General features: G+C 45.9%; 9 protein-coding genes and 1 long non-coding RNA gene across 20 annotated transcripts; 3 read left to right on the forward strand and 7 right to left on the reverse strand.

Moving 5' to 3' along the window:
- The first annotated feature begins 25039 nt into the window (after nucleotides 1–25039).
- LOC135367492 (A disintegrin and metalloproteinase with thrombospondin motifs like) lies at nucleotides 25040–59284 on the forward strand. Its single transcript, XM_064600795.1, has 11 exons — nucleotides 25040–25136; nucleotides 27742–27795; nucleotides 30679–30794; nucleotides 35902–35976; nucleotides 37352–37509; nucleotides 45946–45995; nucleotides 48630–48738; nucleotides 50266–50433; nucleotides 52772–52916; nucleotides 57559–57684; nucleotides 59112–59284. The coding sequence occupies exons 1-11, from the start codon at nucleotides 25040–25042 to the stop codon at nucleotides 59163–59165; spliced, it is 1152 nt and encodes a 383-aa protein (XP_064456865.1). The 3' UTR covers nucleotides 59166–59284.
- A 5781-nt stretch (nucleotides 59285–65065) lies between these two features.
- On the reverse strand, nucleotides 65066–134788 carry LOC135366449 (beta-glucuronidase-like). Of its 2 annotated transcripts, none has more exons than XM_064599156.1 (9): nucleotides 134633–134788; nucleotides 101497–101855; nucleotides 94797–94948; nucleotides 91968–92158; nucleotides 88867–89007; nucleotides 85126–85298; nucleotides 76483–76708; nucleotides 70781–70990; nucleotides 65066–65373 (listed from the first exon to the last, which is right to left on the reverse strand). In XM_064599156.1, exons 1-9 carry the CDS (start codon nucleotides 134660–134662, stop codon nucleotides 65122–65124), a joined length of 1734 nt encoding a protein of 577 aa, XP_064455226.1. In that variant the 5' UTR covers nucleotides 134663–134788; the 3' UTR covers nucleotides 65066–65121. The 2 variants fall into 2 exon arrangements, with proteins under 2 accessions (XP_064455226.1, XP_064455225.1); XM_064599155.1 differs by lacking the exon at nucleotides 134633–134788 and adding an exon at nucleotides 107687–107961.
- Nucleotides 129413–137285, forward strand: LOC135366450 (acireductone dioxygenase-like). The gene is made up of 5 exons (XM_064599157.1): nucleotides 129413–129517; nucleotides 129591–129713; nucleotides 135572–135685; nucleotides 135787–135969; nucleotides 137112–137285. The coding sequence occupies exons 1-5, from the start codon at nucleotides 129500–129502 to the stop codon at nucleotides 137172–137174; spliced, it is 501 nt and encodes a 166-aa protein (XP_064455227.1). The 5' UTR covers nucleotides 129413–129499; the 3' UTR covers nucleotides 137175–137285.
- A 2868-nt stretch (nucleotides 137286–140153) lies between these two features.
- LOC135366451 (procathepsin L-like) lies at nucleotides 140154–170854 on the reverse strand. 3 transcript variants are annotated; one of them, XM_064599159.1, is made up of 5 exons: nucleotides 170597–170854; nucleotides 152004–152171; nucleotides 147093–147472; nucleotides 142659–142775; nucleotides 140154–140434 (listed from the first exon to the last, which is right to left on the reverse strand). In XM_064599159.1, exons 1-5 carry the CDS (start codon nucleotides 170837–170839, stop codon nucleotides 140335–140337), a joined length of 1008 nt encoding a protein of 335 aa, XP_064455229.1. In that variant the 5' UTR covers nucleotides 170840–170854; the 3' UTR covers nucleotides 140154–140334. The 3 variants fall into 3 exon arrangements, with proteins under 3 accessions (XP_064455229.1, XP_064455228.1, XP_064455230.1); XM_064599158.1 differs by lacking the exon at nucleotides 170597–170854 and adding an exon at nucleotides 155950–156287; XM_064599160.1 differs by lacking the exons at nucleotides 140154–140434; nucleotides 142659–142775; nucleotides 147093–147472; nucleotides 152004–152171 and adding exons at nucleotides 160834–161119; nucleotides 163096–163206; nucleotides 164763–165145; nucleotides 169051–169221.
- Nucleotides 170855–181334: 10480 nt separating this feature from the next.
- On the forward strand, nucleotides 181335–182324 carry LOC135365919 (uncharacterized). Its single transcript, XR_010414010.1, has 2 exons — nucleotides 181335–181580; nucleotides 182180–182324. It is a non-coding gene; the product is annotated as an uncharacterized LOC135365919 (long non-coding RNA).
- Nucleotides 182325–186798: 4474 nt separating this feature from the next.
- LOC135366453 (procathepsin L-like) lies at nucleotides 186799–196295 on the reverse strand. The gene is made up of 5 exons (XM_064599161.1): nucleotides 195981–196295; nucleotides 194563–194733; nucleotides 191132–191511; nucleotides 189388–189498; nucleotides 186799–187076 (listed from the first exon to the last, which is right to left on the reverse strand). The coding sequence occupies exons 1-5, from the start codon at nucleotides 196221–196223 to the stop codon at nucleotides 186977–186979; spliced, it is 1005 nt and encodes a 334-aa protein (XP_064455231.1). The 5' UTR covers nucleotides 196224–196295; the 3' UTR covers nucleotides 186799–186976.
- Nucleotides 196296–199412: 3117 nt separating this feature from the next.
- On the reverse strand, nucleotides 199413–209541 carry LOC135365920 (procathepsin L-like). The gene is made up of 5 exons (XM_064598583.1): nucleotides 209206–209541; nucleotides 208812–208982; nucleotides 205292–205668; nucleotides 202307–202417; nucleotides 199413–199680 (listed from the first exon to the last, which is right to left on the reverse strand). The coding sequence occupies exons 1-5, from the start codon at nucleotides 209209–209211 to the stop codon at nucleotides 199581–199583; spliced, it is 765 nt and encodes a 254-aa protein (XP_064454653.1). The 5' UTR covers nucleotides 209212–209541; the 3' UTR covers nucleotides 199413–199580.
- A 5366-nt stretch (nucleotides 209542–214907) lies between these two features.
- Nucleotides 214908–218221, reverse strand: LOC135365921 (uncharacterized). 5 transcript variants are annotated; one of them, XR_010414013.1, is made up of 4 exons: nucleotides 217919–218221; nucleotides 217603–217774; nucleotides 216737–217303; nucleotides 214908–216573 (listed from the first exon to the last, which is right to left on the reverse strand). XR_010414013.1 is itself a non-coding variant. In XM_064598585.1 (4 exons), the coding sequence occupies exons 1-3, from the start codon at nucleotides 218178–218180 to the stop codon at nucleotides 216904–216906; spliced, it is 834 nt and encodes a 277-aa protein (XP_064454655.1). In that variant the 5' UTR covers nucleotides 218181–218221; the 3' UTR covers nucleotides 214908–216821; nucleotides 216887–216903. The 5 variants fall into 5 exon arrangements, 2 of the variants coding, with proteins under 2 accessions (XP_064454655.1, XP_064454654.1); XR_010414011.1 differs by having other exon boundaries at nucleotides 214908–216360; nucleotides 216474–217303; XR_010414012.1 differs by having other exon boundaries at nucleotides 214908–216189; nucleotides 216282–217303.
- Nucleotides 218222–218268: 47 nt separating this feature from the next.
- On the reverse strand, nucleotides 218269–220932 carry LOC135365922 (uncharacterized). Of its 4 annotated transcripts, none has more exons than XR_010414016.1 (8): nucleotides 220791–220932; nucleotides 220439–220554; nucleotides 219977–220058; nucleotides 219713–219844; nucleotides 219569–219622; nucleotides 219389–219496; nucleotides 218628–219149; nucleotides 218269–218468 (listed from the first exon to the last, which is right to left on the reverse strand). XR_010414016.1 is itself a non-coding variant. In XM_064598586.1 (7 exons), exons 1-5 carry the CDS (start codon nucleotides 220819–220821, stop codon nucleotides 219573–219575), a joined length of 411 nt encoding a protein of 136 aa, XP_064454656.1. In that variant the 5' UTR covers nucleotides 220822–220932; the 3' UTR covers nucleotides 218508–219149; nucleotides 219389–219496; nucleotides 219569–219572. The 4 variants fall into 4 exon arrangements, 1 of the variants encoding a protein (XP_064454656.1); XR_010414014.1 differs by lacking the exon at nucleotides 218269–218468 and having other exon boundaries at nucleotides 218508–218701; nucleotides 218783–219149; XR_010414015.1 differs by lacking the exon at nucleotides 218269–218468 and having other exon boundaries at nucleotides 218508–219149; nucleotides 219336–219496.
- A 12335-nt stretch (nucleotides 220933–233267) lies between these two features.
- Nucleotides 233268–248333, reverse strand: LOC135365923 (acetylcholinesterase-like). The gene is made up of 8 exons (XM_064598588.1): nucleotides 248230–248333; nucleotides 247997–248151; nucleotides 243964–244279; nucleotides 241112–241436; nucleotides 239865–240077; nucleotides 237640–237894; nucleotides 236563–236747; nucleotides 233268–233543 (listed from the first exon to the last, which is right to left on the reverse strand). Exons 1-8 carry the CDS (start codon nucleotides 248298–248300, stop codon nucleotides 233366–233368), a joined length of 1698 nt encoding a protein of 565 aa, XP_064454658.1. The 5' UTR covers nucleotides 248301–248333; the 3' UTR covers nucleotides 233268–233365.
- Nucleotides 248334–256731: the final 8398 nt, after the last annotated feature.

Below are 256731 nucleotides of genomic sequence, written 5' to 3' on the forward strand. Positions count from 1 at the left end.
TCCTGAATGAAAAAGATATGTTTCTGTGATGTATATTTGCGCTGCGTGGTTACAAAAATGTTTGCCTAAATTCATTACTGCTTTTGACTTTGTTTCAGATGATCATTCGATTGATATTAATAAAAACATTCTATTAGTTGGGAATGTATTTTTAAGTTGTGTGCGTTGATTTTCACTGTAGCAAACTTTTACATTAATTTGCATTTCAGATGAGTTGTTTGCGGCTTCTGCGTGTAGAAATTCCTATTGCAAAGTTATCATAAAACGATTTAATTAAATTTGATTCTCGTTTTCAAATGCGTATTGTTTCTATCATTGAATAAATTTGACTTTCTCTTTTTGCTTCAGATATTCACTCGATTGATATTTTGTGAGTTGAGAATAATGCATCCATAATAGTTGTGTCAGAACTGAAATACATTAAAATGCAGCGTTTCTCGTTTTGGTTGAGTATTGTTCGCGCCGGTAATATTTCTCATTTGCTTAGATAATGTTTGTCTAAAACCGGTTTGCACTGACCTAAAAGTCTATTCTTAGATTTTTTGCGTGCTATTGTTTGTTGATAGTATTCTTATTGTGCTCTTGGGAATCGAATAATTCCAATGTCTATTTGCGTCTCTGTACACGGGTCCTAAGAATATTTCCTTTTGGAGGCAAGAATGTGAAAAAGAGAGAGGGTTTCCCCACTCCATAGATTGACAAGGTTGTGCAGATTCTTCGCTTTGGGCTGCATAGAGGGAGAGAGTGACCCTGCCGGGCTCCAGTCTGGTTGTACTGTGTAAAGCTTAGCTGTATTGCGCGTTTGGATACCTCTGTCAAGGTAATGTTTATAGTGCCTGAGTAGGATGAAAATTCTATAATGTTAGGTCGCAAGGTTGATTTTATGATAGTTCAAAAGATACATTATTTCCATTTCAATTTGTAATGTTTGATAGTTTGTTTCGCTATTATTTTCCTGTGTGTTGTTTACATGTTGGCAGATGCATTGTTCAAAGCGTTCCTCTGCTATTCATCCGTGCATGTTTATCGTTTTGATAGATTGTTTTTTCAATTGTTTTCTTTTGTGTGCCTCTTGTTTGCTTTGGTGCATTTGTTTGGTTCTCTATTAGCTGTTGATTGTATTTCTCATTATTTCATTGCATGTACCTATTGTTTACGTGTGGGTGGTGTGCCGTTCAAAGTGTTTCTCTGCAATTCATTCGTGCATCTTTCTCGTTTTGTTAGATTCTTTTTCAATTATTTTCCTGCATGTGTCTGTTGTTTACATGTTGGATTGTGTATTGTTTTGGCTCTCTATTAATGCTAGCTGTTGATCGTTTTGTTTCGTTTTGATCGTTGATCGTTTGTTGAATTTTTTTTTCAATTATTTTCCTGTCTGTTGTTTACATGTTGGCAGATACGCCTTTTAGAGTGTTTCTCTGCTATTCAGTGTTAAGTGCATGCATGTTTCTCGTTTTGATAGATTGTTCTTCAACTATCTATCCTTTGTGTACCTTTTGTTTACGTGTTGGATTTTGGCTCTCTATTAGCTGATGATCTTGTTTCAATAATATTTTCTGGTCTGTTTACACGTTGGCAGATGCACCGTTTAGAGTGTTTCTCTGCTATTCAGCGTTAGCTCCGTGCATGTTTCTCGATTGATAGATTCTTTTTCAATTATTTATCCTTTGTGTACCTCTTGTTTATGTGATGGGTTTTGGTTCTCTATTAGCTGTTGATCGTGTTTCTCGTTATTTCCTTGCGTGTGTGCTATTGTTTACGTGTGGATGGTGTGCTGTTCAAAGTGTTTCTCTGCTATTCATCCGTGCATGTTTCTCGTTTTGATAGATTATTTTTCAATTATTTTCCTGCATGTGTCTGTTGTTTACATGTTGGATTGTGCATGTTTTGGCTCTCTATTAATGCTAGCTGTTGATCGTTTTGTTTCTCATTATTTCCGCATGTCTATGCTGTTTACTTAATAAGAAATTGATTAATTGTGTGATGTTGAAATAATCAACTTATCTTCCCTATTGTGCTCGAAAATGTTCATAACTGTCACAAAACAGGCGTACGCCTCCCGTCTTGAACAAATCAGGGCAGATATTATTAGAGCTGATTGTTGGCTAGGCGCGTGGTATGCGGTGAAATTAATTTATTAATATAGTTTTTGTGTTGGATTCATAAAACAAAGTAAGGATTGTAGTGTCTCTTAGAATGAAAATTGTATGGGGTTCGAGTAGATTATGTCACAAGGATGATTTTATGATAGTTAAAATGATAGATTATTAGATTATAGATAGATATTAGATAGATTATTACTCTCCTCCTCTGTTGTTTTGATTAACCAATCATATAGATTTTATTTCATCTTGTGTTCGTGTCATTCTTGTCATTCATGTCCCATGGATGTCCACGTACTCTGCTGTCCACAATTAACTACATACATCTATCGGCACATGTAATTAAAACTCCGCTAGGGTGCTCACGTATAATAATGTTAGACTTTTTATAATAAAACTTTTAATTTTGATACACGCACCACATAAAAAAATTGCGAATGAAGTCGGCCCAGGGTGACAAAATCGCCAAACATGTGGCCTGGTGTTGTCAGTGTGCATGCACCTACTTGCGCGCCGCATGAAAAAAATGCGAACGAAGTCGGCCCAGGCTGAAAAATAGCCAAAGAAGTCAGCCCAGGGTGTACAACCATAAGTGAACGCTCAGCTCTTTAGCCCGCTGGTAAGCACACAGGCAGCCCCTCACCTGCGCGCCACCCACCGCGCGCTGAAAAAAAATCGCTAGAGAAGTCGGCCCTGGGCGCACCGAGCCCGTCGGCCTGCTGGTAGGCACGCGGACAGCCCCTCACCTGCGCGCCACCCACCGCGCGCTGGAAAAAAAATAATAAAAGAAATCGCTAGAGAAGTCGTCCCAGCTATTGTTCTTGAAGTTACATATCAGAACTTTGTAATTAAAACTCCACTATGGTGCTCACGTACAATAATGTGAGACTTTTTATAATAAAACTTGTAATTTTGATTGCAATCATATTGATTAAAATATCTTCTTTGAATAGAATGTGCTACTCCTTCTGCTTAATTGAAAACTTGCGTGATTATCACTAATAAAAAATTGTGTACCCTTCAATGCTATAGCATCATACCTGTAATAAGTATAACCTTTGTTACGTGTATTGTGTTTCTTCTGCTTCAGGTTTTTTTTTTTTGGCTGGGTTTTTCACCTTCACACTGAGTCACAACATAATTCCCAACACAAATGACTTTAATAAATATATCTTCACTTGTACTTTGTGTATGGCTATCCTTTGCATGTAAACAGCCTACTCCACACCTGCTGTAGCTGGAAAAAATTGCGATTGAATTCGGCACAGATTGAAAAATGATGAAAGAATTCGGCCCAGGATGAAAAATGTGAGCGGGTAAGCGCGCACGCAGCCCTCCGGCCACGCTCCGGCCATCGATAAGAGCCTCCACCCGAGCGCCGCCTGCCGCGCACTGGAAAAAAAAAACGCGAACGAAGTTTGCCATGGCTCAAAAATGATGAAAGAATTCGGCCTAGGATGAAAAATGTGAGAGGGTAAGTGCGCACGCAGCCCTCCCCCCGCCGATAAGCGCGCGGACAACCCTCCGCCCACGCGCCGCGCGGGAAAAAATACGCGACGGTGGCCCAGACGCTCCTGTGTTCGAACCAGACACCTATGGAACGTACTCTCATCCGGTCTCTCTCCCAACATAATATTACTACTACCCTTTTCGAACAGTATTTACTGAGGATGAGCACCGGGGGAAATCGCTAAGTGGGCGAAAGTGTAATGCCCCCACAACGAAAAACCCGAGAAGGGGGGTTTACATGTTGTACGGCTAAACGGTGTGATTGGTATGCCATGTGTTGGTTCACTCACACACTTGCCACAAGGGTATTCATTTGTAGTGCTTTCGTGAAATTGTCAATATATTGTATATGCTTTGTCGTTGGGGGTTTTAATTTTGTTTTCCATGAGCAGATGCAACTCCTTGTACATATACTTGCTCATCCACATGGTACAAGGTACATATACAGTGTGTATTTTTTTATTCCTTACATATTTTAAAAAGAAGGTGTCAAAACCGCTCAGGTGCCGTTTCCGCAGGCAGGTTATGGGGCCAGGTGCAGATAAGCGGAGGTCATATTTGCGCTTTAAGTGCGTAGTTGTGCTGTCGGCTCATCTGCATAGCAAGCTTTGGCAGTTTCCGGCGTTTTTTTGCTTTTTTCAAGGGACGCCTGCATGGCCCTATAACCCTATAACCCCACTGCAAAAATGGCATTTGTGCTACTGTCAGTTTTTTTCATGAACACTTTTTCACGAATAAAAACACGCCATGCATTTTGATCACCTTCCTTGTGTCTTTCTCTGTGTTCCAGGGTACACCTTTCCCAAGTTTGAGTCCCTCCAAGTGCTATCTAAAATAGCCTGAGCATCATGCTCATTAAAATGTACAGCAAAAGTGTACAGCATCTGCTATTGCTTATGGTATGTTTTAGTTGGGACTATCACTCAAAAGCATGCGATTTGAACGGAGAAAATTATGGATATCAGGCTCAAAAGGCACACTAGAGATATAGGAATAGTACCAAAAGTCAATTGCTGAAAATGAGGTTGAGAAAACAGGCACAAGTAAATAGGAAGAGTGCGAAGAGTCCATTGCTAAAAGCCAATTGCCATTCGGTAGAAAAGCACTGGCCGAATATCAACAAGAGGTTGTGAAAAGTGAAAGGTCAAGCATTTATACTTCGACACCAATTGACATTATATCGAGTGATGTTGACCATAGTCAATTGGCCGCAACTGGGAAGTAAATATATATTTTTGTAAAGGGAAAGTCCCTTCCAACATCCAGCAGCGTCGCCACGTCCAGCGTTTTTCTTTTTTTTCTACTTCTCCTTGACAGCGGATATACGGCGAAAATCTGCGCGCGCGCGTCAAAACTTGGCTGCGCCGACTCCGACGCGCGCGAATCGCCAGCAAAATGGCTCCATGCGGGTCGGGCGTAACGTGTCGGTGACAAAGCAACGGGAGCTCGGAAAGCTGGGAGAAGAGCACTCTGTCATTCTACGACGCGAATATAAATAATTTCTATTATAACTTGCAAATAAACCACTCATACATCAGGGGAACCCACTCTGCCTCGGTCAGTGGTAAACAGCAGGAACAGCGTGTCAGGGCCAGGGAACAACGAAAAGAACGAACAAGACGAACTCACAATCCGTCCGTCAACGTCGTCGGCGATCCCGGGGGATCGTCGCAAACTATTGATTTTCAATATCAGCATCACAGTGTTCACCGAAGCCCCATACAGTGTCCAGAAAGGTACACTTTCCGGGCATGGCGTTGCTCAGCTGGGCTTCACCACAGACCGAGCAAAGCGAAAGTCGAGCTGGTTTGAAATACACCGTCAGAGCGGCTCTCAAAAGCTAGTAGCATGGGCAGCGGAGAAGGATGTGTTAGGGATATTCCAAGTCACGAAAGTGACAGCAGCTTGGAGAGTCAACTTGTCTCAAGTACTAACGGCTCTGAGCACTAAAAGCCACGTTGAGACGCGTCCGATGAATGTATGCATCGTCCCGACGAGAGATACCTTGCAGCACCCAGAAAGCGGGCAGGGCATCCACTCTTGCAAGCAGATATATGCACCCAAGGTCAAATGCGAAAATACGGGAATTCGAAAAACTGTGTCTGAAACAACAGCATACCACATGGAGTCCGTCTTATTCGGACACTACGGCCGAAGCCATGCGATCTTGATCTTGGAAAAGTTTGCTGCTGATCTCTGACGTATCCACCTAATGTACAGATCCATTACGTCAGAAATCACCGTCTCACTGCACCCTCATCTAATCACATTCCAGAATAATTGTGCACAACACCGAAAGCAATCGGTGGGGGTTTAGTCCTTGCTAGACGAAATACTGGACACCGCTCAATGAGTGGCTGGAACGGTTATACAATTTATAACCACTATTCAATAGAGACGAGCTACGGACAAAAGCGTGAGTATAATTTTGATGCGTTCCTTTTTGGATTCCGGTTTTCATTTTTCGGTCTTGTTGTTTGGAAGTTCTCAGAATCATTACGGTTTTTAAAATACATATACATTTTTGTGTTATAATCCCAATAGGACACTTGAACTGGCTGTCCACATAAAAAAATATCTTGAACAGAACGTATTTCAGACAAGCTCAAAGTGAAAAAAAAATATATATACGTACAAACTTTTTGATGACTATATTATCTTATTATCGGATGAGTAGGTAGTCATCTTAGGAGATCTTTGTTCAGGGTACAATGCCAATTCATCGTTGAGTTTCAATATTCTTGCGCCACTGTCTGACCTTGCTTCGAGGAACTGCGGATACACGATCGTCTCCACCAAGGACGCTGAAAATTTGACGAAATAAAACCACTTTCCAATTTCGAAAATGCGCTTCGAATTGCGATCTCTTTCGAGCCATATTTCACTTATGCATCTACATATCAACTCTTGTAAGCACAGAAAAAGCAAGATGTATTTCCCCGAGTGTGTCCCATTGAGTGACGTAAGCGGGGAGAGGCAAAAATGCACCACTGATGCAAAGCGGATCAGTTTTATTTCTAAATAATATTAACAAATGCCACAACGCGTTTGGTCCGTCCGATAGTCAGTATTCCTCTCATTCTTCGGCTCCATTTTTTTGTGGGCGCTGAGATAGCATGCTCCGTGAGGCAGATAAGAAAGTCACTTTCCTCGGGCCCTCTCGTAGTATTCAGCGTTCAGATTATTGTATTTCTAAGCACGATACGCAAATGGGTATTACTCTGCAAAACGTAGGCATAGTGTGAGGCATAGTCGGCTTGAAAGGAACGGATTGTTACCTTAGAACCTCCCTGGTAGCACACTATGTTGCCGAAACGTTGCCCCAATGTTTTCTTCAAACGTTGCCTAAACGTCGCTAATGTCCTCTTCAGGCCACTTTCTAGCAACGTTGCTAGAAAATGTTCTTGCAACATTGTTGCAACATGACAGCTGCAACATTCCACATAAGGGCAACGCTATGACGACATTAGGTAGTATTGGCAAGGTTGCCGTAGGTATTTGTGCACTATTTATTTCTTCTTCTTCTTTTCTTTTTTCTGCGTCGGAACACAGATGCATGCTGACTGCAAGCACTTGCACGCGTTTACTTGCCTTAATTACCCACAATTCCCCTTTACTTGACGTTAATTACTTTAATTACATTTAATTACCTCATGTATAACCTGCGGTTGCCTTCGGTATTCTTTAATTTGATTTACTCTTTCACTTAATTGCATATATCTTACATTCATTACCTTTAAACTCAACTTTCTTGTTTTAATGTTTTTCTTTGAATTGCCTTTAATTACCTCCACTTACCTTCAGTTACTCTTACCTCTCACTCTTAAATGCCTTCGAGTGTACTTCAATTTCAAATCATTTGCCTCCATTTGCATTTACCCCCTCGTATCCCCTCTGCATGTGCACTCATACCGCTCTCTTGGTGAGTCTTCACAATGTCTCTCTCTCTCTCACACACACACATACACACACACGCACACACACACACATATACATAAATACATACACTCTAAATCCTGTGACGGACATGTGCCAGTTAAAAAAGTTCCCTCAGAAAGTGCAGCCGGTACACAGCCGTAACGGTTATCAAATAGCAAGCACAGCGATCCTCATCGCCAAATTTCAGCAGGTACAAAGCCGTCACGTTGGTATGAAACGGCTTTGTGCCCGCTGAATAATATGTGTGCCTCCTGAACCTTGTACTCGTGTGCTTGTTGAATAATGCGTGTGCCGGCTGAATATGCGTGCCTTCGTTGGAGCGTACTACGTTGTTCCGCGCTCCGCCGGTGAGGAGTGACACGGCACAACGTATTCTCCCGCAATACGTTCCTTCCCGCTTTCTTGACGCTGTCTGCGTTGCAACCTCGCCTTTGAGAAGGATGACACCTTGCTTTTTAAGTACAGGTCTCATGCCAACCCGGCTGTGATGCATCGTACGACGCCTGCGTTTTACTCGTGTTTAACAATCGAAGTACATTCTGTTGCAGACGACGGTGGACGCATTGCAAATGGCGGCAGGAGAGGATCTCGCTGCATCGGTGAAGCGACGATGTACATTACAAGCGAGGTTTTATTGTGTTCTTTCGTTATAGGTGACCGTGGGACTGTATCGATTGCGAGGTATCAAATTAACTAATTAAAAGGTTTTATCGCCACCTCAAGGCTGCTGTCAAGGCACACAGCAATCCTACGGCTTGAACAGACGTGTACCAATCGTCCTGCTCGGCCTCTGTCCTTTTTAAAACCAGATTTGGAATGTGCGTCATCTCAGCTCGTCTATTGGACATCCTCCATAGTACCTGTCGACCATCCCCGACGCAGAAGGACTATGTCAGCCCTCTATCAATGGTTTTCAACAGTATTCGGGCTGCTCCACCTCGCGACCTATCACCGACGAGATTGTACATATATAAAGACCTCCATACCTGCGCACGCTTTTTCACAGCGGCGTTTCACGGGGGCGTTCACAGCGTATGACGGTTTCTAAAGTTTTTTTACTAAAGATTTTCTGTTCTTAGATCTATTCAGCTTCTTAGTCAATTGTCATGTAAACCGTCGACCTTCTTGACGCCTATTCGACCACACCGTCCATGACCCACCCACCTATGGGTGTGCATATCATATAATACATTGTATTATAATAGTATTACTGTAACACACTTTTGTATTAGTTTTATCTATTATAAAACATATTTTCGAGAAGTATTACAATACGCCGAAATATGTATTACTCGTATGACTGTATTACTTGTTGCGACAGCGATACTTTTCCGCTGTATTGCTTTCCATTCCCATGTATCGCTCGGTCATAGTACGCGCTGATAACAAGGGCCCATCCTCTGGGAAAACGGATTCATGTCACTGCACCTTCGCACCGTTTCATTTCCACCTCTGCCTTCGTCGTAAATTGGCACACCAGGTGAATGGGAGATAACAGAGTATGCCATCAGGAGTCTTGCATGTAGCCTTTGTGAACGTCTCAAACATGCCATGGGTGACCTGCTCAGGGAGGCGGGAGAGAGCTCGTTTTTTGCTGTCACATCCACCAGGAATGTCGCACCATTCTGAACGGTAAAGTTTTCGTGGGGGTTCATGAGCTACCGGGGCACGACTTGCACGGCCGAATCTCATTTTTTTTTTAATTCCGTGTTAGCGCCGCGAAGCAATTGTGGCTATGAACGGCGTACAGACGTGCACAGATGGAGAGAGCCCAGCAGGAAGGAGTGGCAGACAAGGGGGTTAGTATGCGTCCTGGGCCGACTTCAGGGGGAACTGCGCCGACATTCGTCTGGAAAGTCTTTGGAAAACCCAGGGAAAACCTCAGACAGTACAGCGGGTGTCAGGATTCGAACCCCCGTCACTTCCCAGTCTCGGCATGGAAGACGACCATCCTAACTGCAACGCCACGCGCGGGCTGGTAATGTCAGATGTGCCACAAGACGTTCTTTGCTTCGACCAAACAGGCGGGCTCTCGGATTTTTATTTTTGAGAAAATTTTATTATTAAACTCAAACAGCCACTAATGCATCCATTGCTTCATACAACAGGCACCATACGCTGTGAAATAAATGTTGTGCAAGCCTTCGGCCTTTCCAAAACGTTATGTAATTCATGTAGTACCATAAAGTACGTATTATAATACAGAATTAGTATTATGTATTATAATACACTCTTTCAGAAGTATTATTGTGTCAGTATTGGGACAAGGCTTTGGCTGTTGTTGGGCACGTTAATAAAGTATATTATTATTTTTATTATACGTGGTTTTGCGCAGTATTTTGTATTACTATTATAATACAAAAAATAGTATTCGCCCGTAATAGTACAGTAATACGTAATTCGTAATAGTATAGACGCCCGTCCATGTACCCTCCATGCGCCATAGCTGTGTCCAAGACGACACGGTTGGTCGTCACTTCGGGACACTGGATTGCTACATTCAGTGCCCTCCCATGTGAGGCGGACAACGGCGAGCCCTATCACCATCCCCCCCCCCCCCTACATTCAGTGAATGCACAAATCGAACGCTGCCCTCCAGACGAAGAAGAGGACACCTTTGAAAACTGGAGTCTGTATATACCAATGGAGTCACAATCTTTCGCGGCAATGATCCGTCCCCGCAAACGGTCGTAGAACGTAGAGCTGCTTCGCACTTCACGCAACGTACACAATCGAAAACTAAACAGAGGCTGTCACATATTCGCTTGTCATACTCGAAGTCACCGTGCAAGATATTTCAATTAACCGCATATAAAATGATTTAAAAGTGTATATTGCAGCTAGCCCTGCGGGGTTGTCACTGTCAGCACTTTTAGTTTTTGTTCCGTGAAGCAAACAAGTCCCCGACTGGAGCCAACCGACTCGAGACAAACCTTGGCTGCGGTTCATCATATCTCAAACAGTCCTGGAGTCGACCCCCAACGTGCAGTACCACATGGTTATATCACCGTGGGAGCCCTGCCGGATGTTAACGTGACGTTCATTTTTCGTGTACATCCCAAAAACTACGACGCTCTGTTGAGTGAAATTTTGTATGTGCTCCCGACGCTGCGATTGATATACGTAGTATTTGTTAATATAAAAGTTGGGAACTCACCGTCGAGACACCAGGTGTGCTGCGCCCAAATCATTACCAAAGTGATGCACGGCCATAGGTCAAAACATAACTGGATTAACCTACGTTTACACTCGTGGAAATGCATTACAGAGGCACTGTTGGCGGTCAGAGACAAAGATTTAATACATACACGTTTTGTAAAAAGATTAACAAGCAGCTGTATTTAAATGTTAGTCACACCTGGTTTCGGCGGACAATGCACTATCCGATATTCGGAGTCACTGCATTTTTCTGTAAGACATTTTTGGAGAATCCGGTGAAGACAATAGAAATTAATCGATTGTCCGTCTTTACAGGTGATAGATGGATATGAGCTGCCATGAGAGTATTCACATTCAAGCATAGAAATCGATTTAATTTCCGGCCGTTAGGTATCTTAGAAGCGGTAATCCACGTATTGAGCTTGTTCACTAGTACTTGCTCGAGAGATAATTGTTCGATCGGTAACTAAACGACGTAACGCAAACGAAGACAATTCTTTCTATGTATTTCTTGAACACGGTTCAGCCGTTCAGAGCTTGCTCCAAACGAGATCACTCCCTGTCTGGTGTTTCTCCAGCCTCCGTTGCAGAGTGTTGATTCGCTTACCCAACCGTGAAATACACTGCGTAGCTAACTGCGGGACAGGGTGATGAGCAGGGAAGCGTGCGGCGATGTGCGCCGAGGGCAATTTTGTCGGCGGCTGCGTATCTCCTGTTTTAGTGCCGTCGGCGCCACGCCGATCTGCTTCTATCGGCGTGACCCTTCTCCGCCCCCGTCCCGTTTCTGTAAGTTTTATGTAAATGTGCGGCGTGAACACGATGCCGGCGTTTTATAGTTTTTTAAGCACTAGGTTTCGAACCTTTTAGGTACAAATTATTGACAGCATGCTCTGAATAGGCGGCTGTCGGAAAAAGCGGAGTTATATTACGGACTAAACCAATACAAAGAACGTATACTGGCTCTTGCACGGGCTCTTGCCACGGCCAGCCCTTGCAGTATCGGCGGCGGCGGTGTGGCTTATGTACTCGCCGGCGGCGCACAACTCTAGGCGATAGTGAAGAGGGTGCGAGGGGGAAAGCGAAGACGGGGGTCCACTCTTGAGGAGCCGGAACGCACAGTAAATCATTTTACACCTTTATTAGCTCAAAAAAGGCGTATTCTTATAAAAACACCCCTTTCTATTCCGCAATGGGTGCAAGAAGAGCATTACTAAAGGTGTAATATCGACATACACCACGTTTTATCCAATGTCGATCATTAAGGGCGTAAAGTGGGGTGTTGAAACAGGTGTTTACCGTCAAATACACCTTTTTTACACCCTACTTGAATTGGGACTATGGTGTTAAACATGGTGTTTTATTTCGTGAGAGAAAAATTATGCTGGTTTCACAGCTCCGCTCAGCAAGTAATTACCTTATAGACGATAACCTGAGTTAAAAACACAGTAATTGACAAGGAGCGACGTTAGAAATTTACTTACATCTTTGACTCGTTGCAAGCGTGCGTGTTACTTGCAAAAACGCATTCCAGTCACCGTCACAAACGTTCCCCGCCCCACCACATGTAACGAACGTGCCCCAACAAATGGTATTTCAGTATATGATCCATCCGACACGCCAATATAGGCTACTGAGGGGTTGGTCTTCCACCATGATGCCAATACATACTGAGGGTGCCGGAGGTCTCTTCAAGCCTCGGCACTCACATTGGTCCCACAGTGTTACCAAGCTAACAAGGCGTGCCTGCGACGCATTGCGCACCGGTTTAGGTACTACGATGGAACCACGGCTTGAAGTCTGCTGTGTTCACGGTGCTGCTTGCCATAGAAGCAAGAACATCGAACTGTATGTCTCGGCCACTGGTCTCGGCATGCTACCGCGGAAGCTTCTATTACACTATTCGTGAGGGAATATTTTCTAGCAAATAATTCCATCATAAAAGGTGTTTTCAATAGAGTACTCCCCTTGTAAGGGTGTTTTTGTTTTTAAACGCCCATTATAACAGTGTTTTATTAGGAATACACTTAACTAAAGGGCGTATTGGAAAACACCCATCATTTGAGTGTAAAGGCAACACCAAAAAGGTGTGCGCCATGGGACAAGCCATTTACACCAAAAAAGTGTAAAAACGTTTACTGTGTGGTTGCAGTTGTGAGCTTATCTACACGCTTGTGACTGGAACCGTGACGTCTGCACATTCGCGGCAGTTACGGACGCTTAACAAAGACATTCAGCAAAACTGGATACCTGTCGAAAGGCGCACAGTCACCCGCGTTATCGATAAGAGGACTTATATATCGGTGAGGAAATGCCAGCTACCTGTTGTGCAGGCTAGTATCATCACCATTCACAAATCGCAGGGAGGCACCACGTATGAAAAAGTCGTGTGCTCCTATACCAAGAGTCATCCGCAAAAGTTGGTATACGTGGCATTGAGTCGCGCTAGATACATACCCGGGCTGTACCTCACCAACGTGGACAACGACTTCACGAACTGGGATGGGAGTGCTACGTGAAGAATGTACTATGTGTGGAGAATAAAAACAGTGGGGTATAACCAACTTCAACAGCTGCGCTCAGATTTCGCGTTATCGACTGTCGCCCAGTGAATTTCTCTCATTGCCACCATCGGAGGTGTATGTCTTTCGGCCCACTAATTAATCGTTTTCTTCCTTCCTTTGATCATTTCATCAGCAGAGGATTTAAGAATGTCACTTTCCTTATCTCGAATGTACTACCAAAGGCACGATTTGCGAAGAGTGCGGGGGGAGAGAGTGTTTCAACTCTGTAACCTACTGTATGGCCGCACCACCGCCAAGTGATCTGTTTCGCGTTCTTTCTTTTTTTTTTTTTTTTCGTGACGCAGTTTTGAAACAAAGGTTGCCGTTTTGTTTCCAAATTCCTCTTCTTCTCTCAGCGAACGTTCAGCCGTTCAGTTCAGTCTGTAATCGAGATTATCTAGGAGCGTGTTTAGACCGTGAAGTTCTTCTGTTAAAGTGTATTCCCTCCGCACAGTTTTCTTTTAACGATAGAAACACGGCGGTCGTTCTTATCAAAACACGTGCGAAATAAGTGGAAGATGTTCCCAGTACGAGAGACAAATAGGACCGCGCGAGACCATCAGCGATACTCGATATTCTAGCCACAAAGTTCGTGTTATTGTTATTGTTGCTCCATTTCCGATGAATTGTTGAGTGCCTTATATTGATTCCTGCCCCCAATAGAAAGTTGAAAAGTCCATTACTTTTGGCATCAGAATTTCATTTCTGATGAATCTTGTGACGAATTTCTGATAAATTTATGTTTAAACTTGGCCGGTCTTCTCTGATGCATACTTGATGAGTGAGTTTCTCATTGGTTTATGATAGTTTTCCGGTACGTTTTCGATGCTTTCCTAATTAGTATATGATAGGTTTCTGATTAGTCTACGTGCATTTCTGATGACTTTATGTTGTGTAGCGATATTGCCTACACTGCATGTGCCCATGACATGTGACATGTCTTCTGTGTAGCTCCTGATGTCAACACATCAGTCGCAGCACAGGAAACGTGTCACAGGCAATCACAAATACACTGCAAATTGCTCACACGCAATGTGCCAAATGTATGATGACGCGAGCTCAGATATACTCACGAGACTTGATTGCAGTTGTGTACTATTTATTTCTTTATTCATACATGGCTGCTGTTAAGCTCCAGAACAGTACGTAAAAAAATCTGCTATGTCCAGTATCCTGCAAAACAGAAGAGCACTTATATATGTCGGTCCATTATAACAAGCGTTTTTGACACTCACTAGGTTAGCATAACCAGAAAAACTGCGAAAACGGCACAACAGCAGCATTACCAAGAAGAACGCCGCGGCTGCTACTGCTGTTCCAGCTCCGATTGACCTTTCACACTTTACAATTGGTGTAGTCACAACGAAAAACCTTTCGCAACGTTCAGTCATGGCAACAGTAACGTGAACACTAACCGTAGAAACGCCAGGAGGCGCCAGCTTCTCCTTTGATCCTTGGTCAGCGTCGATACTCGAGGCAACGCTTAGACGCCTTAGCAAGACGCAATCTTCGGCGCCTCATGGAGCCGACATGAAAATGCCAAGCACATAAAATTTACGTTGTTAAATGATTACGCTACAATATGCACCTCATCATACGTACCGCAGTCGAGAAACTCAGCGACGGCCAGTGGTCCGTTTTCTCTTCATTTGACGCTGATGTGCTTCCCATAGAGTCTGTCGATGGCGTTTGCTTCTGTCACTAGAAGGAAAACAACGTCAACGTCGGTTATGGCATATATAAGCATACACTGGCCACGAAGAAAAGACGACAAAGGAGAATAAATAATAATAATAATAATAATAATAATAATAATAATAATAATAATCTTTATTAACGTGCCCAAGAACAGCCAGAGCCTTGGTATTGGCGCACGCAGACAATACAGTACATAGAAACACACACACACACACACACACATATATATATATATATATATATATATATATCTTGAAAAGTTGGAGTTGGATCGGACGGCTACGTAATTATAGTTGAAATAAATGGGAGACAGAAGACGAAAGTAGGGGAAGTAACAAAAAAAGAGGTTTATTAAAACTTAAAAATCGTAAAAGTTAGGGAGGATGTCTACGTTACGGCGGAAGCTCCGCCTTCTTCGGGACAAAAGAGCTAAATGACAAAAGAGCTCTTTTGTCCCGAAGAAGGCGGAGCTTCCGCCGTAACGTAGACATCCTCCCTAACTTTTATGATTTTTAAGTTTTAATAAACCTCTTTTTTTGTTAGTTCCCCTACTTTCGTCTTCTGTCTCCCATTTATTTCAACTATATATATATATATATGTGACATATGAAAGAAGAGGCACTAGGCGGGCGCGCGCGTGGACACTAATTGGATGCAACTCCATCGGGAACGGACGTTCTCTGTTCGTCGTCACACTAGTCGACAGGATAGTTACCTATTATGCAAAACCGTACCGTGGACCGTGGAACGGGGTTCCCTGCCAATAAGTTCAAGCGTTTCCTGAAGAACAACGGCATACATCAGCTCTTCACATCGTCGCAGCACCCGCAATGCAATGGGCTCAATGAACGTGCCAATCAAATATCATCACGCGTCTCAAGTGCAAAATCAATGAGAGACCGCGAACGCCATGGCCGGAATTGTTGACGGAGGTCATGGACGGGTATAACCGCACCCCACACGAGGTCACCGGGTTCGCCCCAGCTACCTGCTTTTTGGATTTCCTTCATTCACAACAAAAACAAGGTGCTGTATGACAAGAGGTTCATTCCCACTGAGTTCATCCCTGGTGACCATGTTCTCTACGAGACGCCTTGGCAGGCCAACGGAGGGAAACTTGCGCCAGTCATGGAGGGTCCATACACAATCATACGCAAAGTTTCACCGGTGAACTACGAAATCGACCGTCCTGTGCAGCCTCTCGGAAGAGCTACGGACATTGTGAACATTTGTAAACTGCGCCGCTACCATCCACCCATGTGTGCTAACCTTGGAGGGGGGGGGGTGACATATGAACGAAGAGGCACTGAGCGGGCGCGCGCATGGACACTAATTGGAAGCAACTCCATCGGGAACGGACGTTCTCTGTTCGTCGTCACACACACATATATATATATATACAAACATATACAGATTACGCAAAACAACATATTTAGGACAATAATAATAATAATCATACTGATTCCATGATGTTACACGTAAGGCTTGTCTGCGTAGTGGAACGAAATGCTGCACGTGCCGCAGGGTAGGACTGCGGATAATTTCGACCACGAAGCTCTTTTGTAGTGCGCCGTCCGCAGCAAACGCCCACAGCAAAAGGGTGTCATACGAGTATGTAAGCATCTAGTAACGACAGCTAACTTTACATCTTGGCGTCCTCTTGGGGTCGTTCGTGTTTGCCCCATTCATTGCCATCTGTCCATCCTACTTGGACCCCACATTCCTCTCACAGTGTCGTGCAACGTCATAGGGTGTTCCACTGGGAACTTCAGCGACATAGACGACAAGGCGAAGACTGAGTTAGCTCTGGAAAATATAGCTGGGTGGACGAAGTGAATCAACACTCTGCGACGGCGACAGGCCCTGGACCGGAGCCAGCCCAATGAACTTCTGAAGCGAGTTCTCTAGTACCGATGAATGCGTTACGTTGTGCATCACCGGTTCATACTTGCATTGTACCACTTTATACCGGAAATTAACAATTACGACTCCAAGAAGTACTAATGAACCAGTGCAAGAGGAAAGTACCGTTTCTAAAAGCCTAGTGGCCGGAAATGAAAACGGTTTCAATGATTGAAGGCGATTACTATCACAGCAGAACGTATCCGTCTCTTATCTGCAAAGACAGATAATTAATTAATTTCTATTGTCCTCACCGGATTATCCAAAACGCAGTAGTTTGGCATAGCGAAACAATGCGATGTGCGCAGAAAGCAGGTGTGAAGTGTGTTTGAATAGAGCCACCGGTTGCTCTTGTTAAAATACGTGGATGTATGAAACCTCGGTGGCTGACCGATAACAGTGATTTTGCAATGGCTTTCCTCAAGTGCGAACGTCGATTTCCCCGCTGGTGTCTCAGCGTATGGCTGCTGTGCATTACCTTGCTGTTGACCTGGGCCCAGCAAGCCAAGTGTCTCGATCGTGAGTTGCTTATTTTGATATTAAGTACCATCACTCTAAGAAAAAAGGTAGGCATCACGGCACCCTTTTGAGGTATATTTGGTAGTTCCGTTTTGTGTTGGGATCCGGCACATCCAGAATCTGGAGATCCTAGATATGTTTTGACGTCCTGAAATGCCGGGATTTTAGTAATCCCGAGCGAAATCAAAAATAATCCTGAGCGGCACTCATGACGACTGCCTGCAAAACTACCCGGCTTCTTATTTAAGGAGAACGCAAAAAAAAAGCCTCCTCAGGTCTCGCAGAATACTAAAACACAATGGAAAGTATTAGAAGAATTGCTCGATAGACTAGGGACGGCGACAACAGACACACACAGTTTGAGACTTCGTCTGTGTGTGTCAGTTGTCGCCGTCCCTTGTCTCTGGGGCCGTTATGGGATGCAATAAAGGAGCATTAAAGTGGTATCCAACATGACCAAAAACTGCTCACATATTGTAGAGCGGTATGCGAAAGGCATTCCCACAAAATATTTCTGCCTAAAGTTGTTTCACCGCGGCGCAATTCATTTGCAAAATCGGTGCCGCCGTGTCAGCCCGACAAAATAGTATTGCGATCGCAAGAGTAATATCCGTGGCTTCTGTGCCATCCTTCGTTGCACGTCTACAGCTGGAGAGCGACGTACGTGTCAGGACACCGTTCCGAGGCGTTTGCTGTAGGGTGTTTCTCCGACGTGTCGCTAATTCCCTGTCACGGAAAAGTCTGTTTGATCTGTCGTGTCCCCACACTAGCGAAGTGTGTGGCCGTATAACTCACCAGCGCGGTGTTCAGGGTTGCGTGAAAGAGACAGGCAAGGCGTGACTGCTGCTTGCACAAGGTTCTGCTGAATAAGCCAGGAAGAAGCAAGACTCTCGCTTTAATCCAACTTCAGGATACACAGTGCGATACAAACCTTCGAATATGCTGTATAGGTACTCCAACTAGAGCGATTATCAATCATTGCCGAACGTTTTTGTCGTCCGGCAACGATGGTACAGCAGCAGATATTCCTCCGCTCGGTCGGCATGGCGACGCAGCTGCCGCATGTGCATTTAGCAAACGCGTCCCCTTACAATCCGATTCATATGTCGTTGTCCAGCTCAGTTTTCACGTACCGGTGGCGTAACCGAAGATATTTCTGAAGTAAGAACACCATTGAACCGCACACCGTCGGGGAGAACTGGGATGTCCGTGTAGAACGGACAGTGAGATTCGCGTTGCACTACTCGTTCTTGCCATAGTGCCAGCGGTCCCAAAACGTCAAGGCCCTTGACGGCCTTTGAATTTCGGACATTAGGTCACCGAAGAGCGTCAAGTGTTTCTGAAGTGGTAGAACACAGTAGCAGACGCCAGGCCTCAGTGGCGTTGCTCACCGGTGGTGACCGATCATGCGGCCCCATATCCAAAGAGGACAGCCTCTGCTCCACACATAACATGCTGACACCCGTCCCGCGGCGCTCGTCACGTGTCTATCCTGAACAAGTTGAGGGTGTTTCGCGAGCTATTGTAGTCTACGGTTGTACTAATCTGTGGGAAAACATTCCGTAGCGCACAAAAACAGAAAGTTCTGTACTAGGCCTTCGCCTGGAGAGTCTGCCACAAAAGTCAGGGCAAACATTAGACAGTATTGACAGTGGTAGAATTCGAACCCACAGCCTCCTAATCTTCCGCACGACATCGGCTACCACCAACGGGCGGACGCCGTTGGCCACTCTCAATGTCTGCAGAGCGCGTCTCACGTGATGCCGTCGACGTCGTCTGGCAACACGAACCCCGTGGAGTTAACGGGCTGAGTGCAGACAGTGTGCTGCGGATCATTCGCGCCACTACTCGCGTTTTTCGCCAATCGACGCTGCACATCGGAAGACTCGGGACTAGCCGATCCAGGTGCACACGGCCGACCCCGCGTTCACTTGCGGATAAGTTGGTGATTTTCGCATGGGTCGCTCAGCTACACCTGTATTTTGTTGTTGAAATCATGGATGAAGGAAACAGTGCAGACAACGGCCAGCAAACAAAACCAAATGACTTTTGTTCTTTGCCACAATTGTCCCCTCTGCGCGCCGAGGGCACAACCAGTTTGTCTTTCCGCGTTTTCTTCTTTCCACACCTGGAATACCGCCTATTTTGACGCATCCTCGGAAGAGATGGATTGAGCGACTCAAAATCAACAAACACGTTACACCAGCAATGCTTCTGTGTGAGTGGCAGAGATCTTGGAGCGGTACTGCCTATACATATCTGACGAACGTTCTCTCTTTTCTTTCTGAACCACACTTCTGTGCAGCTCACGTCAGCAAGCGAAGCAAAACCTTGTCTAGGCGAAAGAGAACAATTTTGTTTCAAACTTGAGTAACCATTAACTATAAGAAAGCGCAAGGGATAGCGCGAAAACGTATACCAAGTCAGCTTTGTAACTGTGCATGTGAATCAGCGCATCACATCACTTCGGAAACAATGTAGAAAGAATGCGACGTTTCCTTAAAGTTTCCCACAAACACGCGCACCACTGACACACGGGTGCCGCACCATTACCCTGTAAATTATAAACTACATTCGTACACGCGATTCGTGACTCGGGAAAACATGGGGATGCGTCACAGGCGTCATACCACGTGCCGAATGACCCAACAGCGTGTGTTTTTACAATATACGTTGGTAATTGCATGCACACAGCAAGAGCTCATGGCTTGCTCTCCTGCAGTAACCCCGGTGCGGCAATATGTTTTCCCGAGTCACGTGACCAAATGTGACGTCACTGCACAAGCCTCAATGAATGCGTTTGCAGGCGACGCTCGTGTTTTTGCATGAGGCCCATGCCAACCTATGGTCGCGTTTGTCGTTGCGACGCCCGGCAATCGTGTACAGTATGTATGCGCAGCCACCGCCCTTCGTCTGCTGCAATGCTATCGCATTTCGTACGCATTTGGTAGTGCGCCAAAGAGTACAGTGAATTTTTTTAAAAACTGATTTCAGTCGGTGCATTTTCAGGCTCCTCGGAAAGGAAAATTGTCTATCCGCTGTTCCTGGAAGGAAGGTCAGAGAGAGGTGCAAGATTATTGAAGCTCGACGATGAACTCACTTTACACCTTGAACAAAGATCTGCCTTCGACGACAACCTACTCGTCAGAACAGCGGGAGAAGATAATACCTTCATCGAAAAGTTTGTATGTATTTTGTGGCTTTCCAGTAGGAGCCTTCTTAGGGGTTTACTTTTGAGGAGAATGTTGATATCGAGAGATAGATGAACTGGTATATGGAGTCTGTGGTTTAAGAAAGATTTTTTAAATAAAGATCGGCCAAAAAACAGGCGAGCTGGTGATAACAGATCTCCACCACGGACCCCGAGACTGGGGGAAGAAGAAGGGGAAAGAATGTAATGACATCTCCAGAAGTGCATATCTCGACGGCTTCCCATAAAACTCTTTTCACTGTCTCAGCTTCTTTGATCAAAACCCTGACCTGCTTCCAAAAGGTTTATCAAACTTGTCGAGCATGTTGAAGATTGGAACAATTTCGAATCCGTTTGGAAGGAGGCCAGTGTTTTTAGTAAAAGAGGCTGACACAACGAAAAGAGTTTTACGGGAAGCCGTCGAGATATGCACTTCTGGGGATGTCATTAGCAACCCTTCTGTTTCACACACGGAGTTGTGAAAGAGTTGAAGCTGTTCCTTTCCCCTTCTTCGCCCTTTCCCCCTTGATTTATACATTTGTGTGGGATGATGAATAAACCTCAACTGTGTTTGAGACTTGTGTATGTGTCGTTTTCCCCAGTGACAGGGTTCCTTGGAGATGTATTTTTTTAAAGGCATTTAATGTTTATGAGAACATCAAAATAAAGTCGCAGAAGAATTAGCTGAAACTATGCCTATGACTTTATTTTTCGTGGCGCGTAATACATTTCACAACTGTTCCAGAGCTTCTTAGATCTGTATGCGAATTCCCGAGCTTTACATAGCGAAACGGCTGAGAGAACAGGGAGGCTTTTTTTTTTTTTTTTTTCAAGTTCTTTTCTGTTTCCACTCACATTCGGAGTGCATTCGTTGGTGTATCGGGCTACAGGCTTATACTCTCAGGTAGACCAACAGCAGTAGGGTAATTTGATTGGCTGATTGTGTCTTTAAAATGAGCAGGATAATTTGGATGAGTACGTTAACGATATGTCATGTTCTCATCGCTATTGAGTAAGGGTTGTAAAATGAAAAAGAGTTTTTGTTTGTGGAAATACAGCGAATCGGATGAGTCGAAAGCCACCGGCATTAACATTGCATGTGTCCAGTTTTTGCTATGAATGGCAATATTTGTAGCTCAAAAAGGCATACTGAACGGGTGAATAAGCATATAATGGGTCTCTACATTAGGTGGATGCGTCAGAGTTCAACAGCAAGCTTTTCCAAGATCCACAGCGCATGGCTTCTGCAGTAGTGTCTGAAGAAGACGGACTGCGTGTGGTAAGTTTTGTCATATTACTTTTTTTTCGCATGTGGCTTTGCTCGCGGTGCATCTGCGGTGACGAGAGTTCATATAGCGCACCCTTTCCTGATGCCGCGCAGCACCTCTCGTGAAGGTGTCGCATTAATTCATCGGATGTACCTCAGTGTAGCTTTTAGTGATATTGCCGCGTTCGATAACCTGACTTTCGAAGCGGCCGTCACATTGGTGACTTGCAAGATCTGATATGACCTATCCTTCTCCAATGCTCCCACTACCGACACTTCATTACCAGATTTCCAGCGTTTTTGAACCAACTGCCTCGCGGCTCTCACAGTGAAAAAATTGCTCAATAGATGGTCAAGTCCCTCTGAACGAACGCCATGCGCTAAAAGCTCGCGTTTCTCCGCATTGTAAGTCCTCGGTTGACGCTGTGGTGCTGACTACCATATTGGCATCGTGCCGTAGGTAGCAGTTCGGCCAGCAGTGATCGTACAGCGGAATTATCATCAAAATTACGTTTTTTTTTTTTACTTTGTAATTCCTTGATCAATATGTTTGACGGATTGAACTATTAGTGGTTTTTGTAACCTCGTACGGCAGTGCCTCCCAAAATGTGGGTCGTGGCCCCCCGGGGAATCGCGACCGGTTCAGCTGGGAATCAGGAGGTGGATCGCGACCTTGAAGAAGGGACACTAAGAGTTTTCACTGAAGTCACCTCCCGAAATTTGGTACAGGTTTGACATGAAGGTACGCGCTGTTGAGTACTAAAGCCATGAGTATTGTTCTTCCCTTTGTCACGACATATATACTAATGTGAACTTGGCTCACTGCGGTGGCGCCGATGAAAACAAAGTACAGGTCGCAGCTCAACATCGAGCCGGTACTGAGAGTCGTTGTCTCTAAACTCCGCCCTCGGGTTGAATAACTGTGCTCTAGCAAACGACAACTTTATTGTGAGATGATTAATGAGGAGTTTCATCGCCAGGGGCGATACTCTACCCCATCGCTGGTGGTGATGCGGGAAATGAAATAATGAGCCCCTTCCCACTAGGGACTGAAATCATATGGTATCCAGAAAAGTCAAAAGAGCTATTAGGGCAGACTCAAGGCAGACCTTTGAGGGCAAGCTCACTTTAGTCACTAGGAACAGTCAACCTTGCGGGTATGCTTTTTTTCCCTCCTTTTTGCGATGGTTCCTAGCCCAGCTGATTCACTCTGACTTCAGTGTGAAACAAGGCTTCATCGTAAATTTTGTGTATAGCGGTTCCCGCACTGAAATCGAAAAGCGTGTGGCATCGAGAAAAAAACAGGGGGCGGGGGGTCGCGACGCTATATTTTAAAATTTTGATAGATCTCAGCGCTATCGCACGGAATTATTTTGAGAGCCTTCATTTAACCCGCTTAAGGTTGACTTGGTGGCGAAGGTTTGGACACCAAAGTAATATTCTTATCTTCACACGTCTAGTGTGCTGTTGACAGGCAGTCCTGTCACTGTTAGGACATAACTTCGCCCCATTGCACCATCCGGAGGGAAATATCATTCACAAGGATGTCGTTTTCTTTGTGACTTGTAGAAATCAGGGGGTGTATAAGCCTATGTCATGTGATGAAGTACTATTTTAGAGCAGCATCGAGGTGCCCCATAATTTATTTTCTTTTTGACTGCGGCGTGTTGTGCGAAAAAAAAAAAGATGCGATGAGAACTTCCGAAAGAACGACGAGGTCAGGCGACCTGCAGCGCCTCTACTGAGGCCTGTGTCCCACACACCTAAAAAAAAGTCTCCTCTCTTGCAAAGATCGTGTCGGAGAACGAGCGTAGGAGGGCGGCACGACGTGACGTCATCTATCCCCCTGACAGGGACGATCACGTAACTAGCGATGTAGACATGCGCAGCCTTTGCAGGAATAAACAGTGCGTATGAGCTGTGAAGTAAGAAACAAAAGGTGCGTTCTTTTTCAAAGGAAAGTGCTGCACTCATGCTGCACCAGTTCTTGAGACCACGCAATGTGTAGGCACTGTTCTGATCCGGTTGCACTGACGCGACACCTCCGGCTCCTAAAAAGAAAAGGGAAGTGCAGACGGTGCAGACCTTGTCGTGTGCTACGGAGCGGAGCGTTAGCATGGCGGTGTTGTGGCCTGTTTCCTTCCTGTTTCATTCGCGCTTTGTTTGTACCAATGGTTTGTACTAGCAGTTTCGTAAGCGGCCATTTGCAGATTCTCGTTCCTTATATTGTCCTCTTTTAACACCGCAAATGCTCACAATGATGGCCGAATAATTCGCCATTCTAGCTTTCGTAGACGATATCAGTTTTGCGACTCAGATGGAGATGGTGGGGTACGAAGCAGCCTCGTCACGAGCCTATGTATTTATAGTTTACTTCTGCGTTCACTGTACGAACACGAAGCATGACAGGCATATTTAAAACGAGGCACACATAAACCTTGCTTGATGTCACATGTGGATACTCCCATCTTGAATGGTACGCTCGCCGTCATCCGACAACACGGGCCCACAAACGAAGTATGCTCTCCGCCGCCTTGTCGACTGTTCCTCTGCACCCTTCCTTTGTACGACCGGGATACGTCGTGCAAGAACATCGAAAAGTAATGCAGAACTAGGTCAGCACTTCCCCAAAAAGGATGGGGACGCGCAGATGCAGCGCGATTGGATGACAAAAATAATGCGAGAGCGTTCCACTCCTTGCACTAGTTAGGAGGTGAAGGTAGAAAGACCGCAGCTAAAGAAACGAGCAGGGACTTGTCCACGTTACGCGAGGGGACCGTGACGGCCGTCCGCGGCTTCTTTCTTCTGTAGCCAACAAATTCGCTTCACGTATTTAGTGGCTTTATTTTCTCCAAGCGTTCTTATAAACTTGATTGCCCAGTGACAATACACCGAACAGCGAAAATATTTTGCTTGGTGGCTCCTGACGGTCGAGTAAAATAGGGTTTCGAGCCATGTCAGATGTCACCTCATTGTTTCTTTAATAATGTGCACCTTGCTTTCAACAGTAACTGATGCATGTTTTGCTTTCTTGCATATCATGTACAGTTCAGGGACCGAACCTTTCTGATCTATATTGAGTTTTCCATATTCTATTGCCATCACGGAGCAGCACCGAAACATATATCTAATATATGTTGTTTCGTAGAACGGCATCATCGGAGAAGACATGCTCATCCGCCCTCTGTTAACGATGGAACGCACTGCAGAAGGCCACGTTCCGCATCTTCTCTACCGGGAGGAATCCTTGAAGGGTGGAGCTGCACTACACGACTACGGTGAGCGGAAGAGTAAGAGTCCAAAGAAAAACAACATAGCGTGAGTTTATTACGACCAATGGCGGCACTTTTATGTGTACGATGCACTATCTCGCAAACATCTGGATGGTCGGACGTCCGAACCAGACTGTGTTCCTTTCGTAGTGAGATGTATCGTATGTGGCGATATTGTCGGACGCGTGTGTAACAAAATTTTATAACTCGCCACACAGAGTATAGAGAAAAGGATGAGAACGAAATAATCTTGTTTCCACACTTAGAACTCGAGTGCGGCGTTCGACAGTGGTATCCTGCACGAGCAACAAATGGCGTTCGTCCATGAAACGGAGTGCACCAAACATTTTGAGATATGTTTTGTTTTACGGACTGATACGACGCAGGGTATACGACAACGACTATACTAGTTCAACGCCCATGACCCCTATTATGCCGTGCACCCATACCAGACATATAGTCTGTGCGCGACGTAACTGGAGGCAATGTAGGGCCGATATTGAAGACGTTAGTGTTAGCGAGTGTTATTATCATCGCTACAGGGTGTCTACTGCGTCTTGCGCACCCAATCAACAGGAAGGTACTGTTACTTGATGTACCAAGGGTACACTAAACTGCGATATTGTCTACCATATCTCGAGATGCGCGTGGCGATACTGTGACGCTATGATCCCGAGGGGCACTATTTTCTTACATGCATTGTCATCGGTAATGAGTGTTGGATCCACTATGCCAGAGAGCAATTGAGCGAGTAAGGGATGGCGGCACAGTATACGGATGCGTTCCAATAGTCTGGCAAGACAGCTTTTCGTATGTCTAACCGGAAGTACCGCAAGTTCCCGCTCCAATTCTCGCCTGTTCTGCACCGATGCGCGCTAGCATTACAGCCATGCAGACTAGTTAACGGCAGCCGTGAAAACTGTCACGTCTGTCGATGACTTTTAGGTTTCCACGTCTGACGAGTATTCGGGTTTTTACTATAGGTCACGCGTATTGATATATGAGGTATACAGGGTGTCCCAGCTAACTGCGAACATATTTTTTTCATGCATATATATCACTTTTTCCGAGATGAAATCAATTGCAATATAGCATATGCTGAAGGTCACTCCTTAGGAGCAAACCCTTAAGACAATGTCTTCCTTAACTTTCAATAATAAACTTTTTAATTATGAAAGCTGCGAAGTTGTCCCAAAGAGAACATCTGTTCCTTTCGGTCACCTGATGTCGTAGCCGTTTTCAGAACAAAAATCGGTTCGGTAGATCGTCCGCAAAAAATTCGTGAAGGAACACCTTTTTTTTTCTTTATTTTGTTCACTGCGTGTCTTCGGAGACGCGTCTTTCCTTCACCCCGAGTGTGAGAGGGTCGAAAGAGCACACTGTCGCCTATATATATATATGTATAGGTATATTTCGAAAAAATACGTTCGCAGTTAGCTGGGATACCCTGAATATTGAAATATGACAGATGGCGGACGAGGCACCAAGCCTCTGCAAGTCTGTTCGATATCCGCGCCACTGATCCACATATCTGATATACATACACACAGTAATACTATATCGTATTCAATACTGTCCCCGCAGAGTATCTTGACAGTCTGTCTTAAACACCTTTCTAGAAATATTCAAGGAGAACACTGCGAGTCCAGCCGTACGAGATCCTTTATTTGGGTGACGATGACGGAAATGTAGTTCCCACATATCACGCAAACGAAGTCTCAACCATGATACCCGAGCTTCGCTTCAACGCTTAACCTTCTTTTCGTCGGGTTCTTCGGAATATTTTTTTAGTATCTTCTCCTTAGTACGCGAGATGATTTTTTTCCTGGTATTGCAGTATTTTTAGAGGTTTACAACTGTCAACAACAAACATCAACATCGTGATGCTTGATGCTAACAAAGCATCACGTTCTTGTCTTTGCGTTATCGGTGTTTTGATGTTATTTATCTTACTTGCATTGTTCTTGCTCCTCCGCCTTATTCACACCAGCTGATTCACAGTTAACGCTGAGATTGGTGCTCGTAGCATATTCGCACAACCATCAGTAAACAACAACGCCCGCGTCATTTCTTCAAGTAAAAAAAAAAAAAACAATGATGTCTCTCGGTGAAACCTCAGTTACACTCTTTCCTGACCAGAGTTCCATGCGTACACCTCTGATGACCCATACCCGCTGGTCTCCCCAGGCAACTCCTAATAATGTGTACATGTGAGCAAATTGGCTCTGCAATGAGAGAGTTTTGTCGTTTTTGGCTACTTTTGTGCCAGCTTTGTTATACACCACGTTATTACACTTGACGCTATTCTTCGTCGCACCAAGTCCAGTGGATGAACCAGTTTCTTGTCAGACTTATAGTTCAGCATCGTGTGTCAATCATACTACGGCAAGATACACCACAGACAGAGAATTTGGAACAGTACATCAACTGGAAACCAACCATGGTTCAGAACGATAACGTTCTTCGTTCTGACTCGCTGACACTGAAAGGAGTACGCCCTCTGTAGCAATTTGGATGTACCTAACATGCACATTAAAAGTGTACAACCAACTCTCCAATCGTATCGGAAGCGAGTCTAAGGCAAATAAAATTGTGAAACCTGATCTACTCTCTATTCATACAGTTTTCATGCCCAGCTCACAAGACCCCAGGTTAGAGGATCGCAAAATCGACAACGGTAAGCAACATTTACAATACCTTCTTCAGTAAACCACCACTGCAAATCCAGCAAAACCAGAACGCAACATGTGTCAAAGTGCAACGCTAAAAAGAAAACAAAAGGAAGAAAGTCAGGCGCGGACTTGAATTTCCTAATATGGGCATGACAGCCCAACGGTGACAATTTCACCCCTCGGTAATCATGTGGGATATCCATGAACAATGGAATTGATATACTAATAAGTATTTCCGTCCCATACTTCTTAAACATGTTACATCAATCTAACTAAGATTACTCATCTAACCGCAGCGACCCTGTATAAGGATATTATATCCCTCACGCACGGGATCTCTAGAGCCCCTTTAATGAAGGTTCTTTATGATTTGGAAGGGCACTTTAATGAAATTATGTCGTGGATGCGGCACACGGCACCGTCGATATCCGTTGAAGGAGAAGTTGTCTGTCGGACGACGCTGAAATAAAGACGTCTTGCAGGAGCATTCGACTTCTAACAACACTCCTGCCAACCTTTTCGTTCGAACTCTTTCCAGAGTTCGTATTTTGCCGTGAGAGCTGGCAGTGGACTGTCGTCTACGCGAGGAGGAACAACCGAAAACTCTCCTCATACGCTGGCGTGACGTTTCAGTTAAGGTGGCTGAATACCAGCTCTCTCTGTGTAGGGTGGAGTCGCACTTTGAACTCACTCACTCAACAGTCACTGGTGGAGTTTGAAGAAGAGAACGCCCCCAACTGGCCATTTTGAGGCCCTGGGTAACCATATGTGGAAGCTGTCTTCCGCTTTTACTGACTTCTTCAGGCCTACTCTGCTATTGATTTATTCAGTTCCAAAATTTAGTGGATAGCCAAGTATATAAGGTACATCTTTGTCAACGTAGAGCGTGGGCTTCAGTATGGCGGACGTCGCAGCAGACGGCGCGATTGTCCTCACCCTATACAGAGGGAGCTAGTGTTCAGGCACCCGAGTTTCGCTGACGTGCTAGCGTCTTCTCCCACACCTCATCCTCACATATTCTCTGCAGGGCGACGCGAAGAAGCCTGCAACAGGAAAGCGGAAAATCAGGCGCCGAGGGAACGCCCACATGTCCTCAATTCGACGTCATGCCTACGACGTTCCACGCGCGAAATTTAAAATATGTCGATTTCAATTATTTACAAGGCTCATAATAATTATACAGCTCGAGTTGGCGAAATGGGAAGGAGGTAAGTCAGCGGAAATGTCGCTCTAAGCGTTTTTCCGGAGTTCGCTGCCAAAAATGTGGCGCTAGCTCTTTAAAGTAAACAAGCATATGGAAAGCAGTAATGCATATTTGCGAGGAATAAATTGCAAAAGATGCGACAAAACGCAAACACAAAATCCCATCCGGTATTAACAAATCGGGTATAATGACCTCGAGTTGACTCCCGACTACATACCTTCATTTAATTAAAAGTCGCTCCCAAATGTAAGCTGAGAAGACTTTTTCATGATTATAAAGTGTCAGAGAAGAACACATTTGGGTTAAGTAATCATTGGAGGTCGGTAAGTGTTGGTAGCCACATTGGCAACCCTGTATAATATACTGTACATAACTTCGTTTTCTATGGGGGAAATAAAAGTGAGCTGCAGGTGCGGCAGCGCGATCTCTTTTGGCACCGCAAAGCGTGAGCAATTAACCTTCTACTCCCGACTGACCCTGCATAACGGCGTCCTTTGTCAGGTACTTCGCCGGACACTTCTTGCTTACTTTACTTACTTATGGGTGTCATTTATTTTGCCGCACATTAGTTTCGCAGAAAAATACCACTCGCGAAAATTACAGCTGATACAGCTTTTGTTTCTGAGTGATTATAAATCATGGTGACTGGAAGATGCAATACACAAAGTGTAGGTGCTACTGGTGAAGATTACACGTTTCCACTTCTTATTTAAAAAAAAACGGCGAACCATGTAGATGACGTCATGATCAGCGTAAGGGTTCGTCTTCGAGCGACGGCGAAGGTCGAACCATTCAGGTTCGCGTCTTCTTTCCAGAACACGTTGAAAGACGGCAAGGAGCTGTGATGTAGTATTCGAAGCGGCCTTGGAGCAAATACTTGACGGGATGTAAATTGCCCGAATGGTTGCGTCATGCTACTCAAAAGCCGAAATCCGTTCTATGTTACCTGCGCGTCACGTAGAGAAACTATATTTTGCAAGAATACCACGTGGGGCACGTAGATCACAATTCCATCAAGAATCGAGAATCAATGCGCAATTCTATTCTGAAGAAACGACATTTAAAAGAGGCACTTTAAAACCAATTAGGACATAGGAGAATGGTTCACGGAAGAATTCACGATTCCGAATGTGTTACTTTTGCGGTCGAACGCGACGTAGTGTTGTTACTTCGACACTGAGTGCCAGGCATTAAAACGAGGATTAATATGTGTTGTGGTGGTCATATAGGCGAATGGGTTGAGGGTCAACGGGGGAATGGGCTGAGCTGCAACAGTGAAGCAGCCCCGCACCTTGGTCTCACTTCTCGATTTTTCCTCTCTCGGCTTTCACGATCAGCAAAATAAAAATTACAGTCTGCCGTGGTTCAGTGACACACAAAAACTGACGTTTTTCTCGTAAAATTTCAGAAAAAAAATAGTTCGCGGTTTAAAATCAAGTCGCTAATATAACAAAACACAAGGTCGCAGTTCTGTCCCAGCGCAGTCGTCCGTTTTTGTTCTTATTTATTTATTTATTTTTTGCCATTCTGGCTACGAGGTCTTCAGGAGTGGAAAGTCGGGATACGAGAGCACCTCATCACAAACAGGAACGTTCGCACCGTACCATGACGAGGCAGCGTATTATGCTTTGCATCGACCTGCATGGTAACAGCTTTATAATGACGCTATTATGTTATCATCTAGATGATGTGAAGGAAATCCAGCCAGAAATCCACATCGTCACCGATACCGTATTCTACAGGCTCTTTGGTAGCAAGCAAAGTGAAATCATTACCTACTTCGGAGCCGTTCTAAACTCAGTAAGTTATACGGTTTATATTACATCACATTGACAACCTCCAGTAAATGAAGGCGACCAATCCCAAGAAAACACGCTTTCATTATGAATTCGTGTGCGTCGGGGATTCCAATAATTGGCTGGTAGTCCACTTACGGTTAACTTCCTTATGTGGCCAGCTGAAACATACGGAACCTGTTAAATAACGAAGCACCAGATGAGGTAATGAAACACATAATAACGAAAAGACTACTCAAATGCCTCCGAGTACCCGAACGGGTCGGCCCCCGACGATGGACCGGCATACAGTTGGCAACACGGGGACCTTAATGGCCCGTTGTCGGTAGCCCGTATCGTACCCCAATGCTTTCCCGACGTGCAACCAATGCACCCTTACGGGTGCCTCCTTTCCCCATACGCAATTCTTGACAATGAAAACAATATGTCATTGCAGCAAACAATTTATTGTTTCGTATTTTTTCCTCACAAACGAACAAACAGTTTATTGTTATTGTATTTTGATTTTCCTTAGAAACAAACAATCAATTTATTGCATCATAGTCATCAGCTGCATTGGTTCTTTATGGCACCACTTTGTGAGCAATGAAGAGATGGGTGTTATATAGAAAGTATACTCTCATCTGTCTGCGTATGTACTCCACAAATATTCATTTAACAGAGGTTATATGGAGCACGTATAACCTGAGAGCCAGTATGGCATATGTTATGTAACTCGTAGTACTGTCTTTAAGAGAACAAAAGAAAATATTTCTGCACCTTTGCTAACAGAAGGGTAACACACGTTTACTTGCAGAATTAGTATGGCACATGTAGTACGACTCGTACTTCTGTCTTCAGAGAACTGTGAGATATACTAATGCATCAAGAAGACTATTTTTCTGAAACAGTGGCTGCCTTGGTATGAAAGCTTGTTATTATGGATACCCGAAGTATTTTAAAACAAAACAGCATACTACAGTGTAGTTATTGCAAGCAAACATCACGGCGAGATAGGTTCATAGTGTTGCAACCGAAGTGTGGGGCGGATTCTGAAAAGGGAAGATGGCTTCGCGTCAGAATCGCACTGAAAGATGAAAGTCGCTGAAAAGGTTAGCCAGCTGTAGGGCTCGAACCCACACCTTCTGGATTACCGGTCCAAGGCTCTACCAATTGAGCTAAGCTATCTCTCTCGCACTCGTCCTCCTTTCACTCTTACATTTTTGCTCACTCATACACACATTCATACAACGGTATCGACGCAAGCGGCAACTGTTGAACATGGGAGATCTTCTGAGACAGAACATGAGACAACATGAGAGAAGAAAGGTTCTGAGGCAGAAATTTTGTGGTGGACTCTTCTTCGATACCCTCCATCAAGGTATTGATTTAATTTCGCACGGTCCGGCCGTGGCCCAGTGTGACATTGTGAACTGAAGACCACGATAGCTTATGAACACCATTATAATTAAATCGCACTAAGCGTCATATCGCGCGGACGGATTAATGCGGATTAATTTATTCACTAACGAATTTATTTTCTTTGTAACTTGAACATTTAGCATAACCGCGAAAACTTACCCTGAGCTGAAGATGTCCAGGCCTCCAGTTTTGTAGGCACGCTGGAGTTGGAAACACAGCTTCAGCACGCAGTCAACTTGAAGAAATCGTTACATATCGTTGATGTCAAAAGCACTATACATGCGCTTCCACACTTTATTGAACCATGAATTTTCATCAAAACGTAACCCGTTATTCGAAAACAACGCAAAAGGTATAATGAAGCATGAGTATCAAAACCATGTGATGCTGCACGGCTAAGCTTTGAGGAAAGCCTCCTAAGCGCTGTGTGAAGGCCTCATGTTGAGAAGCATCTACGAGGAAAATTTTTCAATGCGAGGAGTACCGTAGAAAGAAATACCACTTACCTGCGATGAATCGCTTGAAAAATATCGAAATACTTCGATAGTTCCGGTGACACTGCAGGACACATTTGTTAGTCACAACGAGAACGACGGAGTCTCCCACCATGCAAGCATGACTGGTTGATCGAGCCACATAATTGGCCAGATTCGAAACTGTGGGTCACGTAATTGCTACAGTCGGCACCTGGTAGGCGGGAAAGAGATATCCGTTGCCGCGCCTCGGTCGTGTGACCGATCATCGGGAAGTGACCAGAGCAGCATCGGGGAGCGATCCTATATTCTTGGTCACATGACTGTCTGTCGTGAAGTGATCAGGACATCGTGGGGGGGGGGGGGCGATCTGATATTCTCTTGCGCTCCACCTCCTCCTATCCCACACGACTGGGAACCAGTAGGTTGGAAACCTATCGGCCGTTCAGAAGGTGAAGACGCCATTGCATTCCCGCTCTTTCCCCGGCGGCCTGTGCTGCCTGGGGATATTGAGGAGCTGAATACGATCATTCGTAGGGAACTCTGTGCTCGTAGGGAACTCTCATCGCTGGTGAAAACTGTTACGGACCCAGGCAGAAATCTGGAATGGGACCATTTCAAAATGGTTTAACGAACTGGTCCCACTCTGGTAATGGTCCCACTCTGGTCCCACTTGCCAAGTGGTCCCATGGGGGACCAGTTCGTTAAACCACTTCAGAATGGGACCACTCTGGAGTGGGACCACTTCAAAGTGGTTTATTGGACAGGTCCCACTTTGAGTGTGTCCCACTTAGTGACTGGGACCAGTTGAAAGTGGAACCAGCTTCATGACGGTCCCACTTCAACTGGAACCAGTGGAATTGATCCAGTGGTCCGGGATCCGGCCACTTAGCAGCTGGGGCCACTGAATGCATGACTGAAAATAATGCGTACAAATGCAGATATTGCTCAAGTAAATACCGTTTATTCTGCTAAAAGCATACACTGAGCAGAAAGAAATAATCAATACATCTCTACATGTTCATACTACGTAGTATAAGTCTGATCACTCACTGTGTCTTGACAAAGCATATGCCTGACTGTGCGATGCACTCTCGGAATACAGGGAGCTTTCGTTCGTTGGCCACCTCACATCTTGTATTTTCTTAGAGAAGATGACACATGACACTCCTGTTTTCCATGCGGGTTGCGACACCCCCTTCCTCTTCACCGTACGTTCGGAATCTTCTTATCCTGTTTCTCCTCAAGTCCCTCCTAAGTTTCTAAAATGAAACATCTATTTAATAGTAATCAAAACATCACGGTAATTACCTGCAAACATTCGCGACGTGCAGTCCGACTGGCGTTTCACAGTGCGTTTTGCCCCTACGCCGTTTACGTCTTCTTGGCGTCAAAACTCTTCCGGGAAATCGACAATGTGTTGCATAGGAACCATTGTCATCGCATTGTCTTACAAAGCCCACTAAAACACACGTAAATACTGCACAGGAGATACACCATCCTTGCGACGGCAACTGAAGACCAAACCAACTTGTTGCGAAGCGTTCAAGCACCAACTGCCATGCCACCTGCCACTCTCGCCTCTCTCGCCCTCTCCTCTCCCTCTCGGCTCTCGCCGTTTGAAGTTTGAATTTGTAGCCGCCGTATAGCGTCTTCACATTGCATCAGCCTCTGCAGTTACCTTTTCTTTTTTTCGTTGTCTTTCTTCTAGTTATTTAGCTTAATTTTTGTTGTTGTTGAGATGTATTTTTACCTTTCTCTGGTACTTTATATGTTATGATATGCACCTTCAGATGAGAATATGTGCTCGAATTGGAGTTACAGGGATACAGCATATATTTGATCGCAGACGCACGCACCTGGATAAACAGCAATAAAAAGAGATCATGCATGTGCTAAAATAGATCAGAGTAATAGATCTAACAAAACCAGAAGGATATATGGCAAGTGTGGACAAGATGAAATCTCAGAGGGGAAAGCTGGGGAGCTGCCCAACTTGGAGTCTCAAGTGACCATTCTGGGAACAAAATGGTACCTGTGAGGCTCCAGCTGGAAGTGCTGGAACCATCTGAGCCCAAAATGGAACCCGCTTAAAGCCAGAGTGGGAACCACACACCACTTTGCACCCTTCTGGGCCCAGAATGGAACCCACTTAAAGCCAGAGTGGGAACCACACACCACTTTGGCACCCATCTGGGCCCAGAATGGAACCCGCTTAAAGGCAGAGTGGGAACACTGCACCACTTTGGGACCCATCTGGGCCCAGAATGGAACCCGGTTAAAGCCAGAATGGGACCACTAACGCCTCTTGGGGACCCATCTGGGACCAGAATGGAACCCGCTTAAAGCCAGGGTGGGACCATTAATACCACTTGGGGACTCATCTGGGACCATTCAACTACAAATGGAACCACTTGGGGACCATTCGGGAACCAGTCCTGATTTCTGCCTGGGGAGTTTTTGTTCTTATGGATGGATGAATGGGGGAAATCAGCCGGCTTGTATAAGATATGAAGCAGGAAGTCACTGAGAAGGTTAGCCAGCTGAAGGACTCGAACCCACACCTTGTAGATTTCCGTCCCAGGACTATACTAACTGAGCTAAGCTGACACGCCTCCCCAGCGTCTTCCAAGGCTGTGCCATGAGTACACTCACTCATTCCACTTTCACTCGTACATGTTATTCTCACTGACACACATTTAAACGACGGGCTCGACGCAAGCGGCATCTATTGAACACGATGCTACTTTATGTACTGAGGCTGGAACACAGAAGAAATTACAAGTACTCACAAAAAGTATACGAGTTAAGTTACTGAGTATCGGGCAAAACAATAGCTGTGTCCATGCATGTTTGAATCCTGCGTCACAGCAACTCCTGCCGATTTAGGAAATGTAATTAATTCTGCATCTTTTTCTTGCACACACCACGCGCTCCATGTTTGCAGGGACAATGTTTAAATTCGTCTTGCACAGAAGAGGAGCGCATCAACACGCATGCGCGGAACGCGGCGATTGGTTCTCCGCTTGTGGGACGGTATACGTACGTCGGAAAAAGTTTGGCTCGGACGATCTCCTTGCGTTCTGCTGGGGAAGATCTCATACGCGTCTGTTGCCACGGTAACGAACGTTAGTCCGCGTCCGCACGCAATGAAACACAGTAATGTGGACCACGCTTTACGACCCTTGTCCAAAGAGCGATATTGCTTAACTGATGTTTGTCTGTTTTTTATTGCAGGTAAACCTTAGGTATGACACCATCGAAGACCCGAGAGTCACTGTAAAGATTACTGGCTTCACTTTCAATGACATTGTAAGTCCTCGTCTAGGATCCAAAAAGGGATACCCACAACTTTGTGCTGTTAAGACTGGGAGGAAAAGCACAAGCGAGACACAATCAACGCCATCGGCATCAATGAACAACATTTCTTTTTTTTTATCTAAGCGAACTTTATTTAGTGTTAGATATACTGTCATACAAGCTGCATGGGGTGAGTGACGTCACAGTCTTAGCTATCGCGATGTGAAAACATTTTTGGTTGCTCGAAAACCTGGGAAATTAATCGGACAGTCCAATCGGTAGCGGCAACACAAAATATTTTTGCCGAATGGTGTCAGGACGTTGCCGAATCTAATTTACGAAAACAACACAGACACTTGCACTTTACACAAACACACAGCAACACGCGAAGCGACAAAGATGGGAGGCGGGGCCCGATCCTGCGGCCCTGACGTCTGGAGATGAGCTCTCATTTGGAACTGAAAATTCTACTCGTACTTTCCAAGAGCAGAACTTCACCACAGTCACATGCTGAAAGCAAAGCGCTGCTCAGAGTCGTGTCGTTCCGAGTTGTGACTTCCAATTGGTGAGGAGAGCATCACGCATGCCTCTATGTGACTATTAACATAAACATGTTAAAAGAAGGCGTGCGCTTCCCGTTCTCAACGAGTGAGAAGAAAGGGATATATACCCGGAATCATGGTTGGCTACGAGTGTGTCGTACGATAAGTACTCTTTTTAGGGCACTATGGCAAGCAGTTCCCTCACAAGCACCACCACTACTCGCTTTAGGGACCACCAAGAGTAGCACGGCACTCACCCACATAACCTTGACCTGCTTCGGCCGAGTCGGTTGACGTCAGGCCACGAGACACATGACTAGCACACTTCAGTTACTGGCAGAATGACTCCCGACTGGGACATCCGATTTGCCAAAAAGACGTGGAATGTGGTGCGCGAGTTGACGTCTTCATCAGTACTCATGATTCACGGTCGCGTTTAAAAAAAGATTATCTGTCATGTCCGATAATAGAAGACTAGGGCAGCTTTCACTATAGAGCGATGTCAGGAAGAAGGATGCATTATCGGTCACGCATAGTTATCCCACACGTGCACACTCCACTCCCACTCTTTTCTCTTCTACAGTATATGTAGCACATACAGTAGTACATGTGTGCAGATTCACAATCTCCAGACTACTCTTCTTTTCGATCTACCCCAACGCAGCAGGGTAACATTGACTATAAATCGGATCCCAGCGCTGATAACGCCTGTTTTAGGAACAATATTTGGTTGTGAATACAGTGATGGTTTACTGTTTCGGTAGAAGCGGTTTCCAATGGAGATTGCAGGACACATGGTGGTCCTTTAAGTTTAAGTGCGGGTCAGTATTGTTCGTTCATTACAGGTCGAGGAAGAGAAGTATATTGCAACTTTTGGCCGATACGGGGAAGAATTTCAGAAGTATGTCGATATGAAAACCACTTTGGACAACTTCAGGGATACTTATCGCACGAAGCAGTCTACTCTCTTTGCGAAAGTGGATGTCTTCGTACTAGTCACGGGGTACGTATTGCGTCCACAATGCTCAGTGTGAAATTACAACAAACTCCACAACCAGGAACGTCTAACGTTAACAATTTACGTATCTGTGTCTCTGCATTTTGATCGACCACATTCTTTCATATTCTACATACAGGGTGTCCGAGCTAACTGTATACATATTTTTTTAAATATATATATATAACACTTTTTCCTAGATGAAATGAATTGCAATATAGCATATGCTGAAGGGCACAACCTAGGAGGGCATTAGCAAAGTCCAAAGGCAATGTCTTAATTAACTTTCATTAATTAACTTGTTAATTATAAAAGCTACAAAGCTGTCCCAATCAGAACATCTGTTCCTTTCGGTCACCTGACATCGTAGCCGTTTCCAGAACAAAAATCCGTTCGATAGATCGCCGATCGTGTTACAAGCCGTAAAATGCCCTTTACGTAAGCTCCGAAAAGTAGAAAGTATGTAAGTTGATAATATAACACGATTAAGGAGGCAAAATAATGTATAACGCTTCATTTTTTAAAAAGTCTCATAATTAAGTTTTCCTAGTGCAATTATCAGTCAGGATGCGTTTCTTCATTCCGGCAGTCAGTTCTTCGTTTGCGCTTCTTCTCAGACATGGTCGATGAATGCCGTTTGTCTGCAACAGGTTACTATGACCATATCACCAAAGACACTGCTCTTTTAAGCACGTCAGACAAAGGGCATCATGAGTCACTCCGAAAGCGGGCCGTAGTTTTTGCCGTCGTAGGTCAGGAACTGCCGCTTCAGTGACCAGAAGTCATAGTAATGAGGGTAAAGTACACGTGTTATATTGGCAAACGCCACTAGTTGTGCTGAAAATACACGTCATTGTCATATCAACGAACAAGAGTTACATGTGGAGGGAGCCTGTAAATCCAGAGAAATCCTTGTAGAAAGTCAACCCCAATCCGATTGCGAAGGATATTGTTCATGCGACGCAGCAAAAAAGTTTATCCCATCGGATCACAAGAGAAGGGAATCTCGTCATCAGTGTACCCTCCGAAGGCTGGACCAGAAGTCTTCTGCAGTTGTCAACCGTGGCTGGAATCGGGGTGCAAACTTCGATACCGGGTTACTACTTGCGATCAACGGGAATGATCCAAAACATCCCAAGGTGGTACTGGGAAGGAGAGCTGGAATACTGGAATACTTTCACTGGAGTACACTGGAATACTTTCAGCCGTTCGGGGTTACGGCAGTACGACGGGAAATTGTCTGTAAGAGAGAACACGATGGGTCATCCACGCCCTACCATAAGTTAAGTGTCATCCTCACATTTGGTCCCGGTCATGCCTTGCCGGAGGAAGTCAGCCTAGGATTTCCGACGCATGTGGTAACAGAGTCCGTGGTTCCTCCGCGGGAGCGCACAACTTTATAACCTGCACGGCACGTCGTGAACCAAGGTGCGTTAACTGCTGAGAGAGGCATACAACGTCGTACGGACCGTGTAGGGTAGCACGGGCAGCGGCGGCTACACACGTTCGGAGGGCCTTAATTTACAGAAGCGACGAAATCTTTCCGCCCGACGAGGCATTGTCCGCAACTTTTCGAGCTCAGCATCTACGCTGCGATATTTGATCGGGCACGATATCTCTTTTGTTGCAGCTGAAATGCTAGATGAGAGCGCCTCGTTGAATTCGTCGAAGTGGTGGTCGAAAGTGGAGCGGGCTACACACGCTCGGAGGACCTTTACAGAAGCGGCGAAATCGGCCAAATTATTCACTTGTCTATATGCTACCTACGTTAAGCGGCGACCAACGGAGACTCCTAGTCCAGCATAGGTGCACAAAAGCACACGTGACCAGAAGCACACAGGCTCTAAAGGGAAAAATATCATTTGCTGAAGCTGGAGGGAAGGGGAAGACTAGTCCAGAAGTACCTTTTGAGCCTATAGGGAGAGCCACGTCAGCGACTCCAGATCGTGCGGTACAACAGGAACACGGCAAACGGAGCTCCCTTCACACTGAGACGCAAGCGAATGTCAATCTTGAGATGCTCGTGCCATTGATCATTCTTCCCTTCGCTCAATCTGGAGCATCCTGGAGCATCCTCGATACCTGGAGCATCTAAACTTCCGGAAGTGCAAGCTCTGCTCTCTCTGGTGCTCACCAAGCGTACCACACTGAATGAACAGTAATGATCGATAGGTAAAAACATACTACTGTATTTCAGGGGAATATCAATGACATGCGAACTAAACTAGGTGACTTTCGCAATTTTGTGTATAGGCACAATTTCCCTGCGTTGGCTGTCAGCGACCATCGAATGGATCCTTCTTTCCGGCTCTCAAACTACGTTACGTACATCTCCGCCTCGACGACGGGGTCCAGCCGGGCTATGTTGTATTGTTAGAAAGGACATTCCTGGCAGCCTCCTGTGCACCTCTAGCGATGGGGACTTGGAGTTTGTTGTCTGCAGTGTTCTCCTCCGCGCACGAGGGATTGCTGTGGCTAGTGTATACATCGCCCCGTCTGTTCGCATCCCGGAAGATGCCATGAGGGAGTTCTTCCAGCGACTTCCTTTCTGTTTTATCATATGTGGCGACTTCAACGCCCATGGCAACAGTTGGGGAAGTCAACATACCGATTCCAGGGGGCGACTAATTCAACAATGTATTGAAGATTGCAACGCTGTGGTGTAAGATGACGGCTCATCGACATATTTCCGGCGTCCCTCTTATTCAAGCTGCCCGGATATTACACTCTGCTCTCCCGATCTGGTTTCTTGCATGCCCTGGAGGACGTATTAGGCACACTAGGAAGCGATCACATACCTACACTCATCTCTTACTCCCCAATGGTTGCCGGATCACGACAAGAAAAAGCCACAGACTGGAACGTATTCGAAAGGATCGACGGAGGAGCTTTACAGAATGTCACCACTTTCGACGAATTCAACGAGGCGCTCTCATCTAGCATTTCAGCTGCAACAAAAGAGATATCGTGCCCGATCAAATATCGCAGCGTAGATGCTGAGCTCGAAAGGCTGCGGACAATGCCTCGTCGGGCGGAAAGAAGACTGCGAGGATCGTGTTGCCTTGAGGATTATCACAAGGTTTGCAGGCTTCGATCACTAATTCGCACTCATCTTCAAAGTGTAGCAAAGCAGAGATGGAGAGCCACTCTGTTCTCTGTTCTACATTATCTCTATACACACCTATGGGACATGTCTGGCGGATCATCAAGGGCCTAATCTCCCCGGTTGAACAAGTGAAGCCGTTTGGAGCACTGGCCGTTAATCAGACCACGATCGGAAAATCTACTGGGGAAGACTTTTGTAGGTTTCTTTAGGCCCTCAGATGCGTCATGCACAACATCCCACAGGGACTCTGCACAAGACGCGTATAGGGCGGTTGATTTTACACGGCCAGCTGAAGACGCATATATGGACAGTGACTTCACTATACAGGAATTGGAGGCTGACACCCACCTGTCCACGAAGCGGTCAGCTCCAGGGCCCGATGGTGTCTCATACAAAGCTATAGACTCCTTGGGACCGACGTCGTGCACTTTACTTTTTAATTTGATCAACGACTCTTAGAGACGCGGCTTTGCCCCCCCCCCCCCCCCCCCCGTCATGGAAGACGTCGCAAGTTGTGCCATTCCTGAAGCCTGGAATATCACCTAGAGGGTTGCCGTCGTTTTCGGCCCATCAGCCTTACAAGCTGCTTGTGTAAGATCATGGAAAGGACTATCCAAAGTCGAATAGAGTGGCTCTTAGAGTTCCGGCGTTTGCTACCTCCCGAAATGTCACGTTTCAGAAAGGCACGGACGTCGATGGACTGCATCATAAACTTGGTCACTCACATTGAAGACGCTAGATTTCGTGGTGAGCTTACAGCGGCTGTTTTCTTGAACATAAAGAAAGCGTATGATACGACGAGCTACAACAATGTCCTTCACGACCTATAAAATTTCAGCATCTCTGAACGTGCTCTTCGCTGGATTGCTACTTTTCTTAATGGTCGATCTCTTCCGTGAGAACAGCAGAAGGCGACACGAGTTCACATACATTGTCAGCAGGTGTACCACGGGGGAGCGTATTCAGTCCTTTACTTTTCAATGCTCTCATGGCTGCCCTGCCTAGTCTCTTGTCCAGAGGGGTATTTATTAGTCTCTACGCGGATCATATCTGCATATGTTCATCGGGAAAGCAGTGGCCTGCTTTACAGCGTCGCCTTCAGACTGCACTTGACCGCTAGTGCCCTTCCTCCTGCAGAGAGGCAATGGACCTGTCTTCAGAAAAGACTAATGCTGCCTTTTACGCGTCGCCATCTTAAGAGATTTCAACTACATATTGGTCATCATCAGGTACGGCGTGTACCACGTCACCGCTTTCTGGGCGTCACTCAGCTTGTAATGGGTAGCGGAGATGCGCTATCTAAGAGCAAGAGCTGAGAGTCGTCTTAATGTTTTTCGTTACTTATACGGTTCCCGGTGGGGCATGTCCCCTCGGGCATTGCTCAGCGTTCACCGATCTCATAAGTCAGATGGTTCCTCATCACAATTCCCTGCTTCACAACCTCCCTGTTATCCCAGAGAAAGTGTTAGAGTCTATCCGAGCAAAGGGCATCAAACTCTGTGTTGGCGTTCCTCGAGCGACGTCAAACGCTTTAGCCATGGCCGAAGCACGGGGACCACCTGTATCAGCTCTCAGGATGCAAGAAACGTTCCGCCACTACGCGCGGTTGGCAACGCGTCGCCATCCTCAGCTTCGAGCCATTATGAGCCGTCACAACTCTTTTACCCAAGCTATCCAGGCACAACGTGGTCTTATTCCGAAGCACAAGCCGCATGCCTTACCTGATATTCTAACATGTGTCCTACAGCCTCCTGAAGTGAGAATTAGCGTGCCTGGACTTCCGGGAAGGAAGGATATACCAACACGTGTCCTTCGTCAGTTCAGGCTTGAGCTACTAAACAGCTCCGCAGGCAGGATGCAGATTTTCACGGATGCCTCTACGACATCAACTGGCTCCTCGTGTGCGTTTGTTGTCCCGGAGGCAAATATCGAAAGAGCGGTGCGACTGTTTCACGTCGCCTCTGCGGCGGCCGCTGAACTTTATTGAGTCCTCTTGGCACTAAGTTTTATCAGCTCGCAATTTTCAGTTTGCCGCTGGACCAACTATGGCGACTCAAAATGTGCGTTACAGACTCTAGGTACCATGTTTACTACGGGATCTCCTGCGTCAGCAGCACAAGATGTCTTGCTAGCACACCATGCAGCATTTTTAAAAAGTCATGGCATCCAAATGCAGTGGATCTCTAGCCACTGTGGCATTGCAGGTAACGAGGCTGTGGACGCCGCTGAACGCCGGGCTGTTCAATTCGGGCGCGTCAAAGTGTTGCCCATTTATTTCACCAAGGGCGAATGCTGAACGACTTCAAGCAACAAATGTGCGACATCTCCTGGTTAACAGGATCGGCTCGGGATTCGCTTCTGTACAAGGTGGACCCAGGGTTACGCTTTCGTGCACCACCTTCTTTCACACGACAACTGTCCTATATAGACTACGGCTCAATGTACCGTACAGCGCACGCCTCCTCTTCAAACTTGGAAAGCGAGACTCTCCGAACTCTATTGAGTGTGGCGTTGTAGAGAATGTGGAACACATCCTTCTCAGGTGCCAGAAATACGTTCATGCTCGAAGGGCATTTCAGAAATTACTTGAAAGCTCGAAGGCATTAGAGGCAAGCCTCTCTCGTGTAGGCTCTCGAGTCTTCGACATCACGAAACTGTTAGGTCCTCCGTCGTCCGACAATGGCGCTAAGGGCACTTGAAGACTTCTGCATCCAACCGGGCTTATGAACATCCTATGACACGCTGAATGTGTGATGTGCCTTGTGTTTGCCCCGAGCAATTCCGACATTTTACTCTCACTTGGACGCAGCTCTTGAACCTTTGAACTCCATTATCATCTCTTTTCTTCTCTGGACATCATCCCTTTGTGTTTTCATCATCTCATCATCTGTTTGAACTTTCTGTGTGTAAGTGTACTGAGGTAACCAGTTTGACTTCGTCGAAACTCACATACCCGATTGTTTTTTTTTCTTTCTTTATCACATCACATCGCGGAGGTAGTGAACGGTTCCCCAGAGAAAAGGTCATAATGTAGGGATGTCGTATTAACCAGTATCATATTAACAAGGTTTGACTGTGCTGTGGTGCTCATTTCACATTAAGTTATTCCAGTTGAGTTTCCTCCCAAACCCCTTAGTGTGGCCAGGTTCCAAAGGTCTTACAGAAGTAGCTTGCCACAAGAGAACAGAACCCTTACACTGATCAATAAGTTTTGTAATTCACAAAATATGGTCTTTATTTTTTACATTCAAGGCATGGTCACGTAGGCTGCATGCACGTAAGCGGTCGTTCAGACATGGTTTGGTTTGGCCGTCGTAATAGAAACCACAAGCCAAAGGTATTTCGTAGACATCTTATGGGACCGACTTTCTTTTCTTTCTTTTTTTGTTTCCAACCAGGCTCCGTCTTTCCAAAGGGGGCGAGGGCGCCAAGATGGAAACCGTATTCTGAAAACCAAGCAAAGATTGAATTTTCGAGCCGCAGACGATACGGTTGAGACCCATTATGGTATTGGGAAATCACAACGCCGTTGGATTGGAGGGAGAATCAAGTTTTTTTGTTTTTTTTTAGCAACATTAGGGGGGAAGACCGTCGCCGAACTTTTTTAGGTCCACAAATAGCATATGCTCCGTGTATCTAGCCCCATGCAAGCGGTCAAGCTGGCTACTTAGAGAAAGAAGAATGTGATGCATGCATTACCTTTTTACAGCATCCGTTAGTAGACCTGTAACGACATCAAATTTAACAGATTTTGAATGACAACTTCTAGCAGGCAAAACAGGCTTTTGGATGGGTTTCTCGTAATTCCAACACGCAAGTCATCAACAAGCCTTGATATCAAGGAAGTGGAGAGTACATGGTGTAGGGAACTCTGTGGTGAAGGACAAATCAGGAGTAGAAGCTAGAATGACACATACATGATGTAAACCTTGAGACTAGGGAACACGATGGGACAGACACAAACACGAAATCTCACTATTTCAGTGTTCAATCTTCACGGGGTTTACATCATGCTTCAACTTCACCAGCTCCCTTGCTTCCTAGCCATTTTTTCATCATCAAATGAGACGTTTGCATTCATGAATAATCAACTGATCAGAGGACAAGAGCAACAAAGCATCAACGAAACTTCTTACAAGAATAGCAGTGGACGAAATAGGGACAAAAAGGAGATAGTGCGGAACCAACGATATTGAAATGCATTTCAGGCACAATCGGGACTATAGGAGGACCAATACCACTGCCATTCTGAGTTGTCTGAGCAACTCCCCACCAACGTTTACGGCCGTAGATTTAAGATACAACTTTAAAAAGCACAGAAAATTGGGAACATAAATTCCGGCATTTCACCGACGTGTGCGTCCCTTTTCGCTCCCTGTTCTCGGGGTTTTCGTCATGGCTTGCAGATTATGTTTCGACGACATGAAAAGTAACTATCCCGAGGCTGAAAAGCACAAAGAGACGAAGATAGCACTAGCCTCGCGGTTCCTGAAAACACGAACAATTCAGATATGGCAGTCGTCGAAAAAGCCAGAGAGCGGCGGGAGTTGGACGAGGCAACCCCGATTGCCGGTTGATTGCGTTAGCTCCGCTATTCCTTTCCGACGACTTACGAAGGTGCCTCAATCGAGTCACGGGACCAATACTCACTTTCTTTACATTATCTTCTATATTTTTCCTCATACACACATACAACACAACCTTTTGCCCCACCTTTTGTGTGGTAGCTAGGTAGGTTGAGAACATTCCAGCTGTTACGGCGTTTGCGCTACCATATCCGTGGTCAATAAATGTCTATACACAAAGTGTACTGCACTTTCGTCTCTGTGCATTTCATATTGTACACAACTTAGATACTTACCGATGGAATATAGTGTTTAGGACTGTGTCTAAAACATCTGGGAATTTGTTTTAATTGCGTGTTAGCGCCGCGAAGCAACTCTGGCTATGAGCGGTGTACAGAGGGGGACAGATGGATAGAGGACAGCACGGAAAATGAGAGACAGGGGGTTTAGTATGCGTCCTGGGCCGACTTCAGGGGAAACTGTGCCGACATTGGTGTGGAAAGTCTTCGGAATACCCAGGGAAAACTGAAGTGAACTGAAACTGAAACCTGAGACTGTCTAGTCTGAAGAAGGACTTTCGCTGGAAACGTCACCCTTTTTCATTGCTCCCCTCTTCAGTACAACGGTTGCCCCCCCCCCTCTCTCTCTCCCTCTCTCTCTCTGTGTGGCGTGTACGTGGCAGTCTTTTTTGGATTTTTGTATAGCGACATGGGTATACGTACACGTAGGGTAAACGCGCGGTAACAAAAATAATTTATTTCCTGTTTGCAGAAAGGATATGTGCTCATTACGAGGAAACCTGTTGAGCTGTACTGTTGTAGGTGAGTCATCATTGGAAAACTTATGTCTATTTTTAGAACATATTGCTCGTATGGAGCATTTATGAAAACTGTTGGTGTCGGTCTCAATAAGAAATCCGTCGGTAAGCGTTGTCCCAAGGCAAGTGAACAGAGTCAGGCACCTCGAACGATATGCTCTCGTCCACTGAGAACTACTGTGTCATGTTAATACCCTCCACTTGGAGCCTTTATTTTCGTCAACTTCATGAGCGGTCTGAACAGGGAATAGCGAAGCCACAGGGACTTGCACAAAAATAGGGAAAAATAGGGACTTTTGCGCGCGCGCGCGCGCGCGCGCGCGCACACACACACACACACACACACACACACACACACACACACACACACACACACACACACAGACACACAGACACACACACACACACACACACACACACACACACACACACACAGACAGACAGACAGACAGACAGACAGACAGACAGAGCTCAACCGACACCCCATTTCGTCACGGAATTCCTTAGCATGGAAACACCAAAGAAAAGAAAGGGTCACGAGGAACTTGCTAACCCTTTGCACACACAACCTTATTTCTATTTGCAACGAATCTCTTCATGGGCGCAGTCATCTCTCCGGTGGTAAAAATTTCACCATGAACTAGTTGCGTTCAACTTAATTTCTGGTAAAAAGGTACTTGTGCTTTAGGCACTCACGTACCATCGGCGCCATTGGGTTTTCCTCGGTTTTCATACCAGATTAGGTGTCGCATCAAACATCCAAGTTGCCCATGCCGTATTGGCTGAATCACAGTTCGCACTTCCTCTTTCCCTCTGTCATTGGTCCGGAAAGCGCAATATACTCTGGTGCAATATACTCTACGCAATATACGCTGCCGGCTGTGGGGTTTTTCCTCGGTTTTCCTCAGACGCTTTCAGACATATGTCGGCACAGTTCCCCTAGAAGTCGGCCCAGGACGCACATTTCCCCAGGGCGTCAGTCGTGACGTTGCCCACATACGTGAGGCCGACAACGGCAAGCCCTTTCAACATCACCACCACCACCACCTTACAAGCTGCTGTAGAAGGTGTATCGGACTTGCCCAAGATGAAGACCGAAGGAGGAAGGAGAAATGAGGAATTTTGCGTGGGCTGTGTTCCTTTACCGTTCGTGTACGTACGAGTTGCGTGTGCTGCCGTGCGGTGGACAGCGGCGTATTGCGACCAGTGCTGCAGCGTGTGGCTCCAAAACGTGTCACTGGTCGATGCTTGAGAAGGACCGTTGCGATGCGTGAGGCGCCGTAAAGTGCCATGTCGTTTAGTGGGCATGGGGCGTCGTCGCCTAGCAATTCTTCGACAAGCCACCAATGGACAAGCCACCGTGTCTGCTGCGATGGCCTTCGGAGTGGTCGTTGGGTGGTCTTGGGTCGATGTGAAATTTGGGACGGTGAAGTGTCGCATAGCTATCGGACTATGGTGTTAATTGTCCGGGTCATCAAATTTAGAGGACCTAGTATCTATACATGAGTCATTGGCGAGGATGGAATGTCCCAGAGGGCTTCTTAACCCGTGGCCTCACCTAGGTCTGTGCCGACAGGATTAAAAACCGGGAGTGGTTTACTTAAAAAGGGGGAAAACGATACTTAACATTTCCTGCGGACGCTCTTCATCAGAAAAAAAGGGGGGCCAGAAAGCTACTGCCGGAGGACGTTAAACATGCTACCCAGCCCGCTAGGGGGCTGCACGTGAATGTGTTAACTAGGGTAGCATGTGTAACACAGGTTGACAATTGATTAGACGCCTAGAACCAGTCTTTCGTTCAGGCCCGTTGGATGGGTAGTGTTCAGACAATGTACCGGCGACTCTCTTCCCGTTTTCGCGCGTTTACCGGTGTTACACATGCTGCCCTAGTTAACTTGTTCACATGCAGCCCCCTAGAGGGCTGGAAGTATGTCTAACATCCTCTAGCACTAGCTTCCTGTTCCCCACTTTTTTCTGATAAAGAGCGTCCGCTCGAGAAGTTTAAGTATAGTTTTTCCTCTTTTTCCCCTTTCTAAGTACACCAGTCCAGGTTTTTTGCTCCTGTGTTTTTTGTGTGCTTGACAGTTCTTTTTATCGTTTTGTGCCGACAGTACTGACTGGCTCGTGCCGTGGTGCGCGGTAGCAGTGGCACGTCGCCGTTGTCCACAGACCGCCACAGAATCATTATCTGCCTGAAATTTCTGAGATGCGCATGTGCCTCCCGAGAGGGCGCAAGGGGCACACTGAATCTTATCCACCAGACCCTCTGTATGTCAGAGCATTCGATTGTCATAATGCTACAGTGACTTGCCACGCTTTCTTCCCACTCCCGCCGGAAGCCCGCTGTCCTGCCCTGGTAAATGTTCTGGAAAAGACGAAATGGGATGATATCGTTTTCTCCTGCATCGAACCTCCAACTGTCGACCACTGATGAAACTTCAAACCAGTAGTGTCACTTTTGCTAACTTTACTTGACAGTGAAGCTGAGTTTAGAATTTTTGTACCGCAAGCACGGTGTCTTAGACTCTGCTTTATCATGGTTTCCTGACTCTGTAGCACATCCTATTGAAGTGGCTTAAAGTGAAGTATGTCTTCTGCATTCCAGGATTATCTCCTTTTTTCTGTACGTTTATTCCAGGACAGGCTTATGTAGCGGGCGCTTGCACAAAGTACCGGGCAGTCATAATTGAAGACAAGCCACGGCTGTATCATTCTGTTCGTAACATGGCACACGAATTGGCACACAGGTGAGTAGTAAACAATGAATAGCTGCGACGGAGTTTCGACTGAGGTCTCTAATTCATATTGCAGAGTCATAGCCCTCACTGTCACTATGGAAGAAATTCCAATCAGCGCAGCGCTACACTGTCATAAAAGGATATCCTTCAAACACGTGCGCTACATATTAGGCACCGCATTTTTACCTCATCATTGGCTTGAAGCTTGATGCCACCAAGGTGCTCTTTCAACAAGTGGAGGAAACGAGTCAAATAACACAAAACATTACAAGCGGAGTGAAGGCGTGCCCTGTCATGAGGCTGAGACTGATTTATTCGACCTTCTGCCGCATTATATGTGCCTTCTGTATATTGCTAGCGTTATTTCTTGCGTCAAGCGCTTATGACCTTACATGACGTTACGGTAAAGCATTATGACTTGGACGTAACCAGAGATATCGCGGTATGGCTCGCAGAAAGGGACGACGGTGGTCACGAAATCAAATGTTCGCAATGCTGACGCCACTCATTATTTACATACTTAAAGTACTCTCAGGTAAATGCGATATGTTTACACGTAAGGTGTGTCAGCCTATTTCTGTGCCGACATGCTGCACGTTCGGCAGAGTGGGACAGCGGATAATTTCGACCACCTGGGGTTATAATGGACTGCCCAGCTACATCGGATGCTAATCGCAGCTTCAGCTTCAGCGAGCTGTGCAGCCCACCGGCACATCTGAACCCCAGCTCGAGGGGATTGTCTGTCCTCGTAGCAAGCTCCACCCTCGGAAGCGCGTCCAAAAAGCTCTGTTGAACATTTTCCAGGTCATCCACCCACAAGATGGTTATAAGACCATGCTGCTTACCAGCAGATAACTTATCAAACCTCCTCTTCCTGCCATTTCCCTCTCGCGGGGCTATCCAAGGCAGGCAAACCGCTCGTCTGCCCAACGTTACTCTCCATCCGCTCACACCCCCGGAGTTCCTTTGACGGGCGACGGACGTCACCCACACACTGTGCTGGAAGCAGTGTGTGTGTGCTGGAAGTGTGTGTGTGCCGTTCTTGGACCTCGCAGCAATTAAAGCATTAATCATCATGTTCGTAATGGGTGGCTGTTTGGCTTCCGCCAAGACAAGAACATTTGGCTGACAAAAACATTTGGGTATGCCTCAGGAGCTAAGAGGTACAGCTTAACGCTCTCAGCGAGAATAGTGTCTAATACCTCTTCTGGTGGCATGTGAAGTAATTATGGTACGAGGCATGCTATGAGGCCGCTACGTAGACCAAGCGCTGAGCTCGTAGTGAGCCCCCAGCGAGCGCCACACACGAAGCGTGACAGGGAAATCAGGCTTTCTGATTTTGCGGTCATTCGGTGCATCTCTGCTCTCCACGGAAGAATCAGAATTTTTTTCCAGTACTGTTCGTTTCGGACATCGCGATATATGTAATATCAGAACATCAGTCTCATTACTGGAAACTTCGATCTTCTCTAACCGTAGTGACGTGTTTTGTCGTGCTTCAGCGACACGCCGTTTACTTTAAGACATGTTATGCAGCTTCGGATGCGTTCACGATGGCAATGGCCCAGACAATGATGTAGAAAAGCACCCTGGCGCCCAGGAATGCCTATGGTCCGATGGCTACATCATGAGCTACATACAGAACAGCACCAAGGAGTACCGCTTCTCCTCGTGTTGTGCTAGACAGATTAAGCATGTCGCTAGGTAAGTATGTCTTGAATAATCATCAATGTCGTTGTCACCGTGGTTGTCGTGGGATATGCTTCCATTTGCATCGTGCAACGAGATTTCTCGGTAGCCATTAACTCCTTTACTAGGTCTGAAAATCGAGCAACCAGCTGTAAGCCAGCTGGCGCTTCATGAATACAGTGTCGTGTACAACTCACCTCAACCCTTGCAAGCTGATAGTCACCTGTCTTATGTTTATTACAGTTTTCTAGAGTTACTCCTTTTAAGAAACAGAGCTAGCTGGACGTACTGGTTGTATCTCTTTTATTTGAGACACATTCTTAGTTGGTAAAAAGAAGAAAAAACTATTAGAGTTGCATAAATTTCGTTCTCACAAGTGGGTTATAGGACATCCTACTGGACATCCTGCACGAGAGCGTACACAACTAGTGGGCGACTGATTAGCTAAAGTTCATTAACTAACTTATTAATTAGATATATATCTGAGAAATGCGAGATAGCTTACCTTGAGGCATCGATTCCGGAATACCGTTATGAAAATGTGCCGAAAGACGAATCTACGGTATTTTCGATCGCAGAGGAGTCACAGACATTCTGCGTGTGAGGGCCACGAGCGCGGTGGATCTGATAAGGGGTTGGCCATGTAGTCCGCCCTTCTGATCCAGTTAAGGGTCGGAGAAGCACGCTAGAGAAGCACGTCGTTCTGGTTTCGGCGCACTTGCATAGCACAATTCGAGAAAAAAAAATATATATGCTGATGATTCAGGGGGTACGGATGGACACGTAAGTATATAAGCACAGAAAAGGTAAAGAAAGGATTCAGAAGCCTTGAGGGAGAGTTTAAAAAAAAAATATTACAACTAATTACGGGAGAGAACTAAGGTTTATTTACACATCCGCACGTGGAACGAGTGCTGGAACCAGCACCCGTTCCACATGCGGATTCCTCCTCTCCCGTAACACTTCCCGCCCTTCTATAAGCGATTACCCACTACAATCCCCCTTACTCACGTGGAAGGCGACGCTGTCGCCGAAACGCCAACCCCTGTAACATATAAATAAACCTTAGTTTTCTCCCGTAATTAGTTGTAATCAATTTTTCGAACTCTCCCTCAAGGCTTCTGAATCCCTTCTTTACCTTTTCTGTGCTTATATATATATATATCTCTCAATGTACGCTCAACATAAAAGAACTGGTGTTCTGAGGCTGGAACAACATAGAAGGGACAAATACATACACAGACGCACCCTGGAAGTCGCTGAGAAGGCGTGTTAGCTTAGGTCAATTGGTAGAGCCCTGGACCGGCAATCCAGAAGACGTGGGTTCGAATCCTACAGCTGGCTAACCTTTTCAGCCACTTTCATCATTCATCGTTTATGTTCGCTTTTCAGGCCGTTTAATGAAGACGGTGGATTTGTATAATGACTGGATAATGAATGAATTATGACCGGTTAATGAATGATTTGAATAATGGCTCTTGCATTCCCGAGTGAATGCCTAGTTCATTAGTCGATTAATGATTTTTAACCAATTAGTCTTTCAGTACCTGCGCACGCTTTGATAAAGGATATCCACCTGGCCGTATAACGCACCAGCGAAAACGAAATTTATGCAGCTATAATCAGGGTGCCCAACCGAAGTCGAACCCGAACGGAAAACCGTTCCCGAACCGTAATTTTTGGCGGAACCGAAATTTCCATGCCACTGTTGAACCCGAACCGATGCAGAACCGTAAAAAATAATAGCGGTAACCAGTTCGCAACAAAACGATTCGGACGTAAAAGAGATCAGCATAAGAGTCCATCTCAATCCGCGAACGAAGACACATCGGTATCATGAAATCATCATCATGTAATGATAGTTAAATTCACCCTATGAGCATTACTCTCTACATGCGAACTACGTCGAAAGGTTAATTGTTCTCTCTTCGGGTTACCTTTTCTAGCAGTGCAGGTCAAGTTTAAGTTCCCTTTACACGAGAGTGGCATGCTTTTTCTTCACCGCGACACCCTAGCAGCCAGCTGACACAGGCTCCTTCACTTATTAAAGCTGACACAGGCTCGTTCACTCATAAGAAGGTTGGAAATCGAGGCTTGGATACCGAAACTACCGCAATTTGGCGCTAATCGTGCACTCCACCGTCCCTCTAAATGAGTGGACGAGCCTGATTCCGTCCTCCGCTCAGGTGGCGCACTGAACACAAAGCACGCAGCTCACGTATTCCGTAACCTTATGTCTGGACCTGTAATCAAGCTCCCGAATTGTTCCAGAAAGTATGGTGCATGTAAGTAAATACATACGGACTGCTTCGTAACGAGATCTTTTCTTTCTTTTTTTTAATACTGTTGACAGCCTGAAAGCCCATACCTGTCTGCATGTGAACAATACAGAGAGAGAAAGAGCAACAACACAATACCTTCCAGGCACGAGTATGACCTTAAATAGGTTTTGTAAAGCATCCTTTGCCGATAGGCCCCGGGACTACTATTTCGACACGGTAAGCATTTATTCCTGCATATCTGAACAGTGAAAGATATACCGGTACACAGTGACAGTTGCATAGAGAAATGTGTTCCTGAAACCAGGCTGTCGAACCGGAACCGAACCAGAACTGAACCGCTGTTTTTCCCGACGATATTTTCGACGAGTAAGCAGGCTTTCTGTATATAGTTAGTGTTGGCTCTGTACAAATACACGATGTTTTCATTGGCCTTTCAGCTCAGGAATCTAGTCACAGCTTCACTGTAGTCTTGGACTACATATTCCATCTTTTGGGAACGCTTGCGCCCTAATTGACCTACACGACCCTGTAAGGACTCAATAGTACTTTATGTGGAACTGGGGGCGTATAGACTAGAAAGTCTAGTCTTTTCCCCCCCTGCGTGTTACTCTGTTGCCTAAACCCCACCCAGTGATCTAGCTTCTGGGAGCGTTTCCCACTTCCAGAGCGAAGCCCATCCGTGCTGCACAACAAGAATTCAAAACAAGAATAGGGTTTATTACTTTACGAGAAACAGATACTGTGTGCACGTTCCACGTGGAGAAGCAAACGAATGCGGCGAGCCACATGGGGACCAGAAAGAGAAGAGCCTCATTCCTCTGAAGAAGACTGCCCAGATCCTTTCTTTCTTACTACAACACGTCCGCTGCCTCTGGTGCATACTAGCCGAATGCCGAGTTTATGGATCGCGCCCCCCTATCAGGCGTGTAATCACCCATGATACAAGAGTTTCGACAAGCTAAATGCTGTGCCATTGGATGTGTACAGCAATCTAGGCGCCAATGCTTAAAGGAGCACTAAAGTGGTATCGAACGTGGCCAAAAAATGCTGTCATCCTGTAAAGCAGTGTGTGAAAACCCATTCCCACAAAATATTTATCTCCAAAGGTGTTTCACCGCGGCGCAATTAATTTGCGAAATCGCTGCCGCGGTGACAGGTCGGAGCGCTCCAACTGCAGACCACACCCACTCTAGTGTGACATATTTGGTACAGAGCCCCCTTATTCGTTGGTAGGAAAAACCGTCTGCTACGAACATTGCGAGCTGTTTCTTGTTGACTTCTATTCGTTATATTATTGATATCACGTTTTTTGAAAAACAAATCATATATGCAGCACGACAAAACAAGATTGCGATCACAAGAGTAATATCCGTGGCTTCTGTGCAATCTCAAAACTCACAGTATTAGAAAGGAAGCAAATACGGCACTATTGTGGCGTCACGTGTTAGCCACAGAACAAACTGTGCGTTGAAAACGCTCAGAAAGGCTGCACACTGTCGGGAAATACTGAGGCTGTACAACACACAGTTAGATTCGTGCTGCACTACTCGTTCTTCTCATGGTGTCAAAGGTCCCAAAAAATCGGGGTCGTGTCATTGCCAGCGTTCAAATCCTCCGTTTCGGACATCACGCAGCCGGAGAACGCCTGGGGTCTCCGAAGCGGTAGCAGACGCTCCAGCCTGCGCGCTGTTGCTCACCTCGATCATGTGATGCCAGGTCCAATGAGGAGCGTCCCTACCACTCGCGTCACATAGTGACGCCCGTGGCGGCGCTCATCACGTGTCTATTGTGAAGGCGAAGGAGGGTGTTTCGCGCACGGGAGGTTCAGGGTAGAGCCCTGCACCATCCGCGGATGGAAGCGGATGTCCGCGGTATCTGCAAGATACTTGCAGATTCGGATGAAAATTTAGCACTTTCTGCGGATCGGATGCGGAATTCCTCGAGGTCGGATGCGAGTCGGATGCGGATGCGAAAGCAGCGGATCGGTAGCGGGTCGGATGTGGATATACCGCGTGCTGTAATTTGCTGTAACAGCTCGGGTTCACCTTTGGCCATGAACGGCCAAAACGAGAGAGGAGGCATTCTGGCGTCTCGAACCACGCGAGCACCGGCGAGGTAGCGTTCCAGAGGTCTCTCCATATCGCGTTTGTTGAAAGGTTTACCTTTGCTTGTCGTCGTGAGTCCTTCCGTGACAGCATGGAGGGATCCGAAATTATACCAACATCCTTCCGGCGGTCTTTACGCGTCCTTTGAAACGTGCAGATTTTGCGCATCGGATGCGGATGGTGCACTCTGCTCAGTGGTTCGGATGCAAACTGTTGTGTATGCTGCGGGTGTGGATCGGATGCGGATAACGTGTGTGCGGATGCGATCCGCGCAGGGCTCTAGTTAAGGGGGCTATTGTAGGCTTCTCAATTTCGGTACGGTTGCACTAATTGTGAGGAAACTCTTTTCTGGCGCCTAGCATTCTATACTGACCAAAAACACAAAAAACAAAGCTGTGTGCCTCTAGACTGCTCCTTTAAGGGCGACCAGCACTCAAAATGATATCGTTCCGCCTCCCTGCTTGAGAAAGCAATGCGGTGCATCACGGTTCTGACCATTTCTAGGACAAAACTCACTTTAAAAACGCCGACATACCCTCACTGTTGGCAGAGCGTTGTGGCAACACCACCGAGGTACAGAGAGCCTGCTTGCTCGTCGACTGCGCTCTAACTTTACGTCATTTGGACATAGCGCTTTCCTCACCAATTACGATCAAGCGTTCCATTTGTGATTTTATTTCACTTGCAGAAATATGCTAGATGAATATGTGTCTTATTCGATTCAAAATCTAAGCAGTTATAACGTCAAACTGGAAAATAAATGGGTTCAATTTAGATATCACGCGCGAACTCATTTTCCGCGCAGTAGCACGCAGCACACCGCGAACGCGAATGAATACCCGGCGCTCCAGTTCCGGTAGGTCCAAAGATGTTGGAGATGTCATTAGGCTTAATTTCGTAAGCACGGGGCGCAAAATGTAGTTCCACACAAACAAACAGAGCTCTCCGTCTTACAGCTGATGATGAAGCCTGTTTAATGGATGGTAATTTGAAACGTCATGTGCGGAGGTCGGCCCCGCGATTGGACGGCATAACGCTGAGTAGGCATGTGACGTATGCGTGGTGGTGAGAGGCGGGCTGGTTACTCATCTTTGAAAGCATTTATATGGGTCACCGAGCTGGCACGAGGTGAACGATATACAGGGTGTCCACGCTAAGTGTGAACAGATTTTTTTTAAATATATCAATCACTTTTTCCGAGATGAAATCAATTGCAATATAGCATATGCTGAAGGGCACTCCCTAGGGGGGCATTGACAGACTCCTAAGGCAATGTCTTAATTAACTTTGAATAATTAACTTTCTAATTATAAAAGCTACGAAGTTGCTCCAATGTGAACATCTGATCTCTTCGGTCACCAGATACCAAAGCCGTTTTCAGAACAAAAATCCGTTCGATAGATCGTCCGCAAAAAATTCGTGAAGGAACGCCATTTTTTCTTTATTTTAGTCATTGCGCATCTCTAGAGACGCGTCTTTCCTTCGCCCCCAATACGAGAGGATGAAAGAGCACACTATCTCGAGTTTGATTTGAAAGAGCACACTATCTCGAAGGAAGACGGCGACGGCCACTCTTAAAAATGAACTTCACCCCATAGCACGCTCCTAGCCAATCATAATCCCGAATGATATCGTTAGCTGCCCCGATTTGTTGAAAACGGGAGGCGTACGCCTTTTTTGTGACAATTATGAACAGCTTAAGTGTCACAAAAAAGGCGTACGCTCTCCGTTTTCAACAAATCAGAGCAAATAACGATATCATTCGAGATGATGGTTGGCTACGAGCTTGCTATGCAGTGAAGTTCGTTTTTAAGAGTGTAGGATACGGCTCCATGTCGTTTGCTGTGTGTGGAGGATCACGCGATTTGGTCGGAGTCCATAATGACGGGGAGCGAACTGAAAACGCTGATAGACAAGGTCACACAAACTCAGCGTAGCAACTGAGTCTATTGAGCGAACATGAGAAGAAAGAAAGACGGGGAGGGGAAGGGGAATATCGTTTTTGCTGCTCGCATTGCGATGTCGCTTACACCAAAGGGGTTCTCCAAGATGCCGCCAGCGGTCGCCACTTGGAAAATTCCGAACAGATTCTTCTCCATTACCTGTACCAACCTCCCAGGACTCTACATACAACATCGTTAAATCAGCTATACCCTTGCCCTTTCAGTGTGAGAAAAACGCAATGGCCAGATAGTCAACTGGTTAACGGTCAAATCCAGCTCACCAGCGGCACGCCGCAAATGCACTGCTTACCTGTATGGACACCACTGGCGTAGCCAGAAAAATAGCGAGTTTTATATATCCGAATGTGTTCGCTAAAACGGTTCCTAAAATATGATGACACAATCGCCCAGTTCTGTTGAAGCGCGTGACATCACATTGCATCACAATCTGCTTGATCGTGTCGTTTCCGTAGAGTTCTTCCGCTGTACTAAAACTCCCTAATATTTCGGGAGGGATTTATGGAGAATTTACATGAAGGAAGACAATTTCAACCCTCGTATATCTCTCCCAAATGCACTTCGAAAGGTAAGATAACAGGGGCGTTCGAACTCTCCCGTCCCCTTAGCTACGCCATTGCTGGACACTACAGGACTTTAGCACGCACAGGGAAGTTCATCGTTCCATCTTCGCCAAATTAGCGGAATTGGGTACAGAATCACCACCGGCGATGTACCATCACGGTTTTTTTTCACCAAAATAAGGTTGTTATCTGCATGATCACCATACACCAAGACGTTTGTATACTGCAGAAGGAACCATACGTTGATTGCAAAGTACCGTGCAGAAGCGCAAACTACCGCGACAACACAGGTTTGGTGTATAGCGTTGGGAAAGCCTCCGCCATTGATGGAATACCCTGCAAGGGACAAGACATGGTAAGTGGACTCAGCGGATTGACAAAATCATATTTGATTAGCCTTGGGGCCTATAAGCATCGGTTGGACATTGTGCGGAAGATAATGTTGCTTAAACTATTATGTTTCGAATTTTGAAGAGTCTACATCTGAGGTGTGGGCTAGCATCGATCACTTGCAGTATACTAGCACAGACCTGTACCGAGCACATAGGAGGACAAAAATGAATTTCCTGGCCATTGCAGAGCTTACGTGAAACGCTAGGACGTGAAAGGCCGGAATCCATTTTGCAATTTTAGCGGCTGTTTCATGTGTGTAAATTATTTGGGCATCGCCAGTCTGCTGAAGCTCGACACAAATACTCGAGAAATATAGTGTCAACCGTGAATTATGTTGTTCCTTGTGGCTTGCGCAGAATACACGCTTCTCTAATGCATCGCCTGCGCCTGAATGTTACGCATACGTCTCGCAGGATGCTCAGAATGACGAAATGTAGCTCCCAGAACGGTGCGACCTGTGGCACACCAACAGACATTCTCTTTCTCCAAAATACGCCATGTACAATGTGTAATTTTTTTTTTTTCTGGACTGAGTCAATCGGTGACGAATCAGTGCAGGAAAGAAAGTTCCACACTGGAGACGCGTATCCCTGTCGCGGTAAAATTAAGGAACGATACAGGTGACGAAATACAAAGTGTGTGGAAAAGATTTTGCATGTATATGTGAGCAAGCCAAGAATCTTGAGAGCTGAACAGCGTACGTAGGACACATGATCATGAAAACGCAGCTGGGAGTCGAAAACGATTCCCAAATCCTTCATTACATCGACACGCTTGATGGCACCGGAACACATGTATGTAGTGCATATTATGTTTGTTTTTCTTGAGTAAGTCACACGTTTCGATTGGATTAATAGCCATCCCATTTTTAGAGCACCAATCAACCAAAGAAGTAACGTTAGTTTGCAGCTTATGAACGTCATTTGGGTCGTGGATAACTTTAAATATCTTCCCGTCATCAGCGGTCTGAAGGACATGAGAATGGCGAATATGCCTAGCTAAGTCGTTAATAAAGACATTGAAAAGGAGCGGCCCCAAAATTGAGCCTTAAGGAACACCTGAAGGGGGAAAGTAAGGAGAAGGAAAGGCACCGTGCACCTTTACAACACAGCATCTGTTACTCAGAAACGAAAGGAAGAAAGCAATGAGGGCGTTCTCGAGACCAGTCATATGAAGTTTGCGAAGTAAAATAGTATGGTTCATCATGTCAAATGCTTTAGAAATGTCGAAATACATTGAATCTACTTGTCCTCGTGTTGAGACGAGCCACAACGAGCATAAACGATGACATAAACGGTGACAGGTCCTTGTTAAATAGTATCACAGCATCATATTTGTACCGTATTTCAGGTTATCATTATTTGGCAATATTATTTTCTGTCGTTTCAGGTGTGCATACGTGGTGAATGTGTACCTGATCCTTCGAAAACAAAGACCAAATAGATCGAAAAACAAGAAAAGCACCTGCACCAAGGGAAGAAAGAAAATGAGACGGCGAAGGGACCGAAGAAACACTCTAAAATACCTGCTACGCAGTCGATACAATAAAGGGTACAAACCAGCAGGTTCCCAGGGCGTGCACTTTCAACGACCGGGTCGTTATTGACGCGCAAGTCGCTACATACAGCGCTTCGCTTTATAGCGCTACAAAATAGTGCTCAAAATCTGGCTCTATTTTTTCCGGTTGCCGTTATCACAAACTACCGAGCACAGAGCGCTATCCTGCTGCAGTCACGGGATATGTCGTTGCGACGTGATGCACTAGTACAGCTTGGGACAAAAGTTTACGGAACACCGGAGTGTCGCATTTCTCCGTTGGTGCGACACCTTAGCAGCAAACAGGAGCAGACAAACATACTGAGAGATGGATACAATAGCCGTTCACCTGTTACTTATTCGATATGTTCTGGAGAGCTAACAGGGGACCGCTCCGCTGAACAAATACGCCAGTGCCGTGTTCCGTAAACTTTTGTCCCAAGCTGTACCACCGTGATTGTTTATTGTCCGCGCGGGATATCCGTAGCATGAACGCGGATGACACTTTGAATGCTGTGATTGCGGTTCCGAACTATAGTAACGAAACAGCCATGAATTGGCAGATGCACGGGCAGATGAAACTCGTGGTCATTTCACGTCGTCGTCGTCGTCGCCTTCCCGCCTTGATGCTTCGAGTGATGGGAAGCAAAACAAACCCCAGCTCCCGCGACGTCACGGCTGAAAGACGCTCACAATTGGTTAACACAGACACATCGCTCAAAATAGCGCTAGAAAAGTTGACCTGGGCTCTACTTCAGCAAGAGCGGTTTCATAGCGGTTCGCAGCAATAGGAGGAGGAAAATATAGCGAAATTTTCTAGGGCTATGTAGAAGAGCGCAATATGTGGGAATTGGCCTTAACAGTGTCGTGCGACTCTCATGAACCTTCTCCCTCTCCGTGGCGCAAAAGAACAATGGCACATACTACATTTCTAGTAAACGAACCAGGAGGCTTTTAGTATGTTCTTTACGGTGGTGTTGCTGTGTCCCACTAGACGACTTTTGATGCGTTAGCATTCGGAGTGTCAAAATGCAAAAAGCTGTGTGCGTGGTGTGTCTGTATGGAATTCAAGACTACCTCAGGTAAAAATAAAGGTTAATTAAAGGTAATTAAATATATTTACATTTAGTAATCGAAAGCGTCGAACACGATTTCAAGTATGGAGAGGAGGTGGACGACCGGAAGTCGGGTTTATACCGGAAGTGGATACCTGGAAGTGAAGTATAGATCGGAAAAGGTGCTTAATGATAGCGCATTTCTCTCGCATTTAACGCTAAATCGCTACTGAATTTTTGCTCTTTGTGTTAATTGTACAAGGTGTGCCACGAGAGGATGTCACCACGTTCCTAAAAATCGGTTTTACTGCAACAAAGTATATAACTACTTTGACCACGCTCGTACAGAATTTTCCCGCAGATTGAAGCCATTTCCATTCGTGTAGCGCGTTAATTAAGCTAGTTTGCATAATTAAACTCTAAACATTTCCTTAAACTGAAGCATTTTTCTTCCCGAATTCGGAAGCGTATCGGCATAACACACTATTTCAACCAAAATCATGGGGTTTTCGACAAGATTTGGACAACAATTTGACAGCCGAAAATCTGTCGCTTGGCGAAGCGCACTCGCTAATACTTACGTTTGCGGAACTGTTGACTCCGTGCAAATACCCTCCCCCCTAGCTGTGTTGGAAGGAAAGAATAAAATTGTGTTGCTCTTTTCCACTTCGTCTCAGTAAAGGTGGAGACAAGAGTTCTATAAACGCGAATTTCACCGGGCATGCTTCGCACAGCGAATGATTTACTGCTGTCAAATCTGTGTAGAATTCTTGTGAAAAAACGTCATTTTGATTGGAATAGAGTGTTACGATCATGGGCTTCCGATTTCGGGAAAAAAATGCTGCTTTGTTTTACAAATTATCGAGTTTAATTATGCAAATGAGCGTAGTTAAAATGTAACGCGAACGCAAACGGTCTCAGTCTGTCGCAAAGGCCTGAATGAGTGCATCCCAAGTGGTTTCATAATTTACTGACGGAAATCATTTTTTTAATTTAATGACATCCTCTAGTTGAACACCCTGTATATTTCATCATGGTAAAGAACGCGCACAGAGACACGGAAACGTACAGGAGAGCGTTTAATGGCAACTAGCAGAATCCAATAGGATTCATATGATATGTGAATATATGCCGTTATGGAAATTGGTTCACATTCATAAGATATTACCAGAACTCATCGGTGGGATCGCTCCCCTTTATTGGGGTCACATTAGTATGAGCCACTAGTTGGCGTCCTTTCCTGCAATGTGGTCACATTTGTATTTCGATATGCCCCGCAGGAAGTCTGAAATGTACACAACAGCGTGAAATGCACACACTACTGCACTGTATCAGTCGCTGGCCGAAGCATACCCGGTGAAATTTGCGTTTGTGACACTCCTGACTCCGCCTTTACTGGAAAGAAGCGGAAAAGAGCCACACCGTTTTATTCTTTCTTTCCTACACAGCAAGGGGGATGGTATTTACATAGATCCAACATTTCCGCAAACGTAAATATCAGCGAGCGCGCATCGCCTAGCGACTGATTTTCGGCTGTCAAATTGTTGTCGAAATTTTGTCGAAAACCCCATGATTTTGGTTGGAATAGTGTGTTATGCCGATACGATTCCGAATTAGGGAAGGAAAATGCTTCAGTTATTGGAAAAATTTTCGAGTTTAATTATGCAAACTAGCTTAATTAATGCGTTAGCTCAGCTAGTTAATGCCAACTTAATTCAAGCTGAATGATCTCGGTAAATAACACACATTGTTCGACGTTTCACGCTGTTTCGTCGCAGCTGCGTGACACGGAAGTAATGAAGTAAGGCAATTATGTATCCACGCTTATGGCACATAGTATGGAGCAAGCATATTAAAGGAACTGTAAAGTGAATGGGAACCCTGTAGAAACTGTATGCTTTTGGGAAAGCATGGAACTTCGACGTTGTAGATACGTAATAGTCCCGCTGTATATTTAGGCCCAGAAGTTTCTGGGTATAACCCTATTTCTCCACGAATGTACCCCCCCCCCCCCCCGCGAATTCATTGCCGGTCGCCTCGACGTAAACCCGGTATTTGCCCCCGGGGCAACGTTAGAAGCATTCACGAAAATCCGATTTCTACCCGTGGAAACGAAACGAGTGTGCAAACTGCGAGCGGTCACCATTACGCGGAAAGCTGCCATGTTGGATTTATCAGCGCATACCGCGTCGAGCCGATCCAATTCACGCCGTTTCGAAAGTTAGGACAGGACGGTGAGGCGTCAGCGTGGCCGTGGCCAGGCTGACTTGTGGTGACTTGTGAGGACGCTTGTCCGCCAGCGCGCACATTGTTAGACGCATGAAAACAGCGGATGACTGGGCCAGGGAGAACCCCGACCTGGCGGTGCGCAAGAAACCGCACTTAGACAGTCCATGTGGATCTTTAACACCAGGTGCACCTTGGTTTGCCGGTACTGCTACGTTGAAATCTCACCTGACCCATCGAAGAAACCGTATGGCAGAACCAGGGAGCACTTGTTATCATACGACACGCCAAAATGAGAGGAAACAACTCATGCGCGGAGGCCGATAAGGGAGGACAACTGTCAATCTTCAGACAAGCGTCAGAGGGATTAAGTGAAAGTGGCACAAGGCGCAATAGATGACTTCGTGCCAGCGTTTTGTTTCTCGGGCATTAGTGATTAGCTTGCGGACCCTAGACGCGCCAACACTGAGGTGATTCGGGCGCCATTTACTAAAAGCGCATGCTAGGCGAGCCATCTAAGCGATATCGTGGCGGTTCTCACGGTTGCAGTGCACATTTCATCGTTGCAGGTGCAGGTTTGTGTATCCCAGAACACAAAAAAACGTAAGCCGGACATTCCTATACATCACCTAGATCCGAGGCTTTGCAAATAGCAGTGATACAGCGAGCAGACGACACAGAGAAGCGGAGAGAGAGGACAACAGATGGCGCGGATCGCACAGATATTTCTCACAGACACGGGCTCACAAGTTACAACCGTTAAAGGTTCAAACAAGACTTTTTAAGAGTCACCGCGTTTTTCAAAGCAGGGCTCGTGGTCATTAGTAAGCTGCCTCAAATGGGTTGCGGAGTACATCAATATCACGGGATATCTATCCTCCAATCCGGGATCGAGTCAAACTTTGTCCTCGGCGAACGTTGAGAGTCGCCGCTTTTTAGTTTCTAGAAGTGTTCAAACTTAATTAGTACGAAAAGTACGGAAAACTGAGAGTTGGTGACGTGTGTGTGACCACACAGTCAGAACCACATTATGGCATCATGAAACATGTGCGTGCTTCAACTTTCAACCTTCACAGCACTTCAACATTCAGCAGCACTGCAACGGCCTAGGCAAGCATAGCTTATCGACAGCAGGGTCAGCTTTGGTGAGGATGCAGTGGAAGACTCCCGGTTTTAGTGTAGATAAAAGAACCGCCAGAGTGATTTTTTTTCTTCATTGTCATAGAAAAAAAACATTAGTTGAATGTTGCGACGTGTCCCTGTCTCTGTTTCTGTATGTCTAGTTCGTAGCTAAAACGTAGTCGCCGCCAAGTAGATAGACCATCAGAGTGAGTGTCCACTGATCCTACTAAGCATTTTCCATTAGCCCTATAATAAACATAAAAAATAGCCCTAAATAGCCCTAAAATATGGCCCTAAATATATAAAATAGCCCTAAATATAATAAAAGCCCTATATAATAAATAAATAAATTTTCCATTAGCCCCAAATTATGATAAAGCATCAGCCTGATGATCCTCGAACCCTAGTGGGTATTTTCCATCAGGTCAGTAGGCCGTCACCCCTATCGGAAATGTCTCAAATTACATTAGATCCATTAAGAATAGCCCTGTTGGATTTTTCATTAGGAGAGCCAAGCCACGGTTGTGAGGAGGACGCAGCGGCGGTTCTTAGACACTGCCGACAATTAATACGAAATGCAAAGTCTAATTTTCAAGAGTGATCGTATCAGGGTCTATTATATTACAAGGTTAGCCTACAGTGATACGATCACTCCTAATATATGGTATGTGCTGAAGTTCTGTTCTAACAGTGTGACCGAAGCGTCGACCACTTCCAAGTTATCTGGTGAATGTGGGCGGAAGCACTTCCCATCCATCGCCTTACTCGTTTTAAGGGAGAGTGAACAAGGCCAAATGAAATATAAAACACTCAGAAAAAGAAATTGAAAAACGCACGTTTTCACGAATGAAGGAATTGTGAAGAATTCAGTATACTATCCCTTCCCATGCTCCCCTAAAAGGAGAATCACTTCGTGTCTTCCCAAAATGAGCCAGTTAAGTTTCCCCAACTACCTGCGCAGCGTAGAAGCTGATATCCTCCACCGTCCCCTGCATTGGCAATAGTACATCCATCATCGAAGCATACCCCAACGCCGCCTACTCGAAATTGGCTACAAGGACTTTTCTTTGGCCACTCTGCTTCGCGCGGTCCCACCCCCAACCAGTGGGACGTTAGCACCGCTCTTCGTTTTCTCCGAGCCTCACGTCTCATGAACAGTCCGTGAAGTAGTCACATTGCTGTGGTCACTTTCCAGTTTTATTGAAATAGCAAGTCGGATCTTTGGCCGGCCGGCCAGTCATTCCTTTTTTTTCTAGTAAACATATCCCCCATCCGAGCCACATGTAGCAGGTTTTGACAGATATAAATAGATATAGAACCCTATATACCCATATACCCTCATATACCCATCCGTTGCCAACAAAGGATTTTGTTCTCAATAGAGTGTCTTATAGTACTACGAACTGGGGGACCAGTAACGATTTTATTTAAAAATCAAATGTGTAACAGCTCGAAACATGTCACCCGTACGGACAATACACATCGATGTCCGGTAATGATACTCCACCAAGCCGATTGTAGCGGCACCGGATAACCCTGGCTGCTGCCTTTGGTTGTCTGTCACGGGTGAATATCCCTTTCCTGTTGCCATCCACTCTGGTTGTCTCTTGGTCAGTCATGAAGTCAGCGAAATTCCACACGTGCTCGCCGATAAAGTAGCCCCGTTCACGAAGCTGGTCGAAGGCAATGTGATGGCGCACAAGGAGCGCGGTCTGTTTAAGGATGGAAAGTGATGTTCTGAGGCTGGAACACAAAGGAATGGACAGCACACAAAGCCTCAAGTGCCCAAGGACAATGAAAGAAGGAAGTCACTGAAAAGGTGAACCAGCTGCAGGATTCGAACTGGCGTCTTCTGGATTGCCGTTCCAGGGCTCCACCGATTGAGGTATGCTAACGCACGTCGCCAATGCCTTCCAGCGGTGCATCATAGGTGAGTGGGTGGTGTGGTGGGTGAGTGAGTGAGAGGACGTGGTTTGTCCCCTCAATATGGCCACCCTCGGAAGTCGCAGAGGTGCGTTAGCTTAGCTCAGTCAGTATCCCTGGATCGGCAATCCCGAAGATGTGGGATAGAGTCCTGCAGCTAGCTAACTTTTTCAATGACTTCCTGCTTTCACTGTTTAATGAATTACGAGCATTACTACTCAAAAGCAATCAGGAACAGTTTCAATTTTTCATGCTGGACGCATCGTATTACACGATGCGATATGTAGCACGCAGAAAACCTATAGCAACGCATAGAGTTAGTCAGTGACGTCAACCCTCCAGAGGGCTTAGCAGAGGTGAAATGGCAGCCATCATGATGGCGCGTCGAAGTTCTGGTTTTGGTTTTCATTCACTGCCATGTGCTATCTAGAGGACTATTAACATTGAAATCTTGGAAATTACTGGGATTGCGGTACAAATAATACTCAGACAGTAAAGTAACTTTTAAACACAAAATGTACGGTGAATGCGATGTGGGTGAAGGCCTCGACCATGTGGCCTGGACAGTCAACTTACGGACCTACCTTATGGCGGCAAATCGGCTAGCGATGGTGGCGCTCTCCTGCGGATGACGTCATGTGAGTCAACCCTATACGATATGAAGGTGACATCCGTATGGTTTGGAAGTAATATAAATAATTTTATTTATACGTGCAACAAGTACCACGTAATTCTAAATGTAAGAGGAAATAAAGACAATGCATGGTAAACGAGTGCAACGGAGACATTAGTAAAAGTACGCGACATACGTGAAATAAAAACAGAATTAACACATGCTGAACATGTAAGATACTCATTTGGCTGTATTTGTTTTAATCAGTGAAGACAGCCGTTTTTGACACTTCATGAAAGTAGATGGGACTAGTGTCCGTATTTCACATATCCCCTTCTCCAGGAAACCTTCCAGCTGCGACATTCAGAAACGGGTGAATTGAAACACGTACGTATTTATTTGTAGATTGGCATGCTTCTTCAGACACCCAATGCGTTTTGCTGTGCCTCCCAAAAGCAATCGATTCGAATAAACAAATATCCTACGGTAGAGGTGCCTCCTTTGTTTGATTACTAAAAGTCGGTTGCTGCGAGAGCTTCCTCTATGAGCAGGGAATGGAGGAGAATTTGCATTTAGGTGTTGAATATATATTAACATCAAATATATCCATGCGTCAAACTTTGGGGGTGTCAAGAGTGTTGAGCATATCCCCTTCCAGATACGGGTAACGATAGACAATTTTACCAAAGTCCTACAGGTCACCGTTGGGCGTAACCAGGTATAGACGTATGTACGCTAAAGTTTTACGTAACAGTTGCAACTAGATGCACGCAGAACTGGAATACCAAGTCTTTTTATTTTCTTTCTTAATAACCCAAGCAGCACGCCAATATTGGTCCAATATTGGACCTATATGGGGAGTGCAACCAGGCACCATATTGGACCAATATGGGCTGCCCATATTGGCAAGCCCATTTTGCGCCAATATTGCCAATATTTCTGTGATAACACCAACGGAGAGTCCGTGTAATAAAAAAGTATTACCCTGTATAATGTTCACCACTGATTATACGTTTCTCTGATTTTTGCTTTTTTTATTTCTGCGGATCTAATTGATCCACGTTGCACATAATTGCGTTAAAAAAAAACACGGCATCGCCTAAAAAAACGAGGAACGGGTGCTACGCCCACCTCACTGAAGGACACAAGCAGTCCCACGAAACTGCCAATGCCAAAGATCCCTCAGAAGCCTTGATTGGGATCGCAAAATTATATAAATTAAAAATCTCTAACCCGCTCCCAGACTACAAAAGAGCGAAACACTTTCGTGACGGTGACGGACATACGCCAGAGCAATTCACACTACTTGCGGCAACTTGAAAACACCTAATTTTACAGAAGAGCCATCCCTTCCTATCAAACATTGTGTTTTTTACTTGACCTGCCTCAATTCTGTTATCATCACAGCAACCAGCGACATTGTAGCCCTATGAAACGTTCGTTCGAGCTGTCGCGCATGCGCATTAGCTGTAGGACGCGTGATTTCGCTCGAACAACCCGCTCGCTCTCAGTCGGCTCGACCGATTGGCATTGGCATCGCGAAGGAAGATGGCGGCTATTTCCAGAACATAGAGTTAATATAGGAAGACTCTAGAGAACGTACTTGGCGCCCATCAATGGGGTTCTCCTATCCCCGAGGATGACCACCCGGCCGCAGCCATCCGTTGGTCATGGACCGTGTTAGTGGACGAATTTCAACACCCTAACTAGAGCGGAGCTGCCCCGTTTGTTGTCAACACTGTGCAGTCACGTGGGATGACAAACTTGTGAACGAGCCGATGGAGGCAACGGCGTCCACCGTAGGAAGCGAGGCCAGCCGTGTAATTGTATTGAGAACGCACGAATCTTCGGGATACGCGCAGAATTGAGTAGTGCTATCGGAATCGCAAGGTAAACGTTGCCATATCAAATGTGAATCATATCTTATCTATGAGATTACCTGCGACACCGCCAACCCTTTGCTTTCCACCGACAGGGATAAAGATGTTTACCGCCTATGACGTGTTGATGTGTCACTTGTATGCTTTGCGAGCGAAATCAATAAATCGTTACCCATCATAACAAATGTAGGCATGTATTTCCGAAGGCAACAGAATTCCAAAGACGAATACACGCAGTAGAGCGCCATTTTCATGCTGCTCTGCAAACCAACGGGAACCGGAAATGGCAAAAACGAAACCACCCCCCATTCCATGCTCTGGTCTGTCGAGTTTCGTGATAATAAAGTGGTGAACGAACGGCAGCACACAAGCAAGTGATGTAGTTGGAAAATATTCACTGCTTATTTGCTTAACGAATACATATGAGATACGCGCATAGTACGCGGAATTTAGATAGCAAGTGACGAATTTTGGAAAAGGAGCACGTCAAATTTAGCGGAATGAAGCAGCCAACGGAAGGTAACACCTTCCATGACCAACGGATGGCAGCTCCCGCATGGTCACGCTCTTTTGAGCGAGTCCGACCCCCCTGTTCCAGAACGTGGAATGTTGAGTTGTCTAATTCTAGCGAACATTACGTTGAGATTGCCCATACGTTGACTTTTTCGAACAATGTGTATCATCTGCGGGAAGTTGTTGGATGCAACGATGTACTGAATTGGGTATTTCACACGTTTCAACGTTCAATCTTGATGTGCTGCTTGGGCATTTGTGCAACACGAGTACGTACCAATTTCTGTTTTTTCAGTCAATATGGGGTGTACGCGGGCAAAATGGGGCCCATATCGCCAGTATTTTCCCAATATTGGCGCAAAGTGGGCAATATGGGGCCCATATTGCCCATTTTCAGCCAATATGGGGGACATCTATAGATAGACAACGACATCTATAGCAACACCATGAACCATTGGTTCGTAGAAAAGTGGGAATTTAAAAAAAAATCTATATTTTAACATTTCCTCTTTTAACGTGCCATCTTTTAACATTTCCAGCTGTCTATACCGGTCGCCATGCCTCGTGCACATTGCAGTTTTCGTGGCAGCATAAGCTGTGTTACAGTATCTGCTTTGCTGCTTCATGCAAAGCTGCTTCAGAAGTATGAAGCAACGTGAGTGCTGCTTCGTGCGAAGATCCGCATGCGTTCTGTCCGCGAGCTTCACCAGTGAAGGACGGGAGATACCGTCGTTTCTTTTTTTTTTTTTTTGCGTACAAAGTAGGATCACGTGACCCTCGCCTTGCTCCGGCGCATGCAAGTGGGATGCAAAGTTCGCACATCATGTTATTTCAATGCTGCAAATTTCCTCGTTATGTAGCGCCCGCATGGCGTATTGTAGCCTAAACAGTCTGGCCCAACGGCAAGAAACACGGGGACAGAACACACACGGGACAAGCGTTCAACAACGACAAATGTTTAATGGCGCCGCCGCTGCGAAGCTATTCTCCAAGATCCCCAGAGCGGAAGGCGACTTCAAACGGAGTAAGGCTTGGAGACATATCGCTGATATTGTTTGTAGCTCTCTCTATGTACCTCCAACTTCACATCTCAGTCACGAGCATATACTGGGATTGCCAACGAGGGTCAAAAAGCTCCTTCTACCTTTTCCCAGCTCCCACTCAAAAATCTTGAGCCTCAGCTTTGCCAAGTCGACCCTTCACCCCTCCCTAAACAGGTCTTGCGCACACTTCGGCGCGTCCAGCATTACCTTTCAACTGAGCCGACATTTAGCTCCTGGCTACCTTTCCGATCTCACTGTGAGGACCGCTCGCCGCATGTTGCTGCAAGCAGGGCCGGCGAGAGAAACTACGGGCCCCGAGGATTACTCTAGATGTGTCCAGCCCCCCTCTTCGTGTCGTCTGCTCCTAGCAACCGTCGGACCTTGGGTCAGGGGGGCTCCTGAAGAGGCCCAGGGATCCATCCCCGGCTGTTCTCCCCATCTCGCGGCCCCGACCGTAGGACGTGTTCGTACAGGGACGAACGTAACACCGTTATCCACGCGACATGTGGTAGCGTCAGAGCAAAGCGAAAGTCAACGTATATGACGAGGACGTTTCACTTAGTGCAGAGCAGTAGCGACGGGGGTGCGAGAGGGGCAGCTGGCCCGGGCGCCCTCGCCAGAGAGGGCGCCGAACGGCAAGCCCTGGCACGTTGGCTGGACAGTATGAAGTAGGAATGAAGAGAATTTGAATTTGCGGACTCGGCAGTGTAAATGGGTGTTTTCTTTTCTTTGTTTTCAGGGCTTCTGACGGCAGTGAGAGAGGGTGGGTCAGACTTGCCCTGCCGCGAGCGGAAACTCGCCTCGCGGCGGCTCTGACCTAGTGTATTGGGGTGCGAAGGACCAGCAAACAAGCTCGTAGACAGTCGCCTGTGCTGCACTCCCTTTGGTCTGTCTGGCCCACATCGTCATAATGTTAGCATCGTCTGGGCTTCATTAGCTGCAGAGGCAGTGCGAATCTTCATAACCCGTTTATTTAATATATAAGCTGTTTCGGAAAGAGAAACTTGGCGAAGTAGCCTCTGAAGATCTCTCAGATATTACCTTGCCGGTCTCATAGACGTGTTTCCGGTCCCGACAGCCCTTTTATATGTATGCCAATCAGAAACAGAGCTGGAATAATAAGGGGCATGTGAAGCCCCGGACTCACGTGGTAGTCTTCGGTGAAGACAAACGGTGGATCCTGGTGAAGGCCTGGGATGGATCCAGCTCCATACTCGCTCATCATGATAGGCTTGCGATAATGGCGGTAGAGGTCGTCGAACTGGTGAACAACTTTTAGCACAATGACGTCCAAAGAGCCACAGTCGCCGTACCATGCATTGTATTTGTTATGCATAATCACGTCCAGGTACTGCCCCTGAAAAATGGAACGAGGAGTGCAACGATGAACAACCAGCATGTCAGATTGGTATTTTGAATACCAGTCAAATACTGTCCTACTGTTCTATGCACTAGGCAGTATGCTCTGCGATTTTCTACTCAACTCAGAGAGCAAAACATCCTGACACGTGTCCCCAACGCCTGCGGTGAGCAGATGCTCACTGCGAACGATGGATGTAACGAGACTGTCTTAGACAATCGAGTCCCTCACCGTAAGCAGGAATGCGATTCTTCGGGAGAGAAAAAAGCTGAAAAATTGGCGAGAGAAAGGTTTCTTTCCTGTTTTTTTTCTCTGAAAAATTGCCGAAATTTCCACATCCCGACAATTATGATGGCTACTTATACCATTATAAACGAGGCGGTATTGTCTGTTTAGTCGTTATAGCTAGCAAATCATATCGCATTTAGGAATGCCAAACGGTCGATATACTGCCGGTTGCCGGTTTAAACTTAATACGGCAACCTTTTGTCACTACTTGCAGCTCAATGAATTTTCGTACAGGCTTTTCGAATGTCTTTCCTCCACCATTCTATATCAGCTCCAAGAAGTCTGGAGCGTAGAGTTCAGCTCTGTAGTCCGCAGATAAGGGCCAAGGAGACAGGTTCGACTACCATGATATGCTCTGTTCACTCACCGCTCGGTGAACTGCCGTCCCGCGTTCCAGCTTCTCTCTTTCTGTTAATCTTGCAGTGTTCAAAACAATGGTGGATATACTTACTTTCTGGTTATTCATTCTATACTAGTATTCGGAGAGACAGGAAAAGCGGTTGTCCTGCACTGTTTATTTCCATCACCGTTCCCCCTCTCCCTTTCCTCTCACCCGCTCTCTCTTGGCCAGTATGTTTCGCGGCAAACGGGGATGAGCGTAACCTGCCCTTATGAGGGGAATTGCTACAGGACGAGAGTCGTCGATATTTCAAACAGAGACTGTTCCTCTTCTGGCCTAGAAGCAGAAAAGTCTCTGTTCGAAAGAGCGACGGCTCTCGTCCTGAGGCAATTCCCTTCATACTTCCTTCCTGGTCGCTGAATATCTACCCTTCTGCTAACTTGCACTTGTTCTGTTAACGTGTGTTAGTCTGGTGTACCATATATTTTGTATTTTTGAGTTGGTGATGTGGTAAAGAAAAAAATGGGGATGTGAGTCAGGCCAATGGTATTACGTTGTCTATTCATGTGATCAACGAATCATGAATGCTAATCTAATCAATCAACAGCGAAAACTTGCTCTATGCTAGAAAGAAAATCAGAGAATCCTTGAAAGTCGTTCAGTCATTTCAGTGAATCGAAATTTGGAGTAATTATGCATCTCCAGAAAATAACTTTATGAGTCCTGTGCTAGTATAGTTACATTGAGCAAAACATGTCATAATTCATAATTATGTAGAGAACAAGTACAACACAGAATTACAATCTACTAGAGATGGGACGAATCCAGAATATTCCGAATCCGAATTCAAGGTTCTGCGAATCCATAAACCTTAGGAATCTCGCATCCCCTCTTAGAAAAGTGCTTAAAAAGGCAAGGGGGAAACACTACTAAAGTGTTTTGAAGTATAATTTAATATCTTTCTTTGATGAAAGACAAATTAAATAATGGTTTGCTTTGAGGAGAAAACATACTCTTATATCTCTTGAATGCAATTTAACATGATTTAACATGATGTTCACCGACTACAGGAAATACATCAGCTCTTCCGTCTGATTTCTTTCCATAAAACTATGAAACAATCAAGAGAACAACCACGTAAACTTGTAACGTAAGGGTTCCTGCCTGAACTCTGTCAGTCGAGAGCAATGTAAGCAAACGCTACGATTCCGATTCCCGAATCTTCTCTGCCTCTGCCCGAATCTCTGCATTTTTAAGAGTGTAGATTCGAGGATTCGCGGATTCAGTTGGCCCATCCCTACAATTGCATTACACTGTGATTTGGGTAATGTAATTTCTGTAATGTTCGCAGCACAATCGCAGCCGTGCAGAAGCGCAAATTTCTTGTGCCCGGAGGAGACATGTAAAGACTTTTCTTTCTTTCTTTCTTTTTTTAATCTGCATTTCAATATTTGTCGGGAATGTCTCACGTTGAACTGGAAGTAGTCGGGAGCACAGCTGCGTGTTGACAGCGTGTGCCAGCCGCACTGTGAAGCAGTAATTCTTGCGCAACGCTTTTGTGTCCTTGCATATATCCCGGTTGTATCGATGGACAATTTATATTCATGCAGTAATACGTTCTACATTCTACACGTGAAATTTTAGACCCAATATCCTTCTTAGGTGGGTGTTTTTCATTGTATGCGACGCGATGTGGCTTTCACAGCTCAGTGGGGTTACCGCTTGAGACAAGATGACTCCCCCAGATGCTGTCACTGAGGTGCTTTAGCGCTACGGCTTTCAACCGGGGTTACGCGGAACCCAGGGATTCCGCGAGCCTTGTCCTGATGTTCCGTGTGGTGCCGTGAGTGAAAGCATGCGCGACAGCTGTGCAACAATATCCCAGCGTTCAAAATCCGAAATCTCAAAATCCACAATAACAAAATGTCAAGTTATAATTTGAAAGTCTATGTCTACAATATCTGAGATTAACTGTGTTTCAAAATAGGGTACCACTGAGCTTGGTGTCAGTTTCGGAAGTTTTCGATGTCAGTCGTGTGGGCTTAAAGGGGTCGAAGAGCAGGCTTAGTATGGCTGACGCGCTGGAGCAACGGAAAACGAAGCGACGTTGGTTAACTTACGTTTAGTAACCTGGAATAACTTGGGTAACTTGCTTAGTTTACTGTAATTTTGGAGACAAAATTTTGGAGATAAAACGAGGTTGGTTCTTCCGACACATGCTCAATCATGCTCATGCTCACTCACTCACTCACTCACTCACTCACTCACTCACTCCCCGCTCAGCTCACAGTTTGCTCACTTATGCTCAACACATTCGGTACATTGAGCATGAGTGAGCATGCTCATGAGTGTGAATTTTGTCAAGTATATATCACTTTCTTCCGTGTAGCAGAGGTGCTACTATTGTGACTGTTCAGGATATCGAGAAGGTCTCGATGGACTATTGCGTAGATTGATAGTGGAGGGGTGTCCACTTAGTGGTACTCGTCTGGTTGATCTACATAGCGCCCGCAGTAGTTCGGACACTAACGTTACCGCTCACTACAGCCCTCCACTTGCTAACTCGTGCTCAGTCGTTTCCTGCTCAGCTATTCATATGCTCACCTACCCCTTCTCAGCTCTCCGTATATGCTCACTCATGCTCAACTCATCCGTCACATTGAGCATGAGTGAGCATGCTCGTGACTGTGATTTTTGTCAAGAATATCACTTTCTTTCGTGAAGCGCGTGTGCTACCATTGTAACTGTTCAGGATACCGAGAAGGTCTCAATGGATTATTAAGACGTTTAGATTCATAGATTGAGATATTATCCGTCAACACGAACTCGTTACTAGTTAAGTTAGCGTGTGCAGAACGTAACTAAGTTAATAACGAAGTTCTTCAGCCTGAAATGTAACTCGCAGTTACTGAGTTACTTAAAAAAAGAACGAGTTACTTCCAAGTTACTTCGGACACAAAATAGCATTACGCAGGTGCGGCGCGCGTGAGCAGTTGAGTTAGACCTTGAGTTGCCTGCGGAAGAGTGCAACACGCTTAGATCGTTTTTGTTTATGTCCAACAATAGACCTCTCCCTGTTTATAAACAAATGACGTCATAGTGTAAGACAGCACCAAAATTTGGTAGAATTGAACTACGCTGGAAGCTAGAGGTGAACAAGGTCGTGCCCGAAAGCCACGGTCTTGAGGGAATTACGATGGTCCCTGAAAGGGACGCGACCCTCAGTCCTACTTTTCTTTCAATGGGAGGAAGCGAACAAGTGCCCGTTCGTGGAACCCAGCCCTCTCCTTCCGATTTGTTTCGGTTTCAGTCTGTCTACCAATGTCATGATGACGTTTCTCTGGTAGAGGTCCATTCGAACGCTTTGCATCTTACTTCCTGTGGTCGCACAATGGTTTAGCTTCATTTCAATGGCAGCGGTTCTTACTTCCTGAATAAAATACTGTCATTGATTGAATATCACGTTTTATGGCAAAAGAAAATGCCATGAAGGAACCGGAGAGAAAACAAGAAAATATGTGGACGTCAGTGAAAAGCGAGTTAAAAGTAACTTGGAACTTCACTTAAGTTACTTTGGCAAAGTTACCTGAAAAGGAACGAGTTTGCTCAGAAAGTTACCACGGCGCAAAAGTACCGAGATGAGTTACAAGTTACCAAAAAAAGGAACTTAGTTACAGTAACGAGTTAGTTGTAGCGAGTTACCTCGAACTCTGTTTAGATTAATAGTCGAGACGGATTCACTTAGTGGTGCTCGTGCGGCTGAATTATATAGCGTCCGCAGTAGTTCGGACACTTTCGTTACCGCTCACTACAGCTCTCCGTTTGCTAACTCGTGCTCAGTCGTTCCCTGCTCAGCTCGTCATATGCTCACTCAGGCTCACTCACCCCTGCTCAGCTATCTGTATATGGTCACTCATGCTCAACTCATTCGCCATATTGAGCATGAATTTTCATGAGTGAGCATGAATGAGCATGCTCATGAGTGAGGCATGGTTCACAAAGCATGGTGTGCACCTGGGATATGAGAGCAATATAGTTCGTTTTCATAGTATAGTTTATAGTTTGTTTTATATATAGCTACATAAGCTTTTTGTTTCTATAGGCCTATCAGAATGCGTTACTGGCAGAGAACTGGGAAGCACTGTCAATTAGCGCAATTAATCCAGGCAAAGCTCAAGCCGACGCCTTGCGACGAAACAGTAAATACTAAAAAAATTATAATTAGAAATATATTTCGCCTGACCCCCTCCTAAAAACCAGCATCCAAGGGTGGGTTCCTTGAGGTTATGCCGGCGCGATCACGGGTTCCCTCCCCTAACGTAAGCTGAGAACCATTGAGAACCGTTCTTCTTCATTGCCCACACTACCAACCTTCCGAAACCGCACTCTCCGGGTCTCTTAGTCAGCTGGATTCTCGACCCTTCTCTATGAAAATTGCTTGGTCCCTGGTCGAATCCAGCCCACCAACACTCTGCCGTCAAAGCTCTTTTGACCTTCTTGAACGCAATAGGACTTCGATCCTCATTGTGAAGGGGCTCAGTATTTCACTCCCCACATCACCACCAGCAACGGCGTAGAGTATCGGCCCTGGTGATGAAATTCCCCAATTCCCCATCGTAAAAATAAAGTTGTTGTTGTTAGCGTGCTGTCATTTGTGGATATGTCGCAGGTTGGGGGCTGCTCGCTATGCTTAGAAATGCATGTGGGTTCCTTGAACTCACAAAGTTTGTCCCTGGTCCGCAGTATTCTGACGCACTTACAAGATTTGTCCCCTCGAACAAGGCGCAGAGATTATGAGAGTCTGTTCATCTCTTCAGGCAATATTAATGCGATTTTTTTATATTTTTTTAATGGGACATACCGCGAGGTCGTTGAGTCCTGCGTTCAGGGCGGCAGTTATAGGTCTGCTGCTGTCCAGGCCTCTAACATATGCAGCCAGCTGATGGAAGTATGGGCCAGCTTCTTTGAGAGCTGACTTGGGCTCGTTCGCCAAGGACCACATCACGACTGATGGTCGATTCTTGTCTCGCTGGTACATTTCCGCCATACGTTCCTGATGCTGCTTCAGAAGATCTTTTTGGAATGACCTGAAAACGATTGCATGGTGTAAAAGGATGTGCATGCAAAACGACATTTGTGTCATGAACACTTGCGCGCTCATGGACAGGACGCGTTCGGTATATGAAAGATACCTGGAGAACAAACAGAGGTGTCACCAAGCGCAACGTGTGTGTGCATACTTTTATTTTATTTATTTATTTATTTATTTATTTATTTAGAGGTATAAGGTTTTGTTAATTTGAACAGAAAGGGGTCTTGTTGTTGGACTAGTTCAGGGATCTCGGGTTGTTATCATATTTTCTTAGCAGCTATATGAGTTATATAACAAATCTACCTATTAAACAGGTCAAACGCAAAAAATAGAGTGCAACACACACAGGATGTCCCAGGAAACGTGTCATTGAATTATAATAATTAAAAAAAAACACGAGCTATAGTATCATGCGGTCAATGTCATTTGTTTTACTGGGCTCTCGCCACCTCCTGATATGAATGTCATCCAACTAAAGGTCGCATTTTTATCCCACCAGTGTCAACCGCGTGCCGAATGTTGTGTACGCACGCAGGAACAACAAGTGGAAGAACAAGGAAGAAGAAGAAGTGATCAAGTCCGGACGTGTTATGCAACTGCTCCTGTTAGGACTATTTCTTTTGTCCATACCGGGGTTCTGAGCCTTGCGATGTCGCCGGGCACGCGTTTGCCCTCGCGAGCCGCCTCCTAGGGAGTTGACGTTCAGCATTCAGCTTCCTGACGATGCCAACGTTGACCAGTTCATCGACGCCGTCGTCGAGTTAGTTGGTGAGGACCTGTTCTACGGTGTCCAGCATCAAGGCGGTAACGTCTTTCAAGCCTCTGTAGAAACGCGAAGAGCGCTCGACATGATCCGTCAGTTGGGAGGCGTTCTTGTCAACGGTCACATTGTCCCGGTGCAGCCCCTTCGGCCGAGCACTGTCATCGTTACCTGTCTGAGAATGTCACTGTTCTTCAAGAACGAGCTTCTCGGGCACGCGTTGGCCAAGCACGGTAAAATCATTGATATCCAAGACGTCATCTATCGTGGTAGGAAGAAGGCCAAGACTGGCACCCGGGTGGTGAAAATGGAGATGTCAGCTGACAACCCTGTTCCCAATTTCGTGAGTGTAAGGGAGTTCCTTATCACCTGTGACTACCCTGGCGTTGTCCACGTGTGTCGGAGGTGCAAGAAGGCCGGTCATTTTTGAGCGGAGTGTACTACCCCTTTCTGTGAGCGCTGTTCCATGTTTGGACACCCCCAGAGTGACTGCTCATCTGCGTGCCGACGCTGCAAAGGCAACCATGCCACGGTTGATTGTGTGAGGAGCCGCAGTTATGCCAAAGCGATACTTGGAGGCCGCAAGGTACGCTCTGGAGCCAACCAGTCTGTCCCAACCCGCATGGAGGAAGCCTTTCCTCCCCTCGCGCCGGGGCCTGCAGTGGCCACAAGCCCAGCCTCCGAGGACGCGGCCGCCGTGACAGAGACCGCAGCAGGAGACATCGTCGGGGTGCAAGTGGAAAGAGTGATGCGCTCCGGGTCAGCAGTTACAGAGAAGGATGCTGAGGCTGAGGGGGTGGCCAGGGATCCTGGGCCTCACCCGGTGCCTGCGCCCATTCTCGGTGCCCCCGCAGAGACGACCGAACTACCTTCCGCAGAAGAAGCCCAGGTAGCCTGCAGCGAGACTGGTGTCGTGCGGCAGCCTCGTGTAGTCGACACCGGGCCTCCGGAGGACCCGGTGCTGGGCAGCTCATCCACGGAATCCTATACGTCGCCGCCCGCGGCTGACGACGAGCAAATGTCGTGCAAATGAACGCAATGGCAAGCGCGAATTCCAGCAAACGTCTGGATCCAGCGGCTGTGCCTCGAATAAGAGGAAGAAGAAGAAGAGGAGGCCTAGAGTCGTTTCGCCTCTACTGGATCAGCAGCTGTCCGTCTCTGGCTCTAGTTCTGATCTTAGTAGCACGCTCATTTTTTATCTGCTACTATGGAGCATCGTTTAGTGACACTGAATGTTCAGGGTTTTAAGAACCCTCAAAACAGGCGGAGGTAGTGAACATGGGATATCAGCTACGTTGTGACTTGCTTCTGCTTCAGGAAGTGCACTTCACGAACAAGCTAGATGTTGCTGCTTTCAAGCGGAATTTTGGTTTGCCATGCTTCTTCAGCTTTCGCGTCGGCAGAGATGCCGGGGTTGGCATCATCATCTATAACCGCCGCCTCCTTCGAGACAGCTACGTGTCATATGACAGTGACGGCCGAGTTATCTGTTTGGACTTTTTCATTGGCAGTGCTAAACATCGAATAGTCAACGTCTACGCTCCTGCTGCGGTGTCCCTCACAAACCGTTTTTTCGCCGAGCTAGAAGTAAGCGTACGGGTTAACCGTCCGGTACTGGTGGCGGGCGACTTCAACTGTGTAACGGACTCCACCCGTGACGTCCGCGGCCCCGGTCAGGGCCGGCCGACCTGGAACGCCCGAAGCCTCAGACGACTCCTGTCCATTTTTCAACATGTCGACGCTTGGACACTGCTGCACGGGGACACTTTCGTGGCCACGTGGTCGCGGGGCTCTTCTGCAAGCCGGCTTGACCGCGTTTTCGTGCCTCCGTCTTTGCAACCTCACGTAAAGACCTGCTCCGTCTCTCTTGTGTCCGCCGCCACATATGTTAGCGACCACAAGGCTGTCTCCCTGGTTCTCGACATTTCCCGCGTGCAGAGACGCAGTGTTGCCACGTGGCGGCTGAGTCCGTCCCTGCTCTTTGACCATGTCGTAGTCTCCGACGTTACCGATCGCATAAGGAACTATCTTTCCGGCCGAGAACCCACAGTGCAGGAGTGGGAATCCTTCAAGCGGTGGGTGCGAGGTGTCTTCCAGGGATGGGGACGAAGATGGGCCCGGGACAGGACGCATGAGCTCAACACTATTTCCGCAAAAATACGCATTGTCCGTCGTGGGCGCCCAACTACCCCGCTGATGCTTGAATATCTGGAGTCGCTTCTGCAACGTCGTCTCGTCCTTCTCAGGTGCCCGCTACCCGCGACGCGGCGCGAACGCCACATGTTCGCTTCTGTTGCCTGCCCTGAGGTGCTCTACTATTTGCACGAGTCGTCCACACGAAGTGATAAGGCCACCGTTCAGAGTTTCCTGCGGCCAGATGGAACCGTTACGGACAGGCCCTCCGCGGTGGCAGCCGGATACGTGAATTTCTTCAGGGACCTGTATTCTGCCCCCCAAGAGGCGTCTGGGATTTCACTTCGGACCCTCCCGCCAAAGACGCTCTCCTCCGATGAGAGCAGGGGTTCGAAGACTTCATTAGCGTCGGAGTTCTTGATGCCGCCATCCGCAAGGCAAAGCACGGGAAAAGCCCTGGGCAGGACGGGTTGCCAGCAGAATTTTACTCGACATTCCGGCCGGTTTTGCGTGTCTTCTTTGCGGAAGTGGTACGCCGTGGCTTCGCGGCTGGCATTCTACCCTCCTCCTTCGGCTTGGGGACCATCATGCTTGTGCCGAAGACGGCCAGCCGTCTGTCTAACCCGGAATCTTGGCGCCCCATTACACTCCTCAACAGCGACTATAAACTTGTGACAGCAGCTATCGCGCTCCAGGTGAGCGGCGCGCTCCCACTGCTCCTGCACCCAAGTCAGACGTGTGACGTGCCTGGTTGTACTTTGTACGATAACCTAAGTGGGATTCGAGACCTCCTACAGTATAGCCAGCGGAGGGCAGCATCAGGATGCCTGGTGTCGCTGGATCAGGCGAAAGCTTTTCACAGAGTACTCCACGGATACCTGTTCGAACTTCTGTCTGCGTATTGCATCCCAGAGACCTTTGTTTCTGGGATTCACTTGTTATACCAGAACCACCGCAGCATAATGAGCGTTGCTGGCGTGACGTCTCCCAGCTCCCGCTACTCCGCGGCGTGCGGCAGGGGTGCCCATTGTCCCCTGCTCTTTACATCCTGGCTTTGGACCCGTTCCTGCAGAGTGTCGAGGCGTCCGGCTACGTGGTTGGTCTTCCTCTCCCGGGCTCCGGCACCTGGAAAGTATCCGCCTACGCTGACGATGTTACCCTCTTCATCGGTGACCCACGCTCTCTGTCGTCTGCACTGCGTATTTATGATGATTATGCTGCGGTGTCCGGAGGCAGACTCAACTTGGAAAAATCTAAGATACTCTCTCTTGGCGCCTTTCCCGTCCCAGCAGGTCTGCCGTTACGGCGGTGCTCAAGCCTGCGAATGCTTGGAGTTTTCTTCGACCAAGCCGGCCCGAGCCCCCTGAACTGGTCGAACGCTGTCCAGCGAATTGAGGATGCATGTCACTTCGCGCAGCAGTACAGTTTCTCGTATCGGGAGCGTGCATATCTCATACGATGTGTGTTCCTGGCTCATCTCTGGTTCCTCGCCCACGTTCTTCTGCCCCCTCAGTCAGTGGCGGCCAGGATTAATACGGCGGTTCTGGGTTTCTTCTGGAAGCGGAAAACTGCTTTGCTCTACCAGGAAATGCTACGGTTGCCTCCCAGCGAGGGTGGGTGGGGGCTGCCTGACATCGCCATTGCCTGTCGCTCCTTCGCTTTGCGTACGACGATGCAGATTCCGCGTTCAGAGCTTGCCCCTGCAAAAGCGCTCTCACAGTATTGGCTTGGTCCTCTCCGACGTCATCTCGCCCCCGAAAGCCCCTTGAACAGCGGCCCCAGTGCAGAGGCTCCCAGTCGTCCGTTTCTTTCTGCAAGTGTGCAGCTACGTTCCTGCCATCGACCCTGCATAGTCGCCACCGTTGACACTTGCTACACACATGTCCCGTGCAACAAGGACTTTCCAGTCTTCCCGCCGTGCAGCTCACGCCGCGGCAATCCGCTGGTCGACATTCGTGCCATCCTGGCTCCCCGGCGCACTCCAAGGCACGCAGTGGAATTTTGCTTGGCGTGTCCTGCCGACGCGCGACCGCCTTGGCCGCTGGGATATTGTTGCATTTTCCATGTGTCCCTATTGCCGCCTTTCGGAGTCTAACGACCATGTACTCTACGACTGCCGCGTTGCGAGAGCCTTCTGGCAAGTTCTCCGCAGGGCAACTCGCGTCCAGTGCCCGCTGGACTAGCGTGCCTCTCAGACCGGCCTTCGTTCGGCGGATGGCCGTATCCGCATGCTTCTGACCTCCTGAGGAGCCACGGTGCTGTGGACGGCAAGGTGCCGCGCTGTCACGCGAAATCTTCGAAATGTCCCCATTCTGCCGCTTGTGCAGCGTGCCAGATGTCTCCTTATGACAGTGCTCCAGGAGGAGTTGACTTCGAGTGCTGAAGAGCGCTTCGGTGCACGATGTGGAGATCTGTCCTACCTTGACACTTGGGGAGGCCTTGTTTTCTTCCGCGACTTCCGGCCGTGAACGTTATTGTGAGCATCATTGTACATACCACTGATCATATCACATACCATTTGTAGATATCTGTCACCTGTCACCTCCTCTCGCCTGTATATGAACATTTGGAAGTGAACGTAGGCCACCCATGAATAAAGTTTTCCCCACACACAATTTGGCCGGAATGACTTTATTCCGTTCAGGACAGGCACACAGAACGCCGAGCCGGCAATCAGCAATTGCCTACAAGAACTGAACCCTTAGCCTCGGGCGGGGGCAGGCTCCTTAAATTGACACCACCGAGACAAACAGAGTGACAACAGTTGCACGTTCGAACCGTGCACATCATCGCGATAACTGATATCGCGTTCACCACACCGAATGTCCTCAATTTCACGATAATGATGACACGGATATTGATGAGTCCAGTGCTATGCTCTCCGAACAGCATGATGTTCGGCTATTTTTTTGAGAAGGGATAGCTCATCAATATTCGTGTCAATTATGACGAACTTGAGTAAATTTGCCACGCGCTTCACATTGGTGGAGTAAAAAATGCGACCTTTACTTGGCAAATTTTGGAGTTAATTTCGTAAAAATTGACATAGTAACACTCAGTGAAGTATCAGTAGGTGACAAAAACCAAGTACGAACAAATGTCGTTCTCTGCATGATTCTTTGTGGCGTGGTTTTTTTTATTTACTATTATAATTCAATTACACGTTTTCTGGGACACCTTGTTTACATAAAGTATACAACAGAAATACACGGCATCTAAACGACAGAGATGGTGTACCATATGAGACATCTGTACGTTGGTTGAAATGAAATGTTGTAATGTGTGTTTGAAGGCCAGGAAAGATAAGTTATTGTTATGTTTTAGGGCAGTGAGTAGTGAGCAAATTTCAATAAATCGTAATTATTTTCGCGTGTAGGAAAAGTGAGAACATTTTGTGATGATGTTCGCGTCATTTTGAATTATGGTTTGTATGCGAGTTCGATGTTTGAAATTGTAATCGTGTTATGCAGTATTTTGTGCATGGATTTTCTGGAGGGATGGTGCGTATGGTGTTTAGTGATATTTCAGTGCACTCTAAAGAAAAAAAAATGAATAATTCCAGTCCTTTTCGCGACTAAACGTTCTGCCACAATAGTGCATTTACGGAGTAAGTGCACGGGGCTAAATGAGTGTCACAGAGTGCGAGCTGCATTTTACGCTCTGTTCTAACGGCCCCAGGTACATAATTAGTACTCATACAAAATACATAAATTCTTCACGTTTTTCTTCTTTTTTATTGCCTTATAGTGTTGATGGAGCGATGTTTTATATGTCATGCCTTATACAGCTGTACATTAGGCTAAGCGAGAGTGATTAAACAAATTACACCATCCCCACCACCAGAGTAAGAAGTGACATTAAAGGTAGGCATGTACGTAGCTTGTAGGTGAGCCTGATAATTTGGTAAGTGCTTAGTATTTGTACCCGTGTGTACCGTGTACTAAATAATGTGCACCTACAGGTAGGTGCATAGTATTTAGCACAGTACCTATCACTGTCGTTACGGCCTATGTGCAAGTGTCAGTTGGCTATTATTAGCCCTGGTGAATCCAAGCCATCGGAGACTTCAGCATCGCCGAAGGTTACTGCCTTAACAGAATGTTTTTTAATCTTCTGTTCCCGGTTTGTGCTTTGTTTTTCCCGATATATTAATTTGAAAGTCCAGTAGGACAGTTAATTGTCTCTTGTTTCTTCAGCAGGCTGAATGATTCTTCCTCGTACATAGTCTGTTTGACCTTGATCATTACAGACACGTGGAGCTTGTTGACCTTTCTCACTCATACAGCATAATGGGTTCATGAGTCGAGCTCCGAACACCTTGGGCATTCCTGGGCACGATCTCCAGCTTGTCCTTATCACGTAACCCGAGTAAAATGCATCGAGGGCTGGGCACGATACTTCAAAAAAGTATCTTCGATACCAACACTCGATACCCTCAAAAATTGTATTTCCGATACCGATACGAGACACAGAACCGAAATTGATTTTCGATACAGATACTCGATTGTCGATACTGTATGGTCGATACTTCGATACATCACTGAAATCCCGAATATAATACACCTGATGTTATGACTGGGAAAGTTTACATCAATGAAATCTCAATATAATAAAGCTGGTAATATGATTAAAGAAGTAAAAAAATATATATATATGTTATTTCTGGAACCTTTAGTGTATTTTCATAGCGCACTTTTTCTGAAAGGGCTTAAACGTATCCGACCTGATCAGCTAGCCTTGTTAGAACTTTTGATTGGACTGTGGCCATGGGTACGTTGAAACGACGGGCGCCCGCAAGCGCGTCCCGCCAATGGCATCTTCTCGCGGGGACCTTGACGATGGAGCGCGCGCGCGGACGTGAGCTTCGAGCGAATTTATGGTCGACATGCCTACACCGTCGCGGCCTGGATTGTACTTCCGCCTGAGCGAGCACAGCCGATCCTAAGTGTTACAACAGCCTCAATATCTGCGTCTTTTTTTTAGTATCGAGTATCGTTAAACCACACGATACGCTAAAAATGTATTTTCGATACCGATGCTCCGATACTCTCATTTTTGGCACGCGGTACCTAATGCCGATACACAAAATTTATCGAAAAATAGAATGGAGGGTACATGTATCTTCGATACTGCCCATCACTGAATGAATCACACATGCTCGTGATTGCCACGAGCTCTTGCGCGAAGGTCAGTCGCAACGTCTATTTAAAATCGCGGCAAGTCAAACCTATCAAAGCGCTTTTCAGGCGCCACTGTGTGACATTTGGAGCGCGCCAACTCTAAAAACAACCATGACGCTTGCTATGTGAGAGTTCAAGATCGGCCCTCTGGTTCGTCCGGCGAAAATACGTTCACTGTTCGGAAATCGAGGGTTCATAAATCGTGCGAGAATTACATTGAAGATGCTTCGTCCCACGAGACGCTCTAAAAACAGACAACTCTCTAAATCGAGGACTCTATAAGTCGAGGGTTGTGTGTATATGGATCGCCGCGCCACGCAGTGCGCACACATGTCGTACCTTAGAGCCACAGCAGGGCTTTCTTCAATGACAACAATTCCCTGTGCATCAGCCTGATCCATGATTTCGTCCGCATACGGGTAGTGAGACGTCCGGAATGAGTTTGCCCCAATCCAACGAATCAGGTTGAAGTCTTTGATTATCAAAGGCAGGTCCAGGCCTTTACCCCTAATCTGTAAAAAAGAATGACAAACAATCTCACTCCCACTACAAGCACATTACGAGGGTGTCTGACACATCACTGATACATAACACGTCGTAAGGTGCGATAAGGTGTAGAAAGCTTCGGTTGGTACTTTGTAGCATGTTCAGGCAACGCGACGGACACGAGCTAAGAGGACATAAACAGATGGCGTTACACTAGCAACTGAGTTTATTTGCACGAAACAGCAAGGGGTTTGCCGAATTTGTCGCTGTCTGTTTTGTTCTAATAAACTGAGTTCCTAGTGTGCCACTCCTCGTGTGTGTGTCCTCTGTCCTTGTATCTGTCGCGTTGCCTGATCACGTTTCAGCGTCGTAGTGAATATTTCCCGTGATGCATACTATACCCTGCCAAATCAGTTAATGGAAACCGACTGCGAATGCGACGGTTTCTAGAAAACATCCGCAAATCCAACTAAACTGTCCAAGCTCTTCGGCAAAAATGAAATAATTTACATATCAATCCGTTGACAACCACGCGTTAGAAAGTCGGAAAACGAAACGTTATTTGCCAGTGCAATTTAGTTACATATATTTGCTCTGCGGGATGAAATTCCTCCGTAAACTGTAGCGGTAAAGTAGGCGGTGTAATATACATCCACTGGTACGTAAATTATGCAAGGTGCCCCACGCCACATGAACCCGGGGAAGAAGGAATTCTAGGAGGCTCAGCCCAGCAGCTTTGCTGCTGACACCTAGCGCTCACACTCGTGAAATATCAATGACGCAACTTCACGACGGCGTGCCGACCGGGCAGTGAATAATGGCCCAATGCTAGCCGAGCGCTCCCGTTCAGCGCTTCCAGTTTCAGTGCCGTTCACTCTCACATCTTATTTCGGTGTTGCTCAGCGTATAGACTCGTCAATAACACAAAAATTCGCCGTAGCATAGAAAACCGATAGATCAATTCCGATAGAACAATTTTGAGCTTTTGTTCTCACTGCGCTTTTGCAACGCAAATATCAAAACTTTGGCACTATACAACTTCCAACCATTTTAGCGATTACATGTTTCACATTGCATTAATGAGTGTGGATCCCGCATGTTATGTAGTTCTGTATTAACGGATACAGTCCTGCTCTCATTTGTTCATCCGTGCTTGAAACAGCGATCAACCGCCCATAAATATTGCGCTTTCTATACTGCGGCAGGTTGTGCAGAACCAACAAACTATCTCACAAAAAGGTAATCGCCACTGTCGTGGACTGCGTTACAGATACCCTCCCGTGGTTGAACTGTGTCTTAGGAACAGCAGCCAGAGTTCGAGAGTGTGACACAGCGAGTGTGTCACAGAGCATGGCCTGCTATCCCGTACACCTGCAAACATTTTCGTAAATAGATCCCCAACCGTGCATAATTGTCCCTTTGAGGGCCGCCCCGATGGCGCGACAACGTAACGAGTCCCATAGAGCACTCGAGGACAGCCAAGCGGACGGCGAATTTCTTATCGCCGGCGGCATATTGGTAACGGAAGGGGTGGCGGTCCGCAGACGGGGGTGTCTAACTACGGACACGTTCGTCGCCGGACAGTCTGATGACCTTTTGTTCCAGGGGAGGTTACAGTGAATAGGGAAAACGTTTCTTTTGGTGTGCTCACGCCGACACTGATGGGAAAAGCCATTTCCGATGGGAAGAGTGGCAAAATGTGTATGCTTTGGGAGGCCAATGCCGACACTTGTGGCGTATGGATTCGTGTATTTGTTCAGTGTTGAAAAAGAGAAAACATAAAGAAAACCCTTAACGCAAAAGGCTAACCCCGCGTGGCCAGTGGGGGAGTCGGGTTGGAAAGTCCAAGGTGGCATCTAGCGTAACAAGGGTAGCGTAACAAACGACGGGTGTCGCGGCGACATAGGTAATCACACCGGAACATAAGTGTCTTGGGACCTTGTGAGTGTGTGTGCGTGTGCAAACCTCCAGCCCGGGAACGCCGACTGAACGACTGGGACCCGACCACACCGAGCTCCAAGACCCCATCGCCCAGATGAGACTCTCTCTCCATTTCTGATCCTTTTACTTAAACTGTTAATCTAAGTCTTCGTTCTGAGCTTCTTGTTAAAATCACCTTCTCTGTGATTCCATAGCCGCGTGTTACCGTTTTTTAATTTGTGGGTATCCCGCAACTTGGTGCTATTCGTTGGTTTTAATTGTTAACAAGGAAATATACAATTGTTTGATGAACGCAGACAGCCATTTATGACTCCCCCTCATTTCACAGACTCAGATTCACACGTACTGTACGGTGTGACATTGGCGGGTCCAAACCTCTTTCTTTTGTTTTCGTTCGCGAGGCAGGGTGTGCTTTGGGATAATTGCGCCAGTAGTGTTCGTTGGAACGGTCGTCGTGGAATTTAGTCCCGATACCTTCCTTCTCGGTTCACCTTGGTCACCAAATGGAGCATTCCCTACCGGGCCCTGTGACAGAGTGGGAGACGAAAATGCCGCCGCGCCGGGAACCTAAGTCCGCCGGATGAACACATATTTGACGTATACGATTTGCTCGGTTCATGCTGCGCCCCAGAAGTTCACTGCGGTTTCTATTTAAGTAGATTGCGTGCCTTAAGGTTCTAAACTACAACCCTCTAAACTAAACCACCAACCCATTTTGAATAAGAAAGACACACAGAGAGAAGAGATTTAGTTTGAAAGTTCATTGAGGCTGGTGCTGACTGTTCTTTTTTTCTTGATTCTTTACGAACTGAATTCGGGACTTAATTTTTTTTCGTCGACCAGGCTTTCGTGCGGAATTCGGTCGGATCTGGCCGTGGCAGATTTCTTTACCGAAATAGGAAATGTCGTAAACCCAACAAGTAGCAAGCATCCCATGGCTATTCAACCGGAAGCACAGTAGCCGGAAGGAGAACCATAGCAACAGCAGATGGTTTTTGGTCTACCGTACGCTATCGCCTTTCCGTGCGTAAGGCATAGCGTTGGTATCTCTGCGCACGCGCAAACCATAAAGAGGACTTCACGCAGTGCGCACAATGGCCACGTTACCCCTTACGTACGAAGGAGATAGCGTACGATACACTAAAGCTCCCTATAATGACGTGGCAATTTGGATGACTGCTGCAGTGTCAGCGACTTCTCCTCCTATGAATGCAGGGATTATCTCACTGAGCTGAAAGGCTGGAAGGTGATGTGGTCCAAGTTCCGAAGTCTTCGGCCGAACTTCGCGTTCCAGTTCAGTAGCATGTGTTCATGCACCAAAAAAAGTTCGGTACCGATTTCGGTTCCTGCAGAATTAGGCGAATTTTTCGTGTCATGCCGTTCAGCATTACGTAGACCACAAATAGGTATATGAAGAGGAATTTTGGGAGGAAAAAATAACCAGGAATTTCGGCAATTTGGTTTGGTCCACTTCCCGATAAGCACTTGTGTAACTGAATACTTATCAAAGCAAAGAAACATATATAGATGAACATAAATCAAGTTTGTGGCTTCACAAATAGATACAAAGGACGCGAGGGTGCGCTACGTTCCCGTGTACGCAGACGACTGATACAGTAGGCTTATGAAGCGTCCCATAGCTGAAAGACTTACATCTGAGTCCTCATGCTTACCAAACCCTCTGAAGTAGAATGGCTTGTCGTTTATGAAGAATGTTCCGTTTCCTATACGCACAGTGCGGACTCCGAATTTCTCGTACACAGTATCCGTCTCGTAACCATCCGATAGCTCAACCTGAGAAGAAAAGAGACGGTATATACGCATTTGCATTGTCTTCATAAATTGAACTCGCTCACCGCGGTCCACTCAGTAATTATGTGAAGCCAAGTGATAGGCTCGCAAAGTGAAATGACTCGAGAATACACAGAGGACGCGCTAGATACTGAACTGGGGGGTACTAATCTTTATCGACGCATTTAGGTGGTCCGTCACCGAGGTAATGAATCGCTGCAAAAGCCTTCGCCAGTGTACGGTACCTCAAGCCTGTACGACACTACAACTCATACACAAACAACGCACAGAGACCATTCAAAGTCCATAGTAGCGAAACTATCACCGAATAAAACTTCGCGGCTTGTGATCTCAAGAACGCCGAAGCTTTGCGCCTATGTACAGCTTGACCACGTACACGAATTATATATTATATATTGGTGCTTTTTTTTTTATCTGCATAGTGTATCGAAATAAAAAATGGCAGTTTATGAAGAAGCATCAGTGATGGGGTACAACCCCAGGCAACCACAGGCAACTCTGCACGCGCTTCCTCGACGTACCTCGAAGCACGATCGCTAGACGACGCCACAGGTCCAGAGGTGTTTACAGTGACAGTTTCGCCATTAGGAGGTGAATCAGCTCAGCATCCCGCAACTATAAACAATTGCAGTAGCAACTGCGTAGCAGCGCCAACGCGTCAACGTGGTAGAAGGGCAGCCTTTCTTTCTGCACTGTGTCTCTGCTGCTTGATGCATCCCATAGCTTCGATTATAAATTAGCGGGTAGCAGTAGCGAAGGTCACACACTCGATGTTGTTCACGTTCCAAAGACCTATATCTTGGCTACGTCTCAAGTACACGTGTCTAGAACGATAAAATGCGTTAGCATGAGTCTCGTTTACCTCACCGACACCACCAAGGTAATGTGGGGTCAGTTTCGTGGCGTACAGTACAGGTTCCTCCTCTAGCACTACTGTGCATAGCACCCTTTACTGCGGAACCATACCGACTACTCTACGGCATTTTGGCCGCACAATTGTATCCTCGTTGCACACATTTCATATTTTGATTGCACTGCAACTACCAAATGTGCACGTTGATATGGATGAAGCAGAGCTGATGAAACACAGTCCCCGGTTGTGTGGCACAACGGAAGTGTGTCCATGTCACCAAGTGTAAATACAGCACAGCTACAGAACTCGCGGCACGACCAAGCATCGCTGCACAGCTTTGGTTAACCCTAAACACTGGGACAAACATAACATTCATGAATCCCGAGTGCGTAAGACCGCATGCTGAGCAGCAGAGGCAATGGCTAGCGATGTTCAGCTGCAGCAGCACGGTATTTCTGCTGCTCGGCTGCTGCTGTCACAATTACTATGGCGCCTCTCGCCTTGCCGTAGCTCTGCCGCTGTGCAGCTGCAGTTCAAATTAAAGCAATGGAACCCCTGCTGAACCTCAAGCGTGTCATGCAACGTCACAGCTGATACGACCTCCCTCTCCGATGTTGCCCCATCCCCAGCCTTCCCCCCCTTGTTTGTGTTTGTCGTGTTTTTGTCCCCTAGTCTCGGGTTTTTAAGTTATGGATAAAAGAGGGTCCTTTGCATCGGCGTGAAGCGGCATGGAAAGCTTCACAGCGGACAGGGTAAGATAAGCGGAAAAAAATGGCCAATGCGAATACCGAAACTCGTGCGGCTCTGACATCACAGCCCTCGCCACAGCCAGGGTCACGTCATTCGGCTCGCAGTGGGGGTGCAAGTAACTCTGAGCTCTGCGACGTCTGCACTTCGCTAACGAATTTGTTCGAGGGCTTGTATCTCGCTATGTACCACACGTAGAAGAATAATTATTTTCTCCTCGGTATTGTGACGTGCAGTACAATGCGTTCACGATGTAATGAACCGCATCTATGAAAGCGTCCCAACCCGTTTATGCACCAGAAAGCACGAGTTCATCGACTGGCAGGTTGCCACAATATGCGCCCATGAATTTGCTCAGAAGCGTGCTCTAGGCGGATTTCGCTCGGGTTCTCATGTTTTTGGGCGGCGCATCAGTGATTCTGACGTAGAAACAGGCCCCACCCACTTTGCGGGAATGATCAAAGGAAGGTCAAACTCTCCTCATAAAGAGTACTTCCACGGCACGGTGCACCATACACTCTTAAAAATGAGTCCCACTACATAGCACGCTCCTAGCAAGCCATCATCCCAAATGACAGCATTCTCGCCCCTGATTTGTTTAGAACGGAAGGCGGAGCCTATTTTGTGCCGTGCATAATGGTAAAAAAATAAAAATAGGCTCCGCCTCCAGTTTTCAAGAAATCAGATGCGAGAACGTTGTCATTCGTGATGATGGTTGGCTAGGAGCATGCTATGTGGTGAAGTTCATTTTTAAGAGTGTACTTGAAATCGAAATTTTAGCGTGCAAGACTCGGCCAACCATCGGTGTATTAAAAAAGTGTTTGAGGAAGATAGCTCAACGTGAATTAAATTACTTTAGATTATTTGATTTTAGGTTCTGATATATGTGGCAAGGAAAGGAGTTAAAGTAAACCATTTTTTTAAGAACGTAGGAGTAACATTCTCTGCGTCCTTGCGGGAACTGATACATAATAAACACGCTTCTCCGTGTATGATATCTGTGCCGTGACATCACTTCAGGTGCAGCTCCAAGAACAGTCGCGTAGTCGAGTAGCATGCGCGTGGATTTGTTTTGGAGCGAAACGAGAGTTCTTCGCAGAAGTGGATGTCACGAGATAAGCGACGTTCTCTGTTGCAGAGCACAATGGAGTATTTCCTCTGCGTTGCGAGTCAGCCAAAGTAAGATTTTCGTGTGAACGGCGATAGTGGCGAACAGGAACTTCTACGCACATTGCCTATCAAACGACAAATTTACCCCAGAGCTTCTATTTACGCTGACATCATTGCAAAATAAATATAGACCGCAAAATCCAGGTAGCTAGACGTAACGTAACTCACCAACCTTTAGTGTGTATTGGTATCCAGGAATGGGGTGCATTGTGATGGGCCACCAAAGCTGCACATTCTTGATGTCCACTTTGCCACTACATCCATCCTGAGAAACGACTTGCTGCATAACGTCATTCAGGACAGTGACGCTGCAAGTCACATCACTTTCTGTCCCCATGGCAGTGACGTTGTAGTGCACAGACGCTGAAAACATAAAGCAGCCACTCATCTTACTCAAGTACTCTTAATGTGGTCATGTCGTACCAACAGGCCCAGTTTAAAGCTTCACATATTTTCAGTATCCTATCCAGTCTCGAAGGTTGGGAAACGCCAAGAAAGGCTGCGTGTCTTGATTTCTTCTTCTATCTGAATATCTTCCAGCTAACCAGAGTATCGAAGAAAGCCGGAATGACGGCAACTCACGGTCGTGAATAATGGTGAGTATTAGTACATTGTACGCTGTCGCCTTTGCGTACGTACGGGATAGCGTTGATGGCTCTACGCACGCCCGTAATAGAAAGAGCTCCGCGCAGTGCGCAAAAGCAGCAACGCTATTCCTTACGTGCGCAAAGGCCACAGTATACGTACCATTTACTAAAACTATCTCATAATAAAATGGAAAATGTATTATCGCGCATGAACCTAATATGACACACTTGCACGGCGCTTCTACGGTGCTTCACCGTGGTCATCGGAGGCCAGCCCTTGCTGCACGAGCAGCGTAGACCGTGTCGTACGTAAAATTACGCATAGTTGGCACCCTCGTTCTTAGAGTTTGTGTGTAAATGCGAAGCATTGGACAAAGAGGGACTGGCTAGGTAAAAAAAAGAAAACAAACAACAACAACAACTTTATTTTCGGCCTTGGAGAGTGGGGAGTTTCATCGCAACAGGCGATACTCTACCCCAGTGCTTGGTGGAATGGGGGGAATAAAATAACGTGCCCCTTTACAATAACGATCGAAGTCCGATGGTGTCCAGAAATGTCAGAAGACCTTTGAGCGCAGAGCGTTGCTGGGCTGGATTGGGCCAGGGACCAAGCAATTTCGGTAGGGAGAAAGGGCGAGAGTCCAGCTAACGAAGAGACTCGGAGAGTGTGGTTCGGGAAGGTTCGTAGTGAGGGCAATGGAAAACAGTTATGGAATGTGATCGAGAAAAACGCAGGCGAATTAGGAAATATCGCGTTTAGGCACTTTCATGCATTTAAGGCGAATACTTCTAAGGGGCCTCAGCCTCCCAACCTGCATATTCCACAGTATGTTCAGTTCTAGCCGTATATGTGGAGGTCAACAATTACAACATTGAGTGCTTGTTTGCCAAGGAATTTCGTTAGATTATGCTAATTGGAGCGGATTTAAACGTCAGGGATGTCATCGACCTCACCACCGTCTACCTGATTCACAAACGTGTCTTTCTCAGTGATCCGATACGTGCCTGCTTGGCAGCACGTTACTGATATATATTTTGGCGCTCCTCAAAATTCCACGAACCTGCAACTGCATACCGCGCTCCAATGAGTGGACTTCATTATAATTGGGTTACTGGTACGCATATCGTGAGGCTCGGTTGTTATGTGTCTCCTGATCAACAAACCTGGGAACCTGGGTTCTCCGCTACACAACAATTGCCCTATGGTTGCCATATCTGTCTTCGGCTTATTTCCAAACGACGAGGATGTCGTATCCTAGGCCTGACACATCCTGGTTGTGAAGTTAGTAAAGTTTGATGGAATATTAATTGTAGGCACAGGCGCAATCTGATTGTCCGACATAACTGAATGGCAATGAACAGTGTATTTTAGCTTGAACTTGTACTTTCTATTCTCGACTTTGTTGCTTCCAAGAGGCTACACTGGGCTTACGCAGCAGTCGTAGAACTCATGTTAGGCGGTGTTGAAATTTAAGTCGCGTTGAGTGTAGGCTTTTGCGATTTCTGCGGTAATCTTTCCTTAGAGCATACATCCGAACTGGTTGTTACACCTGCTGCCATCTTGTCTACGCCCTGGATTGCGTTAGACTTGGTGGAACCATAGCGTATTCTCAAGGGGGACTTGAAATTACCTGAACACATCGTAACATTTTCACTCAAAACCGTTCGTAGTTGTCGACAAGTCTCGTACATGAGGTATTTTTCACGATTACGTCGCCATTTTTTTTTAATCACGCGCCGATTGAAATCTCCTCCTTGACTGATCGCCTCTTGGGTTTCTGCTTCCCCTCGTGTTCTTCTGTCGTTCCTGACCACTACACTTGTGGTGCTCTGTGTCCCATATGCGTTGAGTTTTGACATTGCTCGCCGCAGAAAAATGAAAATGAATGAGAAATGTCAAATTCTGGCGAAAAAAAAAACCATTTTGCTGCCATACATAAACTACGCTTCTGTGTTCAAGAACATCTCTTCTGTCAAAAAAAGCAAATAGGGAAAAAGCCGTTTTGTAGTCCCTTTAAGAAGAACGTACATTCAGGAAATACTACTAGGCGGTTTAGAAGGCGTCTCAAGTACCTTTCTATTGTATTCTCCTGGTCTACCCCCATTTTGCTTAGTTCCCATTGCTTGGCAGCCTGATATTGCCTTGTTTGGTTAGTTCCGTACCGCTTGTTTTGAGGCATCTCGCCTCCCGAACGCGCTGGAACACGCGGTTCATCAATAGGCGTTTTTCAATCAATCGCCGGTCATCAATAGTAATCAATATGTCATCAATGTGTCAAAAAATGTCATCAATCAATCAATTAATCAATCATCAATAGCCGGTTTTCACTAGGCGTCTTGCTATTGATGATCGTCTCTACTTGGGAACCTGGAGTACGAAACGAAGCTGTTCGAACATCATTAGGACAACATACCGCTTGTGGAGGCCGCAGATGCAGATAGAGTAGTAATAGTAACGTCATCGACGTAAGGTTTTGGAGTAGTGAATAAAATGACGCTACGGTGTATGCCCGCGTAGTTGAAAAAATCGAAGAACACAGTCTGGCGGTAATAATCCTTGGGGTACCTGAAATGAAAACAAGCAACACACTCCTGGTCAGAGTGGTTCACATGAAACACTTTCAAAGTTTGCGAATGTATGATGCAGGTGACACACCGCAAAAGCCACTTCCACCGTTTCGAATCTGAGGTATTCACTGCGAGATCGAGCTATAGGGGGCGACAGTGTCACCTTTCCTGCAGAGCCGTATATTAAAAGGGAGTCTGGCCATTGGGAGGAGTCACAAAAAGAGGCTCGACTTGTCAATCACAGTTTCGCTCCTCTGATTGGTTTGCTTTTTACCAAGGGGGTCGCCATGACACCATACTGCCACCCAAAATGACGACGAAAACAAACACAGTGAAGCGGGGATTTCGTGACAAAAAATTTTTCACAGACTAACCTGATTTTACGCTGCAAATGTACATCCTAATATAAATTTATCGGAAATCAGTTTCAACTTATGCTCATCCATCGATATCTAACTGAAAATAATACGTTTTTTCGCCGGTGTTAGGCCTAGTGAACACGGCGATCACAACGAAATCATAACAAAAACGGCGCTGTGTTGTACAATCTTATATTTAACAGCTGGATTTCATGGATATAAACATTCTTGCCTCTTATATTCCAACTATTCATGTAGATTTGTTTAAAAATCATACCGACAACAGAACGTGTCCCAGCAGGTGGTTCTGCCGGCAGCGGTACAACGATGGAAGCAGACGACAATTCCCGACGTGCCTTACGCTCCCTAGGTGGCGCTTATCAAATTTGCACCAACAATTCACTACTTTTGCAGATTGCGAGTGGTATCCATTTCAATCCCATCCAATCCACTTGCCACTCAACATGGCGCTGCCCATGTTGGATAGGGGGGAAAATAGTGAGGATAGGCTGATTGATAGCGCCCCATATTTCAAGACTTCATTGGTCGGAAAGCTGAAAAAGTGGGTGGAGCTTCAGGTATAGGCATGACCCATTAATGGCCAGACTCCCTTTTAATATACGGCTCTGCTTTCCAGTGTGGATAACACGCCGGCCGATGTTCCGAGTTGATGGTTCTTTTTCGTAATTCAAGTGTACATTCACCGGAAGATCACTTGTGCCGCGATGATACCATACTGTTCAATTCCCCAATGCTCCGCCTACAGCACGGAATGCGGAAACTAAACGTGTACAAGCAGACGACGCGAGGAAGCGACTCACACTACAGTAGTTCATCGTTTCCCCGCTGCGCGCCGACACATCGCGTTCTCTGAGCGAATACTGCTTTAAAATCTCCGTGCACCGCCTCCAGTGTCTGAAACCGGACCTGAACTGAAAACCACTTGGAAACCCAATTTTTTTCAAGAACCGTAACCCGAACGTAACCGAAATTCAGCATCGGCAATTAAACGAAACTGTAAGTTGAACCAAAAAATGTAATTTCGGTTACCGGTTCATATGAATTGTGAATCAAGCGTGAACACTAACAACTTTGGATGCGGTATGTGTATCGCTTTACAGCTCTGATTAGTGGTGTAGTATACGTGCTTCTGCTAAAATAGATCTCTCCATCATGTTGTTTTCGTTCAGAAGTTGTATAGCATCTTACGCTCTTGCACCCATAATCGGATGACATAGGCATCGCATGACATGTATTGCGAGTTATGAACTGTCTTATTGTGATCATTGAAGATACCAAGTGTTGTAGTTTGCTTGTTTCCACACCTGTTTGCCGAACCGCTGAACACACGCAGTTTTTGTTGCCTTGTAGCTGCTTCAGTGGCGTAGCCACGGGAGGGGGCTTGAGCCCCCCTACCTGCCACCGACCCATCCACACAAATCGTGCAAATCCGGGGAGAACGTAATATATGGGGGGGGGGGGGGGCAGTGTGACGATCGCGAAAGTTCTTGCAGTTCATGGCGTCTAACTAAGTAGCACTCTTGAATGGTGTTCACAGTATGAGATTTTCAAAATACTTCAAATGTCGTGGCACTACCTCATTGGTCATGACATGGTCCTATACATGTAACCGTATTGTGAATGTCCAAATCAACTATTTCTTTTCTTTTTTTCTTCCGCCTTTTGCAGTGTGCAAAGTATGTGTCTGTTGTCGCACACAGGATCAGCGGGGGGGGGGGGGGGCGTTTCCGTATCGAGTCCCCTCTACCTCGGAGGTCTGGCTACGCCACTGAGCTTCTTACAGCACGAGCGAAATGAATGGGCACGAGATAATAGAAAACGTAAGAAATTCTTTTATGGGGGATGTCGCAAATGGCAAAAGTGCGTGGAAGATGCAAGTCGCTCTGCACCACCCTTTCGGAGCGCAACATATAAATATGTGTATTTTCACACGCTCGCACACTGTAGCTCACATTGCGACATCCAGCCAGCCTGCAGATGGATCCTAGAGAGAGAGAGAAAAAAAAATACCTGTTCAACTGTTTGGTTACCGGCAACCGCAAATATTAAAACGCCGAGTTCCGTAACCGAAAGCGAAACCGCTTTCAGAGTTCTGACACTGAAACGTAAACCAACCTATATTCGTTTCGGTTTCAGTCCCTATGCCTTTCATTGCGGCCAAGTGGGCAGGTAAAGGCGCTCCAAGTTAACATGTCGCAAGGATGTCACGTTTCGCGCTACTGAAAGAAATCATACGACGTAAGCGAGCTGGCGTCAGATCCGAAAGAAAGATCACGGGGCGGCGACGACAAGAAAAAGACACACAAATAACATAACATAAAAAAAAACATAGTTCGTGTGTTGTCCACCTTACTGTGGTCCGTGGACAAGGATTTTCCGTTCTGGAATTACTGTGTGTCTCGATGTGGGACCCGTCTTCGTACAGTTTAGAGGAAGCAAAAGCTCCAAAATGGAATAAATTACCAAATTGATCCTTGGCGTAGCTAGTATAATTCATTGATTTCATTTGATTTTTCTTAAAAGTGCCTGCCAACAGCTGTGGGACAAACTAAGGGGCAGAGCACCGCGCCTGGACGTACAATGTAACAGGCACAAAATAAACTCGCATATAAACGAAAGATCATTTAACAGAGCACAAGATCTACTCTGAACATGTTGACAGTCCATAGAAATATCAATCTCAGGACAAGAAATACTATTGTAGAAAGACCAAATATGAAAAGTGGCCAACATTGGATAATTAGCAGAAGGATACATTAATGCGCGTTGCCTCGTAATATGAACTGAGCAACTCAAATACAACGTAGATAAATGGAGATAATTAATTCTACCATTGATCAATTTATACAAAAACAAGACATCGGAAAGGATTTATTGTAAAGAGCTAAGTCGTTGTTTCATGCAACATGCACGCACAGCTCCCGCTTCGACCTCTGCGAAGAAGTAAACTCACCCGCTTCCGCCGGCCGCTAGGTTATCGCACCGAAGAAAAAATACGCCGCCCGCGTGTTCCGTTAACTTTTGTCCCAACCTGTACAAGTTACTTGTAACTTAGGCTGATTGCGACCATTTACTTGGCAGTTTCCACGGTTATTGAGAGGTGATATTTATCCAACTATATTCCACTGACGAATCCCAAATAATATACATTATCATCATCTCTCATGACTTGATCGCACACAACAAATTTATTTACGGCGCAATACTGAAAGAAGGCACCAGGAACTTGTTACGTATAATGTAAACTGGAGAGGCTGAATGAACAACAAGTAGAACAACACAACATTCAAGCCTCAAAAAGTCAGCGAGTGCCGGTCCGGTTGGAGGGCTCGAACCCACACGCATGATTGACCGGCAATTAACCGTCAGTGGATGTTGAGGCGCAAAGGTACCGTATATAAGCGGGAAACAGGTTGTTTTGTTGGCGTACTTTAACAGCTCGTTGCTTGTAAACCCAGCACAGAAAGTCGCACATGTCGCAGGAAACGCCAGATACTTGTAATTTGTTCGTAAGCTTGCCGTAAAACACTGCCATATGTTAAAAGAAAGTCTGGTCATTACGAGGAGCCTCACCAAGAGGCTCGACCTGTCAATCAAACTTGAGCGCTTTTCATTGGCTGCTGTTCTCTATGGGTACCGCCATAACACAAAAATTTTCCCGAAAAGCGTAGCTTGGAACGGCGAGGCCAGCATTTCATTACACACACACACACACACACACACACACACACAAAATCATAAATTACTTCAATATTATATGGGAAGGGCGTTGCCTCAGGACAGAAGGCGGCTTCTGTCCTGGGGCAACTCCCTTCCTACATTCCACCGGTTCGCTGGATTTCTAGCCATCTACGTTCAATATTATATGTATGTCAGTATATATTATCTTGTAATTATCTTGCAAATCACTTTTAAATTGCGCTCCCGCATTGTTGCTTCTGGGAAAAGATTCTAGGTCGTCCTTGTCGGGCCTAGTAAAGCTCGCAAGGAAATAGGAAGAAAAATGCCACACCAAAAACTTGCATGGTATATGTTAGAATTTTATTCATATACTACACAGCTTCACCCGTTCTTCACTCCATCTTGTTGTATACCATAATTAATACATAATATACCGGCAGTCTCGTTCCAACAAGCGGTTCTGCCTGCCAATCAGTTCGCCTAGCAAGCGGTTCTGCTCTATGCTTCTGGTGTCTGTGTCTTTTCGACACACCGCTCTCCGTCTAAGTGTCGCCGATCAAAGAGGCCGCAAAATCCATTATGTTGTAGTTTGCTAGGGAATTTCCGTTTCAATCCTATTCAATCCAGTTTCCAGGAAATGGCGGCACCGAGTTAATCCTAGTGAAATATAGCTTGGAATAAAACTGCATTTCGGCCTGTGATTGGCAGGAGAGCTCAAAAAGTGTGTGGAGCTCATGAATGGCGGGGCTCCCTTTTTTATACACGGATCAGCAGCAAAATGGCTTGGGGCGACGTCTGGTGTCAAATAATCCCCAATTCGTCGAGCAACAGCGATCTATGTACCCGACTCGCTTGCTGCTCGTGATGACTACTTTATTTTATTTATTTATTTATTCAGAGAGCTCTGCAGCGCCGTGAGGCATTACAGCAGAGGAGTGAGGAAGTACAATGGTGATGCTACTTGCATCATTCTCAGGAAAAACACACCAATATTGTACACTGACTACACACAGTATTACATGGTAGAAACGAAAAAAAAAAGAAACAGAAGAGTAACAACAAAAACAAAGAATCAGTGCATAAGACACCTAATCTTAGCCATAAATAATGTATTATTGGCAGCATTAACGGCTTCTTGGGGCAGAGAATTCCACACTGGGATGGTGGAACAAAAGAAAGATTGCTTTAAAACACTCGTTGAGAAACGCAATGGTTCATTTTTTTTTAGAGTGATCCATCCTGGACGATACATACACAGGTGGTAGAAGAAATTCATCCTTATTTAGACCAGTGTTTCTGCTATGAATATCGTACATTAATTTCAATCGATTATGTCGCCTTCTATTCTTTAAATTGTCCCACCCTAAGTCGGCAATGAGTTCATGAGAGCGGATACGAAAAGAATAATTACCCGACACGAACCTCGCTGCCATATTCTGAACTCCCTGAATCCTTTTCTGCAAATATTCCTGCTGGGGATCCCACACCACCGAAGCATACTCTAATATGGGGAGAACGTATGATTTGAAAACGGTTTCCTTTACATTACGCGGCGCCCGCTTAAAGTTGCGTCTAAGAAAAAACAAAGTACGACTTGCCCTGGACACAACCCGATTGATGTGACTCTCCCAGTGTAAGTTAGACTGGAATAAAACACCCAAGTATTTGTATTCATTTGTCAGCGCGAGAGGGACAGATCCTATTACATACGAATGTATTCTTGTGCGACTAGAGCGGTTAAAATGAAGAACTTTACATTTACTAGTATTTAGGGTCATGCCCCATGTAGCACACCAGGCAGCAATAGCGTCAAGGTCTCTCTGAAGTAAGAGAACGTCATTCGGTCCTGATACCTTGCGATACACAACGCATACATACTTAGGCGACTTCTTTTGTATTAGACACAGTGTTACGCGCATGCAATGTAGTTTTCCTGCCGTACTTGACCAGCAATGAGCACTTCGTTGCAACTTCGACACAGTGTTGTCCGTATAATTTTCAATTTTAATTTTCGAGAAAGCTATGAGCGCAATAATTGGGACGAAAATTGGTACGTAAGAATATTCAGGTTATCGAATAGATAAATTTATTGAGACTGCAGCTCTATGGTTTTACAGTACCTTTAATATGTTGTGCTTTCCTAGTTGTCGTTCGTTCAACCTCCACAATGTACGATACTTTCTAGAATGCCGCTTGCCTTGGTTTCTTTGTCTGTGTATGAACCTGATCGTGCTTGGAAGGAAATGTAAGAGAGAAGCGGTCAGAGTGAATGTGTGTCCGTGTCATCATGAACGAAGCATTGGCGTGTTGACGACAGGGCGATGTCGTCGTCGTGTAATTTGTAGCACACACAACCGGCAGTCAAAGAGGTGTGGACTCGAGTCTTTCCACTTCAAGACTTTTCGTCATGTTCACTGTGATTTGTCAGCAGAATCAAACTCTTTTTCTTTTCTTTTTCTATTGCTACGTATTACTTTACACCTACCTGCTGGCGTCTTGAGGGAAGATTACTTCACCTTGTGGGATTGTATCGTGCGTCAGCGTGTTGTTCAGCGCGACGGTGATCCTGTTGCGTCTCCCGTACTTGAGCCACAGAGTGACTTCAGTGCCGAAAGGAAGGTGACCTCCAACGTGGCTTACTACGAATTCCCCGTTGACATACACTTGGGCCAGGTAGTGCGCGCTGTTAAAGCGCAGGAAAACTCTGCTGTGACTCGAATCCCAACTCAAGGGCACCCAGAATTGTGTGTCGTACCAGGCCCAGCCCACGTAGTCGCGGATAGTTTGGTTCTGGGTGACGTCGTTGTAGCTCGATGGCACAGGCATTGGGATGACGTCGCCTGTCTGGGAACGTTGAAGGGGTTAGTTTGCGTGACATGTATCATGGAAGTCTAATGGCGAATTCCATTAGCAGAGATACTTCAAAATTTGATTTGGGGAAACTGCAAAGTTAGTTTCGTTGGTACAGACAGGTTAGGTGTGGGATGCTGTTTTGGAGGGATAGAGAGAGAAGCAAGAAGAAAAGCTGGGAGAGAGAGAGAGTAATGGGGGAGAACAAAAGACACGTCGGAGGCAATACTTCCTCCCAGCGTCGAAGTTATGGAGGAAGGAAGCACAGGAGCGGCCGTTTAAACCGTTTTCCATTGGGATGGGCGTGTCAGGTTTCGCATTGCATTCTGGGATGCTCCCGTCTACCACGTGACTGCTCACGTGACCCCAAGAGCATGCCAGCTCCCAAAGCAGGCGAAGCGAGTTGTAGTTGTCCTACCGTTGAGATATCAGCGCTGTGATGAACGCGCTCGTGCAATTTTCTTTCTGTATGTTCGTAGGTTTACTCTTCTCATTACAAGACCAGTCAAGGTCTGCAAGACAAGCACGAATGACTATGAACATCATGCGTGGCAGCGGTGACGTCGTTTGCGTGTGTTTGTTGCTCATGTGGTAAACAATACGGTTAATCAAACTTGTACAACAATGGATGAAATCAAATGAATCTGGAGCACAGCACCAGCTCGCAAACCAACGATTCAATATGACTCAAACACACACAGGGACCCGAAACAAGCGATCAAGTATGTACAGCTTGGGGCAAAACGCTCTGAGATCCAACTCTGTCGGCGCGCTGCGGGGAAACGATGAACTACGGTAGTGTGGACGGGTCGTCTGCTTTTACATGTTTATTCCGCGTTCAGTACAGTAGGTGGAGCATTAGGGAACCGAACAGTACCGTACCATCACGGCACAAAAGATCTTCCGGTGAAAATACACGACAATAGACCATTGCCATATTCGCGTCGCCCCTGGCGGCGGAATGTGGAACGTCGTGTCTTCTCCCCCCCCCCCCCCCCAATAAACATGGTGACACTTTTCGAACTGGCACGTTGCGTGGGAAAATAGTGAGAGAAGATTGGAAGAAGAATGCGGAAAGAGTGAAAGCGCATATTCTTCTCATTACCAGTACAAAGGGTTGTCAAATATAGACGTCAAACGTCCGCGTAACCTTTAAACCGATTATCTCCCCCCAATGAACATGGTAGTCGCTCGCAGGTGGGTTCATAGTGATGTTTTCCACTCAAAGATGGCTGATGCAAGGGCTGGGCATGCGCATACGCGTTGTCGGAAATTGTCCATTACGGAAAAGAACCATCAACTCCTAACATCGGCCGGCGAGTTATCCACACTAGAAAGACGACAGTGTCGCCCCTATAGGTCGATCTCTTCCTTATAGCTAGCAGGAGGTTGCTTCAATAAAGAAATACGCCAGTGCCGTGTTCCGTAAACTTTTTGCCCGAAGCTGTACTTACGAATGAAACGATATTCCTATGGCAGAGCTCCTTTCCGTTGTATAAGAGCCGAAGCCGTGGTAAGAACACGTTAATGCAACGTTGTTTCCGCAGTCGTGCTCACACTTTAAATGGCTTCGCAAACGTATAAAAGCACGGAAAGTAGGGATAGCAACAAACCGTTGCAAAACCCAAACGTTAGAGAAGATCACGTGGTGGACAGGAAGTAATGGCTGTTTTGACTCGAGCGACCGCCAGAAGGGCACCACGGAGATCTGTTTAGAAACGTGTGTTTTCTTCCCCCATGGTCGAAGTCGACACAGTGGATTCGGCCACGGTCTTTCAGCGCGTGAACGGCACTCTGCTTCTGGATCCTGTTATTCAGTCCAATCAAAGTCGTGTTTCTTCTGCTCTAAGCGAAGTGTGTTTGTTTTGACTGCTATCATCGTGTGTGCTTGAATTGCATGTTCTATCTCACGTTGTAGCCATTCGCTCCCCCACTCACATAGACGGACACAATCGTGGCTGGCGGCATATATCGCATATAATTTTCTGGTGGATAAGGTACCTCAACAAAAACGACGAACACAAGACAACACATGTACGGAGAACAAAGCAGGAGAAATGCGCGCTTTCTTCAGTTTCTCCGGTGGCGCAGCGGTAACGCGTGCGCTTGGAGACTGGGAGATCCGCGGTTCGAATCCGCGGGCCGGCTGTGCCGTCTGGGGTTTTTCCTGGGTTTCCCTCAGATGTGTAATAGGCGTATGCCGGCACAGTTCCCCTGAAGTCGGCCCATGGACGCAGCTATCCTCCCCCCGAACGGATTCCGCTCGGTCTTCGACTTCACCCTTTCCTCTTCTCCACTCCACCACCTTTCCCTTCCCGAGAAACATGCCGCCTAATCAGGCAGGCAGACCCCTCGGGTTCCTCCCAACGACACTCCTCCTCCTCCTCCTCTCCGCGTGCATATATCCTGATTTGTCCTTCGTTCATGTGTTGAAAGTTGCTCCTCAAGCTTGATGAGACATGTTGCCATCTGACCGTACAAACCAGCTTGCTTGCCTCATGTTCCTATGTTCTACAAGACAAGGCTCACAGCGCCCGGTTGCATACTTGAACTGAGTAATGGCCTTGAGAAGAAAAAAAAAGCACTAGCAATACTGGTAGGAACAATAGTCGGTCGTTGTTCCGTGGAATCCCGCAAATAAGCGACGCTTCTTGAACTGGCACGTCGCGTGGGAAGGTAGCAAGATAAGATTGCAAGAAGAATGCAGAAAGGGTGAAAGCGCATTGTAGTGATTTTACGACTAGAAGGCGTCGTCAAGTGTCGGCCTCAAACGTCCATGAAACCTTGACACCGATTATCTCCCTCAACCGCGAAAGAGCAATTAAGATTGAATTGAACTAAATGGACCATTTTCGAGTAAGCATATACGCACGCTGAGCCACCTGCACCATGTTTTGCGGTACGTAATCAGTGTCAAGGCTACGCGGACGCTCGCGACAACACTTGACGACGCTTTGTACTCGTAATCAGTACGATATGCTTTCACTCTTTCCACATTATTTTTGCAATCTTCTCTGGCTACTTTCCGAAGCGACATGCCAATCCGAAAAGCGCGCCTCGCCCATTTTGGGATAAAAATACGACGTTTTGCATTCCTACGTCAGGAACGACACGTACGCGTACATGGAAATGGTACATTTACCCGAGAGACGTCATGTCATCATGACGTTGGTTGACGCGCGGGAGCGAACAACACTTCCTATTTATTTCCACTCAAGTGTTTTTGCATAAATGTAAAATGCAGCAATTTCCATCGATGCGGACATGCATTCCAACCATGTTTCACAGCAAAAGGGAGAATAGATGCGTGGAAAACTGGTTCCGCCAATACCGAAACTCATGGGGCTCTGACGTCACGGCGGGCATCTCCGCCAGTGGGGAAGCGCGAGAAGGGTCACGTGCTCCCGACTACCAGTGGGAATGGCCAGAGGTCCGACGCAAGAGACTGACGAGTTCGTGTGCTCGAGGGTTTATACCTCACCATGTACGACGCGTAGAAATATAACATGTATATATATGAGGACAAACACATATGTTGTCCTCAATGAAACCCTTCCATCACAAAAAAACTCACAAATAACACACAGATAAAACGGGAAACGTTCACACACACAAAAAAAAAAAACTACTTCGCTTAACTATTAAACGTGCCAAGAACATGGCCTCCCAAAGCAGTGCTGGCCTTTTGAAAACTATCATCACAACATCAGCAGCGTTCGAGTTGCTCTTGGCGATACCGGTATTTCTGAGATCAGCCAAAGCTTCTGTGGAACAGGAAATATGCAAGCAGACGACAATTTTTTTTAGAACTTATCTCTGTTCAAAATTTCGTGAAAAGTTTGCCCCATCTGGACACCTCAATGTTTCGTTCAACGCATTATGCACACCTGTGGTGTTCTAAATATAATGCAGTGTAAGGGGTTCCTATTATTGCGGTGTACGTTGTTGAAACCTAATCCGCGCGGCATCTGACGCTTGGACCATTTTACGACTACACTATACTTGCGTGCGCGAGTGTATGTCTAGGCCATGAAGCCCTATCGCATTGCTAGAGAGCGAAAATCTCTCCCAAAAGGTCTGAGTTAAGTATGCGCTGCAGTCTGTGTGCACTTTCTATTTGCGCTATACATTCATTTACGCAAACGCGAGGTTATCTGTGCTAATAGCACTTCAAGAGCTTTGCAAATAATAATTTAGGAGAAATTTTTCTAGGTGAGAAGCAGGCGCTTCTAGATTTAGCTTTGGCTATACATCTGGCCTATGCTCAGAATACAACAAAAGAAAGAAAAATGCTAAGCCTAATCTTGCCTCAAAAAGTCAGTGCCCGAAATTGATTAAATGCGGTTTCATGAAATCTTAGGTAAAGAATGGTGTAAGACAACAACTTGTTTCTTTTTTTTTAATAATTGCGACATTCTCTGTGTTGCTGCAGCTTGTTCTTCTCATTGACGTTTAAAGGGGCTGTAACACTTTGGTAGATGTGTGAAGGGAAATGCCTTAGGACGAGAGCTGCCGATATTTGGAACAGTGACTGTTCTTCTGGGCCCAGAAGACGAACAATCTCTGTTCGAAATATCGGCTGCTCTCGTCCTGAGGCACTTCCCTTCATACATCCTTACCGGTTCGCTGGATTTTCTACCCGTCTTTGATGGATGTGGTTTATTACATCATGCACATTCCGTTTTGCACACTAGAGAATAAGTGCATATGTTTTTTGCAGTGTCGCATTGATCACGGAACAATTTTTGCTGCTATAACCTTATCTAGCATGCCGATCCTCATGCATGCAAAGAGAAAAAAATAACAGCTGATGTCTTCGAATACTTTGATTGCAGGACATCCCTCTTGCGATACAATATTATTCACACACACACAGACAAAAATAATTCAGTGGCGATTTAGAGGTACATGCGAGAGAAATGCGTTAGCATTAAACACCATTTCCAGTCCGTACTTGATTTCCGGGTATCCGCTTCCTGTTTAAACCCGATTTCCGGTTGTCCACTTCCCGTCTCTACTTGACTTCTGGTCCGACACTTTCGATTACTCTATGTATGTCCGGTTAATTTACTTTTAATTAGGCCTGGATTACTTTCAATTACTCTTTAGTGACCGACGGTAACCTCAGGGTACCTGAGGTAATATTGAATTTCATTTAATTCCCTTTAATTATGTTAACTTGCTTTAATTATTCCAAATTCTCTTTTATTGTTGTTAATTACCTTTACTCTCATTTAATTACCTTCGATAATATTTAATTTCATTTAATCTTTCTCTTAATTACATACATCTTACATTCGTTAGCTTTAAACTCAACTTTATTGCTTTAACTGCCTTTAAGAACCTCTGAATTACTTGCAGTTACTCTCGCCTCTTACTGTTAATTATATTCGACTACTTCAATTTCAAATCATTTCCATTTCTATTGCGACGCTCCTAATGCTAATGGATCAAAAATTGAGACCTCCGCAATGCTCTTTCGCAGTACAAACTATTTATTTTTTGCTCCAAGCTGTTCTTCTTTGTTTTTTGCTTGAACCAAAAGCGTGTACGTATTAGTCAGAGAACATCATGTGCTGACTATTTGCCCAGTGACGTTTCTGTCCAGTGGAAAAGAAAGCATGACCTATGGACGACGCTACTATCCTCCTCTTTCATCACCAAACAGTACGATAACCGATATCACGCAGTACGTAATGCAGACACTTCCATGACATGAACGATAACAGTTTCTCTTTTCCAAATCAAACGCATTCAGAGGTCCATAATGTAACAGACTGACTCTTAACAGGTGCACATGATTCTGAAATGCATTCTAAACTCACCTCTGACAATGGACGTTTGTACCATTGTTCCCGGAATCCTACATCCTGATCAAACACACTACACACTCTAAAATTCCAGATACCGTCGAGTCTTACTGTCTGTCGGCTCTCCGAGTCTCGCGGATACAAAATGCAGTTTACACCAACGAATGCAAACGCCCATAGTAAATGCACCGCGTTGAAAACGAAAGACATCTTCGTCATCGGATGCTGAATACACAAATGTTTGTGTTTCCGCTCGCGGCTGCCAGGGGTTCATGGCACGATATAGATTGCGAGAGTGGGCAGAGATCAGATGGGAGGAGAACTTCCCCACGCTTGGATATCTTGCGTCCTTGATAAGAGGCGATAGAATTTCCAGTGCGTACGGCAAGTACGCGTGTGCTTGTGCGCTGATGCCAGCTAGATGGTGGACGAACTCCATAATGACAAGCTCCCGTGGCATAGTCGTTAGGATGATCGCTTTCCACGCCGAGAGTGGGAGATATGACACGGGTTCGAATCCTGTCACCGGCTGTGCTGTCTGAGGTTTTCCCTGGGGTTTCCGAAGATTTTCCAGACGAATGTCGGCGCAGTTCCCCCTGAAGTCGCCTCAGGACGCATGCTAACCCCCCCTATCTACCACTCCTTCATGCTGTCCTCCCTCAATCTGTACACGTCTGTACGCAGCTCATAGCCGCAGTTTCTTCGCGGCGCTAAAAAAAAAACTCCATAATGAAGGTGCGTAACTAAGGGGGTTATGTTTCATCTTGTGTTTGTTATGTCTTATCTGTATTAATCTGTTTTCTCGTCTGTCAACTGCTCAGGCACCTTCATTATGCTTATGCGCTTCGCTGCAGACCTGGATTTGCAACAGCAGTAACTTGCACATCCAACTAAATATCCAACTTGGACAGGTAAAACTATCAAAAGGAACATGTGAAGATTGTTGAAAGAAATGTCGTCAGTGAAAAAAAAGGTGCTGCTGCCACCTGGATCAACCTGAATTGACCTCTCCTTGTTTGTAAACAAATGCCATCATAGTGTTCGACAGCGCCACCAATTTGGTAGACTTGAACTACGCTAGAAGCTAGAGGCGAACAAGGTCGCGCCCGAAAGGGGATTACGATGATCCCTGAAAGGGATGCGACCTTCGGTCCTACTTTTCTTTGAATAGGCGGCAGCGAACAAGTGCCGGTTTGTGGAACCCAGCCCTCCCCGTCTGGTTTGTTTCTGTTTCGGTCTGCCTACCAACGTCATGGTGACGTTTCTCGGGTAGCGGTTTATTGGGCTCCGTAGCCTACTGGGCTCGCACAGCCGTGATTTGACTGTGTGTGTGTCTCCAAAACAAACGTTCTGTTGCCGTTTCCTGCGTGGGATCACCTCTTTCATTGGATGTCTACCGCTGAGGGAATTGGAAGCACTCAAACTAAACGTGGAACTGCACTGTTGTATCGTGTCTCATTTCTCCATAGGCATTTTGAAAGGCCTTTGTGCTCTCAGCCGCGTGACAGAACTATAGATAAAATTCACACAGGCGTACTGTGTCAACCCCGCTGATTTGCCTTCGATGAACTGGACGTGCAACTTGTGTTACGTTTGTGAACGAATTTCTGCCGAATATGTACCACGTTACATACTTTTTACCTACAATTTGTGTAGTTAGGCATGTTAGCTGTTGGGAAGTAGAGGTGACACTGGCGGCTTCATTCTGGGCAGCCAACAAAAAATGCTGACGGACTTGATCTCACCACACGCCAGGAGCAACATGGGCGAAGTGACCGCCGCTGCGCGCATTCTTGTAAACTAGTTTTCTCAACTCAGGAAATTCGCACTTCTCTATATTTTGAGTGACGGCGTCGCAACATTTTGTGTAGATATCACACGGTAAAATAGTGTATGTTTCAAGTGCCATCCATGGTCCAGGACAGAACCATTCCAATGGAGGGGGGAGGGGAGAGGGGCAACAACCCGCGCATTCGCCAGAAGGCGCGCCGGACGGCAGGTTCGTCAAGACAGTAAAACGAGGATCAAGATAATTTCGAGCTCGGAATTGCATCTGGGGTTTTGCTTCTTTTTGTTTACAAGTCGTCTACGGGGTTGGGGGGGGGGACTTCACGTAATCGTGGCCCATTCGGAGGCCCGCCTCGGGACGCCTCTGCTCCAGCATACATTGGGTGCGTCCGAATAGTGATGCGTCGCACATGCCGTCATAGTGTGCGTCACATGTGCGTCTTCGAGCCAAAGTATTCGGACGAGCACTCTGAGCACCGCTACGCGCGCCATCTGCTGCTGATCGTCTGCAACGTCTATTTAATAAAAGAGGCTCCAGAGGGCGCATAGCATGAGGTGCTGCAAAATCGGCCGTAGTAGCAGACGACAATAATTTCTCGGAATTCAGCATGGACACCGAGGCAGTTTTCATTTGTCTTGCAGTTTATCTACATGCGCAGAGAGAGTGAGGTCGTCATTCCAGACAATGTGTGTAGAAGTCGTGCGCGACAACTGACGGAAGGACGAAAAGTAAGCAGAGCGTAGTAACGTTCCCAAAAGGAGCACTCCGGAAGAGAAGAGACTACCCTGCTGGAAATAAAGGGCATGATCTCCCGCAGTTCCAATGAGATTCAATGTGAAATCAGATGACCAATTCATTCAATGTGCATAAGAGGAGTATTTCTCATTGAGATAATTGGGAGTTTTGCAGGGGAGCGGCCTTCGCGACAACATGTTCCACCATGTTGTGTGGCGAAGGCTGCGCACAGGGAATAAAGAACCAATTCAAGGAATTGGTCTAATGGGTATCAATGAGAAACGCTGACTTCCAATTGATTTGATGAGATACTCCACCAATACAAGGAATGCGAAGCCAATTGAATGAATTGGCCCAATGTGAACGAATGAGACACGATCATTCCCAACTGAAGGAATGAGATGCTACCTTTTCGGCGCCGTAGCACGTTTCCCCATCCGCGCTCCAAAATAGTTCGCGTGATTTCAAATGTTTTTGAATATTCCCTCAAAGGTACAGGATCCGCGGTATAACCTACTGTTGCGCCTAACGCTTGAAGCTATTGTGTTGCAATTCATGCAATATTGCACTGCACAGAAGTGGAAGCGTCCGCCAGTCGCCAGCGGAATAGTCAGTCTCTTATGAATCGTCCAAGTGTGAGGATGGCGGTCGCGCATCTGCATCAATTCGCCCTTTATCTTTGTGATTTTTTTCCGTTTTAAGGTACGCAGTTGACGTGTAAGGCGTTCCTGTTCTTTGTATGCCTTTACCCCTGCAGGCATTATGAGCGCTGACGGAAAGATAGCAAGATGAAGTGGAGTGTTTTAGTGACTGTTACCAACCGCGCTGTGTGAAAAGGTATGTAATATGCGTTGTTGCCTTCTGACATTATAGCGACGTCATTTGAAACGGTATTTGAAATATTATATGAAGTGTATCTTAAATGGTATTTCGTGCAGGTTGAGCCTGTACGAGGCGGCAGGCAAGGGAGTCTTAGTCGCGATGTGGCTATCACCACGTCGTGGGAACACAGTCTCGCCTAAGTTGGAGATGCGTTAATTTTCGCTCAAGAACGTCAGGCTAGACCGTAAATCGTGAGGCGGCAGGTGTACAAGACAGTGAAGAACATGGTCGTCGAAGAACTCAGTGCTTTAAGAAATTTTTCCTCCTGGCGTTGTGCGCTGTTCGTTGTTTGGACGTTGCGAGAACGAGCCTCCATGGATTACGGTAGTGTGTGTCGGTGATAAACGGTACGCCTTCAAAGACACGTAAGTGATGAATTGAGTATTTGTTCCTGCTATTTATTGTTTCGTGTGGTTTCTCAGTTCCATGAATACTCACACATGTGCAAGTCATTTGAAATAACTTTTCGTTTTTGTGTCTTGCTATTTGTCATATTTTCACACCTACTGTATTGTTATGTGAACAATAAATTTTCACGAAGAAACCACACAGAGTGTATTTCTTTTTGCAGCCACAACTTCTTTGATTCTTCAACGTAACTTTCATTAGGAGCAACGGTTTTGAATGTTACTACTCATTAAAAAAGTGCATTGGCAGGGAGAATATCAGGCTGACTTCAGTGGGAAATTCCTTAGTGCAGCACATTGGCTCAATGGGACGCAAGACTGACCTCGAATGAGTTTGCATCGGTGCTATTCAATGTGTCTCGAATTGGGCCCCATTGATTTCTACAGAGAATTTTCATTGAGACCAATTAAAACACCAGTTGTGTCCAATATAATATTTGTTCCAAATCATCTATTGGGAATTGGAATTTCAGTTTTTTTTAATGGTGTTTGTCTGAAAGACGTCCAATTGAATTCAATTAGTTTTTCGGGAAATCTTCAATGGGACCATTTCTAGCAGGGATATAGGAGAACTCTAATTGTGACAACAGTAGCGTGCTGTAGTACTGGGATCGGCTTGCTGCACATTTATCCTGCCCAAGGCACCCTGCAATCGTGCATGACACCCATCATGCAACCTCGTGAGCAACGGTTGTGTTCTGACAACTTATCCAAGGCTGAAAGCGACAATCCCGCACGGGGAGCATTTGTGTGTAGTTTTATTAATCTATTCGCAAATAAATCATAAAACCGTTAAACAAGTTCCGTCTGCTCCGTAAAACGTCGTGTTTCGTTTAACATTCCTACTTCAATACTTGTTGGGGACTGGCAGCGACGGCGTTTCCCGGGTTGCTTATCACCGATCACCTCGTCTTATGGGTCTTCCTCCCGATTTTCCAAACCTTCCAGCCTATCTTCCTGCATTTCTCACTCCCGTGGAGAGGTGCGAAAACTCGTGTCGCTTTAAAATTAACTAAAGAGCGAAGGATCAAATGTTTAGTGCTAACACGTATCTCATATGAGAGGCTAAACTCACAAGCGTAATTGTTCCGCTCTGTTTCGCCTTCGTGGTATACCCATTTATCGTGGTATGCCGCAAACGAAAGAGCCGCCAGCCGCCGAAAACTGTCGTGTGCTAAGCTGTTCGACGAACGCGCCCTCCCCCGAGACACGGCAGAAGCGGGAAACGCGAAACGCACTCCGCGAAGTCTGCATCGGAGGAGACTTCCCAAAGTGCGCCTTCTGTGACGCACATGTGCGCCTATGGAGAATTCGGATGGCGCACCATTATTTTATTTATTTTATTTATTTTGAGGGTACCCATCAACGACCGTGGGGTCTAACGGATGGTGCACCAAGACACAGGGAACACAATACAAAGCATAAAACAACAAACAGCAAATAATGAAATGTTAAGGGTTAAACAGTTCTCGCGTTGCTGTTAGGAAGAGAAGATTTAAATGACGAGAATGAGAAAAAAAAATGTCAATATCATAATTCTGGCAGAGAGTACTCATGGTGCGCTGCAAGCGAGATATAGGTGCACAGTAATGTCGCCAGCACGAGAGGTTGTTCTATCCTTAACAAACCTCCAGAATTCCTTTGGGTTAGCAGATAGAGATGCTTGGACGAAGTCCTCGTGTGTTTTTCGGTCCCTTTTGTAGATAGTTTTGACGAGCTTACGTGTTTCTTTGAATTTTAGATACCAGTCGTCGCGTTTAGTCCGCACGTACTTACGATGAAAGTGCAGCTTTTTCCTTAGTAGTCCTTTAAGTTCATGGGAGAACCAGGGAGGATACTTAGGCGAGTGAAAATGTTTCTTTGGAACAAACTGTCCTATAGCGGACTGCACAACATTAGTAAAAAGCGCAGCAGCATTATCAACGTTAGCGCATTCTATTACAGGGCGCCAATCCGTAGAGCAGAGGCAATTGTATAGCGCAAGGTAGTCACCACGGGGATAATCGTACCGCGGAGAGACAATGCGTTGATTGGTATGTCGTGAAGATAAGGGGCTGACTGGAAAAGTAAGGTAGAAGGGTGGGTGAAACTTATCAGAGGGAACGAGCGGGACTTCGACACCCTGAAAGATATCGGGTGTGAAATTAGATAACACCAGGTCCAGCGTGTTGTCAGCAGAATTTCTTAGTTGATTAAGCTGCAGGAGACCGTGGAAACTGATAAAATTAAAAAGGAAAGATGCCTTAGATCTCGTCAGACCAGAGGCGCGAGAGATATCAAGGAGCCCCCAGTCGATGTTAGGAATGTTGAAATCACCGTACAGCTGAAACAGATGACTAAAAAGGTGGGGAACACTATTGTCTCCAAAAAGGAAGTGAAGTAGGGAAGGTCACATTTAGGTGGAATGTAACAGTTACCTATAATGAGGGGGGCGTTAGGACCAAGGGTTATTTCTACCCAGACGGCTTCATGTTGAGTTGCCAAGTCAAAACGTTGATGAGCAACAAGAGAACAACGAACGGCAGTTAGCACACCGCCACCAAAGCGAGCCCCAGAATTTTCGTAATCTCGGTCACATCGAAAAACAGTGTATTCGCAAGGAAAATATTCACTGCTGTGAAAGGAACTGTTGAGCCATGTCTCCGTTAGGCAGATCACGGCATACTCATTATGGCGGCACTTCCTGTGTGCGGTATGCGGTGACGCATCTCAGACTATTCGGACGCACCCATAAAATGACACGTAGCATGGCCCGAAATTATAGTTCATTGACCAACCACTATCAGGAGCCACCGTGCGATATATTTGCGCTCGGGAGTGTGTATTGTCAGTGCCCGAACGAAAACACAGTCAAAACCGAGCCAAGAGCGGTAGGGCGTAACCTTGGAGTCTCGGTCCGATCTACTGTGGTGAGGCCACCAGATCAGGGCGTCATAGCATCGCCGTAATAGAACTGAAACAATGCGCACACTCCATTCTGCCTAGATCGGGGTGTACCCCAACGTCAAAAATAAGATACCTTTTAGACATATCTGTAGGTATTGGAACTACTGGTATTTGAAAAGAAAAGAAAAAAGCGAAAAGGCGTTCGAAAAGGTGAGTTTGTCACCTTCAGGAATGCGACAAAGAGGTTTAACTTGGACAAAAGCGACTCCAACGCCCCTTCTTCCTCGTCTTCCATCCTAGAACTCCGCAAATGTTGGGCACCCAGATCTATAGACAAGATTTTAACTGCGAGGTAGTTTCGCCTGAGGTGAGCCAGCAGCAACACAAGGAGACACAAATAATCGTATCCCATAACTTTTAATTAAACATCGTGCGGGTGTGCCTGAACCATAGTGCCGTGAAAAGTAACGTTTGAAGTATTCACGTTGCGGTTAACGAATAGGCGCTTACACAGTTGAGGCGCCCTAACGAAGAATATAAGAAATCGAGGCATACTATACGTTCAAACGACTACTTGTACACATACAGTGGCGCTCTCCTGCGGCTCTGAGGTTATGAAGTCACGCTGTCAAGATGTCCGGGAGCAAGCTTTGTGAAATTGCCGTCCGCTTCTTTCGACGGTGGTGTTCCTTCGTCGAGAACAAGTCCCGTAACGTTAGCACTAAATATTGCAACAGGTTCGACTGCGAATGCGGTGTGAAGACCTTCAGGAGCTACGCTCGTCGCTTTGAAAAGAAATGTGAAGAAAACAGCCACTCCCGACAAGGCGAGAAGCGCGAAAAACCACGTCGCACAGCAACAATCTGAAGAGTCGAGCCCGGGGAGATCCTCTCGCTGTTCTACTCGATTGACAACCATCAGAGATGCTGCCTCTGATGGAGCTGGGGCAGGGACCTCCAAATAATACGGTTCATCTACCTCCTGTTCTTGATGGGCTACTTGCCACTGCGGCGAAGCTGGCGACATATACTCCGGGTTATCTGCGTCTGGAGACTGGGATAGCTGCGACTGTCGGCGTTCATCGGGTAAGGAGTCTCCTCCGAGAGTTCTTGCAACAGCGCCAGCATGAATCATGGCAACTCCTTCACGTTTGTCAAGCAACACCTCTTGTTCCAAGTTCCAACAGTTGGCAGCTATGCTGAAGATTTCCACTTCTTCTTCTTCTTCTTCTTCCTACGCAATAGGTCAGTGTCCTCCTCCCAAGTTCTTTGTTCTCTTCATTTCCGTATTTGGGAGGTCGCGTGGTTCGCCGTTGCCGTTTTATTGCAGAGTCACTCCCAGCACAGTTTCATATGAAGTCGGCCCAGCACCCACAATCCCCCACTGCGATAGTCATGACGTCGCTAGCCTGAGCGTGGCCGACTACAGCAACCAGTCTCCCCATCACCCTCTGTCTTTGTTGTTGTTGTTGTTGTTTTCAGAGCAACTTGCCGCCCTATCGACAGCCAAAAAAGCAACCAGCCACTCAGGCAGCACAATATCTTGGCCCAATATTGGCTGGATATCGGCGATAATGATACAGTATTAGACCAGATGACCTTGTGCTGCTTCGGAAACGCACTGCCACCGGGAAGTGAGTTCAGGTGTGGCTTTCTACGTTGTTGAATAACTGAGTGAAAGTGACAGAGTGCGTGATTTAAATACTTTTTGCGTATGTTTAGTAAAATATCAGGTAAATCTTGATGGAGTTTTCTTGATGGACTTTTACCTGTGACTTAATTACTTTTTCCAGCAACCTCTACCCTTTTTTAAAGTATTATTCTCAATAAAAGCATGAGCGACAACCTGATCAACACGTGGCGCAATTCGGCTAGACAACCTGACCTGAGTGTCTTGCAATCATTTCCATTACTAAAGTGTGTATTTCTCAAACATAACACTGGACTGCCAAGGAGTGCCGCGGTGGAGCGGTTATTTAGTTGGGGTGTCTCCGTCAGCACAAATCTTCGAACTCGCATGACGGAGAAGAATTTAAGAATGCTTTAAAAGTGCTGGGGGACCTTCGTGCAAAAGGAAGACAAGAACAAATCCTCGTCTTCCTGTAAGTGAAGATGAATGTTAGGAAGGAAAGCAAAGAGCTGAGAGAAGTTGTTGGCTGTTCTTTTAGACAAGACAAGACAAGACATTAAACACCAGTGTGCCAGTTGGACAGTCTCCAGTCTATGACCTTGGGATAAATACATTTTAATGGTTCAAGGTAATCTGCCATATATTAATCGTGACGCAACCAGTATCAACTCACTAAATGAACCGAATCCATTTATTGGGGAAAGTAGCCGTAGAAGCACTCTACATTTTTGGAAGTATCTGCAGCTGTATCAATGTAGTTCTCCCACCTGGTATCCGTGGCTGTAACTCAGGTACTTAAACCAGTTTATCTGTATCTGTAGCTCATATGCGTTTTAAGAGTAACTTTAGCTACCCTGGTCAGAACATACAGCTATTGAATAGCACTTGGAGAATGTTACCAACATTGGTAATCACAGCGTTTGTGCCACTCACGACCTACTCTATACTAGGGACTCTATACTAGGGCCTATGGGAGAGCCGGGTCATGGATTAGTTACGCCAGTGGCCGCTGCAAGCGCCACGTAACATTATTGGGGAGAGCGAATGACACTGTCACCCTTGACACCGTCGTTCGTCTGCTACACATAGCTACACAGACTGTTGCTAAGCACGCGCTACCCTGTCCGTACCGCTTTGTCGTTGTCAACACAACCCATTGGTCTATTTTTGAAGCGTGATGTGGGCAAGCTAACGCTTGTCCCATCCTACAGTTGGCATTACAACACAACCCACCATACATAGCCGCGATTTCGGCAAATCACATCGTAACGAATAGTGCCAGCTAGCGCCAAATCCCATAGCCAAGCGGCGATTGCCAGAACTACTACTCCGCTGTTGGGAGCTTTGCTTATGTCTAAGTCTCTAGTATGTTAGTAGGCCGTGGCACCACTGCCCTCAGAGCTGTCTGGCATAGCATACTGGTTTGCCGAGCTCAAGGTCGCAGGATCGATCTCGGTCGAGGAGTGTAGCAATGTGGGCGAGATAAGCATTGCTTCCAGCGCTTCACGTCGGAAATATCAGGCGCGCGTTGAGGAAGTCAAGCTGGTCAGAATTATCCGCAGTCCTACTCTATGGAACGTGCATCATGTCGCTATAGACAGTTTTCTCCACAAATCTCTGGCGGCTGCCATATTGAGGTCACGTGACTTTCCGCCATTGCCGGCCTTCAGCAAGCTCGTCGTCGGAGTCTCCGCCTCGCGATCGCAAGCACGAGCGGAAGCTTCCTTTTTTGCTCTATTACATTTTGTTTGCAAATCCTTGTCTTCCTTCATCACCATAGACGTATGGCATGCAATAATAACTGCCGTAAGCGCAACAGTAAGCGCTGACACGAAATGCTTTTTCTCAAACCAGCTCTTACAAAAACAAGAAGAAAAAAAAAACGTTTGTCTGGGATGTTTATCAATGCAATGCCATATAGTTTCGCACTATGTACAGTGTTTGTTCTGTCGTATGTTGTTTAAAAAATATATTTTGCGCTAAAACCAGTATGGCAATACGAAATGTTAAATAACAGCTACAAAACTGCACTTCTTTAATTCCATTCTTTTTCAGTGGTGTAGAGGTACATGATAAACAAAACAGACATTATCGACCCACCAGCAGAACACTACAGGGCAGCTACACAGGGAACACTACAGGGCTGAGGCAACCGACCTGCTCGATTCTGTCTACATTGGAATTGTGCTCTGCAAATGGGTGGAAACGTCTGCTGTCCGCAAGCCAATCTTAGGCCAATACAAACAGTCTCAAGTTCGTACAAAGCCACCGCTGCCTTTCATGACAGGAAAGTGCAACACGTATCTTGCCCCCTGCGCGGCAGGACTGGGCAAAACATCCTCTTATGTGAGGGCTGTGTTGGTCAAACTAGCAGAAGCTACAAGAAAGGACCCAGTGGTACAGCTTGGGACTACAAGCACTAGCAAAGGACTACTGGTGTATTTCATCACCAGAGCCGCCCGTACTATATATCAGAAAGGGATCGAATAAGGAAACAGGTGTCAGACTATTCTATCCATCCCGCAGTATTTGAGTCCGCTCCTGTTTACCGCTAGGGTGTCGTGCCAATGGAGAAATGCGACACCACGGTGTTCCGTAAACTTTTGTCCCAAGCTGTACCTTATGCGGGCAAAAAATGTGTGGGGAACTCCTCGAATGCAAAAAATGTTGTGGCTGATGACGGCCACAGAGATTTACAACCACAAAGGCAGGAGAAAATGACATTCTACTGATGATCTCGCAAGCAGTGCTTACGAATCGGTAGCATAAATCTGCTTTCAGGACAGAAGATTTTGAGGGCGCAATGCTTTTTCCAGTGTTGAACGGTGCGGAGGCATACTCACATCCTGAGAGAACACAAAGACGCAAGATTTTGTTGACAAATAAAAGGAAAATAATTTTTTTTTAAAGAAACATTTGCTACGGTCCTTACAGCTCTGACATATTTCTGAAGTTTTCCTTTTGTAAGTCCAGTAAAGTATGGGAATTGTTCTTCTGTATGGGAATTGTTTCCTGTGTCTTCTCGTAGGGTTCATAAAACCTACAGGTTGTCTGCACAAAGCGATCACAGAGAATGATTGCAGTTCTTTTGCTCTAACTGTATACAGCAAATTCTTCCTTGTTACCCTTGTACAACGCCAGCTGATCACAGAAGAATGGAAAGAAGAAGAACACCGCAGGAAATATCTTGTGGGGGACTCTGCATTCGTTCTTCCGATTTCCCGTCGGTGAACGGTAAGAAAAGCTTGATGCTTTCTACTCTAGGGAATACGAGGGGCGTTCAAGTCAAACCGTGACTTTTCATTTTTCGCAAAAGTAAAATGAACTTACAGGCGAGAAATTAGTTTTATTTTTCAACGTAATCTCCAGCTGGCACTAATGCACTTGTCCCAGCGTTTCACGAGGGCTTGGATGCCAGCAGCGTAGAAATCATTACCGACGCGTAGCAGCCATGATCGGACCGCATTCTTGACCTCGTCGTCGCAGCTGAAGTGGCGGCCCCCAAGGAACACCTTCAGTGTCCCGAAGAGATGGAAATCGCTGGGGGCGAGGTCTGGACTGTAAGGGCAATGTGGCAGCAACCCCCAGCCAAGTCCCTGTAAGGTGCGTGTCGTGAGATGCGCGGTATGCGGGCGTGCATTGTCCTGTAGGAGGAGGACGCTTTTGGTGATGAGGTCCGGCTTTCCGAAACTGGGTGTGTTCATGAATGATAGTGTTCAACGTTCCCACAGAAAGGTCCGTCTTTTGAGCCAGTTGGACACATGTTATCCGTCGGTCTTTGAGGATCAGGCGCTCCACAAGTTGGATGTTCTCAGGAACTCTGACACTGGGGTCTGAGCCGCCCCGGCCGGGATCATCCTGCACAGACGTACAGCCGTCTCGGAACCATTTGCACCAGTCAAACGCTTTGCTGCGGCTAAGTGTATCGTGGCCATACTGAGCCTGAAGTCTTCTGTGAATTTCAGATGACTTTACGCCTTCTATCACGCGAAACTTCATGACAATTCGCTGTTCAATGCGCGCTCACCTCGTTGTCCGCCATCTCGTCAAGCACGTGTCTTCTGTTTTGCACAAACGTTTGACCACTACGTGGTGAACGCGGAGGCCTGTCGCGTGTGAAAATTATGAAGAAGAAGTAGCGGGAGCCATTTGTACACTCAGGAGACAGAAAGTCCCGGTTTGACTTGAACGCCCTTCGTACTGCAGGTCTATTGTGTAAAGTGCATTTCACTCACTGATGTTGGGGGGCGTTTCACTCTGCGGTGCTGTAATTTGTACAGCTTGAATGCCGCTAAACAGATAACGTGTTCTAGTTGTACACGTCGCAGTTATTCATTTGCTGTAACTTACGGACGATAGTGAAGCTTACCATTTGATGTTCAAACAGGAAATCAGCATGGATTGCCTGTGCACAATGCCCCCAGCTAAATGACTTCGAAGACTGAGCTCAATATACTGTTGTGCGGCGACCACTTCACACTGGATTGCCTCTTGTGCCGGAGTTGGGTTGAAAAGAAGAGCTTAACGTGTTTTCCTGTGTCGGTTGCAACGAAACAGCTCACTGTTCCCGTGGCCATCGACGGAAATTTCACCTCTACCTGTTGGATATGTGGACTGATTTGCTTAAACAGCTTTTTGTTGTTCAGACGCGTAATGCTCCGGTGAAGCCTGTGGCAAGACATGTGTATGCAGTGTTATTTTTTACACAGTTTATGAAGGAAGACAAAATTTGAGCCATAAACCTTCATCGCTTTTCGTTCCTCAACTTTGATCAACACAATACGACGTTAGTAGCAATCATTCAAAGGAAACGCGTGAAGTTGGCGAAGTGAGAGGCAGACGATATACCCCAGGAAAGAATGGAGACGAGGTTAGGAGAGAAGGGCGGTCTGCGCATACGCAGCACTGCCGCGTTGGGATTCAAGGAGTGCTGTGAATGGCTCCTGGAGATCACGTGGTTGGGAGGTTCTCCATTTTCCAAGAACAATTGCGGCTGTGGGAGCTTCCTGGGGCTCGCGTTACTATTACCGAAGCACCAGCGGCATGGCTGAGTGGCTGAAAGCATCCGCCCGTTCGTGCTGGCCAAGGTCGTGCTAAAAACTGGGCGGTGGAGGGTTCGAATCGTACTACCGACTGTGCTTTCTGAGGTTTTCCCTGGGTTTCCCGGCAGACTTTCCTGACAAATATCGGCACAGCTCCTCCTGAAGTCGTACCAGGACGAACACTAACCTTCTCTCTCGCCTCCTTTCTGCTGTCCACTTTCCATCTGTCCACGTCTGTACGCCCCTCATAGCCACAGTTGTTTCGCGGCACTCACATGGAATAAAAGAAAACAATTCATCTCGACTGGTGGCTCGGAAAGCAAGGTGTGTATCCCTCACGAAATTGCTGGAATTCGTCGCCACCGATGCCCCATGAATCCAATTCTCGACCTAGTGTCTACAGCCCAACATGCTCGTGCTCATCGGCGGATCGAGGTGTCGATTTGACTGGATATCAAGCGCGCATATGATACCGTCTCGCACACTTATGTGCTGCACGCCTTGCGCTCTTTCTTTTTTTTCTTCTTACTTTTTTTTAGGTATCCGGTCGGCTCTTCAGCTGGCTCCAAGACTTCCCGACGGACCGAGCTGTCGCTGTCCATACATCCCAAGGCCAAAGCCCTAAGGATCCTGTTCATAAAGGAGTCCCCCAAGGCAGCAATCTGAGTTCGACACTCTTTAATGTGGTAATGTCGGGCCTACAGTCGATAATTCCTCGCATAGTGGCGGTCTCTGTATATGCAGATGACGTTGCCGTTTGGGCAGTAGGAACATCACGACCAGCGATTCAGCGCCGCTAGCATCTCGCTGTAAATAATGTACTTACGTACCTCACACAACTTGGGATGGAACTTTCGCTCGAAAAGTGTGTAGAGCTCCCTTTCACGCGCAAGGCTATGACAAATTTTCCTGTTTGGTTTGATTAATTTGGGTTGCCAAGAAGCTTGAAAGCCTTCGTCGCTGTCTTGGAGTTCTAAGAATGGCTGAAACACGGCAAGTCCTGCCTGAAAATGGTGAACTCCCAGTTGAGGTTCTACGTGAACGTGAAACGGCTCGGCAATCCCTACGTTTGCATGCGCACATTCCTCGTCATCCCTCCTGAGGAAAATTCGATACCGCCCTGAAAGCGAGTTTTATCGAGTAGCGCAGAGGACACGTCAACGTCTCACTGACTGCGTAGTTAAGGACCTAACACCGCCGGAAGCCCCAGCAAGTACCACCCACCTTCGTAAGTCTTCCGAACTTTCTGGAAAGAAGAGACCAGGTTCCCCCTCAAGTCCTTCAATCCCGTTTTTGCGCTCTTTGGGTATTTAACGATGTTGTAGAAACACCATGCAAGACTGGAAGGCTGTAAAGCACAGTCGCCCTCACCAAAGCCGCGTGAAGGGCTAAGAGGGAGCGTTGATCACAGCCCCAGCCGAAGCCAGAAAGATGTTGAATGCCAACAAGCCATCGCTGCACTTTGGTTTCAAGGTGCTTAATGTGGCGAGCCCAGCACAGGTGGCAGTCCAGGATCACACCAAGGAAGCGATTGGAACGCACAGGCTCAAGCTTCCGTGCACCAACCCAAAGAGGGAAATTACTCATAGCCTTGTGGGTGAAAGGGAGCTCGACGCACTTTTCGGGCGAAATGTCCATTCCAAGTCGCGTAAGGTAGAGGTGAACGTTGTTTAAGGCTTGTTGTAAACGGCGCTGAATGGCGGGTCGTGACTTGCCAACTGTCCAAAGGGACATGGAGATCGATATTGCTGAGCAGCGTTGCGTCGTGCCCTTGAAAACATTTCAAGATGTTGTAGGACTCTTCTCCGGCGATGACGGCAGCCATATGAAAAACCTTTTACCGCAATTGACAGAACTCTTAAAAATCCCACTGATCATTCTACTGACGTCCGCGCACGTCAGAAAGATCGTTCCCCTGCCTCCGTCGCATCAAAACATATTTGAGATCAACAATGTTTCAAGCCAGACTGAACCACGTGGTGTCTCTGCACGGCCACAAACAGCTCGCCCCCAACTTAAACCTTGATGCCATTGCAGACAAGTTCATAGGATGGTTCGCACTACGAAGGAACACATTTTTCACCACGGCGTAGGAATTCTTTCCAATCTCATTTCATTGCACTCGTGATTTCACTGTAGGAATCGAATAAAAATTGCGACACAACCTACCTACAACAACTACAACTATTCTTTCTGGTCCATTTCAATCATACACAGATCAGTGCGAATTTTCGAATGAGTTGACTCAAAGCGCTAAGGCAAATACTGGAAAACATATCCAAGAAAATTTTGCCTGCTTACTAGTTAGAAATTTCCCGCACGGCAACAGAAAATGCGTAAAAGTCGCTCTACAACTGGGAAGTCCGGTGATGTGCCGCCGGTACCGTATATACGCACGCATAACACGTAGTAGCTCGTCGGGGAAACCGTGCTCTTTTCACCCCTCCCCCTCCCCGCACACACATACACACTTTGAGTTCAGTCTGGGACCGAAGCCCGCTGCGCCCCCCACAACTGATGGAAGCTGATACCATCGAACACTACTTTTCCGCACAACAAGGTAGCAAATACTGTGTGGCTGTGTGATATCCAATGTTTGTTTGAAACCATGTCGACACTGTGAGTTAATATGAATTGATGCGAGTTGAGTCTATGCGAGAAACCACTCAAGAACGCCACAATCTCAAACACTCGTGCTCACGAGACATTATCGAGCTCCTCTTTGAAGTGATGGCGGGCACACTGTTCTTAGAATTCAGGTGCAGGCAGTGTTTTAGCGTTTCCTCTTTATCTTTTTTTTTTCCTTCTTGCCGGTGGAACACACACTCTTGCTTTGAAGATGTTGTTACGACGTAGGCATCTTCTGAGAAGTGCTTCGAACACACGCGAGACACTCTTTTCAATTTTATCTTGTGCGGTTGAAATCACGCTATCCCAGCTTGCCAGTTTGTCTCCGTACATCGTCGTCTTGGGGATGGCAAAACGAAATGTACGAATTCCTCATTGAGTTATTCTTCCAGTTAGGCACACTGCAGAGATTATGATTCGGCATCCTTGACGAAAAAATGCAGCGCACAGCAATCGCGGAACGTTTTTCAAGCTTCGGAAAGCAGCACGTGTTGAGGAAAGACACGGAGGAGGATGAGAGCTGCGCCCTTGGCGGGCCCTGCAATTTTGTTTTTGGTTTTTGGTTTTGTTGTTGGAGTAAAACGTTTGGATGTTGGGCCGCGCGCTTGTGTCCCTCCTTTCAGCAACATTTTGGTGCCGAAACCCGGCAACGTTTTCCCTCTCGTTATCCAGGAACCATCCGCTCTCTCAGTTTTCGGACTCCGAAAACTGAGAGAGCCCTGGCCCAGTCCTAGCCCAGTAGTGTCATAACGCGGCATGGATACCCTAGAGCACAGAAGCGACGTCCACGACGCGTGTTGTCGCCTAGTTTCATTGGCCTGCCCGTCGTTTACTGTCGTGCCACCACCTCTGCCGATACTCAAAATGTTGGTGATGTTCTCCCGTGCGTTCCGCAGGACTCAGTAATGCCAATTGCGCCAGAAGACCTGCCCTCCGGCAGCTGTCTCGACAATGCCACATAGTGAATTTAGGGACGACGCTATCTCTTCCCAATTCTAGGGTGAATTCTTGTGCCTTCCTGCTTCGTCTCGCCTTGTTTGATCGCCCGGTTACTGCAGAGCTCCTGGAACAGTTCGATGTAGAATGGGTGCTGCATTTTCTGCGCTTCGGACATCACCATTTCGTTCGACCTGAAAGGACGTACAACACACATTTTTTTCGTGTTTGGCGGTTGTAACCATTGCTATATCACTGCAGTGATGTTTTCTGGCATCATATAGTTAGACAACTTACGAGCGTGTAAATGAGGTAGTCTTTTTTTGTGTAATTATAAACTTGCTGCTAAATGGTGTCGCAAATGCGCGCGAAAACCGCCTCAGACAGATAGCCAGACGATTCTTCGAAAGTTCTCATTGGCTGAGGTACCGTTACGGTTTTAATATACCATACACTTATGAGTCGGTATTCGTCACCACTACCACCACCATACCGTACTTATGACGTCACCTCTTTCTCGTCGTGTAGAATACAACAACATTTGGCAAAACAAGGTTTGATATACAGGTACGGCAGCAACGACACCACATCGAAAAAGGTTTTTAATTTCTGTACCTAAAAACAGATGTCGGGTAGTGCGAGTATCGTCATGAGAGCGTCCCGGATGTGGGGAGCCGAAGCGGAGCAGACGACGACGTGTTTAAAGCGCGGTCCTGGCTACTCAGTGGATATCGTCATCTTACAAGCGCCATCATAAGGTTGTGCCGACGACTGGGCAGTGGTTTGTTCGAATCCTACTACCGGCTGCGCTGTATGAGACTTTCCCTGGGTTTTCCGGCAGATCTTCCAGACAAACGTGGGCGCAGCTCCTCTTGAAGTCGGACCATGCCGCACACTAACCTCCTCTTTCTCCCCACCTTTCTGCTGTCATCTCTCTATCTGTCCTGGGGCGTGTTGCTGGCATCGCCTGAAGATCGCAGCATCGTATCGCCGTCCATGCTCGCGCAATAATGGGGCGTTTCGACGCTGCGATCTTCAGGCGATGCCAGCAACGCCGGTCGTAGCCACGGTTGCTTCGCGGCTCTAACACGGAATAAAAGAAGAGTATTACCGAAGCATTTGTCATGTGCTACAACTGCTGAAGCGGCTATGTTAAAAACAGGTTGGGAGTCGCTCTTGATGAGGAGCGGCAATGCCTGTCGAGGGCATGTGATCTCGGGTCACGTGGCGGGCGAGTATCGGCACCAAGGTTACCCGGGCTGAATAAGTGTACACACCCTGATCAACTTTACCATAGTTCTAAGCCGTTGACGTGCTCGGCTGGGTTCATACGCGCAATCTTGTGATTTGAAAACTTATTGGCTATACGACGGGCGGACCAACAGCGTGTTAGTAAGCGAAGTGACGTTTTCGTCTACCCAACATTTTTGCCTTTTCCTTCTGAGGGCAGTGTCGAGAACGTAAGGGTTTCGCCTGTAAGGCGCAGCTCATTTTCGACTGTTCTGGTATTTAAATACAGAAGCATTAGCGAAGCGAAGCGAAGTGCGGAACGACAACCCTGATTGCTCGACGGCCAGCACTTACAGTGGCTAGTTCCACCTCAAATCGACCAATCCAGTACACTTGATGTCTCGAATGAACGGGAACAAATATATGTTGAAGCCATCGGCGAGTTAGGAGAAATAAACGCTTTCCGAATTCTCTGCCCTGCGCGGTTCGGGAAGTAGGAGAGGAGGAAAAAACTGCCTGTCATAAGACGGGGTCGTCGCGCGCGGATTTGACCGTTCGCTACAAGGCTATTTCTGGTCGCATTATAGAAATTTCTTGATCTGGCTTTAGACCACTTAGGGCACAATAGGATCCTGCGTTGGTAGTGCTGTACCGGTGTTTGGTTTGTCTGCAAAAAAATATCAAAGTTGACTCAAAGTGCCGAAAAACACCATATTCACTGCAGCTTTGCGGACGATGTACAAAACGGATAAGATTAAGCTTTATGCCGTTTAATTTGTCATTCATGTAGCTATCGAATGATGTATAATTTGTTGCTCTACTCTGTCACGAACGTAAGCGATACCTCTTTCAGTAACACCATACCACCGAAAAATGACGAATTTCGGAAGCCTTTATCTAAAAAACCCCACCAAAAACTTGCCTCGAAAATTTTATATGTTGTAGGTAGTTCCTTATGCTATGCACAGAAGATAAATCAAAAGTCGGACTTTATCGGTAGGCGCACTGTGAATTTTTTGCCAGCCCTATACGCGGAGCGCATTCAAGCCGTGGCACCGTGTCCCGCGTGTTGCAAAATCGAATTTTCCAAAGGGACTTTCAACTTCTGTCTTCTCATAAAAAGTAATTGCTATCATTTGAAACCGTTCTGAGCGCTTGCATTCATAATAGTGTTGTAATCGCTGAATGTAGATTGTGGAGCAACCATATGTGCTCACATTTTTTGCGGGATGACACACATGCCTTGCAAGTGCTGGGAGCCCATGAAGAACAGAATGCTTTAGAATACTTTTGCGTCTTTATAAGAGGTATATTTGTCCACGGTGATCATATCGAAGCATATTTACAGTACACAGAATAACAAGAACTTGACAGCGAAGAAGACAAGATGACGAAGGTAAGAAGGTAACGTAAGTTATGCAGAGAATTCCGGGTGGATGAGAGTGCTCGTGTCATGAACTGCTTTAGGCCGTTGTGGAAGCCACTTTCCTTAATGTTACTTTTGATGGCAGGTTATTGTCAGATTTTCTTTCAAATGTGGGCAACATTGCTGCGTGTTGTGATTCAGCCACCTTTGCTGTGAAGTACTTGAAGCAGCTTCTGCATAGCTGGCCCATTTCTGTTACGCCTTCGGCTTGATCTGCTGGAACCACAGTCTTTATGGCAGCTACGCCGATCTCCGAAGCAAAGCGAAAATCCTTCGTCTATAGCACTTTTTCCTTGTGTATGAGGCGGTATATATATATATAGTCAGCGAAATCCACACGATCAGCACTGTACAACAAAGAGGCCATTGAGGTAGGTGTGATACCAGGACGACACACTACAGTAATGCAGATGTCGTCGCACACTCTGTATAAGGGCACTCCATGCACTTCTGTAGCCGAGAAGTGAGTGAAGCGTCTTCTGTGTGTAGGCGAAACTTTGCGCAAGGTGTCTTCAGGGAGTAAATGCGATCAGGACCTTCCCATGGTCGCAGCATGTCGAACCGAATAACATATTGGACAGCGGCGCCAGTCGGGCTGTTTCGGCAAGGTTCACAAAAGGCACCATGAATTAGCCTTGAGTGTGTGCGTATGACACTACAACATTTTCCTCAGTGCAATTTCCCCCGTCCGATGTCATGGGGCCGTAGGAAAGGAAATGTTTCAAATAATACTGGAAGTCACTGCGTCCCTCTTGCCATAATGCGTACAGTAAATATGCTTGTTTAGAATAACCCAGAACAGATATGCCTCTTACAAAGATGTAAAATCATTCTGTTCTTCCCGGGCTCCCAGCACTTGCAATGCATGTGTGACATCCCGCAAAAAATGCGAGCACATCTGGTTGCTCCACAATCTAGATTCAGCGATTACACCATTGTTATGAACGCAAACGCTCAGAACCTTGAAAAGGAAACCTTGAAACCTCAGAATGGTTTCAAATGACAGCAATTACTTTTTATATGAGGACAGAAGTTGAAAGTCCCTTTGGAAAATTTGATTTTGCAACACGCGGGACACGGTGCCTCCGCTTGAATGCGCTCAGCGTATAGGGCTGGCAAAAAATTCACAGTGCGACTACCGATCAAGTCCGAATATTGATTTCTCTTCTGTGCATATTCTAAGGAACTACCCACAACATATAAAATTTTCGAGGGCAGTTTTTGGTGGGGTTTTTTAGATGAAGGCTTCCGAAATTCGTCATTTTTCAGTGGTATGGTGCTACTAAAAGAGGTATCGCTTACGTTCCTTACAGAGTAGAGCAACAAATTATACATCATTCGATAGCCACATGAATGACAAATTAAACGGCATAAAGCTTAATCTTATCCGTTTTGTACATCGTCCCCAAAGCTGCAGTGAATATGGTGTTTTTCGGCACTTTGAGTCAACTTTGATATTTTTTTGCAGACAAACGAAAACCGGTACAGCACTGCCAACGAAGGATCCTATTGTGCCCTAAGTGGTCTAAAGCCAGATCAAGAAATTACTATAATGCGAGAAGAAATGGCCTTGTAGCGAACGGTCAAACCCGCTCGCGACGACGTCGCCTTATGAGAGGCAGTTTATTCCTCCTCTCCTATTTCCCGAACCGCGAAGCGCAGAGAATTCGGAAAGCGTTTATTTCTCCTAACTCACCGATGGGTTCAACATATTTTTTTTTTTTTCCCGTTCATTCGAGACAGCAAGTGTACCGGATTGTTCGATTTGAGATGGAACTAGCCAGTTATGCTACAAACGGTAGCCATAGCAACTGCATAGCATTCATCATAACGTTTCCCCACAACAAGGCGGCAAATACTGGGCTCTGTGATATCCGATGCTTGTTTGAAACCATGTTGACACCGCGAGTTGATATGAATTGATGCGAGTTGAGACTATGCCAGAAACCACTCAAGAACGCCATAATCTCAAACGGTCGTGCTCACGAGACACGATCGAACTCCTCTTTGAAGTGGTGCCACGCACACGGTTCTTAGAATTCTGGTGCAGACAGTGTTAAAAAAATGTACAGAACGAATACAGTCGTACGAAAGCTCGTGCGAGCTGTGCAAACATGAGATATCGCGATGTTTACGGGAGAGCCGCGTATAACTTTCCAGATAAAGCAAGGCAGATATAATACCCCTGGTGCGCAGATGGAATACAAACAGCGACTGTAGTATGCCGCATAGAAAACCATGGCTGAGAAAGCACTTGTACGTACCGGCTAAAAAAAACAGGGGGGGACGTCATTATTCGGACTTCAATTATTTTTCTCTTTTTTACCAGGCGAAGGACAGCGTTGGAATGGATACCTCAAGAGTGAGGGCTTGGTATCTGAACGATCCAGAGACGGTTCTGGGTACACAAGAAGTCGTGCAGATCCTCGGTGAAGGCACCGTGATCTATCAAGTAAGATACGAGTTTTCTTGTTTTATTAGCTAGTTATATGAACCCTTATTGTAAAACGCTACCGTGACCTGATGGCTATAGGACGACTGTCTTCCGCGCCGATAGTGGAGGGTGACCGGAGTTCGCCGTAGATCGGAATGTACACCAACCCTGTAGCACCTTCCCATAGAGGTCATAGTGTGGAATAATTCAGGCAACACTTTTTTTTTATTCAGTGTTAGCGCCGGGAAACAACTGTGGCCCTGAGCGGCGTATACATGTGGACAGGTGGAGGGAGGATAGCAGGAAGGAGAGGGGGACACGGGAGTTAGTATGCGTCCTGGGCCGACTTCAGGGGGAACTGTGCAGACACACGCAATAGTGCACTTGTATCAGGTAATCGCTTTCACACTCAACCAATGAGACCTTCCGTTCTGTAAAATACGTCTGCTATCCGCCGCACAATTGTTCCGCGATTGCCAGGTAACTGTACGATGAATATAGCTGCATTTGATGCATCACATTGGCGCAAAAGCCCTGACACATGCGTGCGCTGGGCGTAGCGAGCCAGTGTCGCATTCTATTCCAAATAGCGAACAAGTTTCACGTGCACACGTAAGACTTCGTGATGAGTATGTCCTTTTCTTGCGTGCTGTGCGAGAAACATTCTGAGCGAAACAGGCAGCGGTGATGCTGCACTAATCGTAGTTTTCTGGTATTTAAAGTATACGACAGCGTTCGAGCCTGTTTCTCAGGAACGAATTTTCGGCATGATGCTCGTGTGAAATCTGTGGGCCATTCGTAGGGTGATATGTGCATGGCGAACGGTGCAACATGAACTTAGACACCATAAGGGATGAACAACTCCGCGAGGACACCTGTCCGTCACCCAATGGAATCGCTCAAAAAGTGCAAAGTGCGCGATACACAAAGACCGACGTTCCGTTTTCGAGTTCTCCGATTCTATGACGCGGTCTGTATTATCTGTATATGTATCTGTTCTATATCCTAACCTGTTCCGTTAGGGTATATCTTACGTGTACGTGCTGTTTTGTGTTCCGGTATATCTGCGGAAGTCGTAATTTAGTCGCAGATATCAGTTTCAGGGCTATTTTGCAGCCACTTGCACATCGCTCCTCGATGTTGAGACGTGAGATAGATAGTTGAGATGTTAGATATCAATAAAAAAAGAAAAGAAAAGAGAGATGGAGCGAGACTGTGTGCGGTTGTCCTGACTAGTTTGAATAAAATAGGCAGAGGTAAAGCCTTGCATTGGCTATCACCCGTCTGTCACACATATGCTGTGTTGAAAGAAACCATTCTCGTTTCCTGTACACATTTGACTTAAGCCCAGTTCCCACATATAGCGCTTTGCTACATAGCACTAGAAAATTGCGCTATATTTTCCTCCTCGCATTGCTACGAACCGCAACAAAATCGCTCTTGTCGAAGTAGAGCACCGGTCAACTTTTCTAACGCTATTTTGAGCGGTGAGTCTGCGTTGACCAATCGTGAGCTTCTTTCAGTCGTGACGTCGCGGAAGCTGGGGTTTCTTTTGCTTCCGATCACTCGAAGCAGCGAGACGGGAATGCGACGACGACGACGTGAAAATGGCCACGAGTTTCATCTACCGACGCAGGGGGGTTTGGTTACTATAGTCTGGTATCGCGATCGCAGCATCGAAAGTGTCATCCCTCTTCATGCTGCGGACATCCGACGCCGACAGTAAGCAATCACGGTAGTTCCGGTACATCACGTCGCAACGAGATATCCCGTGACCCCAGCAGGATAGTGCTATGTGCTCGGTTGTATGTGAGAACGGCAGGCGGAAAAAGAGCGCAGATTTTGAGGGCCATTTTCTAGCGCTATAAAGCGAAGCGCTGTATGTGGGAACTGGCCATTACACTATAGTGAGGGAAATGCTTAGCCTGGGAGATGGTCCGGGATCGAGTCCGCGCGCCGGCTGTGCTGTCTGCGTGTTCTCCCTGGGTTTTTCCCTAAGATGCTCAAAGAAAAACATCGGCACACTTCACTGTGAAGTCGGCCGGGGACGCATAATCCCCTACGCAACGAGGTACTCTTGATGTCGCCTGCCTGGGCGTGTGCCGACAAGAGCAAGTTCTTCCATCCCCATCACGACAACCAGTAGCATTTTTGTCCATCACATCGAACTGAGGAACCATATAATGACAGTTCCCCGATCATTCTACGTTTCTAGTGCCTACCGTTGTCCGTGTGCCCCATAAAACCTGCAATTCAGTTGAATTCAATTTTACTTTTCCTGGCATAAGATGCTGTACAGCGACCGTCGGACTTAAGGCTAATTGCCCCATAGAGCGCTTCGCTTTATAGCGCTAGCACATAATCGCGCTGTTTTTCCGCTTGCCGTTCTCACATACAACCGAGCACATAGCGCTATCCTGATGGGGTCACGGTATGTCTCGCTGAGATGTGATGCACCGGTATTAGCGAGATTGTTTACTGCCCGCTTCGGCTATTTGCAGCACCACACGGCCGGTGTCACTTTCGATGTTGTGGTCGCGATACCAAATAGCCGTGCTTGGGCAGATGAAACTCGTGGCCATTTTCACGTCGTCGTCGCCTTCTCGCCTCGCTGTTTCGAATGATCGGAAGGAAAACAAACCCCAGCTTCCGCGACGTTGCGGCTAAAGGAGCTGACGATCGGTTAACGCAGACTCACCGCTCAAAATAGCTCTAGAAAAGTTGACCGAGGCTCTACTTCGACAGGTGTTTTTTTTTTTTTTTCTTAGCCGTTCGCAGCAATGCGAGGGTGAAAATAAAGCGCATTTTTCTAGCGCAATGTAGCAAAGCTCTATATGTGGGAACTGGCCTTTAATCGGAACGCACGCAGCATTTCAGCACGGACATCACGTAACGAGTAAAATGACGTGCGCGTGGTCTTGCTTCTGGTTAAATGTTTACAAGTTTATCACCCTCGTGCATTGGGTCACTGTAGCGCAAACGTTGTTGTGCACTGATAACGTGCCCCACTAAAGACATCTAGGCCGTGGGTTGTCCAAGGGCAGCGATAACGGTTGTCCGTGTTTTGGCAGGAAGCTCCAAGGACGCCTTACATCCGGATATATGTTGACAATCTAGGTTGCCACATTTATCCTAAACGCCATTGCACCCAGCACTCTGTTTCGGCGCGGCAACTAAACTATCGAAATGCTGAACATTCGGAGGTGTTCCATCAACAAATTATAAAGTGCGCCGATATCCACACACGCACACACAAAAAAAAAGAATAATGCACAGGCACCGGTGTTTTTAAAGCGGTTTTTGATTTTAATGGCACGGTCAGGGTGGGGTCGTTAAGAGGTCATAAGAACGTCACCGCTGATGTTCCCGTACAACAGACGCCCACAACTGTAAACCGTCGAGGAATATTTCACAAGCATTCTCCTCTAGCTTTTGCTTTCCAGTATGGTGAAAACTGTGGAACAAAAATGATCCACGGAAGTGATGTAATGCACGACCCGCGTCACTACGAAGCCGTATTCCCTGATGCCGTTTCATCGTCTTTAGTGTTCGCGTATCAATACCGTTCGAAGTTAGTCCCAACAGCTGGCTTCGCTAACTAATTTTAACCATGGGCGTTCCATGGATTGTTTTTTTTTTTTCTAGGGGAGGGCGAAGAGCTTCCAAGGTGAGGTAAAGCGTCCAACCGATTCGACAATGGATAACAGAAGACGCCAAGCGAAACCTCTATTACGCAGGGGACCCAGTGGAGAAGATTCAGATTATTATGACGACATCTGACCATGGCAACCTGCGAGTAAAGAGCGAGCAATCCCCACGCCGGTGATGTTGAAGCTCCAAAGCGAGGTCATGGTCTACCCTTGTCCCCCCTCTTGTAACTCCCGTGATTTTATCTATCCCTAACTCTAGAACTGCCTGTAGGTATCTGTGATCCCTAACTGTAGAACACCCAGTGTGTAGTACGCGCGAAATTTCGTCCAAGAGAACCTCCTGGTGCTGGTGGTGGTGACGAAAAACCGGTTTGCCGTCGCTGGCCTTACGTATGTGGGCTGCGTCACGACTGTAGCCAGGATGAAATGAGATGGTGTGATAACAGATTAAGGAATGATGACGGCCGAAATTTAAGATTTAGGGCTGTCACTGCAGAGCTGCCGAGAAGTCCGAGCGAGTGTGTGAGCGAGGCCAGGACCACCTAGAGAACCACCTAGTTTTGTAGTTCAACAAGAAGAACGAATCTAGTGTAGAAGAAATTCGGCTTTGCGCTTACGATGACATAAGCATGAGCTGTCACACTTTTGCCTATCTCACGAGGTTGTGCGACACAGACAAGGGTGATTGGGCAATTGAGGACTAATACAACATTTCATAAAACGTAATCAGCAGTTGTTGTATAGAAGAGATGTTCTACGTGCTCGGAAGCTACTGAGGCTGATGTCACCGGTGCCTAATGAACGAGGCACGTAGTTTTAACGGTCTACATGGTGACGCCGCGCATCATAAGGGCGGATGCGCCTTCTTTTTTTTTCTTTTTTTTTTCTTGCATCGCGAGGGCAACGCTTGTTGGCGGTGGTTGTCTGCCCGAACTGCAACGCCTAGTCGCTCGCTCAGATAAAAGACAATTGAACCTCCACGATCGCCAGAGTGTTGCGCTGAACGCGGTATAACTTGCTTAAATATCATTTATCATTTGACCTTGCGTATAGTTGCTTAGAATTGTTACTGTGGGGCAGACGGTAGAGGGAACATTTGACACACGACTAAATGCATCCGTGTGTATACAAACAAAAGTGCACCGACATGCACGCGCGTAGCGCATGGTTGGCTTACCGGACGAACTTCAGCTGGATTTATGGGATCAAAAAAAAAAAAAAGAAAGAAGTCGTCGTAACCAAACTCTGGGTAAACGACAACAAAAAAACATGGCCAGAGCAACTTACCTCTATGCTTTTCCAATGGGGCATGGCCATGGCGGTCTCCTCACCGCTGCATTCTAGTACCAGTAGGGGTGCCACCGGTGCGGAAACCAAAATGGAGTGTCACATAATATGAGAGTCACATGAAATGTCACATCACTATGGGAAGTGTTACATTGATGCTCATTTCTGTTAACTCCGTTTCGGCACCGTTACTCTACCTAGTGGTACCCGCGCGCAGTTCTCCGGAGATCGCCTCGTTGACGTCGGTACATAGTCCGTCGAAGTGGACGGAGCGCAAAACGATTATTTTGTTACGCAGTGTTTGGTTACCACTATATTTTTGTTGGCTTGGATCGCATAAATGCGAGGTTTTGCGCCACCGGAAGTTCGTCCGTTAATCAGGTGTGTCGTTACCTGTGGAAATGTGTGCATACTTTTTCCGCACCCGCCTTGTACAATTTTACAATAACTTTCACGGGTGCGTAAGTTTGTTTTTCTCTTTTTTTTAAGTAACGAAGTAGCAGAGCCACCATTGCAGAGTTTTGCCAAAGAGGAACCATTTCCTAGCGTATTATTCCCGTAACAGTTGTCGAGGCAGTTTCCACCTTGATGGCACTATCCGGCAACTGAAGGCGCGATAACGTCTAGCAAAGAGAGTACTGTCACTGTGGTCGAATTTAGACGAACATCATTTTTGACGTTCCTTTATAGTCATCGGCGGCCTGTCGACGGCGATCGAGTATGTGGTACACTGTTACGGGAACAGCACGGAAGCAGTGGACGGGAACAGTAAATAATTTGTATCCCAGTCCTCGCGTATAAGCCTCTGATGGATCCAGTGGATAGATAATTTTATTATATGATTTTCAGTGTATCTGCGACTGCTTGTTTGTGTGCTGCCCAGAAAAGATGACGGTGAGCCATTTATTAATCTTTATTTTTTCTCTCTCCGATGTCCAGGCGTCATCCGAGGCGGAAGAGAAGGCAGCACTAGACTACATTCGTAAGACCAAACACATATCTGCGGAGGATCGCTTGTACATATCTCCGAAGAGGGAAGACCACCAATCTACGGTAAGATCAATTTCTTCTCCCCGTTACTGAACCCAGTAAAAGAAGTTGAGCGCTCCAATATTCGGTTGAGGTTATTAAAGTTTGGCGCGAAATTCTTCTAGCTTCACCAAATTGGCCGGGAGCACAAACACCCGGATGAGGAGGTGCGCCTCTTCGAACGAGGAACTGGATTCTTTGACGTGAGAGACCCACACGACCGCTGGCTCAGAGTGCGCCTGGCACAGGGAGATCTCCTCATCCTACCGGCCGGGATTTACCATCGCTTCACGCCTGCTAGCCTTGAGGTATAAACCAATGAAACTGCACTGCGCATGTCACATATAAGTTACGTGGAGTGCGTCTAGACCAGAAGCTGGGAGAGGCTAGAATGTGGAAAAGCAAAGGGTTTCTAACGAGGCCCGGAGCCGCCATGAGCTTACGGTATTCAATGCACGCACGCCACTCCGTCTGGGCATCCAATGCAATCCACTTACTTTGCAAGCTTCGAACCTTGTCAACGCCTTGTGATTGTGTGACAGTGTGTGTGTGACTTTTCAGTTTTAGTTTTGTGTCCTTCCTTTGCTTTTCTTTTCTTCTTTGTCTTTTCCTTTTATTTTCTTCTCTCCTTTGTCTTTCCCATTTTCTTTCTTCTTTTCCTTTTCTTTCCTTCCTGATCTTTTCTTCCCCATTTTACATTTTTTGGGGAACAGCAAGCCGACCTCCGTCTGGGTGACCTTTCCTTTCTGTTTTTCTTAATAAATATATTCCCACCTGATACATTTTTGTAGAGATACTACTGATACAATACTTTTTTGTAGAGATTTTTTTGTATATATATATATATATATATATATATATATATACCAGGCATATCCAAAAAAATATCCATCCCTGCATTTGGATATGCAACTTAGCCGAAACATTTCATTCTGCGTCGGGGAGAAAATCCCCGAACGTCTGAGTTGTCGGTGGGGAACTGTTGTCAAGGAGGATTTTCACCAGAAATACGTATCGAATACGAGTGCGGGCGCAGCTCACGCGCAAAAAAAAAGAAAAATTTTGTTGACTTGTTGTTTTCTTTGATTTTTGTTTTTTATGTCCGTTATTCTAACGAATGCTCGGTTCATAGTTCGCATGGTGAATGTTTTACCATCCAGAGACGCATTGCATATGCTTACAGAGGTATTGAGGATCTCTTCATGATCTCCTCAACAGAGAATCAATTAAATCGATCGAAGTTGGCCGAAATTATCCGGAGTTAAATATCGTCGACCTCAGAATTTTCGGACAAGTAGATTAATCAATTATATGACACGTTATATGAGGGGTACCTTAAATGGATGGGAAACAATTCGGCATATTGTGTGACTTCTTCTTTGTCGCCGTCTCTGAATCTGTCGCAGCAGAAAACCTTTAATTGTGGCCGCTTTGTGCTTTTTGTTTTCAGGAAGAAATCACAGTGCGCAGATTATTTACGGACGAATCCAGCTGGGTTGCAGACTTTCGCTGAGCATTGTCCGCAGCAAGAATGCGAAACACAGATGTGCTCCTTTTACATAGGTGGAGTATAGAAAACGAATGTATATCACATTGGGTCATTAAACGTCATGCCATTGCGATAGACTGGAGAACTCACTTGCTGGAGAAAAACATATTTATGCGGTACTTAGGTGTCATGGAGACACCGTTGCTATACTACAACGTCGTTATCTGTCAGTGAAGAACACCGACGCAGTTGGAGGGGCACTCAGGTTGCCCCGTTTTTCCTTCGGGCGTGTTCTGCCAGGGAAACAAAAAAAAAATCATCGGCTTGTGAAAAAAGTGCATCGGAGAAACAGATGACGTCGTCACGTAACGCGGTTCCCAGGCATGTGACTCGTGACGTGGACGCTGCAGCTCTAGCAGGTATGAGCGCCGCGTGAGCAATTTGAAATATTACTCAATTAACAACAATTAAAAACCCCCAGTGCTGGGTAGGACAAGGACAGAGGATAAAAGGACAAGGACCGGCACTGAACTGCAACCAAGTGAAGTTTATTTCTCGAGCAAACCAGTGACACCCCTCTCACCCCGCAAAAACCGACCTGCCCCCCTGCCCTTTGTGCATTATTAAAGCTTCATTACTGGTTCGTGAGTCTATCTGTTCATCTCGTCCTGTGTTCGTCCTGTGTTTTTTCCCCTCAAACTCAAGGCAATCTTAATATCAATTCAACACCAGCTAGCTTGCCTCCTCCTGCTATGTTCACTAGTAACAAGTTCTTCCAAATCTGCTTGCCTATCTGTTGGTTCGTGCGTTGATAAATTCTTCCATTTTCTTGGTGAAATCAATGGATGAAATGTTACACTATTTACGTTCAGTATGACGTTCAAGAAGCCAGACGGCGTCGGGACTTGTTTGTTCACAGAGGTTCACAGAGAGAGTTTTATTCGTTCGAAAGAGGCCGCGAACAGAAGGAGCACACAGGCGCTGCAGAGAAATAGGGAGAGCCTCCATCGAACAGCGCTGGGTTTTACTTCGCAAAAACAGGGGTTAACAGGTTAAACTGTTAACAGGGGTTTCAGAATGCATAAATAAACAGGAAAACTAATAAAATGGTTACTAAAATAACGAAGTGCCGATGTAATAGTGTGAAATACCAATTTTCAGTGTTGCCCGCTGTACAGGGGCTTGTTTGACACCAGGCGTCGCACTGCTCCTCTACGCCGCAGCTTTCATGGCAAATTAAAAATATTTATAGCGCGTTGTCGGTCGTGTGGTTCCGCATATGGTATTTAGAAGCAACAAAGTCTCTATAGTCACATCGCCGGCATATCATGCTTGTCTACTGCTTCACAGTACCTTTAACGTAGTTACATTTTTCGCGCGTTCACTGAACTCGTAACGAGTTCTTTTTGACGAGTAACTTCTCGATCTATGCGGAGAACTTGCGTTCCATCAGGATCTTTTTACTTTTGCTACCACTGCATGTCTGTACAATATTGTGCTGGGTTGTCCCCCGTGTGAATAATCGGTTATAGTGCTTAAAAACACCATGTATTAATTCAGATGACACTCTGATTACACTGAATAGCACCTAGATTTTTTTTTCAGATGGCGCCCGGATTAGACTGAATGACGCTTTGATTATTTCAGATGGCACCTGGAACGATTGAGATGGCACCTGAACGATAACGGACGGGGACACCGGAAAACGAATTCGATGAAATTTAAAATCGTAGGCACGGCATGGAGAACTATGTAGGGTTGTCGCGTTGACCTATTTCGCACATAAGAACTTAGACGTGTACTGGGATGACTGAGCAAGGGATACGTCATGGTCACTCCGACCACGCTCTGCATGGTGTGGCCTCGAATTTTGGGAATGGACTACAGGGAACAGAGTCCTCAGACAAGAAAACGGTAACCAGTGTTGTCGTATAACATTAACGATAGTCATTAATCGAATTCAGTACCACCCGATCATTGCCGCTCCGTTGCTCGTTCTGATAGTTAGGGACGGCGTTACCCTTACCAGCTCTAACTTCGGTATTATACAGGGTGCGTCACGCAAGACTGACCAGGATATTTGATTGAAAAGCTATGTTGTTTTTGCAGTTGAGTTGTGCGGCCATGCGGACATCTTCTGGAAGAGAGTATGTATCTACAAGATGACCAGTCATCTAAAGTTCATTATTTGAATTTTTAATTAAGAAATTTTGCGCAAAAGCGCATCGAGAGGCTATCCTCGTCGAACACCATTCCTGTTTCAAAAATCCTGAAACACGCACGGAGGCTAAAATATCCATCCCCGAATAGTATTATGGAAATGAGCCGAAATCGAAAAAGCGCGCATGTGAAGCGCATCACCCACACCGACGGAGGCTTATATGGGACGGAAAACGGTTTATCTGGCCAGCTGCGCGGTACTTACTCCGATTACCTTCGCCACTCCAAATCACGTGGCACTCTGACGTGAAATAAGCGCTGTACTCCCCGCGTTCCTGGTCACACAGTTTCGGTTTCGGTTCATTCGCATATCGAAATTCGGGGATGGATATTTCAACGCACTTGCCAGTATTCGGATTTGTTAAACGTAAAATGGCTGGCGACTGGGATAGTCCCTCAATGTGCTATCTCGCTTTTGCACGAAATCCCCTAATTCAAAAGGTAATCAATGAATTTTTAGGGAATTAGTCATTTCGTAGTTGAACACTTTCTTCGAGGGGATGTCCGCAGGGCATTAGAACTCAACTGCAAAAACAGTATCTATGTCGCCCTCATAGGTTTTTTTTATAAAACTTCTGGTCAGTTTTACAAGAAGCACCCCGTATATAGCGTTCCTTTTTCCGTTACTGTTAAGGTTACCGTAGCCCGCCTCTAACGAGGTATCGTGCCGAGGGAAATGTCGATTTCGCGCTCACGGGCAAAAAGACAACACATGTCACGCAGGGTACATAAAGAGCTGCTTCATAAATCCGAACAGCAATCGATGCTGAAGGCCTCCAGACATGTAATCACGAACATTTTATTCGTTTAAATCCAATCTACATTCATAACTGCAACAGCGCCGAGAAGGCATTATATATTCTGATTCGGTCGTAGAAATAAGGGCACACGAGCATATCATAATGTGCATCGCCAAATGAGACACTATTTCTGCAGCAAAACAGTTCCACGCGGCTGGTTCTCTTCAGATGATGGGATAGACAGCGGCAGTAGCGATGCCACACTGGTTACCACGGTTTCGGGCCATCTTTCCGAAGCCCTTCTGCCCCCAGTACTCGCTCCAGCTGAAACAGATCGAATATGAATTTGAATTTGGAACGCGTCTTTGTCCAGCAATATACAAGTTTGTTTTAGCCTTTACATATTTTTTGTAACAAAAAAGAAGTTGAGAGCAGCATAGGCGGCATAGCGGCATAGCGGACATAGCATAACTAGAAATGTAATAATTACCTCAAAATCAGTAGCTCTTTAATTAGGGCATTTCCGGCTAAAGCGAGATAACAGAACGTGAAGTAATCCTCGTTTAAATTCACTGTACCTTTGAAAAATCAAGTAAAGAGGGTGTGCCACGAAATATCCATCGCTGAATTTCGGCATGCAAATGAGTGAGCCAGAACCGTAAAAAGCGCGTTTCAGGAACGCGTCAGCCTCTGGTCCGGCAAGCGACAGCTACTCCAGTCATCTCCATCGCTCCAAATCACGTGACCCCTGTGACTGGAAACGGGCGACTTACTCCCTGCGTTTGCGGTCGCCGCGGTTCCGCTTTCGGCTGATTTGCATATGAAATTGGGCGATGGATATTTTAACGCAAGTGACTCTTTCAAGATATTTTGAACGTGAAATGCCTTGTAACTAGGAGAGCCTTTCAATCTTCTTTGGCACGAAATCCCCCAATTAAAAGGTAATTAATAAGGCCATGAATTTTAGGCATTTGCCTATAAAAGCTTAAACGCGACATTTTCATGGTTGTTTGCCTTTTTATGGACGCAATTACAATTTACCATTTCTTTCACATTTTTAGATGTCTTCGCAGCCTTTTCGGATTGTTTTATTTGCAAGTGCGGCAAGTCTGGCTTATGCTGCGGGCTGCAGTTTGCTCGTATCTGCTCTTTTGCGCCTTTTGTCTTTAGTCTTCTTTCTTTTTGTCTTTGTCGCTCATGATCGCAGTTGTCTCGCGACGTAAACCCCCAATTTTTTTTTTGTCTTTTTTGTAGCTTGGTACATCGAAAGATTTGACACTTCTTGGTCTCTCAAGGTATTCAAGGATAATAAACTAAAAGTATTCAATATAGCGTGGTTCTATAGGCTACCAGAGCGCTCCTATACCTGAACTCAAGGGTTGTGGGTTACAAACTACCCCGCCTTCATACGCTTGTTGTGCAGTACCGTCGCCTTTAAAGGCGCAAGTCTTCCTGGATGGATCATTCTGGAACACCAACAAAGTCAAAGAGCGTACCAGATTAACGTGTTTATTTTAGCATTTTGTTGCCTAATTTGATGTTCTTGAGGGCCTACATGACAGCCGATTTTTAAACCAAAAACTGCCTAAATTTCCGGGCCCTAGTAATTAATTAATTTTAGGTAACTATTCATGCTATAGTTGCGCACTTTCTTCGAGAAAATGCGCGCAGGGCGGTAGAACTCAAATGCAAAAACGACATCTATGTCGATCTCGCAGCTTTTCATTTAAAAAATCTGTAAATGCTAAAAAGAACACCCTGTGCGTACTAGGAGTCCCAGAATAGACCTACCAACGTTATAGTACACATCAGAGGGCGCTGTATTGAAGGAAATCGCGAATTTAAAGATGGACGTTGCTAGCGGTCGCATGTAGTATTCACCACTATTTGTTGTCATCCTGAACCGGACAGGCCTGCACCGCGCTTGACACTACCCTGTACGTTCAACAATGTCAAAGTTATGCGCCTTCTTCGAAATCCGCACGCCCTTTCTCTTCCACTGATTCATTTCCGTGACGTTCTACTCCTGTCAACGGCCGACATTCAGAATATCCTATGATGAAAGATGAAAGTCACTGAAAAGGTCAGCCAGCTGTAGGACTCGAACCCACATCTTCTGGATTACCGGTCCAGGGGTCTACCAATTGAGCTAAGCTAACACGCCTTCTCAGCGACTTCCAGGGTGAGCCATCTGAAGGGACAAACCAGTCACTCTCTCTCCCACTCATCCTTCTTTCACTCTTACATTTTGCTCACTCATACACACATACATACGACGGGATCGACGCAAGCGGCAACTGTTGAACAAGAGAGAACTGATGTTCTGAGTCCTACACCTGGCTGACCTTTTCAGTGGCTTTCATCTTTCATCGTTCATTTCTTAGGCAATTTGCGGCTTTGTACGTGTTTGTCCTTTCTATGTTGTTCCAGCCTCAGAACATCAGTTCTCTCTTATCCTACTGGATATTGCGTATCGAACTCCTATGATCTGAGGATCTCCCAGGAAATCGCCTGCGAGGAGACAATGCCTATCTCTTCGTTACCGTACCTGTTCTTTATGAGCCAGTAGTCCGTGCCGTTCTCTGTCCCGTATCCAACAACGACGACAGCATGTGTTAAGGAACTGTAATCGCTCCGGCAATGTGGGTTATCATAAATGCCGTCCCTGTGAAAAAAAAAAAAAAACAGAAAAAGGAAAACGAAAATGCAGACACCGATCGAACAGCATAGGAAAGGGAAAATTGGGTTTGCAGTGAGGTACTCCATCTGCATTGTCCTTGCAGTAAGTCTCCACTGGAGCACCTGTTATCTAGTCCCCTCGTCAACCAAATAACACCAGTTATATCATACAGTCTTGATTATTACACCAATGACGTTGGTCAAATGCTTTGCAGGCATGGTTGGTAGCAAAAAAAAATATATAAATAAAAGAGAGAAAGTAAGCGAAAGGGCCTCCAGAAACATGCGTATCAAACACGTAGTGTTGCGAAATGGCTACGATTTCTTCCGAGCATTGCCGCTTGCGTGCTTTGTACACTCAAAGAAAAATATGTGTAATTTTACTCCTTTTGGGAACGAAAGGCACTGCCACAAAAAATGGTCCCTTAAGGGAGTAAATGAATGTCACAGAGCGGAGACTGCATTTCACGCTCTGTTCCACGGGAGTCCCACGTACATAACTCGCGTGCATGCGTGAAAATACTTTGGATTAAACTGTCGACTATCGACCGCGATATATCGAGTGATACAAAATCTTGCGACATACATAGGGCACACTCTGCGAAAAAAAGAAGCGCTAACTGTTTCTTACTCTCTGTGGGTGGAAAAAAATTGCTAACTTTCCTGAGTTATGCAGCCTTACGCCAACAAATTGACCAATAGCACAAATTTACGTAGAGTGTTGCATTCAGAAGACCATTTGCGAAGTTCAGTGACAATGGACCATTTCCGACAACGCGTATGCGTATGCCCAGCCCTTGAGTCCGCCATCTTTGAGCGGAAAACACCGCTATGGAACCACCTGCGGGAAACTGTCATGTTCACTGTTGGGAGATAATCGGTTTCAAGGTTATGCGGATGTCTGGGTCTGGTAACGAGTACAATGCGCTTTCGCTCTTTCCGCATTCTTCTTCCAATCTTCTGTTGCTACTTTCCCACGTAACGTGCCAGCTCGAAAAGCGCGTCACCATTATTGGGGGGAAAGACAGGACGTTCCACATTCCGCCGCCAGAGGCGACGCGAATATGGAAATGGTTCATTTGCAGTCTTGAGGAGTAAATGTCGGGGTTAGGGAGCTAAAATGGGGAGTAATTGCAATCTAGGGAACTAGAAGACGAAATTACTCCTTATTTTACTCTTTTTTTTTTTCCTTAGAGTGTACTGTCATTGTTATGAACACGTACCAACCAAATTAAATTCGTTCAGTTTCGTACCATGGTGCTGTCGCATCCGTTGCAATTCATTTGTTTTATTGTGTCGTTTTATTTCTTGTTGGCCACTGGTCCGAATTCACCCGTGAAATATCTGCGTATTTTGACACGTGTTCGATGGAATACGTGACATGAGCAGACGGCAGTTGTTGAGAGTATGCCGGAAATCCCGTTTGAAATAAATAAATAAATAAAGCGGAAACGGCGTACCCTGCACAGAGCCTGCACCAATAGCCGAGTTCAGAACATCCCAGAATGCTTGCACCCGCTTTGAACTGTGGGAGTTCATTGATACGAAAGGAACAGGTGGCCCCCAAACTGTTCCGATTTCTAGGAGTTATAGTAAAGGGGGAAACTGCAAGGTATCAAAAAAAGAAAAAGAAAGAACATGTATGGCAATCAAAACAAAATAATTTACTGGTGTTCTTCATAATGCCTCGTTACAAGATGTTCGATTTCTCTATAGATTCCGAATTTCAACTTACAGGATAAGGGCTTAGATTGAAGTCAGTGGAGAAAAGTACTTGTAACACTGGAGCGAAATTTGCCGAACCGCTTCAGACAGCAGTTGTCTCCGTTGTCCACGACGTGTCAAGGTCAGCGAAAGCAAAGGGCGAAGGGTTGTTCTTCGCTCCCCCGCTCAGAAAGCGACCATGACGCAACGCATGCGGAGAGAGCACTGGGATTTTCTGAACTCTGAACCGTTGAATGTTAGACTGCATTCAACAAGGGGCGAATGCTCACGTTGACACGCGACACCGTGACTATACGGAGACTCAGGGGGCTTTTACGTCGGATCAGGCATCTCCACCACTGAATTGACCACAGGAGAGATGGCGTGCTCGCGAGACCCAACTGAAGACGGCGGAAGCCCTCACTTATCTAGTGTTAGTGGTGGACTCTAGGGGGCGTCTATTAGGGTTTGCAAGTATCTCGCCAACTAACGCATAAAAATTACCCTTGCGCGCAGTACAATACGTGCACACTGTAAGGAACCACATACATAAAATTGCTGCAAGTTGTAACAACTTTATCTACGTGGTTCATTTGTGGTATGCGGTGTATGTGGTTCTAACTTGCAACCGTTTCAGTAAGGAGTCGTAGCATAGCTCCTTGACGGCATGCGTACGATATGGCTCAAGAGCTAGATGCACGTTGCACTTTCGTCGCGCGCGCACTGTTTTAGGACACTGCGGCGTGTACTCTGGCAAAGTATTGTGGCACCGGCTGTGGTGCAGAGGGAAACCTGTACAATCCCAACATTGAAGAGCGAAGCAAGTCATGTGCAGTCAAGACAATCTGCCTAGTTTAGCGCAATTGGTGTATCCTGGGTGTCAGTTTGGGGTCCCTCTCACTTTGCGGTCGCGAACTCAAGGTCGCCAGCAGTTCCGCGTGCCACGAGGGCGCAACGCAAGCGGACGTTACGCGCGCTAAATTCGAGGAGTGGCGTACGTATACGCTGGGCGCAAAGACATAGCTGCGTGAAGGACGTCCCGATGGTACGCGCTTCTGTGAACATTCTGCATCGATACGCACCGTGAAAGAATACGCCTGTCAAACCGCATGGGACGCAAATCGCTGCAAATGGGGTGCAAATGGGGTTTTGCACCCATCATCATCGCTCACAATCTAAAGGGTGTCCCCGAAAACATCTTATTTAATTAGGCGCCCATAGGCGCCCAGCCTGCTGGCCGGCATTAGCCCTATCTAATCATCGCGCGCGCGTGTGTGTGTGTGTGGGCTTGGCGTATGTGTTTTACGAAGTTTTGGCAACGTTCTCCTCTCCTACCTGTTCCGTCCTGAAATAGTTGTTTTTGTGTTCATTCCTTTGTAATTGACTTCGCATTTTGTAAAATGGACATTCACAAGCGAAAGTCGTAGCTTTTTCGTGGGAGCGGCCATTGCTAAAAAAGCAAGCAGGATGTTGGACCGGAACCAGACGCGACTCGCTGAGCCGTGATTGGTTGCTGTGGACGCCCGTGAACCAGCGGCTGCGAGAAATAGCAAACCTGCTATGACGCAGTCAACCACCCGCTACGAGCAGCTGCGACGTACAAAATATCGCGCCGGGCGTGAAAATTCAGCTTTTACGCGAAAAGAAAAAGAGAGAAAAGACCAAGAGACGGAGTCGGCAACACAATACCCTTACGTACGTGGCGTCATTGCGCATTTCTTCGAACGCGTTACTGAGACCAGGGAAGGATAACGGGCGTGTTTTCGTTTCCGTTTCTAGTTTCGGCAATGCTATATTTTCGTTTCCGATATTCGTTTCTGATACCAGCTTTTAATTTTCGTTTCCGTTACTGTTTTTTACTGTTACAGCACTCGTACCAGCCGTTCAGGCTGTACAGAGCTGCGGGAGGACAGCTAGTCTGGCTCTGTCAGCACCCTGTTTTGCCCAAGTGCTCCTTCGGTGTCACGAGTACACAGTACACCAATAATTTTACGTCGTTGAGATGTGCACATCTTGCTACATATAGTAAAGAAATGTAGGAACATGTGTTCAGTCTTCATTCAGTCATGAAATTGAGTCATCAAAATAGAAAAATAAAATAAAAAAAGACACTAAAATGTCATTGCACAACAGCAATAGCCATTACCCGAATTCAACCGGATGACAATTTCTTTTTTCGTTTCTGTTTCGGGTAATGGAAGACAGTGGCATGCGCTTCTGTTTCCGTTATCGCTACCATCTCCAATTTCGGTAAAACACCGTTTCCGTAACCATTACCGTTACCCTTCCCTGACTGGGACTGCCTCATGTTACTTGGCATGAATTAAAATTAACTTAAGTAACTCTCGCGCTGTACAATTAACTCTTCTGCTGTGGTCAGCAATTTTTGAGATCTTAGATCTTGCTGTTCTTCCTGACATCATACCTCGGACAGACATTATTGTGTTGACGTTGATCACGTCACTTCCGAAGTATCATATCTACCGCACTTAATTGACTGACAAGACTCTAATGATGCATGCTACGATTGGTTCCGGTACGGTAGCCGGTACTGGCGTTATCAACAGCCTGTCTTGCGCAAGACGAGTGATTGGCATACCGGTATGACATGAAACTCCCGTCAGCGGCGTAAATTGCAACAGAGACGGGTCCCACGGTGGCGACGGCATTTCTGAGGTCAAACTCGCTTCCGTTTTTGATTCTGCTGATGCCGTTGACAACGGCGCCAACACATTCCTTCCTGAACCTGCATACGTTATCGCGAGCTTCGTAGGGATAGGACTCGAAGGTGTCAATCCCGCCACTGTCCTTGATGTACTCGAAGCCCTCGTATAGGTCGCCTCCTCTACAACCCCCAGAAGAAGTGACGCAGTCTACGAGGTTCTGCTGGCTCAGGTTGACCTTCTGAAACGCCGATAAGAACCACTGGCTTTCAAGTGTTCCCACGATGCTGAAGGCCCAGCATGACGCACATCTGCCCTGCAAATGAACGTGGGGATTGTAAGGTCTGTACACACAAAGATACGTCCATGATGTCATAGAGTAAGCCAGGAATGGAAAGAGAAGGAGGACAATTAAGAAATATCTGTTTATGAATGGGAACATGTAGCTGAGTTACACGCTACATGGTTCCTGCATAGAAAAACAGGTAACTTTACTGCATACTGTTGCAACCGAAGGTCCAAAATGGTAGCGTGCAGGCAGGGAACCAGGTAGAAGAACGTCTCGGGTAACAAAACAACGTTTAATCACATGTTGAAGCGATGATGACAGCAGAATCTTTCGGGTCCTCTGGATCCCGCGCTTAAATATCTTACAGTCCGGAAACTGATGTCACAGTAGCTGATTGTATACAAGTTTAGACGTCAGCTCCGGTCCAAATAGTGCCTGGGAATGGGGCCAAACTTTCGTTGTTTCCTGTCGTCGTGTCCTGAAGTCTGTAGGTCACGATGCTACCCCGTTATTGTTGGAGCCTCCAAGGTCCGGTTAGGTCCGGCTGGCCGTCGGGATGAATAGGTTGGTTATCCGCTCGTGACCCGCTTTCCCTAAATGTTGCGCTAGTATGTGGGAACGGGTTCACGTGGCATGGCGAAATGAAGCGAGTCGTAACAATACCAAGATCTTGCCAAACCGCAGCGTCCAGTGATGTCACTGCCGCCTGTGATTTGATGAGAAAGGCGGGAGCTGACGTCCTGTTATATCAATCAACAAATTCATTCAGATTGATAGAAAAAGGTGTACGCGTGGTGTTAAACTTCCACCGGAATCAGACCAATGCGGGATCACTGTCACATCGTGACACCTGTGGTGAAAAGTAATGTTCTCAGGTTGGAACACAGAAGAAAGGACAACACACAAAGCCTCGAATGCTTAAGGACAATGAAGGAAGGAAGTCACTGAAACGGTAAGGTAGCTGCGGGGTTCGAACCCACACCTTCTGGATTGCCGGTCCAGGGGTCTACTGACTGAGCTAAGCTAACACACTTCTGCAACGACCTGCGGCGCTCTTGACATCCACATATTCGCTACACTACTTGTAACAAACAGGGCGTATGCCAGGAGGGTTACCACCCGATATATGTATTGGCATCGAGTTGAATGTCACCCAATACTTCTCTGACCAGTGGGCAAGCGTGAGGACACAGTGAGAATGTAACCCTGTATTCACACGAGTCTGTTTTCTGCCTGCAGCAAGTCGGGAAGGAGAGGATATCTAAGGTAAAAGAGGTCACCACGCGTCTGAAGACGCTCGCTTATTCTGTAGCATTCACACGCGTCAGTTTCCCGGCGGCTGTCGGTTTTCCGATCCCTTCTGTATTCGCGCTTGCATTTCGTCTGTGTCTAGCGTAGGACTGACCAATGAAGGAAAAAAATTATTGCACTCTCGCTCCTTGTGGAAGATGCAGAGTGCATTCACGTGAGAAACGGCACAGAGACATGGGCCAAAGAGTAGATTCCGAAGACGCGCTTTGGAATGTAAAACAGTATTAACCCAAATCTCCGTGTGGATGACCCAAACGCCTGCCTGAGTATTTTGAGGATAGACGTTGTCACAGTCGATTTTATTTTCCACAAATGAAGTATATCTCGATGCTGAGCACCAATATAAGCGTGATAGCATTCTGACAAGTGATCGACTGGCAATGACGCTGTGATGTCGAGCTACAGGTACTCAATAATTGATTAAATAAAATAATACAAAATTAATTTTTATTTTCCTTTCGGCAGGACGAGTACCTTCCAATTATTATGTTTTTATACATGTACTGGAAAGGTGCAAGCGAACGATTATGTGCAGTCAACGTTTCTCCAGCGAAAGAAATATCCGCGTTTATAAAATTCATGCTTTGTATTCCGTGTCTGTTTCGCCTCATGTAGAGAAAAAGCTTCCTATGCAACACTACATTGTAGGCATCCACCTATGCATTGCATAATTGTTCCGACGCTGCTGTGCCGGTGCGTCGTTGCACCACTTTCGCGGTAAAACCAAGCATCGTTTGCGTTTCAGTTCAGAATTGGCCATAGTACAGTGAACCCCGTTGTATGTAGGGTTCTTCGTTGTCGGCCCGATTTTCACGATAGTTCCCCCCAAACAAGTTTTCCAGAATTCGGGTAAAACTCGATATCTACCCGTAAGAATTCGGGTAAAACTCGATATCTACCCGTAATCCTTGCGGTCCTTCAACTTGTCGTTCTAGGTAAATCGTCGGAAACGTGTATCATAATATCAGCAAAGAGAGCTATTTGTGACAACCTATTTGTCCTCCTTTTATAATCCCCTCCTGGAGGGGTCAAAGACGAGCTTTTGTGGAGTTCGGGCAAGTGTTTGAATACCGCTGTGATTAACTGCCCCAGTTCCAAGCGGAAGTATGAAGATTCTTGTTTCTCGTACCAGTGTCACTGCAGTGGTTTGTTTCATATGGCTTTCGCTTCACTCGAAAATTCCCCGATGATATATCAAACAGAGATTGTAGCGCCCGATTTCTCCTCGAATTCTCGTGTGTAAATTGCACCCGAATTCGAAAAACCATAAAATCCGAAAACGAAGAACCCTATGTATGGGATACATCCAGAGCAATCCTGATGTAATAAAAAGCAAGCGCGATAAGTATCCGTTGCGTCACCTTCTCCTTTTGCCGGTAGCAGACGCCGTCGGTCGTCAGAATCTGTGTCGGGAGGACAAGATATCCGGCTGCCTCCGACTGCCGCTCCGGAGATCAGAAAGTGGTGACGTGGCGAAGAGCGTCGGTCACGTGGCACCGGAGAGCGATGACGTTCCCTGCCAGCTGATCGTCAGCCGAAAAACTGACTCGTGTGAATACAGGGTAATCCGGAGGCCACCATACCAACTGACAGTAAGGGTCTGTTCACACGAGGTAGCGTTGTGGTGCACAACTTGGTTGCGCTGCTAGGTCGCGCTCTGTAAACGAGTTGTGCAACTCTGCACCTACTTGCCTCCGTAACCCGGTTCGGACTGCACCCCCATCGTCGCCTAGTGTTGCAATTAGTACGCAGTGGTGGACGATTTGCGGTGGCCTCATACGACCGATCGATCGACCTGCTTGCATGTTGCCCATGTGGGGGCCGCTCGTTCCTTAGCGAAATCGAAGGATCGACATTTGCTGAGAGACAAGAGACGTTTGTCCACAAAGCGGTCCCATCCGGCCCGATCCGCCGAAAGAGAAAGTCGTGTTAACGCATGGCTTTCTTCCTCAACAGTCGGGTTCTGTAACCATGGGCGATTTCTGCTCAGATTTTGACGATCCAATAATCGTCCCCGACGGAAATCCCTCGCGGATCTTCGACGAATTTCCGATTATCGGACGGTTCTTGGATTGCGTGCTTTAAGTTGAGATGTTTCTATCCATTCTCTACTTTTTGAGACACGCAAAACGCAACATCACAACGCCCGCCAGTTTCGAATCAGCACTTTACTTTTTCTTACAAAAAAATCGCAATGTCGAGTAAAGAATGAGCATTTGTGATGGAGTTTTATATCACCAAAATATCACAATAGAGGTAGACCGCTGATCACGTAGACGTAGCTGATGACGCGGCTTCCGAAGTACCGCTTCTAGCACACCCAATCCACGGATAATATTGTGTCACGCACGCCGTCGTTCGTTCTTGTAGAGGTACGTTTGCCTGACTGACGTCATCATGATATCCTATCGCTGGGTCATCCTGCACCCTGCATAAGGGTTGCGAATTTTTAAAACTCTTTTGTTGATGTATAGACTGTTTTCGGACGAGAAACTTGGCCAGGCTGAAAGTGAAACGGTGGCGTACGTTACTGTACCGGTCTCATACACACGTCCCCGGATGGCTGATGATCCCTCTGAGGGATACTGTAGGGTCTACACTCACTGACCTATCTGACAATGACGTGTGCCAGCGCTCTGTGTCCCTTTCTCTTATTGAGATTGCCCTTTAGCCAGAGCCCTGCCAACTGGACCTACATACAGAAGTCCTGTTGAATGCACCCTCTCCTTCCTTCGATACGTGGATACATTAAGTCAGGATCCGTCCCCTACCGCGATGCAGTTCTGCAAATTCAAGAACTCGCAAATGCTTGCAGCTAACTTCGTCAATTTAATCTGTAAAATTATAACTGCAACACATTTTCTAGTTTTGAGAAAAACATGGGACCGTTTCTGCTTCATTTTGCTGTCTCATATAGTACGCGGGTATCTTCATTACTCGCAGACGACAGTGGCTGCCCATGCGATGGCTCGTCTAAATGGCTAAATGCACGCTCCCGATTGGCTATGGCCGTTGAAAACATGATCCTCATTGGCTGATTCTTAGTTGTTACGTCACGTCGACGAGAAAGCAGGCTTCCTCTATCTAGGTAGTGCTGGCCTTGCCCGGCTAGTGGTTGTGGAGTATTTGTAGAATAGACCTGTTGCTAGTGTAACGCTGTTCGAGTCCCAGCCCTCGCGCCCTTCGCGCTACTCCGTCATGTTTGAGAATTAAAAAAAAAAAGGATTTATGACTTTTGATGACTTACTTGAGAGTAGACCTGTCCCACATAGCCATCCGTCCTCCAGTCCACGTAGTCAGGAATCGGCGGAAGCTTCCTTTCCCGTGAAGTAAATAGTTCCGTTCCAGCTTCCATTTGACGAATGGACTCAGGGGTCATCCGAAGGCATCTCATCTGCTCCGTTTCCTCGGGAGTCTGTGTTGATAGGCCTTTGTTTAATCCTTATTAAGGGTCGCTTTGGGAGCAAAGTTATAACGGAAATAATAACCACTCAAACAGATGTGACGCGCATCAGCTGTTGAAGAGAATTTCACAACAGCTCTGCTGCTCGCGTCCGAGGTATTTTACAGCTTTTTTCTTTCTCTTTTGTTAGCTACGATTGACAATATATACTTTAAGTTGACCACCTCATTTGAGCATCACGCCACTCGCCCTCTACCTGCATTATTACATGTCGTAGTAGAAAACTTTGCCGCCTGAAAATTTGGGCAATTTGCGTTTTTTGGCGGGCAGATCGCCCATGTGCGAACGCCACGCCACGCACACCAGGCGTGAGCGTTTAACTCGGCGTTTTTTTCTTCTAGTGAACTATATACTATATACTATATTTGTTTCATTTAGAGCAGGAGTCTCAAACACGCGCCATGTGGCCCATAATTACCGATTCTGTTCTGAGGCCCGAAGGCCCTCGACCACGAAATAGACGGAAACCAAGCCCTCAAAAAAGAACGCCAAAGCGCCATTGTAGTTCCATGTTTTACGTGTCCTATTTAGGACTCGGAAACTTAGGCGCCAAAAAGAGAGAGAAATAGGCAGGCATTTAGGCCTTCAAAACACCAAAATAGGAAATGAAATGCAAAAATGGGACCGTTCATTCGATACACTCATTACCGTTGTTTGTGTTTCAGAATGCTCCATCCAGGAAAAACGTGCTTTTTAAATAATAATGGCGCCGTGATGTTATGTTACACATAAGGTGAGTCAGCCTATTTGTGTGGCCACATGCTGCACGTGCCACGCAGGATAGGACTGCGGATAATTTCAACCCCCTGGGGTCCTTTTGACGTGGGTCAGAAATCTCCCAAAACACCGTGCTGGAAGCAATGTTTACCTGCCCCACATTGCTATCGCCCTCGGTACTGTTAAGACTCGCCATTTTCGCCTTCCTCCCACAACTCGGGACCATCTTCCTCACAGCCCGAGCCCCCTTTCATGAGGGACTAAAGGGGAGACAACGAAGGTCAGCTTTCCTGGAACCACTACCGACTCGGACCTGATTCCCAAGGACGTCGCCTATGGACCATTTCCGACAACGCGTATGCGCATGCCCAGCCCTTGAGTCCGCCATCTTTGAGTGGAAAACATCGCTATGGACCCACCTGCGAGAGACTATCATGTTCATTGGGGGGAGATAATCGGTTTCAAGGTTTAGCGGACGTTTCAGGTCTTGCAACGAGTACAATGCGCTTTCACTCTTTCTGCTTTTTTCTTCGAATCTTCTCTTGCTACTTTCCTAGGCAGTGTGCCAGTCCGAAAAGCGCGTCACCATTATTGGGGGGAAAGACACGACGTTCGACATTCCGTCGCCAGGGCGACGCGAGTATGGAAATGGTCCATTTAAGCGAACACTGTGACCCGCCAAAGAGAGAACTCTTGTCTACACTTCTGTAAATACACTTTCTGTTTCGCTGTGCTCCTTGCCTCTGAATACGTTCCTGTCCCAGGGTGTTGGGATAGGCCTCGCTACCATCCGGCGGTTCGCAACAGTACACTACAAGCTTTGACTTATGGTGCATGAGTGCTGGGACGGCCTATAGAACCAAGCTATGTTGAATAATACTTTTAGTTCGCCTTCCTCGAATATCTTGACAGGCCAAGAAAGGGCAAATCTTTGGATCAAATATACGTGAACCCTTCTAGCAAACCAATGCACTGAGGGAAACCAAACGCAAAAAAAAGAACAAAACGCGTAAACACGCAGAAACGAAAAGCAAAATGTCGTACTCAATGTGAGCCTCAAAGGCGCACTCGCACTTTCACCTAAAAAAAGCTGTTATTGCATCTAAAAATGCTATAAAAAGCCAGAATTCAATAGGATCACTAAAAAGGCAGGCAGCCCCTAAAATGTCGCATTCAGGCGTTTATCCGCATTCGTAGGCAAATGGCTAAAATTCTGGGCCGTAAATCATATAAAAGTAGCAAACTCTTAGGCAGTGTGAATGATGTCAGTGATGTCAGCTAGCAGTTTCTGTCTGACTTTTTAAACTTCTTTCTCCAAGTTGAAACTGTGAGCAAAGGAAACAATGCAATGTCTAAATACTAGGTCAAGAGGGGGTGGGGCGATTTATTGGCAGAAAAAGAGACAAAGAAAAAAAAGGGGGAAAGTCCAGGGATACTTTCAGTAATCCTGAGCATTGTCATAATCATATTTGAAGAGCTGTGCTTTTCTCTCGAGTCGTTTTCATGTCGTCAGTACGGTGATTTTCGGTGTATAACACGCATCAAGTATAAGGCGCACCCTTTGATTTCAACGGGATTTTGAGCCGTGATCACCCTGCGTGTAGGTCACTGGCGGTCCTATTGGAAAATATATCGCTGCATAGCATGCACTCATAGATAACACGCACGGTTTATCGTTCTCACTTTACTCAAACTTTCCGTGTATAACACGTGTGTTATACACCGAAAATTACGGTACTCGATTAAGAAAGACAGCTCACTTTTATCTCTCTTTGTGTGTCAAGAGGAGTATTCCAGTAAAGCATTCTGCATACATCCTCTGGCTCCACAATAGCTGCACCGCACCTATTTTATGTATATTTTGTATTATAGGGTATTTTATGGTAATTACCGTCATTCTTTTTTTCGTGAGCCCCTTCATGATGTGATCAAAGGTCAATGAGGTGCGCGACTCGATTTGTGTTTCAGGCCCCTGATTTAGATGATACGAAAAGTTTCTTTTAAGATGGCGCCCACCCCTCCTTGAGGAAATGTTTCCGGTCAGCATTGGGTATTTCACAACAGCCTGCCGTGCGGGATGAGGGACGCTCGGCCGACTGCCGTTCGAAAAAGGTCGCATTAAGTCTAACCTCAACCTCAAACCACCGTAATCCGGATTAAAACCCGTCGTGGAGTGAAAAAGAAAAAAGAAAACATCTCATGCACGAAACCGCAACTGCAAAAAGCCAGCGACTGCCATTAGCGGGTCTGGAACACGTCCCTGATAGTTAGGGTTACGCGTTTTCGGTTTTAATCGAAAAACACCGAAAAACATACGCCGGGTAAATTCTCCCTCATTCGGCTTCAATCGAAAAACACCGAATGCAGAGGAACGTTCCACGAACAATGACAGTGATCAATTGCTGCAAATGCCTGGCAAGTTGTCGACGCAGATCAGAAAAAACATACACCAATACGATGGTTGTGAAAAGTGTCCGTCTATACTTTCCGTGAGCCGCTCAACGACGCCGCAGCGAACAACGCCATGTTGAATGAGCATCATTCGGAAATTACATTGTGATTTGGCCGATAAATGTCGGGTAAACCGTGTACACGCGAGGAAAAACATCGCAAAACGCCGATTTCGTGAAAATCAATAAACATCGAAAAACATGCGCCGCATCCGCCCACACATAAAAAAAACGAAAACGCGGAACCCTACCGATAGTCTTGTGTGCTGTTAGTTACACCGCGCTGAAAATGCACATCTATCTCGAGAAGGTCTTCCCAAGCAGCACAATGTACTGAAAGTCGAGTGCAATAGGGGTGGACGGGTAGGTGGAAGGCCTTGAACACGCTTATGCAACTAAAGAACATTGATAAGACACATACCGTCCACCCCTATTGCACTCGACTTTTAGTACATTGTCTTGCTTGGATTGTTACATGTTGCCCTACTTGCCATGTTAGCATTGTGTAATCAGTAGCTCATACGGCCAGTAAGCGGAGCGTCGAATAAAAAGTGTGCGCATACCATGTCTGCCATATGATTGACAGCAAGTGTGTAGCTGTGGAGTCCACGGCCGTACTCGTCATTGTGCTGCTCTACGAGATGTTTTGTCTTCTGCCAAATCTTCATGCGCTTGAAATCCTCTATGGGCCCGTATTTTTTGTCAAACTGCTCCTTGTACTTCTGCCATTCCTCAAGCAACTCTTTGTTCAATGTCAGCGCGAAAACGTGGGGCACAGAAAGCACGAACAGCAACGACACGTACATTGTTAGCACTTACTGAAAAGGGTGTTCATGCACGCCTGTTATATAGGAGGTCATACAGAACGGCTCAGACTTTCTCCTCAGGAACCTCGGCGACGACCGGGTAAAAGTCTTTCTGCTCGACATAAAGCAACGTCGCGTAAATCAGTGGTGAAATAAAGCACTGAGTCGGCAGTTACGATGCAAAGTTCTCCTGCAGGAATGATGAACCGGGTGCATGGTACGTACGTTCGACGTACCGTTAAGATGAAGAATGATTTACGCGTAGTAGTATCAGTCAACGAGGTTTTTTAACTGCAGTTAACATGTACCTAGATTTTTGTATCACTGTCACACAACAATGAACGTTTACATAACAATCTGAGAGGGGTACTGGCCCCTTCAGCTGTGCACCAAACAGTATCACAATCTTCAATACTGTTACGACAGGGCCAAATTTTATATTACTTGAGCCAAAATGAAAACACTCCCGCCATGACCATGACGATTACTTCTATAAACAGTGAAACCCGAAGGAAAACTTTCATAATCGGACATATTATTCGACTAGAGAGCTAACATGTGATGCCTCCGCCAGCCGAATCGGGTGCTTTTGCTACATGACGTGTTGTATTGAGTCCTGTTGTTCCCATATTTCCGTGCATATCATGGCTGGCGTGGTCAGTGTCGGCGAGTATTTTTATTTCTATTTTTATTTTGCTTTGCGCCTGAGATGCGTCGGTTTTAATGTGACAGGCGGCGTTCTCTATTCTGTGACGCTGTTGTATTGCCCAGCACCACAGTGCAACACTTACGCAACCGAGATAGGTGTGGGTTTGCACATATACCCGACTGATTAGAAGCTGAGAAAGGTGTGCCTAGTAAAGCTAGAACTGGGAAGAGCAGCTTCCCACCACAGCGCTGTCTGTTGTAAACATTTCGCTGAAGAGCACTTAATTTGCCCTGTGGGTGCCTCTTCGTTTGGAAGTTGAAATTGCATTTCCAGGAGAAATAGTTTGAAGCGAGACGCGATACTGGCAGCGGTGCTCACTGAGCATTCGAAGCGTGGTAGAGGAGGAAGTTTGCATCATACACTGTGCCAGAGGGAACAATCTGGTTCTCCGACAGTGCGACAAGAAGCCTGTTGGAGCGTCTGACAGCGCGATCAGGCTAGAAGAAGCGACGACAATGAACGAATCACCAGGGTGCAAGTGAGCTGGTGGGACGGTGATAGCGAACACGGGAAGGAGACAACACGGAACGCAGTGTCGTCCACTTGGTACCATCTTCTCTACTCGGTTTTGTCCTTCCTCAGACTCGCCGCCCTCAAAGGACGATAACCGTTGAAAGGTATTTTTATTGCTGTATACGAGCTATATGTTGGTTCACGGCCTTGTACGAAAACGCTTGCGTGTGTAGTAAAAATGTGAACCAGCTAATGCTCCTTTACTCTGTCACACTGAACACTAAAGTCAGTAATAAACACTGAAACATTCGCATCTTAAACTTGTAGTCCAGCTGACCTCATAGCAGATGCCCCTGTAAATTTCTATGCATTGGAGGAAACGGAAGAAGGCTACGAAAATTTTGAAACCGATAAAACCCCAGTGCTGGGTGAAAATCGCACAAGGGACGGTGCAAGTAAAGACAAACACCGATCGTTCTTCGCCCCCTTTTTACCCAGCACTGGTGTTTTATCGATTTCAAAATGGGTTACCAACCTCTCAGATATTATGTTTGTTCAACTGTGAGAATGCTGATCAGTACGATCCCTGTGGTGAAGAGAATTTGCATAAGAAAGAACACCAATAAGAAAAATCTCTTCCAGGCCAGGGCCCTAGAGCTTTTACCCTCATGCGAGACGCTCCGTTAAACTTTCATGCATCCCAGAAGGCGATTCATCAACGGAAATGGCTCTATGATTTGGCTCAAACACTGCACGATTAATCTTTTTCAGGTGTATCAGCTGAGCATCAAAACTTTCCTAAGGAAGTTGGAGCTCAGGTACAAACTCCTGGCAGCAAACTAGGAAGTCGACAGCAGCTTATTCCAATACAAAATATTACAGAGGAAGTCATCACTGCATTGTGTTACATGTGTAGGAACATTTGATGTGTTTTATAACATCTGTGAACTGTACACGGACACATGCGAACTGCAATCAACAAGACGCTTCTGCACTAGTGACGATGATGCAGCCCGAATGGCATTTATGAAGCTGTGTTATAATCAGACCTGTAATCAATTTTGAAGGGAATTTAATGAGAATTATGATTACAACTTCATGTTCATAAAACTAATTGAATTACAGTTACAATTACAAAATAAGAATTGTAACTCAATTACAACTACAGTTAACTATCAACGTTATTGAGTTACATTACATTACGTTCATTTCATTTTCAATTCATCCTTTTGCTGTATAAATTTATTGTCCACGTAGTGAAAGATAAACTGCTAGTTGAGCAGATGAAATCCTGGAAAAACACTGCTGGTAGTAGAGCAGATTACTTAGAAAGTTAGAATTATACAGTCTTACAATTGCTGGGCAAATCTGCCAGTGAATATTTGCCAGTGCTAAGGGGCGTTTCTTAGGCCACGCAAAATACAAGCAGAATTTCCTCGTCGTGGAGGGAATGCGGCCCATGCGTCAGCTTATAGGGTCAGTTGGCCTTCAGAACCAAGGTATTGTTAACGTTTTTGTGCATCATATAACACCACGACTTCTAGTCACGACCATGCCGCCAAGAGAAAACCACTCATCAGTACCCGCATATTATGCTTCATGAAGTATCCAAGCGGGTTGACACACAGGTACCTTTTAAATTACTTCTCCCATGATGCATCTTATTTGTTTTTGCCACACTCAAATATAAATCTTTCAGTAGCCTCCTCATCAGATGACGTGTGACCTTCCGCTATAGAACTGCAGTTCTTCTTCTGTCCTGAGGCAACTCCCTTCCTGCAGTTCTCATTGCATTTTTAATAATGTATAATTGCAGATTGTTTAAGTTTGCACATGGACATTGCCTGTCTGAATCCTTAGATTTCCGAACCTGAGATGAAATCGTTGTCTAACATTTTCTCACTACCTTCTTGGGTGGTGGCGATGCCAGCCAACCATACGCCGACGACGGCTGTGAACAAACACGGTCAGGATCGAACTCTCCTGGCTTAGACTGTTGCGCACGGGTTCCGCCTGTACGCGCGCCGCGGCCACGATAATATTGTCTTTCGAATCTTTCGTGACAGCATAAAAATCGCGGAGATTGGACATTGAAATGAGGTTGTATCACAAATCGCATTCGAAGAGGTTCCAAAAGTTATTTTGAATGCACTACAACTTACTTGCATAAGTAATTCAAATACATTTAAGATTATATAATACTCAATGTACTTCTGGAACTAACTGCTGACTTACTTACTCACTGAGTTAATTACTATGAATTCAATTAAGTTTGTGCTGGTAAAATTCGGAAGGAATGTCCAATCACACGACGAGATAATTGATAATAATGCGATGTGTCCACCCGCATGTCCAGCCACATTCTACCCGCAACCCGCCTGCGACATTAATTTTTCTACCCGCAAACTGCACAACTGCACGAGTATCTGAGCGCGGACGTCTGCATCCACTTGTAAGCAGGCAAGCGCAACCGGCGTAGTTTCGTGACGGTTGTTCCTCGCAGTAGTACCGAAATCCTACGTAGTTTCAGCGCGGTGAAGACCGAAATCCTACGCTGCCCAAAGAGCTTAGAAGTGCTTTGAGGACAGAGCGCATGTGGGCCGAATTGGGCCATGGACCAACCAATGGCAGCATGGATGAATAATATTCGTATCAGTTGATTCGGTGCGGCAGACATGATGCTTCAAAAGCCACGTTATTGACGGTCCGCTAACACTTGGTTGTTATGAATGAACTTGTAGTTCGTGGCTTTAGGCCGCGAGGCTACTAGGACCATAAGTGAAGCCACAGCGGTGGGTCTGTGTAATTTTGCCCACATGACGGTTCTTTAACCCTACCACCATCTCTCTTCTTTTTAAGGGTTCACAGAGGTCAGCCAATATTCCTGAACCCCTCGACTGGGATGAAACCTGCAACCTTCAGGTTAGAACCACACACACTAACATTTCGGTGAAATTAAAAATCGTAAACACTTTTCCAGGGGGCTGTGCGGCCTCATTGCATGATGCACGAGTTATGCATGCTGGGATAACTGAGCACAGGGGATGCACCCTGAAGACCGCACATAGCGATTTCCAGGATGTCGCATTGCATTTTGGGCACGTATTACAGATAACAGAGTGCCATCACACAAAAAAGTCGCTAATGTCGTCGTAACATTAACAATCGTGGCTCGAATTCAGTACCAGTCAATCATGTTTCTTCGGTTCCTGCAGCCGGTTGCTAGTGAACAGTGGGATGCGATTCCGATTTCGTTACCGTTACCAGCTACTATTTCGGTAATATACGGCTTAATATGTCGTTCCTGTTTCCGTTCACTTTAACATTACCCCGTCCTCCTTCAAGCCGTGGGCACCCGTATTATGCCGAGAAACATCCGGTTTGCGCTCACGTTCATTCTTCACATTCTTCACATCTCTGCTGTCAGGTACACAACGGGTTTCCAGGAGTTCCAATAACCATCGATGCTGAAAGCCTCCTGACACGTACCATGGATACTTTATTTGTTCAATATCCAATCTACATTTGTAATTGTAGCAGCGAAGAGCGAGAATTGCAATTCCGAGATTGCTATACAAATAAAGATGTACGTCACCAGTAGATCACACTGTACGTGAGAAGCAGAGGCACTGTTTCTGTGAAATATTCCGTGCAGCTCCTTGTCTTCAGATGATGGGATAGAGGGCGCTAGAAGCGATGCCGCATTGATTTCCGCGGTTTCGGGCCATCTTTCCAAAGCCGTTCTGTCCCCAGCGGTCGCTCCAGCTGAAACACAACCAGGATTGAAGGCGTCACTTCGAAATGCATTTTTGTCGAGCAATATTTGTACGGGGAGTTCCAGGTGACATTTACCAACAGTTGCAAAACAAAAGACAGCGCGATCTCCGTGAACGAAGTAGCAAATGTTGTGCGCCGTGTCAAGAGAAGCATGTTGTGTCCATGTCCACACCTGAGAAAGCTGAACTTCTGAAGTTCCTAAAGTCGTTTAACTTCCTCGCCATGTTCCCGAAATACTGAGTGTTGAACGTGGTTAGTAGTCGCGTGTACTATTCACCATTATTTTTTTTCATTTGATTTCTTTTTTCATTTAAATAATCAAGGCTAGTTGTCTATCATTTAGAGAGTTGCCCGATGTGTCAATTGTAAAGTGGGAAATCGCTTTGGGAAACACCATGCCGACGCATGTCCAACAAGGTAGATTTTGTACGGTATTTTTGCGGCCCTAAAACACGGAAACACGGAGGAATACAAAAACAAACAAACAAACAAACAAACTAACTAACTAACTAACTAACTAACTAACTAACTAACTAACTAACTAACTAACTAACTAACTAACTAACTAACTAACTAACTAACTAACTAACTAACTAACTAACTAACTAACTAACTAACTAACTAACTAACTAACTAACTAACTAACTAACTAACTAACTAACTAACTAACTAACTAACTAACTAACTAATGAATAACAATTTATCTAGGCAGCGCTCTCCGTGAGATGGCTTTTCGCGACAATTGCACCAATAGTTTTTGGGAACCTTAAACGTGAAAATTACGGGCAGCACTGTGTCGCCATCACCAACTGAGCATTGCTCGTCAGCTACGGCAGCAAGAGCGCGTTGCATCCGGAAAACGCTGGGTCTAAGACAAAAGGAGCTGGCTACGTGGATGACTGGATGAACTGGCGTTACTTTCTCAGCACAGGCGTCCCCAACAGCAGTGTTACCGCAATTTTGCCAGGAAATGAAAATGCTAAACGTTCTCCGTCACCGGCATGGCTTTTTACGCTGCGGTTACAAACAACAGCTCTTCAGCTACGCCATCAACACGAACTACATGTCTGCTGATCGCAGCTACCTCTAAATCAGGCGTGCAGAGTCATATCGCGCGCGCGGGTGCACGATAAGCTGCGGCTAGACCCATGGTCATGGGTGTCTCGCGGAGCAAAGTCACGAAATCTGAATTATTATCGTGCACTATCTGGTAGTAATGGTGATGGCGAAAGTGCTCGCTGTTGTCGGCCTGGCAGAGGTGGGCAATGTCACCAGTAACGCCCTTGCGTAATACGTAGGTGTCCTGGGCCGACTTCTAAAGGAACTGTGCCGATATATGTCCGAATGCGTCTATGAGGAAAACCCAGGAACTCCGGATAGCACAGCCAGCACCGTGGTTCGAACCCAGGTACCTCCCAGTTTCTACGTAGCATTGCCAACGTCCGTCATAGCTACGTCGTTACAGCATAACATATCATTGCCGACGTGTGCCTAAAGCTTAAATCGCAAAGGCACCCCTGTAGGGGGCACGCAGGTGAAAAAGTTAGGGGTGTCACTGAACATGTGGGGGTGTTAGGGGGTGTAGGGGGCCTGGATAAACGCTGGGTGCGCGTTATCATCTGCAAACTAATGTGTGTAACACTAGTACGCAAAGGGTCACGAAATTGGCGTCGATAATGTAAAAGCCAGAGGCCGCAGAAGCTCGGTTATATCGTATTAAATCGGGAAACCGAGACATTATGAAGTCTGGAAGTGTTGCTTTTAGAATGTAGCGGTGTTTGTTTGTAAAACAGAAGGCAAGATACTATTATATCCGCGTAAACCTTGTAAAAACGACATCAACCCCGCTGGCTGAGGTATACCACCAAAATGCAGACAAAGAGCACATGCATGTCGTGCAGGCGAGATGGATAACCGAAAATGCACAGGAGTTGAGACGTGCCCGGACGGCTGTGTTACGTTACCTGTTCTTTATAATCCAGTAATCCGTGCCGTTCTCTGTGCCGTATCCAACAACGACGACAGCGTGGTTTAAGTAGGTGTCCCCGCAATTCGGGTTGTCATAAACGCCGTCCCTGTAGCGAAAGCAAAAACAGAGAATAACAAAACACCATGAGGGGGAAAAAAAGAAAGAAATGTAACACAGTGTCACGTTCTATACAGTCTATGGGACCAATTTTCTCTCTTGACTAGTGCATCTATGTTAAAAAGCTGGACAGCTGTTTGGGCCTTCTTGGGCCTCATCAGCAGAACGCAGGCAGGAAACGCTTGAGCGGATGCGTCACACGGTCACGTAACACGCGATTCCTCCCGTTAGGGTGAGCTAACTCGCCACTGAAAGCACAGTGCAAAGCCAAGGAAGGAATCACGTGTTACGTGACCTTCTGACGCCATCCGCTCAGACGTTGCCTGCCTGCGTTCTGCTGATGAGGCCCAAGAAGGCTGAAACAGCTGTCCAGTACTGGCATGGAGACGTTTGAACTACAAACATATGCTATACGTGCAGCCAAAGAGCTCCGGCTATGTTTTCCCCTAGTATCTTAAAAAGCTGTTTTATAAATTAGGTGAGGAAGCTCTAGGAGCGGCAACATCATGGCCATGTACGCTTCAAGGCATAACGCGAATAGCGAGTGCAGATGATTTACATTGTTTCCTAGTTGGCCTGCTTCGCTCTTTTCATCTGTAACGGATTGAAAAAGGAACGGCTATGAGAGCAGCATGGATGCCCCTTTTGAGCGTTTAGGTTATACGGCCACGGGACGTCCTCTCGAAGGGAATACGTAACTACGTAATACGTAACCCCGGGCTCGTGCGCGAGCCTACAAAGGTGGTTTTGGAGCGCGCGAAGTTTAAATATAACGATAACTATCGCTAAGTGAAAGATCAAGATCGGGACACAGGCACGTCAGGGGAGAGCAGAGGGGTCATGTACTTGCGAAAACTAACGGATCTCGTTCAGCTTAGTGTTCTAATGATCTCCTACGTCGGTTCGCTGCCGATACGCATATGCGAGCCGGCGAAACGAAACTACGTGGAAAATCAGTCTGTTACGAAATGTTGATAGAACAGACTGGAACTTGTGGCGAAACGCATACGGTTTCTACCCCTACGCGCTTACACTAAATTTGCAAAGAAAAGCCGGGAAAATCCATAGTTTCTGATTCTCCAGGGCTGTCTGACGTCACGAAGACTTCGCGTCTCGCCTGCTAGCAACAACGCGGGCTTTTGGACTCTTCATCCAACCTTGGGAGCCTGTCTGCAGCTGCGTTGAAGATGAAGAGACAGAAAGCGCCTTCGGAGAACAATGTTGGCAGTTGCGTTGTAGGAGGCGCACCCAATGACATCGTCCTTTCTCAAAATTTGCAATACATTTGGTGACGCTTCCGCTTCGCAATGAGAACAATATTTCGGACGAATACTGTGCTGATATACAGGTTCCAAAGGCATCAATTCAGTAACGTTCTGAGGGTGTGAGATGCGCCCGTAGTAGCACTTTGAGTAACTTTTACAGTGACCAGGTAACTATTCTGCCGTGGTAATTTTTGGGAGCTTGGATACGGGTTGGAGACATGCTACTGCTCCTGACCTCATGTTTCGTACAGACACCCTACAAGACTCCTGAGTGACATACCGGTACGCTGAGAATTTCCAGTCCCTGGACTGAATTAAAACTGAGACAGGTCCCACGGTGGCGACGGCATTTCTGAGGTCGAATTCGCTTCCTTCTTTGATTCTGCTGATGGCGCTGACAGGAACGTTATCTGGATCGTCGTTCTTGAACCTGCATACGTTATCGCGGGCTTCGTAGGGGTAGGACTCGAAGGTGTTAATCCCGCCGTTGTCCCTGATGTACTGGAAGCCCATGTATGGGTAGCCTCCGTCGCACCCGAAAGAAGACGTGTCGCAATCTATGAGGTTCTGCTGGCTCAGGTTGACTTTCTGTTGTGTATATAAGTAGTATTGGCTTTCGAGCGTTCCCACGACGCTGAAAGCCCAGCATGCACCACACCTGCCCTGTAATTGAACAGGAGAGTTCTGAGGTTCTGCGCAAGCGAAAATAAGTGCTCCGTGACCTCATAGAGGCAATGAGAAGGAGAAAAATTATATGACAGAACTGATGTTCTGAGGCTGGAGCAACATCGAAGGGACAAACACATACAAAGCCTCAAATTGCCTAAGAAATTAACGATGAACGATGAAAGTCACTGAAAAGGTTAGCCAGCTGTAGGACTCGAACCCACATGTTCCAGATTACCGGTCCGGGGCTCTACCAAATTGAGCTAAGCCCCCCCCCCCCCCCAGCGACATCCAAGGGTGCGCTCCAGTTGCCGCTCGCGTCGATCCCGTCGTATGAATGTGTGTATGAGTGAGCAAAAATGTAAGAGTGAAAGGAGGATGAGTGAGAGAGAGTGGTTGTGTTTGTCCCTTCAGATGACGCACCCTTTGAAAGCGTTGGGGAGGCGTGTTAGCTTAGCTCAATTGGTAGAGCCCTAGACCGGTAATCCACAAGATGTGGGTTCGAGTCCTACATCTGTCTAACCTTCTCAGTGACTTTTATCTTTCATCATTAAGAATTATATGTTTATCAACGGGATAATGCAACCAAGTAACAAGTAACATGGTTGTGCACAGAAAAAAAAAAAAGAACGGTGGTGAATGAAATGGCTCGCCGTTGTTGGCCTCACAGAGGTCGGCATCGTCACGACTGACGCCCTGGGGGAATGTGCGCCCTGGGCCGACTTCTAAGGGGAACTGCACCGACATATGTCTGAGGAAAACACAGGAAAAACTCCAGGCAGGGATAGCCGGCACTGGGTTCGAACCCTGAGTACCTCCCATTCTCGACGTGACGTGGCCATGAAAGAGCTGATGTGTGAGGCGGGATCAACATAGAAAGGACAAATACATGCAACGCCTCACGTGGTCAGCACGCTAACCATTGCGCCACGGGAACTTTACCCCAAAACACGCCGTGTGCCAAACGAAGTGCAGAGTGATGTTGCTGTCGCTTCTGACTTGGCGAGACGGCAAGGTCATGTTGTACGAGCTAACAATTACATTCACACTGACAGAGAAAGGTATGTTTCCTTATTTCCAAGAAGGCATGATGCAGAGAACAGTAACATCGTGTATAATTGTTGGTCACCCGCCCTCTGCCCTTCTTTTTTTTTCAGCGTGCTGCGAAATCTGTCTGGGAATGATACAGCGTTCCTGATCAAGGCATCCTTCACTAACTGCACACACTTCAACTTGCTGTTTTTGGTTTCAGAGTGTCTGCATGCCCGGCTGCCTCAAACGCCCGTTACAGTGTCCATTAAGTTGTAGTACACATTCAGCATGAGAATTAAGTACAACGCTTTTTTTCGTATTTAGATGTTAACATTTTCCAGACACTTTGTTTTATTGTGCATCGTGGGTTACACCTCAGTCAACACGCTATTTGCACACAACATTTATTTCAAAATTTACAGTGCCTGTTATATGAAACAATACATTTGGCTTTAATGACACCAACTCAAAAATTCAATCTTTGAGTCTGTGGTGGATCCTGGGGGGGGGGGGGCGAAAATTTGCCGTGTACCAGATGTAGAAGCCGGTTCTGGTGCATAGTTTAATCTTATTGATAGTTTAAGCTTGATTGAGCTAGTTGATAATACGTAATACATACACTTTTCTGAAACCTCTATTATAATACGTAATACAAATACAAAATGTATTATGGTAATACTATTGTAATACATGCCCAGCCCTGCTGTTTCTCTCTCTCCTAATCCGTGATGGGCAAAGTATCCCAAAGTTTTCCTTGAAGTAAGTTCCAGGTACCTAGCACATGCTGAGCTTTAAGTGCAGCACAAACTACCATACTACTACTGTACTTGAACCAAAGTGCGACGTCCTTTACAAGGTACTTTAAAGTGTTCATCAAGTGCGTTACAAATTTATATCGTGTCATTGGATGTTTCAATGCTTGGTGCTGATAAAGCGTCAGATAATTAGTTTTCGACTGTTACGTTTACAAAGCGTTTAGTTAGCATTTTTGCAGAGTGCTAGTTAGAAAACGTGGATAGTTTGCAGTTGATCCATTAATACGATTCGAAAGAAATTATTTTGTGACCAAATTGTCCGTTTGTGTTGTCAATCGGGTACTTGAGTACTTGAAACGAAGGTACCGAAGAAAAGTACTTAAAGGGACGCTCTCGTACTCCCTGCCCCTCTCATAAAGTGTATCATATAGCCCTTTGTTGAAAATGGAATACTGAAAATTTACCCGACAAAGCACGTCACGGTTATTAAATAACCGAATTACATTGATAAAGATTGCAGGGCATGCTGCGGTCTGCGTTAGCAACAACCCGATCTGCTGTGTGTTAGCGAGGTTGTGACCACGCGAGCTTTGGACCGGCAATCCAGAAGATGTGGGTTCGATCCCTACAGCTGGCTAACCTTTTCAGTGACTTTCATCTTTCATCGTTGATTTCTTAGGCAATTTGAGGCTTTGTTTGTATCTGTCCCTTCTATGTTGTTCCAGCCTCAGAACATCAGTTTATCTCTTGTTCAACAGGTGCCGCTTGCGTTGATTTCCGTCGTATGAATGTGTGTATGAGTGAGCAAAAATGTAAGAGTGAAAGGAGGGTGAGTGAGAGTGAGTGGCTGGTTTGTCGTCCCTTCAGATGACGCACCCCGAAAGTCACTGGCGAGGCGTGTTAGCTTAGCTCAATTGGTAGAGCCCTGGACCGGCAATCCAGAAGATGTGGGTTCGATCCCTACAGCTGGCTAACCTTTTCAGTGACTTTCATCTTTCACCGCGAAGGATGTCGTTGCTTACTTGTTTAATGTACAGGTCTAGTGCGGATTCTCGACCGTGATTTGTTGTCCAGGTTGACGGTAGTCGGAGGTCGTTGTTGTTTTCTTGTATTGTGTCAGCGAAAAATTCTCTCAGGCGTAGTCGTCCCGCATGGTCTGATATGTCTTTGTCAATTTCGTATTACTTAACAGAATTGAGTGTAGGGCAGACTGTTAGCACCCTAGAGAGGACTTGTTGTTCGTGGCTGGATGGCGAGCGTGATGTATCTATTACGACGCTAGCGTCAGGGTGTTCAGGGGGTGGCTCGGCGATGGTGCGGAGGGTTGTGGTTGTGGTGCTGGATGTTTGTTCGGCTTTTGGGTGCGTAGTGAGTCCGGTTTTTGTGTTGTCTTGGTCTTATATCATATACAAGTTCAACGCCCTTCACCCGTTCGATATCAACAAATCACAAGGCACCTAGAAACACTTCATAAATAAAATATGCCCAGCCCTGTCACAACTTGGTACGTGTTATGAATATATATATTAAAATTAAAATAAAAGATGCTTCGCCCGTTATGGAATTTTTCCCACATATCCACTAGCCTCCTTATCTTTCAAAATGCTCGCCAATTCCTGCCTGTTGTCCTGTTTCGTCCCTGTGTCGGTGAACCTTCCATTTCTGTAACTGGTCTGGAGCCAAGATCACTTCATTCAGGTAATCCCCTCCACACTCTAACAAAGCGGCCATTCACTCCGGCCGTAAAAGCCTATACGCGCCCCTTCTTCCCTCCCTGCTGTTGACGCACAAATCGCATGAATCCTTAACACGTCACACCTAACCCTTTAAATACTATGCCAATCATGAGGACGGTGCCCAGAAGACGAACAGTCTCTATTCGAAATATCGGTGGCTCCTGTCCTGAGGCAACTCCCTTCGTAAGAACTGAGGGTTGTACTTTCGAAGTAGTACGTGAGTATACTTGGTACTTCAAGTACTTCCTATCACTCTCCTAATGAAGCTTCCGCTACAGATACAGAGGCTTCCAGGGCTAGTCTCTAATGGAATGAACCTGTTGTCCTGTTCGCTTTCGTCCTTTATGTCTGGGAATAAATAGGTGAAACAGTGGCTTACCTGATCATAGACATGTCCCACGTAGCCATTGTTCGTTCTCCAGTCCATTTGATCAGCAATCGGCGGGAGCACCCCTTCCCGTGGAGTAAATAGTTCCGTTTCAGCTTCCATTCGACGAATTGACTCGGGAGTCATTCGAACGCAGCTCCGTTGATCCAGTTCCTCTTGAGTCTGTGTTAATAGACCTCACCTTAAACTTCATTGGGTTTAGCTTTGGTATCAAAGTTGTTATACAAACATTGAGAATGTAAACGGGTATGACGGACATCAGCTGTTGAGTAGGGTGTCACCACAGGAGTGATGCAGCTTTTTCTGCCTCTCTTTCCTCTCCGAGATGAACAAGAGATGCTCTGAATTGATGATTCCTCTCAAGCTTCACTCCACTGGCACTCTACCTCGTTATTACAATTTGTAGCGACACGCGTGAAAGTTGGGTCAATCTGGCTCCCTGTCTGCAAGCAGAGCGCCTGAGTGTCAACGCTACGCACGTCACAAGTGAACTTTTAACGCGGTAGTGTGACTTGTAGCGACGATACGATTTAGGGAGCGTTCCCACTGCCGGGCGCAAGCCCGGAACGGCGTCCGCAGCGGCAGGAATGTCAATTGGTGGACGCCAGAGGCCCGTTTTCTCGCGCCGTCCAAGCAGCCGCTACTTGCACGACTGACAACGGCGAAAGGGAGCGACCAACCAATGGAAGCGATGTACTGTTGGGGACACGGTTGACTAAAATCTCCAGCCCGTGTCGGAGCGATACCCTATAAGCGATGTCGCGCACGAAGGAACTATACCATTATCCTCCCCGAGGGAGGCTGCGCTGAACTGTTCTCCCTAGCAGACGACGCTGAGTATGCGACGGTACTCTCTCCCAACAGGTGGCGCTGCGTGGCCTTACCTCGGAGACTGTAATGGTATAGTTCCTTCGTGAGCAACATCGCCGATAGGGGCTGCTCGGCCACGGGCAGGGGATTTTAGACAACCGTGTCCCCAATAGTAAAAGACGAAGGTCCGCAGCGCATGAAAATAAACGATTGCCGCGTGGAAGTCTCGCCTCCCTCGCCCTCGTCGGTTTATCTCGGGAGAACAGCGAACCTCGGCGTGGAAACTCTCGCCCTTCTCCGTTCGCCACTCACCGGTCTCACGCCCGGCACTAGAAACGTAGCTTTATGATGCCGACCACCCGTCGGTGAGTAAACGTTGGAGTCAGCTCTAAGCCGTGCTCAACAGCGTACAGTACCGCGGCCGTTCTAAAAAAGGTGTCATCAAGTACCGTCTCAACCTCAAAGAACCGTAATTATTTTAAAGCCCGTAGCGGAGTTTAAACGAAACATAACACGGACGAAAACGCAACAACTGAAAAAGTCGGACACGCTCCTGATCGTTACTAGGCCTGTGTGTTACTATAGTTATACAGCGCAGACAATTCTTGTCTATCTGAATAAGCCCTTGGTAAGCCTTACTAAGCGGCGTAGATCACTAATTACCACAGTGTAACCAGTAACAAGCATGATTTACAAGTAGATGGTTGAATAAAAGGTGTGCACATACCATATCTGCCATATGGTTCATACCAAGCGTGTAGCTGTGGAGTCCACGGCTGTACTCGTCATTGTGCTGCTCTACGAGATGTTTTGTCTTCTGCCAAATCTTCATGCGCTTCAAATCCTCTATGAGACCATATTTTTTGTCAAACTGCTCTTTGTACTTCTGCCATTCTTCAAGCAACTCTATGTTTAACGTCAGAGCGAACACATGTGGCAGGGCAAATACGAACAGCAGTGACAAGTGCATTGTAGCCGCGACTGAAAAGTGTGTTCATGCACGCCCGTTAAATAGAAGCTCATTCATACCGCGTCAGCCTTTTTCTTCGGCAACCTGGGCGACGACCGGGTAAAATCCTTTCGTGCTTGACAAAGGGCAACATGACGGAAGCCGGCGTTCAGATCGAGTAATTACTCGTCAGTTACGAAGCAAAGTTCTCCTACGGGATTGACGAACCTGGTGCATGGTACATCCGATGTCCCAAGACGTAAAAAAAAAAAAAAAAGATTCATGCTTAGGAGAATTCCTCAACGGCTTTCTTATATGCAATGAACATGTACGTATACGTTGTGTCACTGGTGGGCACCGAATAATGTGCAGTTTTTAACAAGTAGAGAACGTGATTGTCAATGAGCATACGAGTTGATTGCCACTTCACGCCGTACAATCATGCGTTTATATTCCAAGCAATCATTGTGAGGTTTGTTAGTTATTTTAATCATTAAACGCATGTAGAGTTAATAAAGAAAAAAGGAAGTCAATGGAAAAGTTAGCCAGCTGCAGGGCTCGGACCCACATCACCCTCGTGTGTTTGTCCTTTCTTCTGTGTTCGAGCCTCAGATCGTCAATTTCCATCTGGAACAGTACTTTTATGGTGGTGTATCAATGAGATAGCTGTTATTGACTCTTCCAGGTTTCAACTAACGCGAATGCCCCGCGGTTGAATCGATAGATGGACATTTATTCATGCATATGCTTATAAACATATCTATTGCGAGACAAGGTGTTCATGCATGCCAGATCAAATGTGAATGAATCCGCGCCCTGTTTTGTACGCACCGGTAGATGACTGATGGCCTCAATAGCACCTTTTTGCGCTCGGTAAGCGCATATTTATCTAGGGAGCATGGGATTTGGGTGTGGCAGTCATGCAAAATTATGCATGTTGTGAACCATGCAGTGGAGTAGCCAGACCTCCAAGGTAGGGGGGCTCGATACGAAAACTCGCCCCCCCCCCCCACACACACACACTGATCCTGGGTGCGACAACACACCTATACATGTCCACACCGCAAAATGCGGTTGAAAAAAAAACAACAAAGGAACGAAAATAATTTATTTGGACGTTCACAATACGATTACATGTCTGCCATGTCCAATGATGTGGTGTCACGAGATTGTAAGTAGTAGTTTGAAAAGCTCATACTTTGAAAACCATTCACGAGTGGTGCTTAGATAGCTGCAGAAAGCCGTGCTTAGCGTGGTAGCTTAGAACTGCAAGAACTTTCGCGATCGTCACACTGGTCCCCCCCCCCCCCCCATATATTATTTTCTCCTCGGATTTGCACGTTTTGAGTGGGTCTTAGGTGCCCCCCCCCCCTCGTGGCTACGCCACTGGAACCATGTCGTGCAGGATACACAGACGGGCCACTGATTATCCTGGCCTGCGGACAGGGCAGGGGCAGGTGGTCAGGACATCCTGATCCCCCCCCTCTCTCTCTCTCCCTCTAGATCCACCACTGATAGCAGTTGCGTTCCGTTTTATATATTGCTGTGGTTTCTCCGTGTCTTCGAGGAATGTGAATCTATTCACATCGTTTCTTTTTAAATAACAAGTAGCGTCTCACATATTGGGAGAGGTCATATTCATCAGTGTATAGTTGAATTGCAAAAGTTATCGAACGCTTCTGGCAGATATTCTTCACTAATCCCATTAATATAGATGCCATTTTGTATTTTGGCCGGAGTTATCATTTGCTGCAGTTCTGCTTATTGTATTTTACTTATTGTTCTTGCCGCTTATTGTAGAGCTGACCGTTTAAACAATATTCCCCTGCACCTTGGGTGTTCAAACAATGAAAACGAAAAAAAAAGGGGGGGAAGAAAGAAACAATCATCACCGAAACACGAATTGCGAGATATTAGTAAACTTCAGCTGGCCATAAACGTGACATATGTCTTGTGATAAGATCCAGAACTTCTGGACAGCAGTACCTCCGTATCAATAAGATGACCCTATACTGGAATATCTTTGGTCGGCGATTTGATGCAATGGTATTTCCGACATTGTCTTGGAAACACCCTACTAGAATAACGGAAAACAAAAGTAAGCGCACTCATGCTGCATTCGCATAGCTTGCGCATTTTTACTGTAGCAAGTTACACTTCGTCTACATGTTTGCTGTTTGATAAAGGAATTCCACTCCCGGGTCCCCAGGCGTCGGAATAGTGTAGTCCCAAAATCACAAAAATCTATCAGAATACAATTTTGCAACTGTTTTCTACAACACCCTTTGCCACTTTCATTAATATTATTCAGTATGGAATAATCGCTCACAGAGTGTCAAAATGGTTAATTGCGAATGGGACTGACAAGCTCCAGACAGGTTAAAGGAGCTCTAAAGTAAAATATAGTAATCATGTTTCAAGATATCGTCATGTAGAACTTAATTATGTGATCACACACACATACACAAGTCAACAGTTCTACATACCTTTCGTATTAATTAATTTACGTTGAACACTTCCAGAAACTGAGAGGTTGCGACCCTCAACGTTCGCCGAGGAGAAACTGGAACCGGTCCGGATTGGAGGACAGATATCACGTGCACGTGATATGTGTCCGCCAATTCGTGGCCGGCCCGTGTCGAATGCCTTGCGTAGTACATCAAGACCATGGTCTTGAAGTAATACACTACGCATTCGAGACACATTACTAATTACCTTACGTTGCACCTATCTTGACGAACAACAACTCTTTAGAAGTTCGGTTTAACTGTTAACATTTGTAGTCTTTTGCTTTTGCTTTTTGGTCCTCCTCCCTCCGTTAATGAAAATGAATTGAAAGTGAAACCTGTGAGATCCGTTGCCTTCATGGAGGAAGGAAACGCTTTAGCTGCCCTTCCGATTATTTCCCATTGACTTTGCTTGGCGCAACGATCTTTGAAATTGGATTGCTGAGAAAATCCCAATGTACTTATGTTATTACGCATCTGAAACGACCAAGTTCCATGATTTCAGAAATGCGTGCGGTTTCTACAGGTTTGCCATTCATTTTACGTGCAAAAGAGACGGACGGACAACGCCGACACAGATTCTCAACGTGGAATTACAGTTCTACTAATCTGTTATGTATCCAGCGAGGCCAATGGAGTCTGTATGCAGGGTGTCGTACCCTAATATATATTGATATTGATATATAATTGACATATAATATAATTGACAGTGATATTCGCGAGCTATCCCATCGGAAAAAAATAGCCCAACATTTTTCGGAACTTTTCGGAGCAGCGGACCATAACGCGCAACGACTTTTTAAACGCAGTCGCATTCAGTCCGACGATATAGGAGGTAATTTCAATAAAGCCAGCCCACAGAGTGATGGTAGAAAAAGTAACAGTTCCTAAAACTGGGAGAGAGAAAGCATTATCCCTCAGTTGTCTCGCGACGTGAACCCCCAATTATAATTAAGAAAGCATTATCCCAGTCAAAGCCGGTCGCGATAAGCCATGCCTGTGTTATCTCTTTCTGCGATGCCGGGGTGGCCTGGATTTCCCACATCCTTTCGTCGGACTGCCAAAGATTGCGCAAAAAAATTCATCGCGCGCTGTCCTGTGGGAGCTAAAAACGTGATCTTTACTTGGCAAATTTCCGACTTTAATTATGTTCATTTTGGCGACCTTAAGTTGGAAATTTGCCAAGTAAAGGTCCCGTTTTTACCCCACCAAAGTGAAGAGCGTGTGTAATTTACTCAAATTGATGATAATTGACAGGGATATTCAGGACCTATCCCATCGGGAGAAAATAGCCGCTACGGGACCTGCACGTCAGGAGGTGGCAAAATCCTAGTAAGAACAAATGCCGTTGACCGCATGACTCTAGGTGGTGTATAGTTTTTTTTTAAAGTTATAATTCAGTGACACGTTTTTTGAGACACCCTGTATACAATTTTTTCACAGAACAGTGATAAGAGCAGCATTACCCGGAAGCGCTACGCCCGAAATGCCCGACTTATCTAGAACGCGCACACTACATACGTGAGTGCGCAGCGTCACCACAGCATCCTTTGCACGCCTTGCCCTTTGCTTTGTATGTATAATATCGAGCTTTTTATCGACCAATAACCTGCCCGCTTCAGCAACCTAGTATCGTAGCTGCTTGAAAGACCGAAGATTATAATCCGTGTTTATGTCACGATCGGTGCAAAGTAGCTTTTTGTGCTTTGTACGATGTATACTGTGTTGTTCTGTGAACGGTAGATTTTGGGTCACGAATCCAAGTGTTCATTCCTCAAAGTTACAGTACGAAACAAAACAGATGCTTACAAGAGAAACTGATGAGCTGCCAGTTTTGACATGTCTCTCAGTGTTTATGGAAGCGTTATTCCTCATTAGAAAAACGTTATGCCGTGTCTCCATAAAAAAATTGAAAAGTATATGAGGTGGCTACTATATTTTTAATAATGAATCGATTCTTGTGCGCTAAGTTTTCATAAGCGTCTCTGTGTTCATGAGAGCAGAAAGAAAATCTAAACGCAGTCGCCATGTTCAGCCCGGCTATGCAACGAAACGCATGAGAACTGCATTGCAATTAAAACCCAGTAGAGAACATTTTCTTCTTTCTCAATACGGAATACATCTAGGGACACTCATAAGAAATTCGTTTGGCTTTGAGAAAACTTTTTACGGACTAAATTTTACACGGAATTTCTGTATAGACTCATTAAAAACACATTTGGTTCCCAGCAGGTACTCACTTGGCATTTTTCTACGAATGAAAGGAGAGATGATCAGTATGGTACAGAAAGCAGCTCATCAGTTGAACTACAAAACAACGAGATGAATCGGGCCCAGGGATGGGCAGTAATACTCATTTTTGTATTATAATATTAATACATAATACTTCCTAGAAATCGGTATTATAATACTAATACGTAATACTTTGATTCTGAGGTATTATAATACGTAATACTAATGCTTCTACATATTTAAATATTTTATTGCATCATCCGAGTTTGTATTGTTTGTGACCTGTCAGTGGGCTATCAAAAATCCCAAGCACGGTGTCGTAGCAAAAAATTGGTGGCCATTGCGTTTTTATTTCATGTGGGCGCCGCGAAGAAACTGTGGCTTTTACGGGCGGCATACAGGCGTGGACAGATGTAAAGAGGACAGGGAGAAGGAGCCGTGGGACAGAGTATGTTAGTACGTGCCCTGGGCTGACTTCACGTGGAACTGTGCCGACCCTCGTCTGGAAAGTCTGCCTGAGAACCCAGGGAAAACCCGAGACAGCGCAGCGGGTGCGGGGACACAACCCGCGTCACCTCCCAGTCTCGGCGTGGAGAGCGGTCCTACTAACCGCCACCCTCACCCCTCACCAACGATCACCCTAACACCACGGGATCCGATGTTGCATCTTTAAAACGGAGGCTCCGCACCGAAAACGTCTTGAGATGACAGTACGACACCAATCCGTACCGTATGATATTTCAGTGAATTACAATTTCTCATCCCCAATCTGGCACAGATAATTAGAAAATGAATATTTCACTATGAGTGATTAAGCACACCTCAACGGAAAAGCACTCCAGCAAAACTGGGCTTCACCTAGCTGGTATTCCTCGTGCACGGCTTTCTGTAGGTTTTCCTTTTTACCGGCGGTGAATATTTTATAACGAAAACGAGGAAGCAGATGACTGGTCCTCCATGTGACACGAAAGCGCGCACCCGAAAAACAGCTGGTTGCCCGAACGAGACTACCGGTGACAGATGAAAATCGCTGAAAAGGTTAGCCAGCTGTAGGACTCGAACTCACATCTTCTGGATTTAATTTGTTTGGCAATTTGAGGCTTTGTTTATATTTGTCCCTTCTCTCGTGTTCCAGCCTCAGAACATCAGTTCTCTCATGTACCGGTGACGTCACGCAGGGAACAGCAGGTAGGACAGGGAACATTCAGAAGTTTTGGTCTTGCTTTGAGCTTCCCAGCTCTTTCGGCACCAGCGAGCCCCCGACTGCCAAACCACCTTTATTCCTGATTTCGGAAGAATGTATCGAACTTATTTACAGAGTCGTTAGTTATAGTTTCAGACTGTCCTGGAGTCCGCCTTTAATATAACGGATTGTGAAAAACGATACTTCAGCAACACAGCAGCAGGTTCTCTTGGTGCCGCACAATGTATTAACTACAACAGACAACACTAAATCAGCACTTTACAAGTTTATTACACTGTAACTATACGTATTTCCACTTGATTTGAGAAAAATTGCCGTACTTCGAACAGGGAAGGAATGACACGGTTCACAGATCATCCTCAACAACCGTAGAACTAGTCGCCATACTACTGGCTCTTCGATACGTGGTTGCATACCCGTCTGCAGCGCAATGGGTCATATATAGTGATTCAAATACTGGACTACAACCAATAATATCATGCCTACGTAGTGGGTGCATGGTACCCGTAGTCCACGATATTCTGACAGTGTATATGGAATCCAGGGATGCTGGCCATGTCATCATACTTCAATGGATTGCTGGACACGCAGGCATACGGAGGAACGAAGCTGCTGATGAAGTAGTGGACCTAGCACATCTGTCCCGATCAAAACATTTGTGCCGTACGCCAAAGCAGATGTGCAAGACATATGGAGGTCTCTTACACAGACTATGACTAGACTGCGATGGCTACAAGGCGAGGAGAACTCCTCGTTGCTCGATCTAGTTGACCAGGATCTGAAATTTAGAGTTCCGTGCACGCTGCTCAGACGCTCTTGCACAGGTTTCGTCTGAGCGTCCCGTACAGGCGCCAATTCTTCCATAAGATTGAGAAGGCTGATTCAGCGAACTGTACACTTTGTGCAACCGTAGAGGAGACTCAGCAAGTCTTCGTGCATTGTTCTAGACACGCACCTCAAAGGGCTACCATGAAATCTGCTCTCGACCGACTGGACAGCCACAACTTTAACCTCGTAAAAGCGCTGGGTCCTATGCCAGATGACAAGAGGGATGCTGCCTTGTCAGCGCTTGTGACATTTATTATGAGCTGTGCGTTGGAATCAGACTATTAGGACAGTTTCCCTTTTCTATTTGTTTTCTTTTAGGGGTGGGGAGGTCTGTTTGTGGAAGTAGCCGAAGCTGTCGTGTGACGAATCTAACCTCTCACTATTATCTTTTTCGTCAACATCCCAGACAGAACATTTTGTCCCATAATATTCCCAAATCGACCACCCATGTCCGTATCCTGGGCAGATGTCCTTGGGAGGTCCCATATGGATGTGAGTATTCCCCCTTCAGAGGCCGTGCTCCAGCTCTCCAGCGATGATCCGTCCAGGACTGGAAACGGATGCACCTGCACTATGTCGCCTGGTGTCGCCACGCTCGTTCCCCGTTGCACTGTGAAGTGGAATCAACATCAACATGAACTGTACTTAGAGACAGCAAAAGGGGAGCTCAGTAGAGTTAAGTAGGGAGTAGCAGAGCTCACTTAAAGGGACGGTCTCCTACAGCCGGGGCGATTCCGAAACTTAGCGAAAACGAGTTTCACGAGTTTCACGAGTACTGTGCACATACACCTGTCAAAGTTTCATTCGGAATGACCAAGTCATTAACGAGGAATTTGTCGTAACGTGCCGTAAGAGCAGACGACGAAAGCTGAGCTCTCTCATGCATCCCTGTTGAAAAAAAGCCAAATAGGTTGTATGCGATCCTATTTATCCTATACAAATTGATGTAGGATCCTTTATGTCCTATTTTGTATCATGTGGGAGAGTTGTGGGATCCTACATGTCCTATATTAATTCACATATAGGTGAGTCATAGGATCCTACATGTCTCATATTAGGCTATGTAGGAGAGTTGTGGTGTCCTACTTGTCCCATATTCGGCAATATAGGAGAGTTGTAGGACACTACATCGCCTATATCCGGCTACGTAGCAGACTTGTAGGATCCTACAAGGCATCAAAAAGGAGCTATGGGAGATCTTACGTGGCCTGTTTGGTTTCATGTGGGGAGGACGTGGGGAATTATTTTGAGATATGGAAGTGATATATTAACACAGCAACAAACATTATTTGATTCCTTCAAAACAGGGGCCCAGAACGAACTAGTCATATTCAATCATGTTTGCCAACGCGCACACATACGGCAGGTTATCAAGTGCGAATTCTATTAGAACCACTGCAAATGAATATATTTTTTTAGGTTGAAAACAACTGAATGGACTGGTTGCATTCATTTATGGAACATGCATAGAGTATGCCCATTACTAGTCGACGAAACATCAAGCATACAATGATGCGTGCATTCCTTTGAGTACTATTTAAGCACAAACTTCGACAACAGTGCGCAACAGGTCGAGGTGGCGGTAGAACGCCATCGAGCGACATTGCGGTGTCGATGGGGTTTTCGGTCTAATTTCTACGACTAAACCGGTTCTATCAGGACGCGGCTTGTTGTGACGGATTCCCCAATCCTTCGCCTTCACGTGCACGCTCACGGCTCGCAGGAAATCCTAAGAGTAGTCGAGATACTTGAAAATTCCAGGCCTCCGTCTGCACTTCCGATACATTCGGAGCTCCGTAACATCCGCCCCGGTGGTCATGTCGACGCCAGAATTTCCGTCCTAGTAGGACATGAGTCGCTCTACGATCGGTCAAATGGAACCATGAGTCGGTCTTTAGCGGTTCGGGGGTTGTGGGCAGAGACGCGTTCGTAACTCTGTTTTTTTAAGCTTTGATGCCCTTTTTCGGACGGAAGCCCGCGTCGGACAGTTTTCACCTTTCTAGAGTGCACTCGCCTCAACTCGGTGAACGTGGCAAAATTTACTACAGCTGTCAAAGTCTTCTGGTTCTCGAGCTACCGGTTTCCGTGTTTACACTCCTCCCAATACATGGGACTGCCGGCTGTTTTTCCCCTAAAACTGTTTCCATCGCACCTACAGAGTCGTGTTTGACATAGTTTTGAAGCTCTTGACGTGCTCTTTCCAACCGCTTTAATCCCGTAAGCGCGAGACTCCCCGTTCCCCAGATATGGGCTTTGCAGTTGGAGGGTCATGGCACTGGCGCCAGCAAGTCTGGCTGACGCCGCTCGGAGACGCTTCCGTGGGTGCCGTTCCTTTAGTGCCGTAATCTCGCTTACCTAACGTCCAATTTACTGGAAATTTTGGATGCGTGTTCTTCGTTCTTTGCTCTACAACTTTTCAATTCGCACCTTCCGTCTATTTACTACAGGTTATGGCGTTATTCCCGAATTCCTTAGGCTGACTCTCCTTCTGCGCACCTTCGTCCCTGTTTTTAGGTTTGAACCCTGTGGGAGATCTGAATCACCTATTAATGGATTCGTGCACTCCGAACACCGAACGGCTAGAAACTTGCGGGATCTTTTTATCTCTCTCCATTCTCGAGTGAGGACAAACATGGCAAAAGCGGCTCGTTATACATGGGGCTGGGGGCATTTTTTTCGATGTCGGTTGTTTGTTGGCGTAGAAATGTGATTGAAGACTTATTTTGACGGGAAAAACGTCCTCTTTCCAATGGCACTGGTCACCCGTACGCGCGACTTTCTGCTTTCTGGATGTAGCGCGAGGAGAGCATGGTGGAGAGAGCCGTTACCAGGCGCCCACAGCTCCCCATAGAGCCCATAGTTTGAGATAATTCAGGCAACACTGGACATACGACCAATGAAAATGCGTCGTGATGCCTAGCAGCCAACCAATCAGCAACCTCTCAGTTTGGCTCGGCTTTCGGCCGGCCCTGGCTGCCATTGACTTCTACTGGTTTTCATACCTGGCGCCGGTTATTCCAAAATAACTAAGACATTTTTGATAGGCGAAATACATATTTATTGATGCAACGTATAAACTCAAATGTTTGACTCATATATTCACCGTGCGTACAGGACGTTTCGTTCCTTGAATAGACAGCAACCAAACCAAGTTCGAACTTGCAAAGCACACATACAGTCTACTTCTGGAGGCGAGCGAAGTTCACGAGTGCGTGCGTTTCACAGATGAGCATCTTCTTCTCATTCTGGCGATGCACCGTAGGTCACACAGTCACGGGAAATACTTTTGTCGTTACGAACACTCTCTTCTTAGTCACTGTATTTGAAAATGCGACAGCGCTCGAAAGTGTTCCTCAGGCGTCAGCTCACCAAGCATTCCAGTTCCGACCCGGCAAGGATGTCCGTAGGTTGACACTTTATCGGAGATCAGTACATGGCCAGAGTCACTATAGCTCACGAACAAACCCGCGCGTACACTTCCTCTTTGGTCGTTGTGGTCAACCGACATCGGCGAGCCGCGGAGACGCAGCGACCTTGCTTGGAGCTGCCCGCCTGGCCGACTGCCGAGACTGCCCGCGAAAAGTGAGCTGTCAGATATTTCGAAACTTTATCAACCAATCCCGGAGCGCGCATTCTGCTTTGGCCAATGGGCATCCGTCATGATGCCTGACGATGTAATACCACGTGACTGTGACGTGATTTTATTTTTCTACTGCCGCAAATGCGGGGAGCTGTGGAGGCCTGGCCGTTACAGCCAGGCGGCGCCGTTGGAGCTTGGAATTCCTCCAGCTCATTTGGAAGGGAAATCATAGAAGCGTTCGGACGCATGTCCAGAGAGCTCTCGTTCGGGAAGCGTCTTTCGTCGTAGTTTTGGTGGTTTTGGTGCCCCGCAGTGCTGTGACTGTATTTCATGCCTTACTAGTGGTATCTGGACCTGTTTCTGTGTGTGTACCTTGGAAGACCGAAAGCTGTTGGGTTTCGTGAATTGAAGGTTAGTTGTGTGCATGTAATGCCATGTTTCGTGCACCTTTTGCTTTGTATTCTTCCTAGCGTGTGGGTTCCTATAACTTTATCCGCTCGGTGCGATTATTACCCTATTGTTACCTATTTCCTTATCCTCCATCTGTAATCTTGTGCTCTTACCCTGTTGGTTAACCTGTATCATCACTTAACATCAGGTTGATATAATGTGTGATGCTTCTGCGGCCCTGCTACAGGGTACCGGTGCTCTAAAGATACATATCTTCCTTTTTTGGTTATTAATTCATAATAACTCAGCTTGTGTCATGCATATTTTCCCCGAGTGTGGAAGGAATATGACAGAATGTAAATAGTTGCGGATATTATAACTCAACGTGCATTGTTTTCACCCTGTTCAGGTAATGCCTTACTGACACCCTTGCTGTAGCCCCAGTTGTCATAGTTAATTGATCTTACTGCTAACAAACAAAGCCATTGTCTTTGGACCTCAAGTAACAGCATATGTGGGAAGTCTGGTTAACCTGTGCACGAGTTTTGGCATATTTTATGTGACACATAATGTATTATCCCTTGTTAAATCTAGCTTCCTAACTCACTTTATTGTTTCAGATGCCTACAAGAAATATATCTTAGAGCTATCATCTAGCATGATCTGTAAAGGTGTTGAAGACGCTGTACATCAGGCAAGAGTGTGATTGTTCAACAGACATGTCACAGGGATGATGAACGATATCAATAAAAAAAAAAAAAAGAAGCTGCATGATTTGTTATTTCCTAATATACACAGCACAATAGGGTGCACAAATTATACGGGATCACAACGAGAGACTTGAACCTATTTGCATGTAGGACCCAACGTAGGTCCCACAATCAAATAGGATCCTGTTAATATGTAGGATCGCATTTGCATGTAGGTCCCCCAACCAAATAGGATCCTGTTTATATGTAGGATCGCATTTGCATGTAGGACCCACAATTAAACAGGATCCTATTTGTATGTAGGTTCCTTCATCATGTAGGACCTGGTGTCATAATACCATATGGAGTCAAGTAGGAATTTCCAATAGGGATACGTCACGTATGACGTCGGCCTGCGGGTGCGTCGTCGTTGTCATGGTAATTGTAACTTGCAGAAGCACCTTGGGTTGAGTAATCCCCTTTGCTCTCTACCAGGCATATACCTCCGCGAGCGGAGAATGTAGTCCGAGCATTGACTGCGGGGTCTCCCATAATGTGGCGCACAATCGGATACGTGGAAGCTAAGTCACGTGTTTTCTTTCCGCGAGTATTTAATACGGTTTTTAAATAAGCACGTACTCCTCCTCCATGTACGTCGTCAGCGACACTTCATTTCGAAGCATGATCAGTGTACAACGGGGAGTGTAATGGAAGCGCGCGTAATATATTTTTGGTCGGAGCTGTAATGCGACCGCGCGCGCCGATGGCCAGAGACTTCAGATTTGTGATTGTGGATGGGGTTGTTCCGCAACTTTTAACTTGTATTTGAGGATTAACATAGTCGTTCTGAACCACCATGCTTGCCACTACTTAGAATGCGCGTTTTTCACCTGAAAACTGAAAGAAAATGTACAAGAGTTGCCGCTGTGCCCAGTAACTTCTGAAAGTCGTCTGCTCACGCCGATGCACTAGCGCGCGCAAAAGCAGACGATTTCTGTATCCTATCACGGACTTACCCGCAGGGCGACGTGGCCCATCTTATTGTTGCCAACACAGATCGCGGCATGCTCTGCAATCTTTATCAATTTAATTCGGTTATTTAATAACTGTGGCGTGTTTTGTCGGGAAAATTAGCAGTATTCCATTTTTAACAAAGGGCAATCGAATGGTACGCTTTATGAAAGGGGCAGGGGGTACGAGACCGTCCCTTTAAGAAAAACATCTCTGTCTCTCATTCTCTGCTAAACTCCCCCTTTGTGGTCTCCTGTTCATTTCACCCTTGTGGTCAACCGTTGTGGTTACTCTGTTACCTATTAAACCAAATTAAATATTCATTGACTCACATCCAGGTGTTGTAGATGCGACCGGAATGAGGTTCGTGCACATGACGTCATGCGCAGTCTTTGAGCGCGTTGGAGTCACGTGACGTGGGAAAACCTGGGGACGCGTCACAGGTGTGATACTGCTAGCCGAATGAGGCAGCAGCGTGTGTTTTTACAAGTTCCTCTCCTAATTGCAGGCATACAGCAACAACTCACGGCATGCCCACCTACTGTGACTCCGCGGCGGCAATATGTTCTCCAATGTCACGTGACCAAGTGTGATGTCACTGCACAAGCCTTAGTGGAGTACCAGTAATTCGACAGAATATTGCGAATCGTAAGTTCGAAACAAAGAAGAGGGAAATCTATGCAGAAAGCTTTCGAGGTTTCAGCGTTCAAAATTTGTTTCCAGGCATGCAGCTGATGAGCGCCGCAGCTCAGAGGGGCAATCCGAAACCCAAATTACCCAATCAGATTGTCAAAAGGGGAAAAGGAGTGGTGCACATACACACAGGAACGCGTACAAAGATTACATACAGAGAATTATAGAAGCATGAGGAAAACGTACTTAATGAAATGAAAACGGAATGAAATGTTATGTGCGTTCCCTGAAAAGAAAAGCCGCTGGCGTCAACAAGATGGACCAAAGAATCTAGAAGACGCTGAACGCCTGTGAGAGTAGGTGTGATGGACCACAATAGAAAGGAGGCGACATATGCTCTTGTCACGCCATCCAAAAAGCTGCTTCGACACCTGTGAACCGGGCCCTGCATCAAATGAAACATCCTACGAATGGCAAGTGCCCTTATACTTCACAGCTATTCATGAATGGAGACTGTGATATTAAATATACTGTGCTCTCAGCATACACTTGTCTTGCAATGTCATGGTCGCATGCCACCTCGACTGAAGTAGCCTCCAAGTCACCCCTGCGCTGCAACCGCCATCTTGTTCTCAGAATGTAAACTCTAAGGCTACTTAATGGCTAAGTAGCTCTGTATCGTGCCAACCTCGTAGGAATCTTCACCTACACATTACACGTGAGGGCATTTTGTTTTGGGGCTGAGCGTAGCTAGGCTGAATTGGGCCATGGACTAAAAAAACCAACGACAACATGCGTAACTCAGAACCTTAACAGTCGATTGGGTGCGGCAGACACGTACCTCAAAAGCCACGTTATCAACGGTGTACTAACCCATGCTAAGAGCTCGTTGCTTCACACCGCGAAGCGACTAGAACCATAAGCAGCACCACAGTGGTCGGCCTGTGGATTAATTTCTCCCATATGACGTCTCTTTGACATCCGCCATAAGCAAAGGGCACATCGTATTTCAAGAGGCCATAAACAGGTGCACGAGATGCACCTTTTTTTAAATGTACTATGATACCTTGTCGAAAGCGAACGTTTAAAAGAAATGTTGTCGCACAAAGGAAACAATGGCTCCAAACCGACCGAACATTCACTGCACTCTTTCGCGCTCATGCTCTTCCTTGCAATGTCCTGGCGGAAATTGCCTCGCGTCATTTTGACGTCGCGCACCATCAACCATTCAGAATGTGGAATTAATTTGGTTGCGATATCAAGAAGTGAGGTCAATTATAAACATATTCCCAGTTGCCAAACCCAAGACAGTCAGTCCAAACCGTACCAAAAGCCCCCAATATTCCATTTCATGTGCGCATTATGTTTTCAGTGCTGTATTGCTCCGCGAGGTCACCGCGGTGTTTTCGCAACCGGTTCCCTGGCGAGATGCAACTTGTCTCAGTGGGGCCTGTCATTTGCTAGGAGAGCGAAATCTCCCCCACCTCCACGGGGATTATGCTCTTTGACTGGCACTGTTTCGTGGTCCCTCGCTAGAAGCAAAATAATTTCATATGTGGATACCGTGAGCCATTTTCCTTCGTGGAGCATAATAATTGGAAAATGTTCGTCGAGCTGTTTAGCGCCCCTTTAACGTCCTTCGTAGAAAGACGGCGAGTCTAACCCTCTGCCACCCTGCCACCATATTGCTCTTGTCCTCGGCCGCGATTCGTAACAGGACCAACTCGGTGAAATTTAAAACCGTAATTTCGGTTCCTGGGGTGTTGTGAGGACTTATTTCATGCTTCAGGAGTTCTACGTACATACTGAGATAACAGAGCACGGAGGGTGCATCAGGAAGATGACACATAGCCTTGATGATGCCATAACTCCCATGATGTCGCCTGGTATTTGGGTATGTATTACAGATAACAGAGTTGCCAATGCAGAAAATAATCGCTGATGCTGTCGCATAACATATAAACAATCGATTTTCGATTTTTTTAAAAATTCGTTACAGATACCTTAAAATATGTGAGAGCAGCCCTGATGCCATTTTTGCGGACGCGTTACTGATATCCTCGGGGAAATAACATGTATCTATTCGACATCTATATTCATTAATAATTAGTTAACGTTTAATTAGATGTCTTCGTGAAAATGCGAGACAACGGAGTTGAAGCTAACAACGCTTTTTTTATACATCCTAATACGAGCAGTACTCTGATATATAAATAGTCAACCTTTGTATGCAAATGCGCCGAAATCTAAAATACGCACATCTCGAGCGCGGAAAGAATATCTTTTATCTGGGCGGAATAAGGACTGCTATGTGGTCAGCGCATTAGCGTTTATTCCAGTTAGCTCGATCGCTAGTATACGGGTGGCCGTCGGAGGCGAACACCCTATCCCTCTTCGGCTTCACAAGTGCTTGGTTTCAGTTTCGGCTTTTTTGTATAACACGTTTTATTGCATTTCTCACATCACCACCAGCAATGGAGTAGCGTATTGCCCGTGGCGATGAAACTCCCATTCATCATCTTAAAATAAAGTTATTTATGTGCTCCTTTTAAGGATACTAAAAAGAGGATGGATTTGAATCATGCCGGGCTACAATAATGCTCTCTCTCATTTGCCCGAAAACATCTAATGAATAAGTTAATCAATGCATTTAAAGTAGCTAGTCGTCCAGTAGTTACGTGTTATTTCCCACTGGATGTGCGCATGGCCTTATAAATCAACTGTGAAAACCACATCTAGGTATAGCTTTCATATCTTTCGTTTTCGTTCGCTTGAACGTTACCTTATCCTGTAGCCATGAACATACATTTTTTCATATGGAGAAACAGTCATGTTGCCTCTGGTTTCTGGTATACAAAAGGTCTCTTCTCGAGATCCAATAACCATCAATGCTGAGAGCCTCCAGACACATGACATGAACCTCTTTATTCGTGCAATATCCAATCTGCATTGATAATTGCAACATTGAAGGGACATAATTACAAAAATCTGATTTGGCCGTACAAATAAGGATGCATACCACTGGTACATCGCAATGTACAGGTACTGTTTCTACAAAAAAGTTCCCATTCAGGCCCTGTCTCTTCAGATGATGGGATAGACAGCGTTAGAAGCGATACCGCATTGGTTGCCGCGGTTTCGGGTCATCTTTCCAAACCCATTCTGTCCCCAGCGCTCGCTCCAGCTGGAACACATAGAGAATTAAGGGCGTCACTTTCAAATTGTTGCCAAGCAATATATGTAGAGAGAGTCCCAAATAACAATGCAACAACACCTAAAGGTGCTGCGACACTTTCTCTGATGTGTTGAAGCATAATATATATGCATCGTACTCATTATGAGAACACCGTGGAAAAAAGAATTTTTCCTCTCGCTAGATTGGTTCGAAAAATAGGCGCAGCCATAAAAAGCCGACCCACGGTGTGACCTCACGGACCCCTCTCCCCCATTTGGCATGGGAGACGGGTGTCTTCCCTCCCTGCTCCTGTGTGACGTCACCGATGTCGCTTCTTCAGGGCCGTTTTTCTCCGTACCTGCTCACATCATGGACATGAAAACTTGAGTATGGGATGATGTCGGGTGATAGAATAGTTTTTCGCATTTATCTGGGAAAGCTGGAAACCAACTGTCACAACACCTTTAACACACAACACTTCACAATATTTTCAAACAAAGTACAAGGGTGATCCACATAATCGGCAAGTGAGCGTTGTTTGCAGTCCTGTGTAGTAATCGCCACCACCTTTTTCGTGTCATTTCGTTTTTGATCTAAATAGTCAGGTCTAATTGTCTAACTTTGGGGGTATTGATTCGAGGGCCAAAGTGCGCATTCTAAAGTTACAACTCGATTTGGGAAATACTCTACCGACACGTTTCTCGGGATGTACATTTTGTGCGGGATATTTTCGGCCTAAAGGAAAATCCCAGGAAACCCCCCCCCCCCCTCCCCGGAAAGAAAGGAATAACTTCATCTGCCACCAGAGGGCACAGCGGTTAAGGTGGGCTCAGTGCCGTGTATGCCAAAGGGAGTCTGACCACTGGGAGGAGCCTTAAAAAGAGGCTAGACCTGCCAATCAAATTGAGCGTTTTTCATTGGCTGCTGTTTCGTATGCGGGCTGCCATGACACCAAAATTTTCCCGGTGAAAAAAAAAAAAAAAAACGGTGGCGCAGCTAGGAACGGCGAAGCGAGGATTTCAGGACAACATGTTTTCCACAAATTACTTAAATTTTATTCCGTAAGTGTACATTTTCTCGCAATTATCTTGCAAATGACCTTTCAATTACGCTCCAGTGTCGATGTTTACCTGATAATAACATGTATTTTATGAGAGACTCTTATTCATATAGACACCTTTGCCCGTTCTTGATTCAATCTGGTTATGTTTCATATCTAAAATACGTATAATGTGGGCAGTCTCTTCTAACAAGCGGTTCTGCCGGCCAATCAGTTCTGCAGCAAGCACTTCTGCTATTCTGTGTCTTCCCGACATGCACCTCTCCATCCAGAGGCCGCGATAAAAGTGGACACAAAATCCGATATGTTCGTAGGTGGTCATGGGATACCCTGTTCAATCTAATCCCCTCCCATTTCCCGAAAATGTCGGTGCCCAGTGAATACAGGTGATATATAGCTTGGATAGCCTGGGATTAATAGGAAACTGTATTTTGCCTCGTGAATGGTCAGAGTTCAAGAAGTGGGTGGAACTCCAGGTATAGGTTCGTCCCATTAGTAGCCAGACTCCCTTTAGCATACACGGCACTGGATGGACTCTGTGCTTCAACCTGGCAGTGCAATTGTGGTGCGGACGCGCTGGTACGCTTTTATTTTTGATTTCGGGGGGCCGGAACAAAACCTTGTTCGAAACTCCTTCCTTGGGACTAGCGCACACTACAACCTTCTAGTTGACACTTCAGTCTTAAAATCGTCTTAAACATTACCTAATGAATTCTATATAATTAAAGGGGTGAAGACACCGCTTCCGGTATGGTTCCGTTTCACACATTGTAATCCATGGATTCGACACGTAAAGTCCCACAATCCTAATTTAAAGTGGTGTTTTAACTGTCGTTTTTTTTTTAAATTGCGTTTTTTTAAGCCGAGAGCTGAGCGACGAGAGGTGACAGGCGTCGACAGGCAGACGGGAAGCCACGTTTTAGCTGTGCACGCCTACTTCTGCTGTCTCGGCATACCCGGTGACGTCATAGGCGCCTTTGTGTTAGTGCTCCGGGAAAGGGATACTTTGGCCGCTGCCTTCCCCGACTGTGCTTTCGGTTTAGTTTAACTGATATTTCTTCATAATACATCGCGTAAGAGGGAAACCATGCCCATGGCTTATATTTGGGGGGCCGATATATACCAAAAGCGTCGTGCGTCAATCTTCGCAAAGATCGTTCTAAAGTCTCCCTTTAAGGTATCCAAACCGAATGCTGAAAATGTACATGCACTTTGTGCAGAGGATACAGACAACTGAAATACACGGATCCCCGTTCTTACCTGTTCTTTATGAGCCAGTAATCCTTGCCGTCCTCTGTGCCGTACCCAACAACGACGACGGCATGTGTTAAGTTGACACTCCCACAGTTTGGGTTGTCATAAATGCCGCTTCTGTGGAAAAACCGAAAACACAAACAATGATGACACTACATCAAAAGGAATCTAAGTAGAATGAAGAAGGAAGTCAAGAAAGTCAAGGGGTGGCAACGAAGTCCTCCACCTCCATTGTCCTGTACTTTGTCCACCTCCTCTGCTTTGGAGGACTTTTAATTAGTGTCCATGTCAGCTGAATAATGCCAAGCGGATAGGTGTGAGGAACGGGTATTCACACAATGTAGATTCTTACGCGGACGTGAAGGAGGTGGGTCCCTCAATAATTTTGCAGATGTGGTTAGCAGGAAAACGTGTGTAAGAAACAAGTACGTCTCTTACCACAACGTTGAACATCGTTCGACTGTCTATTTGGCCAAGTTTCTCTTCCGAAAGGGGCTTAGGTGTTACATAAAAGAGTAATATGAATTAGGATTTCGTCTGGAGGAAAGGAAGCTCCAGCAGCAAAAACGACATAGCGCCGTAGCTGTTCATGGACGAGTCAGAGGGCAGTGTGCAAACATGAGACACCATGGAGCGGCGGTTCCCAATGGATGTACGTGGAACCCCTACGGCGGTCGCTCGGGTGAAATCCGTGTGGGGACTACGGGGGCAAAGTGGGGGGAGTGCGATAGGGGTGATAGGTAGAGGTTACCACAAAGCCCATACTGAGGGGGGTCTACGAGTGTGTGGACGGGGCCTGTGAGGGAGAGGTGAAAGCGGTATGAGGATGCCGGGGTGGCCAACGAGCGATATTGGCGAGGCGGATTTCCCCAAAATTGACCCCTGAGACGCGAGACTGGGGGTGGTGGGTTCGTGAGTCCTACCACAGGCTGTGCTGTCCGGGGTTTTTCCTGGGTTTTCGAAAGACTTTCTATCGAAAGGCGGTGCAGTTCCTCTTGAAGTCGGGCTAGGACGCATACTAAACCCCTGTCCCCTGCTCCTTGCTACTGTCCTCTCCCTCGCCTGTATGCACCGCTCATTGTCACAGTTGCTGCTTTACGCTAACACGAAATAATAATAAAAACGCTTCAGTAGGGAGCTCTAGTGTAGCTGCTAGGCGCATGCGTGCGCTCTGGCTTAGCAGTTAGCTGCAAGCTGAACTTTAGTGTGGCACGCATCGTGTTAGTGTACTGCGGCGCATACTCACGCAGAGCATTGTGGCACGGCCTGTGTTGTAAATGGGAAGCTATGCAATGTGTACTTTGAAGAACGAAGCAAGCCAATTGCAGCCAAGACAATCCACCCAGTTGGTGTCGTGTCTCTCTTGGAGTATCGGCGATGCAAACTGAAGCTTCCGAGCTGTCTGATATGCCACGATATCGCAACGCAAGCCAACCTTTTTAACCAGCTGAATTCTAGGAATGGCGTGCGCACGCTATAGGTGCAAAAATTGGCTCGCACTTGGCGCAATTTTCTTGCTTACCCAGAGCCTTTCCGAATTGCCTGAGTACGAAATACTCCCTATAATGCTACTTGACAGAACTCAAAATTAAGCAACTTATTAAGTTAACCAGGTAAGTAACACCGGCGAAGTAACACTCGTGCCATGATTGACAATTTTTGCGATCTTTGAATTCACTCAGCAGACCACGCTCTGCTCTCTGGCTTCATTCTTCGGGCAGATATTGCGCAAGGCGCGTGACCAACATACCCGTAGAAGAAGAAACGAAAGTCGCTGGCGTCAATTCCAACGGAGACGGGTCCCACAGTGGCGACGGCATTTCTGAGGTCAAACTCGCTTCCATTTTTGATCATGCTGATGCCGTTGACAACGGCGCCAACGCCCTCCTTCTTGAACCTGCATACGTTATCGTGAGCTTCGTAGGGATAGGACTCCAGGGTATCAATCCCGCCACTGTCCTTGATGTACTCGAAGCCCTCGTATAGGTCGCCTCCTTTGCAACCGTGAGAAGAAGTGACGCAGTCTACGAGGTTCTGCTGGCTAAGGTTGACTCTCTGTTGCGTTGTTAAGAACCACTGGCTTTCGAGCGTCCCCACGATGCTGAAGGCCCAGCATGACGAACACATGCCCTGTAAATGAACATCGGTGGCGCGCTTAAGGTCTGTACACACAAAATTACGCTCCCCGTGACATCATAGAGGCAGCGGGGAGGAGAAAGGAGAGACGGAAGAAATGTCTGTTTATGAACTGGAACATGAAGCTGATCGGCATGTACCAGGGTCGTGCACACGAAAGAAAAAGGAAGTTTACTGCGTCGCACTGTCGCTTCTGATTTGATGAGAGGAGGGCTTACGTCATATATCAGTTGTAGTCTATCCGACAACGGCGAACTGTTACATTAGCACCACCACCACAGTTGGTCCATTTGAAAAAAGTATTTTTCTGTTTGACGAATAAATAAAATAGCTTCCTACCTACATACCTACCATATCGGCTAACGAATTCATTCAAATTCATAGGCAAAAATGTGCGTGTTTTCAACGAGCCAGCATCAGTGTCGACCCAAAATACGCAACGCGCGGTAGTTTAGCAGACGACGTGGCACTTTCAAATACATGGTCACGAGTTGTTAGCCCATCGCAAAATGCAGCGCTTCCTTGTGAGTTTCCTACAGGTTGCTTTCCTTGGCGCCACACCGCTTGAAACACCATGGAGAACACTCTTATAATACTACCTAGCCTACAGTTGAATCCGTGGTCGCTCGGGCCCGAAATGGCGCTGCGTAAACTTCGCTGCAACAGTGCTATATGCGCATCCCATTGGATTGGCGGGTAAGCACACTAGTCAATACAGAGTCTCAGTACACCTGAGCGCCACATACAATGGAACCTCGCTAAAGGAAAGCAGCTGAAGCAGAACGAAAATGTTGTCTCCTTCCGGTGAACAGAAGAACTGAAATATGGCAGCCATCTCAAATCACTTTCAATTGTTCGTATTCTCAGTCATCCTGAAGCTTATGTTGTGTTCGTCTGTTTGTGTGTCTCAGCCTCAGAACAGCTACTTTCCACCGTGAAGCTGGACAATTGTTCGGCTTCGAAGTGCTCCGACTTTTTCCCAGGCGCCATATCACTAAGTACGGCCCACATTCGTGACTTTCCGCTTCCAATGGTAAACAGGGGCGGTCCCAGCGAAGTACCTGGGGGGGGGGGGGGGGGCGACGTCTGCGCGCCTTTAGCCAGTCGCTATCCGTTTGGGTGCGAGGTCCTAGACACGAGCTCAACCTTCTCTCGCACGAAATCCTATCACTGGTAACCCATCTTGGGTGCTATTTTAGGTCCCATTTAGGTCGCTTTCCTTGAGAGTGTCACAGGGAAAGAGACGAAAACTGGACCAGGCTATGCTTTTTTTTTTGGGGGGGGGGGGGCGACCGCCCTGTCCACCTCTCTTGGGACCGCCACTGATGGTGAATGTGGTGGATACCACGTGACTAGGCGGCGATGCTTCTAGAAGCCTGCACACACTTTTCGCAATATACACCTAGATCACACTTATATTACACCCCTTTAAGGCTTGTCCTCTCATGCGTGGGTGTGAATTTGGTGTACATCTACATTGGTGTGTGAAGGGTGTACTAAGGGTGTCATCAGCGTGCAAAGGTTTAAAGGTGTATTGTAAAATGTTTAACATTGTCATGAAATATAAATGGGGTGTACACTGGGTCTTAATTTTACCTCATACCAAAACCCGTAAGAAACGCAAGCGTTTTTTTTTTATGGTGAGTTAGCACCAATCAATTCCTCACATCAGTGCTTTTGTACATATAAAATCATGTTAAACTTAAGTACCTCACACTTCGTTTTGACTGGAATGCGAGCAGGGCAATCAAATTTGCAGACGCCCGTGAGATAGGCACTGTACATATAGTATCGGTTTTCACTGAGTGAGCTTTTGGTTCGTCATCGTATTTATGTGATATTTCAAATTTATGTATAAATTTAAGCGTGTATGTCCTAATCTGCATGTGTGACCGTATATGGGCCCAATATCGCACCAGTTCGGAATTGCTGCACTGGAAGAACACAATGTATCTGCTCATGTTATGCATTTGCTTTGGCTGGTATGCATGATACATCTGCAAATTTTTACCCTCAAAGTGAGTGCGAGTACACCCACTTTACGTTCAAGGCGGACTAAGAAAAGTTTAATACGTAGGTGATAGTTATTTCAGGAATTGGGGGTTATTGTCCACGGGACTTCGCGCCGAGTTATTTTGAAACAATTTTACTTGTAAATGAAAAATATTTAGCGTAGCCTCTCGTCGGCGTTGGCGTCGTACGTGTTCATGCAGCCAGGCGCGTTACACAGTATCTCACACGACATATTCGCGTAAGAACTCACACTGGTATGCGAAAGTCGGCGTTTTAACCGAGGACTTTTCACTTAGTATACTTCGGTGCGCACGCAGATTGGACGAGCTCGGAGACATTCGCCTGCGCTGCGCTCCCATTTGTGTGCCTGGCTTACGTCGTCATGATATTACTATCGCTGGGGCTTCCCTATTGCTGCAGAGGGGCGCGAAGCTTTAAAACTAGTTTATTTCATATTGAAGATGTTTTCGGAAGATAAACTTTGCCAAGTAGACAGTGAAGCGGTGCCAAACTTTAGCATATCGGTCTCATACACACATTTCCGGATGCGATAGTCTCGTAGTAGTCCCATGATAGTCCCATTAAGAGCGCGGAAACGAATACATAGAGCCGACATTCCAGTGCTTTAACTTTTGACTACGAAAACATAAAAATAGAGTGGACTCCCTAAGGCCCGACAGGTTACATTTCCAAGAACCACATCTTTGCTCTTGCACGAACTGTGAACCGGACTTGGGCTGCATCGCAGTGAGGTGACGATGAGAGGGAGTTTTCGCCAAACCCAAATCACTGATACCATATTCATCCTCGTCTCTTGGTCGTAGTTACCGCTGCGCCATTAAAACACGAATCATCATCATCATCCTCGTCTCTTAGCGGAGTTCCCTGTGTGGCCAGGGACACGCTATTCTAGTGGTTGTCGGATGAGTATGCGATAAAATTGTTGCTAGTCTAACGCTATTAGGGTCCGTCGTTCTCGTGTTCGCGTTCCTTCATCCTGTTTTGGGATAAGTAAGTGAAACAATGGCTTACTTGATCATAGACATGTCCCACGTAGCCATTGTTCGTTCTCCAGTCCACTTGATCAGGAATGGGAGGAAGCGACCCCTCTCGTAGAGTAAATACTTCCGTTTCAGCTTCCATTTCAGGAATTGACTCGGGAGTCATACGAAGGCCGCTCCGATGCTCCAGTTCCTCTTGAGTCTGTGTCGAAAGTTATTTGTTTAACCGTTATTTCGTTTCGCTTTGGTCGCAAAGTTATTATTGAAACATTAACCACTCAAACGGATATGAAAGGCAGAACAGGATGTCACAACAAGTGTGCTGTAGCTTTTTTTCTTTTTTTGCATTTTACCTTTCTAAGCTGGACAAGAGATGCTATAAAGTGATGATTCAAGCATCACACCACTGGCGCATTACCTGTATTCTTACATCCTGTAGCAAAAAATCTCTGACGCGTATAAATTGGGTCAATTTGCCTCCCTGTTTGGCAAGCAGAGCGCCCTTGCGTTAAACGCCACGCACGTCACGCGTGAACTTTTGACGTGGTGGCATGGCTTGTTGCGAGCAGATGTTTTACAGCTTGTTTCATTGAGAGGGTAGAAAAAATGCCTAATAGATTGTCGCAAAAGCGTCGTTGTGGAAACGTTGGAGTCAGCTTTGAGCGCTTCTCAACAGCGCCCTGCACCGCTAGGGGCACTTCGGCCGTGTGCCGTTCGAGAAATATGGCATCAAGTTTGGCCTCAACCTCAAAGCACCGTAATTGTGTTAAGGTTCTTCGTTGAGTTTAAGCAAATAGCACACATCACACACACTACTATTAACAAAAAAAAATAAATGTCAGAGACAGCCATTAGTGGGATGCGAACGCGCTTCTTGTTTCTATGTAGTCTTACTACTATTACTGCTACTGTTTATTACAGTTATTGCATTATATATCGTTACATATTAGAAGACCCAGGCGCGGCATTTGGTTTCTGTATAAGTGCATTCACGGTGTGTTTGATTGCTTTGAATTGACCTCCTCAATCCCATTACCTGTTGGTGCGCGAGCTCTCCGTAATCAGCGCTCTTTTTGATAATTGATTTTGCCAAACCTTCTCTCCACTGCCACGTATGATTGTTTCCTCTATGAAATGTTCTTCTGATGTTGATCTTTTCAACCGTAATGCGTGCATTTTTTGGTCACTTTTTGCTTGTTAATTGTCAGTCTTCATCAGTTGACTTGTGCACCATTATTAAGGCAACCGCTGTTCATGGGCACATAAAATAAAATAAAACGCATTTGAATTGGAATTTAGTCTGGTGTGGTGGTATAGTTGCACGGCTACGACATTGCTTGTCTATCTGAAGGAGCCCTTGGTGTGCGCCCAGATCGCTATGTTACCATAGTGTAACAAATCGCACACATGACTAGTAAGAGGAGGATTGAATAAAAATTTTGTGCATACCATATCTGCCATATGATTGACAGCAAGCGTGTAGCTGTGGAGTCCACGGCCGTACTCTTCATTGTGCTGCTGGACGATATGTTTTGTCTTCTGCCAAATATTCATGCGCTTGAAATCCTCTATGGGCCCATATTTTTTGTCAAACTGTTCCTTGTACTCGTGCCATTCTTCGAGCAATTCTTTGTTTAACGTCACTGCGAAAGCATGTGGCACAGCAAGTACGAACAGCAACGACAGGTACATTGTTACGATGACTGCAAAGGGTGTTCATGCACGCACGTTAAATAGGAGCTCATTCAGACCACGTCAGCCATTTTCTTCGGCAGCCTTGTCGACGGCCGGGTAAAAACTATGCGTGCTTGACAAAGGGCAACATGACGGAAGTCGGCGTTCAGATAAAGAACTTACTCGTCGGTTACGAAGCAAAGTTCTCCTACTGGATTGACGAACCTGGTGCATGGTGCATTCGACGTCCGCAGACGTGAAAAATGATTTAGGCTTAGCAGAATATGTCAACGCGTTTCTCGACTGCAGTAAACATGTACCTAGATTTTGCGCTTTGTGTGTAGTTTTGTGTGTAGATTTTAACAAGCAGAGAACATGATTGTGAAGCAAGATGCGAGCCCATGGCCAGTAGGCCATTGCAGGGAGCAGCGCGCGCCCCGGCACGGCGTACCAGGAAATGCTGTGCAAAACGACAGCGATTTGCTACCGTCTCTGATCGTCATCGTCATCGTACCGGTATATGCACCGTCGCTGTCGTTTCCCACAGCATTTCCCAGCATGCCGTCCCAGGGCGCGCGCTGCCCCCTGTAACTTTTTCGAATGGTAATGGTACCACTATGACCATTATGTTACACGTAAGGCTAGTCTGCGCCTTGTGGCGACATGTTGCACGTGCCACAGTGTAGGAGTGGGGATAATTTCGACCACTTGGGGTACTTTTCGATGTGCGCTGGATATGTTCGACACACGGTGCTGGAAGCAATGTTTACCTCCCCCATATTGCTACCGCCCTTATTGGCCGTGATCGAACCCGCGATCTTGAGCTCAGCGAGCCAGCACGTTACCGACTGAGCTCACTCAGCGACTCTCACAGACTCAGCGGCATCAAGCGTTTATGTTCGAAGCAATCGCTGTCAAGTTTTTCAGTCATGGCAATCATTAAATTTCCGTAACCGTATTTTCATGGTGGTGTATCGATGGGCTAGCTGTCACTGCCTCTTCCAGGTTCCAACTAACGCGTACGTCTTGCGGTCGAATGGAGAAGGCAAGGAAGAAGAAATTAAGAAAGAAAGTGGACGTTGGTGTGCTGCTCTTTTCAAATGACATTCACTCACATGCGAACAAACATATCTATTGTGAGAGAGTTCATTGCTTATCTAGCGCACATCAAATGAGTCCCGTTTTCTGCGCAACGATACATGGCTCGTACGCGCTCCAGTAAGCCCATATTTCATATTACTCCATTATTTAAGCCACTCCGTAAGCCCACGAAGCCCATTCTCTATGAAGCATTCGATATTAGGTGCAGTACGTCACGCGTAATGATACCAGTTGTGAATCATGTCTTGCATGCTGAACAGACGGATCCCTGATTATGGTGGGCTGCGAACATCCCTATGATATTCTTGTGGAGAAGACGTCCCCTCCGCAGTGACCGTCCATTTTACAGATATTTCACGCGAAACGGATCAATGTTAAAGGAAATTCCTCAGGACTAAAGCCGCCAATATTTCGAACAAAGACTGTTCTTCTTCGAAGTATTGGAAGTCTGCGGCACATTCCTTAACGGTTCAGTTACCGAAATTGTGTTGGGTTTTTCACCGCATTTTATTTTCCTTTTTACCTGTCCCCCTGCACGCCGATTTGTGACACTTTACATTAGTGTTAATTAGCAGAGTAAAGGTTTTCCGAATCAATTGTTGCTGTTGACGGCGAGACACTCACTAGGAGGGCCACTCTGCCGCCTCTTGATGGGGATCCTCGTTTAGGTTTCGTTTCTGCTACTAACAAAAACTATCATGTTGAAATGAAAATGAAATGGTGCTTACTTGGAACACATGTGTCATTTTCGTCATGCGTTATCAGGAAAGATCAACACTGGACAGCGTCTTCCACGTGCAATGACTTGACACGCAATGCAATGTGCGAATACTGCCAAGGAATATCCCCACGATACGGTTCGTTCAGTGAACACCAGGTGGCGGCTCCCAAACTTCTCGGCGCCGATATGGGGTACACAGACGTTGACCATCCGCCGGAAGCTCCCATATACGCAATGATCCAGGGAAAATGACGCGCGCCCAAATCATGTAATCTCCAGGAGCCACTCACAGAGGTCAAGATCAGCAGCGCGGGAAAAATAGCTCGGGTCCAATGCGCATGAGCAGACCGACATCCTTCCTCAACCCCCTTTCCCTTCTCTCCTCGGGTTTTTCATCTCTCTTTTCTCGTCCCCCTTGCCCCTGTCCCAGCTTCATCTGTTTTTCTTCCGCGCTTGCTCTGGAGTAACGTAGGTATATTGTTCCAAAGCAGAGAAACAAAGACCGATGGCGGTTGATAAAGCGAGCTTATTTGTATTCGCGAACTGCTGAGAAAAAGTTACAGTACATATCTTTTCACGTCTTGTAACAGGCTTCACTGGAGGTTTAGGTGCTTCGACACCGAAGAGCCGTTCAAAAGCCAATGGCATTTCACACACCCAGTACGGAAAGCTGTGCAGTTTTCGAAAACAACTCGGCAAGGTGGGTTGGTTTTTGCCGCAAATGAGCCGCTCACTACTCAGTTCATAACTGTACCCCACTAGTTCACAGCGCTCGCAGCACATTCGTCATCATATATGACAAGAGCAAGCCGTCTCACCTACGGAACGGCACTGCCAGCGCTGTTTAGCAGTCGCTTTGATAAGATATTAAATCATCGCCTGCGGCTGTTCTGAATCTTCCGTCGCCCCCGTACGTGAACCAGGCGGATGAACACGAAATTGACAGACGGATAGCTGATCCAAAGTGCGCATTGGCGCACTGCGCTGAGCAAGAAATATGTGAACCGAAAACCGATTAATTACTCAGAAGAATTACTAAGTGTCCATGCGTTTTTTTTTCTTGCAATATTTTTCGCTGAAGGTACCGATGCGTAAAACTGAGGTTCCGTAAGCGTGCGAAGTAAAATTTGGAAGTTAGGGTGCTTAATTAATTAATGAGCGTATGCAAATGAGCCGCTCACTACTCAGTTCATAGCCGATGTCTCAAGGATCTTTACCAAAAATAAATTTCTTCGATGACGCCACCTGTTGACGAATTATTCAGCCAGGGCCGGGATTTTCGCGAAACATCCTGTATATGAATCGCAGTTCTGCCGTCGGGTATACAAAGGGCTTCTTCCCTAGTTCCAATACCCATCAATGCTGAAAGGCTCCAGACACATACTATGAACATTTTATTCGCTCCATACCCAATCTACAATCATAGTTGCAAGAGCGAAAGTGCCGTTCCGATCTTGCCGTGCAAATAAAGATGCATGCCACCAGTAGATCACAATGTACATCAGAAGCAGGGTTGCTGTTTCTGCAAAAAGTCCCATGCAGGGTCCCTCTCTTCATATTATGGGATAGAGGGCGTTAGAAGCGATGCCGCATTGGTTGCCGCGGTTTCGGACCATCTTTCCAAAGCCCTTCTGTCCCCAGCGGTCACTCCAGCTAGAACACATTGAGAATTAAGGGCGCCACTTCGAAAATATTGTCGAGCAATATATGTACCAATGCCCTCAAATAACACCTACCGATATGCTAAAACAAAACGTAGGGTGACCTACGTAATCGGCAAGTGAACGCCGAACTACATCACATTTAACGCGAAACATTTATCACCAAGTTTTTTGTTTGTTTGTTTCATTTCGTTTTTTATTGGAACAGTCAAGACTAATTGTCGAACAGTTTGAGAATTGTTTCGGTGGCCAATGTATCAATTGTAAATTAGCAAAACACTTACCGACGCCTTTTCATTAAAGTACTTACGTGTTCTGTGTCGTTTTTCCGGCCCCGAACCGAAGTATCCGGAAATACAGACAAAATATAATTTTATCGGTTCAGCGCTCTCCGCTGGTGTGCACAAGGGTTGGATACCGTGCTTCCACAGCAATCGCAATCGTGGCGCGGATGCGCTGGTATGCTCTTACTTTTTATTTCGCTGGGCTTACTTTTCAGGTCGGGACATCGTCAAATCATGCAAATCAAATCAAATGCACATCAAATCAGCAAATGTATACGTGTCGGTATTATACACTGTTAGAACAGAACTTCACCACATAGCACGCTCCTTGCCTACCATCATTCCGAATAATATCATTCTGTGTCCTGATTTGTTCAAAACAGGGGGGAGGCGCCTACCTGGGACAAGATAATGTGTCCCAGATAGGCGCCTCCTCCCATCTTCAACAAATCAATACACAGAATGATATCATTCGGAATGATGGTTGGCTAGGAGCGTGCTGTGTGGTGAAGTTCTGTTTCAACAGTGTATGTTGATCTGAGCTCGGTGTCGAATTTACATCCTCCATCATTGGTGGAATACGCTTTCTGATTGGACTATCCTGCGAAGACTGCTCTTTTAAATAGAGCTTTCCCGGTCAACGAGCACCGCCTCCAAAGAACGCCAGCGCAGCACCGCGTGACGTCATCCTACTCTGGTGGGCGTCGGCCAATTATACGAAAGCTGCGTCCCGTCGAAGCAGACGACACACGCTTAATTTTAGAGAAACTACTAGCCCACTCCCATTATCCAGCCCACTACCAGGCCATTCAGTCAGCCCACTATCCAAGTGGGCTGACCTATAGCGAGAGCGAGGAGATATAGACCTCTACTCGAAGAACGTTACCATGACGTCGGTAGGCAGACTGAAACCGAAACAAACTAGAAGGGGAAGGCTAGGTTCCACGAATGGGCACTTGTTCTCCTATTGAGGGAAAAGTATGACCGAAGGTCGCATCCCTTTCAGGGACCATCGTTGTCCCCTAAATATCCCGGTTTACGGGTGCGACCTCGTTCGCCTCTAACTTCAATGTTAGCTGAACTCTACGAAATTGGTGGCGCTGTCGAACACTGTGACACCATTTGTTTACAAACAGGGAGAGGTCTATTCGGGAGGCGTTCTCTTCTACACTCTTAAAAATGAACTTCACCACATAGCACCCTCCTAGCCAACCATCACCCCGAATGACAACGTTCTAGCCCCGGATTTGTTGAAAACGGGAGGAGGAGCCTATTTTGTGTTCATTATGCACGGCCCAAAATAGGCTGCTCCTCCCGTTTTCAACAAATCAGGGGCGAGAACGTTGTCATTCGGGATGGTGGTTGGCTAGGAGCATGCTATGTGGTGAAGTTCATTTTTAAGAGTGTAGGTGGTTCTGGCTTAGCACGCTCCTAGCCAACGATCAATCCGGATGACATTTCTATGCGTTCCATTTGGTGGAAACGGGAGCCCGGCGCCTCCGGCAAAGGTATAATACTCTTGTCACGCGTAGAGTATTCCTCGATTATTGAAACGAATCACGATTGAACATGCAAGTAGGGGCCACCATGAGGGTAGCGCGTCAATTAATTAACGAGCATTAGGTCCAATGGTCCCTGACATTTTGACATATTTCACGCTCGGTCGCGCCCACACACATCCAGTGAGTTCTTGATTCGTGATTCTTGTTTGTCTTCTGAGGATAAGCACAGACCGACTACCTGTGCGCGTCATACGCGGTTCTTTTATTTCAAATGTCGAATCTTGATTGGTTTGCGTGATCTGTGACGCGCATTATCGGCCGCGAATCGCGGTACGTAACTTTTTACACGTACGCAAAGTACGCGTGAAGGTACGCGTAAAGGTGTTGGGGAATTGGCGTGTGTTCCAACGAAACCGCAGACGGGGCGGTATCATTCTGAATGCCAAAAGTTGTTTTGAGAGTGTAGCGACATTTTTTCGGAAGCAGAACAAATACATCCCAACTCTAAATAAAAACCCGTAATAAATACACGAAGTAAATACTTGACAAAATATTCGAAAATACTCACACTCATAAAATACGTGGATAAATACAGGAACTACAGAAAAATATATCTTCATAAAATAGTAAATTCATAAAATACTCATAAATACTCGAAATAAGTACAAAGAAATAGAATCCTTTCAAGACGTACACTCCCCTCTATTATCTTAGTAATCCTTGCTACGTTAACCTCATCATTAAGGTATCTCAATCTAATGCTGACAATGCACATGCACTTTCTGCAGAGGGTGCGCACAGCCGAAATACATGGATCACTGCGTTACCGTACCTGTTCTTTATCAGCCAGTAATCCTTGCCGTCTTCTGTGCCGTATCCAACAACCACAACACCGTGGTTTAGCGTGTCGTTCGGGCAATTTGGGTTATCATAAATGCCATCCCTGTGGAAAAAAAAAAAAACGAAAACGTAGACAATGATAAAACAGCATAAGAAACTGAACAAAGAGGAGGAGTGGGGATGGCAACAAAGTACGAAACCTCCATTGTCCTTGGAGCAGGTCGCCATTGGAGCAACCTTTTAATTAGAGCCCGCATAAAATGAATAACCCAAAGCTACAGCGAATAGGTTTTCACAAACACACAATTTTTACCCCGCAATGGATATTACACACAATGAATACCAGGGAGCGACTCCCAAACTTCTCGACGTCAACAGAATGGACCGGTAATGTGTGACTATAATGTCTCACGAACCCACCCAGGCCCGCTGTGTTCTGTTATTACTGTGAGCACGAACAAAAAAAAAAGTTTTTTTCAGCTCTGTACAGCCTCCCATTTGAGTTCAGTTGAACGCCATCCCCGTCCGCGGGTGCCTGGTGGTGCTGTGTAGAAATAAAGACGGAGAGTGTTCTTGGATTTACCTATTCACAGTAAGAGGGGGCGACGCTCGTTATGAGGGCACTGTTCTGTGCTAAGCGCTGCCAGGGTGGCTGACTTCCTGCTTCGCTGGATAGGAAGGTGTTCAAGTTCATTTTGACGCGAGCAGTACATTCATCATTCGTTAACCTGTACATTGGGGTCGTCTACCATGCAAACTATTTTCGCCCTGCCTTGTAGCATAACTATACTATCAAACAAACAAGCAAACAAATAAGAACAGTAGAAGAAAGGAGCCACGGATTGTCGGGACGACCCTGATTCCATGACAACCACAGGGGCGACACAAATCCGCCATCGTTGCAACTACACTCTTAAAAATGAACTTCACCGCATAGCACGCTCCTAGCCAACCATCATCTCGAATGATATCGTTATCTACCCTGATTTGTTGAAAACGAGAGGCGTACGCCTTTTTGTGACACTTCTGCTGTTCATAATTGTCACAGAAAAGGCGTACGCCCCCCGTTTTCAACAAATCAGGGCAGATAACGATATCATTCGAGACGATGGTTGGCAAGGAACGTGCTATGCGGTGAAGTTCATTTTTAAGAGTGTAGCCTCAAGCGGGTGCTTTTGGCAAAACTGCCATCTTGTCCTGGTCGCACTTTATAGAAAACGTCGTTTTGAGGCCATATGACTTTGTTTACATATCGTTTTGCAGTTTAGCGACACATTTCCGCCGTTATAACGCGAAGAGATTAACGTAATTTGCCAGCGTAAGGTATGCGGTACTTCTTCCGCAACATTTTTGCTTAGTTTAAGTACATCGCATCGTCTCAGTGAGTCCTAACGCGCGCTCGTCATCACATCTTTGGAAGTCGTCAATCGTAGGGGCCTTATGTGCAAAAAAGCGCATTTTATTATAAGGTGATCGCATAAAAATAATTACCGTGATCTAAGTACATCCAGAATGCTGCACTAAAACAACAATCGCATTGTACAAACGGTACACATACAAACGGTTTGGCCGTCGATCACGGGCGCCACCATCTTTAAGGTCACGTGCGCCTTGACAAATCCTGTGAACTGCGACCAGGACCTGTCTAGGATGCATTGTGTTCGCCCAGCACGCTTTCGTCTACGGAGCAATACATTCAGTGCCAGCCCTGTGATGAGAACGGGTACGTACGCTATCTAGAAAAATCGTGTTGCATCCTACACACATATTTTTTTTACACCTGTGTTAGTGTAAGAGAGGTGTATTTTGCAATATACACCCAGATCATACTCCCCTTCGAGGCTGATCCTCTCATACGTGGGTGTGAATTGGGTGCACATCTACATTGGTGTGTTAAAGGTGTACTAAGGGCGTAATAAGGGTGCAATGGTTTAGGGGCGTTTTGCCTTATTGTGAAATGTTTAACATTTTATGGAATATAGATGGCGTGTACTCTGTGTCTTAATTTTCTTTCATACCAAAACAAGTAAGAAACACAATCGTTATCTTGATGGTGAGTTGATACACCAAGCAATTCCTCGATTCAGTGTTTTTTTGTGTGCACAATCAAATTAAACTTGGACATCTCACCCTTGGTTTTGACTGGGGAGCAGGGCTATGGAATTTGCAGACGCTCGCAAGTCAGGCAATGTATATAGTGTCTGTTTTGCTCTTGGAAGGGAAATGCCTTTCTAAGTGATCTTGGTTCGTCATCACATTTATGTGATGTTTCGAATTTATCTCTAAGCGCGTCTAAATGTAAGCGCGTATATCCTCATCCGTATATCATATAGGTTCAATACGGCACCAGTTCGTAATTGCAATATTGGGAGGACACAATGCATTAAATGTTCAAGTTATGTATTTACTTTGGCTGATATGCATGATACACGCACTATCGAACCAAAGCTGCGGACTTTACGCGCACACTAGAAATTGAATCAGGCTTAGTTATAGGGCATCGCCCAATCACCAGTGTAGACCAATAAGCAGCACACCCGCTAAGTAGATGTTACAACCTTTCAGAGGTATGTGTGTTTGTTGTGAAATACACCCTGAGAGGTAGGAGTATTTCATTACACCTACAAATTTTGACACTCAAAGGGGTGTGAGTTATGGTACACCCACCTTACACTGAAAAGGGTGTAAAAAAGTTTAGTGTGTACGAGCGTGCACATGTTTGTAACATAATTTCCGTGCGTATGAACCGCATCCACGTACTGCAATAGTTGTTGTCGTCCGCGTTGGTGCTCGGGTATTGCCTGCTGTCTAATATTACTTGACAGAACTTTAAGTTAGGTAACTCTCACACCGGTGAAATGACACCCGCGCCGTGATCAACAATTTTTACGAGTTCTCAATTCATCCAAGACGCACGCCTTTCGTCCTAGCTTCATCCTTCGACACAGACATTGTAGAAGACCCGTGACTGACATACCGGTACGCGCTGAATTTCTCGTCAGCACAGATTGCAACGGAGACAGGTCCCACGGTAGCGACGGCATTTCTGAGGTCAAACTCGCTTCCAGTTTTGATCATGCTGATGCCGTTGACAACGGCGCCAACACATTCCTTCTTGAACCTGCACACGTTATTGCGAGCTTCGTAGGGATAGGACTCGAATGTGTCGATCCCGCCACTGTCCTTGATGAACTTGAAGCCTCGGTATAAATCACCTCCGTAGCACCCCCCAGAAGAAGTGTCGCAGTCGACGAGGTTCTGCTGGCTCAGGTTGACCCTCTGATGCGTAGTTAAGAACCATTGGCTTTCGAGCGCTCCCACGACGCTGAAGGTCCAACACGACCCACACCTGCCCTGAAAGTGAACATCATGGGCGTGCTGAAGGACTGTTTACAAAACAAAGAATAATAAATAAATAAAAAGAAAACGTCGTCTCCCGTGACGTCATACACTCCAAGAAAAAATAAAAGGGATAAAACGGGGAGTAACTGCAGCTTTTCTTGTCCCCTAGACTGTAATTACTCCCCCATTGTGGTCGCCTAACCGTGGCATTTACTCCCCAGGACTGCAAATCGTCACTGAACTTCACAAACGGTCATGGGAATGCAACAGCCTATGTAATTATGTGCTCTATTGTCAATTCGATGGCATAAGGCTGTATTACTCGGCCAACTTAGCAATTTTCCACACCCACAGAGTACGACAGAGTTTGTCCTTATTTCATCTCAAATTGAGCCTCTGTATGCAATAAGGGGATAAGTCGAAAAACCCAAACCGAGTATAATATACCAAGTATATAACCAAATATTTGCTTAAGTAATCCCAGATAAGTTTCCACGAATAACGCAAATGCAAAATGTGTAACACATATACGTGTGTCTACTCTACATGCATGTCCCATTCACATCATTTCTGTGCGTGCGATTTAGCAGAAATTGAACAAAATCCAGGAGCATGACATATCCCCTTTTTCGATATAACAACGCACGCGCAGGGTTTTCGTGCAGGAAAAAAGAGTTTTCACGGGTCGGACTTTCGTGGTGGCGGCAGGATGGCCGAAGTTACCTTTGTGCAGTGGAGCAGCCTAGGTCGTGATTATCGTGTTGCTAAACGAGCACAATCTTGAAAATAATGTTCTGCATGGCCAGCAAAATATGTCTGATTAGCACAGTGCGCATGTTTTTCCGATTACAACGCTCAGTAGCACTGCTGACACGGTCACGTGAGGTAGGAAGAACATGTTTTTCGAGTCGAATTCGAAGTTCATTTCTGCATCGTAGCAAAATTTAAGCTGCACCATTTGTAACCACGGTAGAAAAGGGGCCTGATCTGGCTGTCCATCCCATTGACACACATGCATTTCCCGTTTCTTACGCTCTTGTAGCGAGTCAATAAATTGCAGTATGGTCCTAAATTCTATTTAGCAGGTACATACTGGTATGTAGATGCCATTGCAACAAAAACACTAAAAATTGGATAATTCGACTTATCCCCTTATTGCATACAGAGGTTCAATTGTGCCCTATGTATGTCGCTACGTTCCTACGTTCCGACACGTGTCACACGTAGGTTTATATCACTCGACATATCACTGTTGACTGCTTGATTCGAAGTGTTTTTATGTATGCACACGGATTTTGTTCCTGGGACTCTTATAACAGAGCGCGAAATAGAGTCTCCACTCTGTGACGTTCATTTACTCCCGAAAGGGACAATTTTTTGTGGCAATGCATTTACTCCCCAATATGAGTTAAATCACTACTTTTTTCCTTAAAGCGTAGAGGCAGAGAGGAGGGGAAAGGGGAGACGCAGGAAATATCTGTGTGACACGTGACAGTGTCGTGCACACGAAAAATACAATTTTTCCGCGTCACATACCGTAGTTCGACAGTAGCGTCCTGTGATATCGCTGTCGCTTCTGATTTGATTAAAGGAGGGCTTACGTCTTCTAATATCAGTTATCCTCCTGTAAGATCCACAACGGCGAGCTTTTTCATTAGCACTAGCACAACCACGACCATATCAGCTAACGGATCCATTCAAATTGATAGCAACCCAGCGAACCAAAGACATCCAAGGGATGCGCAATGATAATCGATTTACACGCGTGAAAAACACGCCGAATACCCTGTATACCCGAATACCTTCCTGTATATGGTGCGCCGTATGCTGAGATTTCAGCGCATAGTAATGAACTATCTGGTGGGCAAAATGAATGAATGAATGATGGAATACTAATAGTAATAATACTATTGCGTCGCTCTTGATCACAGTCATCTCGTGACGTAAAACCACGTATTACGAGGAACAACGAAAATTTTATACTGATCCAATGATCACAGCAATGGTCTCAAATGTGTCGGATGATAACCGTATGCAGTTTCTTGACCTGCCTATAGAAATACCTGTCGTGGGCTCTGGTATGAGCTTGCATAGAGCAAAGTAGGAAGCCCCTGTTGCTATTCAACAGTTATTCCTAAAAAAAAAATTAAGGACGGCGCTGTGATGTCGTCCATTCCCAAAATCCTGCGAACATATTCCTGCAAGGGCAATCTCGAGTTCAACTTTGGCGACTCTTATACGGCTGGGTATGCCGCAAGGTAAATATAGATGGTAGCGAAGGCGGGAAAAAATACGAAATCTGTGTTAGCAACCCTGCGCCCTTCATGATACACGTGCGAGCGTGGTTGTTGAGGGGCAAACTGCGAAGGTAAACAAAAATAATTTAATCGGAGGCGCGAATAAAGCGTGTACTAATACAATATGCATGTTTTTAATGTAGCAATTCGCGCGGTCTGCCAGTAATACGTAAGATTATAGACAGAGCCCGGTACTTTTCCAGTTCCTGTCGCTCTCCATGTTGTTAGCTACGAGTTTGCTGTACGCTGACTGCGCACTTTGTGACTGTTCATAGCCGTTTTCTTCTTTCTCGTCTTCGCTACGCGTCTTTGCTACGCGGTGAAGTTCTGTTTTTAGAGTGTATCGCACACTCTAAAAACAGAACTTCACCGCGTAGCACTCCATGCGCCAATCATTGCCAAGAATGATAGGGTTATCGCTTCCGATTCGAAGAGAGACGGGGCGTACGCCTTTTTGTGGCGATTTTCATATATCCAAATTGCCACATAAAGGCGTACGTCCACCTCTCCCTTCGAATCAGAAGCGACAACCCTATAGCATTCGTAGCAATGGTTGGCTCACAGACTGCTATGCGGTGAAGCTCTATTTTTAGAGCGCAGTCAGGTAAAAGAACCCTTCGAGACGTGAGGTTGTAGAAACCACGCTCATTGGCATACTTGACAGTAAACATAGCCATCCGTGTGCAGCCCCGTCACGTAATGGAGTTTCCTCTGTAGCAAGAGACTGGCAGGGCTAATGGTTGCTGGACGTGTACGGAATAAAACTGTCGCTATAGTGTAACGCTGTACGAGTCCATCGTTCTCCTGTCCGCGTTTATCGCCGTCGTTTGGGAGTCAACAAATCAAACAATGGCTTGCCTGATCGTAGACCTGTCCCACGTAGCCATTGTTCGTTCTCCAGTCCACTTGATCAGGAATCGGCGGAAGCTCCCCTTCTCCTAGAGTAAACAGTTCCGTTTCGGACTCCATTTGACGAATCGACTCGGGAGTCACACGAAGGCACCTCCCCTGCTCCTGTTCCTCTTGAGTCTGTGTTGATGGCCATTAGTTTCAACTTTATCCGGCTTGGCTTTGTTAGCAAAGTAATCATTGAAACATTAACCACTCAAACTTATTTGGCGGCAGAACAGTATGTCATAACCAGTGCCCCCCCCCCCCTCCCGCCTTTTTTTTTTCTTTGTCCTTTCTAGGATGGACAAGAGATGCTCTGAAGTGATGATTTCTTTCAAGCTTCAGTCCACTGAGCCCCTACCTTCATTGAGAAGGGTTGAAGATTGGGCTAGTTGGTAATGAGACACCTGAACTGAGAGCGCAAGATACACGGACAAAGAACGGAGAAATGGACAGGACGGGCACTAGAGGGTTGGCTTATCATTGTAACACTCGTGGATGTGAACCTATCTATTGAGATTGCCATATCATCGCAAGAAACAAGACTAAACTAACAAGGGAAATAATAGAAGCAGAAAAGATAAATAACCATCAAGATGTATGCGTTAGCACACCTTCTGTATCTCTAACCGAAAAGGAACTGATCTTCCTCAGAACCGGTGCGCCCAGAAAGTGACACGTGTGCTGTGAGGGGTTTCTGCTTTTTTGCTCATTTTCTTCAATAAACTCAGTTGGAAGTTAGCGCTCGTCCTGTCTATTCCTCCGTTCTTTGTCCGTGTATTTTGCGCTCTCAGTTCAGATGTCTACCTTCATTATTGCATTTAGTAGCAATTTTTTTACTGCTTTAAGGTCGCGCCAATTTGGCAAGTTGAGCGTCCATGTGTAACCGCCACGCACGCGCGTCACGCGTGTACCTTTAACGCGGCATGACTTGTAGCTGTGTGTTTACTGCTTGTTTCATTGAGAGGGCAGGAAAACTTTGCATTGGATTGCCGCCAACGCGTCGTTGAGGAAACGTTGCAGTCAGCTTTGAGCGTTTCTCAACAGCGCGCCGTGCCACTGAGGGCACTTTGCCGTCTGCCGTTCCAAAAACTTCGCATCAAGTTTGGCCTCAACTTCAAAGCACCGTAATCGTGTTAAAGCCCGCGGTGAGTTTAAACAAAACATAGTACGGACGAAAACGCATCAGCTGAAGAAAAGTCAGAGACTGCCATTTGCTGGAGCCGAGCACGCTCCTGGCTTTTTGTGTGCTGCTGTAGATACACAGCGCCGGCAGTGCTTCTCTGCCACTCTTAAAAATGAAGATTCACTTCACGGCATAGCACGCTCCTAGCTAACCATCATCTCCAACGATATCGTTATGTGCTCTGATTTGTTGAAAACGTTAGGCGTACGGCTTTTTTCGTGACACTTATGCTGTTCACAAAAATGCTGGTCACAAAAATGGCGTGTGCCTCCCGTTTTCAGTAAATTAGGGCTCATAATGATATCATTCGAGATTATGGTTGGCCAGGAGCGTGCTATGCGGTGAAGTTCATTTTATAAGAGAGTATCTGAAGAATCCCTTGGCATGTCGCCCAAATCCCTATAGTGTCGCACACATGACTAGTAAGCAGATGATTGAATAAAAAATGTGTGCATACCATATCTGCCATATGATTGACAGCAAGCGTGTAGCTGTGGAGTCCACGGCCGTACTCTTCATTATGCTGCTCTACGAGATGTTTTGTCTTCTGCCAAATCTTCATTCGCTTGAAATCCTCTGTGGGTCTGTATTTTTTGTTAAACTCCTCTTTGAACTTGTGCCATTCTTCAAGCAACTCTATGTTTAACGCCAGCGCGAAAGCATGTGGCACAGCAAGTACGAACAACAACGACAGGTGCATGGTTACCTCGACTTGAAAACTGTGTTCGTGCACTCCCGTTAAATAGGAACTCATTCGGACCGCGTCAGCGTTTTTTCTTCGGCAACTTGGGCGACGACCGGGTAAAAGCCTTGCGTGCTTGACAAAGGGCAACATGACGGAAATCTGCTTTGAGATAAAGAACTGCCTCGGCAGTTACGAAGCGGAGTTCTCCTACGAGGTTGACGAACCCGGTGCATGGTGCCATTCGAAGTCCCAAGATGGGAAAAATTATTCGGGCTTAGCAGAATTCGTCAACGTGTTTCTTAACTGCGATAAACATTTACATAGACTTTGTGCCGCTGGCAAAAAGAGAAAGATATACGCACCGTGCGTTCATATTCCAAATGATTTTAACATTAAATATCAATAATTCCATTTTTATGGTAGTGTAATGGTGTGTGTGTGGGGGGGGGGGGGGGGGGGGCGTCGGCGGTGGTGATGCTGCTGCTACTTCTGGTGCTGAGAGAGCTCGCCGTTGTAGGCCCCACAGAGGTGGGAAACATCACAAGTAACGCTCTGAGGGAATGTCCCTCCTGGGACGACTTCTAAGGGAACTGTGCCGACGTATGTCAGAGAGCATATGATGGTGCGTTGGTAAGCTAGCTGTCATTGTCTCTCCCAATCGACGTGAATGTCTCGAGTGGAAGGGATCGATGGACCTCTAATGAAGAAAAAAAAAAGAGGGAAAGAAAAAGACAAGGAGAGGTTGGTTCGGACAGAAGGTCTGTAAGTGTGCTACTCTTTTCAAGTGACATTCACTCATGCATATATGCATTTAAACATATCTGTTCTGAGATAGCCACATCTTGATTTGTGCAAGTCTGAGCCGAGACGTGTTTCATGAACCCTTCCGCTGGCTTACTTCACTCTAAAAACTGAACTTCACCTCATAGCACGCTTTGCGCCAACCATTGCCACGAATGATAGGGTTATCGCTTTTGATTCGGGGAAAGAGGGAGGCGTACGCCTTTTTGTGTCAATTATCATGTATCCAAATTGACACAAAAAGGCGTACGCCCCCCTCTCTCTTCGAATCAGAAGCGATAACCCTATCATTCGTGGCAATGGTTGGCGCAGAGCGTGCTATGCAGTGAAGTTCAGTTTTCAGAGTGTTCGTCAAGTTGCAGCCTGCTAACTTTGCCTGCGTCTGGGAACGAGATTGTCCGTACAGGTTTGCAGTTGCACTTAAAATTTGTTTTGCAGTATGAAGACACGACATTTCTTAGCGCAAGGGGTCATGTTACACCTGTTATCTTGCGCAAATGCTTGTGCAAAGGACACGGACAACAAAAATTGATTATGCATCAGCTAACGTAAAGCAAAGGCAAGACAACATTCTGAATGGCAAGTGTCATCCCGAGGCTGCCGTATTGAGGAACTATCCAAGCCGGTTTCGAGGTATACTCGAACACTGACTCGAAACTTTCACCACGCGTGTCAAGACGAGCTCGCTGCGTAAGAACGCTTCAAACCGAGGAGGGTTTCTGAAATAGATCGATCGACACTCTTCCAAGGTACACTCTTAAAAATGAACTTCACCGCATAGCACACTCCTAGCCAACCACCATCTCGAATGATATCGTTATCTGCCCTTATTTTCTGGAAACGGGGGGCGTACGCCATTTTTGTGACAATTATGAACAGCATAAGTGTCACAAAAAGGCGTACACCTACCGTTTCGAACAAATAGGGGCACATAGCGATATCATTCGAGTTGATGTTGGCTAGGAGCGTGCTATGCGGTGAAGTTAATTTTTAAGAGTGTAGCTGCGAGACAATTGGAGATCAAGTCACATCTATGAATTCGGAGGAAGTCCTCACACATGGATAACCAAGTCGAATGAGGACGTGACTCTGTGCGCGCTTTTTTTACATACGATTATACTACACTCTTAAAAATGAACTTCACCGCATAGCACGCTCTTGGCCAACCATCATGTCGAATGATATCGTTATCTGCCCTGATTTGTTGAAAACGGGAGGCGTACGCCTTTTTTGTGACAATTATGAACAGCATAAGTGTCACAAAAAAGGCGTACGCCTGCCGTTTTCAACAAATCAGGACAGATAACAATATCATTCGAGATGATGGTTGGCTAAGAGCGTGCTATCCGGTGAAGTTCATTTTTAAGAGTGTACTGCGTGCCTTGGCCCTCATGCTTCCACAGCGCCCTTCTGGGCTCGGGACGCCTATGTTTATCAATTGCGCATTCGATATCAGGTGTGATAGTCATGCATCCTCATGCTAGTTCTGAACCACAGTCGTGTAAGCCAAAAGACGGACTCCTGATTATGCTGGGTTGCGATGTTATTGTACACGCTAAGAAAAAAAAAAAAGAGTAAACGGGGAGTAATTGCAGCTTGTACTCCCCTAGATTGCAATTACTCCCTATTTTTGTCCCCTAACCAAACATTTAGTCTCGACATTTACTCCCCAGCACTGCAAATTGTCACTGAACTTCTCGAATGGTCTCCTGAATGCGACAGCCTACGTAAATATGTGCCCTTGGTCAATTTGGTAGCATAATAAGCTGTATAACTCAGCCAACGTAGCAATTTCCGAGCCGCACAGAGTAAGCAACAGTTCGAGCAACTTTCTTCGCAAATTGTGTCCTGTGTATGGCGCAACATTTTATATAACTCGATATATCACGGTTGACGGTTTGCTTTAAAGTATTTTCATGCATGCACCCTAATTATGTACCTGGGGCTCTTACAACAGCGCGTGAAATGCAATCTATACATTCTGTGACATTCATTCATCCCGTGCATTTACTCCCCCTTCTGTGCCGTAGCGTAATCGGGACTCCAATAGGGGGTACGCGATGTGAAAGCCCCACCTCGCGGTCAGCTCGCGAAGCACTGTCTGCCCGTTTAATGGCGGACGGACGGACGGACGGTTGGCCGGCCGGCTTTCTTTTCGGATCTGTGGGCGATATTTTTGGAGGAGCTTCCTTGAACCCCTTCTTCTGGAGCAGTACGATAAGCCGCAGGAGCGCCAAGCAATGGCTACAGGCTGATCCAGTACGTCCAGCAAGACATTTGCACATGCACCCCGTGATAATGCCAGTTGTCCTGAGTGTTAACATCACAATATATGGTGTGCCTGTTTTGCTCTGACTGCGGTAGCACTTCGCCCTCGCATAAAAATGCCAGTAGACCTGCGTGAGAAAACTTTCGTCTTTTCGGAAAATTTCTTATGCGCCAGTGGGATATCCGTGCCCGGCTTTAAAGTGTTCTGCCACGTGTTGGATTATAAAAGCCGTTTACTACTCGTCGCGCTGTCGCACACCAGATGGCAACGGGTGAGACGTCGCCGAAGTTTGTGCTGCAACTTTCAGTTCGCAGTGTAACTACGCTTCAGAATATCGTCAGAATAAACTTGAAACAAAAACATTCCTCCCAAACCTCAGAGCGTATGCACTAGCAGGTCAGTGGGACAGCAGTGTCCCACTTCCCTTTGAACGCAAATAAGATGTTGGGACAAATATGCCCCACTTTTTTCATGAGATGCACTTTGACTCGAATCCGAATTCACTCTCGAATCCGAATTCAAGCAAGGCGAACCCTCGAACCTTTGGAATCCTTTCTTAAGAAAAAAAAAGAAAAAATAGAAGGAAGAAGATTTTGAAAAGCCACGAAAAAAACTTTCCACTAAAAAGTGTTTTCAAGCAGAATTTGATGTCTTTGTCTCATGAAAAACAAACTAAAGAATAATTTACTTTCAGTAGAAAACATGACCGGATACGTCCTGAAAACAGAACTTAAAGAGAAACTCCGCATCAAAAACGTGTTGAGGTAACAGTGGGACATCAATCCGTACCCTATGATATTTCAGTGAATACAATTTCTCACCCCCAAGTGGCCCAGATGATAAGCAAATGAATATTTTGCTTCGAGTCGTCAGGCGCTCCTCCACGGAAAAGCAGTCCAGCAACACTGTGCTTCATCTCTCCGGTATTCCGGCTTTCTGTAGGTCTTGCTTTTACTGCTGGCGAATATTTCAGAACGAAATCGAAGACGCAGACGACTGGTCATCCATGCAACACGAAGAAGTTACAGAGCGCGTGCCCGAAAAACTGCCGGCGGCTCACACGAGACTACCGGTGACGTCACGCATGACACAGGAGTTAGTGGAGGGAACCTTCCAAGTTTCGTTTTCGTTTTGAGCTTCCCAGCTCTTTTAGCAACTAATGAGTCCCATACTGCCAAGCCAACTGTATTTCTCCTTTTGGAAGAATGTATCGGACATATATACGCAGCCATTATAATAGTTTCGGATTGTCCCGGAGTCTCCCTTTAAAGGTTGTGTCCGCGAAAAAACAAGTTTCTCGGACATGGTGTCACATTGAATTCAGGAAGCCTTCCATCACGATAAAACAGCAAAAGTTTCGCGAAATACGTTCATGTTTCGTTGCAAAACACGAAAAACGCCACTTCTGAAAGCAGACGTCTACTTCCTGTTCAAACGGCGCTCCCTCGCTTCGCCTTGCTCGTGTCTTCCGGTGACGTCACTGGCTTCTCGTCCGTGGTGGGTGGTGTCGCATTCTGTCACTGGTTCAGCTGCGATCGCGCCGCATCCGAAACTGTCTAAAGCTATGCCGACGGACGTTTCTGTAGGGATTTCATCCAGTCATTGCGAGTTCGATGACGATGAAATTATTATTTCATCTCACGGAGAATCGCCGTTTGTGACCGACCCTTTGCCACGTGACGTGAGCGTCAGCGACGCGTCGAGCGACGAATGCGCAGAGGACGCTTCACAGGGCTCCACAGATGGGTAAGAGACGTTTCCAGCTTCCCCTATACCCTTTCTGTGCAGTTTAGGCCGTAATAAAGTTTATCACTAGGTGCCTGTGTGGTCGCTGCCGAATGGTCGAAGCAGACGAGTGGCTGTGTTGCCGCTACATTGACCAAACGGCAGTTGTGTGTGACGAAGAAGGCGTCGACTGCGTCATGGACCATTCGCTGTTCGAGCCGACGTGTATGAATAGGCGGCAGCTACAAGTGCATTCGAGGATGCAGAGGTTCTATTATCCAACTAACTGTAACACTTATCTTAGGTGAGAAGGCAGCCATAACCAAACAGCACAGGCCATTCTTCGCATTTCACCGTTTTGCCTTCATCTGTGATAACGCATTTTATCGATGTTTGCTCAGTTTGCTTACATAATATATTCAGTGTTATATCGCGTACCAGCGTCCCAAAAGTATCCTACATGGCAACTGCAATCACCTGTTCTCAAGGTGCTACCTTCAGCCAGACTACCTGCAAGAGATAATTATACCAATGCCATACTGTGTTGTTTCTCAAGTCATTGTAACCTACTATATTTTATATGTATAAGATTGTATGTACGTGCAATACTTATCTTCAGTGAGAAGGCAGCCACAATTAAAAACAGACCATTCTTCGCATTGCACCATTTTGCCGTCATCTGTGATAATGAATTATACTGACGTTTCCTCAGTTTGCCTACATAACATATGCAATGACATATCATATACTGGCTTCCCAGTGGTATCCTACCTGGCAATCACGGTCATAATTTTCATCTGTTGCCCCTGTCGTGGTGTGCATGAGCTGTCATATCCCACTTGTCTTGTATCTTGTTACATGCATGTAGGATTAAGGTTCACGTAAGAGGAGATTTTCTAGAAACATCCTATACATGCATATAATTTTGCAGATTACAATGCCTACAATCAAATAAAACCTAACCTGTAGTCCACATTTTGTCACGAGTTTGTCAAGGTCAGTTCAGGAGCACAGACACTACCATCATCACTACAGCTGATCCAGCTCACCTGCTCCAAGCAACCTACAATTATGCGAGTGTCACACACCACAATATAAATGCTAGCTAGTGCGTAAATTAGGGCCTTGTGCTGGGTGATAGACTTAGGAAAATCAGGGTGAAAATTGCATTGATTGCATTATTTTTGTTTCTCTCAGTGCTTTACGTCTAAAAGAGGCACCTTTACCTTTTGTGTGAAGTGTGATACACATCCAAAGCATCAGCTACAAGGGCATTCCTTTCATTCTTCTCTGTGTGCAGTCTCCCTTCAACTGTGATAATGCATGGTCATATCGAATCGCATTACAAGCAACCAGTGATTGCACCAGCGGCCTACCTTGCATACGGGTGTATCTATCTTTGGAATCGACTCCAATGATTCTGCCTAACTTCTTCGATGCTTGGCTTCTCTCCATAGGAGCTGCACAGTGTTGGCCGCTGCACACGTGCATTTGCCCTCTCGGCACTTTCATATGTTGGCCACTTGCTCAAACATCTGAAGAGCTCTGCGAATAGCTTGTCCACGTAGCCGGAAATGTATAGTATTTTTTTGAAACTGTGTGTAGCATGTGACACATACAACATGAAGTGTTTATAAGTGTACTTACCATATGACACATTTTCCTTCAGTGGAATGACAACCCACTGTTTCTTTGGTTTAGACCCTTTCAGGACATACTTGTCAGTTCCGTCGTCATTTTTTAGCACTATCCTGGCACTGTTGAAGTTATAGTGCAGTGCAGCAATCTGGGTCCTAGAGAATATATGTCACCTTCATTATTGTTCAAGGTATACATGCAGTTAGAGGAACATCACTACTCCTGTGAACTCATGAACTGAGCTGATAAAATTAATGAACTCATTAAAGCTGAAATGCTGTAAGATGTCAGAGATTTCCAGAACACGTCAAAGGAACCCCAGATGGTCGAAATTATCCATAGTCCTACACTGCGGCATGTGCAGCATGTCGTCACACATATAGGCTGGCTCACCTTATGTGTAAACCTAATCCCTATTTGAATTTCTTTTTCAATGTTGTAAACTAAGCAGTACCTTGCCAGCATGCCTTCATATGTGTAGCTGTGCGACTTTGGTGCAAAATGGATGAGGAGGCTATGGTAGGCTTCAAGTCCATAGGTCTGGTCGCGTGGAGACAGCTTCGGGATGTCAACTAACAGGTACTTTGACATGAGAATGCTGTGAAGCTTCATGAATGGTTCTGTGCCTACAAAGCATACATAAGAACTCGTCATACCAATGTTTAGTATGTCAGTCATTCACTAATTTGGCAACAAGGAAAACCTGGAATATACTTATGACACAACAAGGGAAGGCTCGTACACAATTTGCACTACTGCACGGCACTCACCTTCGAGAAGCCACAGCCTTTCTCCGGTGTCATCATGAAAGCATCTTGGGTGCAATGCATTGGGGTGCGTGTGGACATTGATGACATGACGCATGACAGAAGTCCACTTGGCCAGTAGCTCCTCTCCATTGTCGGAACTTGTTTTTGCACACCAGTACAAGTGCCTTATGATGCTCTCACACCACAGGCCTAGTATTTGGTGTGCCTTTGTTTGTGCTGCTGCAGCAATTTTCTTCTTGATGCCTTGAAGTAGAGGGTTCATATATTTAAATTTGGTGTGCGTTACGAAGAAAACATTACAGAATGCCAAATTCTACACTGATGAGGTGATTTCATTGTATTACTTCAATGCCTTGTTCGCAAACTTGCCTTTAGCTACATGCCACACATCAAATCGATGTTTAATGGGCTTGGTCTTCATGAGTGCTTTAATCCCAGTATGCCTGTCAGTGATCAGCATGTCAACCGTCATTTCTTGTTGTTCGAGGTAGCCCAAGACCCGCTCAAGGCCAACCTTTTCCATTTGGTTGCTGGAGGATACCTCTGGTGACTGTAATATATGAAACACAGAAGCAAAGTTCATCGCACACATAATTAATCTCTGATGCACTGAATTGCCATAATCTGCTCAAAGTGAAGAATCTTATTGACTGATGTCTCCAGGACTGTGTATGTCCCCATTAGTGCGCAATGTCCCGGAGAATCACACCTGGCGTCGCCTGCAAGTGTTAGAGGCGTTTCCTTGAGGGCGCACACCAAGGCTTCTTCCTCCAACTTCCATGCCTTGGAAGAGCAAATTTTTAAAAAAATAGATAAAGGGAGTCCATCATGCTTTCTGTAAATAGAAAATGACTTGTGCTTTACCTCCTTGACTGCGGGAAAAAGGTAGCAATGCTGCATTCTGAAGTACTGGGTCTTCTTTACGCTGGCAAGATTCATGAAGTGGAATAGTCGCAACACCTTTGTAGGGCTACATGCCGAAAAAAGTATGGCGGCGCTCATTATGATGTTTCCAACTGGCTTTCCACCAAGCGAAGGCTGACTGTACCAAACCCTTGTGTGATTGTTTTGGCATGTCACAGTTACACGTAGGCACGAGCCCTTGCAGTTGAGTTCTGTCACAGTTTTTGTCGTCAAACATTCTGGGCAAGTCTTGAGCAGCTGAAGAAGGCAGGTTTCCGAAACCATGTACATTGCCTCTCGGTGTTGGTGAGTGTCGCTGGTTTCGTGCCTGAAATAAGGGATACCAATAACCATAACGTAGCATGACAGAACTGGAAGAAAACAAGAAAGACAAGCACAGAGGGGCAAGATACAAGTGCTGAGTGTTCGTGAGGATTCGATACAGCGCTCGTATCGTGTCGCTCTGTCCTCTTCTTCTTGCACTGTTTTCTTCCGGTTATTTTGTACCAGCTACCCTATCTCTACACCAGTGTCAAGTAGTAGGAGAGCTTCTGAACATAGGTGTACCCGTCATCTTTAGTAGGGTGCTCAGTAACGCTGCTACTTTCTGTGTGGCTGTTGACAGTATCACAGTGGTCGATGAATGACCTTTCACAGAGGGAGGTATCCTGCGTCCTATTATAAGGATGTGAACAGTGATAAGCTCCTATGCAGGAGCAATACAAAATGAACTGGAGATTAACATACAAGTTTAGGTCGCTTTGGTTGGGGTCATACGTAGTGCCGTGAGGATCACGTATCCTGAAATGAACCATGACAACCTCTTAGTGTCCGCAGCAAATAGATGAGCACGTGAAGAATTTTTCTGCTCAGGCGATCATAAACACTCACTCTGTTTCACTGTCACTTTCACTCCACACTTGTGATTCATTTGTACTGGAGTTGAAGAACGGGGTGCAGGTTCAGATGGAATATACCATGTCTGCGTACCCTTCTGATGTGTGCGCATCTTAGTTTGAACACCTGAAACGTAATCATGAACAAATAATAAAATTAGGTACAACCAAAATATACATCTGCTTGACAGGGGCATACCTGGGAAGAGGAACAATAGTGTGACTACAAATTTAGTAATGTTTAAAGTTGAACACTCACCTGTGCTTCTCTTCTTGGAATCTGTCTGAGTTCCTTTGTCACATCTGTGTATGGGAGATGGTGCTTGTGGGGACTGAGGCATCTGAGGGGATAGACATGTTACTCAGCAGAACTCCAAGCAAAACAACGTGACATGTGAAGCATGAGATAAACTGATGTTCTGAGGCTGGAACAACATAGAAGGGACAGATACAAACAAAGCCTCAAATTGCCTAAGAAATCAACGATGAAAGATGAAAGTCACTGAAAAGGTTAGCCAGCTGTAGGGATCGAACCCACATCTTCTGGATTACCGGTCCAGGGCTCAAGATGACGCACCCCGAAAGTCGCTGGAAAGGCGTGTTAGCTTAGCACAATTGGTAGAACCCTGGACCGGTAATCCAGAAGATGTGGGTTCGATCCCTACAGCTGGCTATAACCTTTTCAGTGATCTTTCATCATGTGAAGCATGTTGTGACTGACCTCCGTAAACTGTTCTTGCCAGCTCAGGTCAACAGGCATTGTCACAGGGCAGGATGGCAAAGCTGTCTCACTATCTGTAGAAACGGAGATGTGTAGTGCCTGTGGCTGGATAGCTTCTGTAGGAACATGCAGAAACATATTGGAAACTGCATAATATCGACCAAATGTTGGGAAGCACGCACTAAAAGCAAAAAGCACACGTACTAAACACAAATAGCGCACGTTCGCTCTGTTCGTGCGTATTTAGCTAAACGACTCAGTCACGGGTCACATATAAAAAATAGAGTGTAAAAAACGAAATGCATGAAAAATGTTGGGTTCCCTGGAATTCCACGAAGCTATGGAACATTACCTGTTTGAACACACTCTTCGGACATTTCCATGTCAGCGTTGTGCAACTCATACTCCCTCACAGCGTCTTCAACGATCTGCAAACACAGCTGTTGCAGTTTACCAATAAAGAGATATATAATTCTGAAATTACCTCCTTTCGTCGTCGTTTCGTGAGCTCCGCGCATTCGTGTGCTGGCGATAGCTCGTCACAGCCAAGAGGAACAGCCCCACGCTTCAAAGTCCTCCGAGATTTCGCCAGACCGAACTCCAACTTGAAGCGATCAGTTATCTCAAAGCTACAGCTCGAGAAATGCGCGGAACAAACTCTGGCCGCTTTCGCCGGCTTCCAGCTCGGTGGTTTGCCCAAGGCGTCTATCCATGCCTTCCGTAATTCCGGCTCTCCCGGAAAACGAAAAAACGAGAGCGTCGGATCTTTCACTGAAGTCCGCGTACAGTAGTCCGAAGCACAACTCATACCAACCATGATGTAGATCAAAGTGGATGACAACGGATAACGCAGGATAGCTATACGGTCACAACCGTCACGCCAACGTGATCAACAGCAAACTGACATTCCGTCCATGTGCGCGATCATGTGACCAAAACAGACGCCAGTGACATTGTTACGCACATTGTTGCCCGAATCCATGGTGCTGCTGGGAGCAGACGGCGCTTTTCTGTTAAATTAAGTTTGCAAATGTTTTTCAGCGTTTCTGAAGAAAATTTTTCGGTGACATTCATTTTAAGCTACCGCGATTCCGCACACACACCACCAGCTCAACTATGTTTTTGTTCCGGACACCACCTTTAAGGGATTTCTGGGCGTCCGCTTTTGCGTGGCGATTTGGATATGTGATAATTGCCAAAAAAGGCGTAGGCCCACCTGTGTCTCTTCGAAGGTGACGCGATAACGCTACCATTCTTGGCAATCGTTGCCGCAAAGCGTGTCATGCGGTGAAGCTCTGTTTTTAGCGTGTAGTACTTCTTAAGTGTAATTTATTTAACATAGTGTTTATCGACTACAAGAAAAAAAAAAAAGAACTGTCGAGTCGGAAGTATTTCCACGAGACTAAGAGATAATCAAAAGCCAAACCACGCTTCCTGTAAACTTCTAATGCAAGAGCTTCTGCCTAAACTCTTTCAGTCCTGAGCAATGTAAACAAACAAACAAGAAAAATCCCGGAGGCTAGTCAGGCTTTCGGCGGACACGTCAGGCGGCAGTTTTAAAAGTGAACAAACAAGCGTGGTTGGTGGATTCGAAAGAGATTCGATCCGCCATTTTGGGCGCAGGGATTCGGATTCCCGTATCCCGAATCCTTGCCTAGGATTCCAGGATTCGCAGGGTTCGGTTGGCCCATCCCTAGGTAATATGATCCCATCCCGGAAGCATCGGGATGGCGCAGTCACAAATCACAAAAAACTATCACTACAAAAATATGCTGACTCTTCTCTACAAACACTGCTTATCAGTTTCAGTAATAACGAGAATGGAGTAATAGTTGACACCCGATAGTAGCCGCGCACAGCAGTTGTTGTTGGACACACAACGGTTGTTGCCCGAAGTAGTTAAAGGGACCGAAAAGCGAAAAATAACCCCCATATTTTTGCCCACTGTCGTGCACAACATCATTGTTTGATAAGACACAGAAAGCATTACTTCTCAATTCGGCATATTTTTTACTTATAAATATTTTGAACATTGCCAGAACATGGACGGTGCTGCCAACAAACGGCGAAAAAGAGAAACTTGGGTTTCAGCGGTTTGCGGTCCAGGGCTCCCAGGGATTGGTCAATCCTTACCACGTGAGAGCTAATTTTATAGAGAACAAAGTTGACGCACAGGATCTTACAGCTAAACGACACTTTAAAAATGACGCTCACTTCCATAGCTGTACGTTAATAAAGCATTCAGCTACTTCGCCGCTACGAGCTACGATCCACCGCGCCATCTGCAAGGCCGTCTGTGTTATCGCGTTTATTGTTTACGACGTAGGTAGTCATGTGGAAGTGGATGTTCGTGGCTGCTGTGTCACGTATTCAGGATAGCTACATCTGCCTGGTGTAGTTTTGGTGTTCGGGGATGCAAAAATCATGTTCGTTCATCTTCGTTTTCTGCCACAAGAGGAGAGAACGAATGTGGTTCGAAACACTCGGCTATTAGATGCAGCAGTCGTGTCGTGTGTGCTGAGCTTATTTTGCGACTAAGAAGAAGATGCCGTAGACGGCGAATTGCGAAGGTGTCCGAAGCAAACTGCCGTTCAGTAACCAGTGATTTTGCTTCACCGAGATGACGAGTTCAACACATCTCTTAGGTATGTACAGGCGTCACACATGTATAAATTACAATATAACGATGACGTATTCCATTTAACTTATGTTATCCTACTTGTCCCGTACTCAATATTGTCAACATCAACAAATTTAATTTTAGGGGCCTTCCAGTGTTGAAGTGGCGCAAGACTACTACGTGTTGTGTGATCCAGGCACTCAAGTTGACATGACAGAAATAGCTGAAAGCAGGTCTGCATAGTCCAGATATGGAAGCAGTAGGTTTGTTAAGTGTTGCAGACTTTGTGACATTTATGGAGTCTTTGGACAGGTGCATAACATTAGTACGACGTCAACAGTAGGAGAAGAAACCGATGATAACTGCTACCTTGTTTGAATGGTAGAACAATACTTCCTGTGTGAAGCGGTGTAGTTATGATTAAGGAACGCTAATTAATTTTCTAGAGATGCATCCTCTACACTTGAATGACCATTGAAACAGTGAAAGTTTATTGTCTTTTAAGCCCCACTACTGGAATTGTTCAGTGTGTGTCACTGCTGCAGTGAGCCATGCAAGGTTACCACGTCATAATGGTCCTAAATTTGTAGAGTTCCCCTATCTCAGACGCAACCGTCATTTTTCTTTATTGTTCTCCCGATCCCATCTTCTCAGAGATTCATGTTGTTCTCCATGCATTGCATGGGCACTGCTTTTTCCACTCATGCTTTCAGGTTCTTGTTCTGTTGAATAAATCTTCACTTGAGAGTTTGCAGCCATCACACTGTCTACTGTGTTTGCCTCTATCTATATTGATGTGCCATAACGGTATAGCACATCAACATGCCAATAACCTACCAACAACAACCAAACAACGTTGCCTAGTCCTACTTTTGGATGGAAACTACACGATGTGGTAACATCCACATATATAAAATTTTAGTCGACAGAGATTGGCTGTTTTTGTGCAACCTTCATTGTACTTTTCTTTCGTCTCACTTAGCATGCAGGAAGAAAAGTTCTTATCTTCATCACGATGACAGGTCACATTTTGGATCTGCAGCATTATTGTCCCTGTAATCTTTTCACCAGCAGAGAACACAAAAGTGCACAAATGGTAAAATATAACTAGCTTGTTAAATTCAAAAGGGAAAGACGAAACTGTTTATACTTCTCTTGTTTATTTTGTTGCAGGTTTTTCAACTCTATCAAGTACGTCAAAACATCAGAGGGCAGGAAGTCTTACTCTGTTTCCTAAATCCCTGGACAATAAAGAAAGATGAGACCTTGTCTGTGTTTTGTCGTTTTTTTGTCCCCTAGTCTCGGGTTTTTAAGCTATGGATCTATACCACCAGCTCGCTTGCTACCTCTCTATCCTCTCGTTAAGAAAGATATAGTTTGAATTGTGACAAAATGTTGCTTCTGCTCTTATATTATATTTCAATTAAATGTTACGATGCATTTGTAGTGTACACTGAAGCCAGTTTCAGTTGGCAGGGCTGTCAAAAGTACTTTACAAAAGTACATCTCAATTACAGTAACAGAGAACTTATGCTGTAAATTATTTAGCCATTTTGGAGTACTATGCACACCAATGGTGCATGGTTAACTTTGAACCGAGATCAATGGTTAATAATACTTGAAGTCAGCCTTCAAGTCCTTCTTTACAAATGTTAGTTGGTGACGTGATAATGAATCATCTACAAGTACTCCGTTTAGCAAACAGAGTTAAATTAGTGTTAAATCCCAATCTTGGTTCAAATATTAATTATTTATTTATTTATTTATTTCTGAATACTGCGGGCGCCTACCAGGCGCCATAGCAGGAGGGGGATACAAGTACGCAATTTTACGGTGCTCAGTGTAGGTGTAATAAATTACGCACAATCATAGAAAGACTACACACTTGAATTAGAACACACACTAGAATTAGAGAAAACTACGCACTTGTGCAACAATATATAGAGAACTAGACGCATAATAAACACAACATCAATTGACATTAATTGCCATTTGGAAACGTAGTCACTAAGAAGTACTAAAAAGTTACGAACACAGTTCAGCTGAATGACACTGATGAAAATTATCTTACTTACTCCTCACATATGCAATTCAGTATAACCTACAAATACATCTATGCCCACAGGTTACTTAACCCTCCAGGAACAAACTAGTAATTATAATATGCTGTGACAGCAAAGAAAAAGCAATGAGAAAAACCTGCAGCAAACAAGAAATGAAAATATGCTGACAACAACATTTCTACAAGTCAGCGCACTGATGGGAAAGCATCTCTAATAGCACGCATGACGCAGATCGAGATCCAGTGGAGTACTTTCTATTGTATTTTCTCGGAGCACCCCATATCCATCTTGTGAATGGCCGACAGGTGGTATAACGGAATTTCCTGCAGAAATAAGGGTTTTCCGTCCAGTTTGACATTCAAGTAGCGGGTAAAGACCACAAGGCGCTGCCGTGTATGTTGTCATGCTGTTCGGTTTCTCGGATGTATGTAAAATACTCTAGCAGTACTTCGGTGTCAAGGCACAGTATTTCGAAATATTCGTTAGTTCTGATGCAATTGTCTGTCTGCTTTTCACACGCATTCTCTACCTCTCGGCAGCAAAAACCGTATTATCCGTCGGTTTGCATTTCACACATGAACACCTGCACGACGAAAAAGCAGCGCTTGTTTCGGCTTACACAAGTGCTTCTCTCTGATACATGGAAATTTCACAAAGCAGTCCATGTTCACGGCACGGTGAGCTACTGCTGAGGACGGATGTGACTCCGATTAATCTCTGGACGAGGAATCTTCTGCTGCGAAGAACACACTTTCCAGCACGCTAACGCAGAAACCACAGTTCTGTGTGAGCGACAGTTCTCGAATGTGGAATTCCAGCGCACTCATGCTCAAGAGGCTCGACATTCTCGACGTAGAAATTGGTCACAAATGCCCACTGCCATTTTCGTTTTCGCCGGAATAGCGCCCGGAAGTGCGCGTATTACATGCGTCCTCGAGAGATGGCGCAGGGTTATGCAATTGTTGACAGACTGCCCGGTTTCCTACTAGGTCCCTGGGCATGCAATTATGGAAAATTCGATTACAGAAAAACTACAGCGATTTCAGCGGAGTATTTTGATATTTGAACTTTTGAAGGTTCAAGCTTTTTGCTGAACGTAAAGTTTCGATAGGTTTATATTAACTTTTCGGTCCCTTTGATAGCGAATGCGACAGTGATGTCCCAAACGTGGTTCAGGAACGCGGAGAAGACGCAGCGTCCTACTTATAGGTATAGCTGTATTCGCAGTCTGTTGTGTATCGAAATGAGGACGGCGGAGTACGCGAGACAATGATAAAAAGAGGAATACCCGGAAGCTGTACTGCTTACATTGCCCGACTTATACGTAGAAAGCAAACACTGCGTACGTGACGACGCAACGCCAACACTGTATCCTTTGCATACTTTGCCATTTGCTTTTTTTCCCCTCGGTGTAGATTTTTTTATCGATCAATAACCTGTCCGCTTCAGCAACCTAGAATCGTACCTGCTTGCAAGACCGAAGTTTGTAAATCAGGGTGTATGTCAGAATAAGTGCAAAGCAACGGTCATCTGAATTGTCGGCATGCATTACAATATTATTGCTGTAATACTTTTTGTATTAGTATTATTACGAGCTTGAAAAGGGCATCTGTATTAGGATTCTACTACTAAAAAATATGCACCACCGCTATTTAGACATTACCTCTTAGGGCAGTAATACTTTTTGCAACACAGCATGACCATAGACCATAGACCCAGTCCGACTCAGCTCTGATACGCATTGACAACAAAAGCAACTAGGTCTTCAACCGGGTCTGTCACGTCACACACTACGTGAATGTCAACAAACCTGTGAATAAATAACACAGCCGAAATATGAGAAATTTTTGAGCAAGTCAAATTTTACTAGGCCTTTCCATGACCCTGTTTGCTCTCTCATGCCAAAACTCCCCTGTCAACTATATATATGTGCCTGTACCACGTAATTGTTTTTGTAACCTGAAGAAGTGCAGTCTCGTGCCTGAAAGTCTAGTTTACCATGTGACATGTACGAATAAATAAGTTGCTCCTACCGTATAATATCACTCCTTGATTTACTCATCACCGTCAACTTGACATCGCCTACATTTTTGTCTTCGTATCTTACAGTAAGATCGATAAAAATGTAAAACCACAGGCACACAGAGCACGAGATAGGCAGGTCACACAATCATGAAGCATAAACTGGGGAGGAGACATGCCTACGGAAATCTTATGAAGATGTGTATAACAACATGGGCAGTACGCATGCTCTCGTCAGCATATTACACCATAATTAAAAAAAAAAAATAAACACTTTTTTCCCTGTAATTGTCACGATGGATTTTCCGCAATGCGCAATAGAAGTGTATTAATAAATACTCATGCAGTGAGCATTTTCTTCCTATGCTCTTACTGAATGGATTGCCGTCCCATCCGGTGTGGACGCGCACTAGTAGACTTCTATGGCGCCAGCACGTCGTTTACTTCTGTGCAGAACACGCATATAACCTCAAGAAGTAATTCACACACACACACACACACACACAAAGAAAAAAAAAACTTCACAAAACATTAAACTGAAAGGCATTCACATATCGGCGGCTAGAGGCAGCAAATTGTCAAGCGAACGCAATGTATTCCCGATTCGCGACAGATCCTGGTCGCATGTCATTGCGAAATTAGATTTACGTGTCATTAGATAACGATGGGACTTAGATCGGACTTATTGGACTTAGATCGGATGGCATTGGGAAAACGAGGCCTTGCTCTGCCCATGTGATACTGGGTGGTAGTGGCTATGATAAACTGGTTAATGTAAATATAAACGATTATTATATTCCAGTTCTTCTCTTGAAATAGTGAAGTCCGTGAAGTGTCGATAGGAGTTATCCTCGATGCTCAATTGCAACAGGAAAATACAGTTTTTTTTTCATCAACATAATTTTTATTTTAAAAGATCCATGAGGGCAGCATAGATCTGCCATACGGCCATGCAGTTATACCTGAAATTCATTAATCAGCTCTTTAATTAGGGAATTTCGTGGAAAAGCGACATAGCAGCAGTGTTGTGCCCGCTACTCAATTTTGGTAGCGAAATACCGCTACCCGCTACCCTATTTAAAAGTAGCGCGGTACTAGCGGCGCAACAAATTTACAAATGTAGCGCGATACCGCTACCGCTACAAAAAAATGTAGCGCAATTACCCTTCCGCTACTTTCTCGCCGAAGGCCTATGAATAAATGATTCGATACATTCAAAGATATATGCTCTTGCTGATACTTTATTTCTTGCGATCAGTACTTTCTGAAAAAAAGTCATTACACACTTGCATTCAACTTCAAGAGCAGTTGCTGCTCAGAGTTCCCGTCACTGAGCCTAACACGTTTCTTGGTGAACGTATATCGGCGCAAACACTGAAAAGTCGTTCGGCAGACGCACTTAAAGGTACTGTAAAGCAGCACCGATCAAATGTCATTTAGTGTGGCTATTCGATAGTCCGAGCCACCAGGACAAAAACTGCGCAAATTTCATTCCAATCGACGGTGCAATTAATTAGAAAATTACAATTAAAGATTACGGGCGACACTGTACTAGGTATTCGAAATGAATCCGTACCCCTGACACATACGGCAGCAACCACACTGCATGCGTATAACACTGGGCCCGACATTACAATCCACTACAATCCACCATAAAATCCGCCCCTGCAATCCACACAACGATCCACATCTGAGGATAAACGGATAAGCGAACTGAAATGAAATGCTGAGCCGTTGAAAAAAATGTGTCAGACGTTCAAGAAGCCAGACAGCGTCGGGACTTGTTTGTTCACAAAGGTTCACAGACAGAGTTTGTTCGTTCGAAAGAGGCCCCGAACAGAAGGAGCGCGCAGGCGCAGCAGAGAAGTAGGGAGAGCCTCCATCGAACAGCGGACAGCGGTGGGTTACTTAGTTAGCAAAAAACACAGTTCACAGGGGTTTCAAAATGCATAGGTAAACAGGAAAACTAATAATATGGTTACTAAAATAACCAAGTGCCGATGTAATAGTGTGTAATGCCAATTTTCAGTGTTGCCCGCTGTACAGGGGGCTGTTTGACACCAGCGTCGCACCGCTTCACTACGCCGCATCTTTCATGGCAAATTAAAAATATTTATAGCGCGTTGTCGGTCGTATGGTTCCGCATATGGTATTTAGAAGCAACAAAGTCTCTAGTCACATCACCGACACATCATGCTTGTCTACTGCTTTACAGTACATTTAACGGAACGGCGGTATTCAGCTTGAGGAACGCCTCGTGCACTCTTGGATAACCCTGCTGTAGCGATGTCAAATTAAAGTTATCTGGCACAAAGAGGTACTGAGTAAGCTCACGATCAGCTGGATCTGCTGTAGAAGTTGACTCCCCAAAAGAAAAGAAATCATCTGCATGGAGCTCGTTCGTGGATTCCTCGGCTCGCTCACTTGAGGCGACCAAACACCTTAACATTTCATTTACGGTCAAGCTGGTTACTTCCTTTCGTTGGTTTTCATCCGTGAGCCATGAGAGCTTGAACCTCGGAATTAAGACAGCAGCGATTTGAAGGCTCTGGTCTGACATGAATCGGTTGAACCGAAAGTGAATACCATGTATCGTTACCGATTTCGCAGTTTAATACGATACGGAGCATGTAGTAAAATCACCTTTAGACGCTAGAGACTAGCGTGTAATTTATTTTATTTTCTCCCTCAAAAGTAGCTGTAGCGGAGGCGGTTCCGCTACTCAAAATTGTAGCGGAAATTACTTCCCCGCTACAAATCACAAATGTCGCGGAATTACACCTCCGCTGCTGAAAAACGTAGCGATTACAGAAGCGCCTCTACGCACAACACTGCATAGCAGAACGCATTGAGAGACATTCTATGTTTTTGAAATCCATGAAAGAGCGCGTGCCGTGAAATATCCATCACTGAATTTCGGTATGCAAATGAGCGAACCGCAAAAGCACGGCTCAAGAACGCTTTCGCCGCTTTCTGGGTCGGAGCGCGATTGATCTGGCCAGCAGAATGGCACCTATAGTTCGAATTATCTCCATCGCACCAAATCACGTGGCCAAATGTGACGTCAAATGAGAGCTGTGCTCCATGCGTTCCCGGTAGCCTCGGTTTCGGTTTGGTCTCGTTTGCGTAATAAACTTCGGGGATGAATATTTTAATGCATGTGCGTGTTTGAGGATTTTTTAAACGTGGAATGGCTTTCAAAGAGGATGGTATGTCAATCCCCTAAGAGTTTATGAATCAACCATCTTATAGTTGCATACTTTCTTCGAGTCGATGTCCGCCTGGCCGTATGACTCAGTCACAAAAACGACTATATGCTAACGAGAGGATTGGGAGGTCTCAGGCAAGCTGGTGACAAAAAAACGACAAACACAAACAAGGTCTCAAACACAGCTGAAAGTTTACTTAACAGCACAAACATATAAGGGTTCAAGGGGGTGAGAATGAAGGGTGAGGAGAACGTAAGAACGTCCCCAAAACCAACGGGAAGGTCAGGGAAGGCTTGCTGACACAATTCCCAGCAGAGATAATGGACAACGATTCCAGATCAGATACCTCTGGAATGTGGTTTTTGTTGTATCGGCCAAAGTAAACACTGCCTAAATGATCGCTTGCGGGAGCATGCCATCAAAGTAAAAAATAACGATTGTTCTTCCGAATTGGTAAAACACTTACAAGTCTGTAGAGGTTGTGCGCCCTGATGGCATGAAACTTTTGTAATGTCAAGTGAAAGTGACCTCAACAAAAGGCTTATGAAGGAAACGCTGTCCATTATCTCTGCTGGGAACTGTGTTAGCAAGCCTTCCCTGACCTTCCCGTTGGTTTTGGGGACGTTCTTACGTTCTCCTCACCCTTCATTCTTACCCACTTAAACCCTTATATATTTGTGCTGTTAAGTAAACTTTCAGCTGTGTTTGAGACCTTGTCTGTACGTGTTTGTCCTTTTTTTTTTGTCCCCTAGTCTCGGGTTTTTAAGTTATGGACTATAGGCTGTTCTCTCAAACGTTTTCAGATGATAAAAATGAACAGCCCTCATATCGAAAATACACCATGAAAACAGTAGGGCATGTGCTTTCGTTAGAGTCAAGTTATTGTGCATAATCCCATCTTTATGTAAAATTCAGAGAAAAACATAAAGACACTTGTAGTTTTGGAGAGAAAAAACCGAATTATCACTAATATCGCATACTAAGACTCCATCGAAAAATGCATTAATGATATGAAATGTATCCAACTTACTCGGTATACTGTCCAGTCTGTGTGTACGGGAAAATGTATAAATACCTACATCTCATAACATTATAATCTCAAGAAGTTATCCACAGTTTTCGCGGGATAAACGAGTGGGATGTCCAGCGTGTAAGAACGAATTCTGAGCACCAGCCTCTTTCAAAATTACGAATTATTTTAACTCGATTTGCGTATAGTAAGGTTCAAATTCGTCCCAAACACTTTTTTAGATTTGCGAATAGCTTTCGGCTTTTAATATGCTTTCACGCTTATAGGATCAGTGTCGCTTTCTCAAAGAGGTTTACAGTTCTTCTTCGCCAGCTCCTCATCATGGAGGGCATCATGATCATGATAACCTTGTCCCTTGAGAGTTATGAACTGTATTATTGTGGTCATTTAAGATTCGAACTGTCGCACGTCGTTTGTTTCCACATCCGTTCGCTTGACTGCTGAACGCACTCAATTTTTCTTGCCTTGTAGCTTTTCACACCACGACTGAAATGAATGTGCGCGAGCTAAGAGGGACCGCAACAAATTATTTTACGAAGGATGTTGGCAAAAGTGCTACTTGGCAGATGGCACTGCACCACCCCTCCGTGGCGCAACAGATAAATATGTTTTTACCAGTTTTTCGCAATACAGTTTTTCGCAATACTACAGAAACGATGAGAAGGGAGGGGTCTGAATTCTTGTCATTAAATGCACTTCTTCAGTTATTCTCCATCGGGGATACACGCATGTTTTCAAACAGGAACGATGAGAATGAAGGGGACTGAATTCTTGTCATATGTAGCTCACTCTGCGACATCCACGCAGGCTGCAGACACATCCCAAAGAAAACGAAAAAGAAAAGTACCGTGCAACTATTTGGTTACCGGCAACCGCAAATATTAAAACGGCGAACACTGAACCAGTTCTGACACTGAACCGTATCCGTAACCGAACCAATATTCGGTTTTGGTTCCTGAGAATAAGTTCCATGTCATTTAAGAAGCGACGAGACGAAATACGTTAGCCTCTGTCGTTTGTGCCGCTAGGGGTGAGTGAACAACGCACGTGACCTCAAATTGGTGATGCATATGACGTGTGACCCGAGGAAGACTGATTCTGCAAAACGCGACCTCTTGAATGTAATTAGAAATGATAACGAGAAGAAAAAGGAAAAAAACGCTGCTTGTGGGAGATACCTGTGAGTAAGCATACGCCCAACAAAACCATCTGGTTGTGTGTTCCTGGAGTGCTGTGAGCACCTGAAATGTTGCCCAAATCAGGAGGTTATTGGGAGTGTAGGCTATCATTAAATGAGTTGGTGTGTTTGAGAACGTGTTGTGTCGATTTTTCTCTGTTCCGTGACTCAGGTTTTATCGTAGATATACAATGTACCAGCTCGCCTGCTCCCCTTGCAATTCCACCATGTTGCACAAAGTTCGTGCATCACCTACTTTTTGCGAAGTAGTAAGAGACAGTCTTGTCTGGTGCCTCCTCATACCGAAAGACATGTTACCTGCATCTACTTTGTCGTTCAGTGTTCGCAATACTAGTATCGGCATGATACAGTATTGGAACATTCAATGCTGACAATCAGAGATACAGTTAATGATAGATCACAGTCGTGGGCGTGCTCTAGAGGGGATAATGGGGTCATACCCCTCCTGGTGCTTCAAGGCTACTTTTAAAAATTGAGCACGCCTCAGTGATAGGTGGCCTTGATTCTTCTAAGACAGTGTAGTAATATGATGCTCCAAAAACCGGTGAGTCCGCGGCGTGTAATATGATGCTCCAAAAACCGGTAGTCCGCAGCGCGCGTATCCCGGACAAGAGGGGAGGGCGCTCCGCGCTTTGTTCCCTCCCTTCCTTGGAAAAATACTGAGAACGCCCACGAACACAGTCACTAGTCATGGGCGTCCGCTGTTGGCAATGCCAACTGATTAGGAACCACCTCTTCGTTTTCTTTATTATATTGAAGCTCGGCGTTTATCGTATATCAGAGAATTACTTCTGGGAGGCCCGTCCAATGGCGGGAAGTAGCTTGCTGCAGTGACCCTTGTGGGTATTGCGAACGGTTCGGAGCCCACTCGCTGAAATTTCCACGACGGAATTTCCCCAGTGGTTTCGAGAATAGTTGGGCCATTCAGTTTCCTTCCCTTCCGACGTCACCGTTGGGAGCTTCCTGCAAGAAACAACAGTGCAGCTGAAGTACTGCCTCATTGCATGCAATACAGTGAATAGAAGAGCTGGGGCATACAACTACTTAAACTAGAATGTGTTGTAGCTTTACGCCGTAACGTCGGTGTGCAAACCCTACCGTGCAATCACAAGGGAGCGCAGGCACTCCACATAACAACCTTACTTAGAAAGACAGAGAGCAACGGAGCTACACATATATACAAGGTGCTTCTCGTAACTGGGACAAAAGGTCAGAAAAGAAAAGAAAGGGAAGAACAAAAGGACAAAAGAAAGAAAGAAAACTGCATTGTACGAGGTTGAAATAAATAGAATTTTAGTTGGCGCAAGTCGTCCGCAAGTCAGAATATTTTATGTATTGACACTAATTAGTTAACGGTGTATTTCTAAATATCCAGTTCGGAGTAGACGAAAAATCTAGGTAAATCCGGGAGTAGCCTCAGGAGCCCCAGGTTCTGTCGTTTCCAATAAAGTGATTTCGCTTACTTCTTTTTCCGCGGCTGCATACGTCCCAACGCGGGTTCGTGACTTCAGTAAAAGTAAACCTATGCAGGTCGGCGCCACAGAAGTTCGTTGTTAGTGCTTCATTAATACAAAATTTACTTAATTCGGTCTGCTGTAGCCGATAGTGCTTCAAAAAAAAGCCTGTTAAAACCAATTTCCGCATATTAACCCAGGCAAAAATCTAGAGTTGCATGAAAACTGGTTCCGGTTTATGTGGATGGTTCCACATTACTTCAAAAGTGGGATGACTGGTCCAACTTGCCGGGAAAGTGGATTAATGTGTTCCAGTTCGGTTCCCAATGGGGTGACTGGTTTCACTTTGGTGAAATCAGTGGTACCACTCTTTCCTCCGATGGTCCCACAAGGTCCAGCTGGAGCCTCACAAATACCATTTTGTTCCCAGAACGGTCAGTTGATACCACATGAGATTCCAGCTTTGAGATCCCGAAAGGGGAAGAGTCTACTCTTGTCACATACCATTCATTCTCCTTTTGGTGTGACCTATGAGTTTCTCTTTGGTCCATTGTAGCACCCGCGTGAACCCTTTGTGTCCATGTTACACCGCAACAATGTCTGCTATAACGATAAAATATATGCTTATGTATGCTCAATGCTTGTATTTCTCATCTAAAGGTGAATATCATAAGATAACAAGTACCAGCAAGTGTCAAGGTTGCCATTCCAAAGATGCGAAAAACTGCGCAAAATAATTGGAAACAAAGAACAAAAGGTAATTGAAGCATGCCACGATACAAGCAGACGACGACTGGATGACTGTGTCACTGGCGATACCGCGTCGACTTTCAGATCGCCACTCGTCGCAATAGCTCAGAAGAAACAGCGTCGGGGTTTATCGTGTCTTCTCGCTTTAAGATTACTCAACAAACTATGAATGTATTTGTAAGCAATTGAAAGAAACTGCAAAATGAAATGTCGCCACAATGTTTCAAGATACCATCACACACAACTTGACAATGTGATCACGCGCGCACAAGTAATCGCCTCTCAGTTCTTCATACTTTTCGCACGAACAAATTTTCAGCTCTTTTAGAAACTGAAAGGTGGCGACCCTGGACGTACGCAGAGGACAAACTTGAAGTGGGCCACGGATTGGCGGGCAGATATCACGTGATCTTGAGGAGCTACGTAATGCATTCGAGACAGGTTACTAATCGTCATTACACCTGTTTAACAATAACAAATCTTATACAGTTCGGTTCAAACTGTTCTCACTTGCGACGTGCTAACATATCCGTGATATCCCTGAGATGGGACTGAAGACAAGAGGTCGAACAAATAAATGAACACCACCACCTGTGTTGTACATTTGTCTGTTCATTCTTCATTCATCCTCTTGTCTTACTCCCAAACTCAGGAATATGTCGCCTATGTCAAATGCAGCCCAGCTCGCTTGCATCATCATTGATGTTCATCGTGACCTGTGAGAAATATCTGTGCGATCTACGCCACATCTTTGGCCTTTTTCGCTCTCCGCGTCTCTGTGCCATCTGCTCGCTGTACCGCTGCTGTTTGCAAACCCTCGCATCAAGGCGACTTACACACCATTTCTCATGGGCTCTGCCACATTGAAAGCGCAGTGCCGTCTCGTCGGGAGACTCGTTGAAAACAGTTGATCGCCCATGCCGAGAAAGAAAGCGCACGCGTTGTAGGATTCCTCCCTTATACTTAACCAGCTGGACTCTCGTTCCCTGTGTCTATCAAAATTCCTCGCTCCATGCATGGCCAAATCTTGCCCACCAGCGCTCTGCCCTGAAAGCTCTTTTTAGATACCATACGACTCCGATCGTTATTGTGAAGGGGCTCATTATTTCACTCCCCGTATTAACCACTAGCAATGGGGTAGGGTATCGCCCCAGGCGATGAAGATCGCGCAGAGTTCGCATAGGCATACACATGCCTGTAGAACAGACACAGTGAGTGATCACGCGTATACCACATTCACAGTGATATATTGATTTCTTTCTGTACAACGTATGCTTTTGGCAGAATAAAGAACCTGTTCTTGAACAGTATTCAATTTCTGCAGAACATTATACGTCAGACTTTGTGGTCCTCTCTGCTAAAGGGTCCCAGATTCCCCACTTAGCTGAGGGGACAACTGAATCACCTCCACTAGTGCCACTTTCATCTGGACCCTGTCACAAAGTGATCCCACAGTCAAAGTCGGACCTGCCCAATAAACCCATTTGAAATGGTCCCGCTCTAGACTTTTGCCTGGGAATAATGTCGGTAAACAATACAAAAAAAGTGAAGATGGTAAGTAATGGCGGAAGGTCTATTGTAGCCAGATCCCTTCTAGCGTGCAAGGATCTACGTCAAATATGAGAAATGCATTTCGATCCGCCCACAGCAGTCTGTAGCCTGTAACTGTGAAAAGCAAGTCTGAAGGTTTCTTTCTGCAGTGGCCGTTCGATATGCCAAGCCGTACAGGATCATTACGATGCAAATATACATTTTGATGTATTTTCAAATGTACGAACCCAGTCTTCGCAAAGCCAGTCCATATCGTTATGAGCTGACGACTGAGTCGTTGCTCCTGCGCTGTTGCCTGGTGGTTGTGCAATGGCATCCCGAATATCATGTCCACGTCTTCATACCGGGTCATTTCCTTTGTTTCCGGCCACGAACTGTAGGAAGGCTTGTGATTCATCAGGTACGTGTACACCTGCGACGTGTTATCGATGAGGTGCCTCAAAACATCGGATTCATACTAAAATTATTTGAGATGGGACGAATCCAGCATTTTCCGAATCCCAATTCGAACCCGAATCCAAGGAAGGTTCTGCGAATCCACGAATCTTACGAATCTCGAATCCTTTCTTTAAAAAGACTCTAAAAAGCCAAGAAAATAACATCTACTGAAAAGTGTTTTGAAGCAGAATATCAGACATTTGTTCAATAAAAAAAAATTGATAGTTCAGTTTTGGGACAAAATATACCCATATGAGTTCTTCCTAAACGTAATTTATTTAAGGTATTGTTCATCGACTACAAGAAATACATATATTCTCGAGTCCGAATTATTTCCATAAAACTAAGCAACAATCGAAATCAAGACCCTATAACTTTTAATGAAACAGTCCCTACACAGTTAAAACAGAACTTCACCACATAGCACGCTCCTAGCCAACCATGATTCCGAATGATATCATTCTGTGCATTGATTTGCTGAAAATGGGAGGAGGCGCCTATCTGGGACAGATTATCTTGTCCCAGATAGGCGCCTCCCCCCTGTTTTGAACAAATCATGACACAGAATGATATCATTCGGTATGATGGTTGGCTAGGAGCGTGTTATGTGGTGAAGTTCATTTTTAAGAGTGTACCTGAACTCTTTCAGTCCAGAGCAATATGTAAACAAACAAACAAGACAACACCTGTCGCCAATCAGGCTTTCGCCGACTGCGGAGCCACCAATTTGAAAAAGAAACAAAGAAACGTGGTTGGTGGATACGAAAGATTTGATTCGCCGTTTTGTGGAACTGAGATTCGATTCCCTCTCTATGATTCGTTGATTCGCGGATTCGGTTGGCACATTGCTAAAGATTATAGTCTACCTGGCTATCCCGTCCCCTGCTCAGATAGTGAGCAAAGTACTGGCAGGGACACACGTAGTTATAGTCGCCTCGTAGATGGGCGGCTGCACGTTTGGAATCATTGTCGTTGGTAGGATTGAAAGGGATGTCCAGCAACCACATCGCTGGATGAGTGGTGCGTAGTTCGCTGGGAAGGGAAGCTGCGAGATCCCGCCTCTTGTCCAACGCGGACAACACTGAGTAGGTTCCCTCGTCAGCCACGTTACCCAACAGGATCTGGAATAGGAAATACGCATAAATAGGGTCACAGGCCGTCAACGCGTACGGTCGTTGTACACTGTTAAAATAGAACTTCACCGCATAGCACACTCATATCCGACCATGATTACGAATGATATCATTCTGTGTATCGATTTGTTGAAAATGGGAGGAGACGCCTATCTGGGACAGATTATTCGGAATGATGATTGGATAGGAGCGTGCTATGTGGTGAAGTTCTGTTTTAACAGTGTAGTATAGCGCCTGCTAATTCGCAAACGTTCTGATATGTACGTGATAGTCCAGAAACGTATACACTCTTAAAACTTCACCGCATAGCACACTTCTAGCCAACCATCATCTCGAATGATATAGTTAACTGCCCTGATTTGTTGAAAACGGGAGGCGTACGCCTTTTCTGTGACAATCATGAACAGCATAAGTGTCACAGAAAAGGCATACGCCTCGCGTTTTCAACAAATCATGTCAGATAACAATATCATTCGAGATGATGGTTGGCTAGGAGCGTGCTATGCGGTGAAGTTCATTTTTAAGAGTGTACGTCTGGCCAGGGTATTAACGGCACTATTGAAACGGATATCGAGGTGCTGAAGGCACTGGCGAATATGAAGCACTGCCGTGTCATACATACCAGAACTGGGGATGACACAGCATAGTGACATCAACGACATAGTTTCCTTATTTTTCAGAAATCGAGTAATTTGAACGCGCATCGTTCCCATTACGAGGTCGGTCCTTGTACTGTCTCGTTAATGATATCTTTATGTGGCCCTTCTTTCACGTCGTCTGAAATTCCATTTTCCTTCGAGTGAAGTCCAGTGTTTAGAGCGCAGTCTTCGATAGCAAAATAGTACACACGGAGAAATACATACACTCTGTCTAATGACGCATTTCAGTGCTCTATCCCGAACAGCTTTGTGCTCGCCAGCGGGGGACGAGTGTTTCAATGGTACACCTGGTGCAGATTCGCGTGTTCCGCTGATCGCTTCAGATAAACTCGCAGCACGACGCAGCACTATATCATACTCCTCCAAAAACGCTCAAATTTGAATAACTGATGATGATGATGATGATGATGATGATGAAAGGAGAAAATATTGAGATGTGAGCCCGCTCACTGCGGGACAAGATACTCAGGTCTAGTAAAGAATAAGAAAAAAAAAAGAAAACTCGTCTAAAACGTGGGATCGTCACTTCTGCATATCCAAAGCGGCAACGAGCGTTGGTCACAGTCGCTCATCTGTTCCATTCCGCGCAACTACCCCGCCGAGGGGGGTGGGTGGGGGAGGGGGGGAGGGGGCTACTTCCGCCTCTTTCCTCGCGGGTTGTAGTTGGACCCTCCGAGCAGGAGCTGTGTGGTGGATTCCAGCGCCCCCCTTCAGATCGTCCAGTGCAGTTGTCCGTAAAATGTTCCTTGCCGTGGTACATCCGTGAAACGAATCACCATTTTTACTGGAGGTAACATGCATAACCCACATCCAGTCGGCCATCGCTAAGCATGGTACGATTCCCTCTCCTGATTCGTTGAAACAGGAGTCGTACGCCCAGAGTGGGAGGTGACGCCGTTTCGAATCCCCGCACCAACAGTGCCGTCTGGTTCCCTGGGGTTTGCGGTAGACTTTCCAGACGAATGTCGGCACCGTTCCCCATGAAGTCGGCCCAGGAAGCATCGAACCCCCGATCCCCCACTCCTCCTCGCAGACCTCTTTCCCTCTGCGTGCCGCTCATAGCCACAGTTGCTTCGCGGTGCTAACGCGGAATGAACAAATAAAGTAACACTCTGTGCAATTCTTCACTTTGAGCATTTTATGGTACTATGTCGTGAAGCGAAGCTTAAAGAGCAGCGTCACTGTGCGTGCTCTCCGATATTTCTTGCGAGCGCAGTGCATTATTTCGGAATTACTACAAAAATAATTGTACCAGCGTCGATACGCCATTAGGCTAATGACTAGTAACTGCGAGCTCACCTGTTTCCGTGCAATTGGTACTTTCGCGACCAGATTAAAAGGTTTATCAGGTAAGTACTCGCTGTTAAAGCTCGGCACAAAAGTGCCGTTCAACACCGCGTCCGTCTGGAGCAGCTGATCAGCGGGAAGCGATCGGAGACACTCCAGAACCTGCTTCATGGGGCCCTCACCGCAGTTGAGCTGCCTGGCGACGGACACGATATTTTGCGTGGCCTAGAATGGAAGCAATTGATTTTTTTGTTAAATAAATACACCGCATGATCACATCATCAGGTAGAAAATCCAAGTTTCAACAGAAACGCAGGTATTAATCGTGTAGTGCACTTAGAGGTTAAGATTCTACTGATGTAATGAAACCCACAAAAGGGCCGTTGATTCACCGAGACAGCGCTAATTATTTTAACCAAATAAATGCATATACTGATAATGGCATCGGCGTGCTTTGGTCTAAGTAACCCTTGCGCCATAACACCTGCAATTACGCACACACAAACACACAAAAAGGAACACATTGTTCATAATGTTAGAGCCGACAGATTACGTTGGATACACAAACGCAGGTTGTGTTGCTGTTTTGTGCTGGAATTTCGTCCAAGCGGTTTCACTCGTTGATTGGTCGATTGGCTGCTTTGGTGACGTGTCATTGCGCACGAATCCGCGTACAGGAATGACGGACTTCTCTCCTGGACTTATTTTGCCAGACCGGTTCACATTAAATGCATAATGAGAGGCGATACTGCACAAGTGCAGATCACGTAATCTGTTTTAGTCATTTTCAGGTAATCCATTGGCCTCTGGCTAAGGCAGAAAAGGGGAAACTTTGGTGCGCTGACGCGCAGTACGGAGCTCTACATAAAAAAAAAAGTCTAACGTATATCACGCAAAGAACCAACCACCATTCACGGTTTCGTTCACTTTCATTCGTTGCAAACGGGAAGCGTTAGCCTTTTCGTAGGAATTCGGAAGGAAGGGGAGAGAGAACGGAGAGTCAAGGCCATTCCTATTGGTTATAGTGACCACGTGACCTCGTGACGGGCAAGCCAGGTGAGTATTATTGTCTACACGTCTGTTGCGTCATTCGCTGTAAAACTTGTGACACAAACACAGATCGATGCCAAACACCGTCTATGGTACGTATTTATCCGGCATAACGTGGAAGACACAGATTCCCCTCAACGGCAGTTCTCATCCCGTGTATGCTATATCTGGGAAGGAGAATATCTCGTACGTAACGTGAAAGCGCTCACCCGTCTGGTATTGTCTGCGTACGGCTTGAATATAGATGAGCTGTGCAAAATATAGCGTTTGACTGCCGAATGGATGGTGGTCGCCAGTGGACTGAGCATGTGCATGGCGATGGAGACAGCGCCAGCATCGACGCCCCACAGTGTTATGTTGTCTTCGTCACCACCGAAGTAACCGATGTTGAAGCGTACCCAGTCGAGCGCCAGCTTCTGGTCCAGTAGACCCAGGTTTCCGGGCTCTTCGCTCGTTCCCGCCATTAGAAAGCCGAATATACCCAATCGGTAGTTCGGCACTACTACGATGACGTCACCCAGGGCAGCCAAGTACCTGAGGAAATGTGCAATATAAGAGCATTCAAGTTTATTGCTATGAGCACGGTGCTTGGTGAACACCGTCCATCCCTGCAGATGGGTATGGGAGAAGTAAGCAGAGCTGAAATATCGTTCACGTTAAAGCTACTGTAAATGAGTAACAACAACAACAACAATGGTTGTAATAACAATAATAGTAATAATAATAATAATAATAATTGCGCAGTAACCTAAGATAATTTATTTGTTCCTCCTCCGTACTCTTTACGTCACAATTTTTGTCACAATTGCACTCATAGTTGAATATAATATTTAAATTGATATTTACGGACAGTACTTTCGGCATCGCCACAAACTGTACATTACCAGTCAAGTACGGCAGCAAAATTACACTGCATGTGCACAACACTGTGTCTAAAGCAAAAAAAAGTCGGCTGCGTGTCGGCTTCGTAGTCATCATGAGCAGCAAGCCAATCGGGAACATAGATCGTTGTTGCTCTACAAATTTGTGATTATTTAGCGCAATTTTACTTGCAAATTAAACTGTGACATGTATAACTTGTTGTGTTGGGTTTACAAGCAATAAACTGCTCAACTACGCCGTCAACATAACCAGTCTGACTTCAGCCTTACGGTACCTATAACCGACAGAGCAACTACGCCTTGATGAAGAGTTGACTTGACAGGCGTGAACAAACACCTGTGTTCACTTTGTTGTTTTCGAGTTAGTCTGCTATCATCCTATGCCATTGTAAAGCTTCGCGCTGGGAGCCACTCGGAGGCGCTCGTGGCTCTTGCGTCCATATACAGGGTGTTTCAAAAAACGTCTAATTCGGACTTTATAAAAAAGGGGGCGACGGAAAAATACGGGGTAAACGGCATTTGTGTGGCAACTGAATTTGCCATCTTGCAAAAATATTTTCATTTCATTTTAATTAAATGAAATTGAATTTCTTTAATTGAACTCAAAGCGCGGCCGAGAAAGTAGTTGCGACGTCAGGAGCAGGTGACCTTCCCCACTGGCGAGCTTGTTTGGAACGACCTTCGGGAGACCAAGTCAACCTCACTTTTTTTTTTCTTTTTTTTTTACAGAATTAGAGAGCCCGTAGCGAACTTAGTCAGATCCACCAAGAAATCCGCTCAATATTGCAAATAGAACTGCCCAAAAAAAGTCCCGAAATTCAGGCTTCAAAGTTTCGGGTATTCAACGGCGCACCAAATCAGTCGCAAAGGTGCGTGGAGGCAGGAGACTGTCCTTCTCTCCACGCATCTTTGCGGCTGATTTGATGCGTCGTTGAATACCCGGAACTTTGAAGCCTCAGCTTTGGAACTTTTTTGGGGGGAGTTGCATTTGCAACACTGAGCGGATTTCTTGGTGGATCTGACTAAGTTCGCTACAGGCTCTCTAATTCTGTGAAAAAAAAAAAAAACGAACTTTAGGTTGACTTGGGAAATTTTAGAGTTCTTTTAAAGAAATTCAATTTATTTTAATTATAATGAAATGAAAATATTTTTGCAAGAAGGCAAATTCAGTTGCCACACAAATGCCGTTTACCCCGTATTTTTCTGTCGCCCCGTTTTTTTTATGAAGTGCTTATGACACGTTTTTTGAAACACCCTGTATGTTGTCCCAGAAAACGTGTCATTAAAAAAGAACTACGCCACTTAGAATCAAGCTGTCAACAGCGTTTATTCTTACTAGGGTTTTGCCTCCTCCTGATGTGAATGTAATATGGGATGTAATGTTTATTATGTCAGTTTTTACAAACTGAACTCGGGATTTTTTCGCCCACCAATGTGAAGCGCGTGCCAAATTTACTGAAGTTCATGATAAGTGACACCGATATGGAGGAGCTATCACATCGGAAAGAATAGTAGAACATGATGCGCTTCGGAGCAGCCAGAGCCTAGCACTCGACCGCTTTTTGCGCGCCCTCGCCTTCAGTCCGACGAAATGAGTTTGCTAAACCCAGCCCACACAGGGATTGTACCAGCTACGCCATACTTGTTTTTAAATCGACCATGAATAGGCCCTCATAATCTTCGTATGCATATATCATGCATTCTTGGTCACAGATGCAATGATCATGCGAGGAATGAACCACGCGTTGGTTAGAATAGCGGAGATAGTAACTGCGTAAATACCCCGGCTAAAAAAATGCGACTGCTGCGACCCGGACGCTATAGCGCGGCCGAGAAAGTAGTTGCGACGTCAGGAGCAGGTGACCTTCCCCACTGGCGAGCTTGTTTGGAACAACCTTCGGGCGAACAAATGGTGCATGTCACGTCGGGCCGCGTGTAGGCGATGTGTCGGGCGGCCGCCCGCAGCTTTTTCTTTGCGCGTGAACTGCGCCCGCATTGAATGCAACATTCCAAAAATGGTATGTATTTCAGATAAATGTCATCCTTGAGAAATATATTCTCCAACAAGGAACTCCAATCTTGTGGCAATCTCTTCATGGACCCTTAAATGTAATCATGAGCTATATTACACTGCTCTATTCGAATTAGAAAGAATATTCTTCAAGTGAAAAGTGTCTCACCTGCCGTCATAGTTTTCGTTAGTGTTGGCTCCGTACTGAAAGTCGAACCCGTAGAGGAAGACGAGAACGGCCTTCCTCTCTTTGCTGTCTTTAGCAGGAGGTACCCAGATGTTAAGGTGGAGGCAGTCTTCGGATTGTGGTCCCTGGGCTGGAGGTACTCCCCTGGCCCCAGTTGGCATCCTCTGCACACAGGGCGGTCTCTTATGGTTCGCCTGTAGGGTAGACGGTGGAGAGACGGGCTCTGGGCGACGAAATCGCCGCTCGCCGCCGGTGCTCTGGGCGAAAGGGACGCCGAGGAAGGCAAGAACAGCGATGCCTGAAAAGCGGCATGCATTATTCGTGCTAAGGCGGACTCAATTCCCAAGAAGTTTATGGGGAATTTTCGTTCGCAGGGTACTCGTAAACCTCGCTAAATTTCTACGCGAAACAGGTACAGGCGTGTTCCCCTCGATCTTATCTTTTTCTGAAATATTTTGCACGGTGGTGGTGGGGAGTATTAGAAATCATAAGACGGTGTTTCTCACACCAATGTTTTCGACCGGATTTTCACTTTAAAGCGCGGTAGGAAAGGAAAACGAAGAAAACAATTTTGGGACAGTGCAGCCAACTCTCCCTGGTAGCCAACGTTAACTAAACCGTATGAGTCGGCCTTAATCTAGGTGGTCATTCCGTCCAGAAAGAAGACGGTTATTTCCTTAGTTCACAGAAAACACGGTGTCCAATGATTAGAGTCACTCTTTCTGGTGCTGTACGAAGGCCTCTAAAATAGGAGCGATCGGATGCGGCTCAATGTGGCTTTCATAGCTCAGTGGCGTTACTGTATGCTACCAGTTGACTCTCCCAGCTGCTGTCACTGCGGTGATCTGGAAGACCTAGAGCACATACCTCCCCATCTGCCGCAACACCAACCTTAGAGATCTACTTTCAGTGCCTCTAAATCATCTGGACCAGTGATGGGCAAAGTACCTCAAAGTTATACTTCAAGTAAAGTACTAAGTACCTGGGGTCATTAGCACTTCAAGTACAGTACAAAGTACCCAGTTCCAAATGTACTTCAAGAAAATACAAAGTACTAGGCAAAGTACTTCACGTACTCATCAAGTACATTGCGAATTTAATTTGTATCACTTTTTATTTCACTGTTTAGTATCTGCGTCTTGCTTTTTTTTGTCAAAACTTTAGCGAGCATTCTTGACAAATCCTCTAAAGTCATGAAGTCCCAGGTTAAGACCTAACCCGTGAATATGAACTTAATCAGATGGCATAATTTGCAGTTACATGTAGGGAGGTAATCCGTCAGCTCTGCTGTGATTATGTTTTATACCCTGACTGATCCAAGATCCCCCGCATAGTGTGGTGTTCCGGTACTAATCTGTTGGACCAGGCTAGGAAATTTCAAGGGGGAAAAAAGTACAAGCCAACGGAGATTATATATTTCACTGCATTCCATGCTGCTTTTGAAATACAACAAAGAATATGGAGAATGTAAAAAAGGATGAAGCACAATGTAAGCCATCATTTTTATACGACTGTGATCTGCAGCAATTTAATCCATGCGACCAATCAAAAGTACAATGTAAAAATTAAAGCATGTGCGTGTCTCAGAGTGTTCTGTAATGTAATGCCCACACAATAATCACACATTGTGATATCAAATGATTATTAATTGCCAACGAAGGAAACAATGTAAAAAAAAAAAGCATAGAACCCTGCATTTGAAAGCACAAAAATCCTTTTTGGTAAAATGTCAGACTGGGACTCTTGGTAGTGCATCCCATTAAAAGCGGCAAAATGACGGCAAGAAGACGAAAACACACAGATAGCGCTATCTGCTATGTGTGTTTTCGTTTTCTTGTTGTCATTTTAGCGCTTTTTGCAGGGTGAATTTTTGATACTCTTTTGTGATTTTTTTGCCTGGACTCCAAGTTTGGGTACTTGAGTACTTGATGCGAAAGTACTCGCAAAAAGTACTTTAAGTACAGTACAAAGTACACGACCTAAAATGTACTTAAAGTAAAGTACAAGTACACAAAAATGTACTTAAAGTACTACTTGAGTACGTGGTACTTCAAGTACTGCCCATCACTGATCTGGACTGTCGCCCCCCGACTATGTCAAAATTCCTTGGTCCATTGCCAAGTCCAGCCTACAGCCCTCCACGGGCCGGACCAGGCCACTCCTCCTCAGGCCAGGGCTCACGTGACTCCTAAACTATATATGTCCCCCTCCCCAACACTTCCCATTTTCACACTATGTTCTCTTCTTTGTGCTACAGTTGCCTGCCCTAGAAATTTTAATTAGATATTTAAACCGAATTAAATCTCTTAAATATCAAGTACTAACGAATACTAAATTAAAATCCTACTAAACTACTAAATTAATTTCGTTCTTATATATGCATAGTGAATTGCACGTCATTTGGCAGTCGTAAGGTAGACACCAAATTCTGAGCACAAAATTTTGCATATACTATACTAACTAACTATATATATGGATAACTATAACACACATATCATAGGTACATATATCATTTTATCATATGTCATATTTGTTGAAAGCTGGAGGCGTACGTCGTCTTGTGACACTTATGCTGTTCATAATTGTCACAAAAGATGCGTACGCCTCCTGTTTTCAACAAATCAGGGCAGATAAAACGATATCATTCGAGATGGTGGTTGGCTAGGACATTGAAGTTATCTGAAGTACCTATGAAGTTTCTATGAACAACGAAGGCCATCTGAAGTGCTTCTGTATTGTTTTGAAGTGACGCTCCATATTCATGCTCCGCATATCTTGCGACGGCTCACGTTAGGAATCAATCCAGCCTTGTTCTCTTTCAAGAGTTTTCGCACGGAACAAAGGTCGCACCCGGATATCGATCGCAAAACTACAACTTTCGAAGTGTAGGAGTGAAATACCGAAGGTCGCAGTCCAGTCATCAATGCGTTAGGGCCGATGGTGCTTCGGTTAATTAATGTATACAAGCTCCACAAAAAGCAACATGATTCTGCGCACAGGACATATTCTATAAGCCATCGGCCAAGCTCAAGCCTCGCATGACCAGCCCCGGGTACTTCATATCTCTGGCAACACCACTTGGCACACGGAGCAGTGGTGTAACCGCGGCGCTTTTCGCGGTACCGGTCTCCTTAGTAGCCTGTCACATCGTGTGCGGGTCGACGGAAGACCTCCGACCTCTGAACCCACATCGCCTTTACTGCTACTAACCCAGGAATACGCACTTAGGAATTATTTTTATAGAGGAATAGCAAGCCGTCCTGGGTGTAGTTCCGTATCGGGACCACTCGTTTTTAAAAATTACTGAACCGGTTAGGAAAGTAAATATTGCATAGAAGTGGAAGAAGATCATATACTGAATCTAGAAATGTAAGAATTATAAAATTCTGTGGACTAGAAGTTTTTTTATATGCATTTAAACAACCCCATCTGATTCACTGTTAGCGCAGGAGAAACACGGGAATGCTAAGCCTAACCGATTCGAAACTTGCAGTCTTGCGAAAGGTAGGGTCGTTGAAATGGGCTAAATCACCTCACTTTAGTGAGGTTAGGTTAAGTTAGGTTCTACAGATTGGGGGGGTCTGGAGCGGGCGCCCCCTCCCCAGGCACGCACTAGGCGGTGCGGGCGTCGAGACTGTGCCTCCGGTTAGGTCAGTAAGGTCCTCAGCCAAGATGGCGGATCGCCATCAAGAAACCGGCGATAAAATTTAATTTTTATACGTTTTACGCAATATACGAAGGACATTCCTGTTGAATTTTGTTACTAATTACTTCCTATCACGTAAAAGCGTTAGATTTTTGTTTTTATTCGTTTTTCTTTAAAAAAAGCCAGTGGTCCCGATACGGAACTACATCCGCCGTCCTTTCTGGCTGACTTTTCCTGTGACAATATATAAATTCCACACCCACGCCCCCGACTTACAGATCACGCATCGTATATAACAGGCCCCGCTCGAAAGAAAACAAGAATCGTACCGAACGTGACACCAATATACTGACAGGAAAGCCTACATACCTTCCACAGTTACCGACTGTCCCTGCAGTTGCGAATCGTAGCCTTGCACAGTGTAGACGTGGTTCGTCTGTCGCTCCCTGTAGGTGAATACGAAGGCCACAAATGCCACCAGAGTTAGCACTATGGTTATGGCGGGAAGAAGTTTCAGGAACCTACTGTATAGGGACATAATGTACTGTTAATGGCTAAATTTTGTCAAGGGCCTGTACTTTTCCCAAAGGAAACTCACTTACTCGAGCCGTTCCGAATCGATGGTGCCAAGGTAGCTGCCTGCACGACCGGCTTGCACTTTCTCGGCCATCATTGATGCTAGCACCGCTTCTTTTAACGTGCCCACGAGCTGAGTTCATTGAGCCTTCGTCTAACTTATTCACTTGTATAGTGACTGCAAGTGACTGACTCATTGCAAGCTTTGACTAAACCAGAAAGAAACAGCAGCACGAATCTCTTGCGTGAATGTAGATAACAAAATAATTCTCGCATATAGCTTTGTGCAAGAGATGATTATCTTCGTGGAGTACAGAACAGAATCAGGGATGTGCGCAGTACTTAAATACACTGTATGCAAGATACTATTTAAGTACAGTATAGGAAAACGTATTTATATTTAAATAGCGTTTTTGAAGATTCATTTGCTTAAATACTTTGCAAACACATGTAGGTACATCAAATGCGCATATTTCTGAATTTCGCGGAGCTGCATGGGGTGCGTTGCTTAGAGTCTAGAGAGATCATTCACCTGGTTTGAAGGATTAGTACACTTTTAGAAGGTTCTTTCGTGCATACATGTATGCCGCAGTTGTATCAGCAATCGAATGGCATCAACATTGATCATTTCTACCAACACCGTACTCAGAGTTAAACACCATATACTTAGTACTCTTTGGCTCTGAAACTTCAGAAAGCCTCCAGGACAGATGTCTCGATGTTACACGACCCTCTGAACGTGCATATTCTTCTTCAGATCCTGTGGCGAGGCTCGTTTCTTCCACGAACCAACATCTTCTGATCGGACAGGGCTGTATGCACGATAAAATCGTCTGATTAAATTACTTTATCGTTAAAATCGCCGTGCTTAAGGAACGCCGTTACCTCGTAACGGTCTGCTTGAATGCTCATATTTTTACGAACTGTCGCTCAATCTGTCATTGTACTCCTGCATACCGCTTTTAACGACTGTTTGTACAATTCCTTTTCACAATATTAACAGCTAGTCTATGCTGGTCTTAGTTATTTGCTTGTCCAGTGTTCAGTGTATTTATCAAAGTATTTCGGGTATTGAAATATTGTTCTTATATTTGGTATTGAAATAAAGCACTTACGAAATACTTGTGCAAAGTATATAGCAAAATATTTTGTACTCATGGTTAAATACATAAAAATTACTTATGGTCATCCCTCGACTAAACTTTGTGAAGGAAAAAGATGCATTGAAGATGTGGCGGACTATTTCGACCAAATAGTCGAGTGTAAATAAAATCACTTTGGAGTGCGCTAGGGGGCTCGATGTAGCTGCAACTGGTAATAAAATAAGACGATAGGCAAACGCAAAACGTAATAACGGTAAAGGTGATAGAAAGGCACACAGTAAGGATTAAAAAAAATGAAGAACAGAGTGCATGATAAAATGGATATTTGGCAAGATGCAGAAAAACAAAATACTATTAGGTACATACATATAAGCGGAATACGCAACAGCAAAAGGTACTACATACAACATACAATACCTTTACCAAGGCGCGGAAAGTTACGCAGTACACATTATAGATAAAGCACGAAATTACCATTAGTGCACGGCTGAGTTCGCGAATCAGTAGATGTTTGTTCTGAGAATGCGCATCAAGCTAGGCGTCCATGTTGATGTCATGACAACGAACCATTTTTACACTAATCATTTTATAGGCAGGACAGTGAAGGAGGTTGTTCGTGGTAGGAAAACATTATGGATGCCGATGGGGCCACTGTCAGAAAATATGGCTGGCCACTTTATCTAATCGCAGTAAATTTGTCTTGTTCCTTCAAATGTCTGAGGTCTGGAAACAGTTCCCAGGCCTAAACACGTGGTATCGTGTTACGATGATGATGGTGATGGAATTTTATTGACGCAAAAGCAAGAAAGGCCAGGTATCGTGTTACGGTGAACCGTGGGAGTGACCGTGGAATGGTACCCGTGCTTTTATCGCAGGTGGTCGAGCGCGCCGTGGACGACGTACACAGATACGCGTCGACGTGGTGGGTTTCTCAACCTCTTTCTTCCGTCCCATGCAGATGAGACAAACAGCTGAAAGCAATAAATTTATAAGAGTCTTGAAGATGTCGTGGCTAACGGAACCAATATTAATCCGAGAGTGAGCAAGCGTCTTATTCGTGCCCAAGAACAGCCTCAAGGGCCTGAGTCCTGGCGCACGCAAGATCAGACACACCAGTATCACACACAGACAACAACGTACAACAAAGTACGAGAAGTTAATAAAACGAAAGAAGGCAAACAATAAACAGGAAATACTAAATATGTGCACTAAATATGTGAAACTATAAAAAAGATGGGATTGATGAAAAAAAGTCATAAGAGCATCAGTTCCTCAACTTTTAGGCAACACATCACGGAGTTACTGGCAAGCGGGGACAGAAACCGCGCGAAGTTTGCAAAGGGGGAACAGACGACAAACCCCAGGAGATAATGCGAAAGAGTTTATGAAAGGCGGTTGGTCTGCGCATGCGCACCTCGCTCGGTGCCTGTTTGTAGCTTTGCATACGATGACTGTGTACTCAGTACTGTGTGTCCGCTAGAGTTATGGGCAAGATTTCTTCTGTTTTTAAGTTATGTATAGTCTGGTGTTTCGTCATTGGTGTTGAGATGTTGAGATCCAGTAGTTGATTGAATGTTGTCTCCTCAGACGGGAATTCGTTTCCCCCATGTGAGAGTAATGGCACAAATAAACCAATAACAAAAAAAAATCTAACACACTCTGCACCAACTATTGCGCCGAGTGATAGCAATCGGCAGGAGGTAGGAGGCGTACGCCAGTCTGTGTCAACAACACTTATCCTATATCTGGAAAGGCGTATGCCTCTTATTTCCAACAAATTGTGTGAGGGAACAATATCATTCCGATTATGATTGTCTTCGAGCTCGTAACCTTTTAACGATAAATAAATAACGATAATAATCAGTTCCGAGCGTGTGATGCGATGAAGAATGATGAAAGAAGGAAGTCACTGAAAAGGTTAGCCAGCCGCAGGACTCGAACCCAACATCTTCTGGGTTACCGGTCCAGGGCTCTTACCAATTGAGCTAAGCGAGCTATGCGACGAAGTTCTTTTTGTACAGTGTAGTGATCGAGTACAGATAAGCTAAAGCGAAAGTACTCCTCACGTTGTCCCTGAACTTCCATGACGAATATTAGGAAACAAGTGTCAAATCTGCTTCTCGCTACCGTCTCCACGTCTAATGACACGTTGTACGTTGGACGTCTTGCCATAACCAACATATTGGCTCAAGGACTTTGCCCGTAGGGCTACGAAGATTTACATGCACCCTTTCAAGCACGCCCATAGAGTCAATGAACGCTACTCACGATGTGCTAACGAAACTATTTATTAATATGATTGCGCAATTCGGAATACAATGAAATCACGTCACACGTGCGATAGCGGAGCGATGGCTGAGATGGCTTCACGTTACGAATCGTTATCATTGTGTCCATCGTCCTGCGTCTGCGTGCCACTGGAGTCGTCACCCACGCTGAAAGCTGATAAAATGGCAAGGTGGCCGCTTTTGTTTCTTAGACCCGCTGATGGAGTTGTTTTGAATGTAACTCTCGAATATGGATGAAACGTGGCTTTGGTAAACTTAAGCACAGGTTGGGCCGCATGGCGTGAGACCAGCCCCAGCACGACGAACGCAAATATAAGTGCCAGTGTAATTATTTGACACCGGTAGTACCACCAAATGTAATTGAAGTTCCGTGGCACAGCTTCTGGGTTCACGATCAAATCCCGTCGCAGCACTTGCCTAACGTCTCTCCTCGGTGCTGGACCCACCTGCCCTTGCTGAGCAGATACCATCACCGGCGAAGCAAAAGAGGGGATTTGGACACTCAGCAATTTCACTAATTTTGAACAGACTATTTCCGAGCAAACAGCTGTGTTCTGTACAAATGGTTGATGATGCACACAAAACGTAAAAGGGAAGACTTTCCTCGTTGTCTTCGTACGTGATTACGATGTCCTCGCGGATGCTATCCAAGTATCCCGTGACGATGGTGAAAGGGCGCGCCGTTGTCGGCATCACAGAGGTCGACTGCGTCACGACTAACGCGGCCAGGGATTTGCATAAATAAATTTTTTCGAGTATTTACATACAAACACAAAATGCTTTGTTGAAAGAGGTATTTAAAATACTCTGCATAAATACTTTTCATCATGAGTACTTACAATGAAAGATGAAAGTCACTGAAAAGGTTAGGAAGGGAGTTGCCTCAGGACAGAAGCCGCCGATATTTCGAACAGAGACTGTTCTTAGAACAGTCTCTGTTCGAAATATTGGCGACTGTTCTTAGAACAGTCTCTCTTCGAAATATCGGCGGCTTCTGTCCTGAGGCAACTCCCTTCCTACATCTCTACCGGTTCGCTGGATTTCTACCCATCTACTGAAGAGGTTAGCAAGCTGTAGGACTCGAACCCACATCTTCTGGATTACCGGTCCAGGGCTCTACGAAAGCTAAGCTAACACGCCTTCTCAGCGACTTCCAGGGTGCGTCATCTGAAGGGACAACGCATACACTCTCCCACACTCATCCTCCTTTCACTCTTACATTTTTGCTCACTCATACACACGTTCATACGACACTGAGCAAAAATGTAAGAGTGAAAGGAGGATGAGTGTGGGAGAGTGACTGGTTCGTCTCTTCAGATGACGCACCCTGGAAGTCGCTGAGAAGGCGTGTTAGCTTAATTCAGTTGGTAGAGCCCTGGACCGGTAATCCAGAAGATGTGGGTTCGGGGCCTACAGCTGGCTAACCTTTTCAGTGACTTTCATCTTTCATCGTTAATTTCTTAGACAATATGAGGCTTTGTATGTATTTGCCCCTTCTATGTTGTTCCAGCCTCAGAACATCAGTTTTCTCATGAGTATTTAAATACAAAATATAGATACAGTATTTAAATACCGTAACTACTACATAAATACCGTGAGGAAAATGTCATCTGGAGTTACAGAAATAACGATGATCGTAACAACAAATCAGCAAGGAACAATAGCATTTATTTGTTGGATTATCATGGCAATTTTAATATTAGAAGTTTCTCGAATACTGCATCTTTTAGGCATCTTCTGTTCGGCCGTCCAGACAGATTTGCAAAGGAGAACATCATCTCCACAGGTGCCGATAAAGAAATGCTTGTAATAAATTTGACGAAGATGCTTCATACAGCAAGGTAATTGGCTAGTCGCAACCGTTGTCCGCAGCAACAGTGAAAAACTTGCCATCTAAAATGGTTTGTCGCATACACATGGTAGCGCGAAATCGGCATAACTGCGCCCCAAACTCTCCCTTCTTCCCGAAAGCTTAAATGCAGGGCAACGTTAAGATATTAATCAGTATATACTGTATATAATGTATTTAGGAGTATTTACAAAGTATTTACAGAATAAATACCCCAAAATCGGTATTTAAGCATAATTATAAATACATTTTTCGAGTGTGTATTTAAATACAAAATATAAATACATGTATTCATATTTTAAATAGTATTTTATTTACAATGTATTTAAATACTGCCCATCCCTGCTAACGCCTTAGGAATATGTACGTCCCTTGCCGGCTCTCTACGTGAACTGTGACGACATATGTCTGAATTCGGGGGGGGGGGGAGGGAAACCGGTGAAAATATCGTGTGAAACAGAGGCGGAAACAACGGCTATACCGATACAGAGCCTACACGCATAAAAATGAAAAAGAAAGAGTGAAGATGAAAATAACACCTTCGAAAAGGCCCGAAGTCGATCTACACTCAGCATGACATCAATGAATTAGCTCAGACATAAACCGTCAAGGTGCCTAGTAGATTGTGGTACATTCATAGAAAAAAAAAGTAATGAATAAGCCGGGTGCCCCCTAAACGTGTCATTGAACTACAATAAAAAAATACGCCTCCTCGAACCATGCGGTCAACGACACTTGTTCTTACTATGTTTTAGCCACCTCGTGATGTGAATATCGTGTAACGGAAATTTAATTATGTAAATTTTTGCGAAGTGAACTGAGAAATTTGCTAAATCACGGTCACTTTCTTATCCCCGCAGTGTTAAGAGCGTGTCGAATTTACTCAAATTCATGATAATTGACAACGACATTCAGGATGTATGCAATCGGAAAAAGAAACAGCCGAACATCGTGCATCTCGGAGCACTCAATCATAACGCACGGCGATTTTTCGACCACATTCGCTGTTATCCCGACGGCATGTAGGGAAGGCATGATACCAGGGGAAGCCGGATGCGATAAGTCATGCATGTGCTGTCACTTACGACAATTGCCAGTGTGGCCCCGGCCCCGGGGCCCCGGGTTCGAATCCCGGTGCCGACTGTGCTGTCTGGGGTTTTCCCTGAGTTTTCCTCAGACGCTTTCGCAGACATATGTCGGCACAGTTCCCTTAGAAGTCTGCCCACGACGCACATTCCCCAAGGCGTTAGTCGTGACGTTGCCCACATATGTGAGGCCGACAACGGCGAGCCCTTTCACCACCACCACCACCACCGATGCCAGTGTGGCCAGGGTATTCATCCTCCTTTCTTCGGAATGTGAACGATTGCGCGAAAAATTCGTCACGTGCTATTCTCCTCTGCGAGCTCCGTAGAACATGGTGTTCGGCTTTTTTTTTTTTTTCATATAAGAGGGCTCCTCGATATCCCTGTCAATTATGATGAATGTGGGTAAATTCGGCGCACTTTACATTGGTGGGATAGAAAAGTGAACTTTACATGGAAAATTTCCGAGTTTAGGTCGCAATAATTTGCAAAATTACGGTTACGTTACATGACACTCCCGTCTCATGATCTCTTTGAACCAAGCACTGTGTGAGCACCGGCACTATGCGTAGCTCTCTATCGTCTCTGTGCTCGGTGCAGGAAGGAAGTCAGGTGCCCATCTTCAGTTTCTACATGGCGGGGGAGGTGTCAAGGTATTGACTATGTCAACCACGAGGACTGTGAAGAACAGCGTTGAAGGCCTTTGCCGAACTGAGAAGCTCGATGACGTGGATGTTTGCGGCAGCTTGGTTCTGGACCCGAAGGAGCAATAGCTTTATCCACGACTGGGCTTCTAGTCTGATTTACTTTACGCAGCGGGACTAGAGCTCCGGCAACTTAACTTCTTCGCCCCTCCCGTGCGCTTCAAGAAATAATCCCCCCCCCCCGCCAAAACGTGGGTCTGGATCCGCCCCTGTGCGCGCGGTAATATAGCAGCATATCAACCATACAACCGTCACTATTCCCAAGCTAAGCGGACGGCCTGCTGTGGATGCTGGGGAAGCCCAGCGGAACTACCCTACAAACTCGAAAACCGTTCACCTGCAATGCTGTCAACGGAGACTGTAATATGCGTAATGGGTATTGTGGGGCGTCACTGCCTTGTTCCGTACAGATTGTATCTCTGCGTATCGCTTGCGTAATGAATGGACCTCTCCCTGTTTGTAAACACATGACGTCAGACGGTGCAGCAGCGCCGCTGACTTGGTAGACTGGAACTACCATAGCGAAAAATAAATAGATGACAAGAAGGCCACGTGTAAATATAGCTTTTGGTACTGTAAGATGTCTATCTAATTCTTCACGCACCACTATAACTTCACATATCACTTCCTCGTTCCTCAAATATATTACTAGTTGTGCAGCTTTCCTCTGCTCCATTCTACCGGTAGCCCTATTGTTTCGGTAGGGCTTCTTAGTGATGTCTACGGGCTCTTCCATCTTCGGAATCCTGAAGGGCACGAGTTTCTCTCGGAGTACATGCGGTGTCTCAATACAAAGCAAGCGCGAACCAAGACGCAATAAGAAACCACATTCCGTACGGGATTGCGACATTGACTTTCAAGACGACGCCACACTTCGGCGAAGCTTTCCTTCCTTCCCGCGGTTGACTGGGAATGCGAATGAAGGCACTAAAGTGACTGAAAACCTCACCTAATTCGTGTGTGCCATTAATACAAAGACGTAACCACTGACCTTCCTCAAGGAATTCGGCTTTGGGAAACCGCGGTGCTCTGCGCCTGCGCTGTTTCGGTAGGCTGCGTCTACCGACATCATGATTACGCCACGGTGACGTTTCGGTAGAGGCCTATATGCATAATAATTTTTTTTTTTTTTGTATCAGCGACATTCATCGTGTTGTTGTTCTATAGATGAGACGTTTTGAAAATGCTCAAGACGATACAATCATTCGTGCAGTAGTATTACATTCTAGTATTGCTTTCTACATATATTTATTGTGTCGTACTGCTTGCGACCGACACCATTGTCTGGAATCAGTCCCTCATGGTATATCTCATCTCATAACTGTGGGTGTTGCAAACGCATTTAATTTAGTAACGAACACGCGCAGGGTATGGCATTCCTTAAGTACAATATTGGTACAGCATTGCCAATGAAATGTGGGCTGTAGAACTACTGACAGGTGATTCCAGACAACCGCGTCGCAAGCAGTGCGTACACGTACGCCTGACTGCACGTAGCA

Source organism: Ornithodoros turicata, chromosome 8 (genome assembly GCF_037126465.1).
Source record: "Ornithodoros turicata isolate Travis chromosome 8, ASM3712646v1, whole genome shotgun sequence".
NCBI classification, from domain to species: Eukaryota; Metazoa; Arthropoda; class Arachnida; order Ixodida; family Argasidae; genus Ornithodoros; species Ornithodoros turicata.

Coding starts and splice junctions, on each gene's coding strand:
- LOC135367492 (XM_064600795.1), top strand. CDS start 25,040: ATGGAACGCACTGCAGAAGGCCACGTTCCGCATCTTCTCTACCGGGAG. Junction 37,510..45,945: donor GTCTTCGTACTAGTCACGGG/GTACGTATTGCG, acceptor TCCTGTTTGCAG/AAAGGATATGTGCTCATTAC. Junction 45,996..48,629: donor GTTGAGCTGTACTGTTGTAG/GTGAGTCATCAT, acceptor CGTTTATTCCAG/GACAGGCTTATGTAGCGGGC.
- LOC135366449 (XM_064599155.1), bottom strand. CDS start 107,890: ATGACGAAGATGTCTTTCGTTTTCAACGCGGTGCATTTACTATGGGCG. Junction 101,856..107,686: donor ACAAACGTCCATTGTCAGAG/GTGAGTTTAGAA, acceptor CAACGTTCCCAG/ACAGGCGACGTCATCCCAAT. Junction 65,374..70,780: donor TCTTCACCGAAGACTACCAC/GTGAGTCCGGGG, acceptor ATCCTTAAACAG/ACCGCGCTCCTTGTGCGCCA.
- LOC135366450 (XM_064599157.1), top strand. Junction 135,686..135,786: donor GGGAAGACCACCAATCTACG/GTAAGATCAATT, acceptor AAATTCTTCTAG/CTTCACCAAATTGGCCGGGA. Junction 135,970..137,111: donor TCACGCCTGCTAGCCTTGAG/GTATAAACCAAT, acceptor TTTTGTTTTCAG/GAAGAAATCACAGTGCGCAG.
- LOC135366451 (XM_064599159.1), bottom strand. CDS start 170,839: ATGCACTTGTCACTGCTGTTCGTATTTGCCCTGCCACATGTGTTCGCT. Junction 152,172..170,596: donor TGAACCATATGGCAGATATG/GTATGTGCACAC, acceptor CTATCAACACAG/ACTCCCGAGGAAACGGAGCA. Junction 142,776..147,092: donor GGGAGTTTCATGTCATACCG/GTATGCCAATCA, acceptor TTTTTTTCACAG/GGACGGCATTTATGATAACC.
- LOC135366453 (XM_064599161.1), bottom strand. CDS start 196,223: ATGTACCTGTCGTTGCTGTTCGTACTTGCTGTGCCACATGCTTTCGCA. Junction 191,512..194,562: donor TGGGACATGTCTATGATCAA/GTAAGCCATTGT, acceptor GTTCATTTACAG/GGCATGTGTTCGTCATGCTG. Junction 187,077..189,387: donor TACTGGCTCATAAAGAACAG/GTAAGAACGGGG, acceptor TATGTGTTCCAG/CTGGAGCGAGCGCTGGGGAC.
- LOC135365920 (XM_064598583.1), bottom strand. Junction 205,669..208,811: donor TGGGACAGGTCTACGATCAG/GCAAGCCATTGT, acceptor GTTCACTTTCAG/GGCAGGTGTGGGTCGTGTTG. Junction 202,418..205,291: donor GAGAAATTCAGCGCGTACCG/GTATGTCAGTCA, acceptor TTTTTTCCACAG/GGATGGCATTTATGATAACC.
- LOC135365921 (XM_064598585.1), bottom strand. CDS start 218,180: ATGAACCCTCTACTTCAAGGCATCAAGAAGAAAATTGCTGCAGCAGCA. Junction 217,775..217,918: donor AAGGCTGTGGCTTCTCGAAG/GTGAGTGCCGTG, acceptor TATGCTTTGTAG/GCACAGAACCATTCATGAAG. Junction 217,304..217,602: donor TATGAAGGCATGCTGGCAAG/GTACTGCTTAGT, acceptor TATATTCTCTAG/GACCCAGATTGCTGCACTGC.
- LOC135365922 (XM_064598586.1), bottom strand. CDS start 220,821: ATGGAAATGTCCGAAGAGTGTGTTCAAACAG. Junction 220,059..220,438: donor GGCAAGAACAGTTTACGGAG/GTCAGTCACAAC, acceptor CTATCCCCTCAG/ATGCCTCAGTCCCCACAAGC. Junction 219,845..219,976: donor TTCCAAGAAGAGAAGCACAG/GTGAGTGTTCAA, acceptor ATTACGTTTCAG/GTGTTCAAACTAAGATGCGC.
- LOC135365923 (XM_064598588.1), bottom strand. CDS start 248,300: ATGATGGCCGAGAAAGTGCAAGCCGGTCGTGCAGGCAGCTACCTTGGC. Junction 244,280..247,996: donor ACAGTCGGTAACTGTGGAAG/GTATGTAGGCTT, acceptor GCCGCTTTTCAG/GCATCGCTGTTCTTGCCTTC. Junction 241,437..243,963: donor AACGAAAACTATGACGGCAG/GTGAGACACTTT, acceptor ACATTTCCTCAG/GTACTTGGCTGCCCTGGGTG.